Here is a 249,819-nt window from a genome sequence, read left to right as displayed (position 1 = left end):
CTCAAAGTATCTCATAAACCCATAAGTATTAGACCGTTCAAAGTCATTTTTTAAGGTTAAATAGAACTCGAGAATCTTTCATGATGCACCGTTTTCATCTAATCCTTTGTACGAAACATTTAAACGGACATAAAATGTCTCGGTTTTCTGAAGCTTTGTTTTCCATAAAATAGCTGAATCAGCCATAAGTTGTTATTTGCTCGACTTTATTCCTAGCCTCAACTGTTATAACCTGTGTAGGTGACCAGTGTGATGTTTTTTTTTTGTCACACGTTCTTTATTTGGTATCAAATCAATGAGACTAAAACCTCGATAGGTGAACTTCTTTGTGTGGTTTACTCTCTGTGACGTAATGTTGCCAAGTTATATCTCTTGGTTGAATAGTTCAAAATTTGTTCAAAAAAGCTGAGTACAAATGAGTTTATAGCGTAGAAAGCTCTGGTTCGAACCGAGGCCTCCCGCCGTCAGAGGTTTCGCCTTCTACGACATTTCACTACATTATGCCTCCGTGATATTCAAGAGGCGAAAAACTAGGCAAGACAAGTGTTGATTTAAAATCATGTCACCTTCGGATATGGGAAATCTATTATGAAGTCCTCCTCTTTAAGCATTCGATTAGAGAAGATGGCTCGGAGTGGTCACCACTTTCCCTAGTTCAGAGGAACTTGTAGTCATTGGGGAAATGAAAAATTGCTCTCACTCTAGGTTAAAAAATCTTTTGCCATGTATGAAACTCGTCAGATTAAGACTAAAGTAACGTAGCGGCTTTGCATTACTCATGCAAAAAGTTGTGCATTTTTTAACCCTAGGCTAGGATTTGCATGTGAAAAAATCATGGTCACAAAGATATCATGATTTCGACATGAAAAAAGTTATTATTACTATTATTATTATTATTAATAGTTCTCCTTGCTGTCGTCTATACAATTCTTATGATGTTAGTTTACGGTTTGGAGGTTTTGGTATCCGATCAACTAATAATCCCCTCATTATTATTTTTCTTTATTCTCAGCTTTTGACTGCTTGATAATGTATTGATATTGTAAGGAGAAATTCTGTTCTGGTCAATCACGGGAAGTAAAGAATTAAAAAGGGAAAGCCTAAGAAAATGGAAAAATAATAATATTTTGGATCGTTCCGCCCAGCCATTTTGTTGCTCCGTTATCTGTTCGTATTTCCCCTGGTCTGCAATGAAATACCGTCCCATCGTTTTCGCGCTTAGCTGTCTTAATATGGCAAAATGGCGTCATGGTGAACTAATAAAGAAAAAATAAAATTCCGCCCGGCATCACCAAACAGATCTAACCTAACGCTTTATTTTGGTGCTTTAATGGTTGTAGGGATCTTTCTAACAACCAATTAGAGGAAATATCAGAAGGAGCTTTTACAATGGTTGGAGATGCTTACTTCACACTGTAAGTAGGGCTGTTCGTTTGTATGTCAAGAAAAGAACATAATATATAAACTCACATACAGTGATCATGAATAGAATGAATTGAATTTTAGATTAGATTCTCCATAAATCATTTCAAACATGTACAGGACTTAAACCAATTAATTGTTGATTTCGATCATTTATACAAATGGAGAACTTCAAAGCAATGTACCACAACTGGCTTGTCATCATATCCGAGTAATTTAGCATTATCAGCTGAGTTGATGACGTAAATTGGCCACCGCAAAGAGTTTAAAAGCTGACGTTTCGAGCGTTAGCCCTTCGTCAATCGCTCTGACGAAGGGCCAACGCTCATTCATTTGTCAACTTATAGCCTCTTAAATAGCTCGAATATTCGGTTTATTGCTACTTTTGTAATTACCACGATCTTTCACTGATGTGATAACGAGGAAACCAATCAAAGTGGCGAAAATGAAAGATTCAGAGCTGTTAAGAATTTAGATCGACGAATACCGATCACTACTTACCAGAGTGCAAAGAGCAAACAAAAAAACGCTTAAAAAAAGGAGACAAGAAAGATGTTTCTAGAAATAACTCAGCGGAGGAATCTAACGCAATTCAAACGTACTTAGAGAAGGGTATGGATGATGCAAAAGATTGCCTGAAGGTCGCAGTTTACTTAAGCGTATATTCTCAATGATGTAAGACATATCAGATAATAAAGATTTAAAAGGTTTTCTGCGTTTTATAGAACAAGTAAAACGCAAAAATTCGTTTAAAGCTCGCGAAACAACGACTGATCCTTGATTGAATCTTCAAGGTGATTCCTTTATATTACATTCTACATCTTTATCGCGCATGATTTTCACGCGTGAGAAGCGCGAGAAATTTAACAAAATGGAGACAATTATTTGTCGGAGAGCTCGCTTATGATGTAAATGGTGATTTTCTGATAAACGAGTACGGTGCCCCACCTTTTTTAATTCCAATATTTAAATCAGAGGTATGTCTCAACCGAACTGGAAAAAATTTGGCAAAAAGCCTACGGTCATTTTAGAAGCAATTTCGATAAAATTAAATTGAATGGAGGAGCCATGGAGGAATGAAAGCTAAGAAGCGAAAAGTCAACCGTCAAAGCGATAAATTTTTACCACCAACCGTCCCAAGAGCAACTCAATTTTAAGCGTCCAATGTTTTAAACGTCTGTAAGAAATCTGTCTATTTCAGAAGCTCGCCACAATCAATTCTAAGTCTCAGGGAATTTTCGGACTGGTAGGCCTTAGATGGTGTAAGCTCCTTAAATTTGCAATTATGTTTACGTTGTGTGGTTGGCAAAATATAAGGATTTGTATGGAAATGAACGGTTGCACCCTCAAATTAAAAATCTGAACTAGCTTTTACTGAAAACAAACCCACCCCGCTTTAGGTGACTGTTCATTTAGCTAATTTTTTAGCTCTTCTGCTTTACCCTCTTTATGACATAGAGAAACAAAGGGCTAAAGAAAAATCTCAGTTCTAAGCGATTCAAGACAAGGCCAATATCTATCAGGGAAACCAAAAACTCAGTGGAAGTTTTCGCCAACAAATTATAGCAAATTTCCACAGGGGCGATGACTTTGTCGCCGAATATAGGCTCCCTTCATCTAAGCTCAAGTTAGCAGGTAGTACATATTACCCGAGCACTACCGCAATTTTCTTTGAAGACGGTTTGGAGATTTTCCTCTTTGTCCTATTTCTATTATCAAATTAACCAAGGGACAGTTTTTGTACCAACATCTCATGCTGTTTGCCGTTTTTAAGTCACTTTGTCGCGCTTAGGAAATTGAAATTAAACAGTCGAGTTTGGATTTCGTTTTACAACGATCAGCCTCATGCCGCTGGAATCATCCATTTCATTCGAAAACTGCCATGATGAACTCGTTAGTTATTTCCGTAAGCCTAATGGCGGAAAAGCAAAATTTTTTCCTCCCAGATTATATTTCGCGTTATGGTGATATACTGAACTCGCTAGGACCATTAAGAATCAGTTTTGCACGCTGGGCATATTTATCTACAGACGAACATAATAACCCACGTACCAGAGAATGAACACAGATCAATAGACCAATGTCTGAAAAGTTTCAGTTTATCTAAAAATTCATTATCTTATCTTTGGTAAGCTTTAGATGATTATGCCTTATTTTCCTTGGAGAAAACAAAAGGTATATCGATTGGTTTGTAATCGCAATATTGAAAGTGGCTGTGATAAAATTTCTAACGGAGGAGGAGGTGGCTTGTGAAATTGAAGATGACAGTCTCAATACATGATGATACAGTCTCAAATTACTTATTTGCACAGCTGTGTAGAACAGTGGTGGGTGAAGGGGAGGGGGGAGGGGAGGGGTGATAAGCGAAACTGGCTGGTCCACATACAGCAAGATGTAATATTTCTATCACAGAATTTTATCTTGACCAGTTGCATCGCGAATCTCACTTGATTTTTAGCAAAAAAAAGCTTTTGCCAAACCTTATCAATCAATTTTATTCAACGGATTTCCTCGCACAATCATCACCCAGGCGCCTATTTACAAAGGAGGGACGCTTATTGGAAGACGGGCGCTTATTGGAAGACGGGCGCTTAATCTAGGGGGACGCTTATTAAGAAACTATTAATTTGTACTAATTCCGCTGTAGTTCAAACGTTATAGTTATAGATAAAGTAGCAAAGAAACAGATTTTCTTGCTATCTAAGAAAGTGAGGGATAGACAGTTGGGGCGAGGGGGGGAGGGGACAGGAAGTTATTCGGGGGGGGGGGGAGGGCGGGGCGGTTAAAACGCGATAACACAAGACTTCTTCCCGGTAGGAGTCTTATCTAACAGCACAAATCTAACTATCTGATGTAATGATGTCTTATTGACAGGGACTTGTCCAATAATCAGTTAAAGAATTTACCTCCGGGAGTTTTCAACAGGACTAATTACCTCCGCGGACTGTAAGCACCAATTACCATAAATATTTATTGTAACGTCCATGCGATTAAGGGGAGGGACTGAAACAGTCTCACGCAGATTCCATTACTTGCAAATGAAATATATACAACCGGTAGAGAAAAAAAGTTCATGGCGAGCAAGAAAACACTTTTTAAAGACACAAAATCTTTTATTTCAAACACCAAACGAAATGCTTCGGCCTAAAAGAGCCTGAATGATTTAGGGCTGTAATTACGGAAAGATTCTTCATAAACTGAAAAAAGTTTTAGCGCGTAGATAGCATCATGATAAAGAACAGAGTAAAGAGGGAGGCTTCACCGAAAAAGTTCTATTTGCGTAAAGATAGAGGTTAAATTGAACAGGTGTCCAGGTAATTTGTGAGAGTCAGTTCGTTTGTCTGCTGCAATGGCATGGACGTGCAAATCTTGTCTTTCTTCCACCGAAAAACAGAAGTCAAATGAGACACTTTAATCAGACACAAGGGGGTTTAATTTTGCGTTTATTCACGCTATGGAACTCTCTTGGTTTCTGTTGTGCAACTTACAAACGAAATGTCCAACATTCAAAGGACTTGCAAAGACTTTTTTAGTAGATCTTAGAACTCAAAACATCACTTGGTGTTTTAAAACGAACCAGCTATTTTGGCGATTTTAGATCTAGAGAGTAAATTTGATTGATTTGAGCATAAATAAGGCCCTTTTGTTGCAGTGATTATATCAACCCTGATTAAGGCACCAAGGAGTAAATGAGTGAACAAAAGAAAAACAAATTACGATGAATGATTTTTGTTAATAAGTTCAAGAATTTTTTAAATTGATTTGACTGCCACACCTTGACAGCTTGACACATCTTGAAAGAAATACAAAAATTCCATTAAGAAGCCGGCCTTACAAATGAAAGCTTGTTACCAGTTATGAATGATAAAAGAATCATGGCTACAAAGACTGCTGCTGGCCAATGTCATCGATTAACTCTTTATTAATCATTCATTTTCCACAGCAATTAATATAACAAAATACTAAGAAAATAACAGTTTCATGATAACAGTGATTTGAGATTGATGCTAAATAGGAAGTGACCATAGATACCCTGGGTATACAGTATTTTATATTTTTTAGTTTAAATCAAACATTGAGCTTAGTAGCTATCCGTTTTATAATTAATAACATCAGTATCATCATATTATTCATTAAGAAAAAAACCCTATTGGATGATCAAGAGAAACACATAAAGGTTTGATTGCAATCTCCTGTTCAACACAAATACATACAGCATACGAAATGATAATGGCAAATTAAAACATAGCACTTTAACTTCTCAAACAAATGGACTCAAAACATTTCTGATTTTTAACAAAGAGAATGAAACAATTTATTTCATTCAAATGACACAAAAAAAAGACAACAACTCTTAGATTGGTGCAAAATTTGAATAAGTTCCTATTTCAATTTGCCTGAGGAGAAAATGTCTCTTACAACATTACTTTTTATTTAGAATGATATCAAGATACAAAATACAAGCCTCCACCATCATTTCCAATGACTTAAGACAGCCATTCTGTTTTGTATTTCAACAATTAATTGCATTTGCCACCTTCTTATTTCAAATTGAATTACAAAGAAGCTAAGCCTTTAAGCTAATATGTATGAAAGTTGAATATCACTTATGAGCAATATTTTTACTCCAGTCTTGGATTGCTTATCAATAAATCACAAACTGTAAACTGTACTCCATTTTGTAAAATTTCTTCATGACAGGAATAAAGAACATTCAATGATAGAAAAAAAAGTTAATGGAATACAGTCGTTTTCACAAAACAAAAAGCTTTCGGCCTTTTAGTAATATTATTATGTAATATCAAAAATGTTCTCTGAATCATGCATGATTGGATTTATTTTAGAGTTACAGGTAAAACAGTGGTTGGCATTTTGAGTTGACTTTCTCCTATAACTGTAAAGAAAATTCAGGCAAAAAACTGCCAAATGTAAGATTAAGTAGTGTTGTTTGGTTTACTGTCTGGATGAAAGGGAATTGATACAGAAGCTGTTCAAATTTTTCAATTTCCAACCGGAGAGCCCCCGTTTGTAAATGCGATGAAATACCACAAAACTTTCTTTGATTGAACACAGATTTAATACGGAATTCGCGAGTTCACTTATCTACCGTGGCTCTTGGGTCGAAGATTCTCGTCACGTGATTTAAATTGATCTACTGGGGTCGGGCAAGGCTAAATAGCGCCAGCTTCCCTTAGTGGGTGTGACAAACCCTAAAATTAACCGTCAAACGATTTAAAGGTCTTTCGTATCTCTGTTTCAAGCGCTTGTCAAGAACCGATTTTTATGATCACCACATAGTCCCCAACTACACTTGCTCTCCCTCTTCTCGCTCGGTTTGCCAGCCCAGTATGCCTCTCCAATCAGTTTCTTTAATGGAACTTTTACAAACAGACGGGAGCCCATTACTCGATCGGGGTGAGCAACTTCCAAACTGCATCTGTGAAACGGTTTTTCACAAGTAGACTTATATTTAAATGAGACTTTCTTGCGGATTGGTATCGGATAGACAATGAGACCAAAGGTTAACGGCTGCAAAGGAAAAACAACTTTCAGGAGGTTGATCTTCACGTAAATTTAAAATCTAAAAAGTTAAGCTTATGCCGCAGGCCTGGACGTGGAGAAGTTTATGATTGTGAGATGTCTCTTTTCTGCATTCCCTCTGGAGAGAAAGTGTACGCTATAGACGCTCTCAGTACGAAGTGTGGGAAAAAGGTTAGAGTCTGGTCGTTTTTCTGGATTGCTGAATACTAATGGTTAAATTTGACTGAAAATTAACGCTCGATTTTCTGTGAAAAAAAGTCGGCACTAAGGGACCGGTCATTATTTATCGCCTGGGGGGGGGGGGGGTCGGAGTATTTTTGTTGTCGCATCGGAGCATTTACCTGATCCCCCCGTAGAGTATCTAGTTTTTTAGAGATCCCCCCTTATCGGTAGTGGAAAGTTTCATGATTCCCCCCCCCCCTTTTCTCCCAGCCACCGCCAAATAACTTTTTGACTATGCAAGTGATATTTTAATAGTGGTACTTACGTCTCATGGACCTTGAACCACAACGGTAAATATTTGCTCGTCAGATACGAACTGAATTGTCGAGGAAGTGCCAATCTCAGGCTGTTCATCCAAATCCACGAAAACATAGTCATCGTCGCTCTCTGCCTCTCCACTTTCGGATTCTTCATCCTCGGATTCCACGTCATCTTCATCACTCGACAGTTCTTCTGTTATCACAGTCTCTTTATTCTGTCGATAATAGTGACATCGAATGGCCTTCACTTTGTCAAGTTTCCGACCCACAGTCGTCAAACCATGCTTGTTGAGATACAGGTCTAGTTCTCTTACCCGCAACTTTTCAACTTTGCCACCCTCGATGAGGTTATCCCATTGAAAGTCCTTGTACGTTCGTTCGGCCTCTTGCCTTCTTCGCTCCTGAGCTGCTCTTGTTCTGATGTCCTTTCGGATCTCAATATCCTTCAAATGATTAACATATGCAATGACGTGCTTCTCTTCCACATTATATTTTGAGCAGAAGCTCTTCATGGTATCCTGATCGTTTCTGATACTGTCAGAATGTTCCTCGTACAGATCTTTAATACATTTTCTTGGAAGGTAATCATCTGGTGTCCTGCCCGTCGATTCCGTCTGATAGATATCCATGAAATGTCCAGGATTGTTTGAATCTGGTACAGGTTGCGGAATTCTTTCCGTTTCTGGACCGACCCATCTATTGTTAGAACACCAGGAACAGAGATTGGAACTTTCTTCTTTTGACTCTTTACAGGCATCACGACAGAATTCCATAAAAAGTTCTCCACGAATATAGTGGTCTTCCATAAACGATTCGATCTTTCGGAAGTATGCTGCACCGGGCGCTTGCTCTTTGTTTCGTTCTGATGCACCCCGATAGTTGTCGAGGTAAACAGAATTGAAAAAGAATAATTCATCAGGGGACTCGCTTACTTAAGGGCAGTGGTGATGTCGCGAAGTGTGAGTCCTCCTTGACCACTGTCAATGAGGCCTTTAATTCAGCATCCGATTTGCTCTCATTTATCGACAACAGACGAAAGAACCTTTATACAGAAGAGCATACCTTAAGGTCGTTTGCAAGTGATGAGCTCAAATATTTCCAGGAAGCTCAAGAGCGAGTGAAGGCCATACACCAAGAGCTGCAGAAAGCCTCCAATGCGCTCACGACCACCCTCATGAGCTTGAAGAGAAAGTTCCCATCTCCCATGGGGAACAACGGCCAATCCCGAAGAAAAAAAGAAAACAAGAGAAAAGTGAAAAAAATCAAGGAGAAAAGGTTGCATCAGCGAGCAGCAATTCTCCTAGAAAAACTTACCTCAAAAGAGGTAGCTAAAGAGGTTTTCGATTCACTCGAAAAGAATACTTACAAATGCGTCTCAAGTATCAATGCAGGATTCACTGCGAGATTTGTCAAGCGTCTCCACCTGGATCCTCTGCTATGGCTTTTGGAAAGAGGCGTGTTTGAAACAGAGCTGGCACGCAATTTGAAAGTGGTAGTGGCCAGAATGAACGAAGAAAATAGCAGTAATGGTGCTGAAAAAGGGTCAAGTTCGGGCGAAGATTCAGATGAATCTGACGAGGAGACTGTGCAAGAGCCAGTGGAGAGGGCTGCCGAAGATTCTGACACGGAAGCGGAACAAGATACAGCCTCACCAAAATAAACACTTTTTTATTTGTTGTTTTCATTCGGCCGCGTATTAAAATAATGAAGGTTTATGATTTTAGATTACGATTCTCTATAAAACAAACTGAAACGTTATGAAACAATTTTGAGCAATTGTAAGTATTCCATTCTCAAAATCTTGATTACCTTTCTAATTTAGATCGTGCCTGAATAAAAACGTGTATGTTAGACTACGATAGTGATTCATTTTTACAAAATGGAGGGTCTGTAAAAGGGTTTGGGTTTTGTGTCTGGGCTAGAATAGAGTTTATATAATACAAAATACAACTGAACGTGGTCTTGAATATATGGTTGGGGGTTTAGAGTCCCAGCGGCAAATCCTACCAAAGTATTTACAAATGCAATCACCCGGGGTCCCGGCGCGACCTAAAATTCCTTTTTTTTTGGTCTGATCCCCCCCATTATGCTTGTCAATTACGGCTGATCCCCCCTAAAGGTCTTCAAAAAACCATGTGATCCCCCCCTAAATACTCCGACCCCCCCCCAGGCGATAAATAATGACCGGTCCCTAATTCCAGGTTTTATCAAGGCGAGAGAAATCGACAAACAAGGTATCGTATTTCTCGTTTGTCGTGTATAAAGCATATAAAAAAGATAACTTTTACGGAGTTAGGCAGTTTTTAGAGTCAAGTTTTATTGAACGTAGAACTGCCGGAATCGATCACTGATTGCTGCCATACACTGGATATGACTTCACTAGATAAGAGAATCACACCGTCCGTTTGTTATGTGTCCGCCATCTTGGGATCTAAGACCGTTACGCAATACTATTGGAAATGTTCTTTTCAAATCTGTCTGCGTGGTGCATCCAACAACTTCAGAACTCGATCATTTTGTATACAACAGTGGAAAAGGCCTCTTAGCTTAAATAACCTCAATTGACCACACGATCTTATAATTATAGAGAAAATAACTCAAAGCAGGGCAACAAATTACTTTGGCATACCTAACGGTGAGAGACATGGACAATCAACTAAGGTGATTTACAATACAGTGGAAAAGTAATTTGCGTCCGCCGATATATAGCTGACTTATCTCCCCAAAATATCTCTGCAATGATATGACAAAGAGCGCTCGGCACGTTATTGCGACTTAAGCGAAATATCACTCAAACCTGAAAAAGACCCCAATAGAAACACATGGACTGCGACACTGAGCTTCGACTATTTCTTGATTTTATTGACAATATTTAGATTGTAGCGAATTCCAAATGCTTTTTAGAGTAAATGGAAACTTAAATCGACGATCTTATGAATTTCATAACTCCCTCCGCTAAATGATGGCAATCCGATTGTTAAAAAAAAAAAAAAAGGAAATTCTGTTTTACTTAAATAATTTCTAGTCATTTGGGTCTAGTTTCCTTTCCCATCTTGATCGCTATCTCAGAAATAATTAAGTTCGTGTGCAGTACGAATACAAACTGACAGTGACATCCATTGAAATGTTAGACCGGGTTTTAAAGATTAGAGTATGCGCCAGTTAGTTCCATTTATGCAAGTCTTTCTCACAATTTTATCGATTGCCATTTATTTAGCAACACATTCGGACAGAAGCAATTTGAAGTTGTAGAATAGAGAATCCAAAACGGCAACTCCATTGTCCTTCATAATACAGTGATGCTTGGTTTTTAAATTGTGGTTGGTTGACAGCCGTCCTCAGCGAAATATTATTTGGAGTTTCTTGTTTGCTCAAATCAGCAATCCTGAAAAAAGAATCTTTCTGATTCTTGGAATTTGCCCGTCATGACTGTTTCGGCTTTGGAGACTAGCCAAGGGCTAAGAAAATTCAATGAATTGATTGCATAACGCTTCATTTTTATATCCCAGAGACATGTGTCACCTTATTATTGAGGGGATGATATACACTCACTGCAGGCGATTCTCTCATATGTTAGGCGCAGAAAACATTTTAAATAGCGTAAGAATGATGTGTTTCCCAATCATCTTCAATGCCATTGGGAAATTGGGAAATGCCGGGCATTAAACATTTTAAGAGTATTGCGTTTTGGGCGAAAATTGTAATACTGATAATGACTTTTAAGTGAGTATATTTGGAAACATTTGGAGACTGGTTTTTCAGTCTTCAGATCCAAGGAGTCCTCGAGATCTAGAACTGTTTGTGACAAGCAGTAAAAATAGTGTGATCTGAAAGACCTTAGTTGAACTGTCACTGTCACTGATAGGCTCAGATAAATTATGCCGTCATAATCATGAGTACAATATTTCAGTCAGAGAAGATGGAGCATAATTCCAGCATAAATACGAAAAATTCTTGAGCGTGAACACGTGAACTGCATTTCTAGTACTTTTGCAATAATGTTTTCAGGGTCGTTTTCATCACTTTACTGTAACTTTTCAGGCTAGGCTACATTATTGAAGGCCTGGCTACTACCTCACGCACTCAATAAGAGAGAAATACGTGTAGCCAAGGAATCTGGTCCATAACATGATCTCTTTTGTGTGAAGTTGCAGTAAGCCACCTTTTACATATTGTAATTTAATTTTACCCGTCGATGGCAGGGAGAGGGGGAGGCCTGGGGAGTAGGAGAGTTTAAAGGACAGGAGAAGGGGTTTTCAGGGGTCACGTTTAAGAGTATAATTTTCAAATTTTCGATTACAATATATCTGGCCCTAATCACCGATTAGTTTTCTGCCATTTGACCACTGACATAAACCCTATTACGACTTTCTATTGCGAGATTGCTGAGTATGCCAAGTGTTTCGTTGTGTATTATCAAGGAGCCTTGGTGCACGACTCCTATTTCTGTGGAACGAATCTGATTGCTAAGTTGCAGTTGTTTTGGAGACTCTTCTACTTGCTATTTTACCTCTGGCATAAGCCGATGATAGACATTGCTGCAATTTCTTAGCTGGCAATAAACCTTCCAGAAAAATAACGAACATTTAACTCATATGACCTGTTCAGGTGTCCATGGCATGATGTGGTATTTGTGATGATCTAAACACTAAGTTCCAGGCCAACAAGTGTAGTTCAAAGTACCTTCGCCCTACCACTGTTTCTTTAAGAGTCGCGAATACATTCTCTTTGTCATAGTTCTCTCATCCTGTTCACAAGAGGACAGCTTATTTTTATTATTTCCCGTTTCTAGGACACTTTTCGCACTAAGGAAACTGAAATTAAAGAGACAAGTTTGATTTTAGTTTTACAACGACTAGCCTCAGAGCTCTGGAATCATCTGTTTTTAACTCGTTGTCTTTAACCACTGTAATGTGCTGCTGACACGCCGACGTTCCACATTTTGCGAGAGCATTGACTGTGCGTTAATTACTGAACTATCTCGTTTTTGGCAAGGCTTTTTGCGATGACATAAGGCAGTTTAAAATTGAAAGAACTTCCTTTTATATTTGGTAGTCCATGATATGTAAGTTTGCATCCCACTGTACCTAAATGATGAAAATTTTACAATTTTTTTGTTGAACTATTGGCGAGTCGCTGTCGCCTTCCTACCAACCAAAAGTTGGTTTCTTTGTTCTTCGGTTTACGATGAGAAATTTTCTAAAGCAAAACGGCAGAAAAATAGAACTTTTTCCTCGCGGTAACAAAATTAAAAAATGTTGCGCTATAATGGTAGACTTGTTGGAGTAATATATGGCGATATAATAAACTCGCTAGCGGGACCAATTAGACTCAGTTTTTCACGATGGATGTAATTATTTATAGATAAACATACGAGCGAGTGCAGAGAGATCAGTAGAACAATGTCTGAAAAGTTTCAGTTTATCTAAAAATTAATTACTAACACTTTTGTAAGCTTTAGATAACGTTAATTGCCTTATTTTCATTGTCCGACATGAAAACTATATGTACATATGATTGTAATCACATTATCAAAGGTGGCGGCAATGAAATTTCTCACGGAAGAGGGGTTGGCTTGTGAAATTGAAGATGACCCCTGACATTTGACAAAATGGCCCCACAAAGGGTCAAAACAGCTTTAGGGCTATAGAGCTGAATCGGCCTTTTGGGGCTGAAGCAGATTTTTTGAACTTACAGTGTATAATTCCTATAATTGATTCGAACCGCATTTTCCTCAGCGAGTGGCCATTTTGTTTTGACATTATAAAATTCTGACATGATAGCGAGGTCTTACGTGGAAAGGCTCGCCTTCCGGTCAAGGCAGTTATGTTGAGCCAAATTCAAACGCAGAAACGTCAAAAGAATCGAAAGAAAAATATTCCAAACTTAACTTGCCTCTAAAAAAGCAGAAGCATTAAAGCAGTATTATGAAGTCGGAATTGTCCGAGAACTTGAAATCAATCTCGGAACGGGTCACAAGCTCAGAGAAAGTCTCACTGTGTTCGGTGACGTTTCTGAAGACGTACCAGAGGATACTGAAAAGTAAACATCTTAGGAAGCAAAAGATATGCTGTTCGTTAACATTTTTCCAGCGCGTTGAAAATATTTGGAGGATAACAAACACGAGAATTAATTTATAGTGAGTGTAGTAGGACACATAAAGAGTGGCTTTCCAGTCCGCAAATCCAAAGATTACTCGAGATCCAGGACTGTTCATGACAACCAGTAGAAACAGTGATATCTGAAACACCTTGAAATCGTTTTACAGTTAGTGATGTGCTGTTTTGAAACCCTTCAATGAAAACAGCAAATCACTAACTGTAAAACGATTTCAAGGTGTTTCAGATATCACTGTTTCTACTGCTTGTCATTGTTCCTGCCGTTTGACTGTCGATGTAAACTCCTTTGCGACTTCTTACTGCAAGGTTAAGGAATACGCCGAGTGTTTCGTTTCATGTGATCAAGGAGCTTTGGTGAATGGTTGTGACTTTTATTTCTTTGGAATAAATCTGATCGACAGGTTAAAATTGTTTTGGAAATGCCATGATAAGTTCGTTGGTTATTTCTGTGAGCCCAATGACGGAAAAACAGAACATTTTCTTCCCAGATGACAAAATTCTTTGCGACGCAGACTGCGAGGATATGTTGCGCTCCGGTGATATACTGAACTCGGTAGGACCAATAAGAATCAGTTTTGCACGTTGGGTATATTTAAGATTAACATAATAAGCCACGTACCAGTAAATAAACACAGATCAACAGATCAAAGTCTGAAAAGTCTCAGTTTGTCTAAGAATTCATTATTTATTCTTTGGTAAGCATTAGATGATTTTGCCTTATTTTATTTGTAGAAAACAAAAGCTACATCGATGGGTTTGTACTCGCAATATCGAAAGTGGCGGAAATAAAATTTCTAACGGAGAAGGTGGCAACTAAAATTGAAGATGACAGTATTGGGGGGGAGGGGGGGGGGAGAAGGGGAAGGGAGATAAGCAAAAGCCGGCTGGTCCACATCCTGCACAATAACATAAGAATCTGTGTAGTTCCACAAATTCAGAGACGTCTTAGACCATTTGCAAATGTAATATTTCAATCACAGAATTTTATCTTGACCAGTTGCAGCACGAGTCCCACTTGATTTTTAATTAAAAAAAAACCTTTCTTCAAACCTTAACAACCAATTTTATTCACTACATTTCCTCGATCAATCGCCCGGGCGCCTTATCAAAGTTTCAGCTGAAAGGAGCGGTGCTAATTGAAAGGAGGGCACTCTATCAAGGCATTTATATTACTCGGAAGCTACTAGTTTGTACTGATTACGCTTTAGTTCAAGCTTTATAGTTATTGATAAAGTGGCACAGAAACAGATGTTCTTCCTATCTAATAAAGTGAGGGATGGGGAGTTGGGGCCGGTAAGGGGAGGGGGGTGGGAAGGGGACTGGAGACAGGACTTTATTCGAGGAGGGCGCTTAAAACGCAACATATAATAAAACAAGACTTCCCGGTAAGAGTATTCTCTACCAGCACAAATCTATCTATCTGATGTAATGTTGTCTTGTTGACAGGGACTTGTCTAATAATCAGTTAAAGAATTTACCTCCGGGAGTCTTCACCAGGAATGAATACCTCAACAACCTGTAAGTACTAATTGACGTAAATCTTTATTAACTGCTGTAACATTCATGCGATTAAGGGGAGGTACTGAAACAGTCTCACGCAGAATTCCTTTAATTAGTTGCAAATGAAATATATACAACCGGTGGAAAAAACAAAGTTCACGGCGAGCACGAAAAAAAAAAACACAAACCGCCTAAGCCAAACGAGAACTGGAAGCTGGCCTCAAAATCAAACTCAACCGTGTATCGAGGGTGGGAAGGGAAGGCAGAGACTAGGCAACCAGGTAGGTACAAGTTAAACAAGACTTTTGGCCACCTTATCTTAGGATTGCAGTTTTTTTAGCCCCCAGGAGCATCCATTATCAGAGCTCAGTTACGAAATAAAAGTCTTGTCACAGTTTCTCACCCATGCTTATGCTTTAAAGTAAATTGACGACGTTGATGCAAAACACAGTGTGTGAAAAGATATGCATCGAAAACCTTGCGACGTATTCTCACTTCTTCAGTACGCGACCATATTACGAGTACTGCAGTTTGAATTTGTGTAATAGCTGCCTTCTATGCTACGAGCAGCTAATAGCTGCCTTCTATGCTACGAGCAGTTCATTTGGTTTCGGGCGCATTAATCATTAAATGATTCGGTAATTTGTTTAGTTTAATTCGTTGGAAAACTCCGGCGTAACCAGAATTTCTCTTTCACTAGACAAAGCTTTTTTTTTTTATTTCAAAAACATAACGAAATGCTTCTTAAAAGAGCCCAAATGATTCAGGGCTGTAATTGCGGCAAGATCCTTCATGAACCAAAAATTGTTTTAGCTCGTAGATAGCAGAGAGAACAGAGGAAAGAGAGACGCTTCACCGATAAAGTTTCATTAGCGTAAAGATAAAGGTTAAATTTAACAGGCTTCCAAGCAATCTTTGAAATGTGACTATCAGTAATCATGAGGAAAGTAATAATCACTTCCATCGGCGGCTAATCCACGTAGATTTACACCTGTTCAGTTTTAAGTACTAGTGACTCAGAAAGTAAGTGTAAGCAAATTTAAAATGTATATTTTGAAGTTGTGAGAGTCTGTTCGTTTGTTTGCCGCAATGGCGTGTGCAAATCTCGTCTTTCTTTCCCCAAAAAACTGAAGTCACATGAGGCACTTTATTCAGATACAAGTGGATTTAATGCTACATTTACTCATGCCATGGAATTCACTCGGTTTCTGTTGTGCAACTTACAGTGGAAATATCCAATATTCAACTGTTTAACGGACTTGGAAAGACTTAACGAAAGTATTGTATTAGATCTTAGAACTCAAAACATCGCTTGGCGTTTTAAAACGAACAAACTATTTTGGTGATTTCAGATCTGAGCATATATAAGGACCTTTTGTCGCAGCGATTAGATCACTGTCACTGTCAATCGATGATGAAGGCACTAGACACCAGTATCGAAAGGTTGGGTCAATGAATTGTAACTTCTCGGTTACGTTCGTCAAATATTTAAACCAGAGTAGCATAAAACCAAGTTTGATTGACTGTAATTGTGAACAAATACCTCACGTTTTCACTTTTTAAGTTGCTTTTTGTGAAGGATTATTAAATTACAAACGGTTTCTAGGCCGCCTGCCTTAATTAATCATTAATCATTTATCGGATAATTGTTGTGACCGAAACATTAGCTTGTAAAAGCTACTAGGCGCATTAGGCGCACTAGGCGACTCAACACGCAACGGATTGAATACCGCCCGCTGTGAGCGAACCGGATGGAAGAATACTGTCCACTCGCAATACCATTCAGATTGTAGGATTTGTAGAATACCGCCCGCTCACGCACTGAGAAAAAAAAACCTGATCTTACGCGTCAGCTTCATGCGCACTCCACTGTTATGGATCCGGATCCGCCCTTAGTCTTGCTACTAGAATCATTACCCTTTCCTGAAAGTTGTACCACTATTTTCAAATTCGCACTGAAATTCTTTTAAAACCACCTACACCGTATTAGCAATTATTCAGGTTAACTTAGCTACGCAATACATCGCTGATTCGACCATCATTCACGTCGTCATCAATAACCTCACTCTGATCCATATACAGAGAAAGATAAATTTTCAATATCTTTATAAAATATGACACTAATTGAATTCAACTAAACTTACCCACCATTCATTTACAATGCCTTAAAAAGCACTTTTTTCCAAAAATAATTTTCACTGGTTTTCTAGAGGTGTAAAACGGCCCACCTGTCACAATGTTGTAATCCCTTGGCACACAATAAAGAGGGGTCAAAAGCTTTTCCTGTAACTTTTTAAATGGTGTCTACCTCAACACCAGTCTTTTCAATCACTTCATTATATATATAAATCACCCATAAAAAGCTGAGGAAACTGTTATGAGCTACACATATGTACAGAGTCAAGAACACCTCCTGTGACAGGGTACATACACGTGCATTTTGAATGGATTAGAGCACACACCTCAGAGATGCTCATCAAAGCAAATTATTGTCGTGATACTGTACTTTCTTTTCTGTTGATGTATCGTCACAACTGAGCCCCCTAGTTAACCCATTCACAGACTACTTATAATGTGCACTGTTAAAATGCCTCCTCACCACACTTTTCATTTACTAATTTTGGTGGTATATCTGTATTTCTGCTGGAAATTCTCACCTGTCACAATTGTATGGAGAAGTCACATATCAATCACTCAGGGAGTAAATGAGTGAACAAAAGAAAAAAAAAGCATGATTAATGGTTTTTGTTGATAAGTTCAAGAATTTTTCCAGTTGATTTGACTGCCACACCCTGGCAGCTTGAGGAAAGCCCAATTTATAAAACACTTCTTAAGAACAGTACAAAAAAATTCCATCAAGAAACCAGCCTTACAAATGAAAGCTTGTTAACAGTACTGTTGTGAATGATAAAAGAAATCATGGCTACCACGACTGCTGCAGGCCAATGTCATTTATTAACTCTTTATTAATCATTCATTTTCCATACAACAAAAAATAATGCAATGATATAACAGTTTCAGCCACACATCAGTTAAACTCTTGTTGTATACACGATGATGTTCATGAGGATGCTTCAGTTCCTAGAAGTAAAGGGTCACAATGATTTTGAAAGGATTGTCAAATAACACCAGATATATAAAGAGACTGGAATTATGTTTCTTAATTCAAATCCTTATTGTGTTTGGAAAGGAAAAGGTATGCATACATGCACCAGTAGCTTTTGAGGTATGGAAGTTGATGATTTGAGACTAGTGCTAAATAGGAAGTGAACAGAGATATATGAGGGTATACTGCATTTTATTATTTTTAGTCAAAATCACTCATTGAACTTACATGTAGTAGCTACCTGTTGGACAATATCAGCATGTACTGTTAATAACATCAGTATCATATCATTCATTAAGAAAAAAACCCTATTGGATGATCAAGAGAAACATATATTGGTTTAACTGTAATTTCCTGTTGAACACAATTTTTACATACAGCATACAAAATGATAATGGCAAATTAAAACACAGAACTATTTTTCAAACTAATAGACTCAAAATGTTACTGATCTTTTAACAAAGAGAAGAAAATGCTTTACGATATTCAACTGAAATAAAAAACAACAACCCACAGATTGGTGCAAAATTTGAATAAGTTTTTATTTTCATTTGCCCAAGAAGAAAATGTCTTTTACACCATTATTTTTTATTAAGACCAATATCAAGATACAAACTACAAGCCTCCACCATCATTTCCATTGACTAAAGACAGCCACTGTGTTTTGTATTTCAACAATTAATTGCATTTGCCACCTTCTTATTTCAAGTGGAATTACAAAGAAGCCATTAAGGTGGTATGAATGAAAGTTGAATATCACTTGTGAGCAACATTAATTTTTTACCCCAGTCTTGGACAGCTTATCATTAAATCACAAGCTGTAAACTGTACTCCATTTTATAAAATGACTTCAGGACAGGAATAAAGAACATTCACTGTCAGAAAAAAAATGAATGGAATGCAGTCATTTTCACAAAACAAAAAGCTTTCTGTCTTTTAGTAATATTATTATGTAATATCAAAATTGTCCTCTGAATCATGTATGATTGGATTTACTTTAGAGTTACTATAGTAATTTCTCCTGTTGCTGGAAGGAAAATTCAGGCAAAAAAACTGCAAAAATAATGTGACAATAAGTGGTGTGGTTTGGCTGGCTTAGAGGCAAGACACATCCAAAGCACTCAGCTATACGCACAATTCAACAAAATTGAACACGAGTCTAATATTCAGTCATGAAATAAGCTAGTTCATTTACCTTGGCTAAAGTTACAAGTAGCTCTCAACAACACAAGTCAATGAAAACTTTCAAATTGAATGGTTTAAAAGATAGGTTGCTGTCATTTTGATGATGTTAACAACAATTAATTTTCTAGTTGGGAAAAAAACCCAACATTTTCTTACCAGGCAATAAGATTGGAAGAATGCATGCACAACATCTTAAATGAAATTCACAAATTTTCCCCTTGGTTGTTACTATGATTAGAAAAAAAGGTGTATTCTCTCTTCTTTACTAAGACAGCGATCTGTATTGCTCACACGGGAGAAAGTATATGAACTGCCAGCTGACCAAAAGACTGATATAGGTACATGTATTTCATGTAGCAGCTTTATCACTCAACTTCCTACACTGATCCAGACTGCTCACCTCTTTTGACACAATGTGTACAGTATATTGTTTACCCTTGAATAGTAACATTTTGTCCCAAGCCAGCTTTCTTGCTTTAGTCAACAAATGAATGGAATTGAACTATGGTAAATTCAACATTCGCTTCGCAGCTGTAAAAGTTTGGAATCACCTTGACGAAAGCATTAAACACCTCCCCCTTAAAACATTTGAAAACAAAGTCAAATTAAACATCTTACAGTCTTACTCGGTTAAGAATATATGAAAGTCATATATTTGAACTGCGGATAAAGACATGAATGAAAGTGATCCTCGCAGTGATATGCACTACTTAGGCAGTAGTGAAAATAAGGCCTGAAAAAAATTCAGGCCTGTACGGGATTTGAACCCATGACCTCTGCGATACCGGTGCAGCGCTCTACCAACTGAGCTAACAAGCCAACTGGGAGCTGGTCATGATGGTGGTTCTAAATAAACCCGTGAAGTGATTAATATACGGTTAAGAATATATGAAAGTCATATATTTGAACTGCGGATAAAGACATGAATGAAAGTGATCCTCGCAGTGATATGCACTACTTAGGCAGTAGTGAAAATAAGGCCTGAAAAAAATTCAGGCCTGTACGGGATTTGAACCCATGACCTACAACGTCTCCTCAGGAACTGCAGAAATTGTGTTTCTGATGAATTGACACCAAGGCGATATCTTTAAGCTTTTCCCAGGATATCCACTATACTTCTGTTCAAAGATGTGACATGAACTACTCAAGTTATCAAATTATCTAGCTGTCACGCTATTATTCAATTGACCAATGTCACGCAAGTTTCGTTAACCGGCACACCAGGACATATTTTGGGTAACCGGTACACCAGGATATAGCCAAGCTAAATGCCCCCGCGATATGTTTTAATCGCCCTTCTTTGCTGTTTACTTGCCATACAAAACCTGATCGCCGCCGTTTTCACCCGTATTGGACATTTCCTCGACCTGTAGAATCCTGGTTTGAAATCTGCATGCACCAGCGTAACTTCCCTGCAGCCCTTTTCCGTAGACATTTGAAAATGGAGAGAGAGTCATTCGACAACTTACTTACGCTCTTAAGAGGCTACGTTAAGTGAGAGAAGACTCTTACATAAAACCATTTAGTCTGGTATCAATTACGAAATAGGATGACCAGTTGAAGGGTATCCGTCAAGAAACAATAGATTTTCTCGCCCGACAAAAAATTGCAGGCCTCTAAAGCTAGTTGACGGTATCTTTGAAGTTTGGTGACACTTGCGAAAATTTTGGCGGGTCAAACAAATCTTTTGCATTGACAACGGTTTCGCGTTGACAGATTTTTTTGCAAAACGAACAAAATTTCGCGTAGTGCGGACTGGCCTGAGAATAATCCAGCCAATCACGCCCCAGGGAGGAGCCGGGGAAATGACGAGGAACTAATCAAATCTAATTGTCTCAGAGGGCCTGCATTCCTTTACGAGAGAATATTTCATTTTTAGGAGGAGAAATTTTCGATATTTAGATATGAGATCCTTGAGTCAAGGCTATTGTGCGCATGACCACAGTCAAGAAGAAGTTTAGCCACATCGACAGCGTGTCAAGGTTCTCCGACTGGGAAAGGGCAGTCAGACTGATAAATTATATGACAGGAACTTTCATTGAGAACAAGTTGAAAATAGTCACCACCACAGCAGCCGAAATACGAGAAGCTGAAAAGCTAATCTTTTTATAGAGAGTAACAACAGACAACATTCAAGAATTAAGTATAAGCCGTAAGCAATGGAACGCTAAAAAACAAAAGTAAAAGTTCCCTATTTAGGTTGGATCGGATGATCAAAATCAATGATCGATCGATGATCAAAGAACGGTGAGAGTCGGTGGGAGGCTTGAAATTCCGCCTTACCATTCAGCGTTAGACATTCGGTAATCTTAACGGAGCGTTTTCAATTAACATCTTATTAAAAACCAAGGAAAAGCAATGAGCATGAACGCGTTTCGCTCTCATCTCGTGTCGAAAATCTACGCTGTTGTAAAACTGCGAAAAATTGACTTATCTAATCACATACGGTAGTGGCGCCCTGAACACGATTTCGTGCGAGGTATTATGGACGGGGAGAGGAGAGAGCTGGGCGGACAACTACGCACTCAGTGAGAATCAGCCAATGGGTGTTTGAACTGGGCGCACGAATATCTTCATTTGCGTTAATTGTAGGACAGCAGTTTTTAGAATTCACGCGTCCACTTGTGAGGCATGCAGAGAATACAGCCAGGGGTTTTCATTTGAAGGAGGATGAATCACTTTGCCAATGGCTGCAAACCTGCTAACAACCAGCTGCGACCAGCAAAGATGTTGTCTGGCTCCGAGCTGATTTGCGACACTTTCGCGTAACGCTTCTGCGTTAGTCACTATTGCGTTACGATATCGTGATTGACTTTTAGACCGATCATGCGTATTTTTACTGTCTTCTCAAACTATTGCTACGTTTTGTTAAATGAATCAGATCGAAGGTTTTATTTTTGCTTGACAGTTTTTCTTGTTCAATTCGCCTGTAAAATCGCCCGTAATAGATGGGAGATGTATAAAGCTTTTCACGCAGCACGAGTATCAAGTAAGTTATAAAATTATCGCAAAATTAAAAAAAGTAAAACAAAAAAACAAAAAAAACAAAAAAACATGCGCGTTGCTTGCGATTCATTGGGAACCAGTGAAATCTTGAGTTAAAATTCCGGCAACATAAACTTAAAAAAAGGAAGGCAGAGGGATATTGTACAAACACGTTCAGACTAATGATCATATGACGCAGAACTACATTAAGACGCTTTACAAACAAACAAAGTCCAAGTGAGGAGTCAGCTCCTGAAACATTCATTGGCATGAAGGATGATAAACGTGATCATCAAGATTCAAAGTTTTGAGCATGTGTTTCAGAATTTGAATGAGCGTCGCCCATCCACTATCGTTGTAAAAGTCTATCGATGGAAGACTTAACAGAACTCCATAGTGTTTGCTCATCAATTTAATATAAAGTAAAATCATCTATGTAATTGAGTAAAAAAGGCCTGAAAAAAATTCAGGCCTGTACGGGATTTGAACCTTAATTTCACTACCGCTTGAGTAGTGTTCATTAATGCGAGTATCGCTTCCATATTCATTTGCTTATTCGCAGTTCACATACAGCTATTTCAATTTACGTTGTCGGATCAAAGCCTACAACCCCGAAAGCCTAAAATTAATTCTAATCTACCCATACCGCCTTTCGGTCTTGTCCCGTACCCTTAAAACTTGGATCCGACAACGTAAATTGAAATAGCTGTATATGATTTTCATATGTTTACAGTCATTTAGTCTCTACATTACTGCTCAAGACCACATAAATCGGCACTAAAAACGCCCAGTGCAACCGTTATTCTTGTATGGATGGCACTCAATAAAAAAAAAGTGCTTGTGGCTCAAATAAAAATTCAGTTAATATTAGGTATGAAAATAAATCTTTGTTGAGATTTCCGAAAGAATTTCACATCACAGGCATGTGCTAATATCAACGTTACTCTTCATTGTTTTGACTGAAAGATTCTCTCTGGTCACTTAGCGTTCCAATAAACAATTCGGTCTTATCACCAGCGAGATAAAAGGAATATAACAACAGGTGATTTAAAATGTGTCCTCCATTTCTTTTAATTCGCGATCGAGTTTTAACTATCGACAAGCAATTAATCTGATCAAAGTATTCGCCATCTTTAAAATTTGTACCACTGCTCAGAAAACCAGATGGTGTGAAACGTTACCAGATTAATCGAACAACGTTATTTTGCATTAGGATCTAAGGGTAGAGTAACTTGATCTAATTATCCACTAATGTGAGGTAAATACAAACGTTAATGTTATTATTTTGAAAAAGTATCGGGAGCTTTCAAGATGTAGGAAAACACACACGTCGCATACAGCAAAGTTAACACTTTGTTAAAATGACTTATTTATTCCAGGGACTTGTCCAACAACCAGTTACAAGATTTACCGGCAGGAGTGTTCGCTGGCATCAAGGTTTCCGAATGGGGGAGGTTGACGCTGTAAGTAAGACTCCTATATGCTACAAATAAACGTCAATAAAGAGCAAAACAAAATATCAGAAATCAATAAATTGAAATTAAATGTGGTTAACTATGAAGCCAAACATCAAATAGCTCGAGCCACTGCTTTCTGACAGTCTATAACTGCTTAATAAGATCACGTAAAGTCTCTTGTTTCACAAAGTTTGTATTATAGCTGACGGTAACGAAATAGTTTTTTCGCCGTGTTGTTACTGTTTAATCAGTAAAAATGATTGCCCCTAAGGGTTCCTCAAAGTAATTATTGAAATGTGTGTCCCGAGGGGTTTAGAGGATACATCTTTTTAAGATGATTTTAAATATTTCGTTAAGTTTATCAATTTAATTCAATAAATGAGGCTGAATAAACAATGAATCGATTGTAGTCACGAGCGACGATTATCCTTATGATTCATTTCCAATCGGTAAACAGCTTCAGATACTTGAATGATGGACCATGTAGGGTCAAAGGATGGCACATAAAGTTTATCATAACAATCTGATTATTACTTCTTCAAATTTTAGATTTCATTTTCATTCCGGCCAGGTAATCGAAAAATTGTGTCTCATGGTTTTGAAATCATTACCTCTACTTGCAATTGGGTGTGCAGATAGTATCGACCTCAAAAAATGCTAAATAAACAATGCCATTCGGCCTTAGGATAATGAAATATTAATTAAGCCACTACGTTAATTTCAGTGAGGCCAATGAAGATATATCCAATAATGTTAAAAATAGTTGCACATTATTTATATGGTATCAGGAGTTTTTTTAATTATATACTTTGTCACGCACCATGCAGATATTCCTTTTAATCTGGGTTATAACTCATATAAATTTCTACGAACTGACTCAACATTTTTCTTTAACACGAGGTTGTTTTGGAGAAAGAGCAATCGTGACTTATTTTCGATCGCTTCAAACACTTGCTTTTTATGCAAAATACGTGAATCAATCAGCACGTTGTGTCAAGATTTCTTTCAAACCGATAGAAAGTGTTTGCGAAATGCCGCGTACGAACGATTACAGTCGACAGAACATGTCTGTGGTGGAGCTTTTCATCGAAATTTTCAAAAAGAAAAACTGTCCGAATCAGCTGTTGTAATACATAGATTTTGAAACGAAGTACGAAACCATCTTTTTACAGTGTCAGCCACTGTTTCATCGATAGCTCAACTCTAGCTCGTTCATTAGCATGTTTGAAGGGTATCTTTTGAATATTTCCCCATCTTTTATTTTGGCTTGGTTCTCTTAACAGAAATAGAGAGCCAAAATGTTTTCTTCTTTGTGCATTGTTTACGGCGTCGAAGTTTCTCCTGCTCTGGCCCTTTAAACCCCTTTCCTGTTCTGTGAAACCACGGCTTGATTATAAGGACAAGAAACTTCTTCAGTTGCGTGGATTATTTGAGCTATGGTACCGTCGCACTAGATTAAATGATATGTGAGTTTTTCTACCCAAAACTGACGTTCCTTCCCGAATTGGAAAGACACTCTAGGGCGCTCCGTAGCATGTGTAACACAATTTATTCAGTCCAGCGGATTAGACATCATATCAAGAAAAAAGTCAATAATCGTCTTTGCCTTGTACCACCACTCGATTCGAAGATGGCAGAAAGCGATTGTATCTCGAAGTATTGCTCCTCCTTTGAGCAAGGCAACGCTTACTCTTGGAATATCTAATGATAAAAATAATAATAATGATAAAGATAATAAAAATGATAATAATAATAATGATAATAATGATAATAATGATAATAACAGTATAACTTTATTCACAATTAGAGATTATTTTCAAGATACAATTGATAAAATGAACATACGAAATTTCATAAAAATTCAAAATTATGTATAAGACAAAAGCATTTAGTTTGAAAATTGTCCCACTCCAAAACAAAGAAAAAAAAACTTTAGATTCCCGCAGTGGCGACGTTTATTTTGCAGTCTAAGGAGTGTTCTATCTTGCTGTCAAAAGGTGTTCGTGATCCTCTCACGCATGCGTGTGCCGATCTTAGATGTTCGAAAGAGATTTGTGTCCTGAGCCATGCAATAACGGTGTTATACGGCTCGGTGTCCTTCTGAGCTATCTTATCTGCCAGATGCTTCAGGAAACGCTGACACTCATTTCCCATTCCGCCATTGGTTCCAAACACTAAAGGTGTGAATGAACCCATCTCTAAATCTAGCACCCGCTGCTGGTACTTGCGTTTCTTCTCGTCCTCTTGCTCCTTGAATACTTCAGATGCTGTCTTCTTCTAGTAACACTCTAATCTCCTGCTTATTAAGGGCTAAGCCCTGATCTGCGAGAGGCATCGCATTTAACCAAGAACTTGCGCCCTTCTCTCTCGATTGATTATCTAATCGCAGCAGATCTGGGGAAAGAGTTGAGTTAATGCCTTCCATTTCCTCTTTGTCACGCGCCCTCTTAAGTGACTGATGATATCTCTTAAGCTCCCCCATAGAGCTTTCGCCTGGCGCCATAAATGTACTCTGCGATTTGATAGAATCTGCGCGCGCAGTAGTTATTGACTTCGAGGCAGCTAACTGTTGTGGCGCCTCAGCTCTCAAATCTGGCATGCCCAGACCCCCTTGAGCCGTTGTTAAGGTGACAAGTAGACGCACCTCGTTAGGGAGAGGCTCTGATTGACCGAACAAAGATGGAAGAAGTAGGTCGTCAATCGCCTCCTGGATTGGATCGACATAATCCTCAAACGAATCTATAGTGCGCATGAAGTAGGTGAACTTTAACTTGCACCCTTTTATGAAGACAATGTACGCTGTGTGAGGCTGACTCTTTTCAGAGCCGCTCGATTTCCTCTTTCCATATGCGAATTTTCTCCTCACAATATTGATCTTTGTATTCTTGCGACGCAATGACTGCTCCTTGATGGCGCTGACCTTCAGTTGTTTATTGACTTCATCTCCAAACACCCTCTTTGCTTCATCTGCAAGTGCCTCAGACTTAACACTAGCACTTTTACTCAGTTTAAAAGGGAGGCAAGGTCACCTAGCTGGTTTTCAACGGTCGTGTGTCAAGGTTGATGTGGATGCGGGCTGTTAGAAACCTCTGAACTGGAAATTTTTGAAGCAAACTGCGGCTTAGCGTCGGTTGCACGGAGAATATTGAGTTTGTAGGGGATTGAAATGAAACTACAGTATGTGTGCTTGGATTCTGCGTTGGATTTGTGGCTGCCCGGTCATTTTGCGCTGGAATTTTTCGCTTCTCAGATCGGGCGTTCGGAAATGGAGTGTTCAGCCTTGGGCTTTTCTTATGTACGTTGAAAACCTCGAAATGGACAACTCGCTAAAATGTGTTCTTTTCATCAAAGTAAGCGGTCAGATAACAAGCAATACGCTGTGGAAGTAAGGTGAGGTACATTTTTTGAGAATTTGACGTATTTTTTTATTCCTTAGAGCGGTCGTAAATATTCCCATACAAACTCTAATAATTCCGCCATGACTGTTATTGCGCAAGATTATCATATCACAGCTGGAGCTTGGGCCGCCTGTGGTGAACACAGCTATCTCTTCTCTTAGGATTTTACCCTCAGTCTTAAAGTTCTTAGAGCACAGGAGTCTCCTATAAAGCTCCGAGTCCATTCCCGATGGCCATGCTGAGCCCTTGGTTTTGCTTGCTGAGTTGTAAATCATTTCTTCGTCTATGAGATCATACACGTTTGATGGAATATAATCAACTGGACCGTGCAAAAAACTCTCCTCTGCAATATCAGCCGCCTCTGGGTGATAGGTCGAGCAGGCCAGACGAACTCTCGTTATCTAGGAGTTTCATTGCAGCTGACAATTTTCCTTGCAGAAGCAGTTTTGAAAAAACTTTGGATACGTCCTCGACCGTCCTAGCTTTCTTAGAGTTCACAAATTTCCCCTGTATAAACCTCACTTCTTTAAGCAACAAATCAAGGTCCCCTTGTTTCCAGAGAGCTAATCGACCCTCTATTGCTGCGCTGTGTTCCATTTTCTCCAATCTCGAGGCTTGATCCCGTAAATTCTGGCTTTTTAGCCCCAAGTATCCGTAACCCTTTTCTTCCCATAAATCTGCCATTACTTCGATATAACCCTTCTTCCTCCCGGTAGCGTTTCGTGGAGGGTCTACAGTGGATATCACACCCTTCGCTGTTCTCTTGCATTCCAGAAGATCACTATTCATACGCTCTGTCCATTTCAATTTGTCCTGTTTCCCCGACATATCTTGCAATGTTCCTCTTTACAACCAGCTCACTATCATCGATGTTGGTTATACGGTTTTTGGTTTCGTTTGCTTGTTTAAAGTGTATATGACACGAAAATTTCCCCCCCGGATTTTGGCAGTTCAATATGTATGATAAGCTGTGAGGCAGTCACAAAATGATAATTTGTTTTTTCTGACCGCTTTTCTTCATGCAACACTTGCTCGATTTCTAAATAAAAACTGTATCAGGAGACTGGGGACGAGAAACAAGGTTATGACGTCACGTTGTTTGATCGCTTGATCAGTAGACGCTATGTCTGTTTCCACGACATCCAGTGATTCCGAGGTCAGTTATGAATCGTGTGACTCCTCTTGGGGTCTCGATTGGGAGCAGAGTGACAGTTCAGATAGCGAAACCAGAGTAATCGATGGTGTTATCATCCCATAAGACGATGAGCCGCTTGCGGATTGTGGCGAAGAAGTAAGCCCGAACGCAAATGAAGAAGAAACAGATATTGATGGACTTACCCCATCGACTTTGAAGTCAAGATTTGAAGGAAATGTGAGTGTGGATTCCTGGTAAGTTGAAAGATTTACCGTGATTCCTTTTGAACATAAGCAGGACTGATATGCGCTCCTGCGTTGCTAAGTTTGTCCGATAATTTTTCCTTTACCTCTTCCAGGTGTGAATGCGAGCAGTGTGATACTGAAATGATAGTCGGTGCCCTCGAGTTTCGATGATGCAGAGAAGTCACTAATTCGTCCGCGAAATTGATGTTTGATGGTTCGATCAAACGAATCAATTGCATCACCAAACATGAAGACTTTAACGCCATTACGAACCGCGCCGTTCTTCTACAAGTCGCTTCTTAGACGCCAAGATGGAGGAACCTAATTCGTCGCCGCAGTGGAGGGTCAGAAAACGAGTAAGGTTTTTTCCTTTTAAATCGGTAGTTCTATGCCCTTCTTGTTTTAATCGCTTGACCTAATAGTTGGGATACTTGTGGTTTTATATTAATTTTTGAATTCTCCAGTCATAAGAAACGAGTCTCTTGTCATTCAGTTAGGAATGAAGGTCCGGTAATTACTTGAACTGTAGATGTCTTCATTTCTCACTTTTATGTTTACATATAGGTTCATCAGAGCCGTTGCATATAGATGGACAACAAGGTGGCTTTGTGGGTACATAGGCTGGGAAAACAGACGACCTCTCCCAGCTTGTGTTTATCACAGTATAAGGAAAAAATACAACACACAACAACACAGGGGATATGCTAATGTCCAGGATGGGGAGGTGCATTGAACTCTTGTAAATGTACTTCATTGGTCCATGAAAAAAAAATTTGTGATGAAAAAACGCTCCCGGTTTAGTTTCATTTGCATGGGCCATGTCATTTTGTATATACTTCAAAAAATAGTAATAAAGACCATGAGAAAGCAGACATGGATAACAAACTGTGAGTCACTTTATTTGCCACTTTTCTTCTTGTGACAATGAGATGGCCTCTTGCTTTTGCGGGTGCGTCTAGAAGTGGATTGACTACTGCTTGGTTGACTGTTGCCATCAGCTTGTTGTGAAGTTTGTTCTGATTCTATAGGATAACAATGGTGATTTAGTATGTGAGTGCATCGTTACCGTGTAGGTGTGTTACTTTGTATGCCCAATGACAAATGGTGTTTAATCCAGACTGAATACAAATATGCTTCATTCTCCCTTGTCTTGAGTTGGGAATAAAAAATTCACATTTAACAACAAAGCCCACCTACAGGCATTCCCAACTTCGAGTAGAGAGTTGCATATCCACAGGTGGATAAATAAGCAGCCCCCCACAGACAAGTGGCAAAAATGAAATAATTCACACTTACTAAAACTTCATTGTAATAAATTATATTCATTTCATGCTAAATTTGGATGGTTGAAATGATTGGATTGATAAAGCTGTTAACTAACCAGGTGGAAATAATGCTGTTTTCTTCATTGCCTTTTTTGCGTTATATGCCTTTATAGCTTCCTCCTTACTCAATCTTTCTGAAAACTGCTGATTGAGGGGCTCAGGTGTTCTTGATGCATACTTCTTAATTATTTCCTCCCTCTTTTCTTTTGGAAAATAGAAGAGTAGTTTCTTCAAACCATCAACATAACCTGAAAACAACAACAACAACAAAAAATATATATATATTATAATATACAAAAAGGTATGTTCAGGTTCAGGGTATTTTTAAATAAGAAATACTACTCTTTTAAAGGGTATCACAGTTTTACCAAAGAATATGGCAAGTAAAGCAAAGTATTAAAACATTATTCATGTTGTTTTCTTATAAATAAGAGTTAATCCAAAGTAGTCATATTTATTCTTACCAAAGGTAGGTGAGCATGCCACCTCTCACACAACTTCCTCTCCCATTTTAAATTTTGGGTAAGTGACCCAAATGTATTCTTTTCCATTAAATGCCCTTTGTGTTTCCCTCGGTAAGTTCTCCTTGAAATGCAAACTTGCAAGTATGTGCCTTTTAAAAAAAAAATTCAGGAATGAGCAAATTCATGCCCATTTTATAGCTTCATCCAAAAAAAATGACTGGAAATCATTTAGGGGAAAGAAACACCAAAACATAGATATATTCTGATTAAGCAAGAGACATGAACATAAAATTAGTTTAAGTGACTCCCTTAGAAATAAATGGGGTAATTTTCTAAGGGAACTGGTGCTGTATCAGTAGAGAAGTGTAACAAAATAATGTGGTTTTATCAACTGAGTTCATTTTGTAGATTGGTCACAGTAAAGTGGTTTTAAAGCTAAGAAAGCCTTAGAACACTTTATGGTGGCCAATCTACATCATTGACTTGGTGGATTTTGAAAATAAAAATCTATGAAAAAAGAAAATGTATTACTACACAATCAAAATTACCTGCTGAGAGTCCCCAGCCAAGTAAAACAAGTCATTTTAGGATGCCAATAGATCAAGGTTGCATGGAAGCCTTTAAGGCAACTTGTCTGGACATCTGGTGAAAGTTTCTTTATGTCATTCAGTAACATTTTCTTGGTCAACTGCAGTTTCAGTTTGTCAAATGCTTCAGTTCCTGTTAAAGGTAAATACACAAGAAATTACACAATGGTCTAGTTTGTAGCAGTGGATTAAGTTATTTGCCTAAGGGGTATTGTAAACAAAAAAAGAACTGGCAATGGCAAGTTGAAAAAGATATGCAGTATATTATTGATGTTCATACCAACTCTAATCCACCTCCTGGGTCCAAGCTGTCCATGACAGCACTGTTTGTAAAGTGGATCTGGGTGGTTATTGTGCTTGTTGCTGACATGACGCAATAATGAATTCCATGTGGCAAGGATGTGGGACTCAAACCCAGCCTTTGTTGAGGTAGTACACCAGTAGAGATGCTTTCTTATTCCCTTCATCCACTCTTTTATAATTTCACATCCTTTCTCTCTACTCAGAGCCAACAACTTTTTCCCTAGTGATCTTGCCACATGCCATATATCAAAATAGTGCTTGGTGTTGACACAGTTCTCCCTAATCCATTTTGCAATGCCTCTGTGCCTATCAGACACAGAAATACATGTACCAATTGGCAAACCAAGATGCTGCAAAAAAGAAAGACACATCTTTGCTCCTTCCAGTTCAGTCTGCTGACTACCTCCAGTTTCATTTGCCTGAGACAAACAAGAAAATAAAGGTTGTCAAACCACCAGGAAATACCATACAAAACATGGGTTCTTGTAATTTTTATTATTATTACTATTATTATTATCATTATTATTATTATTATTATTAATATCATTATCATTTTGTCTATTATTCATCAGACCATTCCATTTCAGTGAACCCATAATTTATATCATAATAGAATTTTCCCAGACAGTTGGTTGTGATTTCCAAGAGTACTCTTGGTTACATTGTGAACAAGTCTGAGTCACTTTGACCAGGGTTCCACAGCCTCAGCTCATGTAACTTTTTGGCCGCGCGGTCGAGGAGACAAATTTCAGGCCGCGTTCGCGCGAAGTTCGAACGGAAAAAAAAATGCTTAAAACCATTTTTTGTCAAATTTTAACTCTCAAACCGTTTATCTTATAAATCTAAGTACCTAAAAACAGTAAAAAATTTTCGTGTCATATACACTTTACCTTTCCAACCAAATTTGTACCGACGCGTTGCAATTGTCTAATACATGTTATAATCGATACGTATTGAGGGTGAAACGGTTAAAAGAGATAAAAATAATAAAATGGTATATAAAAATAGCGGGGCCGTGGGACGTCCGTTCACCACTCCATTTAAGATTAATAATAATGATAATGACAATAATAACAATGATGATGAATCCAGATGCGCAAATTCCATCACATTTTCAAATGTGCATCACAGTTTAAGAGTTAAAATATTACAATCAACTAAAGCTATGAAGAAAAGGGAATATGAATGAAAGGTTACCACAAAGACTACATTATAATTAAAAAAGAAATTTGAAGTACAGTAAATCGCTTTGATTAAAACTGCCCATTGAGCGATTTCGATTGTATTTGCACCCCCTATGTTCAGAGGAAGTGCATTCAAGAATTTAAAAAGAGCAGTAAAAATTATCCACCTATAGGCTAGCTTCAGAGTGAAAACATGAATGAATTAAGAGGAATTTGTTTTTAGAAATTCTGAGATCATAATTAGGTAAGAGGGAGCCCAAAACTTTTAATTTAACGAATCATAAAAGTAACTGGAACTATTTCAAACTTCATTCTGTTTCTTATCGGTAGCCAACGTAATTAAAAAATAAGCGATGTTATATGGCAAATGTTGTTCCGTTATTATCGTTCAACATGCACGAACGGGTGTCCCTTACGCAGTGTTTGATAGTTTTCATAGCAAGAAATGCGTCCATATCAAATAATCGCAACTTCCTAAATGAAACAAGACTAACTTAAAGGGTGGTCACGCTGTTTTCAGTTTGAATGGCATTTCTCTCTCACAGCGGGTAGTCAAGCTGTTTTCAGTTTGAATGGCAGTGTCAGATTATCCGAAAACAGGATGTCTGGCATACGTTGACCACTGATAAAGTTATCTGAGTTCCGCTTAATTATCACATCCATGGCCCAGTTCATGTGTTGATTCCGACACGCGTCGATTTAATGATATCAACTCCAATAAATCAAAGAAATGACAAGCCGCCGTGTGATTGTGATCATCAAAGCTCATGTCGAAATCACCAGTTAAGAAAAGAGGACCACGAGATAAAATAATGGGTTCCAAGAAGTCTGAAAATTCCTCAATAAAACTGATAATAGTCACAAGATTGGTTCTAAGATTACGGTCGACGATATATTATAGCCAGTGTAAGGCGTGAATTTCGAAGTTTTGATGGAGACCATTCGGAACATTCAAAAGACGTTCTTGAACGAAATTAGAGTTTTCGAAAAACCACCTTGCCGCATTCACAGGGAATCCTGTAAACTACACCATCTTGTTTAGCCGAGTCCACAGCGTCTTTTCGTCGTACTTACTGAGATCTTAGCGTAGTCTCCGACTTGAAAACAGCGCGTACGCCTTGTTGTTGTAGGCAATGGCGAAGCTGTTCGGATAGACCTTTAACATAAGTTAAACCGCAGTGGCTTTGAACTCGTTGGCGGGTTCGACACTGTTGTTTGGTTTTCCGATCTTGGTAAGTTTCTGCAAGAAAGAAAAAAGGATAACCATTAGAAACCAGTACAGATGACAGATGTTTTCCTTTTCCACGAAATGCAGATTTGTTCGCAATAGAGCGAGCATTCAGCGTGCACACAGTCAGATTAGTACGGCCGTTGTGTCTGATGAAGATCGGATACACAATTAATCTGAGCAAGATTGGAATGGTTGTGATGGTTCCGTCGTCTACGTTTCAAAGTACAACTATTCGTTGTTAAAGTCGTGATAAGTGGACCAGCAACTAGTGTCGCCACTAGCTGCGGAGCGAAGGCGAGTGAGGTTAAAAGCGGAGTATGGTGTGTAAGATCTCCGACAAGTAGAGTCACTATGCCTTAGCTTCTTATGGAAGATGAAATTTCAAGATGTTGGGTCGAACTCAACGCTGACTGATAGCTTGTATGATGCATATCTACTCTATCCGAGATCTCCGTGCCTTCATCAATGCTTAGGACACGACATACACAGGAAACGAAATCATCCGGATAAAAAAGGGAGTGATTTAAACAACAGCGCAGAGCAAATAGAAAACGGAGACAAATTGAGCCGGTGATGCAATCACGACTACACGCCACTGCGCAAACTAATCTGTCTCTATATGTTGCATAAACACATGCTCCTTTGCCACTGTGATTAGTAGCCGTTTCTCGATTCTCTGGTTCAGCCGTCTCGAAAGTTATAAAAAAAAAAGATTGATTTCGCGGCCTTCGGTGAACGTTCGCACATGCTTCTTTGCCACTGGGATTACTAGACTTTTCTCGATTCTCTGGTTCAGCTGTCTCCAGATTGAAAAAAAAACAATTAAATTTCGTAGTCTTAATCTGTGCTTCGGCGAGCATTTTCCTTTCCAGCCTCACACTGCTCTTTAGTCAAGCTCAAAAGTTTTAGAAATAACTTTCATATTCTCGATACAATAAGACCAAGAATAATCCAGCCGATCACGCCCCAGGGAGATGTCGAGGAAATGACGAGGGACTAATCAAATCTAATTGTCTCAGAGGGCCTGCTTCCTATAGGGGAGAAAATTCTAGTTTTAGGAGTAGACATTTTCGATAGTCAGACATGAGAACTTCAAGTTAAGGCTATTGTGCGCACGACTTCTGTCAAGAAGAAGTTTAGCCGCATTAACGGCGTGTCAAGGTTCCCCGGCTGGGAAAGAGCAGCCAGATTGATAAATTATGTGAGAGGAACTTTCATGAAGAACAAGGTAAAAATAGTCAGCACCACAGTAACTGAACTACGAGAAACTGAAAAGCTTACCTTAAAAGAATAACAACAGACAACATTAAAGAATTAAGTCTAAGCCGTAAGGAATGGAATACTAAAATCAAAAGTAAAAGTTCCCAATAAGGTTGGATTCGATGATCAAGGATCGATGATCGATCGATGATCAAAGAACGGTGAGAGTTGGTGAGAGGCTTGAAAATTCCGCCTTATCATTCAGCGGTAGACATCCGATAGTCTTAACGTGGCGTTTTCAAATAACTTTTCATTTAAAAAAAAAACAGGGAAAAGCAATGAGCATGAACGAGATTCGTTCACATCTCGTGTCGAAAATTTACGTTGTGATAATAAATATATTTTCGCACAATTGAGTTATCCAATCACACAGGGTAGAAGCGCCCTGAACACGATTTCGTGCGGGGCACTGTAAGTTGACGGGGAGAGAAGAGAGCAGGGGAACAACTTCGCACTCTATGAGAATCAGGCTATTTAAGAGTTAAAATATTACAAGCAACTAAAGCTATGAAGAGAAGGGAACATAAATAAAAAGTTACTACAAAGACTAAATTGCGATCAAAAGAACAGTTTGCACTACAATAAAACCGTATGATAGAAATGCCCGTTTAGTTAACAACTGCGGCTAGTTACGTATACTGTTGCGTTGCGACATTGTGATTGACTTTTGGACTGATCATGCGTGTTTTTACTGTCTTCTCAAAACTATTGTTACATTGTGTGAGATAAATGAGGTAGAAGGTTAAACTTTTGCCTTACTGTTTATTGTTTAATTTGCCCGTCCAGTGATAGATGGGAGATGCATAAATCTTTTCATGCAGCACCAGTATCAAACACATTATTGCAAATGTATAAAACATGCGCGTGGCCTAAATCCATTGAGAGCCAGTGAAATATTTTGAGTAAAACCATGGCTACTTAAACTGAAAAAAGGGAGGCAGAAGGGTATCGTACAGAAGCTTTCAGACTGAAAATCATATGAGATGGAACTACATTAAGACGCTTTACGAAGAAACAGAGTCCACGTGAGGAGTCAGCTCTTAAAGGATTTGGCATCTAGGATGATCAACGTGATCATCAAGATTCTCTCAAGAAAAGTCTCGATCGTCTGTCGATCGACTGTCGCCCATCCTCTATCGTTGTTAAATTGATCGGTGGAAACCTTTAATACTAAGGATTTAAAATTCAGCTGCTGTAACTGACGAAGCCTTTCACTCGATGCATCGGAAAGGATCTCAGAGAAGCTTTTAGTTGTTCACTCGAAAGGTAGACGATGGATTTCAGAGGCTTGCCGCTGTTTAATGCGATGACTGAAGATCGCTATTATGAGCTAGCCGCGATGGACCACTTTATTTTTATTTCCTTATCATCAGTTAACTCGGTTCCTTGAATTTTGCCACTGAACGTTTTTGGAAGGAAACGTGGATATCGAGAAAAACCATCTGTTCCTCATTATAAAAAGCAAATCTAAAACAAACAAACAAAAAAACTAAAAATTAATTTCCCATTTTCAATTTCCCTTTTCATTTTTCCATTCCCCATTCCCCATTCTCCATTTCTGCTTTTAGTAACATCCTTCTTTCAACCAGTGCGTGTTACATCTGAACTTTACTATCATTAAGGATAAGCCAACAAAGATTTTTTTTAGTCTATAACTACCCGAGTTTTATCTAGGTTTTGAAATGAAGCTCAGCAAACAAAACTATATCTTTCTGACCACATAGTCAGACCGCGATGGACTATCATGACTATCTACGCAGACCGATTGCATGATATGAGTTTGTCTCAAGACAAGTAAAAAAAACTGGAACATCTCCTATGAGAGAAAAGTCAAACTACATGATCATTTACTGCGTTACCAATACAACCAATATTTCTTAGGAGACACTTCAAATCGATGAACCAGAACTAAGCTATATTCAATTGAGATATATTGTTGTACAGCCCTAGATTTTAAAAGAAACGACCATTAAGCAATACTACACACCAAAATGTGTAATAAGTTGTTCATTATCCAACTGCTTTTTCTGCCGAGTTTCTCTGCTAATTTTTTATAAGGCGGGAAAAGCAAAGCGGAAAGAGAAGCGTAGCGCGTGCCGCCGTCCGGTTAAACAGGTTTTTTTACTGTACAAAATAACCAACTGTACAATATCGTAGGATAATTGTGATTCACTTGTGCTCCATTCGCGCCATATTTGTACTCTACTTTGTGCAGTTGAATATAATTTTGAAATAAACGGTTGTGTTCTACAGCTTAAAATGTTTGAATGAAAGACAACTCGGAGGTTAAAGAGAGCACGCGTAGTTGATTTAATATTCTTTTTAACACTTCCCTAAATTTAAAATATCATTTCAACTCCACTCAATTAGACGAAAATCGTCTTTCTCATGATTGAGAAATTGTCTCTTTTAGTAAGATTAGCAGGTGTTACCATCTCCACAAAATACTAAGTAAATAATATTATTCAGCAACAAGATAGGTTTACATAAGTGAACAGCTCAGTGCGGTCAAAGCCAAGTTAAATTTAATTTGGAGAGTCACTGAAGAAATATGAAATAGCCCCTATCACATCAAGATGAAGTCAAACACTTTTATTCATTAAGCAGGAAATAATCCTCTGTGTAATAGCTTACACTTTGTTGTTGTAATTGTTGATTATAGGGACTTGTCCAACAACCAATTAAAGAATCTATCTTCAGGAGTTTTTACTGGCATCAGCTTCTCCCGATATGCTTCTCTGAACCTGTAAGTAAGACTGTTAAACTTTGATTTTATAATTGTTTTAGGGACCAAAAGTAGATCAAGGTCTACACCTTACCCAGGTAAGTGTCGGGATGAAATAATAGAACGAAAGAGTGCATGGATGCTGAACTGACTCCTCCCAAACCCATGAGGTGTTGCTTACAGGAATGACAGCAATATAACCGGACATATGTGATGAAAACCATCAAGCGATGTAGATATAAGTCTGCAACATTAGAATCCATCAATTCTTTCTATCATAAAAAAAACTATTGTTGTCGTTGTTTTTTTTTTTATCGTGTATCCGGTTATGGCGAGGACCTCATGAACATTTACCAATCATTGGGCGCGATTGTCCGGTTAAAAGGAAGTTTCGAAAGAAATAATGTCATCTTCTGAGACAAACGTTTTGTAACCGTGGGCGTAAGTCATCAAACGGAATCAAGTACATAGTCGCGTGTTATTTGAATGAATAAAGTTCGGCTCTTTATAATTAATTGGTCAGCTCTGGGATATCTATCGTTTGATTTCCATATTTATAACAGTTCATCAGTCTCTTTTGGTTGAACGTCATAATTCAGGGTCTCTTGATTTATAGAAAGAGCAACTCAGACTACTTCGCTTAGATCTTGAAAGTTCACATTAATATAACTTGATCATGAAGAATGCGGCTCATCACGTGACCCCAACTTTTGTTCCCCAATGATTGCCACAACATACACACGCACTATAATTTGTGGAAAGTGCGGCGTCACTGACGGAAACAATACGACTTCCTGAACGCCTTTAGTTGGACACCATGACTGGATGCTCAAGATAAATAGCCATTTAGGTAGTAAGATTGTCGCTCTCGGTGATAGAATGGAGAACAAATTTAGTGGGGGGTCGTAATTAAGCCTTCATGATAAATAAAATAATAATAATGATCCAAAGATAGTCGATGTAACAGTGAAAACTTTCTAATTTTAAAAAAAAACTTAAACTCATAATTATTAGACCGTTCAAAGTAATTTTTTAAGGGTTCAATAGAACTTGAGGGTCTTTCATAAGGCACCGTTTTCATCTAGTGCTTTGTGTGAAACGTTCAAACGGACACATGTCTCATCTTTCTATTGCTTTGTTTTCCTTAAAATAACTGAGTTAGCTTTAATTTTTTATGTGCTCGACTTTACTCTTCGCCTCAGCTTTTATAACCTCTGTAGGTGACCAGTGTGATGGTTTTTTTTTTTGTCACGCGTTCTTTTTTAGTATCAACTCAATCGGACTAAAACCTTGATCAATGAACTTCTTTTGTGGTTTACCTTCTTTGACGTAATGTTACCTTGTGATATCTCTTGACGGAATAGTTCAAGATTTGTCCAAAAAAACTGAGTACAAATGTTTGATAGCGTAGAAAGCTCCGGTTAGAATTTAAGCGTTCTGCTGTCAGAGGTTTCGCTGTTCAAGATGTTGAACGACATTATGCCTACGTGGTATTCAAGAGATGAAAAGGAGACATCGCGGAGAATTGGAAATAATGTGTTAAGTGTTATTTTAAAGTCATATCACCTTTGATATGGGAAATCTATTATGAAAAAATTGCGCTCGCTCTATGTTAAAAAAACCATTTGACACCCTAGCCTACGCGTAGCCGTACCCTCTCTCCAAGGTGAAACGGAAGCGAGGGAACGTCTACGGAAACCTGACACTAATCGTGTTCCGTGACGCCACTCCAATTTATGCAAAATAATGTCATTTGATAATATTTGTTTGCGAAGTGGCACGTGCTAGCAAGAAGGCTATCGAGATAAACAACAAAACTGAAGTTAATTCATTTTCCATTTTTCGGGTAAATTTGCAATTCAGCGACCGATTTCAAATATATATTTTGCTTTCAGGATATAGGAAAAAAAATCTGAGCGATTTCTTTGTACAGAGTAAGAAGAGGACGATGTTCGATTAGCATCGTGCTTGCGATAGTCCACGCGGTTTCTGCTTGCATTTGTAAACAGTGCCACGGTCGGCGAAAAGAATTGGATTATTTTATGAGTCTCAAGGTTTTGACAGATTTCTTTACGAGATAATTACGCTTCAAGCGTGAAGAAAGAGCGACTCTTTTCTCAGTCGAAAGAATCGCTGCAAGAAACAACTAGCTTTAATTAAAGTGACTAAACGTCCTGCAGCCGGACGGTAAACCGTAGATTCTAGGCAGCTGTTTGTGTCGGGGTCTGATCTTGTTGTAAACGGCCTCTGGTAGATATTAGCTTTGCTTCAAGGTAAGCAGCTTTTCGGACAACTTGCGGGTCAGACGGTCTGTCGGATCTTTGTTGAGGAGCTGGTACGGTCCGTTCCCAATAAGCGTAGACATCTTAATTTGGTAGGTGTCGGTATCCATGACTACGCTAGCGCGCCCTTTGTCCACTGGGAGAACTATGATGGACTCGTCTTCTTTCAGGCTTTTAAATTAATCTCGCATCTCCTTCGTGATGTTAGGCTCTGGTGTTCCGCCTGTTGAAGGATACCGTTAACAACTCTTCTGACAGTATCTGCTTGTTCAGCGTCGAGTTGTTTTACGGCTGTTTCGACCTTGGCGATGACCTCTGTGGCAGGAATATTCGCAAGAGTTACAGCGAATAGTCAGTCCTTTCTTCAGTAGGGCTTTCTCGGCATCGCTAAGGGACCTAGAAGATAAATTAACCACCCAGTTGGCTTTGTCAACATACGGTGTGTCAACCGGTGACACAATCGCCTGTTTTTCTGGAGTGAGTTTTTCAAACTTCTGCTTATGTCTGTCTTTGGTAGTGTTGAAGACTCGTTGGATGTTGGTCTTAATCTGCTCTAGTAGCCTGTTGGCGCCGTCTGTCAAGAGAGCGGATGTTATGCTCTGTGCTGTGGATTCTGTATCCTCCTTTGCATCTCCCTTGGCCTTCTGTGTCAGTCTGATCCGTTCCCTTGGGAATCTGATGGATGCGAGTTCAGCGACTCTGCGTGTGCCTTTGATGCGAACTGGTACATTATAGCAACATTCTGAGGCCACTAACTCGATCTAACGGCAACATGACTCAAGATCACCACTCTATCGACTTGAACTTTTGCTTACTCAATGCACAGTCCTTGAATAACAAAGCTGGCGAGTTTACCGATCTTGTTTGTGAGTACAAACCAGATGTGGTTGCTCTAACAGAAACATGGTTGTATCCGATGGAGTCAGCCTCGCGAACACTCTGAACGCCTTCTGAACAAACTTCTAGACTATCCACGAACTAGTCGAACAGGGGGAGGGACTGAAGTACTGTTCAGGGACAACCTAACTGTGAAAAAAGGAGCTACCGCTGAACTGCGATCATTTGAGTACTCTGAGTAGGATATTAAGTCTGAAACTGACCAGATCCACCTTACTATCATCTACAGAACACCATACTCTGACGCACATCCCGTCACCACAAGTGTCTTCTTCGAACAGTCCTCAGCATTTCTCGAATCTGCAGTTTTTTTGCCCAAGCCATCTATTAATTACTGGAGACTTTAACATACAAATGGACGTGGAAGCTGACGCTGACGCGGTGAGAATGCGCGAATTACTCGAGAGTACAGGTCTAAAGCAGCATGTTACCGCTCCCACTCACATCAGCGGGTACACCCTTGATCTTATTATTACAAGATTGTCTGACCAGCTTGATATTTCAAGTGTGCAAACCTGCCCTTAAAAGATCGCATATAACTCTCAGGAAAATTAGGTCTATCAATAAGAAGCTCCTACGGGACGAGATTTCTAATACCGATCTCTGGAAAAACCTTCTTTCATACAACCTCGATAGTCTGGTTAATGCCTATAACAACACACTCAAATCAGTGCTTGACAACCATACACCAGCCATCACTAAGACCGTAACTAAAAGACCAACTGTTCCCTGGTTCAATGATGGAGTAAAGTCTGCAAAAAAGGAAAAGAGGCGCGCGGAGAGGAAATGGTGCTGAACAAGGCTACATAGTGATCTGTTAGATTTTAAGGCCAAGAAAAACCTGGTTACCTATGTTATTAAAAGACAAGGAGGATAAACTACAAGGAGCTAAAAATTTCTAGTTTAACGAATCATAAAAGTAGTTAGAAGTATTTTAAACTCCAGTCTTTTTCTTATCAGAAGCCAATGTAATTAAAAACCAATCCCGAGCATTCTTTACCGCTGCAGCTTAGGTATAAAAAAAACTGCTGATATATTCAGAAAGCTGTTGCACCAGCCCATTCGGGTTGTAATGAACGCACCAATGAGGACCTCTGTTGACTGTTAATTGTTGTGAGAAATGAAAAGCTACATATATTTGTGACGTGTGTTGGCATAGACAGCCTGGAATCACATCAGACGCAGAGATTTTACTGCTAGCGATGGGCACAGGTTTGATGTTCGAGTCAACAACACGAGCACTGACAGGTATCCAATTTTCCCCTTTTGTGGTGTCCCAATAATGAGGTATTCGGTCTTGTTGTTGTTCAGTTTAGGATATTCGTTCAAGTAATCGAAAAATTGTGTCTCATGGTTTTGAAATCATTACCTCTACTTGGATGTGCAGATAGTAACAACCTCAGAAAATGCAAATAAACAATGCTATTCTGCCTTAGGTTAATAGAGAATAATACATGGGCGCGCGTAGATATGGAATTTCTCTTCGAATATTTAACTCGATAGTTCACGAGTGAGCGCAACGAATGAGTAAGATGTCGAGTTGAACAAGAGAAGAGAAACTCCATATCTACAAGCAATCATGTATTATTTTGTTTATCACATAAACACAATAGCCCTTTACTGGGAAGAAAAGCTGACTTCATTAATGAATGAAAATAAATGAATCGACAATCCTTGAATAACAATCGTAGAGTACGTTGGCGCTGACTCTTAAGATGGAAAAATGCGTTGAATCATGACTACAAAAACGACACTAGTCGTAATTTTCGATTTACAAAATTCCGATTTATTGACTTTGTCCTTACAGACAGAAGTCTTTCAGGTAAACAGCCAAAATCGGCCAGTGGCAAATCTTCCAGTTGTCGATTTTCATTCTCAGCCGAGAGAAATGTTAACATCAAAGCCACTGAATACGCAACTTTGGGTTTTTCTTTTAGTAAATTGGTTTTCTTCCCCTTTCTTTCTTTTCTTTTCTTTCGGTCGCTTCGAAGACTTGCTTTTTTTGCAAAATACGTGAATAAATAAGCACGTTGTATCGAGGTTTCTTTCAAACCGATAGAACGCTTTTGCAAAATGCCGCGTACGAACGATTCCAGTCGATAGAACATGTCTGTGGTGGAGCTTTTTATCGAAATTTTCAAAAAGAGAAACTGTCCGAATCAGCTGTTGTAATATATAGATTTTGAAACGAAGCACGAAACCATCTTTTTACAGTGTCAGCCACTGTTCCATCGATAGCTCAACTCTAGTTCGTTCATCAGCATATTTGAAGGGTATGTTTGAGTATTTCCCCATCTTTTATTTTGGCTTGGTTCTCTTAACAGAAATAGATAGCGAAAATGTTTTCTTCTTTCTGCATTGCTTACGGTGTCGAAGTTTATCCTGCTCTGGCCCTTTAAACCCCTTTCCGGTAATGCGAAAGTGCGGCTTGATTGTAAACACAAGAAACTTCTTTAGTTGCGTTGATTATTTGAGCTGTGGTACCGTCGCACTGGATTAAATGATATGTAAGTTTTTTACCCAAAACTGACGTTCCTTCCCGAATTGGAAAGACACTCTAGCGCGCTGGGTAACAAGAGGAATTTAAACAAAGGCAACACAGTTTATTCAGTCCAGCGGATTTGACATCATATCAAGAAAAAAGTCAATAATCGTCTTTACCTTGTACCACTACTCGATTCCAAGATGGCAGGAAGCGATTGTGTGTCGGAGTATTGCTCCTCCTTTGGTGGATAGCACTCAGACATGAGCGTGGCAACACTTACTCCTAGAATATCTGATTAACAAAGCTACACCATGGCAATAATAATACTGGGGCGTTTTTAACGATGATAAGGAGAATAATAATGATAATGATAATGATAATGAATCTAGATGCGCAAATTCCATAACATTTTCAATTGCGCATCACAGTTTAAGAGTTAAAATATTACAATCAAATAAAGCTATCAAGAGAAGGGAATATGAAGGAAAGGTTACCACAAAGACATCATTATAACTGACAGAGAAATTTGAATTGCAATAAAACGCTCTGATTAAAAATGCCCATCTAAAAAAGTGCGATTTCGATTGTATTTGCACCCCCTTTATTCAGAGGAGGTGCATTCAAGAATTTAAACAGAACGGTAAAAATTTTGAACCTACAGGCTAGCTTCAGACTCTAATAACAAGGAATCTGTTATTAGAAATTCTGAGATCATAGTTGGGTAAGAAGGAGCCCAAAATTTTTTAATTTTACGAACCATAAAAGTAGTTAGAACCATTTCAAACTCCAATCTGTTTGTTATCGGTAGCCAACGTAATTAAAAAATAAGCGATGTTAGATGGCAAAATTTTTGTTCTCTAAAAATCAGTCTAGCCCAAGCATTCTTTATCCGCTGCACTTTAGGTATTAAAACAAACCGGTGATACATACAGAAGGCTGTTGCAGTAGAATATTCGGGTTGTAATGAACGCACTCATGAAGGCCTCAGTTGATTGTTGTGAGAGATATTTCCTAATGAGGTGAATATCGTAGACGTCAAGTGAAAAGCTGCGTATATTTGTGACGTGTGATGGCATAGACAGCCTGGAATCAAACCAGACACAGAGATTTTACCGCTAGTGATGGGGACAGATTTGATGTTCGAGTCACCAACACGAGCACCGACAGTTATCCAATTCTCCCCTATTGTGGTGTCCCAATAATGAGGAACTCGGTCTATCGTTCAACATCCATGAACGGATGTCCCTTACCTAGTGTTCGATACTTTTCATCGTAAGAAATGCGTCCATATCAATTTATCGCAGCTTCCTAAATGAAACATGGTTAATGGTGGTCGAGTTGCTTTCAGTTTGAAGAGCAGTGTCAGATTATCCGAAAATAAGCATACGTTGACTCCTGATAAAGTTATCCGAGTTCCGCGTAATTATCAGGTCCAGTACGTGGCCCAGTTCATTTGTTGATTCCGAAACACGTTGAGTTAATGATATCGACTCCAATAAATCAAAGAAATGACAAGCCGCCGTGTTATTGTGATCATCAACGCAGATATCGAAACTTAAGAAAAGAGGATCACGAGATAAAATGATAGGTTCCAATAAGTCTGAAAATTCCTCAACAAAACCGACAATAGTCACAGGATTGGTTCTTAAAGGACGGTCGACGATTTATTATGAAAAGTCTAAGTCGTGATGATTTGGTAGAGACGAAATAGTCGGAAAATTCAAAAGACGTTCTTAGACGAAATTAGAGTTCGCAAAAAACCGACCAAAAAGCAGCTTATTTTTTTAATCTCGTTTTAGTTCTTTTAAATGTCAAATTTCCTCGTTTTCTTGTTCAAATGTCTGAATGGTGCTACCGATCACAATGTTCATGATTTTGTTTCCTTCTTTTATTTCACGGGCGGTGCCTCACACGGGTCTTTGTGTCCCTTTCACATCAGGCCTAATAGGTCCACGACTGTTTTTGTCTGCTTTGCTCTCTCCTTCATTGTTCTTGCTGTGTCCTGTATTTTCGATTGTTATCGTACATTGTATTATTTTATTATTATTATAGGAGTCATACCCAATAAACCTGTTAAAAAAATAAAAGGAAGAAGTGTACCCATGATTTCACGAGCCCTTTCGGGGCAACTATAAATAGCTCGAAGGCAGGTGAAGTCATCGCATTGCAAATTACAGAATCGTTATCCGATAACAAGGTTTCAGTGACTACAAATAAGTCAGCATTACATTAATAGAAGGAATCAACAAATAATGCAGATTTGGTGGCAATAGAGCGAGCATTCAGCGTGCACACAGTCAGATGAGTAGCTGTTGTTGTTGTCTGATGAAGACTGGATACGCACTTAATCTGAGCAAGATTGGAATGGCTGCCATGGTTCCATCTTCAAAGTACAACTATTTGTTGTTTAAGTCGTGACTCGAACTATTGTCGCCACTAGCTGCTGAACGAAGGCGAGTGAGGTTGAAAGTGGAGCATGGTGTGTAAGATCTCCGAAGAGTAAAGTCACTATGCCTTCTTTTAGAAGATGAGATTCTAAGATGGTGGGTTGAACTCAACGCTCAAGGTCAACACATGTTTTTCGGGGTGTGGGATGAGGCTTAAAATCGAGGCAGGATGTGGGATACGAGATCTGTAAAGGCGTGATGCGGGATGAAAATAGGAAGGCAATACCGGGATACGATCCTTTTCGAAGGCGGAATAGAGGATAGGACTCGTATAGGCGGGATCATAAAAATATATATTTACTTTAGAAATGGGCTTAATTAATGCTCCCGTGTAAATTGAGGTTGACAGGACTGAATGATTCCGTAGTACGTCCAGTTTTCTCTGCACAAGTGTTTATACGAATCTCCATTGTTATATTTTTGTTCTCACGAGTATTTCTGAGTGAACGCCTCGTTCTGTATGGTAGTAACGGCGGTTATTTGAGGATTTCTCTTAGCAACGATTGTTGCTGTACTAGGTGCCACTTGTTCGTGAGGATTTCTTTAAGGTGTGGAAATGTTGGATAGTATTGTGTTATTATAAAGGGCAAGATTTTATTGTTTGTATCCCTGTTGGAGGAGGGCCCGTTTTCGACCAGTTTAAATCTTAAACTGTGCTTCGGTGAGCGTTCACACATACTTCTTTGTCACTGGGATTACTAAGTCGACTCTAAAGTTATCAAAAAAAAGAACCAACAAATTTGATTTCGCAGTATTAGCCTGTGCTTCGGTGAACATTTTCCTTTCCAGCCTCACGCTGCTCTTCAGTCAAACTCTGAACTTATGAACACATTCTCGATACATTAACGCCAAGAATATTCCAGCCGATCACGGCTCAGGGAGGTGCCGAGGAAATGACGACGAACTAATCAAATCTAATTGTCTCAGAGGGCCTGTATTCCTATGGGAGAGAAATTTCCATTTGTAGGCGGAGAAAGTCTTGATATTCAGATAGGAGAACCTCAAGTTGAGGCTATTGTGCGCACGACTGCAGTCAGGAAGAATTTTAGCCGCATCGACTGCGTGTCAAGGTTCTCCGACTGGGAAAGGGCAGTCAGATTGATAAATTATTTGAGCAGGACTTTCATGAAGAACAAGTTGAAAATAGTCATCACCCCAGGAGCTGAACTACGAGAAACGGAAAAACGTATATTAAAAGAATAGTAACAGATAACGTTCAAGAATTAAGTCTCAGCCGTAAGGAATGGAACGCTAAAATCAAATGTAAAAGTTCCCTATCAAGGTTGGATCTGACGATCAAGGATCGATGATCGATCGATGAACAAGGAACGGTAAGAGTTAGTGGGTGACTAGAGAATTCTGCCTTACCATTCAGTGATAGACATAGTCTTAACGCGGTGTTCTCAAATAGGCACGCTCATTAAAAGACCAAGGAAAAGCAATGAGTATGAACGAGATTCGTCCTCATCTCGCGTCGAAATTCTTTGTTGTTGCAATAAGTATATTTTCGCACAATTGACTTATCCAATCACATCCCGAGTAGCACACCCTGAACACGAATTCGTGCGAGGTATTTTGGACGGGTAGAGGAGACAACTGGGCGGACAACTTGGCACTCAGTAATAATTAGGCCATGGGTGTCTAAATGGGGAGCACGAATATCTTCATTTGCGTTGTACGACAGGAGTATTTAGAACCACGCGTAGGCATGTGAGGCATGTAGATAGTACAGGCGGGGCGTATCATTCAAAGAACGAGAAGCCTTTTGCCAATGGCTGCAAATCTGCTAAAGACCGGCTGTTATCAGCAAAGATGTTGTTCACATTAGCTTAGGGCTGATTCGTGACACTACTTAGTTACTGTTGCGTTGCGATATTATGATTGACCTTTGCACCGGTCATGCGTGTTTTCACTGTCTTCCCAAACTGTTGTTACGTTGTGATAAATAGATCAGGTAGAAGGTTAAACTTTTACCTTACCGTTTATCGTGTTTAATTCGCCCGAAAAATCACCCTTCGGTAATGAATGGGAGATGCATAAATCTTTTTATGCAGCACCAGTATCAAGTATAAAAAATGTATAAAACATGCGCAACGAAAAAAAACACTAAACAGTACTACACACCAAAATGCCTAATAAGTTATTTATTATCTAGTTTTTTTTCTTCTGCCAAGTGTCTCTACTCATTTTTTAAAAGGCGGGAAAAGTAAAGCGGTTAGAGAAGCGAAGCGCGTGCAGCCGACCGGTTAAACAAGCCATTTTTTTTTACAGTACAAAATAACCAACTGTACAATACCGCAGGCCGGATATTTGTGATTCACTTGTGCTCTTTTCGCGCCTTATTTGTACTCTACTTCGTTGCAGTTGGATATAATTTTGAAATAAAGGATTGTGCTCTACAGCTTAAAATGTTTAAATGAAGGACCATTCGTTAGTTAAAGGAAGGCACGCACAGTTGATTTAATATTCTTTTTAATACTTCCCTAATTTAAAATTTCCTTTCAACTCCACCAAATTAATTGAAAATCGTCCGTCTCGTGATTTTGAAATTGTTACTTTTGGTTCGATCAGTAGATGTTACGTCATTCAGAAGTAAACAATATTATTCAGCCCCAGGATAAGTTTACATCAATAAACAGCTTCAGTGCGGTTAAAGCCAAGTTAAATTTTAGTTAATGAAGATACATTCCATGATACAAAAATAACCCTAGCCAGTCAAATCATATCAAGATGTAGTAAAACATTTTTATTCATTATGCGGAACGTTATCCCATGGTTTGTAGCTTACATTTTTTTGTTATTGTTGATTTTAGGGACTTGTCTCACAACCAATTAAAGAATCTATCATCAGAAGCTTTTAGCGGAATTAAATCCTCCTATTCCTTTATGACGCTGTAAGTAAGACTATTGAACTTTGATTTTATAATTGTTCAAAGGGACCAAAAGAAGATGAAGGTCTACAACTTACACAGGTAAGTGTTGGGATGAAATGGGAGGAAGAAAGGGTGCATAGATGCTGAGCTGACTCCTCCCGAACCCATGAGGTGTTGCTTACAGGAATGATAGCAAAGGAACCGTACATGCCTGGTGAAAACCATCAAGCAATGTTGATCTAAGTCTGCGAAATTAGAAACCATCAATTCTTTCTGTTACAAAAAAAAACAAAAACAAAAAAATCTAGCGTCTCTTTCATCGTGCATACAGTAACGGTGAGCACATTGTGAAAATTTACCCGTCATTAAGCGTGATCAGCCGGGTAAATGAGATTTTCGAAAGAAATAATGTCATCTTCTGAGACAAATGTTTTATAAACGTGGGCGTAAGTTATCAAACGGAATCAAGCACGTACATAGTCACGTGTTATTTGAATAAATAAAGTTCGGCCCTTTAATTGGTCAGCTCCGTGCTACATCGTTTGATTTCCAAATTTTTAACAGTTCATTGGTCTCTTTTGGTTGATTTTGATTCGTCTGTCATGATACAGGACCTTTCCATTTAAAGTAACAGCAGCTTAGACTATTTCGCTCAGATCTTGAAAGTTCACACCAGCTTGGTATCGTACTCTTGATTCATGTGTTACCTTTGGCAAAATTGCAAATTTTTTCAGATATTTTTTTGACCATAATTTAACTTTCTCATGGCGATTGTGACTCATCATGTTACCTCAACTTTTGTTCCTCGATGATTTCCATAACATACACCAGGCACTCTAGTTTGTGGAAAGTACGGCGTCACTGACAAAAATAATATGACTTTGTGAGCGCCTTTAGTCGAGCATCATGACGGGATGCTCAAGATAAATAGCCATTTAGACAGTAAGATTGTCGCTCTCGGTGACGGAATGGAGACGAAACTGATCATGCAAGCGCTTAAAGCCTTAACATCTTTGGGGATCTATTGAGGAATAGGAATAGACAATCTTTTAGCGGGAGGTCGTAATTAGACCTATATTATGAAAAAAATTATAATAATAATCCAAAGATAACCGGTGTATCAGTAAAAACTTTCTAATTTACACAAACTTAAACTCATAAGTACCAGCCAGTTCAAAGTTATTCTTTAAGGTTAATTATAACATAGCTAGTAAATTTGTCTAATCAAATTCAGTTGCGTGAGCGTGCTTCGTATTCCTATTGTGCATGCTCATGACGTCAGCAAACAAATCCCTCGAGAAAAAAATTGCCATCGGGTTGAAAATATTATAAAACAATAGGCCTTTTGCAGCAATCGGTCACGTGAGAAATTTCCCCATGGCAACAAGGCTGTGGTGGGCGAGCGAGCCAGGGATTCCTTGACAACAACAAGACTTGACCGGTCAAGTGTGACATTGCAAGACTATAGAGACTGTTTTTACCTTTTGTTTCCATTTTAGAAATCTAGTTTTTTAAAAAATTAGTAGTTTAGTGTTTTTCTTTTATGCGATCATATTTTTTTCCGGCAATTCTTTTGTAAAACCGAATTTATCGTCCCTGAAGGGACGCGATCGAAGAACGTGAATATATATAAAGCTGACGTATGAACCAATTGTTAAACAGAACTCGAGAATCTTTCATCATGCACCGTTTTCTTCTAGTGCTTTGTGCGAAACATTCAAACGGACACAACATGTCTCAACTTTCTGCAGCTTTATATTCCTAGCCTCAGCTTTTATTACCTATGTAGGTGACCAGTGTGATGTATTTTTTCTCACACGTTCTTTTATCGGTATCAAATCAATGGGACTAAGACCTTGATCGGTGAACTTCTTTGTGTGGTTTATCCTCTTTAACGTAATGTTGCCTTGTTATCTCTCTTGGTTGAATAGTTCAAAATTGGTTTAAAAAAAAATTGGGTACAAATGTTTGATAGCGTTGAAAGCTTCGGTTCGAATTCAGGTGACACGTTATCAGAGGTTTCGTCGAGGATTTTTCACTACATTATGCCTCCGTGGCATTCAAGATGAGAAAAGGAGAGATCGCGGGGAACTGGAAACTATGGCAAGACAAGTGTTGTTTTAAAGTAATTTCACCTCTGATATGGTAAATCTATTATGAAGTCCTCCTGTTCAAGCATTCGATTGGAGAGGATTGGCTCAGAGTGGTCATTACTTTGCCTTGTTTAGAGGAACTTGTAGTCATGGGGGAGATGGAAAAACTCTGCTCACTCTGTTCAGAAACCTTTTGACACCCGCAATCTGCTACCCGTAATTCCTACAACCCGGTAACGAGACCGAAGATGGGAAGTAAAGGTCTTTAAAGAGGATTTGCAAAATTGTGCTTGGCTTCAATTCAGGTATGGAGATAAACTTGCTAACTGTCTAGAAAGGATTTTTTTCGATGTTGCCAATTGTCATGCGTCCTGTAGATAGGCCATTTGACAAGGTGACTCTCATTGGGGCGACCGGCCGTGAAGAAGTCCGGAGAACTATGCGTTTGCAATGCCAGATCGACTCATTGGAGGCACGTACATTTAGAAAAGCTTACACACGCCTTTGTATCAGCATTTTAGCAAGTAGCCGGCCTGGTCACAAACAAGAATGACGTGCGAACGAACTTTGTTCTCGTGCGTGGTCGTTATCGCTACCTTCACCTATCGTCTTTCACTTCGTAAGTGAGACCGTGACATTTGATAACCTTCTTTACCAAGAATCCTAGTGTGAAGTGAAAGCGCTCATGATATTGTTATTCGTGGCACAGTTTATGCGGACCACTGAAGCAAGTTGGAGTAGTTCATGCAGGAGAAGGATGTGAAGTGCTACAATAAGAAGAAAGGATTCAAATACCGTAATGATTAGACGTAGCGCCTGGGACGCCTATTAACTTTGGCTACTTAAAGGAAGGGTGCTTTTTTTTGAAACAGGGCGCTTATTAGGGACAGGGCATGTGCAAAAGAAAATTTTGACGTTTATCTAAAAAGGATAAAGAAAATGGAAAACGACTTGCTGTCTTGGCTAAAACAAAAGGCTGGGCAATCGCCGCAAAATATTTTGACGAGATTATTCGTTTGAAGGAAGTGTGCATTCACATCGACATAATAGTTGAGAGACTGAGAAGAAGGCCACTGTTTTTGTATTGAGGCTCTAAGAGAGCAATTAAACGAAGATCAACCACAGTTGATCTCAATATGCAATGTAACAGTTTCTAGCAGTGCTATCACTTAAGCAGAATAGGGGCGCTTATTGGTATAGGGTGCTCATTGCAATGAGGCTGCTTACTCAGTAGGGGCGCATAATAGAATAGGGAGGCTCATTAACAAAAACAAATTCGAGGGCCGAGGGCACTTATTAGAGACAGGGCACTTATTTGAAGGAGGGCGCTAAATCGTATCATTACGATAGATGTAATTCCCATTCATTGGCCACATAATGAAGTAAAAATACATTGTCCAAACTTAACCTACATCAGGGTTGTGCCCAAGCATAACCTGAGAGCAACTGTTGACTTTTATAGCTTCTCCGTCATGAAAGCTTTCACGAATTTGGTTTCCCATTTTACACAGTCACCCAGTGCTTTTTCTAAAAGCACAAGGTTTTAAGTAAAGTACTAACTCACATACCATCGGATTAGATAACAGTAGTAGTAGAAAAAAAAATTTCAGTAAAAACAATAGCGTCCCAATCTATCTATTTACAAAATTAAATTGGTTTAAAAACTATCAAAATATTGTTTTACAAGATTGCTGAGTGAGAATCTAATGACTCAAATACATAATAATATTATTCGCTTTTTAAATTTACCCATTGATCTGATTCCTCTGACACTCTCAGGGAACGAGTTCCACAAAAGGTACCGATGTAACTAACACAGACTGCGTTTTAAGTAATCAGTACGCGGCCTTGGCAAAGTCAGTTCACAAAAAGAGTTACACAAGTCATAGTTTGTGTTTCGCTCGTTAAAAAGGCCCACAAGTACATTGGAGCTAATTCGTTTAGGGATTTAAAACATCATTGTCGCTTTTTGTTTCTTTCTCCTTATTTCTAGTCTATCCCATTTAAGTATTTCGAGAAGCAGGTTTTAGCCATTATCGTAATCAGCCTTTAAAATTCCGTCAACATGGTTAGACCAGGAAAGCGGATTGTCGATAACTACACCTAAAAATTTAGCGTGATCAACTTGGTCTAGTAATTTGATGCTTATATCGTCATAGTGTTCGGCAAGAATTTTCTGGCGAGAGCCAATGACTATAAACTCAGTTTTCGCTACATTTAAGCTAAGGTTATTGGCTTTTAGCCAGCAAGAGAGATTCTTTAGCTCTGAATTTGTTTCTTGTTCAAGGTAAGTTAGGGTAGAACATACCAACGATGAACTTCAAAGTACTGGTCCACAGTAAGCGTATTTTATTGTCGTGTTCAAGCTACTCGAAAGTTCGGCGAGTTAAGGGCACAAACTTATTAAAATGGAATCAATCATTAAGGGAGAAACGTTTCCTTTATCTTTTAATGACGTTTTCGCCCTAATTTTAAGCGAGGTCGTCCCCTCCTTCACCAGTTCGCCCCCAACTCATTAGACTCGTTTGTAATGCTGTTGAAGTTTTTGGGCTAGTGAGAAGTTCGAAGGCAAGTCGAGATAACTAGTTCTTAAATTTTGCCGCGCAAAAAAGGACAAAATTGTGTGAAACTCGTTAGATTAAGACCGTTGTAACGCAGCGGGTTCGCATTACTCATGCATAAGTCGTGCATTTTTAACACGGCTGGATTTGCATGTGAAAAAATCATCTTGGTCGCAAAAATATCACGACTTGAATATGAAAAAAAATATGGTTCTGTGGTAGGGAAAGAAGTCGAGAGATTTGGGGGCGAACTGATAAAGGTGGGGGCGAACTTCTTTTACGTTAGGCGGCGAACTCGAAAAGGGTATTAAGAGGCGAACCTGCAATGGGGCAAGTTCACCATAATCCCTTTACTGCAATATACTTAGTTTGACGCACGTACAGAATGTCTCCAAGCCTTCAAACCAGCTATAAAAATCATTTCATTGGTCTTTGCTCTGTGATCGCAATTTATTTCAATCAAATGATTTCCTGCAGTAGTTATTTACGTTGTCATTTTTGTCAACATTTGGGACGTCGCTTGGGAGGTAACAACTAACACTCAATGGAATTTCGCCACCATGTCAAGCTGCAGGCTGAAAAATTCAAATTACACTTTGGAGCGCTCAAAAGTACGTCAGGGGGCTATCCCCAAATAACAGAGCTTTTCAAATTCAAGTATGTGCCGTAATTTTTCTGACATTGTACAAGTACTCGAATGCAACATAGCCTTTCAAACCCTTTTTGGAGCATTTCAACGAAGTTTTAGAAAAATCTCGCGTGAAAATATAAATGATAAAATCTCGCGTGAAACCAAGCTCATTACATCCGCAGGAGGTTGTAATTTTGAGACAGTATCCTGTTAATTAATCTCACTTTCTAAAGCGGAGTGTGCTGATTGAAAAACACCGATCAAATCCATAATTATCAATTACAGTCACTGAAATACTTTTCTTCATGAAAACTTAATAAGTGGATCGTAATTTATGATGATGGCCCCAAACAGTGGTGTGTAACTACATTCAGAATTTTTCATTAAAGGGTTTAGTTCTTGCTGTTTGACTGTCGATGTAAACTCCATTGCGACTTCTTACTGCAAGGCTAAGGAATACGACGAGTTTTTCGTTTCAGGTGATCAAGGAGCGTTAGTGAATGGTTGTGACTTTCATTTCTGAGGAATGAATCCGATTGACAGGTTAAAAGTGTATTGGAAATTCGTCTGCTTACTATTTCACCACTGGCAAAAACCGCTGATACCTAACATTGGTGCATTTCTTAGATGCCATAAAATTTCTCAGAAAAATGACCACAATTTGCCTTATATAACCTGCTCGAGTGCCCGTGGCCACATGATCTAGTATTTGTGACGATCTGAATACTCGGTTCCGGGCTAGCAGGTAGTTCAGACTATCAAATCAGTACTACCGCAGTTTTCTTTTAAGAGTGTGGAGATTTTTCTCTTTGTCCTATTTCTCTCGTCAAATTGACAACGGGACAGTTTTTTTTACCAACATCTCAAGCTGTTTGTCGTTTTTAAGTCACTTTGTCGCGCTAAGGAAATTGAAATTAAACATTGGCGTTTGGATTTAGTTTTACAACGATCAGCCTCATGCCTTCGGAATCATCCGTTTTTGTCGAAAATTGCCATAATGCCAGAGCTCGTTGGTTATGTCCGTAAGTCCAAAGGCAGAAAAACATAATTTTTTCCTCCTAGATGACAAAATTCTTTGCGACGCAGACTGCGCGGATATGTCGCGCTAAGCGACATACTGAATTCGCAAGGAGCAATCAGAATCAGTTTTGCACGTTAGGTATATTTGTCTATAGATAAACATAACCCACGAATCAGAGAATAAACACAGATCAATAGAACAAAGTCTGAAAAGTTTCAGTTGATCTAAAAATTCATTATTTAATCGTTGGTAAGCTTTAGATGATGTTGCCTCATAATCTCTGTAGAAAACAAAAGCTCTATCAATGGGTTTATAATCACAATATCCAAAGTGCCGGAAAAAGAGTTTCTAACGGAGGAGGAGGTGGCTTGGGAAATTGAGCAGCTATGTAGAACAGTCGTGGGTGAGGGGGGAGGGGAAGGGTGGATAAGTGAAAGCTGGCTGGCCCACATCCTGCACGATGACATCAAGGAATCCCTTCCGTCAAAGCCAAGTAACCAATCCTGGAATAATCGCCCCGGGTAATCGAGGCAAAAAAAAAAGGATGCTTTTTTTCCTAGAACGCCCTCAATGAGATCCGGCAAATTTTCGAAGGCATAACTTAGCGTTTGGCGTAAGCACGTGACTACGGCTTTTGACACCGGTTGCCTAGCAGGAATATTTTGTGTTGGTGTGAAAGATTACTTAAATGGGATGTCCATTGAAAACGCCACTTCTTGAAAGGAAAGGGATAAAAAATTTATTTTTATCAGATAACAAATAACAGTTATGTGCACTCTCTTTTTCAATCGCATGCAAAATTCAACGCACGTGACGAAACATCTAAATCACGTAACGCGTGCGTAGGAACGAGAACTCAAGCTAGCTCACGCAAAAGTTAAAAGTTAAAGTTCCAACTATCTCTGAAAGTTGTTTCACGATTTTAAGACTGGACCACCTTCGGCGTATCAGCATTTAATTAACTTAGCTACGCATTACATCTGAGAACGCAATTAATTAGTATAATTTTGGCTCCAAATGTGAAGCATCACTAATTCGACTATCATACAGGTGATCATTATCAAACTCACTCCAACCCATATACAAAGAAAGATAAATTTTTTCAATATCTTTATTCAGTTAGTCCATCTCAAAACAAGGTTTGTCACAAATATTACACCAATTGAATCCTACTAAATTTACCCACCATTCATTTTACAACGCCTCAACATTTTCGCTTTCTGAAAAAGCAATTTTTTTTCCAAACCTAATTTTCACTGGTTTACTGGAGAGGTACAAAACAGTCCACCTCTCACAATGTTGTGGTCCCTTGGCAGACAATTAAGAGAGGGGTCAAAAGCTTTTCCTGTAACTTTTAAAATGGTGTCCACCTCAACACCAATCTTTTCAATCAGTTCACTGATTCCATATACATCACCAAGGAAAAGCTGTGCAAACTGTTGGGAGCCACACACATGTACAGAGTCAAGAGAACCTCGCTTGACAGGGTACATACATGTGCATTTTGAATGGATTAGCCAATACACCTCAGAAATGCCAATGTCAAAGCAATTTATTGTGATACTGTACTTTCTTTCCTCTCTATGTCTCATCATAACTGAACCTCCTAGTTAACCCATTCACAAACTACTAATGATGTACTAAATTACTTCCTTACCACAATTTCCACTTATTTATTTTGGTGGTATATCAGTATTCCTGCTGGAAATTCCCGTATGTCGCATTTTCACTTCTTGTGAGCTTCTGTGAACGGTTTGAAATTGTATGGAGAAGTCGCGTATCAATCACTCAGGGAGTAATTGAGTTAAAAAAAAGGAAAAAAAAGCATTGTGCATTCCAACAATGTGCTCATGTTAATGATTTTTGTTGACTTCATTGAGAATTTTGTTACATAATTTAACTGCTACACGCTGGCATTTTTGGAAAGCCTAATTTATGAAATACTTATTGAGAACAGCACAAAGAATTCCATAATGAAGCCCTTGCGATTAAAATTTTGTTAAAAGTTGTGAAAGATAGAAGGAATCAATAGTTACCGGAAGACTGTTCCTGGTCAATGAAATTGATTAACTCTTTATTAATCATTCATTTTCCAGAGCAAATAACAGCATACAATTGAGCTGGCAGTCTCACAATAAAGATTTCAACTACACATAAATCAAATTCTTGTTGAATTCATGATGATGTTCATGAGGATGCCTCAGTTCCTAAAAGAAAAAAGCCAGATTGATTTATAAAGAATTATCAAATAACACCAGATACATAAGGGAAATAGAATTCTGTTTCTTTAAATCCTAACTGCATTTTTTAAAGAGAAAGGTATGTATATATGCACCAGTAGCTTTTGAGGTAACAAAAATAGATACAAGTTGTTGATTTGAGCTTGAAGCTAAATATGAAGTGAGCTGTACCTTAAGTATATTTTCAAATCAATCATTGAACTCTGTAGCCATCTATTGGACAAAATTACCGCGCACCCTTGTTAACATTAATATCATCATATTATTCCTTAAGAAAAAGCCCCTACTAAATGATCAAGAGAAACATATATTGGTTTGATTATAACTTCCTGCTGAACATAATAATACATACAACATATAAAATGATAATAGCAAATCAAAACATAGCATTAGTTCTCAAGCTAGTAGACTCGCCACCTTCTATTTTTAATTGAATTACAAAGAAGCCCTTAAGTAAGTATGCATGAAAGTTTAATATCACTTGTGATCAATATTATTACCCCATGCTTGGTGCGTATTGATAAGTCACAAACTGTCTTTCATTTTACTCCATGTTGTCAAATCCTTCATGACATGACAGGAATAAAGAACATTCACTGTCAGAAAAAAAAATGAATGGATTACACTCATTTTTACAAAACAAGAAGCTTTCTGCCTTTAATTGTTATATTATGTTTGTAATATAAAACATGCCCTCTGAATCATGTTTAATTAGATTTATTCAGATTTCCAGGTAAAAACAGTGGTTAACATAATTTTTACCTTGATTTTTGTTCCATAACTGCCAGGACAAAAAACTGCAAATATAACAAAAAGTAGCGTTCTTTGGGTTACTGTTTAGGTAAAAGGGAATTGATACACAAGCTGGCTTAGAGGCAAGATGCAACTTTACCACTCAGCTATACACAATTCAACAAAAGGCAACATAAGTCTTAGGCAGTCATTAAATCAGCTAGTTTATTTAAATTGGCTAAATTTCACTCCTAGCAAAGAATATCTAGTCTACAAGTCAAAGAAAACTTTGAAATTGAATACCTCTAAAGATACATGTAGGTGGCAGTCATTTTGATGGTCTTAACCCTTTAACCTCTAAGAGTGACTGGCATTTAATTTCTCATCACAATATCAGCCCCAAATCACATATTAAGGTAATGAGAATAAAGGAAATGATCACCATTTAGAGAAGCTCTGGATTATGAAACAAATTCTCCTCATCAGCACCTTAAGGAATGTATAGGGAACAGTATGGAGAAGATGCATACTGATGTAAGGGTGGAAATGGTTAACAAAACTTGATGTTGTTAGGGAAGAAACCAAACTTTTATTAGCAGGCAGTACGATCATCATAGGAAGAATGCATGCACAACATCTTAAATTCCCAATTTTTCTCCCTAGTTGTAAAGTGTATTCTCTCTGCTTTACAAAGACAGTAAACTGTTAACTTGTCACCTGAGAGAAAATGTATGAACTGCCAGCTGACCAAAATATATAGGTATTTCATGTAGCAGCTTAATTATCATGCTTTTAGCTCAGCTTCTTACACTGATCCAGAATGGCAACTTTTTCTCCCGCACCTGCTTTCTTGCTTTAGTCAACAGAAGGGACTGATAAAACACTCAGGTCATCATGGTATGATCCAAGACATTTTTTTTTCCTCTTCTCCCTTTACTTCAAGACAGTGATGTTAATGATAGTCATAAGGTATTGACATTGAATAAATTTCTGTGAATCAGAATGGAGATCACCAGCAATATTTGATGCACATCAACAGAAGAAAGGATATTGGGGAAACCTTCCACGCAGCCATCATTAACATGGTACATGTACCTAAAACAGTTATGCTTCAGAGGCCAAACAGGTTTATAGAAGAAACCCAAAGGAGGAGGAACCACATTGACTACTCATTAGGTGCACTCCTTCCTTGAATTCCTCCAGCAAAGCATTCTTAAAAGATAATTAAGGATTGAAAAGATGATATCAAATTACTATAGAGACGCTTGCAGAATATGCAAGTTTGGCTCACCTAGCCCCTGGTTGCAAGGTGAAGGATTAACAAATAAACATTGTCTATCTATGTATGGATATACACAAAGTATTTTCTTGGTCTAATTTGCCTTTTTCTTACTCTTGGTCTTCTGTTCATTAAAAGCTCCAGCTTCAGATGTAACACCCTCCCAAGGTAATTCTCTTTTGGTGACATTCTTGGTCAGTGTTTTGTTAATTTTCATAATGGTGGCAGTTCCACAGAATTCATCCTTGTGTGCTTGATGAAATGACAATCACTCATTTTTTATCATCACTGCCATTTGGCACATTAAATCTCCATGCCAAACTTGGGCAGGAGCCTTTGTAATGCCCTTAACACCAATGAATCTCAAACCATTTTTCACACTGCTCCTCAGTCAAACTCTCTTTGTTCATAAAGGGGTAAGTTTCTAAAGAAACTGTGGTGCTGCGTCAGTGGGAGAGTATAGCAGGTAATTTAGTGTTAACAACTGGGTTGAAAACGTAAATTAGCTACCGTAAAGGGTAAAAAAGCTGACGTTTCGAGCGTTAGCCCTTCGTCAGAGCGATTAGAGGAATTGTGGGTTGTGTGTGGATTTATATGTAGAAAGTGGAGCTACGCCATTGGTGGGAATATGGTGACGATGGTGGTGTCTCTTTGTTCATGGTGAACAAGCCACAGATTTTGCAAACAATTTTCAGGTACATGTAGGTTCGTCAGCATTCCCAGCTGAGATGACAAGTCCTATAGTGCATTGATTGGAACGATTTTATTTCAATCACTTTGCTCTTCGATACTTCAAATTCACCTGCACGATAAATCGAAGGAAAAGGCCCTTTCATTTTCTCATTTAAATCTCAAGGGGTTAATTAGCTTCCTCATTGTAATGTTGTGCGAAAATTTCAACGTGCTTACCTATGCAAATGTTGCACGGACATGCATGTCACTTTTCCTCAGAAACTTTTGAGACTTTCCATTGATATCAGACGACATAATTACGCTTTGTCCAAGTCATCCAATAAACTTCCATCCAAAGAAGTGACATGAACTACACAAGTGTAAACTTTTCATTAAAAGGACACCACCGTTGGCTTTTGGACTCCGTTCGTCTCCAACATCGTCTTAGCCCAACACCAACCGACGTGGCGTGTTTACGGTTAGTTCTCTAGTGGCGTTGCTCGCCCTTTTAGCTCTTTTGTTTGTTTGTTTGTTTGTTTTTTTACCAAGCCTTTTTGTTTTTCATGATATGCCTTTCTTACTCTCTTTGAACGACACACTAATCAAACTAACCAAGCCATTAGCATCCTGGCCTCAAGAGACAACAGTCTGGAATCTGGAATGAACTTGGGGATTTAGAGGACTTTGGTACAGTGGAACACAGAGCTGCACAGAGGGAAACGATGATCGTTAATGGCTGGTTACCACCACAACTGCGTGTTTTGATTCCGCAAAAGAATTTGCGTAAAGACTAATCACGTATTCCAAATCTAGACAGATATTTAAAGGTTTTCTAAAAAAATTACAAATATCAAAATTACTTCAGGTCTGTGGAAGGAACATCAAACAGTAGCAACTTTAAATTAGAAGCAAATCCTTATTTTCAAAGAAAGTTACCGGAATCCGCCCCCAACACACATTCGGAATAACTTGACACATCACTAATAGGCCGTCACGTCATGACCGTCAGTGCCTTTTTGGATTTAGACTATCCGAATCGTCTCGGATTTTCTTGTTTGGATTTTTTTTTGTTTGAATTTTTTTTGTTTGGACCTTTTTTTAATTGGATTGTTTGGCTTGTTTGATTTTCAGATTTTTCAAAAATCTGAAAAGAGATCGATCCGAACGGCAAACAGCCTGGACACGATCTTTTGAAGGCCAAGAATAAAGCAAAATGGAGGGTTTTTTTTTAGATTACCTTCAGCCTTTTACTCTATTCTGGGAGAACTTGTTAGAGAAAACAGAAACAAGGGAAAACATCATGAAAATGGATTACTTGCTCATTTTTACGACGCTTGAGAAGCTTAAGAAAACTCACAGAAATGTTGCAGTTTGGACGGATGCTTACGCCGTGCAAAAATACTAAATGCTGTTCACGGTCTTAACTGGGCGAATTTCATACTTCGTCGTTTTATTCTTAACATTCAAGTTCAACTTCCATAATCTTAAAGATTTTTAAAGGAGTACAGCAGTGTTCAAGAACCTGGGCTGACTTGAAAATGACAGTTCCTCATTTTTCACCTTTTGAACCGCCATGTTAATCGCTAGAGTCCACCACGTAATCGTGATCCAAAGTGATATACCGACCCGTGCTATCCAAGTTCAGAGGGAGATCGTTCGTTCCGATTGTAGTCTTAAACTTGTTTTCTCCTTGATGAAGCAGAAAACTGTATGTGGATCGGAAAATCAGGATTTAGATTGGCTATTAGAAACGCAACCTAAATCATTGTTAGTGAAGGACTGAACGGTGTTTCTTACATGCAGTTTGTACCAGAGATTACTAGGTTTCGAAGAGTGTGCTTTAGACTTCGTATTAGTGAGCGACTCTCTGTAAGTAAAGTGTAACAGCGCCTCAGCTGAGATTCGTGGGTTAAGGCGTTTAAAATAGCCCAATGTCGGCTGAAAGATACTTTATTACATCATACTGTATTTGATTTCTGGGTAATATCCACAGACCAGTTTGACAACGAAATGTCTTCCGAATACATCGTTACATCCAATGTGATATGTGGTGCAGCTATCAGAGGTTTAGTTCGTTGATGACATATTCAAGGAGAACCTTCACTAAGTTAGAGTGTAGGTTGCCATTGACTTTTATTTGTAATTCAAGCGGTAATAGTCGGACCAAATATAACATTCCCAAAGCGTATAACATTGTTCTGACTTTATACAGCTAAGTTAATGGGACTTGTGGGCGATCCAGGGTCAACTCTTTGGTGCAGGATTGAACGGATGGTAAAGCGCGCAGTACCACGTGTGCTGAATGACCTTTCAAGCTGGGGGAGGCTGGAAAACTTATGCCATAAAAAGTTGACTCGTGTATAGTTCAAACTTTAGTAAAGAAAATGGACTATTGGGCTATAATAACAGTACAAGGAATTCTGCAACCTTTTTGATGAAGGCCGCAGCGTGGACACTTGGAATGATCGTAGTGTAGCTTTCTCTGGTCGACGAACCGGATGATTATGGGCTGCTGTCGACTAACAACACATCTGTTAGTGGTGCGGAACGCTCGTTCGGACCATCCATCTGGCAGAAGGTTGTCGAGGTCCTCGGCTGTCACATCAAACCTTCTCCTACCACGACTCAGGCCACTTAACAGGTCGTTAAAGTCCTCTGGATCCATCGGAACTCTGATGGTGGTGCGTCGAATGTATCCCTTTTCTGGGGCGGTTCGAACGGAGAGCTTCTGTCCAATCTCACCGACGAGATAATCGATCATTTTTTTCTTTTCCTGAAAAACGACTAAGAGAAACGTTTAGTCTCGAACAAACTAGCCTTCAAGCAAAGTAAATTCGTTCCTGTTGTAATCTACTCACTTTTAAGTGAAGATCGCGCATAGTTCTTCATAACGCTGTTGCAATCTTCTTCCTGCACCCAAGTATAGTCCTTGCTTCCGAAACCCTTCCATCTCACCCGATACTCTTTACGTCCGTGAATGGAACGCACACAGAAGCTTCTTATTTAATTTTCTTTTTTCCTCTCGTCCTCTTGCCGAGAAAAATAGTCCGTGAATGTTTTTAACAACAAAGCATCCTTATCGTGTGATAAATTTATAATCAACTGGTTCGCTGATAAAAAAAAAATATACTGAGAGACCAGCATAGTGAAGGGCGTTTTCTCCCTTGGGTACCCCTGTGTGAAAAGCACCCTCATGAGCGACTTTCCCAACCCCTCTCCCCTAGTGCCGCTAATTTGACACGCCGACACTTTGCGATGATCTGAAATTCATCTTCGCCGAGTCTCGGCACAATTTCCTCAGCGCAACAAACGACAAAAGAATTTTGTTTGAACTTGTCGAATTTAACCCACAACAATGGAACATTTCTTGATGCGAGACTCATTCATATTTTTGTGAAGGAGAGACTTACTTTTGCAACGATTCATAATAAAGTGTGGCTACCTGTGCCCACCTACTCCCTTTCAACCATGTGATACATCATGTGTGGCGATAATGTGCTAAAGATTGATGTAAAGAAAACCTTGGAAAACGGTGGAGAATATGGGGTGATTGAAGAAAGTGCAATCACCATAAGTCATTCAGCAAGGCCTGGTGTTTGCTTGTCTTTTCAAATCGCGCCATTGTTCTTTTTATTCTTCCTCTGTTTTTTGTTTTGTTTTGTTTTGTTTTGTTTTAATTTTGAATAGACTTCTGTGATTAGATAACACATCTGCGATATGGCCCAATCTTAACTTATCTCATAGCCAGGGCGTCCTCTTTTTGCTGTACACTTGGTGTCTTTAGTGAACATGGTTGTAACGCATCTGCCCCCGTCAAATTTGATTAATTGACAATATTTTGTTCCTCAGTTTTTGAGTATTACTTTCTTACGTTTCACTTTTCGTGGGCAGCTTGGTTCCCGCTGTTGTAAGTAAAGTTCCATGATCTAAGCTCCTTTGAAAGTTGAACTATATGCTGAGTGTATGTCTACATCAGTCAACTTCTTCTTGTCACTAATTCCACTGTCTAAAAATACATGCAAAATCCAGTAACAAATGCCTGTAAATTTTGGAGTAGTTGCTGCACCCTTTGTTTCAGTCACAGGAAGTTAGCACATACCACCTTTTCTCCAAAAATAAAAGGCCTCGCATCAGGCACTGAAATGACAGGGCGCACGCTTCATCAGTTCTTCCATTTCGACATGCCGCCATGCTTAGTCATTCTTCTCCTCGAATTAAATAAACATTGCTTTTATCACAAACGAATGCAACAGCTGGTGTTTTTGTTGCTTTGGGGGCAATAATAAGTCAGTTAAAGAAATTTGTCTCAGAAACATGTGTTATGTTGGGTATGATTTAGTTATGTTAGCTCTTTGTACTGATTTAGGACCACGCTTCGTTAAACTTAAATAACAAGCTCGCTCATTGGTCTTGAAGATTCACCACTCTTCTATGAATATATTGGAAATAATTTTGCATTGATGGAAGCTACATGATTTTTATCAAGAGAGCAAATAAAGCTTCTACTCAGGCTTTGTTATTAATCAGCATCACAAGATCCAGTGGGTTGAAGGTTGTCACTTGTCGTAATTTCTCCGAGTTCCCATTTCTGAGTTATTCTTGAACAATCTAGGATAAAATTGAATAGCTAAAAATTTAATTGTTATACAGTATTTTCGACCTACGATATGATATGTGCTATGTTCTGCAATATTGAACTTCCGAGCAATCATCTGTGGTAATCTCATATTTATACAACCCACATGGAGTTTGAAACGTCACTGTTGTTTCACTGAGACGGCACGTCCACATGTGAAGGAATCGCCTTCCTCAATACTAACCAACGAGAGAGCAGGCAACAAAAAGTCAAGTTGTCGTACGCACCATCGAGCATGAGTAGTTTTATCATGTTCGAATTAAAAGTGGCCGAAAAAGAAAAAAAAGACTTCTTTCTTATTCTATGGAGAACTCAATCATTTAACTTTCTTGAGAATTAAAGGAAAATCTTGTAGAGAATAATTTTAAGTAACTGAAAAAGCAATTACTGTCCGACAACTTGGGAATTAAAACATTTTATATAAAATAGTGGAAAAGGCCGCTTAGTTTAATGAACTTCAATTGAAAACACAAGAAGGTGCACTATACAAAAAATTTGAACATGGTTTTTGCCGCAGTTAAATTAAAAGTCTCCTTGTTGGGGGAAAATTAAAATCCATTTTTAAATAATGGAGATAAAAGCCCAAAGGGCAAAAAAATACTTCAGAACAGTAAACAGTGAGAGATGCTCAACTCAGGCGATTTATAGTACAGCGTAAAGGTAACTTCCCTCCGAAAATAAATATTGTTACAGCGATATGACAAAGAGCGAACAGTACGTTATCGCGATTTATATATTGCCAAACAAAATATCATTCGAACCCGGTAAAGAATCTGAAGAAACACATTCACTGCTACACGGAGCTTCGAGTATTTCTTTATGTATTGACAATATTTAGATATCCATTGAAACGAATCCGGAGAGCTTTTCAGAGTTAATGGAAAGTTGAGTTGACGACCTGAATTTAATATGTTTTTCTAAAATATGATGGCAGTCCGATTTCTTAAAAGACGGAAATGGTGATTTCAGTTGTACTTAAATAATCTCTAGTAAATTAGATGTAAATAAATTCCTCACCCATCATGAGCACAACCTCAGAAATAAGTTTGGGTGCAGTACGAATGTAAACTGAAAGTGACATCCATTGTAAGATTGGACCAGGTTTTGAAGGTTAGACCCCTTGACCTTTGACAAAGATTTGTAGGCTATCTATATTCGTGTTAGTGTATCTCACATTTTTACTGATTTCCATTTATCTAGCTACACATTCGGACGGAAGCGATTTGAGTTTATAGATTGAAGAATCCAAACAGCCGGCAACTCCATCGTCCTTCATAATACACTTGTTTCTAAATTGCATGTGACTGATTGAGACCCGTCCTTATCTAAATATTATTTGCAGTCCCTAACCCTAACCATAACCTTTCGGTGTTGGAAACTAGCCAAGGGCTGAGGAAAGTTTTAAAAATTAGAAAGCATAGGATTTAATTCAATTTCCCAAAGCAAGAGTTTATAATCTGTTGCCCAAGACATGTGTCACTTGATTCAATGAGGGTTGATATAAACCCACTGTGGCTGACTCTACCATGTGCTGGGCGCCGAGAACATTCTAAAGAGAGAAAGGAAGGAATTTTTTTCAACCATTTACCATGAAATGAAGCCATTTAACATTTTCAGAGAATGCGTTTAAGCGAAAGTTATAAAACTGAGATTTACCTTAAAGTGAGCATTATTGGACACATGAAGATTTGCTTTCCAGTCCGCAGATCCAAAGATTTACTCGAGATCCAGGACTGCTTACGACGAGCAGTAAAATTAGTGAGATCTGAAAGACCTTCAAATTGTTTGACAGTTAATGATGCGCTGTTTTCACTGCAGGGTTTAGTTTTCGCCGTCTAGCTGTCGATGGAAATGCCATCGTGACTCCTTACTGCAAGGCTACGGAATACGCCGAGTATTTTGTTTCATGTGATGCTAACTATTTCATTACTGGCAAAAACCGCTGATGCCAAATATTGGCCCATTTCTGAGATTCCAGAACAATGACAACGATTTGCCTCATTTAACTTGCTCGAGTGTCCGTAGCCACATGATGTGGTATTTGTGACTATCCAAACACTCGGTTCCGGCCTAGCAGATAGTTCAAATTACCTAAGTACTACCGCAGTTTTCTCTTAAGAGTTTGGAGATGTTTCTCTTTGTCCTATTTCTCTCATCAAATTCACAACGGGACAGTTTTTGTACCAACTTCTCGTGTTGTTTGCCGTTTTTAAGTCACTTAGTCGCGCTAAGGAAATCGAAATTAAACATTACAGTTTGGATTAGGTTTTAAAACGATCAGCCTCTGGAATCATCTGTTTTTGTCGAAAACTGCCATAATGAACTCCTTGGTTATTTCTGTAAGCACAATAGCCGAAAAACAGAATTTTTTCCTCCCAGATGACAAAATTCTTTACGACGCAGACTGCGCGGATACGTCGCACTATGGTGATGTACTGAACTCGCTAGGACCAATCAGAATCAGTTTTGCAAGTTGGGTATATTTATCTATGTATACACATAACCCACGTACCAGAGAATAAACACAGATCAATAGACCATAGTCTGAAAAGTTTCAGTTTTTCTAAAAATTCATTTTTTAATGTTTGCTAAGCATTAGATGATGTTGCCATATTTTCTTTGTACAAAACAAAAGCTATATTGATGGGTTTGTAATCGCAATATCGAAAATGGCGGAAATAAATTTCTAACGGAGGAGGAGGTGGCTTATGAAATTGAAGATGACCCCTAATACAGTCTCAAATTTCTTATTTGCGCAGCTATGTAGAACAACCGTGGGTGAGGGGGGTGTGTTAATCCATAAATTCGGAGAAGTCTTAATGGGTTCCTGAAAACGTAATATTTGTATCAAAGAACTTTATCTTGACCAGTTGCATCGCGAGTTCCTATTGATTTTCAATAATAAATCCCTTCTGTCAAACCAAATTAGCCAATTTTATACAAAGCACTTCCTCGAATAATCGCCTGAGCGCCTATTTCAAATTTCGGCTAAAAGGAGGGGTGCTCGTTGGAAGGAAGGTGCTTTTAGAAACTATTAACCTGTACTGATTCCGCTGAAGTTGAAGGTTAAAGAGTTATAGATAAAGTGGCAATAGAAACAGGTTTTCTTGGTATCTGAGACAGTGAGGAAGGAGGGTAGAGGGGGACGGTAATTTATTCGAGGGGCGCTTAAAACGTAATAAAACGAGACCTTCTTTCGGTAGGAGTCATATGAAGTTATAAGCTTTATCTAACAGCGCAGTTCTAATATTATGTAATGATTTCTTGTTCACAGGGACTTATCCCATAATCAGTTAAAGGATTTACCCTCAGGAGTTTTCAGAGGGCTTCGGTGGCTCACAAGACTGTAAGTAACAACCAACATAAATCTTTATTTACAGCTGTAACATCCACAGGACCAAAAAAGTCTCATGCAGATATAAACTACTTGCTACTGAAAAATAAATAATCGGTGAAGAAAAAAAAGTTTGTGGCTGGCGATAAAACTACTTATAATTGTTCTCCCCGGCCTTTCCTCACAAACCTCACCACCCGCCAAACGAGGACTAAAAGCGCTGGTATCATAATCAAACTCAACTTTGTATCGGGGGTGGGTAGGGAAGGCAAAGATCAGGCAACCAGGTAAGTACGAATTAAGCAAGACTTTTTGTAATTTTTTAGCCCCTAGGAACGGTCGTTATCAGAGCTCAGTTACGATATGAAAATCTTTTCAAAATTTCTCACCCAAGGCTAAACTTTAAAGAAAATTAACGTTGTTGATGAAAACACAGTGCGTGAAAAGATATGCGTCGAAAGCCTTACGAAGTATTCTCAATTCTTCAGCACGCGGTCATATTACCAGCACTGCGGTTTTGTGTAATTGTTGCATTCCATGCTATGGGCACTTCATTTGATTTCGGGCGCATCAATCATCACGTGACTCGGTAATTCATCTAGTTTACTCGGTTGGAAAACTTGTCACAAGAATTTCAGTTTTACTGAATATAATCGTTGATTGATGTAATACATATAATACGGACCGACTTAGGCTGGTGAATAACATTTATATTTATTTTCAAACAGGCCTAACGAAATGCGTGCCACAAACTGAAAAATTTCTTAGCGAGTAGATAGTATAGAAAAATGAGGTTATGCAAACTAAAGAGAGATGCTTCACAGAAACATTTTTATTTGCGTTAAGAAAAAGGTAATCTAAAGGCTCCCAAGCAATTTTTGAAACATGACTATCATGACGATGTTTTCTTCAAAACAGTCAGTGATCTTACTGAAAGTATTATTCACTTAAATGGGCGATTAATCCACATGTGTAGTTTTTGAAATGGCAAAGAAAGTCAGTGTAAGGAAATTCAAATGTTTGTTTTGTAAGTGGAAATAGCGTTGTTTTCGAGGATTAAAATTGGCTTGGGGCTTTTTATTTTCGCACGGAAAGACCAGGCTTAACTTTGTGAAAATTGCAACATCGTCATTTACGTCATGACATAATCTAATTAGGCACCCCATCGTTAAATCCAGAATTCCGAAGTATCTTTTGCAGTTAGCACCGTGTTCGATCAGGAAATCAATACAGTAAGGTAGCCTTGCGTAGCTAACAACGGCGGCTGATGATAAAACCCGAATAATCACCGAATGCTGCGAATAGTCGCGAAAAGTCGCGAATAGTGACGAATAGTGACGGATAGTGACGAATGGTAGCGAATATTAATGAATATTGATATATACATTGGTTGTCAAGTTTTCGGTAAGCGACTAAATCAAGTTCCCCTATTTGTCGAGCGCCCCTATATGTCATGTCGCGTTACCAACTCCAGTCTTCTAGTGACCTGACTAGGCCGTTTCTTGTACAAAATAAGACACTCTATAAAGTGCATGCTCGTCCCTAACTCTACTACGAATGAGCTTTGTTATACATATAATGTGCGCTTTGCATGGCTTTCTTCTCTAACAGCTTGTGTGACAATAGCATGACATTTTATAGGTGTCCGAGGTCAAGGCGTTCAAGAACATATCAATCAAGTTTTATGTTTTTCATTCTTGACGTCATAGACCTTCATTGGGATTCCTGTGCAATTCATCGTTGTTCACGGCTGTCATCGAGGGGATTAAATTTCTCGAAGTAGGAATGAAGGTCACGAAATGTGAGTAAGAGTTTTCGGGAAAGGCAACGTTCCTTTACGGGTTAATTTGCGTGTTACTATTCGAATTGAAGACCGTCTACGGGCGGAATTAATTTGGGCCAAGATAATAAGTATGATATCGATAAATTTTCTGGTGAATTGAAATTAGTTCAAGTAAATGGCCGAGGCACATACTGACAGATGTAGTTCAATAGCAGTGTCAGAATCTCTGTAACAGATTACAATGTAAAGCGTCCTATATTTATCAAGTATTCTTTATCTGCCGCAGGAGAATTTGAAAACATTTTTTCAAATATGTTGATACCTGATCCAAGTATTACGATATACGCACAAGTATGAATTCGTCAGCTAGAAAGCGTCGTGCGCCGGTTGCCTTATAAGCTCATATAGGGCTTTCGTTTTCCCTTATTCTGGTTTTTCATTGGCCAACGACGGCAGATTGGTTTTCAATCCCAGCTTTCGTTTCAAATTCTCATCCATTTCCCATGGCTAAATTATTTATAATAACATATTCCGTAAGCTAGCGGCAGGTGTCTGTTTTTCTTTCAAATTTAAACACATTTTTTAAAAAAATTCTTCATTGTGGACTTGAAGGAGAAAAATTCAATCATCTGCACCTGGAGGTCAGCAGATCTGTGCCAAAGACGTTAAAGACGGACCGCAATCGGATACCAGTGTAGATGTAACACACTCGAGCGTTTCTCACTCAAGACTGAAATTATTTCAATCCGTGCGGAAATGAAAAAAACCTTGAACTAATTCTTAAATCCTCGAAAATAACACTATTTCCACCTATCATGAGCTTAACCTGAGCCGATTCTGAGTTATACCGCATGGGTAAATTGTTCATTAAAATTTGTAACGAAATGCAACATTTGTATTTTGAAATATTGGTGATTTTCAAAAGCTTTCCGTGAGCTCCAAATGATATGAAATAGTCCCGTTTAGACTTGAACAATTCCCCATCCCTCCGATACAAATTTATCAAATTGATATGAGCTTGCTTTCTTTTGCTCTTTTCATGCGCAAATTTCAAGTGCCCCTAGCAACTCGGGGCACTGATTTCCGCCATTTTACTGCTACCGACGCTCGTTTCCGTTTTCGCAAATTTACTCGAATAAAGAAGCAAGTCTGAGTAAAGAAAAAAAAAGAACTTTACCACGTTTCTAAGTTCACTATAGTATATCTCTGGGGAAATTATGAAGGTTTTCAATTTGACGACCATGTGCCACAAATTTCGATTTTCACTTCGTCCACTCAGACATTTGCTCATAATTTGCTACCAAAAAATTTATTCCGGAACCGTTTTTTGAACCCTTTAACTCCCAGGTCAAATTTGTCATTCTCCTTGCAATCTACTATTTAATTCTTATAATCTTAGTTAAGAGAATTTAGTATTAGATCAACTAATTATCCCCAAATTAATATGTTTCTTTATTTTCATCACTTATCTGGTTGATACTGTATTGATATTGTAAGGAGAAATTCTGTCTTGGTCACTCATGGGAGTTAAAGGGTTAAAGGAAACCAAAGTGATTTAAAAGAGAGAGGCATGGGGAGAGAGAGGGAGAGAGAGAGAGAGTTAGATTGATGTGGGTATTTGCTACGATTTGTGGGTATTTGCTACGTAGGTTGGTATTTGCTACGGTAGCAAATACGGAGGGTGGGTATTTGTCACGTAAAGGTAGGTATTTGCCACCGCAGCATACACGCATTTTGAGTATTTGTTACAGTTGCAATTATGTTACTACCCGGATATGCATTTTATCGCGTTTTTCTATGGGTGGGTATTTGTTACAATGGCAAATACGGAGAGTAGGTATTTGTTACGTAAAGGTAGGTATTTCCCACCGCATCATATACGCATCGTGAGTATTTGTTACGTTTGCAATACGTTACTACCCAGATATGTATTTTATCGCGTTTTTCTATGGAATTTGCGCAAAATGTACTCTCATGCAACAATAAATCTCAATTAAGTCTTCTTCAACACATCAACTAGACTAGTCTTCGGATGCCCGCCTGTTACCGATCGTCAGGGTGATAATGGTATCGATTTAGATTCTGTTTAGAAATCGGCTGAAACCGAAGGATTTCACAATTATCGTAAGAAACTTGAAGACACGAAGATAAGCGAGTTTCAAGAGGTTGTCTATTATCCTGGAACAGTTGAAGACCCAGCACGATACAGGATACTGGAAAATGATCATAAAACGGCTGGAGTGTATGGTGCAGCAGTCGTCTGGCTTTACAATGACTTGTACAAGCTAATAGAGATGTACTTAAGAACTGTACGAAGCCTAATTACTACCTTGGATCCAAAGGTCGAGCAGGTATTCGTGTCTAGTATTGGCATACCCTTAACGTTGTCGCAAGTGTCTACTTCTGTCTACAAAACTTGCCAGCAAGAAGGTATAGCGACAATAGGAAGGATGTGCACAACAATAGTCTGGAAATCCTTTGTTACTGAAATGCACGCACGTATGCCTGAGTCGTCTTAAAGCTCCGGCAAATAAGCGCGGAACAAAGAAAGGACATCCCACTTTCCAGTGAGAAGATGACAAGCACCGAGAAGGTAAGTAGCTTTCTTTCCTCGACAAGGTTCGAGGGTGATGTATTTGGTCCAGTCAACGCCTCCAAAAGCTTCGAAAGTGATGTATCTGGTCCAGTCAACGTCTCCGCCCTACAATCTGATTCCTCACGATTTTGGAGGAAGTTTACAGACGAGCAAGACAGTCATTTACTCAGCTTAACTAAAGACCAGGTGGAAAATGACTGTGAAGGGGGAAATCGTCTGGGAAAGAATGCGAAATGATTCAAGATCACAGGAACTTGGGCTTAACTGGTAAAGAGGACGAAGAAGAATTAAAGAAATGCAAACAACGATTAACTGACGAGGTGCGTCATGAAATGCGTCGCGCGAAGTAAGGCACGCGGAAAAGGAAGTGACGCCACAAGAGACATTGCCTCTGTCCCTTCTTAGACGCCAATTGAGAAAATGAAGGTGCACAAATAGAAGTGGAATTTAACGTAGAGGCCTGGAGTTAGTTGTAGGTTGGTAGATAGTTGAGTTAAATTAATGTTAGACATTAACGCCTCTTTCAAAGGAGTAAAACAAGTGCAAGAAAAACCGCACTAACCGCGCGCACAAGCAATGTACTTCTAGTAAAGCAAGCCCAAGGAACCTTAGATATAAGGGCGCTTTTAAATAGGAGACAAAAAATACATCTAGCCAATAGAACGTGGCACCGATACCTTTTTGAAGCGGAAGCACTGAACTGCGTGTGAACAACCGTGACGCAAACAAAAGCACAAGCGCAACAGAGTAAAAAACTTTCCATTCCTTGTGTTTTCATCCGGCATTTACATTTGTTGGTTGTTTTTGCGCTTGCATTTACTCTTCTGCTTGGTTTACAATTATGAACTTCGCTAAACGATGACAATGACAACCTATTCTCTTCGATTTCTAGAAGCATTTAGGTTGGAAGAAGTTCCTATTACAAAGCGCAAAGTTTTCCCCTAGGAAAAAAAATGGCCGAAAGCATTAAGGAAGGAATTTAACGAGGGAAACTTAGATTCGCACCTTCCGAAAAAGTTCTCGAAGTTTAGATCAAGTTTACTTCATACCTTATTCAAAACTCGCCTTGTGAAAGAACCAAAAATATTTCAGATTGCCGCGGGGTTGTCAGGCAATTGTCCAAAATAAAAGGACCTTTGCAGTCTGCTTCAATCGCGAGATTTTTTAAAATTTTTGGGTCGTGTACCTACAAGAAGGTACTTGCTACGCTGTGCGACGAACGTGACCAAAAAAAGATAGGTTAATCTCTGGGGTAAATTACTTTCTCGTTGTTTCCGTCAATACTAGAGAATAAATGTCGTAGAGGCTTAGTAAAATCGCCTTTTCCATTTATCAAAAATATTTAAAACCGGTAGGCAAAAACAAGTAGCAAATACTGACTCGAGAATCTAAAGAGGGAGAGAGAGAGAGAAAAGAGAGGGAAGAGAATTTATAAATTATTTATCGGCTAACTGTCGTGACCGAAATATTTACTAACAAATGTTGCTAGGCGCACTAAGCGACTCGACACGCAACGGATTTACCCCCTCTCGGTACCAATCAGATAGCAGGATTTGTAGAACACCGCCCGCTCAAGCACCGAGAAAAAAAATGACATTTGATCTAACGCGTTTGCTTTATGTGCACTCTACTGTTATGTCTATTGCTTTTTGTCATCCGGATCCGCCCTTAGTCTTGCTACTAAGATTATTACACCTATTTGAAAGTTGTTTCACTATTTGAAGACAAGAACTGAAATTATCTTAAACCACCTACAACGTATCAGCATTTATTTACGTTAACTTAGCGACGCAATACATCTGAGAATACAATCAATTAGTAAAATGTTGGCACCAAACGTGCAGCTTCGCTATAACTCGACCATCATACAGGTGATTTATTATCAAACTCACCGATCCACATACCAAGAAAGATAATTTTTTCGATATGTTTATTAAATGAATTCATCTCAAAACAAGAGGTTATCACATATTTAATACTTATTGAAATTCTACAAATTTTACGCACTTGTTAGCTATCCATTTACAGTCCGTTAAAATTTTCACGAAACGTCAGCTTTGAAACTCTTTATGGTGGATAATTTACGTTATCAACTCAGCCGATAATACTTAATTATTTAATTTCCAACGGACTCAAAGAGAGGCATTGTGACAGCCCACTTGTCACAATGTTGTAATCCTTTAGCAGACGATAAAGAGAGGTGTCAGCACCAATCTTTTCAATCTGTTCACTGATTCCAATACATCACCCAGAAAAAGCTGTGGAAGCTGTTAAGAGCCACACATATGTATGGAGGCAAGAAAACCTCTTGACTGGGTACATGAATGTACATTTTAAATGGAATAGCACCCACACACACCTTAGCAGTGATTATCAAAGTAAATTATTGTGATACTGTACTTTCTTTCCTGTCGATGTCTCATCACAACTGAATCCCCTAGTTAACACATTCACAAACTGCTAATGATGTACACTGTTAAATAACCTCCTCGCGACATTTTTCATTCAGTAATTTTGGTGGTATATCATTTTCAATTCTTGTGAGCTTCTGTGAACAGTTTGAAATTGTAAGGAGAAGTCACATATCAATCACTCAGGGAGTAAATGAGTTAACAAAAGGAAAGAAAGCATTGTGCATTTTAACACTGTGCTCATGTTCATGATTTTTGTTGATTACATTAAGAATTTTGTGACATGAATTGACAGCTACACCCTGGCACTTTGAGGAAAGCCTAATTTTTTTAAATACCTATTAAGGACAGCACAAACAATTTCATCATGAAGCCCTTACAAATGAAAGCATGTTAACAGTTACAAAAGATAGAAGGAATCAATGACTACCAAGGCTGTTCCTGGTCAATGAGATTGATAAACTCTTTATTAATCATTCATTTTCCATAGCAAATAACAACATACAATTGAGCTGGTGTCAAGATAAAGGTTTCAACCACACATAAATCAAACTCTTTTTGAATTCACAATGATGTTCATGAGGATGCCTCAGTTCCTAGAACAAAAAGGCCACAATGATTTATAAAGGATTATCAAATAACATCAGATGAATAAGGAGAATATAATTCTGTCTCTTAATTCAAATCCTTATTGTCTTTGAAAAGGTAAAGTTATGCATAAATGCACCAGCAGCTTTTGAAGTAACAAAAGTAGATGCAAGTTGTTGATTTGAGACTGAAGCTCAAAAGGAAGTGAACTGAGATACCCTGTGCATATTTTAGTTTACTGATATCACTCATTGAACTTTGTAACCATCTGTTGGACAAAATTACCATGCACCCTCATTAACATCAATATCATTATATTATTCATTAAGGAAAAAACCCCTATTAAATGATCAAGAGAAACATATATTGGTTTGATTGTAACTTCCTGATGAACACACATACATACAGCATACAAAAATAATAACAAGTTCAAACTTAGCACTCGTTCTCAAACTAATAGACTCAAATTTTTTCTGATCTTTTAACAAAGAGAAAAAAAAACCAATATAATTATGTATTTGAACCAAATTAAAAAAAAGTAATTCATAGTTTGATGCAAAATTTGAATAAGTTTCTATTTGGATTGCCTTAGGGTGAAAAACATCTTTATAACACCATCATTTTTCATTTAGACGGATATTACGATACAAAATATAAGCCTCCACTGTCATTTCCAATGACTAAAGACAGCCATTGTGTTTCTTATTCCAACAACTTATTGCATTGGACACCTTCTTATTTTGAACTGAGTTACAATGAAGCCATGAACTAAAGTTAGTATACATGTGTGAAAGTTGAATATCACTTGTGAGCAATATTTTTACCCCAGTCTTGGATTGCTTATTGATAAATCACAAACTGTTAGTCATTTTACTCCATTTCATCAAATCCTTCATGACAGGAATAAAGAACATTCACTGTCAAAAAAAAATGTTATTGGAATAAAATTGTTTTTATGAAACAAGAAGCTTTCTGCCTTTTGTTATATCATTTTGTTACATGTAGTAATATGAAACATGCCCCCTGAATCATGTATGATAAGATTTACAGGTAAAAACAGTGGTTTGCATGATTTTTACTTTGATTTTTTTTCCATAACATGCAGCCAAAAAACTGCAAATATAACAAAATAAATTTAGCTAAATTTAGCTTCCATCAAACAATACCAAGTCCACAACATTGAGTCAGAGAAAACTTTGAAATTGAATGCTTATAAAGATGCATGTAGGTGGCAGTCATTTTTATGATCTTAACAATACTTATCGTTGTTGGGGAAGAAACCAAACTTTTATTACCAGGCAACAAGATCATCAGAGGAAGAATGCCAGCGCAACATCATAAATTCACAAATTTTCCCCCTTGTTGTTACCAATTGATTGGAAAAAGTGTATTCTATCTGCTTTACAAAGACAGTGATCTGTACTTCTCACCTGAGAGAGAGCATATGAACTGCTAGCTAACCATAAGACTGATATAGGCATTTCATGTACAAGCTTTTAGCTCAGCTTCCTACACTGATCCAGAATGGTAACTCCCAAGCCTGCTTTCTTGTTTTAGTCAACAGAAGGAACTGATAAAACACTCAAAGCATCATGGTACAAAACATTTTGCTCCTCATCTTTTACTTAAAGAAGGTGACATCAATAATAGTCATAAGGTGTTGACATTGAATAAACATCTGTGAATCAGAATTGAGATCACCAGCCATATTTGATGCATTTTAACAGAAAAGAGGATATTTGAAAAACCTTATTCAATGCAGCCATCATCAACATGGTACAGGTACCTAAATCAGTTTGGCTTCAAAGGCTGAACAGGTTTATAGAAGAAACCTAAGGAGGAGGAACCACAGTGACTACTCATTGAGTGCACTCCTTCCCCTAATTCCTCCAGTACATATGCATATATTCAAATTATTTTCTTGGTCTACTTTGCCTTTTTCTTACTCTTGGTCCTCTATCTATTAAAAGCTCCTGGCCAGCTTTAGATTTTAATCACCCTCACAGAGAATCTTTTTAGTTGACATTCTTGGTTGGTGTTTTTGTAAATTTTCATTATGGTGGCAAGAGTCACAGGCATCCTAAATGCTCTAAACTACATTATGAGCCTTATGGTTCCAAACAGAATTCATGCTTGTGTGCCTGATGAAATGACAATCACTCATTTTTCCTTATCACAGCCATTTAGCACATTAAATCTCCATATTTGGGAAGGAACCTTTGTAATACCCCTCACACCTATGAATATTGTCACAAGTATTTTGTTTAATTTATTGACAACCAGAAATGTTTAGATAGACATTTTATTTTCATGTGACTTTTATCAATTTATTTGTAACATAAGGGATCATTTATGAGATTAAACTTTACACAGTAGTCAAGATACAAGTGTCTATTTTCCTGTACATTTACGATTCATAAAAAAATCTCAAACCTTTTTTCACACTGCTCCATGGTCTAACTCTCATTATTCAAAGTGAACAAGCCACAGATTTTGTAAATAATATTCCAGTAGGCTTGTTGGCATTCCAAGCTTAGATGATCAGTCCCATAAGGCATTGGTTGGTGTTAGTTTTGTAACATGATGTTCATTCAGTTCATATCCCAGGAACTTACTATACCGTACATATTATCAAGTAATTGTCACTTTCAAACAAGGCCTTACTTATTTAATCTGCCATGGTTGACCAGCCCAGTCAGCTGCTATTTCTGTTAGGAAATAGTCATTATCACTAGGTATAGTTTGCATGTTCTTTGAATAGATATATTTACGAGGGTTTACCCGCTTTGTTCAGTTCAAGTGTAGATTCTACTGCATCACCTTCTACTCATAGTTTCTCTCTACACTGGTACTCATCTATTCGATCGAGTCAAATTCAGTCCGTGTGCAAACCAATTAAGTAATCGATTCCTTGTTTTCAGGCTTTTTCTATTGTTATTCGTTTCGGTTAAGTCTCCCTTTATCAGCTATCGAATGGCCTGTATCGTTACTAAATCGGTTGGTTTTTGTATGCTCGGACTCGTGCTTGATTAGGTCCATATCTTCAATATAAGGTTATTTAATATAGGGGTATCGTCTGAGTTAAACACCGTGTAGCTTATTAATCGTTTTCCAGCCTTCCTTACGATCATTATGAGTGCCGATTATATTTGACACTTCCATGTTACGGTCGCTATTGCAATGTTAGCGATAGTTCCTTCATTTGTATTATTTTAACTTCGATACGTTAGTTATGTTTAGCTTCTATTTTCGTCTTGTATTTCAGTTCGAACCGGCATACGGTTGACATCATACGATTCACTACTAAGCTGACAGCACGTGATTCATTTTAACTGATTTTGTATGGAACATTGGTCGCTGTTTACATCGTAGTCAGAAATTCTTGTCGAGTTCGTTTAACACTACGCACTATTCTACGCATGTGATTACTTGGATTTTGTCTGCTACATTCTGTCCTTGTAATTTACACTACACACTCTTCTAAGCATGTGATTACTTGTATTTTGTCTGCTACATTCTATCCTTGTAATTTACAGTTGGCACGATTTTATTCCAATCACTGTGCTCTTCGATACTTCCAATTTACCTGCACAGTAAATTAAAGGAAATGACCTGTCATTTTTTCATTTAAATTTCAAGGGGTTAGCTTTCTTATTATAATGTTGTGTGAAAGTATCAACGTGCTTACCTTAGGCACATGTTGCACGGGCATGCATGTAACTTCTCAGAAACTTTCCATTGATACCAGGCAATGTATTTTCGCTTTGCCCAAGTCATCCAATATAATTCCATCCAAAGAAGTGGCATGAACTACACAAGTATAAACTTTTCGTGGAAAGCCAACACTGTTGGTTATGGAATCAGTTCGTCCCTAACATCATCTTAGACCAAAACCGACCAACGTGGTGTGTTTACGGTTAGTTCTCTGTGACGTTGCCCGCCCTTTTTGTTTATTTTTCCTCTGGTTATCAGTCTTGAGCCTTTCTTTTTTTCCATTATATGCCTTTCTTAAAATTTGACACAGTTGCGGCAGAAACTATCTAGCTTTGAACGACTCACTGTATTCTCACTGTCAACAAAAGCCTCGGAACATTAGCATCCTGGCCTCAAGAGACAACATTCAGGAATCTGGAATGAACTTTAGGATGTAGAGGCTTTCGTTACATTGGATTACAGAGCTACGCAGATAGACTACGAGCAGTCCCTCCCTTTTGGCTGAGTCCGTCACGTGAGTTAAAAAATTCGTTGAAAAAAAAAAGATTGATGCTAGTGCGTCGCGGGGAGCTCTTAGATAACGTCGATGCGCCGCGAGAGCTCCACGAGTGAGGCACTCGAAAAGTAAGGGCTACGGACTAAGCCCAAGAGTTTAACCTTGTGTGGCTGGCTGGTTTTCAGGCGTCTAATTTTAATCTCATTTAGGCGTAACCAATGAGATTTTTATCTTAATTACCAGCAGTTAATCTTCAGGTCATCTCGACACACTGGTGTAAAGGCATTTCAAATTTCGAGCGTACAATAAACTGGAAATCTATACAATGTTTCAATAAGGATGAGTGTTACGAACAAACTGACTTCCAGGAAGATAATTAGGAAGGGCAGGCCGGTCAAGGAACCATCGGGAGACCGCGAAGCTTTGGGGTGTGTGCTTTAGAAGTCGAATTACAGAACGACTCTTTCTCTACGTAGCGTGCAGCGTCTAAACTGAGATTAGTGGATTACAGCGTTAAAAATAGTCCAGTGTGGGCAGAAGGATATTTCATTACATCATATTTGATTACTGGGTAATTCCCACAGACCAGTCTGACAACGAAATATTTTGTGCACATATCATTACATCCAACGTGATATGTGGTGCAGCTATCAGAGGTTTGGTTTATTGACAATATGTTAAAGGAGAACCTTCGCTAAGTTGCAGTGTGTAGGTTGCCGTTGAATTTGATTTGTAATTCAAGCGGCAGTATTCGGACCAAATTTAACGGAACTTTAACATGCTTCTTACTCTATACAACTAACTTGCAGGGTAAAGGAATAGACGGGTGGTGAAGCGCATCATACCACGTGTGTTGACTGACCTTACAAGCTGAGAGAGGCCAGAGAGCTTGTATCTTAAAAAAATAACTTGTGTTTAGTTCAGTCGTCAGTAAAGAAAATTAATCCAATGTTGGGCTTTTTCAAAGAGCGGTACAATGATTTCTCTAATCTTTTGATAAAGGGATTGTTCTATATTTATGTTAAGCTGAGAGTAATTTCCACAAAGAGTCATAGATAGGGTGTAACTTTCTGTGCTTCCCTCCGCTTTTGCAAACGTTTGATATATTATTTGAGGCGGTGTATTTGTTGAAGATTGATTTAAAGAAAACCTTCGAAAACGGGGAGAAATGGAAGACAAAGGAATCACTTTAGGTTTTGAAACTGACCTGTCCCTTTTTTTGCTGTTGTTTCTTTGCATTTTCAATCGCAACTTGATTTTTCTTATTATTATTTTGCTGTCGCTCTCATTTTCTTTCGCAGTCCTACAGCTAGCGCGGTGAACTTTGACAAATAACGCTTCAGTTCATAGTCCATTGTAACCGTTCATAGTCTGCCGGCTCTTTTCTCGCACTGCACTTGTTGTCCTTATTAACATGATTGTAATTCATCCTCTCCGAGCAAATTTAATTATTTGACAACTTTCTTTTCCTCATTTCTGGAGCATTATTTTCTTGCGTTTTAAGATTCACGGGAAGCACGGTTTTTGCATTCGGTCTCCGATTCAATTTCTTTTCAAAATTAAGCTAACAGGTGTAGGTATTATGGCCGAGTATATCCTCAAATCAGTCAAATTCTCTCATCGCCATAATATCTCTTTCATTTGGTTGGCTGAAAATACTCACAAAAATCCAAATATCTTTTGTAGCAAGATTTTCCTGATTTCACAATGTCACACACAAAATACGTCAAAGATGCAGAGTTTCGGCTCTAACGTTTGTTCCTATCAATTTTTGTCGCACGGTTTGTTTCGTGCACGGGATGTTGGTGCATAGCACTTTCTTTTTTTGTCTATCTGTTTTTTTTGTCTGTCTGTCTCGTACAATGAGGCGCTTCTTTTGACTGGTCTAGTTCCCTTACACAACCGCCGCGAGTTCTTATGTGATAAGCTTTTTAATTCCATCCTGTCTAATCCCTCGCACAAGCTCTATAGCTTACTACCTCCCAAGAATGAGTGCGAAGTCAATTTAAGGAGTCAGCACTCTTTTACTACACGGCGCCTCCACACCATTCGTACTCGAAATAGTTTTATCCATCACTATGTCCATAAAGCAATGATGTAATATTGTTTTCCTCTTAATTATATATTTTTGTCTTTTTAATTAGTTCTTCTTAGCCATGTATTTTTTGTAGTATATATTTTATTGTAAATCAAACGTAATTCAGCCTGTGGCTGCAAGGTTCTTGATAATAAACTATCTATCTATCTATCTATAAAAGGCTTTTCAACAGGAGTTGAAATGACAGAGCGCGAGCTTGATGAATTCCCTTATTGTGACCTTCTACCACACCCAGCCGCAGTCTTTCCTTACCTTCGATAAAGGATCGTTTTTCCGGCTGTTTTGGGAGTAATGATATGGCAGTCAAAGAAATGAAAACATGTGTATCGTGTTGTTATTTAGCTCTGTTAGCTGTTTCTGTTTATGATAATCTATAATTTATCTTAGATAATAAGCTCGTCTATTGGTGTTGAAGATGCACCACTCCCCTATGATTAACTTCGAAGTAGTTTCACATTAAAGGGAGAGCTAAGTGATTCCTATCAAGAGAGTAGATGAAGCTTCTACTGGTTTTGTTATCTATCAGTATCACAAGATTCAAAGGGCTGGAGATGATAATCTACGTGGAAAGGAAAGGCTTTGTTTGAGATTCAGTGCAGATTGCATCCTCAGGGAATTGACAAGCCGCACAGACAAACTTTTAACTCAAACTTACTGTAACTTAACCACAAAGCCTAGTTAGCCCCAGAAAATTCATTTACTTATGATGATTTCTGTCTCTGATTCACGTTTACCCGAAATTTCATGATAAAGGGTTCATCTTGTTTTCTCTTTTATAGTGACTTGTCCTATAACCAACTGGAACAACTGCCTCCAGGAGCTTTTTATAGAAATTATGGTCTTCGAGAACTGTAAGTAGAACATTTCTTACAGGTGATATAGAGCTTTTGTTTAAGTTGTTTTCCTTTACCCATTATTGTGTTATGATGTTGTGAAAATAACTGTTAATTATATGGCCATGTCTCAAAAGGACTATATACAAACAAATTGAAGTACTTGTTGGTTAAAGTCGATATCGCTCATGGTCGAGATTTTCCAATCTACACCGACATTTAAATCGATGTTTTATAATATTTGTTCTTAAAAAGTAACATAAGAAAACAACGAAAAAACATTACCAACGGTTCTTTTAGTCCAGAGATTTTCTAGATATGCCAAATTAAGCAATCAGAATTGACACAATAATTTGAAAACCTAGGCAACCATTTAGCATGTCTCTGTAGGCGACCTAAATAAGCTTATTCCAAACTGAGAACCAAGTTAGTGCTTACAATAAAACGTTAAGAGCGCTTGTCTGTAAAAATTAAACATATCGCGGCAAGGGTGGAAAATTCGATTTCTTTCTTATTTTAATGTTAGATAGGCTAGGCTATAACTAAAATTACCGGATACTTTTTTTGGCGAAATACCTTTTTATTTCAGAAAAAATACAAATAACGAAATTCCGTTAAAATCGTCATTTTTAGCAGCAAATTATTGCACGAGTTTGAGGGCTTCGCGTGCAAAAACTAATCACTATCTCGTCTTTTAAACACTCAAAGTTCAGTCTGTATTGGTGACCTTGATTCCACAAAGATCTCGTACCGCTTCGCAATGACTTAACTGACTCGACGTTCTTGATTTTTGAGAAATCAAGTACAAGTTTGTTGACCCTCATGTTTGCGTCAGCTATTGACAGCACTGCACAGTTTCAAGATTTTTTAGATTTTTCCTTTGCTTATCCGAGTTTTACCTCACGCCATCCTCCAGTTATGAAGCACGGAGAAAGGCAATTTCAGATTTCGGCTAGTTAGAAAGATTTAGAGCCATGTTTACTGTTACTGATGAGACCGATATGCAAAAAAACACCCCTTTAGAATTGCTCCACTCCTACTTCCATAGTTTCAGTGGATATTTTCCGTGACTGTGGGCCTTTTTACCTAAAAATCGCGTGGTAATTGTTGAATTTGAATACCTTAATCCCCATTTCATTGAAACATAACAACTTGAAAGACGCAATCTCTCTAAAAGCGGTCCGGTGCATTTATAAACCTCAAGTTCTCATGAGTTCACTAGAAATGAAATACTTCTCATAAAAATCTAAAGGAATATTTTTCACAACGGGGAAAGGACCATAAAGAACCTTTATGTTTTCTTCCGTCTATCGTCCTGAGGTCGCATCTTTGTTTACCTAAATCAGTTATGCGTCGCGCAGCCACAGTTCGGTCGAGGCAGCAGCTCGATGGCAATTTTATGACTTTTCCGACAAGTGCCGCAAATTATTGGAACTGGAAAAATACTGTTTAAGACTTTCTTTAAAATCGCTTAAAGCTGTCTGACAGCTTTTTGCCCGCCATTCTCGGGTAACCTCCTTCCCAATATTTCCCTTTCTTTCCCTTTCCCACCCTTCCCCGTTCCTTCTTACCCCCAATAGGGGAGGGAGGTATCAAAACTTGGAATGAAACAAATGTGAACCTGAGGCCGTAGCTTTTCAGCCTTTCTTCAAATGCAATTTTTTTCGCCGATGAATTTGCCGACAATAAGTATGAACAATGGAGTAAGTGTGATGTATTGAGTAAGTAATCGTCACAGGTGCAAGGTGTACGTCTTAGCATAGTTCGAGAAATTATTCTTGATAGAATGAGTTCATACCCGTGTAACATTCCGCGAAATAGATGTCGAAGCTGAGATTGGTAAAAAAGTGAGTGATCAAAACTTTTAAGGCTCATCGACTGTGTGTAACGAGCTGGGTCCCAAACTAGCTCTTTGCAACTCGTGAAGGAAATTCAACTTTGTGAATCAATTACAAGCTCTGATTGCCATGGGTCTGCGCGTAAATCATGATAGCGCGGCGGCTACCTGAAACACTTTAAAAAAATGTGAGATATATCAGAATTTAAAGGAAGTTTCTTTGCAAATTTATGGCGGTAACTTCTGTTTTATGTCAGAAGAATTTTAAAAAAGGTCGGGCTTATCAAAACAATCAGCTGTTATATAACAAATTAAGTTACAGCCACACTTTCTAACAGTTTACTGGTATAGTGAACTACGTGGGATGTTGAGGGAACTCGATAAAGATTTTAAACCACGAGGCGACTCCGAGTGGTTTTTAAACTTTTCGCGTGTAAAGTTTGTCAGGGAGAGTGGCAATCTTATTCTCATTTTGTGACCAAGTCGCTGATTCTCATGAAAACCATAAAAAAGCGCGAGAAACCAATCATAGCTTCGAAAACTGAACTGATGAACTGCCGGCGAGAGAAGCAAAGAGTGTATTTAATTTCTCAACGTCGTCAACGAATAAACGCAATGGCACCAAAAACTTGAACAGAAATTGTAAAGAAAACTGACGAGAAATAGCTATTTGCAAGATGAAGGTACAAACTATAAAGTACCAATGAAGAATTTTAATTTGGAAGCAGAAAACGCGAGCGGGCCTTTGAACGCTGACGCGATTTTTCTCGGAAAAAATTTGTTTGGCAATATTTTAAAAAACTAAGCTGGTTCAACCAGTTGATTGTTTAAAACTGAGAGAAATTATTTTTGCAATTTATAATCTCTTGTTTTAGACTAATACCCATTCACACCACCAAAATATATTTAGTTAAACTAGATTTTACTAGATCAAAATCACAAACAGAGAAATGAAATTAAAACTAAATTTTCCATAGGATTCAAGTAATCACTAAATTGTACTACAATGTGCTACATTTGAAGTCGACAAACATCGGTTTAAGCTGCTTCTACAAAGAAAACAAGTTTCGATCGTGTTTAACAAAACAGCTCCAAAACATGTTGGTGGTTCATTTTGCAAGCCATTTTGTAATAAGATTCACGCGACCGAACCAAGAGCGAAATAGCTCACAAGGTAACTGCATAGCAAAAATGCATGAAAGGTCAAATCCGATAAAATCTGTAAAACCTCAAACATGATAAATCAGCTGCTAAATATGAATAACATACAGCCAAATGGCAGTCAAACAGTGACCCGTAAATCAAGTGAAGAACTGAGATAGCTTACGCGGCGCAACTAAAAATTTCCATAACCATCGTTGGGACTATTGCTGTCGTCGATTTTAAAACCTAAAAGCCCTTTTCTTTCTAGTTTTATAGTCTTCTGTACTTTTGCTCTTCGAATGGAGAAGATGGGCAAAATGAAGGAAAAACCAGTTAGATCGTTTTAGAAAGAAGCGTAGTTTTTCTCTTCAGAATTTCGTTTTTTCTCTTTTATTTCCTTTGTGATTTTCATATATTTCATATTAACTCCGTCAGCCAGGAGATTGCAAGGAACCAACCAGTCTGTGCTCGACTCAGTTACACGTAGATACCAAAAATCTCTCATCATATTGGCTCAATTATTCATGTTTATGAAACAGTCAACGAGGTGTCTGCACTTGTTTTCACTCTATTTTAAGTCTATATCAACAGAACCAGAAGAAATCAAATGAAGCCATTAATAAAAGTTTTACTAGTATTTTTTCCTTGTTGACGATGCAGATTCCTGAATAGCAACAACTTAAAGAATTTGTCCTCCGATCAACTACCTAGACGGTCAGCTTGGTCCAGATTTGAAAACCTGTGAGTTAAGTAAAGGGGGTAAAAAAAACCGAGATGCTGCGTCGGTGGGAGAGTATAGTAGGGTAATTTGGTGTTATCAAACGAGTTGATAAATGGAATTCTATTCGCTCTGACGAAGGGCTAACGCTTGAAACGTCAGCGTTGAACCTCCTTACGGTGGCCAATTTTCGTTTTTAACACAGTTGATAATACCAAATTACTGTGTAAGTTAAGCAGTTTTGGATTTTCATTCTACTTTAGACGAGTAAAATGCTTACACTGAAGGTCCTCTGAGCATTTTGCAACACAACCTTTTCCAATATACGGGTGCTGAAAATTAAAACCACTGAGTTTTAAATTGTAGAGAAAATCTTCACTTAGTATTATAAGAACCATCCTTTATTTGGTAGTATTAAATATTTTTATTTGACGAGGCATGTTCAAGGTCAAGCAAATAAAAATTGAAATTTCGTTTTAAAAAAAGAATGAAACCTGAGTCTAAGAAAACGAATAAGTCCTTGCCAACATTCCCCTTTGAATTTTTTTTCAGTTTGTTTACTCCTCGAGCCATGTTTTTCTTCCCAATGTTGGATAAGTCATCCGGCAACAATGTTGCACCCAAAATTGCCAATTTTAAATCAATTTAATTCGTTCTTATTTTCAGAAATCTGATTCTTGTCGATGTAATTGTGATTGATGTAAAATTCAAATTTCAAATGTTCTCATAATATTATAAACTCAAATTTCGAGCATTATTAGAGCAAAATAATGAGATTCCAGAGGTTTCTCCTCGCTTCTTCATGTTAGTTAAACTTATATACATTGACTCATTTTTTCGCTGTTATTCTCAAAAATCACTCAGAGGAGCTAGTTAACGGTCAAAAGTTCGATGGCCAAAAAATTAATCGTATCCCTCAAAAATTTGTACTTACGACTGTCAGGAAAGCAAATTCATATGAGATGTGGACAGATGCACCTCTTGTAGTTCGGACTTGTAGCTTCAAAACTGATTTCAAAAAGTCTTAGAGGTCATCCACGCTGTTAGAAGGCACATTGCATTTTAGGAAAAGAAACAATAATTATGATTCTGAAATACATGTTTTGACAGTTTTTTCAGACATCTCAGTTCAATCATTTCAGAGTATAAAAGTGAAAAAGTGCAAAAACGATTCAAAAATAAAAAAAACTTAAGATGACAGACGAACTGTTGAAGCATGTCTTAAGATTCTAACATATCCGCTGCTCTCCTGATGTTAGTATCTTTTTACACAGAACCCTGGACTTCAACAAACTGGAGACTCTTCCTCCTGATATATTCCACCGTTTCAAGTTATACGATCTGTAAGTAATTGATCTTGAAGCTTTAGACAATTGACTGCCGCTGAGTTGGATTAATTTCCCATTTTCCCAAACAATTTTTTAGCGTTTTGTTTGAAAATGAAATTAAACTCCAACTAGCAAACTTAATTTGAAGACTTAAAAATGCTATTATAAATCTTCTATAAGAAATTTTTAAGGACGGAGGCTTGACACCCAGACACCCACTCCAACTCCCCCTCCCTTCCCCCCGAAAACACTGACTTTCTCACCCGTTGGACGACTAATCGATAGTTTATAGCCCTCAAAGAGGCTGCTTTTTTCAGAAGTTTAAAGATCACCCAAGGCTTCATTTCCATGTCCCATCAATATTTGCCAGAATTGGACGGGATTTCACTGAAACCACAGAATAGATATCTCAAAAAATAGGAATCATCAATTTCATGATTGCCGTCTATTAATTAATGTATGTTTAGAACTGTCTTTGTTGAAAGTATACTGTAAGTAGATTTCTAAAGCTTACCCTCAGAGACAGAACTGATTACCTGGCTTGACAGACTGAAGCTAAGAAAAGAATTGTGCATCTTACAGGTGGCTGGGAAACAACAACATCAAAAAGTTACCTGAAAACTTGTTTGCGGGGCAGGATAAGCTAAAATATCTGTGAGTGGTACTAAATTGTTTAACTATGCGGCGAAAATTTTTTCATTTATACATAAATGAAATTCGAATAAAACCTGAACTTAAGAAATGACCAACATTTCAGCATGGTGCTCGTTTCAGTTAGTCCACTTACACCACCCGAATATTCTAGTGGCACATTCACCTGTAACCAGCGGGCTTCGGTGTCAATTGCAATCTCTGATCAGGAGTCGATCACAAACTGAATGAACTATCAAAGGACCATTCATTAACTGCTCAAATTTAGCAAGAAGTATTAGTGGACCACTCTGTATACCAACCAAAGAGTGAGGTTGGGCACATCTGTTTGTTTATTATTAACAACAACAATAAAGAATGAACAGCTTTTAAGTATCTTCTGCCAACTCAAGTAATTTAGCACAAAATGCATCCAAATGGTTAGTTCATGGCTGTATCTACATGTACATGTACGTAGGATTACAAGACTATGCAATTATGGACCAAAACTGGATTTCGACTTTTGATGTTACCATGGTAACAAAAGCATTTCAAGAAAAGAAAAGTTCAATGAGTCAAAACTCCAATTATTCTTAAAAAATGGAATTTCACTCCCTAGCTGCACAATAAGTTGAGTGAGAAATATTATTAACACCCTCACAAGGGTCTTTTTTGGTGACATTCTTAGTCAGCATTTTGTAGATTTCCATAATGGTATCAAGTGTCACAGGCATCCTAAATGCTCTAAGCTGAACTTAAAAGAGCCTTTGAGTTTCAATCTGAATTCATCCTTGTGTACATGTACCTAATGAAATAACAACCACTCATTCCAGCACAACAGCCACTTGGCACATTAAATCTCCATACTTGAGTAGGAGCTTTTAGCTTCGTAATACCCCAAATATATTGATGAATCTGGAAGCATTTTACACACCGCTCTTCACTCAAACTCTCTTTATTCATGGTAAACAAGCCACTGGTTTTGCAAATAGCTTTCAAGTGAAGTTCGTTGCCATTCCCAGACTAGATAAGTCCAATTAGGCATCGATTGACACCATTTGATTCTAATTACTGTGCTCTTCGATACTTCAAATTCACTGCGCGGTAAATTTAAGAGAATTACCTATCATTTTCTCGATTAAATCTCAGCGGGTTAGCTACCTAATAAAAATATTGTGCGAAAATTTCAAAGAGTTTACCTGAGGCATAATTATGTTAATCAAAAATGACGTCTCCTCAGAAACTACAGAAATTGTGTTCTTGATGAAATGACACCAAGGCGACATATTTCAGCTTTTCCCCGGACATCCAGCATAATTCTATCCAAAGAGGTTGTATGAACTACACAGGTTTTCAGTTCTCGCTAAAAAGCCGACACTGTCGGCGATGGAATCACTTCGTCCCCATCATCACATCATCTTAGTCCTACAGCGACCAACGTAGTGTGTTCTCTGGTGGCGTTGCTCGCCCTTTTAGCTTCCTTTTTGTTCATAATTTCAAGACTTTTTCGCTTCCATGAAACACCTTTCTGTAAATCTGACTATCTCCCTTGTAACTTCAGCAAAGCCCACTTCGCTTTAAAAGAAAATTAGGGACTTGTCAGAAATTAGCAGGGGGGGAGGGGGGGTGGAAACAGAGGGGGGGTCACAACTTTTTGAGCCTCAGAAAAGGGAGGGGTCATGAAAAATGGGCAGTTAAAAGGGGGAGGGTCATGCAAATATATGCCCGTGATCATGTAGAGGTTCACCCACAGAAGAAAAAGGAAGTTTGCAAATGCGACGAAATATCACAAAACTTTCTTTGATTGAACAGATTTAATTCGGGATTCACAAGTTCACTTGTCTACCGTGGCGTAGAGTAGAAGATTCTCGTCACGTGATGAGGTCGGGCAGGGCTAAATAGCGCCAGCCTCCCTGAATGGGTGTGACGAACCCTAAAATTAACCGTCAAACGGTTCAAAGGTCTTTCATATCTCTGTTTCAAGCGCTTACCACGAACCGAGTTTTGTGATTACTACATAGTCCCCAACTACATTTACTCACCCTCTTCTTGCTCAGTATGCCAGCCCAATATGCCTCTCCAATCAGTTACTGTAATGAATCTTTTATAAACAGACGGGAGCCCATTACTCGATCGGAGTGAGCAACTTCTAAACCGCATCCGTGAAACGGTGTTCTCACAAGTAGATTTATATTTATACAAGACTTTCCTGCGGATTGGTATTGGATAGACAATGAGACCAAAGGTTAGCGGCTGCAAAGTAAAAACAACTGGAGGTCGAGCTTCAAGTAAATTTAAAATCTAAAAAGTTAAGCCTATGTAGCAGGTCTGGATGTTGAGAAAGTTATGATCGTGAGATGTCTCTTTTCTGCATGCCCTCTGGAGAGGAAGTGTGCACTATATACGCTCGCAGTACGAAGTGTGGGAAAAAGGTTAGAGTCTGATCGTTGTTCTGGATTGCTGAGTCCTGATGGTTAGATTTGACTGAAAAATAAAGCCCCATTTTCTGTAAAAAAAAAGTTGGCTCTTATTCCAGGTTTCATAAAGGCGAGAGAAATCTATAAACACGGTATCGTATTTCCCTTTTGTCGTGTATAAAGCATATCAAAAATACAACTTTTACGGAATTAAGCAGTTTGTAGACTGAGTCAAGTTTTATTGAACGTACAACTGCCGGAATCGATCACTGATTGTTGCCATTCACTGGATATGAATTGACTAGAAATGATAATCATACTGTCCGTTTGTAACGTGTCCGCTATCTTCTGATCTGAGACCGTTACGCAATACTGTTAAAAATTTACATTTAAAATCTGTCTAGAACGATGTCACCCTTGAAAATGGTTCAAGCTCTACAGAACGGTGTATCCGACAACTTCAGAACTCGATCATTTTGTATTAACCAGTGGAAAAGGCTTCTTAACTAAAATAACTTCAACTGACCACACGAAAAGGCGCGCTTCATGGTTAATGTGAACATCGTTTGTGCTGCAGTGAAATAAAAATGTCTTAGAGAGGGGGTCAAATTAAGATCGATCTTATAATCATAAAGAAAATAACCCAAAGCAGGGCAACAAATTACTTTAGCACACTTAACGGTGAGAGACACACAACTGAGGTGATTTACAGTACAGCGGAAAAGTAATTTTCGTCCGATACATAGCTGATTTATCTCCGCAAAATATCTCTACAGCGACATGACAAAGAGCGCTCGGCACGTTATCTCGACTTTAGCGAAATATCACTTAAGCCCGATAAAGACCCTTATAGAAACACATGCACTGCGACACGGAGCTTCGACTATTTCTTGATTTTATTAACAATATTTAGATTGGAACGAATTCCAAATGAGTAAATGGAAATACAAATTGACGACCTTATGAATTTCATAACTCCCTCCATAAAAGGATGGCAATCCGATTATTAAACGAAAAAAAAACAAAGGTCAATTCTGTTTTATTTGAATAATTTCTAGTCATTTAGGTCTAGTTTCCTTTTCCATCTTGATTGCTATCTCAGAAATAATTAAGTTCGTGTGCAGTACGAATATAAACTGACAGTGACATCCATTTAAATGTCAGACCGGGTTTTAAAGGTCAGAGTATGCACCATTTAATTACATTTAAGCAAGTCTTTCTCACAATTTTATGGATTGCCATTTATCTAGCAACACATTCGGACAGAAGCAATTTGAAATTGTAGAATAGAGAATCCAAAACGGCAACTCCATTGTCCTTCATAATACAACGATGCTTGGTTTTTTAAATTGAAGCTGGTTGATAGCCGTGCTCAGCGAAATATTAGTTGGAATTTCTTGTTTGCTCAAATCAGCAATCCTGTAAAAAGAACCTTCCTGACTCTTGGAATTTGTCCGTCATGACTGTTTCGGCTTTGGAGACTAGCCGAGGGCTAGGAAAATTCAGTAAATTGATTGCATAACGTTTCATTTTAATATCCCAGAGACATGTGTCGGGTTATTCGCAATGGGGATGATACACACCCACTCCGGGCGATTCTCTCATATGCTAAGCGCGGAAAAAATTCTAAAGAGCGAGAGGATGGTGTGTTTCCCAACCATTTTCAATGAACAAGCCATTTAACATTGCAAGAGTATTGTGTTTTGGGCGAAAATTGTAATACTGATAATGACTTGTAAGTGAGTATATTTGGAAACATTTGGAGACAGGCTTTTCAGTCTTCAGATCCAAGAAGTTCTCAAGATCTAGAACTGTTTGTGACAAGCAGTAAAAATAATGAGAAAGTCCTTAATTGATACTGTTGGACTGTCACAGATAGGCTCAGATAAATGATGCCGTCATAATCACGGGTATACTGCTTTAGTCAGAGAGGATGGAGCATAACTCCGGCATAATTACGAAAATTCTTGAGCGTAAATACGTGAAACTGCGTTTCTAGTACTTTTACAATAACGATTTCAGGGTCGTTTTCAGCATAAACGTCTCAAATGCCGTTTCTACCACTCCTCTGTAACTTTTTAGGCTAGACAGTTTTATTTGCGTCAAGAGATAAAGGTTAAATTTAAAGGGCTTCCAAGCAATCTTTGAAACATGACTATCATGACGATTTTTTCTTCAAAAACAATCAGTGATCATAAGGAAAGTCATGGTCACTTCCATAATCGGCGATTAGTCCACGTGGATTTACCTCTGTTCAGTTTTGAGTGACAAAGAAAGTCTAAGCAAATTCAAATGTATCTTCTGAAGTTGTGAGGTTCGTTTGTTTACCGCAATGGCGTGTGCAAATCTTGTCTTTCTTCCACCGAAAAACTGAAGTAGCATGAGACACTTAAGGGGATTTAACGCTACGTTTACTCATGTCATCGAACTTCCTCGGTTTCTGTTGTGAAATTTACAATAGAAATGTCCAAAATTCAACAGACTTGCAAAGACTCAACAAAAGAATATTTATAGCAGATCGTGGACCTGAAATCATTGCTTGGCGTTTTAAAACGAACCAAGTGTTTTGCAGATTTCAGAAAATAAGTTTAATTGACTATAATTGTGAGGAGGTACCTCACGTTTATACTTTTTCTTAGTTGTTCCTTGAGAGGGATCATTAAATTACAAACGATTGTTAGGCCTTGTGACCACCCATTTAATAACTCATAATTTGCCACCACAAAATTCATTTCGAAACCAATTTTTTAAAAGAATCCAAAGTGATTTTAGATAGAGTGAGAGAGAGGGAAAGAGAAGAAAAGAAGAGAGAATTGGTAAATCGGCTAAATTTCGTGTTCGAAACATTTGCTTATAAAAGCTGCAAGGCCCACTAGGCGACTCAATACGCAACGGATTGGATACCGCGCGCTGTGAGCGGGCCGGACAGGTGAATACCGTCCACTTTCGATACCAATCAGATCACAGTATTTGTAGAACACCGCCCGCTCACGCACTGAGAAATCTAATATTTGATCTTACGCGTCCGCTTAATGTGCACTCTACTGTTATGTCTATCGCTGACAACCCACCTGTCACAATGTTTTAATCCCGTAGCAGACAATAAAGAGAGGGGTCAAAAGCTTTTCCTGTAACTTTTTAAATGGTGTCTACCGCAACACCAAATAGATTATTAGAATAAAAGTCGCGTTTTACAACGAGCAAATTGTTTTGGAGATCTCAGATAGTAAATTTGATCGATTCTAATTGTGAACAAGTACCTCACGATTTTACTTTCTTAGTTGCTTTTCGAGAAGGTTTATGGGATCACGAACGGTTTTCAGGCCGCGTGTCAACCCTTTTAATAACACACAATTTTTATAGGAAAGCAGAGAGAGAGAAAGGGAGGGAGGGAGGGAGAGACTGAGGGAGTTCAATCGATGTGGGTATTTGCTACGATGAGTGAGTATTTGCTACCGTTGCAAATACGCACTGGTAAGTATTTGCTACGTAGGTTAGTATTTGTACAGTAGCAAATACGTAGGTTAGTATTTGCTTCGGTAGCAAATTCGGAAGGTGGATATTTCCTCCTCTGGGTGGGTATTTGCTACGGTAGCAAATACGGAGAGAGGGTATTTGTTCGCAAAGATAGGTATTTCCAAAGCACTGAGAAAGGCTCCAGAGTTTTAACAAAGAGTAACATTGGAGGTTCCGTGCGACATAATATCACCTAATGTTGAGAGCCTTAGGACTCTCTTTGCTGCTTTGAGCTCGAGGACGACTTAGTGTTATGAAAGGCTGATTAATTTTTGGATGATAAGCCAGGTCATGCCGTCAGTCTCTCTCAGGTAGTGTGCATACTGTACTGCCAATTTAGATAGGAGTAATTCGTCGAGACGTTTTGAAGTTGGGCTTTTTATGTTTGTGTGAATAACCCGGACAAAAATTTAAGGAGATCACGCCGCTTGAATTCGAGGAAGAGTGGACTGTAATACAAAAGAGTGATTTGTGTCTACTTTCCAGGCGAGCGCGAGTAGCACACGTGAGGAACTTGCCCTTTGCCTTCTCCCCTGGCACATCGCAAAAGGAAAAAAAATGAATAGATGAATAAAAGTTGTTAGGTGAAAAGCTGCCAGGATAATCGTTTATACTTTTGAAAAACCTAGACTTGATGCGGCCAAAAGTAAAGAACAAAATCTTGATTATATGCCTTTGGGGAACTATCTTCTACTTACTATTCCACCACTAGCATGAGCCGATGGTAAACATTGTCGTGCAATTTCTTAGCTGGCTATAAACCTTCCAGAAAAATAACGAACATTTCACTCATATGACCTATTCAGGTGTCCATAACATGATGTGGTATATGTGATAGTCTAAACACTTAGTTCCAGGCAAGCACGTATAGTTCAAATTACCTCCGCGCGCCTTACCACAATTTTTTTCCAAAAGTTGCGAAAACATTTTCTTTGTCATATATTTCTCTCGTCATATTCACCGAAGAGGACAGCTTTCTTCACAATCATCTCATGTTATTTCCCGTTTCTGAGACACATTTTTTCATGCTTAACGCACCGGGCGTCAATTTCTGAAACTATCTCGTTTTTGGCAATGATTTTTTTAGATGAAGTGAAAGAAGCTGGAAATCATCAGAGTTTCTCCATATATTTGGTATTCTATGATATGTACATTTGTGTCCCATCGTATTTTATTGATGAAAATTTCACAAATTATTTTGTTGAACTGATGCCGGGTCGCTCTCGCCTTCATACCAACCAAAAGTTGGTTTCTTTGTTCTTCAGTGTGGTCGAAAACCCTTTTTCCGCTTACTTTTTTGAGACTTTTCATCACTGATATCGCCGTTTTTATTCTCATTACCATGCAAAAAGTCGAAGTTAAGTTTACGATAAGATATTTTCAAAAGCGAAATACCAAAAACAAAAGTTTTTCCGACGCAGATTGCTTGTACATATTTCACCATAATGGTGAACTTGTTTGAGTAATTTATGGTGTTATAATAAACTCACTAAGATCAATCAGAATCAGTATTTCACGTTCGGTATAATTTTATATAGATGAGCATACAAGGGAGTGCACATGTCAATGTCTGAAAAGTTTCAGTTTATCCAAATATTCACTATTCAGTCTTTGGTAAGCTTGAGATATGGTTAACGGCCTTATTTTTATCGTTCGCGCAGCTACACAAATTCTGAGGATTCTTGGATTGTTTTTGAATGTAATATTTGTATCAGAGAGTTTTATCGTAACCATTTGCATTGCGAGTCCCACTTGATTTTTAATAAAAAAGCTTTCGTCAAACTTTGTCAACCAACTTTATCCAACACATTTTCTCCAACAATTGCCCGGGCGCCTATTTAAAATTTCAGCTGATAGGAGTGGTGCTTATTACAAGGAGGGCGCTTGATCAAGGGGAACGATTATTAAGAAACTACTAACGCTTATTAAGAAACAGGTTTGCCTCCTATCTAAGAAAATAAGGATTAAGGAGTTAGGGCCGCAGGAAGGGAAGGGGGCGGGGTTTATTCAAGGGGGGCGCTCAAAACGCAATAAAACAAGACTTTCTTCCGGTAAGAGTCTCACATAGTTCTAAGCATCATCTAACAGTGCAAATCTAACCATCTGATGTACTGCTGTCTCCTTGACAGGGACTTGTCCAATAACCAGTTAAAGAACTTACCCCCGGGAGTTTTCGACAGGACTAGATACCTCGAGAGACTGTAAGCACCAACCAACATAAATCTTTATTTACTGCTGTAGCATTCATGCGATTAAGGGGAGGGACTAAAACAATCTCCCGCGGAATTCCATGACTTGCAAATGAAAAATATATAACCGGTGGAGAAAAAAAAGAGTTCATGACGAGCAAGAAAACACCTTCCAATTGTACAACCCCTTCTTTCTTCACAAACCCCATGACCCGCCAAACGAGGTCTAGAAGCTGAAACTCAACCTAGTGTTGGGAAGGCAACGACTTGGCAACCAGGTGAGTAAAAGTGAACTAGGACTTTTTTCCACATTATCTCATGATTTCGGTAGTTTTCTAGCCTCTTGGAGGAGTCGTTATCTGAGCTCAGTTACGATTTGAGAATCTTGTCAAAACTGCTCACCCGATATTACGCTTCAAAAAAACTAATGGTGTTGATGAAAAACACAGTGCGTGAAAAAAGATGGCACGAAAACCTTTCAAAGTATTCTCACTTCTTCAGCGTGCGATTATATTACGAGTATGAAATTTGGTTATTTAAATGTTTTCAATTTAATTTGTACAATGGTTGCCTTCTATAAGCTATGGGTAATAAATTTGGTTTGGGGCGCATTTATCATTACATCATTACGTGACTCGGTAATTCGTCAACTTTACTTGGAAAACTCGTCTCAATATATATTTTTTAAATAAAGTCGTTAATTGATTTAATATATATAATACGGACCAACCTAAGCTGGTGAATAGAAGAAGCATAGTGAGTATTTGATACGGTTGCAATTACGTTACTACCCAGATGTATATTTTATCGCGTTTTTCTATGGAATTCGCGCAAAATGTACTCTCATGCAACAATAATTCTCAATTAAGCCTTTTTCAACACAGCAATTAGACTAGTTTTCGGAGGCCCAGCCTGTTATCGATCCACAGGGTGGTAATAGTCTCGATTTTAGATTCTGTTTAGAAATCGGAACCGAATAATTTCATATACATCGTAAGAAACTTGAAGATATGAATATAAGCGAGTTTCCTGGAACAGTTGAAGACCCAGCACGATATAGGATACTGGTAAATGATCATGAAACGGCTGGAGTGTATGGCACAGCAGTTGTCTGGCTCTATGATGATCGATGACTTGCACAAGCTAATAGAGGTGTAAATGTACCTAAGAACTGTGCGAAGCCAAATTACTACCTTGGATCCAAAGGTCGAGCAGGTATTCGTGTCTAGTAATGGCAAACCCTTGACGTCGTCCTCTACTTCTGTTCACAAAACTTGCCAGCAAGAATTTATAGCGACAAAAGGAAGGATATGCACAACAATAGTCAGGAAATCCCTCGCTACTGAAATGCGCGCACGCATGTTTGATGAGCAGGAACATTTAGCTGCCCTGGCACAATACAAGACACGAACGCAAGCGGACTACTACCGCGTCCATGACAAAGAATCTGAGACCGATTTGGGTCGCAGGGCAGTAAAGAAGCTAGTTTCTCTGTTGCGCAGAAATCGCTTTCGTACTGCAATGCATCAGTGCAATTAAAAGCGATAGGAAGACTTTTGTAAACTAATACACTGAATGCTCGTAGATGTAATATACATTTTTTAGTGTTTCCTTATTTACTATGATTGTAAGACACAGTCCAACCTCACTTCTATGACCGCTTTTGGGAAAATTTAAAAGGTGTAATTCCTTTGAATTCTATTGAAACTTCACACGTTTTCCTATTCGCTTTGACCTCCACGTACACGTTGCAGCTACAATATTAATTTGCCCTCTGGAAATTGAAAATGAATTGCGCCTTTTTATTAGGGCTTCATACCTTAAGTAACGAACCAATCATATCACGACGGGAAATGCAGTAGCAGGCCGGGAGTCGAGTATATCATTAATTGGGAGAAAATGTGGCAACTTTGGTTACCATAGAGACAAAGCATGACACACTTGAAAACTGCTAATAGCAGTTAAGCGTTGAACTTGATTTAGAAAATGTGCTTAATACGACTTGAGTGATCAGCTGAAATGGGTGTTTGCTGTGGAGGTGGGTATTTGCTACCAAGCGACCTCTTTTCTTGAAATACGAAAGTCCTATGTATGACAGAAATGTCAGCAGAATGGTTAACACATTGCTGATGCTGTGAGGCAAAAAAAAAAAAAACAGAAACCTAGGAAACAGCAGAATTTTTTTCCTTTGCATTTGCCGTGAAATAGACAAAAATGCACCATTGCGAAAGAAGAAAATAACAATTGTTGGGGCGCTTTGTTAAAACTCCGCATCAGTTAAAGGTATTTAGGCAAAATCACGTTTCTTGAGTGAAAACTAAAATGAGTATTTGCTACGAAAGTTGGGTATTTGCTACGAAAGTTGGGTATTTGCTACAAATGACATTTTTGAAAATAACTGCGTTAAAACATAATATGTAGCCAAACAAGTTAGAAGAAGTCCCTATTACAAAGCGCAAGTTTTCCCAAGGAAAAGAATGTCCGAAACTATTATTGAAGAAATTTAGGGGCAAATTCAGATTCCACCTTCCAAAAAGGATCTCGAAGTTCAGACCAAGTTTTACTTCATGCCTTAAAACAGGATTTCAGATTGCCGCGGGGTTGTCAGGCAATTGTCCAAAGTAAAAGGACCTTTGCAGTCTGCTTCAATCGCAAAATTTTCAATTTTTGGGCCGTGTACCTTCAAGTAGATACTTGCTACGCTGTGCGACTAACGTAGCCAAAAAGATAGAGTAATCTCTGGGGTAAATTGCTTTTTCATTGTTTCCGTCAATATTAAAGAATAAATGTTGTAGAGGCTTAGTGGAATCGCGTTTTTCATTTATTTAAAACTGGGAGAAAGAGAAGGAGAGAGAGGGAGAAAAGAGAGAGAGAAGAGAATTTATAAATTATTCAACAGCTAAATGTCGTGACCAAAATATTTGCTAATAAAACTCACAAATCCATATACCAAGAAAGGTAATTTCTGGATATGTCTATTAAATCAATTCATCTCAAAACAAGAGGTTATTACATATGTTTAATACTTACTGAAATTCTAAAAACTTAACGCACTTGTCAGCTATTCATTTACAATGCCTTTAAATTTTCACGAAACGTCAGCTTTGAGACTCTTTCTGGTGGCTAATTTATGTTATCAACTCAGTTGATTGTACTAAATTACCCTAATTTCCAACGGTTTCAATGAGAGGCATTGTGACAGCCCAGCTGTCATAATGTTGTAATCCTTTAACAGACGATGAAGAGAAGGGTCAAAAGTTTTTCTTTTAAAATGGTGTCTACCTCAACACCAATCTTTTCAATCTGTTCACGGATTCCATATACATCACCCACGAACAGCTGTGGAGGCTGCTGGGAGCCACACATATGTACAGAGTCAAGAGAGCCTTTCTTGACAGGTTACATACATGTACACTTTGAATGGATTAACACACACCCCAGCAGTGATCATCAAAGCAAATTATTGTGATACTGTATTTTCTTTCCTGTCTATGTCTCATCACAACTGAACCCCCTTGTTAACCCATTCACAAACTAATAGTGATGTACACTTTTAAATAACCTCCTCACCACATTTTTAATTCATTGATTTTGGTGGTATATCAGTATTCCTGCTGGGAATTCTCATCTGTTGCATTTTCATTTCCTGTGAGCTTCTGTGAACAGCTTGAAATTGTATGGAGAAGTCACATATCAATCACTCAGGGAGTAAATGAGTTAACAAAAGGAAAGAAAGCATTGTGCATTCTAACAATGTGCTCATGTTCATGATTTTTGTTGATAAGATTAAGAATTTTGTTCCATGATTTGACCGCTAAACCCTGGCACTTTGAGGAAAGCCTAATTTATGAAATACCTGTTGAGAACAGCACAAACAGTTCCATCATGAAGCCCTTGCAAATGAGAGGAAATCAACAGTTACAAATGATAAAAGGAATCAATGGCTACCAAGACTGTTGCTGGTCAATGAAATTGATGAACTCTTTAATAATCATTCATTTTCCATAGCAAATAACGGCATACAATTGAGTTGGTTTCACAATAAAGGTTTCAACTACACATAAATCAAACTCTTGTTGAATTCACAATAATGTTCATGAGGATGCCTCAGTTCCCAGAACAAGAAGGCTACAATGATTTATAAAGGATTATTAAATAACACCAGATGCATAAGGGGAATAGAATTCTGTTTCTTCAAATCCTTATTGTGTTTGGAGAGGTAAAGGTATGCATACATGCACCAGTAGCTTTTGAGGTAACAAAGTAGATGCAAGTTGTTGATTTGAGACTGAAGCTCAAAAGGAAGTGAACTGAGATACCCTGGGCATATTTCAGCTTACTGATATCACTCATTGAACTTTTTAACCATCTGTTGGACAAAATTACCAATTGCAACCTCATTAAAGTCAATATCATTATGTAATTCGTTAATAAAAGACCTATTAAATGATCAAGAGAAACATATACTGGTTTGATTGTAACTTCCTGCTGAACATATACATACAGCATACAAAAGTAAACTTGGCACTAATTCTCAAACTAATTGACTCAAATTTTTTCTGATTTTTTAACTTAAACAAAGAGAAAAATATACATATAATTATGTATTTGAACTAAATTAAAAAAAAAAGTAACTCATAGTTTGGTGCAAAATTTGAATAAGTTTCTATTTGGATTTGCTTAGGGTGAAAACATCTTTAATACCATTATTTTTTATTTAGACTGATATTAAGATACAAAATGTAAGCCTCCACCATAATTTCCAATGAGTAAAGACAGCCATTGTGTTTGTTATTCTAACAGCTTATTGCATTGGACACCTTGTTATTTTGAATTGAATTACAAAGAAGCCACTAACTAAAGATAGTATGCTTGAAAATTGAATATCAGCTGTGAGCAATATTTTTACCCCAGTCTTGGATTGCTTATCAATAAATCACAACCTGTCAGTCACTTTACTCCATTTCATCAAATCCTTCATGACAGGAAGTAAGCACATTCACTGCCAGAAAAAAAAATGGAATACAATTATTTTTACAAAAAAGAAGCTTTCTGCCTTTTTGTTACATTATGTTAGCAATATAAAACATGCCCTCTAACTCATGTATGATTAGATTTATTTTAGATTTTAAAGGGAAAAAACAATGGTTTGCATGATTTACCTTGATTTTTTTTCCATAATTGCCAGGACAATGCTGCCAAAAAACTGTAAATATAACAATTAGTAGTGTTGTTTGGTTTACTGTTTGGATAAAAGGGAATTGACACACAAGCTGACTTAGAGGCAAGATGCAAATTAACCACTCAGCTATTAACACAATTCAACAAAATGCAACATAAGTCATAGTCAGTCATTAAATCAGTTAGTTTATTTACATTGGCTAAATTTAGCTCCCAGCATACAATACCAAGTCCACAAGTCAAGGAAAACTTTGAAATGGAATGCTTTTAGAGATGCATGTAGGTGGCAGTCATTTTGATGGTTTACAAACAATACTAAATTTTGTTGCGGAAGAAACCGAACTTTTATTACCAGGCAGTAAGATCATCATTGGAAGAATGCATGTGCAACATCCTAAATTCACAAAGTTTGGAAAAGGTGATCTCTGCATGCACTTTACAAAGACAGTAACCTCAGTACTTCTCACCTGAGAGAAAGCATATAAACCACCAGCTGACCAAAAGACTGATCTAAAGGTATTTCATGTAGCTGCTTAATTATCATGCTTTTAGCTCAGCTTCTTACACTGATCCAGAATGGCAAATTTTTCTCCTACACCTGCTTTCTTGCTTTAGTCAACAGATGGGACTGATAAAACACTCAAGTCATCATGGTATGATCCAAAACATTTTCTCTTCTCCTTTTAAATAATAAAGAAAGTAATATTAATGATAGTCATAAGGTATTGACATTGAATAAATTTCTGTGAATCAGAATGGAGATCACCAGCAATATTTGATGCACATCAACAGAAGAGAGGGTATTTGGGAAACCTTCAACACAGCCATCATTAACATGGTACACATACCTAAAACAGTTATGCTTCAGAGGCCAAACAGGTTTATAGAAGAAACCCAAAGGAGGAGGAGCCACAGTGACTACTCATTGAGTGCACTCCTTCCTCAAAGTCCTCCAGCACAGCATTCTTAAAAGATACTAAAGGATTGAAAAGATGATATCAAATTACTGTAGAGACACTTGCAGAATATGTAAGTTTGGCTCACCTTGCCCATAGTTACAAGGCAAAGGATTAACAAATAAATATTGTCTTTCAATGTATGCATATTACACAAAGTATTTTCTTGGTCTACTTTGCCTTTTTCTTTCTCTTGGTCTTCTTTTCATTAAAAGCTCCAGCTTCAGATGTAACACCCTGACAGGAAATCTCTTTTGGTGACATTCTTGGTCAGTGTTTTTGTAAATTTACATAATGGTGGCAAGTGTTACTGGCATCCTAAATGCTCTAAACTGCATTACGAGCCTTTAGGTTCCCAACAAAATTCATCCATGAGTGCTTGATGAAATGACAATCACTCATTTTTCATCATCACCACTATTTGGCACATTAAATCTCCAAGCCAAACTTGAGCACGAGCCTTGTAATACCCTTTATACCAACGAATCTGGAACCATTTTTCACAATGCTCCTCAGTCAAACTCTCTTTGTTCATGGTGAACAAGCCACAGATTTTGCAAATAACTCTCTGGTAAGTTCGTTAGCATTCCCGGCTGAGATGACAAGTCTTATAAGGCAATGATTGGATTGAGTTTGTTTGAACAACCACTTTGCTCTTCGAATTCACCTGCACGATAAATTAGTAATTTCAAGTGGCCCACGGTTAGCTTCCTCATTGTCATGTTGTGCGAAAATTTCAACGAGCTTACCTGAAGCACCTGTTGCACGGGCATGCATATGTAATTTCTCCTCAGAAACTTTCCATTGATACCAGGCGATATATTTTCGCTTTGCTCAAGTCATCCAAAATACTACCATCCACAGAAGTGGCATAAACAAGTGTAAACTTTTCGTCAAGGCTAACACTGTTGGCTATGGACTCTGTTCGTCCCTAACATCGTCCTGGCCCAAAACCGACCAACGTGGTGTGCTTACGGCTTGTTCTCTGGTGGCGTTGCTCCCCCTTTTGGCTCTTTACGTTTGTTTGTTTTTGTTAACAACCTCAAGCCTTTTAGTTTTCATGATATGCCTTTCTAACGCTTTGAATGACACAATGTAATCAAACTGACAATAGAAGCCTCGAGGCATTAGCATCCTGGCCTTATGAGACAACATTTAGAAATCTGGAATGAACTTGGGGATTAAGAGGACTTTGGCACAGTGGAACACAGGGCTGCACAAAGGGAAATGATTATTGTTAATGGCTGGTTACCACCACAACTACGTTTTTTGATTCCGCAAGGGAATTCGCGTAAAGACTAACCACGTATTCCAAATCTAGGCAGACATTGGAAGGTTTTCTAAAACAAAATTACAAATATCAAAATTACTTCAGGTCTTTGGAAGAAATGTCAGACAGTAGCAACTCTAAATCGGCAGTGTAAATGCGTGACTTTCGAACTTGCGTGACATTTGCGTTACAGTTGGCCTTTGTGCCATTTGATTCCTTTAAATAGTTTTTCTCGCCCGCTTTCATTAATCGCCTGTTCATGTTCGGAGTGCATACAAAGTTAATTTATAAAGTGTGATTTCAAGCCACCGGCGTATAGGGACTGATATGTAAGTTGTTTTCGCTTTTTTGTTGTTTATCTCGTTTCGAGCAAGCTCTTTCGTCCTTATTTGTATGTATATTTTGTGTTTAGCCAGCATTTGGTTCATTTATTAGTTCCTTTATTATGTTAGATTCATTTACGCTGTTAAGTCGCCACGTGTTTAATTGAATACAATCTATTATATAAGTCCCTTTTTTAATTCGTTTACAGTTTACGAGATTGATTAAAGTTATGTCCCTGTAATATATTCCCTGGATTTGGTTGGCATTTTTCTCCGGTCACGATTTTCTTGGTATTTCATCGAGCCTTGATGTTCGTTTGCCGCAACAGGCAGAGAATCCTTATTTTCAAAGGGGGTCACCGGAATCCGCCCCAACACACATTCGGAATAACCTGGCACGTCACCTAGGCTGTCATAAGGTCGGCAATCAACAATGTGCAGCATATTTGGATTTAGACTATAAGGATTGTTTGGATTTTTTCGCCAGTCGGAACAAAAATCTGAAAAGAGATCGATCCATGCGGCAAACAGGCTGGATCTTTTAAATACCAAGAGTAAAACATGATGGCGGTTTCTGTAGATTACCCTCAGCCTTTTACTCCTTGCTGGAAGAACTTGTTAACGAAAATAGAGAAACAAGGAAAAACATCATGAAAATGAATGACTTGCTCATTTTTATAATGATTGAGAAGCTTTGGAAAACTCACAGAAATGTTGCAAATTCGGGCGGATGCTTACGCCGTATGAAAAAATTAAATGCTGTTTACCGTCTTAACTGGGAGAATTTTCAACTTCTTTGTTTTATTCTTAACATTCAAGTTCAACTTCCATAATCTTAAAGATTTCTGGAGGAGTGCAGCAGTGTTCAAGAACCTGGGCTGACTTGAAAATGAAAATGGCTCACTTTTCATTTTTTGAACCGCCATGTTAATCGCTATGGTTTCCACCACTTAATCGGGATCAAAAGTGATCTACCGACCCGCGCGATCCAAGTTCGGAGGGAGATCGTCCTGATTGTAGTCTTAAACTTGTTTTGTCCTTGAAGCACAAAATTTTATGTGGATCGGAAAATCAGGATTTAGATTGGGTAATAGAAACACAACCTAAATCATTGTAAGAGAAGGACTGAACGGTGTTTCTTACATGAGTTTTGTACCAGAGATTACGAGGTTTTGAAGAGTGTGCTTTAGTATTCGAATTAGAGAGCGACTTTATGTAAGTAATGTGCAACGGTGCCTCAGCTGAGATTCGTGGGTTAAGGCGTAAAAAATTGCCCAGTGTCGGCTGAAAGATACTTTATTACATCATACTGTATTTGATTACTAGGTAATTCCTACAAACCACTTTGACAACGAAATGTCTTCAGAATATATCATTACATCCAATGTGACATGTGGTGCAGCCATCAAAAGTTTATTTCTTTGAAAAAATGTTCAAGGAGAACCTTCGCTAAGCTAGAGTGTAGGTTGCCGTTGACTTTGGTTTGTAATTCAAGCGGCAATATTCGGACCAAATATAATATTCCCAAAATGTATAACATTGTTCTAACTTTATACAACTAAGCTACTTCGACTTGTAGACAATCCAGAGTTGCAGGAGTGAACGGATGATAAAGCGCGCAGTACCAAGTGTGTTGAATGACATTTCAAGCTGGGAGAGGCTGGAAAGCTTATGCCATAAAAAATAGACTTGTATATAGTTCAAGCTAAAATAAAATAATGGACTGTTGGATTATAATAATAGTACGAGGATTTCGGCAACGTTTTTGATGAAGGGACTCATTTATATTTTTGTGAAGGAAAGAAGTTAATTTTGCGACGAGTCATAGTGAAGTGTGGCTACCTGTGCTCACCTACTCTCTTTCAAACATATGATACATCATGCGTGGCGATAATATGTTGAAAATTGATGCAAAGAAAACCTTGAAAAACGGTGGGGAAAATGGGATGATTGAAGAAAGTGCAATCACCATAAGTCATTCAACTAGGCTTGTTTTTTTCCTCTTTTTTTTTCTTGTTTGCTTGTCGTAACAAATTGCAACTTTTTTCTTGCATTATTACTCTGTTTTTTTTTAATTATTATTTTGAATAAACTTCTGTCATTAGATAACACATCAGCGATATGGCTCAATTGTAACTTATCTCGTAGTCATGGCGTCTTTTACTTGCAGCACACTTGATTTCTTCATTAGAAATGATTGTAACGCATCTACTCCTGTCAAATTTAATTATTTGACATTATTTTGTTCCTTAGTTATTGAGCATCACTTTCTTGCGTTTTACTTTTCGTGGCCAGCTTGGTTCCCGCAGTTGTAAATAAATTTTATGATCTAAGTTCTTTTCAAAGTTGAACTTAGGCATTAAGGCTAAGTGTATGTTCACATCAGTGAAATTCTTCTAGCTGTCATTAATCCCATCCTCTTTAGTGGGGCTGGAAACAGCTGCAAAATTCCAGTAACAAATACCTTTAAATTCTGGAGTAGGATTTTCCTGATTTCAGTAAGTCACGCACAAAATTGGTCAAAGATGTAGAGTTTCAGCTCTAACCAATGTTCCTTTCAATTCCTGTTGTACCCTTTGTTTCAGTCACAAGAAGCGAGTGGATACCACCTGAAATGAATGGGCGCGAGCTTGATCAGTTCTTTCATTTCGACATGCCACCATACTTACCTATTCTTCTCCTTTCGATAAACATTGCTGTTATTGTGAACAAATGCAATAACGGGTCGTTTTTTGCTGCTTTGGGGGCAATAACAATTAAGCCAGTCAAAGAAATTAGCCTGCAGAAAACATGTGTTACGTTGGGTAGTATTTAGTCATGTTAGCTCTTGGTATCAATTTAGGACCACGCCTTGGTAAACAAGCTCGCTCATTGGTCTTGAAGATTGACTTCTCCTCTATGAATATTTTCGAAATAATTTTGCATTGATAGGAAGGCTACATGGTTTCTATCAAGAGAACTTTGTTGCTCAGGCTTTGTTGTTTATCAGCATTACAGGATCTAGTGGGTTGGGTGTTGTTGGATGTTGAAATTCGACTTCAAAGTTTCTTCTGCCCAAGAATATTTATTTGCCAAAGTTGATTTCAGGCTTCGAGACACATATCACTGATTTCTCGTCACTGGGTTTACCTCATTTTCTCTTTTTTAGTGACTTGTCCTATAATGAACTGGAACAGCTGCCCCCAAAAGCTTTCTATGAAATTCGTCTGCTTGAAGAACTGTAAGTAGCTGTGGAGCACTTTTGCTACAACTGATATAGGGCTACTGTTTCTTTTACTCTCCTTGACTGAATCTTGTGAAATGATGTTTGTGAAAATAACTGTTTATCATATGGCCAAGTATCAGAAGGACTGTATATAGCCAAACGGAAGGGTATGATTGGCTAAAATCAAGAGATTATAATCATAATCTCTTGCTAAAATCGATATTGATCGAGGTTTAGATTTTTAATCTTCACCGACATCTAGATCAATTTCTTTTTTAACATTTGTTCTTAAAACGTCGCAAGTAAGATACAACAACAACAAAAACAACAAACTAAAAGTATAATATGTAGCCACTTGAGTATATTGATAAGACAAAAATGATAGAAAAAGACCCAAAACCTCCATTTTACCTTTCATTGAGAGATCAGACACACTTAATGATTTTGTGGGGTTGATCCGTTCTACTTGAATTAATTTTGTCGTCTTACAGCCGATGGATGCCTGAATGGCGATCGTTTCTCAGTTGAATCGCCAAGATTTCAAAACACTTGGCACTCTTATCTAAGCCACACCAAATTTTACAATTGGTTCATACGTCAGCGTGCGTTCATCGAGATATGAAGCACGCGGGAAGTTTGGAGAGCACGAAAGATGCGTGAGAGTTTCTCGAGGCGTAGCCGAGAGCAACTCTAGCTTCTTGAGTGCTCTCCAAACTTCCCAAGTACTTCATAACTCGATGAACGCACAGCTAACGTAGGAAGCAATTGTTTTATAGCATTTTCAACCCGATGGAAAATTTTTTTTCCCGAGGGACTTTTTTGCTGACGTCTTGATCGTGCACAATAGGAATATTAAGCACGTTCACGCAATTTAATTTGATTAGACAAATTTACTAGCCATGTTATAAATTTACTAGCTATGTTATAACATTTCTGGATACCTATCACGGGCGAAATTTTTTTTTTAACGCAAACTATTCTAGTTAACATAAAATTTTGCTCGCAGTAACCTGTCCTTCTACCTGACTAGCAATCTGTACACAAAATTCCCGGTTGCATACGGGATATAAAGTGGCAAATAATTAAGAAGACAAAAGAGAAATTTAAAAACAGAAGTGAACATGGTAGAAATGATGAAAGAAGTAAAGTGAATTTAGACGCGCAGATGGTATTGTCTGCATCAGATATTCAATAAAAAATAATAAAAATCAAAACTCCTATGTTGAGGAATTCTTCTGTTGACATGATCGACAATTTTAACGTCCAGAAAGAAAGGATTGCCAAAAGGTTTATAGGGAACTTCTTTCTCCTTTCTTCGTTTCTTACTTTGCTGGCTAAAACCTCCTCTGTTAATTTTGCGTAGATTTCATATTGACTCTTTCTGCCAGGAGAAAAGTCCAACAGTTTGCTTTCTAATCGTCTACTCCTCAATACCTGCCTCATCTCATCACTAGCACCTATAACTCTTATTCAGTAAAGTGGTCAGTAACATGTCTGATCTCGTTACAAGTCTTGTTATCTTCAGCTTTGCAATAACAGCACAAAGTAAATCAGATTAACCCATTTGTTTTTTAACTTTTATGGTTTCCTTCTTACCATTGCAGTTTCCTGAACAACAACAACATAAAGAACTTGTCCTCTGATCAACTACCTAAAAAACATTGGTGGGAATATAAATTTAAAAACCTGTAAGTGTTTGTGGCTTAGGAATCTTTCTCCGCTTGAGTTAGTTACCATATCTGAGGTCTAAGAAAATTCTAGCAACAGACCCTCTCTAATGACGGGGACTAAAAATAAAACCATTAATTCTCAATCTTGATAGGAAATTTAGAAAAATAAACTGAAATAAGGATACTTTTTTTAAATTGTATTACAGTTGTGTTTTAGGCCCCATTTATATGGTCTCGAGTACACGAGACAACTCTACCCCCTCTCACGCCCCCCGGAGACAACTTATACGAAATTTAAAATCTGTTAACCTGTTGACATCTGACTGCCAGGCCAGGTTACATACTCGACTAAATGGCGGACGACAGGGAGTATACAAAGAAATGCACGCGCGGATTGGAAAAAAACCAGCCAGAACTGAACAGTTTTTTTTTTCAAAAGACCATATCAATGGGACCTTTGGCCGAGTGAAAACGTTTTAAGTTTTTTTTTTGAAATAACTTTCACTGTCTTTTCACGGTTGGTTTCGTAATTTGTTTCAGAGATTTATCACTCTGTTGAAGAACCAAACTAAATTAGAGTAACTGTGGATGGTTTGTCATGCAACCCGAAAAACCCTTGAGATTTCGACTCGTTAAAATTGGTTAGGTACATCCATCGACAAAACGAGGCGTCTCCTATTTAAGAATAAATAAGCAAATGGTTTATTAAGGTCTATTGGGGCCCAGTTCTCAGTTGTGGGTATTTTGGTATTGTGGAGAGGATAATGGGCGGCACGAAACACATAGGGAGTGACCTTAAGACCTGTCAAAAAACAATATACTTGGTTCTAAAAGTTTCCCATGAAAAATATGCTAGTTTCTGTATTAGGAACTTTTGTTCTGATGGATTTCCGTAATATACTTAGGGCAGGGAAGTAACTTTTGGCGAGGCTGGCAGGGTGATTGATAAGCTTAAAGCATCGAAAGATTTTGATGGGAAGGAAAAAACAGTTAGCCCCTTCATTTGATTTTGATGTCAACTGTGTACGAAGAAACCGCTTGCGAAACTTGAACTACAAAATGGTTTAGTTAATTTGTAATACGTTTGAATCTTCTTTTTCACCACGGCAGTGAACAGTGTAGGAAAATATATGAATACAAGCGCACTCAAGAAATGAGCGCACTCGTGTTCAAATATTTCTAACTTCCAGTGTTAACAATCGTATGCAACAACAGCCTCTCTCAAATTTGTTTTCATCTGTGGCTGAAGAGATTCAAACGCCCCTAATTGAACAATTGAGGACCGTTGAGAAAATAACTATATCTTTTATGCAGAACTTTAGACTTCAACAAACTGGAAACTCTTCCTTCTAATATATTCAAACGCCACAAGTTATATGATCTGTAAGTATTTTGCTCTGAAGCTGAATAAAGTTGACTGTCGCTGACTTCGTTAGATTATTCTTCCTAGATTGTCCTTTTATTCATAGTCTCACCTCCTTTAACTCAAACCCTTTAGGAACTTTCTTTTGTGAACATGTGAATGTATAATAACTACCCAACGAACTTGTCAAACAGCAAGCACTTGTGTGAATCATTGAACAAATTCGTCAATCGCCAGATTAACTAAATCCTGCGTGACTTGTCATTAGAAACACAAGAGTAGATGTACTTGGCCCGCTGGACTCAACAACAAAAAGAGCTGTCCATGCACATTGGTATGGTATTTTTTTTCCCAACAGTAGTGGCAAGTTTACAGTACAAGCCTCAGGCAAAAAGTTACGCATCTCGCAATTTCTGGCCAGCAGAGAGAAGGAAAGTCTTTTCAAATGCTAATGAATATTCAACTTAATGCGTTTTGCAGGTGGCTCGGGAACAACAACTTGAAAAACTTATCTGAGGATATATTTACTGGGCAAGATCAGCTAAAATATTTGTGAGTACTAATGATTTGGCATCTTTTTAACAAAATATTTGTCAAGTTATTTGCTCTACTTTGTCTCTGACGGAATAGCCTGTAAGCGGCGTAAAGATGATTTCATTTATTCACATACAGACATGACCAGCACTAAGAAAGTGAAAAACATACACAGTTCGATAATTTGAAAGGCACTATACCACTGTAACCGACCGCGAAATATAAACAAATGGAGAACAACGCTCTTTCGGGAGAATACTTGACACTTTCATTCTTTAACGCGTACCATATGATAATAGTGTGTAAAGACAAGAAATTGCAACAATATTCATAGACTAAAGGTGAAGGATGTAAGAAAAAGCTTGCGCTCTAATTCAGACTTTGTGTTAAAAGTACACCAGAAAATGACGCCAAAAATGGGGATAGTGTTGATGATGGTGGCGATTTTAAATACGATTAGATAATTAGAAAAATCTCTTCGCTCGGCCGGTCTACACACCTTCGTAAGCTTTCCGAACTATATCTTGGTCAGAAGTACGACTACCTTGTCGTATCAACTCGGAAACGTCCTCACATTGTGCTGAAGGGTACCAAATACAACTGACTCAGTGAAAGGAACGTGAAAAGACCAGGAAATAAAATCTATGATGGAAAGACTTACGTGAAAGCCAGAGTTTTGCGGTCGATGAAAAAGACGCCGTTCAGAGTTGTAATAGAGTTCACACCTTGACGTGAAATTTTCGATCCCGTTTAGGAGAGTGTGCAATACTGAGTTTTGAATAGTTCTTAAATGGAAAGGCGGTAGAAGGGTGAAGCAAAAAGAAAAAAAAACTGTTTTAAATTAAAACCGATGACATCAGACTCGATCTCATTCTCTGCTTGGTGGTTTAGCTAAATAAGTAGTTAATGACGGCTGGTAGTTTCCGAGCGAGAGCGAGTCAAATAAAGAGTTGTTTTCAGACTATTGTCAAAGGCTTAGCGCATTCAAACCAAATGGCTAAAAAAAAAAACTTAACTAGTGATGAGTGACAAACTGATCCTCACAGGATTTAAGCAATTGTAGAGAGTAATGCCCTGGGAAAGGAAAATATGAACTGCGGTAAGTGACAAACTGAACCTCTTGCCTAGCCTTCAATGAAGACAACATTGTCCTCTTTTATCACAGAATTTTACTTCTTTGGCTCTACTTTCTGGAAATATTTTCTTCCGTGATCAATTCATAGTTAATTTCTAATTTGTTACATTGATAGTTGTATAGTTGGTACAAAAGGTTGCATTTCTCATGTAACACGTCTGTAAGTTTGTAACACAAGGTTAAAATTACAAATGAGCTTTGATTGGCTTAAAAACAAGAGAAATCAACAAAAACAAATAAAAGAAAAGCTTCTTTTGCAGAAGTCAGAAATACGATGTGAGAAAATAACGGCCGATGCGTTTGCACACAATGAGTTGGGTTTGCACGTACCTCGTCACAGTTAAGAGAGTTTCTTCCTTGCTGAATTTGTGGAAACGTGGTTTGAAGCCGCGAAAAGTAATGACAACGGAATCGTGGGAAAAAAAGCCAGCGAATGAAACAAATCACTTGAAAGTTTTTAAAACCAAAAATGATTAAAAATACGAGTTAATTAGCCTAAGAGGGATGATAGCTACACTCGACAGGTAATTAGATGTACAAGTCAGAATACAAGTGGTCCATAACAAAAGCAGACTTCCGCATGAAGCGCCAATTTTTACTGAAGAGGAATAGGAGGTGCTACGGAAGGCAGAAACTTTTGGTTCTAAAACTCTACACGCTCTTATTTCTTCTATGTGGTAGCTTTAAATGCTATCTTTTGGTTCCCGTGGCCGACAAGAGCATCATGGAATGAAATAAGATGATTCAACTATGAAAAAATGACGAAGGCGTGGAGTTCGTGCCGTTTACAGAAGGTCCAAAAAAGACGAGACAGGGCAGGCTTTAGAGTAAGAACATAGATTTCCAACCTGGTAGAAAAAGGTTTCCGGTAGCTCTCTTCAAGCGGTTTGTCCAGCGAGGACCTTTAAATATGCAATGGTTGGGTACTTTCTACCTCAGTGTCTAACGGAACCGAAATTTGAATGACAATGTCTGCTTTAAAAGCCAACCGTTAAGCGTAAATACAGCAATAATGCAACGTAATGAAAACAATTGTGGTGAGTAGTAGCCTTAAAGAAAGGATGGAAAAGGTCACGAATCACTATGCAGGAGCCGGCCCATCATGAGCAGCATCGAGGGAAAACCAATTTCTATTCTCACAATCGGGTTTGAAGTCTCTGCGAATGCAGTCACATTTATAACGAGGTATTAAGAAGAACAGACCATAATGAAGACACTTAAAAACTGACAAGTTTCTCTCATGCTTGGCCGCTCAAAGCGCGCACCTAGGATTTGAAAGCGACGGTCGAGTTCTAATCGACGCTAAACTTTAATAGTCGAGTTCGAATCTGATAGACCAGTACAAGCCGGGCACTTTTGCTGATCACTGCACGATTAATTTTCTTCAGAACGTTTTTGGGTGGTTTAAAATCAATCTGCACACGCTTCCAAGCTTACAGCTGAATAACTTTTGAATGAAAGTCTTGATAAAGTTTGAATTTAACAAACACTGTAATCTGTTTCGGCCAATCATTTGGATGCATCTCAAATAAAATAGCAGTGTGCAGTGTCAAAATTTCCCTTATTTTGATCTTCTTTCTTCCTTTTTTTCTTTTATATTATATTACTTGTTCATTTTTCAAACTAAAAATTTCACTAATCCAAGAGGCTTTTGCTCGTCTGAAAAATGTGTTCGTGCTTATTTAAACGCTTATTTAAACAAGCTTCAATGATAAATCATGTGATTACCCATACAAACCGTAATTCAATACATTTTGCTCAATTTAAAACTATATTGTTGTTCTCCCAATGCAGGCGGTTGGGCGGCAATCAGTTGAAAGAGCTATCACGTGAAATATTTCTTAATTTGTCTGCCTTGGAAGAATTGTAAGTAACAATTTTTTCCAAAAGTTTTAGAGATATCACTATTCTGTACATTGCGTTTGTATGAGATCCACTGTTATCAACTAGTTTAAAACACAGCACTGAATTATTAAGAATAAATCTATTTATTACACCCATTTGAAATCACTTATGGTCCCTGTAATCTGATTGGCTCTAATTGGTGCGATTTATTCACAAATTGCACCATTTTTTGCTTTGAATCGCATCTTTTCCCCAGCCAGTGAGGAGGCTACACTAAAAACAAAACAACCAATCAGACTTCAAGGCTTGTTTAAAGTAACCGATCATATTGCAGGAAGATGAAAGACATGGAGTATCATATGGCAAATTTTGCAACTTTTGTTTCCAAAACTCTTATTTTTTCCTCCCAAAAAATGGATGAATTTAATTTCAAACCAGCTCAGTATTGTATTAATAAAATATTTGAACTGACCAAGTCCTATATTTGGGCGATTTCAAAACGGATGTAATAAAGTGGTAATTGAACCTCGTGTTGTGCAATTTTGGTCTGAAATCATACTTGTGATTTCAAATCGAACTCGCGCTGCGCGCTCGTTCAATTTTGGAATCACGCGTATGATTTCAGCCCAAATTGCACTCCACTCAGTTCAATTACCATTATTAATCTTCGCAAATTTGAAGTAAAAGATTTTTATCACTGAACATCTAATGATAATGATTCGTCAGTTTTCAGCGATTAAAGTTGATTCTGTCAATTATCAGGGAGTGGACCTGTCCCGATTGTGCCCGTATTATGTTGGAAAGGTTCTCACCGAACCGCTAGAAAAATTCTGAAAAAATGGCTAAAAGTCCAAAAAGGTTGCCACCTGAATTTTGAAAGTTGCCACCTAAATTTCTTGATACTTTTCTATAAATATAAATTAAAAGCTTTATTTTTGATTCCTCTCAATAAATGTTAACATAGGTCAAGAAAAATAGCTTGAAACTTAGCTTTAAAGAGTTGCTTGCAAATATGGGCCAAATTTATATATACTCTTGAGTTTAAAGGAACGAAACACATGGTTCATTAGACGCTTTGCCGAACGATATGAAGGAGATTGAATGAAACTAGCTCTACTGATTGCATTCTCAGAATCTAAACCATAAAACTCTTAAAGTTTTCAATGAAATCGTTGGCTTTTTCGTGCTTTATATGTGCTCTAAACCTACCTTGTTCAGAAAAATTGCTCAGAAAAGGCACGAATTGCTCAAGATTGTTAGAACCACAAAAACTTGCTCCTAACCTCAAAAGGTGCTCAAAAGTTGCCGAGCGCAATCGGGACAGGCCTATCAGGGAATACACAGCCAGTTGAATGACGAGCTTGCTGATGTAGGGGAGGGAGGGGGTTGGGGAGGGGGCAGAGAGAGTTAATCTTCTCAAATTTTTAACAAAAATTCGTGATTCTCTAATTTTAAACGTTGTCTTAAACATCAAATATCAAACACGTTTTCTGTTATCTTTAAATGAACGCACAATCAGACAAAGAATCTATTTGTATGATAATGAAGAAACAGAAAGTTTTTAACGGTGATGTTATTTAGGGGGTGCCTCGACCAAAAATCATCAGTTAGGACCAATAAAAATGCATATATAATCCAGCTTATCAACAAATTTTTTTAAATTGATTCATCGAATATGGGTGCCTTGTCACATGGTGAATCAAACAGCTTGCATTCACATTTAAGTTTGTCGATAAACTAGCCTGCATACAACTGTTTTTTGGTATAATGATTGAAAATTTTTAGTAAGGTGTTGTTGAATAAATTTTGTTGGATAAGAAATACAGTAATCTTCGAAGGAAAGGTCAAAGTCGACACGTATCAAAATCATTTTCCTTATACGGTTCAAATAATGTCGATGCCCATAATAGTGGGCATAACATCTATTTATGACACTCGAAAACTTATTTAGTTAAAGACATTCGACCCATTAGTTAAAAGTGTTTGTTAACTTCACTTTTGACAAGTTCTATTCACTTCGCTCCCCGATTATTTCATCGCTAGGGACTTGTCCTACAATCAGTTGCAGTTTTTGCCCCGAGAGATACTTAACAATAATATCAAGCTGACAGAACTGTAAGTAAAACTGATTGTAAAAAAAAAAGAAAAGCAAAGTTACAGGTCCAATATAGATAATTAATGATGGTGGTCTTTAACTACTTGAAGAGTTTGCTTATTTCTGCTTCGACGTGATCCGTTATCGGCGGATGAATTGATTCACTAAGTGGGTTTTAGTTAGAGTTAGAACTCAGAATGCGTTCGGTGGGGCGGGCCTACTATTAATTATTGTCTCAAAAGAAAGATCTCTCAGTTTACTGCATGTAGCTATTTTTCACTGAGTGCATCTGCTGCATACATATTGGTGATTCCTGGCCATTATTTATGGGGTAAGGGGTATTCAAAATGTCTCTATTCGCAAAATTTATATCTAAAAACACGTTGCGGTATAAAACTGGTTGGCTCGTTTGGCTCTTGTTTAGCTCATACCAGAAGACTTAAGTAGCGGGCTATCAGCCAATTATTAAAATAGGATTTAAGTTCTTGAACTGTTATTTAGCTTACTGTTATCTCAATAAATACTCTAAGGGATTTATCAAACAACGAAATTCAGCGTCTGCCCAAGGATGTTTTTGGCAACCTAACTCAGATGAAAAAGCTGTAAGTGGCATTCAGTACAAACTCCATAGCAAAGGGAATTCTGATGTATAGTTTTTCATAGCGCTTGAAGTAAACATATGCATTATGACCATTCTAAAAATAGAGTTTTGTGGATTTAAATTTTTTTATTATTTCAAGATGCGTACTGCCTTTATATAATGTTAACTTTGGTGGAGTTGGTCATCGAGAACAATTGAAAAAAAAGAGGTCAATATTAAATTCAATTGTCTCACACCGCCTTTTGCTTCACGTGACTTGTGACTATAATTTTTTCGCTTAGTAACCAGGGAACTCTGTTAAGATTGATTTGAGATGTAAGTGACTTATTATAGTTTGGTGCATCAGTACTGAAAAGTGATGTCATGCTATGAAAACGCCCATTTTAACAATGAACGCGCAAATGGTATCTTTTGCCTAAATTCTCAGGATCAAGAGTAATCAGTTTATGTACTCAGCAAAAATGGGTAGAACTTTGTAAGTCTTCAAAATAGCTTTCCCATGAAGAAACAATTGGGTTTTATTTCATGCCTATTCGGAGAGAAGAAGAACCTTTCCAAGAATCTCAAGTTCTATTTCAACCGACTTTTTTTTCATTTTATATATCACTCACAGCTTACTCTCCAGTAACAAACTTCAGCACTTGCCAAGGTTCAAAAATCTCTCCGAGTTGAAAATATTGTAAGTGATTCACGTTTGTGATATAATTGGCTCATAATTGTTAAATAATTGCGTAAAAAGTTAAATTATACATTCACTTTGGAAAGAGATACCATCAACTAAGAACTACTCAAGGGTCAAATATTTAAGGTGATAAAACAAAATACAATACAACACATCTCGAACATTACTTTAATAGCACCCTCCCCTTCGGGCTTTACAAGGACCATACGCTAGAAACGATCGCTGATGATTAATGATTAACCCAAATCAAACTTCAATGATCAATTTTTATTTTTCTTAAAAAATGTATGAAATTGTTTAGCGGTTATCAAAACGTTGTCGTCAATATTGAGTTTATTTGGGTTTTAAATGAAAACACAGGATCTATAAATTTCAGTTTTTACCTAACTTTTTTCTAGCAGCTTTTCCAGATGTTCCAGAAAAGGGTTGTTCAAGCTAAAAGTATAGAATTCCGGGTGATGCGATTAGAAATACGAGCTTTTACTCGATTGCAAAAGTAAATGGGCGCACGTCCGATCATTCATTTAATTTTTACAACAGCGTTACCAAGGTTTAACCATTGTTTATCCGGTGGCCAGCGTAGTCCTTTCGGTGAAGGCGTAACACGATGGAACTTAATTGTTCTTGTCACAATACACGTGGCAACGTCTTGATCCAAATACATTTATGAGATGTTTTTTCAGGAAGTGTTGGAGCACACTGATAAGCAGTAGAACAGTTTGCCGAATACCAAGGCGCTAATACGCTTTCGAAGGAGGTTTCCATAATAAGCATGTTTAATTCTACTGGCTTTAATTAAAGATGAAACAGTTTCTATAATATAAGACAGGGTTTGGGACTAAACTAGTCTCGAGGTCCTCAAAAGATTATGCTGAGTCAAGGTTACTTAAGAATCAATAAGTTTGGCAGTCACTTCTGTGCTGCCAAATATCATTAAGGTCAATAATACCTCCCCCATCAAAGACTCTGTAATTATACCGAGCGTCTGTTGCATTTTATTGTGTAGATACCTGTATAACAACAGCCTCGTACACCTGTCACCTGATCAGTTCCAAGGCCTGTCCAAACTGGAAGAACTGTAAGTAAATATTCGATGGAAATCATATCTGACTGCACATGTAACTATTCTTGACCAAATATGTACTTAACCAACTCAGTAGGGCGAATAGACCTTTCTTTCCTCCTCCCACCACTTTTGCCCAAAGTTTCGCTAAATTTTGAAGCTAGTGTACTTTGATTGGATGAACCTCAGAAACCCAAGCAGAATTCTGAAAAAGATTCTTTGTCATCCATCCAAGATAGTAACTGCCAACTCGGATTTCTTCAGAAAAAGACAGGAAAAGAAGATAATTAGAGATGTAACAATTCTCTCCCTCACCCCCGAAAAAAATTAACAGATCAGTGAAACAATACTTTTTATAGAAGTCCAAATATAAGCATGCGCTAAGTTTTAACATTTTCAGCGAGGTAACCGCAAACTGCATATCAGTGTAACTTTTACGCATCCCTGGCTGTGAGTTGTTTTTTTCACCTTTTTATTATGTTTTCAATATCGGATAGCTTTGAAGATATCGTAGGCAGAGGGCATTTAAGAATCAATGAAGATAAGAAGGAAGTTTATGTAAATACGTGCTTACCTCTAAATTTTTCTACATTTCTGATAATAATGATGTGCCCTCTATGTTGTTCTAGGGCTGTTTACGAAAACAATATTGACTACCTGCCACATGAAGTTTTTAAAGGCATGAAAAACATGATGTCTATGTAAGTATCTGTCTCTAAACTATCCTCTTATTAACGGTAACGAGGTATTGTAAAATTAGTAAGGGTCTGGTGAAGATGCAATCATAGCAATGTTAGGAATCTCCGTTATCTAAGACAAACTCCGCTCGGGAAGATCAAGAGACCCACAAAGCTGCACACCAAAAACATGGACAATCTTCTACCCCCGAGGACAGATCATACCTTATGATCAAAACCATGTGTGATGGACGACGAAATATTTACGATAGTGAAAGTGAAAACAGGCTGACTAAGAGATCATATTTACTAGAGGTAGAGAGAACTACCAAAAGGCAAATCAGACAAAACCTTGGGAAACACCAGGTCTCTTTAACCACCAAAAACAAAATCCTGCTAAGGTATCCCTTTCCAGATTCAAACACTGAGTTTATAAAGACTTCGACCGCGAAAACCTCTTGAGGATAGGTATGACAATATTCATGGGGTTATTTAAATCGGCATCGACCACGCGGATAGAAATAGATCTGGAACCTAATTAGAGAATGTTTTTTTCATTCTTGATAACTTAACTGTAACTTTGAAGAAGCTCTCAGTAATGTGAAAATTCGTAAAAATACTTATGTGACATTATTGTATGACCCACTGTCTAATGCACGGTGAGGTTCTTTTCTCGTTGCAGAACATTTTGAACAAATGGAAGATATTGCCTTCCATTCTTGGCTAATTTTCTGTCCAGTGTTGTTTTAATTTACGCTTTAATGTTTGTCAGTTGACGCTCTACGCTTTTCATTGTTTCATCGTTCTGTAGGAGCTTTTATTTCAACAATATCCGTACCGTTAGCAACGAACAATTCAAAGATGTCGCACCAAGTATTCGATTCCTGTGAGTATGAGTAAACTGGTAATATTCCAGGTGTGTTCATACTACTTCGAGTTCAAGGGAAACAGATATTGTTGGTGCGACCTTCACGTGCCGTAAACTCACGGATAAGCGCCCCTCCCCCATTTTAAAGGATGGACAAGTGATCATACCACTGGCCGAATTGCTTAGGCAGGGAAATTGGAGTAAACGATTTTCACATACATACTACCACTGATATACTAGAAGTTAGGATCGGCTTTGTTCACTAATACACAGTTTATACTTTTATTTACGCCCAAATGTTATACTCCTTGGGACGATCATATCTGGTCACAAGAAAAAGTTTGGGAAAAACTTAAGGAAGGGTCCCTTCGCATAAAGTACCCTCTCTGTAATGAGCGACCCATCCTAAATTCGAAATGAGTGCATCAGATACTCATTGCAGTATTAAAAGCATATCAGTATAACAAATAAAGTCACTTTGGCATAGCCTGTGTAAGTATATCTTACACACTCAATGACAAATTGCTCGTCTTCTGTTTTAGTTTTCTATCGAATAGTTGTTGAGAATTGGGCAGGAAAAGGAACAAGAGAGAGCCGAAAAACTGATTAATACATAACGGTAATAGGACTGAGTGGAGTCCAATTCGGTCTGTAATCATACAAGTGATCAGCAAAATCGGACGACCGCGAGGCGAGAGTCCGATTTGTTAATCACGAGTATGATTAAGGACAGAATTGGACGAAAATAAGTCCTGTTACCAATTCATTATAACCATTTGAATTTCCGAAAAAAAAAGCACTTAAAACAAATATCTCCAGTGGAGACAATGTCTTTAGTTAAAAATTCCTCCATTTTGGAAATCCCCCATTTTTCCCTTGGATGAGTGGTTGTTGCTGTGATTATTTTGATCATTTCTGTGATGGGTGGATTAGCTGAGTGGACTTAGTACGATTGGCTGCTTCAACTGTCCGATTACAGGTTTCTGATTGCAGCCAACTGTCCGATTAAACTGTCCTATTACAACTTTACAGAATGATTAGTGAAAAATGAAGCTGCGGATGCACCAATAACATTTCAGGAATTTGTAATGGTTGTGATTAATAGGCTAAAGATGTCTATGTTATCAAGAATTAGCGAGCAAAGTTTGCCTGAATTGCTTTCCTTTAATTTGCAGGTACCTCCATTACAACGAAATGCGAGAACTACCAGAGGGTTTCTTTACAAACATGAAGAATCTAATAACTGCGTAAGTCAAGTGGAATTTTCTCCACGCGAGGAGTTTAAAATTGAAAAATTCCATTTGTCGGTGCTCAGTTATACTGCGCTTACTGTATTATTATTACACTTTCATTTTCTTACAAATTTAGATCCTGTGAGGGATCAAATTTGTCTTTTTTTTTTCCCTTTTGTTGTTTATCTGAACTCTTTTTATGAACCGTAGGACTGTAGACACCAACCTGATGTGTTGCCATTTGACGAAGCAGGATGCAGATTGCGACTTTGCTTATGTCGACAGCTTCGCCAGTTGTGAAACTTTGTTCAGAAATCGAGCTCCCAGGGAGTGCCTCTGGGTGATTGGAAATATGTCGTTGGTTGGTGCTGTGTTTGTCATTGTGTGGCGGTTGGTGTTTAGGGAGACGAAGAAGAAAAACAAGATACAGTCCATCATGTTGATACATTTGGCTGGGTCCGATGGACTTATGGGTGTCTACCTCCTAACTATAGGTGTGGTGGATGCCATTTGGGCAGGGGAGTATTATTTGCATGACTATTACTGGCGTTCAAGTTTGACATGTCAGATAACAGGTGCCATTACCGTGTTGTCAAGTGAGGTGTCTGTAATGACGATTTGTTTGCTCTCCGCCGACCGGATGAAGAATGTTCTGTTCCCCTATCGGGGAGAGTCCCTTACACTTAAGGTTACGCATCTTTTGTGCTTCCTTATCTGGATTGTTGGTGGCATAATTGGATTTATTCCCACGGTGGGCTTCGGCTACTTCGGTAGTCGCCAGAAAGGTCATCACTTTTATGGCAGATCAGTTGTATGTCTGCCATTGCAACTTTCCACTGATAAGCCGTCGGGCTGGGAGTACTCTGTTGCCATGTTTGTGGGTTTAAACTTTACCCTTGTGCTCTTTGTCGTTGTGGCATATACGATGATAATCTATAAGTCCTGCGCATCAAACAGGCGCATGGCTCAGCAAGGGACTGAAAGAGAGAGGAGAATGAAAGCCAATTCAAGGGCAGCCGATCTGAGGAGGGAGGCCTCGCTCGCCAAAAGAGTGTTCTTCATTGTTCTTACCGACTGTGTCTGCTGGATGCCTATTGTGGTGATTGGAATGAGGTCTCTCGTGGAAAAATCCTTCCGTACACCTGGTGACCTGGCAGTTTAGATCGCATTCTTTGTTCTGCCGGTTAACTCTGCCATCAATCCCATTCTTTACACCTTGTCTACCCCACAGGTACATGTACTCTCAACTTGAGCGGTTGGAAAAGTATATATTCAGCCAATAAGTTAAATTTTGCATTTATATCATGTCTCTCAGATCACAGATCACATCTAAATTCGACAAGAATAAATAAGTGAAACACGAACCGCCAAGAAGTGTCTCACTTTGTATAATTTTACCGTATTTTATATCAGCTGGTAAACTTGATTTCCGCCATTTCTGAGATCCCTTGGCCTCAGAACTCTCTTCTGTATGTAAAAAGTGCACGTTTTCATTGTATCGCACTCGGTTTGAGAGTGGCTGGAAAGCTGTGCAAACGTAGTTTGCATTCCTGGGGAAATCAAAGACTCGAAGGGTTTAAAAACTGGTGAGGAAGCACTATTTACTGATTATAACCTCGTGTTTTGTTTCGATGTATTAAGGTCCGAGGAGTCATCAGAGCCAAACTCCAACCATTATTGTGGGATTATCTGGTGGCAAAACTCGGCCGAAATCAAGATGTTGAAGGTAATTTTTGACACTTTAAATAATCTTTCATCATTCTGGGGAGTATTTTTCTCGTTCTTTGATTTTTTGGTTTCATGCCATAAAGTTAGGTTTTAAACAAGTTTAAGAGCAGATATACCGTGGGTTAATCAATCAGATCGGCTCGTAAGCCAAGAGATACTTTTTGTTTACCCATATGAATAAGAAACAAATAGATCTATGAATTAAGTGGCGCGTGAGCTTGAGTATTTCATTTAAACACATAGGTTGACTCAACCTCAAATGATAAAAAAAGACGTTGCCTCATGAATGAATAATTTGTTATTGCTGATGTTTTGTCCGCTTGCTTGTATTTTTCCGTCAGTTCAAGATCAGGGAATAGAGATGAGAGTCATCGAAGAAGGTACGCACCATTCACTTCTCCACAGACTAAAACAAATTTCAGAACGCAATACCTAGCATTCAAAAACCAAGAGCAAAACAGAAAAGCCAAAGAAAAGCATTGTTGTAACTTTGAAGCAATTCGGTTCGACCTTTTTGCCACTATAAGAAACGCGTAAAAAGTAATTTAGCCTCCAGTTTGAAGTTTACAAACAACCACATTTTGAGTCAATTTAATGACTGTAATTTTTGTTTACGTGATATGCTTAACCCTACTTTGACTGATTCTCAATTATTATTTAGTGGAGGGAAGACTTATAGATTTTTTCACCACTAACAATATTTCGCTTTTTGTCATAAAACACTCACATAAAAAATCGAAGTGGGCTAAGAACATCGGAGACTTAATCGGCTGAGTCCAGTGCACCACATTTTTGATGTTACCACATTTTGTCGTCATATGTTATCTATGAATGAACAGACGCACGGAAATATAGGTTACTTGTTTGATCGACCGTGAAAAGTTTTCATATAATGGTTTTAATAAGGTATCAAAGCCACAAAGAGATATTCGGAAAGAGTAAAAGCGGAGCGTAAATGATTGAGGACGGAGAAGTTACACGATGCAGTCACCAAATGCAAAAAGCACGGTATAGTTCGTTTAACAAATTTGGCGATTTGGCCAACTACAACCACCTGAGGAAACACTTTTTAACCTTATTCCCTTTTTGTGTTTATTTTATTGAACACAGTACAAAACCAAGAGGAAGTGGGGAGCACTGACGATAGTGAGGATGAATCGCAAGAAGAACAAGGAGATGGTGAGCACCATGCAGGATCAGGCGAAGACAATGAACAACCTTTTGAATCCCAGAGGGTTGATCAAGAACAAGGAAAAGAAGAAGCGACTGAACAGCAGCAAGTTGAACGTGAACAAGACGAAGAACGAAAACAAGGCCCAGAAGAAGCGACTGAACAGCAGCAAGTTGAACGTGAACAAGACGAAGAACGAAAACAAGGCCCAGAAGAAGCGACTAAACAGCAGGAAGTTAAACGTGAACAAGACGAAGAACCAGAGCGAGGCCAAGAAGAACCCACTGAACAGCAGCAGGTTGAATCTAAAAGAAACGAAGGACCAAAAGATGACCATGAAGAACCAACTACAGAGCAGGAAGTTGAACAAGATCATCAAGCAGATTCAAAGGGAAACAAAGAAGTAAGTGAGACGCAACGAGAAATACAGGAGCTAAATGAAGCCGATGAAAAACCTGAGCGAAAGCTGAAAGGAGACGACCAGGAATCCAAACAACAGGGCACTCAACAACAAGTAGAGTGGTATTTTTCTTCTTGTGGGGTCTGACTTATTTGGGGTCAGTTTCTGACGAATGTGTTTCTTGACTACTTCTGCATATGTTTCAGTGCCCCGATCAAGTGGTTGATGTTCTGCCTCTTGCACCGGTTGTTTGTTCTTACGGGCAGTTTCCAGCTTCTTTTCTTTTTTCTCCTTTAGCTATTTTTCTTTCGTGTCAATAATTGATTCTATTTCTTGTTCTACTTGTTGCTTGTCCCTGTCCGTCCAGTCCTCAATCTTATCGAGTGACTCGAAAGTGTCGGCTATCACGACAATATTTTGTGCCAGCTGCCTCTCGTAGTGTTCCACGAGACATTCCGCGAGCTGCCGTGAGCAATTGCTTAGTATTTCTTTCCATTTGTTTTGGAAGGTTTCATCTTGTCGGCCTGTCGTCGATCGCAAATCAATGGTTAATCCTTTCGGAATAATACCTTCCTCTATGCAAGTTTTCAGGAATTCAACGTGTAGTTTTATCCTCATGTTTTTTTCTTTTAGGGAGTACACTTTCCATCCAAGATCTGTTGGTTTTTCCGTTATTTGAGGGTTCCTCGCTGGATTCGCTGTTTCGATGAAACTAACGGATGGTGTAACATCGTCCTCGCTGCTTTGCTCGCGCTCGTCCGTGCGCGTATTAACTCCTTCGTCTTGATTCTGGTTTCTCCTTGTATTTCTCTGTTTCCTTGTCGAAGCCATTCTATAAGGTTATATAATTTGCACAATGGAGAATGTGCTTCCGTTTTCAACGCTTTATTAAAGACCCAACGCGTTTCGGCATTTTCCTTCCTCAGGGGCCTTAACATGCAATTGTTACAGAGTCGTAATTGGTTAATTGTGTGACGTAGTACATTGTATATTGCTTAATTAAATGCTGGGTAAAATCTCTCGTAAACAATTAGTGTTCCTAATTGTTTAACAGTTTTAAAACCTTTATAACGTATGTTATAAACAATTTATATACCTAAAACTTTATAAAGGTTTTCGCGTAAAAGCTTTATCCAGTTCTTTTGTTTAGTCCATATGGCTGAAAGGAGTTTAATGTTCTTAAATATATTCAAATATATATATATTGTAAGCGCTAATATATGTCGCAGAGTTTGTCTCGTATTTTCTTTTGGGAAGAAGCAACGAGGAACCCGTATTAATAAACTGATATAGTTTTTGGGTTTGGTGGACTCGTGGGCAAAAAGAAAAAATTAAAAAATGTTTAAGTATATAACTATTACTTTCGTCGACGCTTCGTTGGCGCAGTAGGCAGCGCGTAAGTCTCGTAATTCGTTGCAGAATGAAGGTCATGAGTTCAATATTCTCACAAGGCACTTCTTTTCATTTTTTTTTTATTTTTTATTTTAAACAGAACTGCTTGCCACAAACCATGATAAGATACACGGCAAATTTTCTATTTTACTTGCGGTAAAATAATTGAGAAGTCCTGCAAACGAACTCTGGCCTCAAGATCGATCCCATGAACGATTTTCAGGTCACGCGGCTGACTACCAAACCTCATGAAGGTTTCATAGAATTTATATTACAAGGATCACACTTGAGGTAATTAAGCAGGAAAAATTGAAAGGTATCACTTCAAAAGCTTGCGTGTAATTATCTCTTACTCCCCGGACTTCACTGTCTGGTTTCCACTCCCCCACAAAATCGAACAGAAGTAGGTTTCCATTCCCCCGCAAATTTGAATAAAAGAAGTAGCGGAAAGTGTGGGAACGAGATGACGGCCGGTTTGTTTTGTCTCTCACCTGTATTGAGCGATCACTTAAAGTTTAACTACTCAAAGTCGATGTTAGCACTATTTTTGAGCGAGTGTTGGTGGTCAATTTACGGCATGAAGTGCCTTTATTTATCGTTTTTTTAATATCCAGGTTTTGGGACTTTCGCCTCGCTATTCCTCATGGCTGACCTCATAATGCAGGTTTGACTGTACTTATTAGCGCGACTCAAAACCAAAGTAATAATCAGCCGAAGTTACCGCGGCATAAGGAAAAAGAGAGTTCGTTTTATCTTAGACCGTAGGTTAACAGTGTGGCGTGAGTCTTATGATCTGCATCACTGGTTTTCTTTTAGCTAGAGTTGTTCATTGATATGTCTCGAACAATTCATAAGCCCAACTTATTACACAGTGAAAAAAAAATGATGCAAGTCTTCTTTCTTACAAACTACCATGTATCCTAATTGGAAAGCTAATCGGTGCATCAAATTTGTGAGAAACAAAAACTCCGCATGAAAATGAGTGTATTGTTTAGTGAGCTGAATAACTTTGGTTGGTTTATAAATGAATGAAAATAGCTGCTTAAATTAAGCAGCCACTTGAGACTCAAAAACTGTCTATGTCCCGTCCTGTCAAGCTTTCGCTGGACAGGCCACGTACTAATCAGAAATCTACATCCTGTACTTTGAGCGTTGAAAGAGATCTTTTCCCTGATAAATATGATGCAACTGTTTTTCAGCCAACTGAAAACTACGATTCGAGGTGGTACTTGAAGCACTGTTGCACTGGCTAGACAGCGCTGACCTTGATGGAAAATATCGACCTCCTTCGGATTGCAGGTCTTCATTGGCCCCCATAGCTACGACAGACATTTTTGGCACCATCGGCTCGTCGGGTTTCTTGGTAGTCCTCTCCGGGCCGGCACCGAAATGAAAAGAAGAGTCGGGGGACATTTGCTCCGCATAAATGGCTATTATTTTAGTGAGAAAAGACACTGATGGGGAATTAAAGACACTGAAATGCAAATACCAGCTGTACTCGTCGTCCACAGCAGCATTCTCCGAAGTTTTTGGCGAAGGGCACGAACGATCATGATTGCATGTTATGGAAATTTCTTTCGATTTCCGTCCAACAGCAGAATTTGGCGGATGCAATTTTGTGTTGATATTTAGACTTCGCCGAATTGTGTCCGCTCGAACGGACGTAGCATTTGACACTGCATGTATCACCTGGCGCGTTTGTCCTTTAGAATTTGCGATTGCTTGTCTTTCAATAAAAGATTTTTTAGTGTCAAATGAGCAACTGAGTTCACTGATGCCGTCTGGGTTAGCGTTATCCGCCCCCCTGTCTAATTCTGGTGTGGCCAATTCTAATTCTTCCTCCTTGCGTGATATCGGGTGTTTCATAATTCTCTCATGCCACGCATATTTACGCCGGCGGGCATACCGAGACTTTTCCTTGTGTTTGGTGTCTACAGTCACTAAACTTGCACTTGAAACTTTTCTAGGTGAGCTCGTCTTTCTTTTTAAGACCCTTTCGTGGTTTGAAGATGATTTCTCGCCGTTTGAAGTAGGAGTCTTCTTTGTAAGAATGTGTTTCTTTTGAATAATCCGGGGATTAGATTGTTTCCTCTCAGCAGAGTTGCTAATCGCAGCTTATTTACTTTCCTCGACACCTCGACCTTGCCGCTCCAAGATTTCTCTTCTTTTACGCTCATAAAATCCAAAAAAGGATTCACCTGAATATTTGTTGACGCATTCCCGTCAGTCAACAGGATAGTCGCACACTCTTCATTCCCCAGTCGTTCTGTCTTTGAGATTTCGAACATCTATGTCAACTTGAAACTTATTCAGTTCGCTAACTATAAACTCCACTTAAGTGGCGTTACCTGTGCGAACGGAGTGCATGACTGGAGTGCTTCCGTCGTCATCACGTAGGTTCAAATCAACGTCCTGTTTAGCGACATTAACCAGTAGTCTAACAATATCTACTCTGTCGTCGATGCAAGCCCTAGACAGCACATGTCGGCCCTTTTTATCAACGATGTTTACATACGAACCGTCCTGCAACAAGAGTTTGAGTAAGTTGTTACGTGTGCGACATTTCTCGTCAGGTAACTGCGCAGCATGCATAAGAAGAGTCAAACCCTGTTCGTCCACAAAATTCAGGTCAACTCCGCTCTCGATAAGAGTGTCTAAGAGAAACTTTTTTCGAGCTTTGATCTCTTGTCGGTCCAATATAGCGCTCTTCTTCGATACAGTTGCTACACTGAATAGCGTCAAACGAAGCAGAAAGCTGTATTGCCCAATGCAACTAGTCGCGGTTAGTTAACCTTTGACGACTAAAGATCTAACAGACAGACAATAACTTTTTAGCATTCAGGGGCTGAAAACCTCTAACCAAATGATAGAAAACTCAAAAGAAGTAATTATAAGCATGTCAGACGAAAGAGCCAAACAGACGAAACTGGAATCCAAACGCAATTCAAGATGGCTGCTTTATTTTCCTTTTAAGCTTTAAACACAGACTGCATTTCACAAAATTTAACTGAGTTGTGCTGTGCCATAACTTATGACTTATCTACCTTGAGAAAAACTTAAATAGTTTCTTTTGAATATCACTCTTAAAGAAGGAATAGAGAACTGGATTGACAGCAGTGTTGGCAATCAGCACCAGATAAACCATATATCTGAGCGTCCCGGCGAAGGGACATAAATTGGTGAGAAAGCAGAGACAGTGGTAATTCCCTCCGAGGTACGTGATATTGAAGGCGGTCATCACCAATATGATCAAGACGGTGGAACTCCTGTGTTGCACTCTGAATACTGCAGGTGGCTGGATGTTCTGTCCACTCATGTTCATAGCATGGTTGTTGCGGACTTGAGCAATCAGTTCCCTGGTCTGGCGGTTGACTTTCCAGGCAATGCGAAGGAGATGAGAAGTTGCAGCGACAAAGATAACGAGGGGCAGAATCTGGAAAATGAGCACACGGGATATTTCCATGAACATGGTAAATGTCCGATTGTGATTGTAAGTGAAGATGGAAGGCAAAAGAATAGAAATGGGCCATTCCAAACCGTAATAATCATCACCCAAACAGTTTCTTTCATCATGTAAGACATGTACCGCAAAGGCTTTGTGATGGCAAGGAAGCGGTCGACGGTCATGGCGAAGAGATTGGTGTTGGAGCAATACAAGAAGGCGAAGCTGACTCTGAAAAAGATACCAGCATGGGTGAGGTCGACTGTGTAGAAGAATTTGACGCCCAGGTTTTGTCCTGATGAAGTAAATCACAAGACGGCTTCCAGTCACAGTGACTAAAATTAGGACCCATCCACTCACCTAAAGCCATATATCAGGCATGTCAACCGACCAAAAAAGAGCAAACAAAAATGATAGATATTTTGAAATATGAGGGAATCTCAAGATGTGGCCATTTGTTTGATCATTTCGTTGCGGAGAATCAAATGAAAATAAATATTTCCAAATTTTTGTCATGGTTCTTACTTCAGGTGTACATACTGAATACCAAAATGAGTGGAGCGGACTAAATTTGCGTATGAACTGCTAACTACCCGCTGATCGCAAAAGCTCAAAGCTGTAGTGTATAATTTGCCCTAAAACACAATTTTTTTAGAAATAAGGGGAATATTCTTCTAGAATAAAGTAATTCCAAGTGTGTTTCATTTGGGGTTTTGCACAATGTTACAGTTAGCATTATCAACGAGGTATTTTCAGCCGCATCAAAATTAGTCCTTGGTTACTTAAATCAGTCCAGAGTAAATTTGGGAATCATGCATAAAGGTTTGAGTGTATGGAAGGCGTTTGAATCTAGCAGTTCAGAGATTACAAACTGTGGTGTAAAGATGAAGCACCGAAGATTAATTTTTGGATTTACATCATTGAGGTTTTTTTTTCAAACAACAGGGCATTTTGCCTGCAAAAAGCATTGGTTCTGATTATGCTTAAGCTTACGTGATATCAAAATTTGACAGAAATCGAGTATAGAGGCCTTTCTGCGATGCTTTTAATCACCGTGCGCAAGCCTGGTTCTGCATGCATGATTGTGTGTCAGTTTTGAGCAGAGGTTCATGTCGGTAACAGATTAGGCTAATTCATTTCAGTTTAACACGAACTTTTTACGCAATCCTGGAACGCCTTCAGTTGTTTACATATCAAAAAGGAAGCCTTTCTCGTCACTTTGATCTTGAAAAAACCTACCTGCTGATGCTTTTGATTGAAAAGTTGGCTGATTTCTGCTGTTAATTGCAAAGTTTCGCCTTGCGACTAACTCACGGCTTACGGCGGCTAATTTCGCACTTTTTGGGGGCATTATCAAGCGAGCTTTACGGAAGTCGGCTTACTGTGATTTCTCCTCTCACTATCATGGAAATTTCGTTAGTTAAGTTGCGTCTTAATGAAAACCAATGGAAAATCGTAAAAACGCAAACGACTACCGAAGGTGATTAAAGTTTTCTTTGAAACGCAATTGCGCGCGGTGTTCCATTTAACTAAGTTATTGAACTGAGTACTTGCAGTTTTTAATAAACTGTTAATTGATTTTTGCTTTATATGGAAAATGACAAAATGAAGTAAATGAGTGCGAGTGAGTGCGGTAAATTAAAATCTGTCGCGTCATTTTTTGAAAGCAATCGGAACACGGAGCAAATTGGCCGTCACGTAAAGTGATTTAACGAAAATTTTTCGTCTTTACGATTGAAGGTTCAAGATGGAACCATACCTTTAGAATCTATCCATCACCTTTCCTCTTTGAACTTAATTGTCTTAATCATTCTTACACAGAGGGACGTGTTCCTAAGACGCTGCAGATCTGTAATTGACACCATTATGATATACTTAGACGCTATCTTCAGTCGAATTTAAAAAAATGCGGTTTTTCAGTTTTGGACGGTCCACTTGAAAAGAAAAATTGATCAGAATAACAACCAATATCGGTTTCAACCTTAAATGCATGAGTAGCACATGAAAATCTATTGCATCAGTGACTGAAAGTCGCCGCAACAAGTTCATTTTAGAATTGACCGTCATTTTAATGCAATCTGCCACCTCTGTGGCGTCTTTTCGATCATCGTAAACAGTTTTCTTAATTTTCAAGGTTTACTTTCACTCATCATAAAAACCTTTCACTTATTTCTTTTTGTTTATCACTGAAAAAAGACCGGTTATCTTGTTCTCTTCGTCAAGAAAGAAACGCATCGAACCCAACAAAATTACGAACTTTGTTCATTGACAGTTCAGTGAGGAAACCATATAGTCAACAATGATATCAATTCACCACGTAATAATGAAACAATTTTTTTGTGTTTCTTTATTATGGTGCTCGTTTCGAAATACTTCACTTCCACGTTAACTATGGATTATCAAAACCGGCTGTATATTATAAGTGAATTCTGTCTAGGCCTTCCAAGGTGAGCTCGCCGTCCGCTTTCCAGATAATTCACTTTGAAGAAATGATGACGTTTACTTTTCAATTAGCTGGGACTCAAAGCACCAACGGGTAAGCTGTCTCTACGGTTACGTTGTCTCACGGTCTTTGTTTCGACAGCAGCTGTGTCTTATTTCTTTTAGAAGCCGACATTTTTTCTCTCCTGATAACAACTGCAACTTAAATTTGCCAACTTCGCCGTTGCATGAAAAGGCTTGATTAATAAGCAGCTTTGCTTTTAATTTTGTCTTCCAGATGAACGCCGCATTAAGTGTAACGACGACCTCTTTACTACAACGGAAAGTCATTTTGATATCAACCACTTTAAGAGCTTTTTCGTAAACCTCCATGTTGAGCGGACGATCTGTATCCAGATAAGTGTTTGCGGTAGGCCTAATTTAACAGAAAAAGTACTGGTTTCAAATTACTTCGGCAAAGTTTGGACGGAACTTACGTACATTGCCTCCCAGTGAGCACAGCGCATACTCTTTTAAGCGGTATCAGTTGCTATCAGCCCCGTTATTCAGTTGAGAATTAAACCTGGGCACAGTTCCCGAGCATAATATCAGCTTATTTACGAAGTCAGTGTAGGCGCAAACTTTTAAGTCTTAGCTCGATAACCGGGCTGGGGTATTCATAGGAGATAATTTCAACCACGGTTACAATCTTGCTGATCAGACCCAAGAGACTCCAGTAACAAACTTCAGCGCTTGCCAAGGTTCAAAAACCTCTCTGATTTTAAAATATTGTAAGTGATTCATGTTTGTGATATAACTGGCTCAGTACGTGTCTTGTATAATGAGCATTAATTAAAGGTAGCGTTGGCCAAAATCAAAGGATCAGCTTGGATACGGACTATTTCTCTGGCATCTTCTTATGACTTAAAAGTTTGTTTAAGGATGTTAATTGAGTAAAAAGTTAAAAATAAACATCCACTTTGGAAAGAGATGCCATCAACTAAGAATTACCAGGGTTCAAATGTTTAAGGTGATAGAACAAAATATGATAGAACACATCCCCTACAATACTTTAACAGCACCTTCCCCTTGGGGCTTGACAAGGACCATACGCTAGAAATGATCGCTGATGATTGATGATTAACCCAAATCAAACTTTAACAATCGATTGTCATTTTTCTTTAAAAAAAATGTATGAAAATTCTTCAGCAGCTTTCAAAACGATTTTGTCAATATTGAGTTTATTTGGGATTTTAAATGAAAACAGAGGAGCTCTAAATTCCAGTTTTTAAATAACATTTTTCTGGCAGCTTTTCTAGATGTTCCAGAAAAGGGTTGTTCAAACTAAAAGCATAAAATTCCGGGTGGTGCGATTAGAAATACGAACATTAACTCGTAAATGGGCGCACGTCCGATCATTCATTTACATGTCACAATAGCGTTACTAAGGTTTAACCATTGTTTACCTGGCGACCAGGATAGTCCTTTCGGTGAAGGCGTAACACGATGGAACTTAATTGTTCTTGTCACAATGCACGTGGCAACGTTTTGGTCCAAATACATTTATGGGATGTTTTTTCAGGAAGTGTTTGAGCACACTGATGAGCAGTAGAACAGTTTGCTGAATACCAAGGCGCTAATACGCTTTCGAAGGAGGTTTCTATAATAATCATGTTTAACTCGACTGACTTAAATTAGGGATGAAACAGTTTCTATAATATGAGACAGGGTTCGGGAAATCATACCTGACTGCACAAGCAACTATTCTTGACCAAATATGTATTTAACCAACTTTAATTGATATTCATTTGCTCGTTGAATTGTTCAGCTTTTTTTTCTACTCTCGGTTGGAGGACATACAACTGCAAAACAAGGAAGGAGTAACTCTCGAAAATACAAGTATTCATTATCATTTTAGTTTTACAGAGGGTCAGTACAGCGAATAAACCTTTCTTTCCTCCTCCCACCACTTTTGCCCAAAGTTCGCTAAATTTTTAAGCTAGTGTACTTTGATTGGATAAACCTCAGAAATTTTAGCAGAATTCTGAAAAAAAGGCTTTGTCATCCATCCAAGATAGTAACTGCACCTCGGAATTCTCCAGAAAAAGACAGAAAAAGAAGAGAATTAGAGATGTAGAAATTCTTTCCCTCACCCCAGAAAAAAATCGACAGATCAGTGAAACAATGCTTTTATAGAAGTCCAAATACTAGCATGCACTAAATTTTGACATTTTCAGCAAGGTAACCGCAAACTGCATATCAGTCTAACTTTCCGGCTGTGAGGTTTTGTTTTGTTTTTTTGTTTTTGTTTTTGACTTTATTACTATGTTTTCAATATCGGATAGCTCTTGAAGATGTCGTAAGGAGAGGGCACTTAAGAATCAATGAAGATAGGAAGAAAGTTTATGTAAATACGTGCTTACCACTAAATTTTTCTATATTTCTGATAATAATGATGTGCCCTCTATGTTGTTCTAGGGTTGTTTACGAAAACAACATTAACTATCTGCCACGTGAAGTTTTTAAAGGCATGAAAAACATAATGACTATGTAAGTAACTGTTTCTAAACTATCCTCTGATTAACGGTAACGAGGTACTGTATAATTAGTAAGGGTCTCGTGAAGATGCAATTATAGCAATGTATAGCCATTATCTGCGACGAGTTCGGCTCAGGTAAATCAAAAGGCCTACTAAGTTCCAAACCAAAAACACGGACAATCTTCTACACCCGAGGACAGATCATACCTTATGATCAAAACCATGCGTGATGGACGACGAAATATTACGATTGTGAAAGTGAAAACAGGCTGACTAAGAGATCATATTAACTAGAAGAAGAGTGAACCACCAAAAGGCAAATCAGACAAAACCTTGAGAGACACCAGGTCTCTTTACCCACCAAAAACAAGATCCTGCTAAGGTATCCCCTTCCAGATTCAAACACTAAGTTTACAAAGACTTCTAGCGTGAAAACCTCTCGAGGGTAAGTATGACAATACTCATGGGTTACTTAAATCGGCATCAGCCACGCGGATAGAAATAGATCTATCAATTGCGACTTAAATAGAGAATGTTTTATTCATTCTTGATAACTTAACTGTCACTTTGAAGAACTTCTCAGTAAAATGAAAATTCGTAAAAATACTTATGTGACGTTATTGTATGGCGCACTGCCTACTGTACGGTGAGGTTCTTTTCTCGTTGCAGAACATTTTGAACAAATGGAAGATATTGCCTTCCATCCTTGACTAATTTTCTGTCCAGTGTTGTTTTAATTTACGCTTTCATGCTCGTCAGTTGACGCTCTACACTTTTCACTGTTTCATCGTTCTGTAGGAGCTTTTATTTCAACAATATCCGCACCGTTACCAACGAACAATTCAAAGATGTCGCCCCAAGTATTCGATTCCTGTGAGTATAAGTAAACTGATAATATTCCAGGTGTGTTCAAACTACTTTGAGTTCAAGGGAGACAGATATTGTTGGTGCGACCTTCACGTGCTGTAAACTCAAGGATAAGCACCCCTCCCCCATTTTAATAAATGTACAAGTGATCATACCACTGGCCGAATTGTTTAAGAAGGGAAAATGGAGTAAACGATTTCACATACATACCACCACTGTTACACTAAGAGTACCAACTGTGCCGCTATTATCGATCGGCTTTGTACATTAATGCACAGTTTATTCTTTTATTTTCGCCCACATGTTATACTTCTTGGGACGATCATATCTGGTCACAAGAAAAAGTTTGGGAAAAACTCAAGGGAGGGCCCCTCCCCATAAAATACCCTCTCTGTAGTGAGCGACCCATCTTTTCAACCTAAATTTTAAATGGGTGCACCAGGTGCTCATTGAAAGATTAACAGCCTATGAATATAACAAATAAAGACACTTCGGCATAGCCTGTGCAAGTATGTTTTACATACTCAATGACGAGTTATCCGTCTTCGGTGTTAGTTATCTTTCAAATAGTTGTTGAGAATTGGGCAGGAAAAGGAACAAGGGAGAGCCGAAAAACTGATTAATACATAACGGTAATAGGACTGAGTGGAGTCCAATTCGGTCTGTGATCATACGAGTGATCAACAAAATCAGACGACTGCGAGGTGGGAGTCCGATTTGTTAATCACGACTATGATTACACACAGAATTAGATAACAAGAAGTCCTGTTACCAAGTAATCATAGCCATTTGAATTTCCGAAAAAACAAATTCACCTAAAACAAATATCTCCAGTAGAGACAACGTCTTAAGTCAAAATTTCCTCCATTTTGAAAATTCCCCAGTTTTTCTTTGAATAAGTGATTGTTGCTGTGATTATTTCAATCATTTCTGTGATTGGTGGATTAGCTGAGTAGACTTAGTACGATTGGCTGCTTCAACTGTCCGATTACCGGTGTCCGATTACAGCCAACTGTCCGATTACACTGTCTTATCACAACTGTATGGGATGATTAGTGAAAAATGAAGCCACGAATGCTCCAATAATATTCGAGGAATTAGTAATGTTTGTGATTAATAGGCTAAAGATATCGATGTTATCAAGAATTAGCGAGTAAGGTTTGCCTGAATTATTTTCCTTAAATTTGCAGGTACTTCCATTACAACGAAATGCGAGAACTACCGGAGGGTTTCTTTTTAAACATGAAGTATCTAATAACTGCGTAAGTCAAGTGAAATGTCCTCCACGCGAGGAGTTTAAAACTGAAAAATTTCATTTGCCAGTGCCTAGTTATACTGCACTGACTATATTACTATTACACTTTCATTTTCTTGTAAATTTAGATCCTGTGACGGATCAAATTTGTATTTTTTCCCCTTTTATTGTTCATTTCAACTCTTTTTATGAACCGTAGGACTGTAGACACCAACCTGATGTGTTGCCATTTGACGAAGCAGGATGCAGATTGCGACTTTGCTTATGTCGACAGCTTCGCCAGTTGTGAAACTTTGTTCAGAAATCGAGCTCCAAGGGAGTGCCTTTGGGTGGTTGGAATTATGTCGTTGGTTGGTGCTGTGTTTGTCATTGTGTGGCGGTTGGTGTTTAAGGAGAAGAAGAAGAAAAACAAGATACAGTCCATCATGTTGATACATTTGGCTGGGGCTCATGGACTCATGGGTGTCTACCTCATAACTATAGGTGTGGTGGATGCCATTTGGGCAGGGGAGTATTATTTGCATGACTATTACTGGCGTTCAAGTTTGACATGTCAGATAACAGGTGCCATTGCCGTGTTGTCAAGTGAGGTGTCTGTTATGACGATTTGTTTGCTCTCCGCCGACCGGATGAAGAATATTCTATTCCCCTATCGTGGAAAGTCCCTTACACTTAAGGTTACGCACCTTTTGTGCTTCCTTATTTGGATTGTTGGTGTCATAATTGCATTTATTCCCACGGTGGGCTTCGACTACTTCGGTAGTCGCCAGAAAGGTCATCACTTTTATGGCAGATCAGTTGTATGTCTGCCATTGCAGCTTTCCACTGATAAGCCGTCGGGCTGGGAGTACTCTGTTGCCATGTTTGTGGGTTTAAACTTTACCCTTGTGCTCTTTGCCGTTGTGGCATATGCGATGATAATCTATAAGTCCTGCGCATCAAACAGGCGCATGGCTCAGCAAGGGACTGAAAGAGAGAGGAGAATGAAAGCCAAGGCAAGGGCAGCCGATCTAAGGAGGGAGGCCTCGCTCGCCAAAAGAGTGTTCTTCATTGTTCTTACCGACTGTGTCTGCTGGCTGCCTATTGTGGCGATTGGAATGAGGTCTCTCTTGGAAAAATCCTTCCGTACACCTGGTGACCTGGCAGTTTGGATCGCAGTCTTTGTTCTGCCGGTTAACTCTGCCATCAATCCCATTCTTTACACCTTGTCTACCCCACAGGTACATGTACTCTCAACTTGAGCGGTTGGAAAAGTATATATTCAGCCAATAAGTTAAATTTTGCATTTATATCATGTCTCTCAGATCACAGATCACATCTAAATTCGACAAGAATAAATAAGTGAAACACGAACCGCCAAGAAGTGTCTCACTGTGTATAATTTTACCGTATTTCATATCAGCTGGTAAACTTGATTTCCGCCATTTCTGAGATCCCTTTGCCTCAGAACTCTCTTCTGTATGTAAAACGTGCACGTTTTCATTGTATCGCACTCGGTTTGAGAGTGGCTGGAAAGCTGCGCAAACGTAGTTTGCATTCCTGGGGAAATCAAAGACTCGAAGGGTTGAAAAACTGGTGAGGAAGCACTGTTTACTGATTATAACCTCGTGTTTTGTTTCGATGTATTAAGGTCCGAGGAGTCATCAGAGCCAAACTCCAACCATTGTGGGATTATCTGGTGGCAAAACTCGGCCGAAATCAAGATGTTGAAGGTAATTTTTGACATTTTAAATAATCTTTGATCATTCTGGGGAGTATTTTTCTCGTTCTTTAATTTTTTGGTTTCATGCTATAAAGTTACGTTTTAAACAGGTTTAAGAGCAGATATACCGTGGGTTAATCAATCAGATCGGCTCGTAAGCCAAGAGATACTTTTTGGTTACCCATATGAATAAGAAACAAACAGATCTATGTATTTAGTGGCGCGTGAGCTTGGGTATTTCATTTAAACACATAGGTTGACTCAACCTCAAATGATAAAAAAAGACGTTGCCTCATGAATGAATAATTTGTTATTGCTGATGTTTTGTCCGCTTGCTTATATTTTTCCGTCAGTTCAAGATCAGGGAATAGAGATGAGAGTCATCGAAGAAGGTACGCACCATTCACTTCTCCACAGACTAAAACAAATTTCAGAACGCAATACCTAGCATTCAAAAACCAAGAGCAAAACAGAAAAGCCAAAGAAAAGCATTGTTGTAACTTTGAAGCAATTCGGTTCGACCTTTTTGCCATTATAAGAAACGCGTAAAAAGTAATTTAGCCTCCAGTTTGAAGTTTACAGACAACCACATTTTGAGTCAATTTAATTACTGTAATTTTTCTTTATATAATATGTTTAATCCTACTTTGACTGATTCTCAATTATTATTTAGTGGAGGGAAGACTTATAGATTTTTTCATCACTAACAATATTTCGCTTTTTGTCATAAAACACTCACATAAAAAATCGAAATGGGCTAAGAACATCGGAGACTTAATCGGCTGAGTCCAGTGCACCACATTTTTGATGTTACCACATTTTGTCGTCATATGTTATCTATGAATGAACAGACGCACGGCAACATAGGCTACTTGTTTGGTCGACCGTGAAAAGTTTTCAAATAATGGTTTTAATAAGGTATCAAAGCCACAAAGAGATATTCGGAAAGAGTAAAAGCGGAGCGTAAATGATTGAGGACGGAGAAGTTACACGATGCGGTTACCAAATGCAAAAAGCACGGTATAGTTCGTTTTACAAATTTGGCGATTTGGCCGACTACAACCACCTGAGGAAACACTTTTTAACCTTATTCCCTTTTTGTGTTTATTTTATTGAACACAGTACAAAACCAAGAGGAAGTGGGGAGCACTGACGATAGTGAGGATGAATCGCAAGAAGAACAAGGAGATGGTGAGCACCATGCAAGATCAGGCGAAGACAATGAACAGCCTTTTGAATCCCAGCAGGTTGAACATGAACAAGACGAAGAACCAAAACAAGGAAAAGAAGAAGCCACTGAACAGCAGCAAGTTGAACGTGAACAAGACGAAGAACCAAAACAAGGCCAAGAAGAAGCGACTGAACAGCAGGAAGTTGAACGTGAACAAGACAAAGAACGAAAACAAGGCCCAGAAGAAGCGACTAAACAGCAGGAAGTTAAACGTGAACAAGACGAAGAACCAGAGCGAGGCCAAGAAGAACCCATTGAACAGCAGCAGGTTGAATCTAAAAGAAACGAAGCACCAAAAGATGACCATGAAGAACCAACTACAGAGCAGGAAGTTGAACAAGATCATCAAGCAGATTCAAAGGGAAACAAAGAAGTCAGCGAGACGCAACGAGAAAAACAGGAGCTAAATGAAGCCAATGAAAAACCTGAGCGAAAGCTGAAAGGAGACGACCAGGAATCCAAACAACAGGGCAGTCAACAACAAGAAGAAAAAGAACCGAACGTCGACCATGCAGGGCCTGATGAGCTAAAGGATGCAAGTAAAGAGAAGAACAAGTCGAAAAGAAATGAAAACGAAAGTGAACAGCAACAAGAGGAAAATGAACAAGATGAGCAGGAGAAAGAAGAACACCCTAAAGAAACCGAAAAGCAGCAAGTTGATTGTCATCAAGAAGAACGAGAACAAGACCATAAGGATCCTAAACTCGAGAAAATTGGACAAGAAAAGCCAAAAGGAGACGATGAAGATTCTAAGAAAGAGCAACTGGATTATGAACAACCAAAAGAAGACCATGAAGAACCTATGAAAGACCAACTGCAGCAAGAAAAACGAAAAGGAGAGAATCAGGAACCTAAACAAGAGCAACTGGAAACTGAAAAGCCAAAAGGAGAGTATGAAAAACCCAACCAAAAGCAACTGGAAGACGAGAAGTCAAAAGGAGCCTGTGGGGACTCCCCACAGCAGGCTGATGAGTCCGCGGAAGATAAATCTTCACGACAGCAGCAGCTGATTGCAGACGAAGGTATGTTTTGCCACCCTCCATTTTCGCCAAAATTCAAAGTTTTGGAGCATTAATTTCTCGTTTATCAGTCTGGGTAGAAGAAATATATCTTCACTACTCCAAAACTCTTGGTTATTTGTTTTAGGCGACAATGTTAACTAAAGTATCATGATAATGAGTTGCTTTGTTATTCAACAGGAGATTACGAAGAAGATGATGCGGTACTGGATACACGTCTGTAATTGCTAGCATTGACTCATCAAGTGTTTTTTAGTTCTAGATATCGTTTTAGTAATAGAAAGATTACATACCGTTATTTCATTAAAATGACGTATTTATTTAACCAAGAGCATTAGAGGATAACTCATATAAGGTATTACAGTGACTAGTGCGTGCCCGCAATGTTTGTTTTCATTTTCTGATAGTCTGAGTTGTCGTAGACAAGCACAAACAGCTACAAGAGAAAGGAAGTTAGTATGGTATGCTAAATAGATAATCGTGAAAGCATATTTACGGCCGTGTTGCGCTTCCAGTGTCGTCAGAGGTTTCCGCAACTGATTTTATTTCAATATGATTAGGTTTATTAGTACTTATAAACATGATTTAACTATCTACTTAGCATTCAGTTGCATCTATTACTCATTATTTATTGACTTTAGTCCTAGCATGTTATTTAGTAGGTGGCTTAATTGTTTTTACAATGCTACGCCACTAATCGTATTTACTCCACTGCACACATATATCAAGTGCACAGGTCAGATAATGTATTTTCATCTGGCTCTTTATTTATTCACCTTTGTTGTTAACCTACGATTTAAGTTAAAATTTGGTAGAAGCTTGCACAAAAATATAAGAAAAAAGTATCACAGGAGTGAAACTCAAGTGAGAATGTTATAAAGGTGTAAGGTGTTTCATAATTTGTTGTCAAGCCATTTAGTGTCTAATTAAAAAAAATTAAAAAATTTTAGCTCTCACTTTTTTTGTCTTCTAATAATTGAACCATCCTGGAGTTCAATAGTGTAAAGAGTATCTTATAACTGGAAAATCACCTTTGATCCTGGAAATCAATTCAGTTGCTGCAGGATTGTTCAAAATAAGTTGAATCAAATTGTCAGTTGACGGATCAACCAATAATACGGGACGTGAGCTCCAGGGAAAGGTTGAAATTCAAGCACAGAAATGGTAGGAGAAGTCGAACGCAAAGATTTCATCAACAAGCTTTCTTGTATCTCCATAAATTTTGAATGAAGATCATGCACTGTTGTCTCCTAGAGTCAGTGACAATCCCTGGCTTAATGTTACTACTGCCACCAGGATATATATATATATATATATATATATATATTGTAAGCGCTAATATATGTCGCAGAGTTTGTCTCGTATTTTCTTTTGGGAAGAAGCAACGATGAACCCGTATTAATAAACTGATATAGTGTTTGGGTTTGGTGGACTCGTGGGCAAAAAAAAAAAAAAAAAAAAAAAAAAAAAAAAAAAAAAAAAAAAAAAAAAAAAAAAAAAAAAAAAAAAAAAAAAAAAAAAAAAAAAATATTTAACTATATATTTATTTTCTTTCGTCAATGCCTCGTTGGCGCAGTAGGCAGCGTTTAAGTCTCGTAATCCGTAGCAGGTTGCAGGTTGCAAGTTCTAGGTCGTAAGTTCGATCCCCACACAGGGCACTTCTTTTCATTTTTTTTTCTTATTTCTTAAACAGAACTGCTTGCCACAAACCATGATAAGATACACGACAAAATTTTTTAATTTGCTTGCGGTAAAATAATTGAGAAGTCCTGCAAACGAATTCTGGCCTCAGAACGATCCCATGAACGATTTTCAGGTCACGCGGCTGACTACCAAACCTCATGAAGGCTTCATAGAATTTATATTACAAGGATCATACTTGAGGTAATTAAGCAGGAAAAATTGAAAGGTATCACTTCAAAAGTTTGTGTGTAATTATCTCTTACTCCCTGGACTTCACTGTCTGGTTTCCACTCCCCCACAAAATCGAACAGAAGTAGGTTTCCATTCCCCCGCAAATTTGAACAAAAGAAGTAGCGGAAAGTGTGGGAACGAGATGACGGCCGGTTTGTTTTGTCTCTCACCTGTATTGAGCGATCACTTAAAGCGATCACTTAAAGTTTAACTACTCAAAGTCGATGTTAACACTATTTTTGAGCGAGTGTTGGTGGTCAATTTACGGTATGAAGTGCCTTTTTTGTCGTTTTTTTAATATCCAGGTTTTGGGACTTTCGCCTCGCTATTCCCCATGGCTGACCTCATAATGCAGGTTTGACTGTACTTATTAGCGCGACTCAAAACCAAAGCAATAATCAGCCGAAGTTACCGCGGCATAAGGAAAAAGAGAGTTCGTTTTATCTTAGACCGTAACAGTGTGGCGTGAGTCTTATGATCTGCATCACTGGTTTTCTTTTAGCTAGAGTTGTTCATTGATATGTCTCGAACAATTCATAAGCCCAACTTATTACACAGTGAAAAAAAAATGATGCAAGTCTTCTTTCTTACAAACTACCATGTATCCTAATTGGAAAGCTAATCGGTGCATCAAATTTGTGAGAAACAAAAACTCCGTATGAAAATGAGTGTATTGTTTAGTGAGCTGAATAACTTTGGTTGGTTTATAAATGAATGAAAATAGCTGCTTAAATTAAGCAGCCACTTGAGACTCAAAAACTGTCTTTGTCCCGTCCTGTCAAGCTTTCGCTGGACAGGCCACGTACTAATCAGAAATCTACATCCTGTACTTTGAGCGTTGAAAGACATCTTTTCCCTGATAAATATGATGCAACTGTTTTTCAGCCGACTGAAATCTACGATTCGAGGTGGTACTTGAAGCACTGTTGCACTGGCTAGACAGCGCTGACCTTGATGGAAAATAACGACCTCCTTCGGATTGCAGGTCTTCATTGGCCCCCATAGCTACGACAGAGATCTTTGGCACCATCGGCTCGTCGGGTTTCTTGGTAGTCCTCTCCGGGCCGGCACCGAAATGAAAAGAAGAGTCGGGGGACATTTGCTCCGCATAAATGGCTATTATTTTAGTGAGAAAGGACACTGATGGGGAATTAAAAACACTGAAATGCAAATACCAGCTGTACTCGTCGTCCACAGCAGCATTCTCCGAAGTTTTTGGCGAAGGGTACGAACGATCATGATTGCATGTTATTGAAATTTCTTTCGATTTCCGTCCAACAGCAGAATTTGGCGGATGCAACTTTGTGTTGATATTTAGACTTCGCCGAATTGTGTCCGCTCGAACGGACGTAGCATTTGACACTGTATGTATCACCTGGCACGTTTGTTCTTTAGAATTTGCGATTGCTTGTCTTTCAATAAAAGATTTTTTAGTGTCAAACGGCGGCGCGAAAGGCGAGTGACGTTCAGGAACTGATTGGAAATATCAAACACACGTAAAAATTCTCGTCATTTTATGGCTCTTCTCAGGGCTGGAAAACCTTGCAAAACACCGCACTTTCAATAATAAAGAAGAATTGCGGTGATTTCGCCAACGAGTGATTTCGCCAACGTCACGTTCGGCAACGTCTTTGGTCGCTTCGCCAACGCGATGAGTCGCTCGGCCAACGTCCTACTGGTCACTTCGCCAACGCCAAATATCTAGTAATAACTTAGTAATAGCTTAGTGAAAAGGGTGCTTACTGATGCTTCGGATGTAATGCTGATACTTGGGTCAGAACAATTTTAAGTTAATGCTAGTTTCGCTTGGCTGACTTCCAAACAATTTGCATATTTTTGACAGATCCAGAAAAAGCCGGCGTGTGAGCACTAACATCGCGGTAATTTAAAACTGTTGAATAACAAACTCCGATGGCTTCCAAATGTGTTCCAAAAATGTATAACTCAAAATTTTACTTTAAAAATGCGTTACGATGTGAATTAACGAGTTAACATTTTTCAGAAACAATCAGAGTTTGTTTTCCAGCCTTCAAAACGAGTCAGAAATAAAATATAACAAGTATAATATCAACAACATTTTAATTACAATACGTACTTTTATAAATATTTACAAGTGCAAAATATTTTAGTGGAAAACCTATTTACAAAACCTTCTGATTCACAAAATATTTTCAATGCAAAACTTCTGATTCAAAAAAATGCTTTAGTCAAAACCTATTTACAAAACCTTCTGATTCTCAGCTTACTTCGCGCTAGTTCAGTTCGTTCATGATCAGTTAGAGCGCGCTGGTCCATTCAAACGTCCTGAATAGTTGAGCAGCGGTTTTCTCGTTGTTCTCATACTTCTCTCAACTTGCGAATAGTTTTGCCTGAATGTTTCTTGTTGTACGTTGTTGAATTCGTTTCAGTTTGTTGTCAGAGACCAGCCTTATTGTTATTGCCTCCCGATCAAGTAACTCAATCAAAAGGTATAAGGGCAAACCGCATTGTCCTCCAGCTCTGCGATTGAGGGCGTTATGCCAGCCTTCCAGGTCGTTATTTGTGCGGACGGGCTCCAGTTTCTTGGGGTGAATACTTCACTCTCAATCCACTGTCGTCGGATGTACTGGAAAAGTCTCCCCAGCTGGTCGGTTTGGGCCTGCTCCTCGAGTAGGTCGAACATCGGTTGGATTTCCGGATACGGGAGGAACGGGAGGGCCATTAGCTTCCTGATGTACTTGTAAACGGAATCGTCGTCCATGTACGCCCTTTGGAGGCCAAGCTCTTGTACCTTAAAGTAAAGGTCCTCCATCAACTTATAATCCTGGCCCAGGTCTCTACTATTTAGAGTATCAGAGTATATATAAGTAAATATAACTTACCGGTGTTACACATTCGATGGCTCCAGCGAAAACATCCATCGCACTGAACCGCTTGGTGCTGAGGCCGTACCAGTTCGTGACAAACAATACAGTTTAAAATCTGCGCAGTAGCCATCATGATATTAATAGTATTCCGAGATAAAGGTTTCCGAGATAATTCGTTATGAGTCGTAGAGTGTCGTAATCGTATGATTGAAATGAACATTCTTCGCATGCTAGTGTGTTTTATACACTTCGAAGGATCGAAATATCATACCAGTTAGTTTCAAGCCATTGGATTGGTTTATTTAGAACAATAGTGTAAAATTAACAAGTTTTAACACAATGAGTTTACGCGTCTATTCATATGGTAATATACAAGCGTGTGTTTCTTGTAATACTTATATACTCTTGATCGAAGTTATAATATGCGCTGGAGTTATAGAATTAGTAGTAGTAGTAGTCTACAATGTATTTATATAAATCTCTGTTCTAGAAGTCTCAAAGGTAATTATATAAATCTCTTTTATCGACAAATAAACCTTATAGAAGAACTTAAGGAAAAGGTTGCACACACGCGACTTTATTGCTCTAAGTTAAATTCAGCAACATACAGCGCCGGTGACGCGTGGCGTGCCGTGCATTTATGTGGGCCCACTGTGTTTTAAGTTGCGCGTACAAGAGAAGGAAACTAAGTCCGAACAAAATAACGGAAGGAAACTAAGTTCGAACGGAGAAATCAAGTCAGCTCAGTCAAGTAAACAACACACAGAAGCAAGAAGGAGTAATGGTAAATTTTTATCTAGAGTAAACTAATACATTGGCGAAGTGACCAGTAGGACGTTGGCCAAGCGACTCATCGCGTTGGCCAAGCGACCAAAGACGTTGGCGAACGTGACGTTGGCGAAATCACTCGTTGGCGAAATCACCAGATACCATAAAGAATGTTGCAGTAAGATGAATTAAATGTAGGTTTTATGACTGCAAGACTTAGTGCAAAACTTCATTATTTGAGTTTAGCTGGTGTTTACAGGTTGGAAAAAAAATATATGTATAGATAAATATTGCCGCCATAACTAGACTTGAGAGCACTCCTACTCGCTATTAAATTGTATGTTTGTCGAAGAGTGCTGAAACATTGACATTAGCTGACGTTGAATCGATGGAGTCGGAGTTCTTAAATTTGCGTTGTATTTTGAGCTAAAAAACCTCCCAGAAAGGGAGTTAAAAAAGATTTCATTGAGGAACTCGAAAAAAGTGTTGAAGACAAAAGTAGTCTTAATACAGGCATGTCAACACAATTTGCACCACATACGTGGCAAATAATTGGCTTGAAAAGAGCGATGTTGTTGAGGACGAAAATTAATTGACGGAGTTTACTCGAAACAATAACTGTCAGATTCTGAAGCATTTTCACTGAGAAACACGCGCAGCGTGGAGAGAAGAACTTGAACCATCTACACTGAACAACAATCAACGGGGCGAGTTTGCTGGGAATAAAAAAAATTTGGAAATCATTCCGACAGAATTTTTAAACACGACCAGATCGCAGTCCGCAGAATTCCTTGAGTTCCAGTGCTGGTGGTATTTTTCTTCAACTCTGATTCCTCCAGCTGAAAGTTTTAAAAACTAATGAGACGAACTGATTTGAAACTTGAAAATAATTTGCATTTTTTAGCTTTCTGTGTGTTCGTTTCCACGTGATGAGGTTTGTAAAACAGTTCTTATCGGCATAAAAGGTGATAGTCTTGTTTTTCAACCACAAGTTATCACTTTGTTTGTTGTGTATTGTAACACTCAATCTGAAAATATCTTCCTCATGTGCTTGCGACCCTTGTCATCTTTTCGCGCCGTTTGTTGACTCGTACTATTCTTCTCACGGCCACTCCATAAATGCCTGACGTATTTCATCGCCGTAACTTCAGAAGAGGGGCATTTTGCTGCGCATATCCGGTAAATTTTAGTTTGATACGAGAACCGCTGGTATGCGCCTGCGTCGGTTTCCCTTTCGAGAATCACGAAAGAAAAGAAGCAGTAAAATACGTCGGAAAAAACAATGGTTCGAGTATTTGAGACAACCTTTCTTCTCATTTTTTCTTCTGTAACGTAGATAGAAGCGGCAAATCCTTGAAATTATTGTGTGATGTGTGGAAGGAAGTTATTTTCAGAATGCAAAAGATTGTTCGAGTCTTGTCTCGTGATTGTCTGGGCGATCGATGAAGATGATGTTATTTTGCAAGTGGCCTGTCGAAGAGTACAAAAAAATTGGATAGTATACTTTTATCGTGTCATTGCTATCTCAAGTTATCGGTGATCATTTGAAGTACTCGCCTTTCTGTAAGCGTTTTTTAGAGCTTCAACTGTACTGCTAGTGCAGTGTACCTCCAATTTTGGTAAAAATGTAAAGTTTACAGAGGTTTATGTTTTGTTTCAAAAGTTTTTTTTTGACATGAATCCCAACCGGCAGGGCCGATTACCAAAATAAAAAAGGTCAATTTCGAGTAAAGAAAAGTAAGACAATGCTAATGCTAGAGATATGGTAGCTCCATCTGGTTAGAAATGGAGGAATATTTATGGATTTTATCAGAGTAAGATAAAGTCTTTTCAATCATTAGTCTCGGAAATATCATCAGATATGATCGATGATGTGGGGAAATTGTGAAAGAAAACAAGTACTACTTTGGGCTTCCAGTTGTAAGATGAATAGTTAAATCAATTATTACCCAGTGAAAATCACTACCATTTATCATTTCAACTGCACAAAAAAATCATATACACTCTTTGCAACCTTATTCTCCAACCTATTAAATTACAAGAGTTGTGTGACAATTTGATGGTCTGAAAAGACTCTTACACATGCTAAACAACAAAGAACCAGTAAGGCTGATATTTAACAGTGAGGGTAAAAAAAAAAAAGCCTTTTCTTTTCAGGAATAAGACTTAGTGAGGTCAGATTAAACTAATGTGAAGAGGTTTGTTGATCTCTTTATGAAAATTGATGCTTTACATCTATCAGATTTTAGAGAAATGAGACCTAAGTCAAAAGGGGACTTTGATATTGCATATTCTGCAGTAATGGGCATCAGCTTGGATGCCTATTTGCAGAAATTAATAGTTTTCAAGCCAGGGGTTTGGCTGTGCTAATTTTAAGGCAGAAAATCATAAATCAGTCGCTTAAGAAATTTTTAGCTCTGCCTGGAAGCTCAAACACTGTTATGGAACAGGACAATATTTCACCTGATCACTCCTCATATTGTTTTCCCATGAAATTTGGACAAAACTTTCAAAAAACTTTATTGGTAATTTTATAGTTGCAAAAAAAGGTATAAACACAAGTTGCATATAGCATAAGCTAGTTGAGGCAAGTTGTGTGGAGAGAACAAAAGATTGATAATTTATACCAGTAGTAAGCTTCTGGTACTAATGACATTCTCTTGAATGCCAGCTTGCCACAGCAAATGTCACACCTATCCTTTCTGTCAATAGTACTGACCATATGTAGTGGGGTCACTTCACATCTCCCTAAACAGCAGAGAACACAATAGTTAATTCCAATCATCAGTCTCAATTAAGAAATAAAAATTGAAGGATCAAGACTTATCTGGCAAAGAGAAATACAAGTCAAACTGGTTTGAAGACATTTTAACCCGAAATTCGTTTTCAAATATGACAGAAATACTGTAGTTCACATTCTAAAGAAAGAGAGTTCCAGCCACTTGAGTAATTATTCATTTATTGTATCGCTCACCTCATGTTTTAAGAACCAGAGAAAGTTAGATAATTTTAATCTGCGAGTTTTATAGTACACTTCGACTCAAAATTCATTTCGTATGGCAGAAGTATTCTACTGAAATAAACAAGACAGAATGAAGCTGACGCCATCCGTTTCGAATAACACATGAACATGAAGAAAACGGCACCAGTTTAAACTCATGAGACAAAGCCCACGGATTTTTTTGAGGTAAATGAACTGGTTAGACCGAAGGCTAAATAAATAAACAATGAACTGACAGTGGTGAGAGATTTGGGGGCCATGTGATAAAACAAGTTCTACCGAAGTTTATCCTCTAGTTAGCCCTTCAAGCCCAAAAGGGCAATCAGAAAAATTCTCACCAAAACACAGCAAAAAAATTAGATAAAACCGCAGATGATCGAGGCAAGACTATAAACGTTGTTAAGACGCATGCCTACGTACCAAGTACAACAGACTTGGAGAGCAAAATGGCCAAAGACAGTTGTGAGCCATGACTTTGAAAATCCACCTCAACCTCCCAAAAATGAATTCGCCGAAGGTTATAGAAAGAGCAACTCAATCCTGAAGCTGGAATATTTTTTTAAGCCTTGTGTCCGATGGGACAACAAAGAGAAAGAAGATAAGATGTTATTTGAAGTGATTTGAAGCTTGGGGGCCACCTCGAACTTAACGTAATTTTATTTCAAAGTTGAAGTAAAATAAGATCAAATTGTAAACTACCTTCTATTATCGTAACGAATATCTCACGATCGCCTCCACACATCACTTCGTGATTTATAGAAGTAAGACATCAACATCTTAAGACTAACCTTCAAGGTTTGTAGTCTCATGTGCACATCTTGATCGTCAGCAAATCAAATCTCAAACTTCAAGTTTTCGACTTTTTTTCGCGTTTTGTTCGCACTTTGATCATTAAAATATCCTCATCCGAAGAGCCAGTAAACTCCACAAGTATCCACAGAGTTAGAAATGGTAGTAAACTTGTCATACTCTTCCATCCCTCTCCAAAAAATATCACAGAAAGGTGTCGATCGCTCAGTTGAAAACCCGCAAAAGCGCGCTGAAAATATCAAAATGGCGCCGAACGCGCCGAACAAATTTTCTTGGCGCATGCGCAACAAAATGCCCCTCTGCTCGTAACTTCAAAATAACATCACTGGAGATTTTACTGAATTTAGAAAGAGTGAATCACTAGACGTACCTTCATGGTACGCTTCGGCACCAAGTCAGGCTCGTTTGTTATCGCCAGGGGTATATTGGCTCGCCTGCGTACCAAAATGGTACGATTAGGTGAGAACTGGGTAAAATATCTATTAGATCCCGGAAGAAAGACCACGTGGATGATTGTCGCGAGCGATGGCGCTGGCAAGAAGAGCGAGAGTTTTCAACAGGCTGTATTTTAGTACAAAGCAAAAAGGCGAAAAGGTTTAAGAATTTCAGTGCCTTCAGAGGATGAAGTCCAACATCATATCACAATCTGCCGCTTCAATTAAACAATGGTCGAAAGTAAGAGTGAGGATTCTGACACAACTGCAAAGAGCGCCGAGGTGAGTCTGTATGTTTTATCATTTGATTTCATCCTGCGATACGATCCTTTAAAAGTTTCAGTACTCTTACTTTAAAAATCTTGCTCGTGCTAAACAGAGAGAAAGCTCTTCGTGGGTAAACAAACCATGCCTTCCTCGAGAGGTCGATTATCGTCGTAGACAAACTCTTAAGAAATACACCATTTGCATGTTAGCTGTTAGTTCTATATGGCCATCGTGAAAAAAACCAAGAGTGATTGTGAACAAGGAGCGTTTCCTACTATTTAAGTACGCAGTCAGGTTTGGTGAATTTAATTTTAAAAGTGTTGCATTAATATGGCCAAATTTAATTACAGGAATAGGAAAGTGGGAAGGGAGCAGGCCTGTATGTGTCCTCAGCAAAAAGTTCAGATTCAACAACAATCATCATCAAGAAGCCGGAGGCCATAAGGATTTACTGTTAACATTAGGAATCAAGCATTGCATCGGCTTCACAGTTATGTGCCTCCATGAGGATGGCTCATATTGTGTTGGAAGACTGTGAAGAAAACAATTTCATTGAGACTATCAAGTAAGTATCCCCTTTGTTTGTAAGTCTTTCCACTCTTAAAGACTTCATTGTGAGTGGTCAAATAAAGTTCAATTAAATGCATGATAATAAACACAAAAAAATTAGACACTTCTGATAGGCTGAGAACAAGTGCATTTTTCACACAGCACAAGTGCAAAGTTGTAACACAAGTGTAGATTATAAATAGTATGCTGTTGAAATTGTGAATAAGTGCTACACATGTACAAATTGCACTTGCCTTATGCACTCTTGCAATTATGTTGTCTTTGAAAAATTTACTTGTGCTTATTATCACCAAATTGATTTTGAAAAGTTATTACTTGAGCAGGATTCCTTTAAAATGTTGTATGGATTACATGCAACTGCATGAGTTAGCATTATGAAGATTTCACATTGTGGATCGTGGACAATAAGTGACAATATAAACTTAAGGGTAATTTTCACTGGCTTTTTGAAGCTTTTAACTATAAATTCTCTCTGAACATTTTGTTTCAATAACTTTTCCATAGTTTCTCGGTTATAAGGCAAACTTGATATGGTTCTAAGATGCACCTCAAACTTAATAACTTAGTCAAGCCAAGATCCCAGACTGAAAATTACGTGAAAATACTTGGTTATAAGATGCACCAAAAGGATGAGAGTTAACAAAAGGATTTAATGGAACTGAGAACAATTATTCCTACACAACTGGCATGCAAACTCTTTTGTTAAAATGTAAATAAAAGTGAAAAAGTCACACATTTAATGATCTACATAAAAACCACGGCTAAAATTTCACACCTGATTATGAATATTTAATGATCCTGATTTCATTCTATTAACCCTTTAACTCCCAGATCCAATTTGTAATTCTCCTTACCATCAACCATACAATTCTTACAATGTTCATTCAGAGAATTTTGTTTTGGATCAGGTAATTATCCCCAAATTGATCTTTTCCTTTAATCTCATCACTTATCTAGTTGCTATTGTATAAATATTTTAAGGAGAAATTCTGTCTTGGTCACCCATGGGAGTTAAAGGGTTAAACATCAACCAACTGATTTAAAACTCAGTTGCAAAACTAGCTGATGCGTTCTCATCCTAAACAGTCAGAGTTTAACTTCGACTTCTTGTTCGATTGTAAATATGCTAAGCACTCACCATCACTGATATGACCTCAACTTCAAGTTGAAAATTGTTGCCAAAGCTGAGGCAGTCAACAACAATCGTGAAATTGCCCATGAATATGGCATTTCAGAATCCATGGTGTGAAAATGATGCAACCAGCAACATGTCCTGTTTTCTGGTGGGCTGCTGATGACAGCAAAGTGTGAATCCTTGCAACACTACAAACCAAAAGACCTGAGTTGGATATCGTGTTACCGAGCACGTGCTCTTGAGCACGTATGCAAATTTCCACTTGTTTGCTTTTCTATAGAAGTTTATTTAAGTGTTCTAAAAGCAGTATTCATTTTTAATTCTTTTTAATAATTTCTCTCAACAGTTAGTGTCCTTTTCTTGTCTTTTTAACTACAGTATAAGTTCTGCTAAAATTTTGATATCAAGATTTTGTTGTGCAAAAATACTTGGCTATAAGATGCATCTCAATTTCAGCATTAACTTTCCAACCGAGGAAAGAATTTTCTTGTAAAAACCATGTGCCTTAGAGCCAAGAAACTATCGTAAATTCTCTTTGAACATTTTGTTCCATTTCTTTCTACCAATATTTGTCACTATGTATTTTGCGGTGTTCGTTTCCCAAAACCTGTGGAAGATTCTTTCTCTCCTAGACAGTCATGGCCTCAGTGGCTGTTTCAATGAATATGCTTGGTCATCATAACCTATTTTGTTTCAACAGATCACCGAAGGATGATGATACAACAAGCACACGCCCATTGTATTTATTGCTTCTGGACCCCCTGTCAGGTAAAGCTGTTCCTTTCTCCCTGGTTACTTATATCACTATGGTAACTGGCCAAAGTAGCCCTCTCTTATTCCTTATTAAGGGTTAAAACCAGTTATAACACATGTTGGAAACATTGTGCCCTTACCAAAAACAATATGCACGGAAAATGTTTACCAGATAGGGGTAAATATTACCTGAATGGACTAATCAGAGCACTTTGTTTTGCGCCGGGTAAAGTTTACACTACTGGAGTAAACTTTACCTCTAGCAATTGGCAAAACAGAGCACTTGTGGGCTGTAATGGCGCAGGATAATTACATTCTTTCAATTGTAGCTTCCTAGAATCAACTTTCGCAATTTAAAGGTGAAATAAGGTGCAAAACCGATCAGCTCTTGAATAGAATGGCACACTCTTGGATTCGTTAAGATTCATAAAGTTTACATGACTGGAGTAAACTTTACCTCTAGCAATTCACAAAACAGAGCACTTGTGGGCTGTAATGGTGCAGGATAATTACATTCTTTCAATTGTAGCTTCCTAGAATCAAATTTCGCAATTTGAAGGTGAAATAAGGTGCAAAACCGATCAGCTCTTGAATAGAATGGCACGCTCTTGGATTTGTTAAGATTCAAAGAGTGACACGGCTTTGTCCACAAAGTCATGTTTGTTTCAGCATTGTATCAAACATTGTTGACATGAAGGTGTTTTATTGAAAGGTTCTAGGTGATAAGTTTGCACACTAGCAAACCAGGCATGTAATCTAATTCTGCAGCAATCCTAGCATATGTTAGCAACCTCGTTGGTGGCATAACTTGCAAGTTTGTGATCGTTCATTGAGCTACCATGACAATGTGCACCATTACTTACCTTTCCAAAATTCATTTTTCTTTACAAAGAGACAGAGCTGACCTCCTTGATCAGTAGTAAAAGAAGGGGCTCTGCAGAAATGTAGGTATTGTTAAAACTAATTTTGAGAAAAAGAGAGTGGTCAAAAATCTATTGTTTGTTGTACCTGTAATGATGAACCTATATCATTGAAGCTTTACAGGCCAGTGATTTTCCATCTCTTCTCATTTTTTCCTAACATCTTGCATGGGTTTATACAGTAATAAATTTAATGGTAGAAAAGTGTGGTGTATTGCATGCCTACCAAAAATAACAACCATACAGAGTCAAGGGCATGTACATGTACATGTACATGTACTGTACATGTAGGCACAACTTATATAATTTTTCCCCTTCTAAATATTGGTTCAAAGATTGATTTGCAGTGTGTTTTTGAATATGTTTCTTATGATACAGCTTGCAAATATATACTGTTGCAGAAGGCAATAACAAAAAGTACAGTTTTAGTATGTAATAGCTTTTTTATATAGGGTAACTCAGCTGCAGTAATGAATAAAGGGGGTAAGTTTGTAAAGAAACTGTTGTGCTGTGTCGGTGGGAGAGTATAGTAGGTAATTTAGGGTTAACAGCTGAGTTGAAAACGTAAATTAGCCAGCGTAAAGGATAAAAAAGCTGACGTTTCCAGCGTTAGCCCTTCATCGGAACAATTCCAATCACTCTGATGTACTAATGTAGTAATTAACAACTCAAAGATTGACTGGTTTGAACTGTTCTCAACAATGATTTGATCTTTTTATTAAATCTTTTTTGCTCTTGATTGTAGTGTGCAATTTTTTTTAGTATTGATTGACAGTTGTTGCAGTGCTGTTATGACTATAAATTTACAAGTTTTTCCTGGATTCTGTCAGATACTTGATGCAAGAGCAGTACATTGATGAGCTTGTGTTCAAATGCTTGACGCTGAAGTGTGATCTGGGAAGTGCAGTAAATTGCCTGATAACGCAACCAGGACAATAAACAGGTACATGTATCTATCATGTAGAGTTTGATTAAGTCATGCTTGCTTTAAAATGCCTTACATTATTTTTAGAGTATATTCAGAGTGACAGTGAATTTTGAGTGGTGTGTTATGCCTTAATCCCTCAAAAAAGACAAAACAAAACAAAAGAGAGGGAAAAAAACCAGGAAAGTTGTCAATTTAACAGTGGATTTCTTTTTTAAATTACCCAGCCAATTGGTATGCGCTTTGGGTCAAAAATCCATTCATTTTTTACTATTACTACTGGTACTAAGCAATGGAATTAACTGCAAGCAAATCAATGGTGAATAGTCTTGCACACCTTGCAAAACAAAAATGTAATTGCCAAATAATAATGTGATTCATGTAGCTTTACAAGGGAGACATTGTCTTAAAAATTTCTTCAACATGTTTTTGCAGTTATATACTCCTAAATCAAAGAGGCCTGGCATTGTTAGAAAAAGGAAATTTGATGCAGATTTTCTATCATCAAGGAACAATGATTGTGAAGGTATGATATTTGATTAACCCTTTTACTCCCATTAGTGACCAAGAAAGAATTTCTCCTTACAATATCAATACAATATCAAGCGGACAAGTAATGAAAATGAAGAAAAATATCAGTTAGGTGATTATAAGTTGACTCAATACCAAATTCTCCAAACTAACATCACAAGAACTGTATGGCAGACAGTGAGGAGAAATTGCTAATTAGATCTTGGGAGTTAAAGGGTTAAGTGCTATCTGATGGAACAAGCTGCAAAAGGAGCGAATACATTTATAACTTGCAAGCCTTTGAAAACTGCATACCATGACTTTGTGTTCTCTCAAAATTATAGTTTTCCCTGCTTATAATCTAGTTGCCTAGTTGTAGGTCAGAGTAAGTGGGCTAGTTGTAGCAACTTGTCTGCTTTATGTGTTTAGCACTTGTTTTGTAAGGATTTGATAATATTTGATACTTTATATTTGAAAAGTTTTGGATTTTTGATGTCAACACCTAGAGCTTCAATGTGAACCAAAAGTTGGCTGCTGACATAATGTACAGTACTTACTTACAGGATATGGGATGGAGCAACTCATCCTGCAACCTAAATGAAGCACTCCTCCATCCCTGTTGGGACTGTTCTGGTTGCCCTTGTAATATTATGTAGTGTTAGTAGTACAATCATGCACTTGAGGAGAACTTTTGAGATTACTCGAGCTTTTGGTTTTACACGTATGTGATGGTCTTATGCAGTACAGAATCCCTCTAATTCCAAGTTTTAACCAGGTGCTGCAACAGCAAGCCCTAAAGATTGGCAAATTCCAGCCTCAAATTGGGGTCTACACACACCTTCAATTTTGTCATATTTACATGGCTATGACAGCTAACAATGTGCATATAATCACATTAATTCACTCTTGATCCCTTTATCACCTATGCATCAGCAAGACTAATCATGAGGAGAAGAGTGGTGTGCCTATCCCGGCAAAGCAAATGTCATGGGGTGATGTGAACCACACACAGCTGCTGCCACTCCATCCATATCACTATTATCATCATGTATCAAATGGAAAAAGTAATGTTCATGTAAAGAAAGACAGAGGTGGCACAGAGAGCACCATTATGTCTCGTGGGTTTATGCAGAGTGATAAGTGGCAACCTTCAGTGGTTGCAAAAGAAGAGGGCAAGAAGCAGGCCATGGAGGAAATGCCACAAGATATTTCCTCCACAAAACAAAAAGAGGCAAATAAAAGCTGGATGGCTCAAGTGCTAATTACAATGACAAAAACAATCAAGCTGGAACAAAGACAAAAGCTGATAAAAGTGATAAGAGATTAGCTAAGAAAAGAACGTGAATGCAGAAGTTGCTCCCCAAGGTATGCTTTTTGTCAATTACTGATACCATAACTAAACAGTTTTCCTAAGATGCAAGACTGTACATACTACCAGAGCCTGGAGCTGACTTTTTATCCTGTTGACCAACTCATTGGTGACCCCCATCTCTAACTCAGATAATTTTCATTCACTGGTATACAGTTGTATGCAAAATTTGCAAGTGACAGTCCATGCATTAAGTAAATTACTCAATGTTTGAGCAAAATTGAAACTAGCTTCCTTACTAAATTCAACATTATAATAAAACAAATTATGCCTTCCTCGAGAGGTCAATTATTGTAGTGGACAAACTTGTCAGAAATACACAATTTGTTCATTAGCTGTTCAATGTGGCTAACGAAAAAATAACACAAATTATCTGTGAACAAGGAGCTTTTCCTTGTCACTTACTATTTTTAAATAGTAAGTGACAATAGTAAGTATTATTATAATAGTAAGTTAATAAATAGGTAGTCAGGTTTGGTGAATTTTACAAGTGTAACAGCTGTATTAATATGGCCAACTTACTGTAATTACAGGAAAAGGAAAGTGGAAAGAGAGCATGCCTGTATGTGTCCTCAGCAAAAAGTTCAGATTCAACAACAATCATCATCAAGAAGCTGGAGACTATCAGGATTTACTGTTAAGAAGGAATCAAGCATTGCATTAGCTTCACAGTTATGCGCTTCTGTGAGGAAGGCTCTTATTGTGTTGGAAGACTGTGAAGAAAACAATTTCATTGAGACTATCAAGTAAGTATCCCTTTTGTTTGTAAGTCTTTCCATTCTTAAAGATTTCAATGTGAGTGGTCATTAGTACAGTTTGACAATTAAATGCATGATAATATACATGAAAAAAATATGCACTTTTTATTAGCTGAGAACAAGTGCATTTTTCATGTAGCACAAGTGCAAAGTTGTAACACAAGTGCAGATTATAAATAGTGTGCTGTTAAAATTGTGAATAAGTGCTACACATGTACAAATTGCACTTGCCTTATGCACTCTCGCAATTATGTTGTCTTTGACAAATTTACATGTGCTTATTAACACCAAATTGTTTTGAAAAGTTATTACCTGAACAGGATTCCTTTAAAATGTTGTATGGATTACATGCAGCTGCATGAATTAGCATTGCAAAGATTTCATTTTGTGGATTGTGGACAATAAGTGACAATGAATATGAATTTCAGGGTAATTTTCACAGGCTTTTTGAAGCTTTTAGCTATAAGTTCTCTCTGAATATTTTGCTCCATCTCTCTCCACCACAATTTGTCACTATGTATTTCGCTTGCTTCCCAAAAACTGCTGAAGATTCTTTCTTCCTTAGACAGTCATGGCTTCAATGGCTGTTTCATTGAATATACTTGGTCATCATAGCCTTTTTTGTTTCAACAGATCATCAAAGGCATGCAGTGAGCACACATCCATTGTACTTATTTCCTCTGGACCCCTGTCAGGTAAACCTGTTCCTCTCTCCCAGTAGTTACTTATATCACCATGGTAACTGGCAAAAGTAGCTTCCTCTTATTCTTTATGAAGGGTTAAGACCATTTATATAAGTTCTTTGAGACAGAGCCAACCTCCTTGACTAGTGGTATAAGAAGAGGCTCTGTAGAAGTGTAGGTAGTTGTTAAAACTAATTTTGAGAAAAAGAGGGTGGTCAAAAATTTATTGTTTATTGTACCTGTAATGATGAGCCTATGTCATTGTAGCTTTACAGGCCTGTGATTTTCCATCTCCCCATTTTTTCCTCACATTTTGCATGAGTTAATAGTCAGTAGTAAATGATAGAAAAGTGTGTTGTATTGCATGCCTAATGAAAATAACAACCGCACAAAGTCAAGTGCATGTAAACACAACTTAATATATATTTTGCCCCTTTTAAGTATTTGTTCAAAGATTTACAGTGTGTTTTTGAATATGTTTCTTATGATATAGCTTGCAAATATATACTGTTGCAGAAGGCAATAACAAAAAGTAGTAGCTTTTTAAGAAAAGGTAAATCAGCTATAAGTTTCCTACATGTAGTAATTAATAACAGAAAGATTGACTGGTTTGAACTGTTCTCAACAATGATTTGATCTTTTGTTAATTCTTTTTTACTCTTGATTGTAATGTGAAATTTTATTTTAGTATTGATTAACAGTTGTTGCAGTACTGTTTACGTATGACTATAAATTACAAGTTTTTCCTGGATTCTGTCAGATACTTGATGCAAGAACAGTACATTGATGAGCTTGTGTTAAAAAAAAATGCTTGACACTGGAGTGTGATCACCTGATAACGCAACCAGGACAATTTGCAGGTACATGTATCTATCATGGAGAGTTTGGTTGAGTCCTGCTTGCTTTTTTCATTGTAAAATGCCTTACATTATTTTTCAGAGTATATTCAGAGTGACAGTGAATTTTGAGTGGTGTATTAAGCCTTAATCCCTCTTTGAAAAGAACACATTTCCAAAAAAAAGTTTTGGTTTTCAGTTTCTCCCTGGACATACAACTTTTTTGTAGCAAACACAAAACAAAATTAAAAGTAATATAATTGAGCAATGAAGCTGTGTGCATATTGAAAATGTTGTTGGGAGCCATACATAATTTGGTCCCTTTAGGAAAATTGTAAGGTCAATTGAGGATTTCTTAAAATGTTCTTTCAGTTACACTTATTTAGATTTGACTTCAATTCAGCGCATTTCCTACATGTATTCATGTTATTTTGACATGCAATATAGCTCTTTTCAGTCTGGTAAATACTTACACACCTTGTAAAACAAAAAATATAGTTGCCAAATAATAATGTGATTCATGTAGCTTTACAAGGGAGACATTGTCTTAAAATTTTCTTCATAATATTGTTGCAGTTACTCCCAAATCAAAGAGGTCTGGCATTGTAAGAAAAAGGAAATTTGATACAGCTTTTCTATCATCAAGGAACAGTGATTGTGAAGGTACTATATGATATTTTATTAACTCTATTACTTCTGTTGGTGACCAAGACAGGATTTCTCCTTACAATATCAATACAATATCAAGCAGACAAGCGATGAAAATAAGGAAAAATATCAGTTAGGAGATTAAAAGTTGATTCAATACCAAATTCTCCAAACTAACATCACAAGACCTGTATGACAGACCGTAAGGAGAATAATTTTGATTCACATCAACGCTATTAATGTTATTGCTTCAAAACAGGATTTTTCATCAATGGATAAAGTCACCATTTCCTTGGAGGACATGGAGAAGAAGGTCATGGAAGTTCTTACAAATGAAAGAAAAGCGTTTGGAATTAGGGACAAGCAGTCATGAAAGCTTTTATAAGCAGAATTTTCCAGAGTAAATGTCCACTGTTATTCGCTTGCTCTAAAAAAGAGTCTTAATATGTAAAGTAATCAATGATTGTCAATTTTACTACTAACAGTGCATGTAACAATACCAAACAGAAAATCTCATGTTGGAACTAGTGGTAACATAGAGAATTATAATGAAATGTTTTGTAGACAAAATAGTGAGGAAATCAACATTGCAACATTCTGGTATTTACAGTTTGAGTAATTTTTTAATTTCTAATTACTTACCCAAGAGCTTTTTGGCAATAATGAAATTGATGTATTTCATTTCTTCTTCTGCATAATCATTAACTTTTAGACCCTACAGCTTAATGAGTAAAGATGCACATCTATTCCTTTCAAAGCTCAATCCCAAATAGATGCAGCTGACTTCTACGTTAGAGGTCACATGAGAAATATACACTTGTGATAAAAAAACCTTTATTGAATTTTTTAATCAGTATTGACATGCAAAAAGTGCTTGTGTTGTAGAAGTAATTAGAGTTTTGGCGCAATTTTCGCGGCACGAAACTAAAGTCGGTGACAATGAAAACAACAATGTAACTATTTGGAGGCTCAAAAGGCTACGGTTTGTAAAATTCAGCTAGTTGCTCATAAAATCCCCTTATGACAAACTCTAGAGCAGTGATTCATAAACCAAAGTTGTCAGACCACATGTACATTTTTTTCCTGCCGCAGTGATAAGATCAGTCTCGCAGTGCGAAAGATATATAAAAACATTAGAAGAATGAAACTGGTCAATTTTCGTCAGTGGCCGCTCAGCAGTTACGGTCTTTTATTTCAAACACGAAGGTTGCGGCTGGCTAGAATGCTTACCGCTCCGTTGATATTGCGTCGTAAGATCAAAATAAAGCCGACCTCCACGAATGATTACGATGATTTACCCCTATCGATTATAATTCTGGCTACTGCAGTGACCTCAGTGAACGGCGAGTATCAAATTCCAGCCGTATGAGCTGTTCAGAGATGACGTTTCACCGATAGAGATCATGTTTTAATCGAATACCTTAAATTTATTGGTCTAAATTTATGAAGGAACGAAAACACCGAAATCTATATTGCTTGCATTAGAACATAAACTTTTAGTCAGCGGTAAAACCCATCAACCGATATTTATATTTCATGTTAAATCGAACAGTCCACGAAGTCAAAAAAGAGCGTCCCCAATGGCTATTCGGGATCCGGGATTGGTCTTATTTAAAGGCCGGGATCCGAGAATTTAGTGTAAGAAGGGAGCGAGATGTGGGAATGATGTTATGCCGGCGGAACACGGGAATCAGCGATTTTAAGGGGCGAGATACGGGACTGAAATAATCACTTGAACGAACCAAGAACGGGAATGTCCGTTGACGAGAATTTATGATGAAATTGATCGGACTGGTCGGCGACACTTCATTAATTGCGCAGGAATCAAAATTCTATCAAAAGCGAAGTTGTCAGCTTACCAAAAATCCTTAACGACCCAAAGGGTAAGGTGACATCTAGAACTGTTGCGTCAATTGAAGTGCTTAAGGGGGTAACAAAAAGAGAAACTCCAGAAAGTCTCGGAATTATATCGATGTGAGGCTCTTAACCCCTTGAGTTGCATGACACTAGACGTGGAGGATATTCACTCAGTTATGCATCACAAATATAAACTTTTCACGGTGTTAGATTACATAAGAAAGTTTGGAAATGCAGCCAAAGAAGGTTTAAAGAGGCCAACCCATCGGGCGGCGTACTATTTTAAATCAAAATTCTTGGTATCCTTTACCAGAACGTGCCATTATTCTGTCGGCCATACAAGTAATTTAACCGTTACCTCCTGTACTGGATGGCACCACAGAGCATATAGAAGATGAGGGACTGGACATAAACATTTGCTGCAGCAGCAACAAGAGCTTTGACTCCCCCGTGGTGCCTCTATCAGACAGATATTCAGGCGGGCGAACCGGTTAGCCTCGAGCGTTCTGACTTCGAGGAGTCGCAAGAAAACAGCGGGAAACAAGACAAAGAGGAAAATGGGGCTCCGGCTTTGGTAGAAGTATTCAGTCGCTTCAATAACAGAATTGTGTTCAGGTAATTTTTCTTTATTTCCCTTGCTATGGCACAATAGGATTGCCGTCACCTTTAGTGTTTTATGCAGTTGTTGAGATTGTTATGCGACACTGACTTCTTTACTTATACGTTTGTGTGTGATTGAAGTTAAATCCGAAGGAAGTCGTTACCGTGAATAGCGTACTTAGTTCGTGCAAAACTTTGAAAACTTTTTTTTTTTTTTTTTTTTTTTAATTGCAACACGAAGAACACTACTTTACAAAACAAGACGAACACTACTTACAATACCACCTACAAGACGTTACTTATTCTACTTACTATATAATACTTCCTTAGACTGCAATTCTTACCCTACTTTTTACAGTTTTTTTTTTTCGCTTACACACCTATGTATCTATTAAATTATAATTCAAAATGGGTTTCCATTTAGCCTCTAGCATCTTCCTATCATTAAACTTAGCCGCAATGTGACATTCAGTTTCATATTTTCTTTTAACTAGTTCCTTATACGAAGGGAAAAAAGGAAGACTGTTATTCCTACGGCAATTCCATAAATGTAGCTTACCTAAAACGATTAAGTAATTAAATAAAGAACAATTTGTATCTGTGACACCAATTAAAATAGTCTTTAACTCAAGTTTCCTTTGTTCTTTGGCTGTAGCGATCCAATAAGATTCAAATTCTTCCCAAAATGCATGTGAGTAAACACAGTAAAAGAATAAGTGATCAATTGTTTCCGCACTAGTATTGCAAAAAGTGCAAAGATCGCTTTGTATTAAACCTATCTTAGCTAGGCGGGAATTTGTGAATAAAATGTCATTTAGTATTTTAAATTGAAAGCATTGCACATATGTCTCGCAGATACAGGACCTTATTAATGAGAAGGCCTTTTTTGTTTCCACATCATCAATAGAAAATTTAGATTTCAACTTTGTGAAGCCTCTGGACTTTGTCGCCTTACTGGATATAAGCAAACCGTAGAAATCCCTAGACTTGCTAAGTGCTGGATCAAAGATTTTATCACCGATTTTAAATTGCAGTGATCTGACATGATCTTTCTTAATTTCGTGGCATCGAATTCTTAGATGACTTGGTACTGCGCAACGAACACCAGTCCAGGTCAGAAAGTTGGAATCTTTTAAACCATTACGTTTTGCAAGGTTAAAGGACTCTGTGTTACTCAAATCAAATTTTAAGTCGCTTAAAAGAATAATATTTGCGCTATTATAATTATAATAGAATAAAGGTTTGCCGTTTACTCTAATGTTATGATTGTTCCAGATGATTGTTTCACGTAGACTTACAAGATCAAATTTAGAACGAAAATCTGACCACCAGTGTAACATCTCCTTATAAAATATTGGGGAAATGTTATAGTCATTAATATTATAATCACAATGAAGAAAAAATTCTCCACCAAAAGGTTTTAGTAAATGTAATCGATACGCTTTCCAGGGATAAAAATTATCGCTCAGAAATCTTCCAATCCATGAAAGTCGGAGTGACATAATTGACGTTGTAAAATCAGTTACGTTTAGGCCACCAAATTCAACATCATTTATTACTGCTGTCCTGGCGATTTTATCAGGACCCTTCCAAAGAAAATTATATATAATTGATTGAAGGGCCTTTATGAACTCCAAAGGAGAAGGAAGAATTGACGAGATGTATAAAACTTTAGGAAGTAGTAAACTCTTAATAATTGTAACTTTACCAAACAGAGAGAGGCCTCTCCAACTCCACAAGCGTATCTGAGATTTAATTCCTTTGAGCTTATCGTAGAAATTCTTTTGCACTGATTCTTCGTTATTGTAACTAAAGTGAACCCCTAAAGCTTTTACAGTTTTACGCCATTTCAATGCTAGAGGTGTTTCGATGTTATTACGGGAAGAGCCAATCCACATTGCTTCGGTTTTTGTATAATTCACCTTTAGGCCAGAACATTTTTGGAATTGATCAAGTAACTTAAAAAGGTATTGAGCAGATCTGATATCCGACACAAAAGCTGTTAAATCATCTGCATACTGTACCATTTTGAATTCTTTTTCATCTATTTTGATTCCATCTATTTCTGAACATGAGCGAATAGCGACTGCTAGTAAATCCATAGCAATGATAAACAAGTAAGGAGAAAGGGGGTCTCCCTGCCTTACACCTCGATTTATTTCAAAGCTAGCTGAGAGCGTTCCATTGTTGATAATACAACTTGTTATATGTTACTGTAAAAGGTTTCTATCCATCTTGTAAGACTGGATCCAAATCCAAAGACTTCTAAGCATTTGAACATAAAATTCCACTCCAGACTATCAAAAGCTTTCTCAAAATCTATAAAAAGTAGCAATCCAGGGATTTCATAAGTTTTCGTGTAATCCATTATATCTAGAACTGATCTTGCGGCTTCCCCTATGTAGCGACCTGAAACGTACCCAGTTTGATTGCTATGAATGATTTCGGGTAAAACTTTGACAATACGGGTCGCTATAACTTTGGACGCAATTTTGGCGTCGACGTTAGTCAAGGATATTGGCCTCCAATTTTCTAAGTAAGTCCTATCCTTGTCCTGTTTCTCAATAAGAGTAATCACTGTCTGTCTCTGAGAGGGGGACATTTCCTTCTTCATAAAAGCTTCATTAAATGAATTAATCAAAGTATCACTAAGTAATGGCCAGAAGGTGTTATAAAATTCAATGGGTAACCCGTCGTTGCCTGGCGTTTTTGCAGTTGGAAAAGTTTTGAGAACGTTCTGGCATTCTTCCGCAGTTATTCTACCCTCACATATTATTCTTGAATCATGTGAAATACTGGGTAAATTTGGATTATCGAAAAAAATCGATGATTCTGCATTATCTAGATTAACATTTCTGCTACGATATAAGTTCTTATAAAATTTGCGTTGTGAATCCATAATCATAAAGGGGTCAGTAGAAATTACACCGCTAATGTGCAGCTTTCTTACATGCTTTTTAACATGGTTGCGTTTCTCGAGATTTAAAAAATATTTGTTATTCTTTTCACCGTGTTCGTGCCATCGAGCTCTTGCGCGTAGTATAATCCCTTCTACTTTGTCCTCGTACAGTGCTTCAAGATCCTGCTTAGATTTTTCTAGTGCCAGACGCGTACTGTTACAAGGATTTGTGTGAAACATTAGGACTGCCTCCTGATAACGTTTATTTAATTCCTCTTCTTGTTTCCGTCGAATGGAAGCTATTTGTTTGGAGAATATGATGGAGTTTGACCTTATATTAAACTTGATCCAATCCCACAAAAGTCTGGGATCATGTATATCTTTAACTGCATCCAGCCAGGTCGGCAAATTGTTTGTTATCATATGTTTATAATTTTCATTTGCCAATAGAGAAGTGTTTAGTTTCCAGAAGCCAGCTCCTCTTCCACTTGATTCGATTTCTTCAAGTTCTAAAAAAATAGCGGAATGGTCTGTTTTGATCGAGGGTATGATATCGACCTTAGTTACCAAATCATGTAATTTATCAGATATTAGCCAGTAATCTAGTCGGCAAAATATAAAAGGTGAACAACGCCCCCAGGTAAAGCTTTGCAATGTTGGGTTTTTTAGGCGCCAAATGTCGTGCAGACTGAATTCATTTTGCAATTCATCTATAGAGTTGATTACATATTTTCGAGGAATCGGTAAATCACCTTTTTTGTCAAGTGTGATGTCGAGAGGACAATTAAAATCTCCACCTATAATAATGTTTTCTTCATTACCAAATTCGTCATTTCTTAATAATTTTGATAAATTACGATAAAACTTGACAGCATCGGCGTCTTTGTTTGGGCCATATATGTTTGCAATTATGTATATCTCATTGTTAATAGCAGCTTTTAGAGCAATAAACCTGCCATCCGAACTTATTTCACTTTGTTGAATAATAATGTTCAAACTATTCTTTATGAGAATTGCAACACCTCTAGCATTTGTACTGCCGTGTGAAAATAAAATAGAAGCGCCCCACTCTTTTCGCCACTGATCCTGTCGTTCTGTTGTGGAATGAGTTTCTTGTAAAAATATTAAATCGGTTTTTTGCTTTCTACACCAGGAAAAAATTGCCCTACGTTTATGAAAGTTGCTTAGGCCTCTAACATTCAAGGAAAGAAATTTGATGCTTTCAGGCTTAGCTTTCGAATTATGCATTCTTAATGCAAGAATAATTAAGTGTTATCACATTTATAATAGGTGCTATTTGCTCGGAAAATGAATAGAATAGCAAAACAAATGTAAAAGTAGTAAGAGAATAATTTAAGTTTTGAACAAGAAGTACAACACAGACACAAAACAACAACACACAAAATATGCAAACAAACGAAAGCGCACTTACCATCTTGGTTGCTGCACACTTTCGCCGAGATCTCCATGGCAAATGGTTGTATTATACTATGGTATTAAAAGTGACAAGCAGTTTTGCCTGCGCCGAAATTGTAAACAAAACTATAAATCATACAGTTCATTTAGCTATAAATACAATTACGCAGTATATAATGACAACAAAACAGCAACATAAGGATTACTCATGTCTGATTTTAAAGGACTTGAGACCTTCAGAATCGATTTCTTTATACAGTATCTGCGCGGGAACTGACCATGGGATGAACGCGAACTGGACTCCTTCTCTTTCTTTAAGTTGCTTTAAATGATCTTTCCGTAGTTTGGCTCTTTCACTTCGAACTGATTTTGACACGTCGTCGGATATGAATATCTGACTGTTGCAGAAAGGGTTATCTTTCAGGGTGTTCGCTGCAGCCTTTAAAATTCGTCCTTTATCAGGATATCTAAGTAAGTAGACATGGATAGGCCTTGACTGCGGAGCGGTAGCGCTCGCAGCCGCTTGGTTGATCTTCGTACGGTGCGCTCGCATGACTTCAATATTATCGAGGCCCATGTGCTTACTGAAAAGTTCTTCCTCTATGAATTCTTCTACGGAGCTGCAATCTTTTTCGGCGCTTTCCTTTAAACCCCATATGACCACGTTGTTCCTCTTGGACCTGTTCTCCAAGTCTTCAATTTTCTTGTTCAGGGCGTCTATCTCTTTGCGGTTCGCCTTCTCTGCAAGAGCGCTTTTAACCTCGGTCACATCGTGGTCTAAAAGTTTATAACTATCTTTCAATTCGTCGACATCCTGAGCGGTTTTCTTTTGACTTTTTTCCAAACTTTCTAGCTTCATCAGGATGGCGTTCAACTTCGACTCTTGTTCATCTTTAGCGGCGAGCAATTCGTCCATCTTCGCAAGTACTGCGTCTAGCTTCGCTTCAGTGTCGGGCATTTCGGTTCGTTGCTTTGCTTTCGACCTTGTTCGTCTAGCAGACATTCGCTTGTCACCAATTAATAAACTCAAAAGATTACAACGCGGTCATAGTAACCTATTAAGGATCAAAATTTTGAAAGTTTCATAGAGAGAGCTCGGAGCCGCGTCCGTTCAGCTTGGTGTCATCACGTGACTCCCCCAAAAACTTTGAAAACTTCTGAAATGAACAATATCATCATTTTGGTGAAAAGAGGTAAACTTACGCCTTACGGTGACCAAAGACTTCAACGGATCAATGCTGGTTGAGAAAATCACCACCAACCGAAGAGGCCCTCTTACGTTTAGGAAATGGACTAGGAAAAAATTTTTATGATCAAGATTGGCCGGTATAAGCCGTCGGAATTACGGGATTGAGAGAAAATATTAGTCGGGATCGCTTGATTGAAGAACATTGTTGGATACCCTCAAGAAAGCATTGATTACGATCATTAAACAAACATCCTCAAGCAAAAACACGATTCTTTCTCATAAACCTTATATGAGCCCATTGGGTGAACTCGCTGTTTGAAACGTAAACTTGATTTTTACCCACAGAAAACTGCTCGGTAGAAAAAAGAATCGGGGTTTTTCGTCAAGCGAAAAATATTAAAATATTGCAAAGTAAATTACAAACGGAAAATTTAAACCTGATGAGGTCAACTACCTTTTTATTAATTACAATGAGTTAAAACCACCGATACTTTCAAATCGGCACTCTAATCCCCACGGTATCAACGAGCACTTTTCATTCAACTAGTTTGTTCTTGTTTTCACCCTATTCCCAACCATAGTGCAGCTCCATTTTCTGCATATAAACGCACGCACAACCCACAATTCCTCCATTCGCTCTGACGAAGCGCTAACGCTCGAAACTTCACATTTCAAACTCTTAACGGTGGCCAATCTACGTTATCAACTCAATTGATAATATTCAATTGTTTTTTTCTCAGTTCGCGAGCGGGTGGTATAATACAAATCCTGCAATCTGCTTGGTTCCAAGAGCGGGCAGTATTCTCCCCATCCGGCCCGCTCACAGCGGGCGGTATCCGATCCTTTTAAAAAATTGTTTCGAAGTTTTCTTGGAAGCCTTTTAAATCACCTTTTAATATCATTACGCAAATAAATATGTTTTGATGAAACCTCTCTCTTTCATTTGCATTGCCCTTGTTTTCTCTACCATCTACTTGCTCATAAATTGTTCAGTTTATGGAGAATCTTGCCGTACTTACAGCCTTTTATCATTCAGGTTCTTTTCGTAACCATTTGTTAGGTTTTGGAAAAAAAAATAAAAATGTTATTTACCAGCCAAGGTCGGTCCGTATTGGGAAAAACTGTGCCCTCTGTCTTGTGTACCGCCCGAGGCCTAGAGCCTCGGGCGGTATCCAAGACCTCGGGCACAGTTTTTCCCAATACGGACATCCCGTCCGGTGAATAACATATATTTAGCATATTAATCGATGCGCGCGCTTCCATGAGTACTTAACAAATGCACTGGCTAAGGGCATGTTAATAAGAGCCAAACAATGCAGGAAGTTGGAATAAAATAATGTTTTTAAAAATAATTTACGAACAAGAAGTGATTTTGAAAAGCATTTCACTATAAAAAATTGCGATAAAACATTTCTTAAAATCATTTCAAGATTAAAAAAAATTGCTAAAAAGCGACGACGTTTCGACGTTAGCTGAACGTCATTATCAAGTCAAAATAAGTAGTGATTTTTGGTCTATAAATACTAAAAAAAAAAACAACAATAGCTGATTAAAAAATTGTAACGTGAGAAAATATCAAACAAAGAGTTTCGCACGTATGGAGTCCGTCTGATTATTTAAATTGGGCGTGAGTTTCTTGATGAAGAGTATTTCAAATACTGAGCAATCAAATTTGCTCTGGCACTTTCTTAAAACCGTGAATTGGCTTTCTCTCAAAAGGTTGTTGTTACCATGAGCTTCTAAGAAAGTTCTAAGTCATAATTTAATGACTATTTATGCTATTTGAATTAAATAAGTTATTGATTTCAAAAGACACTTGAAATAGTTTGATTAACAATACTACCTAAGTTTAACGAAGAAATGAAAGTGAAACCTTTAAGTGAAGCGCTACGGCTATGGCATCGGTAATACTTAGGGGCTGCTTTTCTTGTCTGTGATTTCTGCAGTAAAAAGGTGGGAACTCATTTTCTTTGTCAACCTCCATGGTTGCCACTACTCTTTGACATTTTACTGGCCGACAATGTTATAGTTTCATCGCACAACTCACTTTGGCCCCTCGTGCAAAAATAGAAAAACGAAGCGAAAACAAAAGCAGGGCAAAAAGGCGATTCGAAGAATCTGGCAACGGCGTGAGCGCGTGCGTTGATGACTGAATCATGCTCAACGGATGCATGCTTGCGTATGCCACTTTCTCTCCTTCAGTTTTGCGTGCTGCGTTAAAAAATGTTTCTTGATGGAAGCCAGGCACATCAGTCAAATGAAAGATTGTGCACCGTAACGCGTTTGGAAACCGAGGCAAATGCCGCTGGGAGAGAAGCGAGTCAGTCTTTTCGAACCCAGTACTGGTCAGTGGATTTTCTGTAAAGTTCACGTTTGTTGCGTCATAATACACTAGGCCAAGGATAATTCAACGGTGTTTCCTCGGTGCTAGGTGAATTCGGGACGCAAAAACAATAAAAAAAAACTCTTTCACATGTTATAATGGATTTCAAGGGCTGTCACGGTGGAGGTAAAATTTGAGGTAGCGTAATCGTTTGCGCTCTGCTTTGACTTGTATCGCTTTGTAGTCATGTTAAGACTGCAGCGACTGCCCAAGGCAGACCGAGATCTGACTTGGAAAGTCTGACTTGAGTTTTTCGCAAGCATTTCAAAAATTGTTCTGCTACATAAATATCTTTGTTTTCAAAGCCACCACTTAGAAGCCCCAAAGCATATCGCGCTGTCTTTTCCGGCAAGTCTTGTGTAGATTTTCATTATTTCTCCGTCGAGAAACATTTCTCAAATTTACTTTATAGTTCGAAGTAACAGCTTGCACCTGATATAGGAGAGACTTCGTTATAGAATAATGTCTGGGCCGGGTTGTTCAAAGCTGGGTTAAGATAACCCAGGGTAAGTATAAAATTTGATTTAAGATCTGAAAGCTTGAAAAAAAAAATTCAGCTTAAATCTTTTTTTCTTCAATTTGTTGATTGAATGCTCTAAAAATAAATGAAGAAAATTACCCTCAAACAGCTTTTGAACAAAGAAATATAGAAACCTAGATTAAAATTTAACCCTGGGTTAGCGCTAATCGGCCTTCGAACAACTGGGCCCTGGAGAATTTGGGTCTGAAGGCCAGAACGGCAAAGCTGAGGAAAACTGCTCAAAGGTAATTGTATATGAATAATGGAATCAGTCGGAAGCAGCAGCTGCAGCACACACATCACATTTGCATGGAATGTCGAAAAACCAAAACCAAATAATCACATGGCCAAGCGAGACAAAGGGAGCTACGACAAGGAGCTGATCACAGCCCAAAGTACAAATAGGGAGATTCTCTGAAGGGCAGGTATTATGAGAATTAAAACAACTTACACAAAAAAAAACCCATCGCAAAAACATGAACATGCTCATACATTCAAATTTCTAAATGTGTCTTCTCTGGACCTTTTCCTGTTCTCGATAGACATTAAAGCCGTTAGTCGCTATTTAGTTCTTTTCATTTATGTCTAGTCTCCAGATTCAGGTGAATCTTCTAAAGAATTGAAGAGAAAGGCTCAATCGGGTAAGAAAATGTAAAATATCAGTTTTATACATGTACTTTGAACCTGATAAGAATCGCTGATAGCAAGTGGGACTTAAAAAGTCCTCCTCCACTGTCAAATTGAAGACAAAGCACTGAGTCATACGGCTTTAAGAGGGTCGCGATGGGGCGATGGCTTTTACGGCCAATGGTTAAAATTTTGGCCAATTTACGACTAACGGCTAACCAAAAATGACACAAGATGACACGCTGTAGGAACAGACAATTCTATAGGGCTAGAATTTTTACGACTGACGATTAGAATTTATCAATCACTACGGCTAGCAGCTAAGTTTTTGGCCGTATTACGGCTAACGGTTGATCTAATTGGTAAATTCAGACGGTATCCGCGGGTTTCGCCCATAACGAGTTTCGCCCAAGAAGCGTTTCGCCCATAACGAGAATGGTTTCGCCCAGGCATAAATAGGTGAGATTTTTTTTGCAAGAGTGAAAATCTATTGATAAGCGAACAGGTGAGATATTTTTGCAAGAGTAAGTTTTTCAAATTCTATTGATAAGGTTTGATTGAGATTTTTTGTGCAAGACGGTAATTTCCTTTAAGTTAAAGCTTTCGTACCGCACGCTTCGTCGGAGTAGTAAAGCTATTCCACGCGCGTGCACTCATGAACTTGACTAGTTTCTATCTCTTTTCCAATTATATGTTGCCGTTACCTATGTCAGAAATACAATCTTTGACTCTCGATTCCTTTGTTTTAGTATTCACGAAACCGTATTCACATGTATTCATAAGCTGGCGTGCGGAACTTATCTTCCGTGTACAAAAGATTTGCAACGATGATATGTTCCACGCGCAAGTGTTTTCAAAAGCGTTTAATTTAATTCTCGAGAAGAAAAGTGATGCAAAAAAATCATAGCAATGCTTTTACGACAAACGGACGTCTCTGCAGTATTTCGTGCGCGAATTACCTTAACAATCCCCGCTCCACAGTGAAAGCTATAATTGACTTGTTCGTTTCAACAGTAACTTGTTCGTTTCAAAATTTCATGATCTCAGGTCAAGTCACTTTTCTTCATTCTGTGCATACAAACGTTTATAAGGTTGACGTTTTCCGAGTGAGAGTGTAGAAGTTTTACTTATGGGCGAAACCTTTATTGTTCTGGGCGAAACCATTCTCGTTCTGGGCGAAACGATATGTGCGAAACTCGTTATGGGCGAAACCCGCTATGGTTACCGGTCACCTCGCCACCAAGCAGACTCGCCACCAGCGAACTCGCCACCAAGGAACGATCTCGCCACCAACGTACTCGCCACCAAGCGAAGTCTTCTCGCCACCAACCACCAATAAAGAGATAAACTAGAATAAAGTAGTCGAGGAGAGTAGGATGTTCGAACGAGCACAATTCAAATCAGCCGATACGTTTGTGCGCTTGTCTGTATTTAAATTATGACCTTCAGCGACGTGTTAGATGTGTTCCGTTCCTAACTCATTGACATCGAAACGTATCGTGTTTGTCTTTTGCACGTAAGCGAGGAGAAATTGCAAAACTCGATGCGAGGAATAAAAACTTACTTGAGAGAAAATGAAACTTCATGGGAAGAAATAAGTGATGAAATGAAACTCGATAGCAGTTGTATTAAAACTAAACTTATCGGTTTCGAACGTGCTTTCGACAACATACGTTTATAAAGTTTGAGTACAGACAAGCGAACAAACTTATCGGTTTCGAACGTGCTTTCGACAACATACGTTTATAAAGTTTGAGTACAGACAAGCGAACAAACTTATCAGTTTCGAACGTGCTTTCGACAACGTACGTTTATAAAGTTTGAGTACAGACTTATCAGCCGAACATCCTACTGTCCTCGACTAATCTCTTTATTGGTGGTTGGTGGCGAGAAGACTTCGCTTGGTGGCGAGTACGTTGGTGGCGAGATCGTTCCTTGGTGGCGAGTTCGCTGGTGGCGAGTCTGCTTGGTGGCGAGGTGACTGGATACCCCCGCTATAACCATTCAGACAATTCCAGCAGCCATGGTAACGGTCTTAGACTTAAAAAGATTAGATGAAATCCGAAAGGGAAATGGATAGGCGTAGCAGGTGAAAATTTGAAGAGGGAAATTCGTTCAATTCATATGAACTTAAAAAGTATCGGCTCACACTTTTCTATAAGTATTTAGAATGCTTGAAAATGATCCTTTTTGGATTTGTGGTGTGAACTTGCTAATATTGTTTTTGATTAATATAGCTGACAAAGAATGAAAACATATAGAACATGAACTGATTTTCTTTGACATAACTCGATCGTCCACCCTAAATCTAATGTTCCGTTTTTATTTTAGAGATTTTGGTGATACCTTATTCATGTTCCAACATATTTTTTCGTTCATATAACTGACGACTGACCCTTAAAACGATTTGCTTTTCTATCATCGTATCATGCTAGCAGAGAACTTCACAACAGATGAAACTGGTTCAATGATAGTAAAACCCAAAGAGAATGATAAAGTTTGTCACTTCTTGAGGTCTGTCCAGGCATTGTGGGTAAAATGCCATAATTTTGTATTGTGCTGCAATGTGAGGTATGAATGGATTAACCGATAGTCATGAAACTGCTAAAAGATTAGCCCTTAGGCATAAGAATGACGAATTTTAACCGTTAGTCGTAAAAAAAAGTTAACAGTAAATTATTTTTTCGCTAATTGCATTGAAAGAAAATTAAACGTCAACCGGAAAAGCCATCAACCCCCCCCCCTCCCCAATTTCCGGAGATCCTCCAATGTGGCTTGTACAGCCAATCTTTGAACAGCAAAACGCGATACTGACCTGGTGCTTCAAGATTCTCCCTAAGATCACTGACAACGAGAATGATTTCCAAATTAGAATTCAGAGGCGTTAACATTTACTCAACTAAGAACCTTGGCGTTTTCTTGTCGCGGCTTATGTATTTGGCGCGCTTAAATTTTTCTAATTCCAAAAAAATGAAAGTAGAACAAGAAATTTTCAACATAAAAAAAGAAACATATTAAATATAAAATATCATCTACCTTCCCGTTTTGGTGGGAAAAACAGGCTTGTCCGTAGAATAGCTTACGCTGAATCTTGGAATATGCCTGATGGAATATGTCTTTGGTTCCACTCCTCGTGTCATCCTTCACAGATCTTAGAGACGTCAAAGGACAAATCAAGTGCGGCCCAAAACACTGCAAAAGTGAAGGGAACATCTCAAGCATTAAGTCAGTTCCCTCATCTAATGGTTCAAAGCGGCCAGAGTTCTTATGCAGCAACCATACTAGTCCAGGAGCACACCAGTGAATATGATTTGGAGTGTGTAGAAGTTCAACCGACAAGCGAGGAAAAGGTAAGTGGTTATTTATGATACTGATGTTAAGGGTGCTTTGTAAAACCAAAACCTCTGTGATTTCATAGGTAAAATGAGTGATCATGAAATAGGTTTCATCAAATTTTTTCCCTGTGAGTATAAGTTAGTCTCCTTTGCACGGCCTGTCTGCTTCCTTTCGCCAGCAGGTACATGCATACGAGTTTGCTCCAGATGTAGGAAAAGAAAAGCCGAAACATTTCATTATTTGACTGGTACTGATTAACACAAAACGGTTATTGACTATTCTGATTTCAGGCTTGAAAATGTCATGAGCTAACTTTAATCACTGAACCTAAAGGGGACAAGGAAGAAGGTAAATCATACAAATGGTTAGACTGGTTAATATTTCTTATAGGAGAAGCGTCTTTAGAAACCAGACAATTGAAAACAGCTGTAACAGGTTCGCTAGAAACTTAGATTTCTGGCCATCGAAAACAAAAAAATAATATTTCCTTTAGCCGAGAGAGTCATTTTGTTAGCTTCCTAATTGATCAAAAAGCCTTCCGAGAGATGGAAGAAGGGTATTGAGATTTTCCTAGGACAACAGAAGGTGGCGATAAAAACTACATAACTTTAAGGGTATACTTCTTTAAATGTATGTACCGAATTCTTATTTTCCTTTAAAGAGTAGATATCATTCAGTCTTTTCTTTAAACTAGCGCATTGACACTTATTTAGACTTGGATTTAAGTTACTTGAAATCGCTCTCAAATTTTTTAAGGCCTGTTATTGACTTGAATAGCAGTGGTCACCAAATTAGAACCAATAGCAAGTTGTTTTATGTACAAAGCGTTAGTCGCGTGCAATAATACCAGGCTGTATTGGTTCTTCGTTATTATTTGGTTAATTTTTGTTCCGATGTCGAGCTTACGCCATGGGTATGTGCAACTGAACAGCTGCTGAAGCCATTTACTTTGTGCATAAGTAGCAAAGGCCATGTCCACCAACTCGCAACAAAAGCCACAAAATTTAATTTTAAGTCCCTGTGTAAAAAAAACTGTAATTATGTTTGTGCTAAACTCGGAAAGTAGAATTCAGCTGGATAAAAACTTAACTCTCATAGGTCTCTTCTGAATCACAACGGGGCAAAGTACCCGAACCAATTCCTTACCGGTCTTTTTACTGCGTGCGTCGTTGTCTTGGATGGCAACGGTTAAACTCATTGGAAGTTATCTCCTAGAAGAGATCCTTTTTGGATTTCCCGGAAAAACGCAAAACATAGTGATTAACGAGATCTGGAGTTGGATTTCTTAATTGAGATCCACTTTGAGGATTGATTTCTCAGCGATGAAAGTCGTTTTTGGATTTCATGTTTTACCGCAAAATCCGAATTCCCGATTTCAAAATCAAAATCCAGATTCGTAACAGTTACACAGATTTCTCTGAACACGGCGTCTTCTTCCTGATTGGCCTAGACTAGCTCTCGACCCAGTTTCGTAGCAGCCACGTTCAAAATGGCGGACGAACTGCGTGAATGTAGAACTGAAAGCACCGATGTCGCACTGAATAGTCGGTTTATTTCGACAGTTAAGTTACATTTGATGACGGATGATGATGACCTATGCTAAAAACTCGTCTCATCTTCACATTGTATATCGGATGTATTAAGTAACATCGTTCTATCATGATGATGAAATTCTAATGTTTACCAGGAACCACTTGACAGGTGAGAGATCTTCAAAGAACTTTCAACCGATTCAATGTCTATGGAATGTATCGTATCATAGGAACGATACTTATTCAACTTCTAACAAATGTTGCACTGATTACTAAGGAATGGGGTGATGGCAAAACAATGACCTTCAGTCCATGGACTTAACCCCGTTGGACAACTCAAATGAACTACTATAACACGCACCAATCCTTCGATGTTTTTTGTTATGTTTTCGTACGTCACAACAAACTCCCCGAAATGTAGGCGAGTATTTTAAACATTCAAAATCTTCTCTTCGAAATATAGTGTGATCCAATTGATGTTGCATTCAATATCGGACATGAAGTAAGGAGAGAAATCGATAATATTAAATTCCCTTTAGTATATAGATTGACGCAAATATTAAATATATTTCCATGTACGTGAGTTGGCATGGCTGTGTTTGGAAGGAGGTTATATTTATAGGACTTGCACACCCATTTTAAGCCGCATTGTAAACATATTTATGGTCTAGAAGAGCAACACCTTTTTTTCTTTTCATTTTTTTCTGATTTTCTTATTCTAAATGAATTTAAGGTTCTATCATGGTGATTTGTTGCAAGAAAGGTTGCTTATCACAAGCTCTTAAGCATAGAGCTATAAAATAATAGAGGGTTAATCCCTTTTACAAAATTCAAATTTTTGATTGAGTTCTTCAAAGTTGACCTCAATAGCATTTAAATGTAAGTTGGCCAATTCGTCTCATCAGATCTTTAATTAAGCTAAGGTATGGACATTGAGAAACCTAAGTTTCAGTTGTGTTCTGCAGGAATCAAGTGGTCTCCTCTAGAATTTTAAAGTTAAATGCAGAAATTGTAATTTCTGTGGCTTTTAGAATATCTCACCAAAGTATCTTTTGCAACAAGTTTCATCATAATCAGTTACAGTGTCCCTTAGCATGTTAATCTGTCCTCTGGAACACTTTCTCGTAGACAAAGAGACTTAAGAATGTTTTTTATTTATAAACTGTGTGGTGTAGAAAATGAATTTGAAAAGAAAGTAAATGAACTTTAATTTGTAAAACTTCTTTTAAAATGAAGAATTTGTGATAAATTAGAACAAGTTACAGAATGTCTTTGTTATTGAGTGCCTTTAAAACTATAACTGAAGCACTTTTCTTGAAGATTATAGTCACCTTTGCTTTTCTTTGCAAAAGAACTTTAATGAATTGGCATGGTTTATTTTGTGTGAACAAATTAAATCTGGAAAAAAGAAGAGCATTCAGTATCTTTCTTTAAAAAAGACTAATTTAGTTAAGGTAATTCCTCTGAAAAAAAATTTATTGCACAATTTTCCTTAAACTTTCCTTAAATGTTCCTTGTAAATGTCTGTTTTGAAAAGTACATTAATTTTTAAAAAGATAAGTCACTGTGTTTGTTTAGAAGTTTAATGGGCCAAACATACCCCATTAAGTTATGCCTGCACTAATCATGTGCGTCATTTCATCGGTTCACGGGACATTTTGCTGCAGGTGGAAGCAAGGGTTTTTAAAGTAACCCTTTAAAGAAACTTGATACAGTAGGTAGAAAGTTTGGAGCATATGGAACAATCTGATGTATAATTTGTGGGAAAATCAGGCAAATTTAAATGACATAGACTCGAAATGTTCCTTGAGTCGTTTCTTTCAAGATCTTAATTTGCATCCTCAAATAAAGGGCTATGTGCATGCTTTTAGCTTATCTTTTTTCCCCTTTGAAGAATTTTTTAAATCCCTAATTTAAAGGAGAAAAATTGTACACCAAAATTATACAATAAACATTATAATTAGGTCACTGTACTCATTCAAGATCTAAAGACCAGTGTACCTTTTTACCTGGTCCATAGATTGAAAAGCAATACCATGTTCTTGGAATGTGCACATCCTCATTCCCCCGATTACATGATTTTAATGCACAATACAGGATGCGTGGTGATAAACTGAGGAATCACCTCAATATTTGCATGCATTTTAACTCTGAATCAAGACATTAACAAATGGCTGAACTGCATGGAGTTTTTTATGGTCTCATTAAGGCAAGAAAGTGGGGGTTAGTTAATTTCCAAGTAGGTATGTTATTCACAATGTGCAAATTGTAGTTTGGTACAATGTGGTTGAACTCACAGCAGCTGAGAACAAATCCTTCAAGTGAGAGAGTGAAGAGCTTGAAGTTGCGCTAAGGACTAGACAACACTGCCTCCTTCATGTAAAACTGACATACATGTATGTAAAGGCTCCTTTGACAGAAACTCACTTTTTTCATGTCTTGCTCTCCTTTTAATTTTCAGTCCTTCAACAAGTTTTTGTTCAAAGTGTTGAAGGAACGTTGGTCAATATAACTGATGCAGAGCAGGAAAACCTTTTTGAAAATTTTCAACAGGTGAGGAAAGTGTAAAGATGATAAAATCTGCATTCATCATTCAACCAGAATCAAATCAGGATTTTTATGTTAAATCAACATTTAAGTCCTGTTATTTTTTTCCTCCCTTAACTGTTTTCATGTTATGAACATTTTTCTTAAGTTTGGTTGTTTTTTCCCTTGGTCCAATTGGCTATAAAAACCAGGTATATAATTATATATTATATAATTATATACCTGATTTTTATAGTTTTTACAGGGTAAGCAGTGGCCAAATTATTCTAGTCATTTGGGTGAATTTGTTTTCATGGCATAATATATTTATAATAATTAAATGCTGATTTTTTTAAAGGCAGATTGAAGTGATAATGATGCCGAGATGACTTAAGCAGCAAAAGTTTGGGTGCAATGGACAACATGCCAGGTTTGTTGGAACTTTTTTTAAGGAAGCTACTTCATGAAGGCAAAAATGAAAAAATTCTTGGGTAATCTGTTCTAAATATTTTGGTAATGTGATCTGTCTGTGATTAAGTAAAGCAAAATCACTGTTGAGAATGACAAGAGGAAACCATTCTTTTTTTTTAATAAATGTAAAACTAGGAGAAGAACACAGCAATGAGAAAAGACAGAGTAAAATATGATCCATGTAACATGACTTTTCTGACACATTGATGGTCTCATTTTGAATGATAGGTGTTTTAATCCTAGTGCTCAATTAGACTCACTCAGTTCAAGCCCAGTTGCTAAATAGTTTCAATGATCTTTATTGTTCTCCTTGGAAGTTAATTTTACTACACCTTGTATCTTGAAATATGTTGAATATTATTGTACATGTGACATTCACATGAATTTTGCCAGCATTATTGGAGACATTGTGGTGGAGAGGTTAGGGCGCTGGACTTGTTCTCTTGCGGTCCTGGGTTCAACTCTTTACTCTGTTGTTCACTGGATTTGTTTTTGGTTGCCCCTAGTTTAACTCCTAGCTTGCGCTTTGTAAATTAGCCAACTGGCTAATGCCTGTGTCCAAAATATCACAAGTTGTGGATAAGGATTCTCACTTCAGATAACCAAGGGCATCACTGGTAAACATTGCTAGCTCTGTGGTGACTGGTTTTTTTTTGTTTAATATTTCACAAATTACTGACGTTCTACAGACAAGTTACAGAGCATAGTAAATAAGTACCATTGGAATCACTCACTATTCTGGAAAGTTGATTGATTAACACTGTGAGCTTGAAGAACCACAACAGACAGAATTGCCCTTATGATACTTTCACAGAAGATGAAAAACAGTTGGATTCCCTTTAGGACATGTATAAATCAGCTCAGGACATGTTGCAGAAACAGGAAGAGCAAGAAATGGCCATTAAGAAATGTAGGAACAAAGTGGATGACTGATGAAATGACAATGTTTCAAAGAATTATTACAAAGGATGCTACACCTAAACAAGTGAGTAATACTTAAGCATGAACTTTTGAGTCAACTGTTAAAATCAATAGCTTTTCTTACTGTTTAAACAGGTACCACTGATCAGCACCATAATGATTTGATTTGATGCCCTCATGCCATTAACCCTTTCACTCCCACAAGTGACCAAGACAGAATTTCTCCTTACAGTGTCAATACAATATCAAGCAGGCAGGTGATGAGAATAGAGAAGAATATCAATCATGGGATTATTAGTTGATCCAATACCAAATTCTCTGAACTAACATCATAAGAATAGTATGGTAGATAGTAAGGAGAATTATTAATTAGATCTTGGGAGTGAAAGGGTTAAATTAGAAATTATTATTTATAATTAGTTAAAACGTGGCGATCCTTTGTAGCCACCCTACATGCCATATGGCATAATGGGCATGAGTGAGTAAATTTTAATTAATGAATGGCAAAGACAAGGTTCAAGGAGATCAAAGTCTGAAGAATGACTTCTTGGAAATGGCAAGTGAAAAAACTGACCCAGAAAGGCTTACATGTCCTTAAGATACTAACAAATTTATTACAGTAAATTACTCGACTAACACACTAAAATATATTCCGCACGCACAACAAACTAGCGTACAAAAATCCCAAAGGGCAAAAACAAAAGGCAGTCTAATAAGTGGGTGTTTAGTTCTTTACATCCTTTTTGTCATGTTCTAGTTTTGTTTGTGTTGTTAGTTTTTAATTTAAGTTTGTTCTAAATGTATTGAAATTAGTGCAATTTATTAAATGCAATGCATATTTTGCCTAGTGCTGTTATAGCTTGTGCTTTTTCTGTTCTGGCCAATTTAAAACCTGTCAGATATACAACAGTTTTTCAGTTAACTGATATGCGAGCAGTACTGTGTTAAATGTGTCTGTAATTGGCCCTCCATTTATAAGCCTTCCTAAAACCCCTTACAAAGTTGTATAAGCACAGGCATTAAAGGCTTTGGTTTACCATATAGTATTTTTTCTGAGTAGTACAGGTGTATGTGTCTACAGCTGTACATGTCATGTTGTGTAACATATAGGTCACTAAAATGTGAATATATAACAGTAACTGTGAATCTCTCAAAGTTACTTGCATGGTTTTCAGTTGCACAAAACTAGAAAACCTGATGTCAATGCCCAGAAATAATTATTGTGGGCAAAATGTTTTGAGAAAGTGCATTCACAGGCTTAATATTATGCTAGCTTCACTTTTCAAAACATGATTGCCTGAGGTTTGAAACCACCTTCTTCTCCCTCCCCTCCCTTATCAATTTTGTTGTGTTTAATTTTTCACTGTAATATACATTGCATTAATGCCAATGTTATCCAAGTTAATTTGTGTTTGTATTTTTTCTATATCATTGTAAATCATGTTATGTTAAGTTATTTTTTTCTGTTAACAGTGTGAAATTATAAAAACTTGGAAAAAAACTTGAAAAACTTGGAAACAGCATTGAAGAATGAATAAGGAGTCAAAAACGGTATACCATGCATACATATGCTTAGACAGATGCTTAGTTGAGATTTAGTTCTGTTGTCTTAAATTATTTGTCCACGATTTTAGATTGCCTAAGCTTTAACATTGTTCATATTTTCTGGTTTTACACCAAATTCTCAGTGCTAAAATGATATGAAATGTATCGCACATAGTGTGAAAATTTAAATTTAGATCTCAGAATTTTGAAAAGATAGAAAAATTTTTTTGCAAAATTTTCTAATTTCTGTTTTATTGTCATTGCTTTTAGTTATGCTGGGGATTCAGACTTTGCATTATCTGTCAAGGGTGTCAGTGTTGGCATTGAAGATCTCCAGGTATATTGTATTTATTACAAACTGAAACTATGAGTTGTTTGAAACTGGAATTTGCATTTATTATCCTGCTGTTTTCTTATGTTTTTTTTCATCCCATTCCGCTTTGTGGAAGTCTGTGTGTGATTTTGTGCTCTCTTGTTCCAGCTGTTCCTCTTGTGGGTGGGGTGTCAATCTTCTTTCTTAACGGACCAATAAGTTGAAAGTTAATTGAAATACAAATTTTTGACAAGAAAAGTTGTTTTTAGGTTGTCAATACTTTACTACAAACTGAATCAGGTTGGATATTTAACAAATACATTCCATTTTGCAGTAGGTCCGTTCAGTTACAGACCACAGATGTCAAACTGTGGTAAGAAAAAAAAAAGTGGCTCTAAAGTTGCAGCCAAGTGTGTCTGAGTGTGTTGAGGCTGTTACAAGGAAATCCAATTGTTTTATATTATAAGGAAGTAAAATGTTGTTCATGGTGATTTAATCTATGCCTCTGCATGTCCTCAGATAGATTGAAAGTAAGATCCAATCAAATTGGGTGTATGATTCAGCTTATTGTGAATTTTGTTTGTTTTATTCTTTACAGGACATAGACTTTGACTTGATTAATGTGGCAAATATTCTTGATATTCCCAGTCTGAGGTATGTTTCACCCTTCAGAAAGCTTGCATGGGCAACAGTAGATATACTTATAAGATGAATCATTAGTTGTAGTAAAGAAGACATGATTTATAAATTAAACTAATATGGATTAGAGGTGATGTGAGGTTCTCTAACTTCCCTATCCCTTTTTTTCAGTGACATGATCCTTAGAGTAATATATGATGTTGTGGTGGGATTTGTGGTTCTCCCAAACACGATCACAGTTCCTTTGACTGACATTGATCCGTATGAACTGAAATACCCCTTGCCTGATGTGAGTGACTTCAGTATTTATCATTAAAATTTTCTTTCTGCAAATTGTCTTTTATTGTGCCTCAAGACATTGTTTAAAACAATTATTTTAATTTGAATAACTCAGTAGTACTGAGTACACCAAGTGTACACATAAGTGAAGTTTTTAAAGGTTTTTGACAATTGATTTTGCTTTCTCTTGTCACTCCAGGGTGTCCTTTGCATTGAAGTCCTGGAAGCTAAATAGACTTAATCAAGAAAGACATTGTTATCATATCTAAAGGTTCTACTGAGATTCAAATGTTATTCTTAGAGGTATGTGTCAAAGCTATGGAGATTACTGTATGAGCTAAAGACATGAAAGAGCCCTTACTGACCAGCGGTAATATGTATCCAAGTGTCTTTTGGTGCTTGTGTCACTGAAATTTTTCTACCCCAGTTTCATGGAAGGTGAATCATACTTAAAGTCTGAACTCCTCTGAAAATTATACAGCTGTGTAAACTTTTTTGATTGTTTAATCTCAATTAAATAGAATAAGAAATCAGTGAGGCATAAATTTATTAATTATTATGTCATTTTTTGGATTTCTCATTTTCTTTGCCCCCATGAGGAGATGAATTCATTGGGACAAGATCATTGCTTCAGAACACCAATGAGTATCTTACTGTATGTGCACCATAGCTCATGATGATATTTCTTTCTGTTGCCACTGGGAGCCAAGACATTCTGCATAAAGACAAAGGACAACACAGTGAATCGGATATGGAATGAATATATGGAATATTTCAATTCTGATTGTTTTGTTTCTGATTGTTTATGTGAAGGCCTTTGCAGAAAACTCACATGGTCAGAAAATATAAATTGGTGTCTTTGATGAAGACTAAGTATCTGATGATGAATCTCTTGGAACATACAGTAAGTAATCATCCAAGTATGAATTAGTAGAAAGCAACTCATATCTCCAGTTTTTACATGTATGTGACTGTTTTGATGTTGACAAATGATGTTTTATCTCCTTAGTGTTAAGGCTGACATTGGTACAATTGTCCAAAAATGCAATGTTGAATTGGTAAGTTGCAAATCTTCTGCTTATTAAAGAGTTGTATGTCATATTCAATAACCGGTGTTAGGAACCTTTTTTAACACCGTGTGATTTGATATAGCATCTAGAGCAATTTTTAATTTATTGTTGAATTAAAGCAACCCAGGATTGCACTGGGTTTACTTCTTATGGTCTGTGATTGGTCTTTAAAACATGAGCTACCCTCTGAGCCAAACACATACAAAGAGATAAAACTTATAGTGATTTGATCAGTGACACTTTCCTCTACTTTGGGTACTTCACCTGTTTTTTTTCTTTCAACTGAGTTTACATTCACAGGTTCATTTTAATAATTCTCCCTGTCCTGATTGGCCACTGTGATGAATTATTGGTTTAAACACTCAGATTAAAACTCCTAGAAGTGATTACCATGTAACTTCTCTCTATAGTATCCATACATTATACAGCAAACAGGTAATGAGAACACTCAAACTCATCAGGTACAATTTACAGTATTACCTTGATTGAAACCTAATTCTCATAATCAATTTACAAGGAAATGTGTAGTAGCCAGAGGGGAGAATTGATGATCAGATCTTGAGAGTTAAAGGGTTAAATTCACTCAGTTTATTCTAACCTGGAATTATGTAATTTTTGAATACAGTGGCTTCCACTAGAGAATGTGAAGAGTGGCCAGATCAACTTGAGATGCACATGGTTCACACTGACTGCCAAACCAGAGGATCTCTCACCGGTAAGTTCACAGTCAGCCTAACAAAAGGGTTGTTTTCATTTATGAGGATAAGTTGAATAGAAAAACCAAATCAGTGCAGTGCAGTCAAAGAATAGTAAATGGAAAGCAGAAGTTGTGGACCTGTACTTTTGAGAATGGGTGTGTGAGTTGGTTCCTTCTGTGTGTTTTCAAGGCTCAGAAACAACTTTTCACCATTTTCTGTCTGTAATGTTCAGCACGTCTAACAACTTTGGCACACTTTGGAAGTACAGTAGTCAGTAAGAGAACTTTTTTTTTTACTGACTGGCCAGGCTCAAAAAAACAGGACCAGTTTAGCAAGAACTGCACCTTGGTCCTTTACATATGTAAGCAGGACCGACCATTTGTTTAGGCAGACCAAGAGGCAAAGATCTTGACTGTGTATTATTTGCTTGTTTATTAGTTTTGTTTTTTGTGTACAGCCTGACCAAGCCATTATTGGTGAGGAAATGTTAGCGACAGCAGCTCTTTTTGTTAAACTGGACTCAGCCAAGAATCTTCCCTAGAGTAAGTGTGTGATGTAGTCTCTTCTTTATTTGATAGAAAAGAAAATAAGAATGCAAAATCTCTGCTTCTCAAAATACACTGCAAGACCACACAAAGTGTGAAAGGTCACTGTTGTTAAGTTTTAATGTAAATTATAATTTTTTTAGGTAACAAATGCTGCCTGTGGCACCACAAGTGCATTCTGCAAACTTACTGTAGGAAATATTACTTACCAGAGTAAGGTAGGTCACACTTTTGATTGATCATCCATAAGGTATTGTTTCCTGTGTATCATCACTGAATTGTCACAGATACAAGGTCCCACAGGTTGGCACACTATGTTGTTGATCTACAGGATAAGGGAGTTTAGTTTCCAAAAAAACAACTATGCTTTGGTTTTGTTAACTCAGTTGATAAAACTAATGGTGGATGTTACCCATACCATTTACATGTCAGTGTTGGTGGTTGTCTTATTGAAGGAAACTCTTATTACTGTTGTTTCTTACTGTTACAAGTACATTTCTCTTGTGTTGGTGTAATGGAAACCACATGTCATTGAGTACACAGTTGTTTTATGTAATTTGATCATTACCAGATCAAGCTTTCAGTAGTGATGCTGGGCACCACTATTTATAACCCCTGTCCAAATCTTTTCTTTTTAGCATTTGAAGACAAATGAGATTTCCCTAGTTTTTGTTTTGAATTTTGGCCTCATAACTCAATTAGTGCTACTGCACTCAACTAGTATGTAGGAGGTGTTGCTGGCTTCTTTTCTGCAATTGCTTAAATTACAGTCCACCTGCAACGACCATTGCCTGATCTTCATCTGCAGCTCAAATTAAATTAATTTTAAAAAAATTATGATTAGAATTGTTAATGGGAAAGGAGAACGCCTTAAAACTTGCCTCTCAATGAGTGTCTCTGTACCTCAGTTGCTAGGAGTAGCCAACTAGTATCTTGAATGCTCTGCGGGTTCAAATCATTTCAAAGCCTGAATTTTTTCAGGTTTTTTTTTCTGCAGTTTCTTATTAACAATAAATTACAGTGTACCTGTGAGGATCATTTCTTTGCTTGAATTTCATCTGAAATTTATTCCTTTCAAAATTATGACTTCTGAAATAACTGAACAACTAGTTAATGTCTCCATTTGCTAATAGGGATATAAACTGAGATCATTTCTCTCATGTAATTGCTGCTTTCTTTGTAGCAACTGACACAATGTCAGTTGGTGAGAAATAGATTACTGACATGTATTTGGAACCAGCTGTAGAGGTTTGAAGTAGGTTTAACAACTCAGAGAAAAAGATTATATCTTTGATTATTCCTTTTAAAATTGTGGAAATTCCTGAAATGGTCATGAGCATCAAACCTTGAATAACTCTCACTAAAATGGGGAAGAAAGAGTATAGTCAGCTGTAGAAATAAATAATCAGACCTTGATCTCATATCTTACATGTACGTCATTTTTATCCCATAAAAGCGGACTCAGTACTCGTAAAAACGTAGAAGATGGATTCAAGCTGTTGTGTCCGAGGCGGCTCGTGTAAAGTTAACATGCCATCTTTCTTCACGTGTCCATTGAAGAGAGTCGCCTGGAAAACTGATTCAAAATGGCCCTTTGAACGTTCCAGTTTCGTTGTATAACACGGAGGACTGCAGAGTGCTGACCTCGGCTTTCAGTAAAAGAAGAAGCCTAGCAGGCAGCGCGCTCTTGAGGCTCTGACTGCTCCACGTGATCGGCTGGGCCTGCAAAAACCACAACTGCAACGGCAACGGGAACATTACTAAACATAAGGTTTAATGAATAGAACAATGGCTTTGTAGGTGCGTTATAAATAATTTTTCTAAATTTCTCTGCGTCCTCTGCAAAACTACAACGTGAAATCACCAAACTCTGCGTCTTTTGGAGAACGTGACCGACGACGGCTAATTTTTTAATTTTCTATTTCTAATTTAACGGTGTTTTTTATTTAGTTTCAGATAGATTTAACAGTGAAAAACAAACTAAACGACTTTAGAGTAACGCGAGACTCGTAGGTAAAATAGAGGTTCACTTTTTAACCGACGTTGTCCACGGCATCGCCGTCGTCGTTTCTTAAACTCGCTATTGTTCATGTGTGGCATGCGATTTGAACAATAAATTAGCGAACTATGGCACAGGAGGCTAGTTTGTGGTGGTTTTTGTTATGGAATAGACACGTGTAAGTAGGTTGAGTGAGTCTGTGAGTTTTAGTCTTTCTAAGTGTGTCTTTCGGAATCAATCAATCAGTGTTCGTCAACAAAGTCAAAGTGTTTTTAAATAACATGTTATCTTCCAATATCCTCTGACTTATTTCGCCTCCAGTTGTTCTAATATTTCGTTATAGGTGTGCGGTGTGCGCTGCCTCCCAACCGTTATCCAGTTTCTTACACCGTTTCTTAACAGGATCTCAACTAAGAAATCCATCTCAGCCATTTGGATTCAAATCACACCTTCAAATCATCCCTTGTTCTGAATGTAGTATTTACGTCATGCTATAGAAATGCAGCCGATCGAGAATAGCTATGTATACCTTGGCGGCCGTTGCAAATACCGCGGTCGGTTGAACAGTGGTTTCTAGTAATGTTACCAGGAAGTCCTCACCGGTTCCAATTTCCCGCCGAAAACAAGATGCCTAGTGCGACGGTTCCCTAACTTCCTTTTCAATTTCTTTTTGTTTTTTATTTGTTTGTTTGTTTTTGGGGGGGTACAGCTACACGCAGATTAGGGTTTGTTATATCGAAAACCTCGATTTGACGAATTTGCGGAAAAACAACCATAATGTTCGTTAAATCGAGGGATGGTTAAATTTTTTTTCGGTGGTGTGACGTCGGGCATTTCGGAATCGGAACGATTACTGAAATTAACATTTGTGCGTTAATATCTACATGAAGCTACCGTACGCTGTACAGGTCTGTACATAGCTACAGCACCTTGTTTTAAAAGCACGGAGGACAAATTTCAGTGGAAGTCACTGGCAAACAGAGAAACAAGGGTATTAAAGAGGTAATTCCTGCCTCTTACAAGTTTAACTACAAGAAGCCTTATTGTAACTAATAAGAGACAGAGAGGATAAAGCGGATCTGTAGATGTGTCAATAGTGTCAGTGTCAGCATTCGTGGGATTTATGATAATCACAAATCTCGTTGTTTTGTCATTGCGTTACTGACTATCTTAGAATTTTCTATTATACTGACGCAAATGTACGTAACGACCATTTAGTAATAATATATACCATCCGACATACTTAGTGGCTTCAAGAAATTCTCGTATCTGTATACGAACGAAATTACGAACTGCGTCGTTACCTTACCGCCGTCGGCATTTATAATGAGCTGTTAACTGTGACGTCCTATTGTTATAGAATTAAAGGATTTTGATTCTTGTTGGTTTGTTTTGCATTTGTCTTTTGTCACGTGTTGACATTTGTTCATTATATCGGGGTTTATTATACGTTTGGGCTTCTGGATTGTTTTCGTTCTACAAGGATTTCCTTATATCGAGGTTCTTTCCTATACATTTTACTGTAACTTTGGTCGGGCTGAAGACTATTGTTCGTTATATCGAGGACTTCGTTGTATCGAAGTTCGTTAAATCGAGGTTCCACTGCGCGTTAAGTTGCATCAGGCCTCAGAGACCAGTGGAATTCTGGTTGCATGGTTTTTTTGGCTCATGCTAAATTTAACTGAGTGTAATTTTCAGGGGAGAGGGATATGTCTGATGGTATGAGCACATCCTCTCACTTTTACTTTACTTCCTTTTTTTTGAAGTGAAGTTGCAATTAATTTTTTCACAAAACAACCAAACTCCCACACAATAAATTATCTTGAAGACACTTTGTTTACATATATTGAAGTAGCTGAATTTTATCTTCCTTACACATGAAAATTAGAAACCAGCTTCAGTTTTTGTTTCTTTAGTCTTGGAAATTTAATAGAATAAACCATTGAACTTTTTTGGCAATAAGTAAATCAACAGAAAAGTAAAATAACATCGACTTCGTTGACATCTTTCAATGGTTTCTCCCAAAGATAAGATTATAATGGAAAAGTACCTTTGTTATTCAAATTCTAACTAAACATATGGAAGTAAAAGATGATTTTTAAATTTTGTTTACTACAGTTTTGAATATTTAATTCCAAGGATAACGGCCGCCTGATAGTATTAACGAACTTGGAGGATTAGTTAGCAACAAACTGAACTGTTAAATCGTGAAAAATGAAAAATAGTTATACATCTGAGTTTTAAGGAGGATTATGCTGAATGGAGATGTGCAATATCTATCACAGCCACAGTAATTATTTACCGTGGCTACAAACTGATGACTGGGTTGAATTTTATTTTGTGTTTTTTGAAATGTTTACATGTTCAACTTTCTTAAAATTATTTTCTATGGCACCATGTAGGTATCTGACTATTTTAATTCTGGTCTTATAGACTTAATTATTTAGCCCAAATAAGTAAATTTAAAAAAGCGTTAGGGATGTATAAATTACCTAAAGTGAATTTAAAATGAGACAACCTCTACTTTTATTACTTGCGCGCGCAGCTTTAAACATCTGTGTGGGCTTTTTTTATAACAACTGATTTGAGAATAGAATGATTTTTGCGTTGGCAAATTTGGCGACGTTATATAAGCATGCATCCCTCAATAGTAGGCCGGGAGACAATCGCATGATATTTTTAGCAGCAAACAGAAGTCCACTTTTATGAAATACGGTGGACTAATCAGGTTCTTTTTCTTTTGTCTAAATAACCAAGGAATTTTCGTTTTGTAATTGTATATTTATATGGTTTTGACTTAGGTTGATTTCAGCATTTTTAGAAATAAACCGGTCACTTGACCTGAAATTGGTTGTTAACAGGGAAAGATCCTTTAAGAGAACCTCTTGACTATACCTTTAGACCCCTACTCTCGTCAACTGTTATTTCCAAGTATTCTTTCGCCCCCCGCCCTCCCCCTCCCCCGCCCTCCATCAAATAAAATGATTGCTATTCAGCCAAACAATTCACGGTTTTTTAGAGTCCAATTTTCCCTCGGAAAGTTCTGATTAAAATTCTCAAGTCTCGGCTGCTTATGGCAGAGCTTCTCTCACTTCCTTTGTGTCTTTGTAGTATGTCCGCGCGTCCTCTCATGACTGAGACGGTCCTGTTTTGCAGATAACACTGTGGCATTTTGGGAAAGATTCACAATTTATCTGACAGAACAACTCGGAGAGCCTTGACACCAGTCAAACTAGGAGCAAAATAACGAGCTGAGACAAACAGTTCCCTCTAAAGTTTCTCGTTCACTTTCCTTGCATTCCGCTGAACACAAACAGAGGCGCATGCGTACACTTAAATGAATTTTTATTGATGAGTCAATTGTCAACAAGCCTGATTTCGATATGAAATGTCCTGTTAAGCTGATCAAAAATGAGAAAATTGGGCAAACAATAATAACTGAATTCTGTGTCAAGTTCTTCGTTAGGAGAGGAAGTGCAACAAAATATGTGAATATTTCAGTGACATCTTCCACGGCCTCCCAAAGTCTTCACGCAAATAAAAAAAGAAAATTGACGATTCTCAATCAGCTTTTTATTTATTTAGCAGGTACTTTTAACTTAGTGATTTTAAATTTTATTAAAATTTCGCGGGTACTTAATTTTGCGATTCTGAGGAGATAATATTTGACGGGGTTTTATTTTCGCGATTTCGAAAGGCAAATATTTAAAAGGGACATTGAATTTCACGACTCAAGCGCTCTCAATTTCATTTAAATTTTCAATCTGTCAATTTTTGACGGCCGCACGAGATATATCCTAAGGAATTTGTACGAATTAAGAGAGCGATGAAGATGAAGATGAGAGCTGGATTCTCTGCACCATATGCTAAATCCTTGCAAATGAACGTCATTTCACAATGGAAGATAAAAAATAGAAGCTACCAGTACATAAGACCAGTTAATGATTTGTGTATTTGTTAACAGATATCCTCTAGATTTTGTTGTAATTAAATGTTGATCACTTTTTTCTGTGATTTGAATTTTCTATAGGGAAATAATTAAATTTCGAGCGTTTAGATTCCGCGCGGGTTTTTATGCGCAGATCTTAAATTATGACAAATGGTGCTTGGGTGCTTGTTTTCTTCAATATGGATTTAGATGAAGTAGCCTAATAACAATTTTCAGCAAATTTACTGGGAAAAAAGGACTAATAAACAGGGGTTAAAATACAGACGAGCACGTGAACACACAGAAGCACAAAAGAATAATATATAACATTGTTAACAGGTTTTTTCACTGTGTTATCTTTGAATTCGCTCTCGTCAAGGTTAAAACGTTTTTTGTCGTCATTAAGGTCACTTGGTTCATTCCCTTTTTTTTCTCGTTAACTTTATTTATTTATTTAATCATTATTTATACGCGGTAAAAAACATTCATCAGGTACAAAAAATTCCAATACTAATATCCTAAGAACCTAAAAATCCTAATCCTAACATTATATTAACTTACAACAATGTGCCACTTAAACACCTGATTTCCATGAATGCCGTATTTAAAATTATGATAGGGAAGGGCTTTAAATTAGTTTAATGAACCAGACTCTCTAATGTCACAGGGTAAGCTATTCCAAAGGGTTGCACCGCTATGACTAAAACTATTTTTCATGTTGTTAGTTCTTGGAAAGAGGACAACAAGTTTGTTTACCCAGCCTGTTTCTAATAAAATATTAATGTTTCTTTAATATAACTTACAATTATATTACAGGTAAGTCTTGCATGTGAACGTTGCTTAACTTAAGACAACCGAGTCTTGCAATGGATTTTTGGTTTACAAAGTTGAAGGTATAAATGTTTTGATTCACAGATCAGGATGAGGTATTGGCGAGGGTTAAAACTTCCTTTCCAAAATAAGAATGAGACATTTGAAATGCTAATTATTAAAAAAAGAGGAAATGACTAGAGGGCTAGAGTCTGACTTCATTTTGTGAAAGATTTTCTCCTCTAAAAAAATAACTTACGTTATTATTTTGCCACAACTAGTGCGAACACTGTTTTTGTTTTTATCTTTTTTTCCAGTTCAGATTTGTTAAGCACGCTGAGAAACTCTTCTTCAGAGGCTACGTGAGATAAATATATGTCGAGCCTCCACTTTAGCAACTTACGTATAACCTCACCAGCTTGAAACATCTGTTAGGGTTTTATTGATGTATACGTGAATAAAATATTTGTTGTGTTGGTAAGTGCGACTGCAGCATAAAACAATCTAGCGGAGGAATGAAACAAACACTATTCAGGTAATCTCGTAGCTTTTTTGTGTTATAACTGGTGATCAAATTAATTTAAGTAGAGTCTTATGCTACACTGCCGGAGATAAAAATTTAAGGAAAAAATCAAGAGGATAAGAGAACATAACGCTTTGTGTCGTTATATGAGTAACTGACTTCTTAATAAAGTTGTGACGACGACGAATTTTGTTTTATTTGCCGACGCAACGTTTTCATAAATAACACTGTATGGAATATTACTAGAATTGGGGTAGGTGTGACACAATGATAAAATAGCAGTCAATGGAAATATGCCGGATTTTGCTATAAGTCTCTTAATTACAAGAAACGTTTGGAAACAGCGTTAAACATTTGAATTGAACAATTTTAATAGCGGGAATATTAACTAACCTGCACGTTCCATTTTAAGTCAAATAAAATAGTAAAATAGTGCAAACATTCACCGTATGATATAGCCACAGTGGCCGGGAGAACGCTTAGTCGTTAAGGCATAAATATTCTGGTCCAATCACGCGACAAAGGAAATAAGGTCGAAGCCGATGATGATACTGAATCGCAACGTATACAACGTATAGATATGCTGAGGTGCCGACTCGAGGCTTACAGATAAGATAGATTTGAATTTATTTTAACACCCATTTGCTTTTCTTTCTAGGAAAGATGTCTAACATGTGGACTTTCATTTTTGTTTTGGGTAAGTCGGCTGAGCTCGTTTAAGACGTGTAGTTTTCATGAGCGAGCATGAGACACACTATAGTAGTTTTGGTTGTGAGAAAAGTTACGATAAATTTTTAACGCAAAGATTATTCTGATTTGCCGAGGGTAAGCTTGGATCAATTCTACCGGCAGAACGATAAAAAATAAGCAGTGTTGTAGGCAAGTATTCTGTCGAAAGTTCACGTAAAAATATGGGCAGAACTAAGGGAAATCAGTAACTTTATTTATACGCAGAACAGTTGTAGGAAGGTTCAGTGAAACTCATTGGCTCTAAATACAAATCTTATGTTGTATATCTTGATAATTTCTCGTTTTTTTAAGGTCTTGATGCCTTTTAGCAGCTCATCTATTTTGATTATTACGACTCAGTAAAGAAATGAAATTGTACTGAGTTTGAGGAATATATATGCTCCATAAATTAGTTATAACTAGCGTCACACGTTAGGCCAAGGTTACCATCCATATTTGTGAAAATACGTACAATCCGAAGGAACGATTTTGTTTTGGCCACCGAGGATAATTAAGAGCGTAATTTAAGAGCCTTGGTAAAATTTAGAGCAAACTATGCAATTTTACCGATGAGCATTGCAGTCTGGCAGTTTAAACTATTACGCGAACGCAAACTATCCAAGCCTAACCAAGGGCCATTGATTATAGTTCTTTACAAGAACACGTTATTTGCGCGTGTGTGTGCAATCCATGCTTACCACATAGACGATCAGGGACATTTGACTCTTGTGGCACAGCATGTCTGATCAGTTGTTAAGAGTGATTGTCAGTAAAAATCAAAGAAATCGTGGCCACGGTCAAAAAATCGATTTCGCTCATACTTTGTCAGTTTGAAGGCCTAGGTAAGTAACTGAAGGATGTGAGGTTAGTTTTTTCAAATATTCCATATAACGGCAGAAAACCACGAAAAACGGTCACCGTACCGGAAGCTCGGATTTCACCTAACGGAAACTCGAAATTTTACACTTTTCAGCTTCTCGCTACACAGACGTTTACATAGCTGTGAATCTTTCTTAAGTATAATTGAATACATTGATTCTTCCTTAGTCAAACCATGGGAATTATTTTTATCTCTGCTCATTTGTGAGCGAACTGAGACCCGATTAAGAAGACACACTTTTCTCATTTACGCGAAGGTGTAAAATAATTCAAACTCAGCGACGAAAAAAGCTGACCGGTAGTTCTTCAAGTCCTCTGATATTATAACCAAAGACAGTTCAGTCATTGATTTTTAGGTCTACGGTTTTAAATCTTTAGGATCTAGTAGCACTTTTGCATGAACGCCGATCAAAATTCGATAAAATTCCAATTGAGCGCCTTTGAAATCTACAACTCTACATAACAAAGCACTATTGAATAAATTAACTCCTCGGCCAAAGTTTGTACATAAAACATAAGGGTTTTGCTTTTTTAGCGGTTTGAAGCGTTTTAAAAATATATATTAATGTTAAATATTGTCTACACAGGTAAAACAAACTATGAAACACCAAAATTACCACGAGCTGAAATTCAATCTCACAGGTTCGCTCCCTAATCTGCGTCACGCACGAGCGACTTAGCGACAATTAGTACAGTAACAAACAGATATTTACATCCGTTGATTTTAAATAAGTCGTATTTTTAAAATATCTTACTCAAAGATGTGCCAGGTTTCCCAGTTAACTTGCTGAAAAAAAAAAGAAAACCCTAATAGTAATTCTAGCTCAATTAGAATTGATTTTATTTAGTATGAGAAGTTTTGTGCCGTCGAAAACCAATTGGAAGTAACTGTTTCCACGAAAAGCAAATATTGCATCGTTCTCTAAATAAACAAATCTACTTAACCATATTACCAGAGTATGTTGTTGGCGAAGTTAATAGACATACATAACAACGACGTCTTGCTCGTTCTTGAATATTGTCGGTGGGATTTGCGGCGCAGACGAACGCACTTGCTAAGTAACTTCCAATGGCTAATTTCTACCCTTACTCAGCTTTCGTCACACTGCTCACGCTGTGTAACAAGGATATAAAACATCGCACAAAGTCCTAAAAAACTTTCCGGACTTAAACCAGAATTGATTTTAGCGAGATTGCGTGTTTTTAAAAGCCAACGAGTTTATTGGAGATGACTACCCGTACCGTCTCATCGTGTCACTTAGGCATAACCTGACACGATGTCGATAGTTTCGACTCCTGATGGCCTAGAGCACTCGGATTTCTTTTTTTCCGAGTACGCCTGTGTCACTTACTGAATAATACATCATTCTCATTTATTCACCAGGCTTAAAAATATTCTATCACATTTATTCCATTGCGCGTATGCCACACATGACATTCCAATCCTAGCAGTATGCAGGATGTTTGTCCCATGAAGCACTCGAATTTTTTTTCCGATTATGCCTGTGTCACTTACTGAGTAATACATCATGTTCAAAAGTATTAATTTTTGCACCATACAGGAAAATGTTTCGGGTCACTCAGCAAGAGCTGTGAAAAGTAGCCGCACTGGAATAGGAATATATTTTTTCCAATCCATGAAGATATTTGACCTTTCAAAATAGCTCGTCCCTGTGGGCTCAGGCAAATAACAACTAAAAAATGTACTACCAAGCAGGAACTGTCTCCAATGAGTTTTGTATCCTCTTCATTCTGTTGTCCAATGCGACTATTAAAAACACTATGAGTTTTACGACTTGCATGTTTTACTGATTGCGCTTGTCAAACAACACTACAGTCTGTCATTGATAGAGAAAATAAAGTTTAATTTTGACAATATTCGATGAAAAATACTAAGAATTTTCCAAAGAGGGCACCGAAGAATAAATAATGTGCACTGTCATTTTTACGACATTTAAAAAGGAGGGAAGGGGGTGGGGGAAAGGATTTAACAACCATACTACTCTCTCTCCCCAACCACCCACAAAGTGCACAGTTTGCACAGTATACTAGTGGAAACGTCACATCAATATTTATATGTCTATGTTTAATAGCACAATTACGGTCGTTGCATCACTCCAATATGGCCATTTCCCCACAAAACTATATTTAAGTAGATCTTTGATCAATCTTGTACGTCAAGCTTTGTTACTTTGAATTTTTCTTGGCTTCTTGCGGAGACAATTTCAAACATTTTAGCCCTAAAACTTTGAATGGATATACAACTGTAATTAGCTTACATTACGGACTGGTTGGCTGGTTTAATTCGGTGGCAGCCTTGAGGTGGTCGCCATACCATTAGTGTGTCTACCTCTTCACTGAACACACTTTTGAAAAAAGATAACGATCAAATGAAACGATTTTTTCGAAAGAAAATATATGATGTTATCTTGTATACAAGTATGCGCAAGGCATAATTAGTCAACAGAAAACAGTTTATTAATCTGCTTATGAGGTACAGCCGCACTCGCCTACAAGCTTTGAAAGACGACTAATAAACGGATTCTTTCGTCTTTGTGTTATATCAGAGACGTCCACACCAAGTTCATCGCAAATACTGCGCAGCATGTCCACACTCAGTGACATCAGCTTTTTCTTGCCCATGCGCATGAGTTCACAGATGTTGTAACCTGAAGACGATACAATGGGGTGCTGAAGGGAAACCTCTCTCATCACTTGCGCATAGATTTCAGATTGGATTACCTGTTCTTGTGATGCTCTGTCATCTTCTCTAGTGGTCTCTTCGTCCGACTCTTCCCGGTTCACTGTACTGGGAGGAAGCCTTTTCTTTGCTGCCAGTCGTGAGAAGAATCCAGTGATTTGCTGTCCTGTTAGAACTTCTTCTGATAGAAATCGACGAGCTCCTAACTCGTCCCTTGAAGATCTCATCATTTTTGAGACTTCATTCGGATCTGCTTTCCTTCCACTCTGCTCGCCAATTTCAAATTGTTGTTTCAAAAATTCATTCTGTTTTTGCGTAAAACGTGTCTTCTTTGCGATTGTCTTAAGTGCCCATCCCATTGTAAGGGGCGAAAAGCATTGGCTGTTTTGTTCTTCACATTGTAACTGCACAGTGGAAATCCTGCTACCTTCATCCATTAGCTTTGAAGCATATCCTCGTTTTGCTTTGTCATACAGCGTTTCCTGTTCAGGTAGTCGCTTGTGTTTCCCCGTGTCTAGATGTGCTTGTAATGATACAAAGCGGCTGTATGCTTTAATGCACCCTTCCTCGGGGCATGGGAAAAGCGGCAAGGCTTGCTCGTTTTCACCATCATCATCTTCTTGTTCTCGGCTATTGGCATCACTGGCTGCGTTTGGATCACTTGCAGATTTTTTATTTACATGTCTGTGTCTCACCTTCTTGAAAGATGGCTTAGTACTCAATTTCTGCGATGGGGGATCAACCACTTCAAGAGTTTCCGGGACCTGCAAAACTCCTTCAAACTGAGACCACGGTAGCAACTTTCCAGGACCCACATTAAATGCCCTCCACGCTCGTATTCCGTTCTCCTCATACTTGAAGTTGTTGAGTAAGCTTACACCATCCCATTTGACGTGCCGAGTGCTTGACGGGTTGAATGTAACGTAACTAGCCTTAGCGCAAGATCCTGGACCAGACTCTATGGCTGTTTTGAGCTGAATTGCTGTTGTCACATCATTGCCCTCGTTTACATATCTTCCAATGTCTCCTTTAATAGTCGCTGCTTGGCGCCCACGCCAGCAATGTCGCCTGCAAATTTTGCTGAAACGATAGTGTATCCGCTGTGGTAACAGCCGGCATTATCTTGTTTATAAAACGCCCTTTCTAATTCCGGCATTTCCTTCTTCAGCGAAACAAGACAATCCTGCATTATCGATACCACTACAGCACTGTCTTGTAAACAGTTTTGAAAGACATGTACGAATGTTTGAGACTCAAACTGCCCGCCTTCTTCCGACTTCCTAATAGCAACTGTTATGTGCCATGGTAAACCGCGCTTAGCAAACCAGTCTGATTGCGGCTCTCGAAATTTTCGTGGCATAAATTTCATTGCCCAATCCTGCACTAGTAACACGTCGCATTTGCTCTTCATGTTAGCTAGAACAGAACATTTGGCCTGATCTTGGTGAACGGAGCGCAACTGGTGGGCTTTCCAGCTCAAGATATTATTTCTGGCCTGCTTAACAGCGTGTAGCATGTCCGATTTCTGCTCCTCGTTACAAACTGCACTTGAACACTCACTCTCCAAGATGCTTAGAACTTCTTGCAGCTGGCAACACTGTGCACATGTTTCGTTGTGTGAATGACTGCAGTGGCCTTGGAAGTCAGAGTCTGTTGAGTCACTTAAGGCGTAAGTCCTACAATGATCAGCAATGCTCGAAGACTCAACCACATGGACCTGAAACAAGCCGAAGACAACAAAAACGTAAACAATTTCAATCACCGCATTTCCTCCAATAAGCGAGCTCCTCTTAAGTAAATCGCTCTTGGAACAAGCGCCCAACCTCTATATTAGGAGCCCCTTCCTGACTCGATCCAGCGCCCGGGCACTTAGCGGAGGAAATACAGTAATTATATCGTCCTGATCTTAACTACTATTTCTATAAAACAGTTACATTGAAAAGGCCGACGGTCCCCCTTTGTTTTCAAAATGTATAAATATAACTTACAGGTTATCGACAATAATTCCTTCCTTAGTTACGCACGAGAGGACCTGGAACTAGTTCAAGTATCAATATTATGCATTTTCAAAGATTTGAACTTTAGGAAAATAATTTGCTTGTGTTGTTGCATCAACTTTCTGTCAGTTTTGCGCCTTTCTTTTGAAGTACTTCATAACAAACCGTGTAATGAAATAAATCAAATACCTTGTAGTCGCTTTTCAGGTATTGCTTTGATGAGCGTAACTGTTGCTTCATTTCCCTGGCCCACACTTCTGTTTTTCCACAATCAACCAGTTTATCGACCACTTTGTCCAGGTCATCAAATGCCTCTGCTCCTTGAGATGAAAAGTTATCAAGTCCTTGAAAAGACTTCCTAACAGACGCAGAACACTCATCTAGTTACCTACCTAGGCCTTCAAACTGACAAAGTATGAGCGCAATCGATTTTTTGACCGTGGCCACTTTTTTTGAATTTTCCTTGATTTTTACTGACATTTACTCTTAATTACTGACGTAGGAGTTTGACACGCTCACTGATTTATTAAGAATAAATACTTCTCGTATAACAGGTTTACCACAAAAATACAGGGAAAAGTTTCCTATGAAGTTAATCTCAGAGTCTATCATGAGTTTGCATTATCGTTTACGCACACGATAAGTGAAGCAAGTAGACAGTCATTAATGAGCTAACTGTTCAAAGTATGTATGCTTATTCCTCTGTGAAATTATGTTCTTTGTTACAGTTGCAATAATCGCGGGGGCATATTCCCGATATATCCCATACTTTGATACAACCCACCGTCTTCAAGTAGAAAAAGGGAAATATGTGGAAATAGAATTGAAGCTATGGATGGACCCTTACTCACCTGGAGCACCTTGTGCTGATGAGGAATATCTTGAGATCCGTGATGGCTATAATCAGTCGGGAAATCTTTTGGGTGTATTTTGTGGAAGATACGTTCCTCTCTTTAAACTACGTTCCAGTGGACAGAACATGTGGTTAAGATTTTCATCTAACCATAGATACTGGCTAACGTATAACAGTTCCTATGAAGGAAAAGCACTAAATGCAAGAGGTAAGTATTCTTAGGTTTAAGTGTTTTGATTTTCTTAATGGTATAATTTATTCTAGATGATATGTCTTATTATGTTTGTGCTTAGTTCCCACCAACCTGATAAACGTCGCAGAGACTCAGTTTGTCCTTCTCAATCATTTGTCATCGTTGTGGTGCCCGGCGGAAGGTGGACCAGCTCCTCGCATTGTTTGGAGAAAGAATGGCGCTGTTGTGCAAAACAGCACTAGTGTGCGACTTCATATCAACGTCACTGAAGAAGAAGGAAATACAAGTTACAGCTGCGAAGTGGACGACCAGGAGCCAAAAAACATCAGTCTTGTTGTCGAGAGTAAGTCTCAAGTTACATCTTTACTTCAAGGGGATCTCAGTTGTTGTGTATGCTTTTGGTAAACCTTACTCTTTGTCTTATGTCGATTTTGGGAACTTTTTGTTTTAGAATAAAACCTTCTACAATTTTATTCAAAGGTAACCTGAAACGTCACATTTATGAAGTAAAACATAAAACAACTAAGTGTCTTTTTTTAATTATTAAAAGATTAGTTTTCATGCTTTTGCTTTTAAAAAAATTATTAATTGACTCGATTGACCGCTGCCCAAGAAAAAGTACCATCAAAAACTGTGCTGTTCAAACTATTGAATAATCGCAAAATCGTTCAGAATGGATAAATAAACAACTAGCAAAAGTCGCAAGTGACGTTAGTGCGGTTTTCCCCTGAGCTCAAATTGCTAACCTAAAGGCATTTTCTATTACTGCGACCGCGCAAGAGGCAATGCACGCAATAAAATCAGTTTATAGAAAATTGAGAGCCTTTTTTCGGTCAGGATAGCCATCTTTAAGTCGTTCGCCGTATACGTCACATAAGAAAATAGAGGATTAGTAGGTCGGTCTATTTGAATCTATTTGAAATTGAGAATTTAAGGGCCGGGTCGCACTGGAGCGAATTCAAATATCTGTCAATTTTTCGCGAGCCAAACATTGGCAAACATTTTTGCAATTTTCAATTTTTGGAGGCGGACGTATCAAACTAGTATCCTTTGATCAAAACTTCATTGATTGACACGTTCGTCAATCACGAACCCATCTCCCTCTACTAAAGGATAAAGAAAAAGTTATCGCTAAATTACTGGGAAAAGTATGGATCGTCATCGAATGATTATCTTCGCAGCTTTCTTTCTCTGCAAAACAACGTTGCGTTTTTTATCTTGTTGGTATATTATCAGCAGGCTTCTATGCGGCTAGTATCAACTCTTAGACGTAGAGGGCGAAGACTTCTATTAAATAGAGCTCGCTTTCGAAACCGTCCGTAGTCGAGGTCTCCGCGTTCATTGGAGTCATGGTTCGAGCTTGGGACCATGTATCGTATTCCGCTTTCTTTTTTCCTGTCGATCTTTTTGGTCGCAGCTTGCGCCACTTGTGCTGGCTTCGATGATTCCATTGGAAGGAGAAGTACTCGTTAAAGCCGATTGTTCTCCAAATTGCCGCCAGTGACCGGGCCCAGGGTACGAGTCAGACATTCGAATAAAAACGTCACTCAAATTCCTCGTTTCCATCAAACGAAAACTGAGGGTCAGATGTCCTGCCATCGCGTGCGCCAAACTACTTTAGCGGACCACAGCGTATTTTTCCCGCTTAAATTTTATCTGAACATGTCTTGTGTACGATGATAGCTAAATGGTTTAAAAACAAGATTGTTCGCTATGCCTGCGAGGCAGGATATCGACTCCTTTGAAGATTGGCGAAATTTTGGCGATCCGCAAAAAGGTTTTAAAATTGGGGGTAGCACTCATTTAACACAACTCGTTGACATATTTTTCGCTTAAACAAACAAAAAAAGCTCTAATGCGACTCTGGCGGTATAAGGTTCGGTCTATTTGAATCTACGTCGTGAACATGGAAAAATTTAACAAAGTTTGCACCGGATTGACTTTACTATTCTCCTTATCTTTGAACAGATCAAACGGAAAATACCAGAGAGCAACAAATCCCAATAATTAAGTATTTTAGATCATTTTCATACGTGGCGAATAAAAATCATGCTCGTGATTATAATGAGCTGTTTTGCACCAACGGCTGAATAGAAATAAAAAATGTGATGTGAAATATGTCTTCATTTCGATGAGAGAGCATTTTAGTTTTGGATGGTTTTGAACAATGCTTAGCTAAACGGATGGTATACTTTGTAACGTGTCATCATCAATTTGATTCGAACACACAGATATGATTCAAATATCAATTTTTAATGGAAGCCTGTTTTTGTTTGTCAGAGTGCCCTCAACAGTGCCAATGCAAAGTCCTTAAAGGTAACATGAAGAACTTATTATCGGCCGACTGTGGAACAAAACAGCTTAAGTCAATTCCAGAGAAAATTCCCCGAGCTACAGGAAAACTGTAAGTTCTTAATACATCATATAAGTTTAGGTAACGACATGATTTCGAGTGCAATATGATGTTAATAAATACTAAAAAATTTTCAAAGACAAAAAAATTGCACGAGTCCGTCTTTGACAGATTTACATGCGCTTATTTACACCAAATTGCACTCGAAATCATGTCATTACTTGTTAGTCTTGTTAATGACTTACATATGAAAAACTCACCACAGAAGTACGTCAAGAAGGACGAAATTTTGGCAGCGCCAATAAGAATTTATATGAAAAATGCAATCGTTTTCAGCCAATCAGACATGCGTAATTTTTTCATGTAAACGATTCAGCCTCAAATTTGGCCTTTGTTCGAATTTGAAGGTGACACAATGATTGCCTAAAGTACGAGATGTTATACTAAAGACAAAATCATTTTATGGCCGTTTGTAATTTTATAAGAAATTTCATAAGAAATAACAAGAATTACATTCCATAACTGTTGAACCAGATGCTTCGGGTGATTTTCCCTTTCTATCTGCATTCAGAGTGTTGAAATGAAGGAAGAGCCAACTGATTTAACTTAGAATGTAAAAAAAACCAGTGAAAGCATATTCAATGTATTTGAAAATGTTGTACAGGTTAATTTTCAGTCAGATTTACGCAGGAGTTTGAGATATTGACTTTGTTTTACTTTCGATCAAGAGTTTCTCTACCGGTTTTTTCTCTTTGGACACTCATTCGGTAAAAACAGATGACGGTTTTTCTGCTAGCTGCTGATTATCCTTTCACAATTTGAGTTAAAACTGACTCTCTTTTTTGTTGCAGCACGCTCTCAAACAACAAATTGAAGCACTTGCCGAAAGAAGTTTTCAGCAGAAATTCTAATCTGATAAAACTGTAAGTCATATTGACTTTGTCAACCTATTTTGTATTTTGATATATTGAAGATTAACGGATGGAAAATAATGTTTCATTCAGTGAGGTTCTTCGGGTGTGTTTCGCAAATCAAATTGCATGAATTTCGCAAATTAGCTAAATTCATGCATTTTGATTTGGCAAAATTCACTTTAAAAATTATTATGTCCGCTATTCCACGTAAAGGTCTACACATTGAGCTTGATCATGAAAATATTAAGTTAGACCTTAGAGCCCACCTGCAAATGTTAAGTTGGTGAAAGGACAACAAAAACAACAACACCAGCAACTACAACCTGACAAAGAAAACCCGTTGAATCTAGTAACGAAATCAGTGTCAATCTATCATTTCTCTTGGACATAATCAAAGTATTTCCATAGATTACCTCCATGTGATGTGTAATTTCTGAGTGATGAGTAAACTTTGATAAGGTATCTATGTCGGACCATCAATATCAGAGTATTTATTCTTTTGCTCGATTCGAACGTAGAACATAAACACTGACGGGCGAAATGACCCTCACATGGGAAATAGATCATCCATGATAAACTTGGAAAAATTTCGTCCATCTTTACTATATTTTTAAAGCTCTCTTCCGGCTCTGTAAAACTTTTAGGTAGAAAAAACTTAATGTCTTAAGTAAAGCAGCTTGGAAAGTTACACGGCGAGATAAGTAAAAGAAAACGATATTGAGATCAGCTGAAAATTTGGACTTCAGTAAATTTCTTAAGTTCATTATTTCATATCGTACTCAAAGAACACTTACCATTGCAGTGTAAAAATACTCGAACTAAACAGAGAATCGTCGATATATCTTAGATCAGCTTTATACAAAGTGCTCTGCATGAGAAGCATATCAGTTTATTGCTAAGAGCCAAGTAGTAGATCGGACCCAGTTTAAGCCTTCGGAGCTAACCTCTATATTCATGGGAAAGAAGTCACTTAAAGCTGTTGCACAAAGTGAGACAGAATTACTTCTGAGCGCAGCATTGAAATTACTATAAGAATATAAATACTTGCTTCTAATCCTTGCTGTGGAGGAAAAATTGATGTTACATGTATTCACTATCCTCTAAGATAGCCAAAAAACATTTCGGGTGTTTCCGTGAGCATCATTACCATTGCATATTTATTTATTTTTTATTTGCTGGTTTGGTAAACAGCAAAAGCGTTGGTCAAATTAAGCTCTGGTATTTTCGAAAATTATCTTTAGTGTATAATTAATCATTTCAAGTGTACACGCTCCCTTTGATCGAGGCCAAGTGAAAGAAAATCGTTTTCGGTCAGCTCATTACGAAAACCCATGGCCGTTACGGAGGTTTTAAGAAAATTTCCTATTTTTTATAAACCCAAGATTTAATGAGGTCGGGCATTTTATTTCCGTGCCGCAGAAATTCACCATTTTAACTATGCGGTATTTTAAAAACAACCTTAATTTTAACAGTATGAGCTTGTCACTCAAAAGCGAGTTTATTGATCACACCTTTTCTTCATGCTAAATTGCAATTAGCACATAAAGAGGTAGGTTTGTTTAAGTCTTTGAAAACAAAAAAAGCTTGTAAGGTAGTTTCAGCGCTATCATAGCTTTTCGATAATTTATGGTGGGTCCAAATTTATTCCACTGATATTTTTAAAAGTTTCTTAGAGCTAGGTCATGATATGCTGACTGGTATTGAATAATCAAATCTTGCGTTTACCGAACTCGTTTTTGGGTGATATACACGGAAAGCTAAAACTGGATGGCACTGTAGTAGACTGAAGTGTTGCTATGGTAATCGTTTGAGCCAAAAAAAACTGGGCAAAACTTGTTAAGAAATTGTTCGCCACGGATATTCCTCGTGGATGTGGAATTGGTTAAAACGTTCAAACCGAATTGTTGGAGGAGGTTTTCTGATCTATTAGTTCATAAAAGTTATCTTGTTTAAATGGTCACTGCTTGATCAAAAAGGTGAATGGCATAAGGATAATCCTGATGAATGTACATTTCATCAGATCTTTTCAGCCATTAGATCGACAAATGGTTTGAAGTTAAAGGAAAAACTCATAGCTGATTCATTTGTACGTGAAGCTCAAATTAACAAGCACCATACGGACAGTGCGATTCTCTTATATATTTGAAAACTAGGTAATTCAGGTTACCAGTGTAGAAAATAAAATACTTAGGTAATTTGGTATAATCAACTGATTTGATAACGTAAATTGGTTACCGTATATAGTTTCAAAGCTAACGTTTCAAGCGTTAGCCCTTCGTCAGAGCAAATCGCTAATTTACGTTATCAAATAAGTTACACTCTTCCACCGACGCGGCACCAAAGTTTCTTTAGAAACTTACTCCCTCCATAAATAGGTAATTGATTTGTTAATTTGTTCCTAGGGACTTGTCCAAAAACAAGTTGCAGAACTTGCCAGCAGGGGCCTTTAGTAACAACACAAGACTGGAATATCTGTAAGAATGATGTTTCTTTAGCTTACGAACATTCATTGGTGATTTTATAATCACGTGCCGATGTATAGAGACATGATATGGGCTTTCACATCAGAATGAGTTGGAATCTGAACATCCCGTCAAAAAATATAAAACAGTACAATATTTCTTAGATTGGCAACTTCTCTTGTACAACTTAGTCCACTTACATTTCATATTTATTTGGAGTCCGGTAAGAGTCTTATCTACATCCCTTGGGGACTTAAGTGTACCATGGTAACTGGATAACAAAATGTCGTTTAGCATGGTTAGATCCAGTTATGAAATTAATTCAAACAATACAATTCCATAATGCTCACTATGTGTTACCAACTCGTTCAACATGATGACATAACTGGTAAATAATCTTCGCTGTTTAACCCTCTTTAGCCCATTGAGCCGATAATAAGGTTTCATATTCCTGAGGTGGTGTGATTTTATCAAGGAATGTTTTGGCTTTAAAACATGCGTTATCTATTAGGATCATGGTGTGCCTGTGACATAGCAGTTTCGATTCCGGGTACAAGTTTTTGTTTTGGTTTTGGAAAATTCTTATAGTTTTATCTCTAGACAGCTTATTCAAGCATTGAACTCTATCATAGAACTTTCCCCGAAAAAGATATTAACTTTACGAATATCCTTTAGTTTCAAAGCTTAAACTTAAACATGAGTTCTGGAGATGGTCCAGGTGGTAGTCTTAGGGTGGGATTTATTTGAAATGTTAACGTCTCTAGGACAACCCCGGCCGAATTGAATTGGAGGAAAATAGTCTTTCATTAAAGTACTCTTGTCCCTTGATCTCTAATTTCGTTTCCATGAAGGTACACGCATGAACAAGTAATCAAGATAATTGATTCAAATCCTCACCCCTCTTAAATGTTGTCTATGCTCCTCCTCATAAAAAAAAACTCAAAAAAGTCACCAAAGTCAAATTTCCGCTCTCTCAAGCAGGACAGCTACCGAATCATGTTTCTTTGGATTAGCTTGAGGAAGATTTCAGTTTTTCGTTTTTTTCTAGATTAGACTCTATTTTTCATATCTTGATGTTGCTTATCAAATGGATGACATATGGGAGGGAGTTAAGAAAGTTCAATCTTCGCGCCGGCGTCCATCGGGCAAAATAAGTTTTCGATCCACTATGCGCTTGAAAAACATTCTCTTTCGTACAGCTGACGCTCGAACTTAGCTTCAAAATAACCTCTTACTGCGGCTCCATCATAGTCCAAAGTTCAAACATTTTTTTAATGAGCCAAATGTTTTTCCACCCATTCCTCGTCTTTTTATAATCGCGCTCTTTTATCGCCACTCGATAAACTCTGTCTGCGACTTCATCGACATTTTTTACCCATTGCATATCTTTACGATCACACCTTATTTGTACAATTATCTCTCGTACTGCCCATGAAATTCCTTCTGAGACTTCTTTGAGCCCAAAACGGCTTCCTAAATAATCAAACTCACAAGCATTCTCGCTTTAGTTGCATGTTTTTGTTTACAACTTCATAAACGGTATTTAATATATAAAAACTTCCGTACCCTTTTCGATTGACCCAAAATGATGTTTTGTTGGAAATCCCAGTATAGCAACACTAGTCACTCGCGTAGTTTTCTTTTCCTATCTTTATTCTAGTCGTCACACGCTTCGTATGGCGTCGATCTTAGCCTATATCTTTTACAAACCCACAATCCTAAAGACCACCCTTGGTTTTGCGTTGCGAGGTTACACGGCTGACGTCACTTTTCCGACACCCTCCCCCCATTTGTCTCGGAGAGCAAATGTCTGCCGAGAAATGAACCTTATCGCTTAAATTTTACGAACGAATCTATCATCTAGAATTCTCAATCGATTCCCTAATCACACTAATCATTGATCAATCAGTAGCCATAGTGGCAGATGTTCAGTTCATAAGTAGAATGTTCAAGCATCCGATCCGCTGTTGTCATCCAATCTGTTTCGGTTTGGTTCAAAGTTCAATCCCCTTCCTCATCGTGAGCAAGATCCTCCATACGTAATCTTGCTGCGACGGCTGCATCACGGGAAGGCCTGAACGCTGGCGCTTCAATGCGCAACTCGGTCGTTGGAGGTCTGTCGCCGTCTCCCGGTCGATCACATGACAGTTCTAACGGATACAGCTGCTGTACTGCTCGCTCTAGATGTGAGGTCCCTGTGCGCAACTTTGCTCCCCGGACAACACCGTCACGCCCTTTGATTAGTTCCGTGACGATCCCGACCTTCCATTTCCCGCGATTCTTGTCGTCCGACTTGATCAGCACGACCTCGCCCACAATAGGATTTTCGGCCTTTCCAGGATTCTTTAGACGATGGCGTTCGCGCAGCCCCTTTAAGTACTCCCCCGTCCATCGCTTCCAGACGGCCTCCTTGCATCGTCTGAGATACTTTGCTCGCTTGCGTAATTCACCGTCTTCTATGCGGTGCGGTTCCAACTCGAGTAGTGCATTTGGTTGTCCAAACAACAGGGAGTGGGGGGTCAAGATCGGTAGCTGCACATCGTCCTCCACGTAACTCAAAGGTCGGTTGTTGACTGCAACCTCTACGTCTAGTATAACCTCCTCTAACTCGGTCCACGTTAGGAACCCGTTTCCAATGGTCTTCTGTAGACTTCTCTTCACCAATCCAACCATTCTCTCGAACTGCCCTCCCCACCAGGGTGCTCTGCTCAGGTTGAATTGCCACTTGATTTCTTGACGGGAGAGGAATTCGTTGAGGCGTTCGTCAGTCATCACTTGTTTCAGCCACTTAGCTGCTGCCACGAAGGTACTCCCGTTGTCTGAGTAAATCTTTTCTGGCCGCCCACGTCGGGCGATAAACCGTTTCAGGCATCGAAGGAATTCTCCCGTTTCTAGGCTGGGTAGTAGCTCAAGGTAAATACCTCTGGTCAGGCTACAGGCGTAAAGCGTTATGTAAGCTTTGCCTTCATGATTCCTCCCCTTTCTATACTTCAGTGGTCCGGCGAAATCCACTCCGACTACTTGGAACGCATTTTCTCCTTCGGTACGATCCCTTGGTAGCTGTCCTGGTGGCGGAACCGCGAACGCTGTGGCGCGGAACCGCTTGCAGCCGTTACAAGCTTTAACGACTCTTTTTGCAAGGCGACGCAACCTGGGAACCCAGTACCTTTCACGAATCTTTGCCATTGTGAGGCTCACTCCCCCGTGGAGTGTCCTGATATGTGCGTCTGCCACCATCTTCTCCGCGAACGGATGAGACTCAGGCAAGTAAATGGGATAGTCTCCCTGAATCCGCCCTCGGCATTCCAGTAACCCGTCTGCGTTTTCTTGTAGGTTCAGCTGAACACGATGATCTTCGAACCGCTCGTCTCTCTTGAAATTCACCTGTGTTCGCTTTAGCCACAGGTGTCGCTGCATCTCGATCTCCTCTGTCGTGAGTGGTCCCTTAGATCTTCTCGTCTTTTCGCTCCGTAGGTTATGTATGAATCGAGTCACCCACGCACAAACCCTTAGGGTTTTCCATAAGTTGAACTTGATCAGCAAGGCGTCTAGGATGTCTGTCTTAGCTTGTGCTACAGCGAATACTTCCCGTATCACTTTTGCTTCCGCCTGACTGTCTGGTGTGGCCGTTGTCTTAATATCGGCTGGCCATCGCTCTCGGTCTAGTAGCCACTCAGGCCTTCTCCACCATAGCTCTTCATTTTCCACGCTTCCGCTCCGACTGCCAAGGTCAGCTGGGTTGTCCTTTGTACCCACATGACGCCAGTTTACTTCTGGGTGTTGCTGGATTTTCTGCACTCGATTGCTTACGAACTGCTTGTAACTCCCTGCTCCCTTGATCCAATGTAACGCAACGCTGCTGTCCAACCAGCAAACCATATTTCCAACTGGGAAACCCTCTAATGCTTCCTTAACGTTCACAATGAGATTGGTCGCCATGTGACCGGAGACCAACTCGAGGCGGGGGATGGTGAGGCCTTGCTTCGCCAGTCTAGCTTTGGCTGCTATCAGCCCAACACTATTCCCGGATGGTTGAGATATGACACCGTACACTGCCGCAGAAACGCCTTGTCCGCTTGCGTCGCCGAAACAATGTAGCTCAATGTTGCTGATCTCTTCAAAGTGTTGAGGTATGGCTCTGGGTACGGAAATGCTCACTGGTAGCTGTGCTTCCCATCTTGACCACTTGGTTCCCAGTTGACCAGGAAGTTGAGCATCCCATCCGACTTTCAAATCACATGCGTCTCGGTACAGTAGTTTTCCACTCAATGTCATAGGCGCTGCGAGCCCTAACGGGTCATACACTCTTGCTATCTTCGCTAGTATCCCTCTTTTTGTCACTTGGGTGCGGTCAGTTGGGAAATTTATTTCAATGGTATCTTGTCGCTTGTTCCATGGAAGCCCGAGAATAGATCCCCCTCCTTCTTGAGGTGCACCCAACTGTTCTTTCGCGAATGTAGTATCTTCGCTAAGAGACTCACCAGGGGACTCCACTGCCGGAACATTTAAATGCCACTTGTGCAGCTTGAATGAGGCTTGGTTAAAGACATGGGTGACGCCTGCTTTGACTTCAAGGGCAGCTTTTACGGTGGGTCCCCCGCTGATAAGGTCATCGACGTATAGACTCTTCTCTATTTCCCTCACCAGGTCCGGATTCTCGGTACGACAGGCTTCCAGGTGTTGTTTGATAACTCCCCCAAGAAGAAAGGGCGATGGGGCCAAACCAAACAGAGCTCTCGTGAATCTCAGTATTTCCACTCGCCTGGATTGCAAGTCCGTGATCCAGTGGAATCTCATGGCATCCCTGTCTTCTTCCCGTATTCGTACTTGTAAGAACGCTTGCTTGATATCACCTGTTAACGCGACTGGGTGGAAACGTGCACAAAGTTCAAGTCCGATCTTTGGTATGGTTTCTGTCTTTATTTTCGCGTACTCGCTCGCACCCAGGATAATGTGGACTGGTAGCTCAGGCTTCTCGTCTCTGTCGTCCATGTATACCCCATCCAAGTAGGGATATTTCTCCAGTATCCCAGCATATCCTGGGTTGTCAAGTGATAGCAATGTACTACGGTCCACTCTGGTGACTTCCGTTTCCAATCGAAATTTTCCATCAAGGCTGCCAATCGTCACGCTATGAACTCCGATGACCTTGTTTGTTGACCCAAGCATCATCTCTATGCGCTTGAATTCTTCTCGTAGCGGTTTGTTTCCCAGGTGTTCAAGGATAGCTGACGACGCGTATGAGCTGCCTGCCCCAGTGTCTAGGAGTGCGCGGCATTTGATTCCATTTACTTCTACGACAACAACGGGATACACGACTCTCTCTGTTCCTTTGTTTTGTGCCGTCATAAATCTTCCCCTCGTTGTGTGACCGTTTGGTGGGTGATCACATATTGACGTGTGATGTCGGCGTTGACAGTTATGACACCCGCGGCTTCTACAGCTGTCTGCTCTGTGTTTGTCACTTGTACAATTAAAACACAACTGTTTTTGGCTCAGAATTCGTTTGCGGTCTCCGACCGCGACAACTTTGGTGCAATTAGCGGATGTGTGGTTCGTGTCATCGCAATAGACGCATCCGCGCATCTGTCCTCCATTTGCTTGTTGTTGGACCTGATAAGACCTTCCGCGTGGCGGCGGAACGCGGCCATTCCAGTCGTTGCGATCATTCTTCCTCTTGGACACACTCGCACCATCGCCTTCTTCTCCTTCTGAATTTATGTCTCTCCAACCTTTAATTGCCTGAATCAGTTTAGCGAAATCCCAGTCTCGCCAATCTTCGTGTCCCCGGACTAAGTCTCCCTTTATTCCTTTCAGTTTGTCTAACACCGCCCTCACATTTCCGGAGACTTCACGTAACTTCCCGAGCGTCTCTAAGCTTTGTACTTTGAACAGAAGCCTTTTGTAAAACTCATTAATTTCTTTTGGACTGGCGCTTGTGATGGTAGGCAAACCCATGATGTTGTTTACATATGCATTTACAATTTTTGACGTTTTCCCGTACTCCGATTTTAGGATGGCCTTCGCCCTTTCGTACCCCTCAAGATTGAACGGGAGTCCATCTATGTCCGCTCGTACCTTTGTAACAAGGAGTTCCTTTAGATAAGCGAACTTTGTCACTGCTGACAGATCCGTCGCGTCTATTTCCGCGGAAAATTTGTTCCAAAAAGAGAGCCATTGTTCGAAGGACCCATCAAACTTCGTTATTGATAGCTTTGGCAACTTTGCGTGCATTCCGGAATCGCCTGATAACCCTTTCCCTTTTTTGCTACCTAATTCTTCTGATTTTTTTTCGTAATCAAGCTTCATTTCCCATTGTGCTTTTTCAAACGCGAGTTGCTCCTCTCTCTCCTTCGCGATTGTCGCTTTCTCGCTTTCTTTTTCGGCCATTTGCGATTTTTTCTTCACCTCCCCCAAACACTTCCCAAGGTATTCGATCTCCGCGTCTACACCCTCAATAAATTTGTCTATTTCATTGCTCCATGCACATACCTCGTCCATTTGCTCACCCTTTGCAATCTTCTTCTCTTCGATCTTTAATTTGATCTCGTCCGCTTCTTTTGCTAAACACACCAACCCGTCACGGTGTCTCCCAATAGTTGTCGCGTTTGCCTTGTCCACAATGCCCTTTCCCTTTTCTTGCTTGTACGCCAAAAGCTTGAGTTTTGCGTCCAAATTCTTCTGAAGTGCCTCCAGTTCCATGTCTCGATCTCCGTCCCGTCGGAGGTGCCAGTTAGAGTTGGAAATCCCAGTATAGCAACACTAGTCACTCGCGTAGTTTTCTTTTCCTATCTTTATTCTAGTCGTCACACGCTTCGTATGGCGTCGATCTTAGCCTATATCTTTTACAAACCCACAATCCTAAAGACCACCCTTGGTTTTGCGTTGCGAGGTTACACGGCTGACGTCACTTTTCCGACAGTTTCAATCTATTTCGCCTCCTTTTTAAAAATCAACAAGTTAAAGTAGACGATAAAGAAAGTGATACTAACATCATAAACTTTGAAAACAGCGTGACGCTTTTCTTCGCTCCCCATACTACGTTGCTTATGTCTTCCAATCTCTTGGGTCGCGTAAATACCCAAGGATCCTAAACTTAGGCAAAATTTGTTGCACAGAGACGATAAAGCCTGAAGTGGTCACCTACAGGTGTATTTTCGATCATGCGATTGAATGGTCCTCGAGGAAAACGAACAATAAGCGGTAGTACTTTAAGCGGTCAGGACGGAAACTCCGAGGAAGCCGTTTGTTGGTTGGTCAGTTTAAGTTTCGAATATACGACCAGCGAGTTTAAAAGGAATCTAACAGAGGGTGATCAAATAATGTCTCCTTCATTTCTTTAAATTTGAGCGTTTTAATTTTAGGCAATGAATCTGATTAAATTATTTGCCTTCTTTAAAATGTGCACCCCCACTTAGAAAACAAAAATGGTGTGAAAGTGGTAGGCAGATTGCTTTGAACGCATTCAGTTTTGCAATAGGATCTCCAGGGTAGAGAAATGTCAAACTAGTTATTATCCGTTAATCTGAATTGTAAGTAAATGAAAACGTTTCTAGAATTTTGAAAAGTATCATGTGCTTTCAAGATGTAGGAGAAGATATATCAGAGGCAGCATAATTCCCGCTCCGTTGAGATGAATTATTGGTTTCGGGGATTTGTCCAAAAACCAGTTACAGGATTTACCGCCAGGAGTGTTTGCTGACATTGAAGTTTCTCGCTTTAGGCAGTTGACGCCGTAATCAAGAAATAGCAAAACAAAAAATGAGGACAACTGCATAATAAATAATAAATAAATAAATAGGAAACAATGAAGAAAAATAATTACTTCGGGTTGCAGCCCCTCTTACGCGGCCTAGTCAACTTATTTTAAGTAGTGGCCTTCACAAACTTGAGATTCCCTCTATGATAAGGGTGTTACTAAACAGAGTAACGGGGCAAGGAGTAACGGAGTAACAAGAAAACGAGTAACAGAATTATGCTCTTGTATGTTAAGTGATTTCAGAGCAATCTGAGACAGAAAACACCTCAGGAGTTGCTTTAGTTTTTCCAATCGCTTCTCACCTTAAGCCTTACCTTTACTGTAATACAGAAAACGTTGAGAATGGCCACTTCGCCGCAATGCATTCTGGTTGAGACTAGTCGTTTAAAGAACGCCTGTATACAAACACTATATACAACACTGCTGATGAAACGCTTAAAGGAAACGGTTGTAACGAAAGCAAAGACCCTCGAAAACTAAGACACAAATTTCAAAATTCAACATTTCAAGACATCCTCCATAAAAGAGACAGTGAAAGACCGCATGTGGCTGCTGGTGTAGCACAATTTTTAAAACATTTTCCTATTGCATTGCAATTCCATTTTTTTCTTTTAGACTTTTGTTCAAAACCAAAAGGCATTCCGCGTTTTAAAATATTCCGTCACTCCGCGTCTTAAAATGTTTCGCCATTCCGGTGATCTACCGTTCCATCATTCTGTTGAATAACTCGGGGTACGTATTTCGCAGCTTCCTCGCTTCGCAAATTTAACGGCTCTTTGGACATAATTCGTTGATTCAAACAGAAAAATACTCTCCTTTTTTGAAGAAAAAAATTGCGCAAAGCTTCCATGATGTTCAGATCACAGCTACTAAGATATTTTTGCAAGGAAAAGTTTTGATTTCAATTATACTTCGATGGATGGCACTGAGAAACTATTTTGAGATGTTTTATCGTCTTTTGTAGTGTCACAGGAAGAACCAAAAGATTATTATAACTTCGGTCTCACATAATTTGTTGATTTAAACGGTAAACGCTCTCTCTTCGAAGGAAAATTTTTCCTCTGTATTATTGTGCCGATCACATCTATTTCTACAGGGAAAACTTTGTTTTGAATCGCGCGCAATCCGGAAATGATTGTGATATGTTTATCGTCTTTTGCTGTCTTCCGTAGTGTCAAGGTTAGAACTGTAAAGTCTGTAAATATGATATGCTAGTGGCTATAAGCTAGAAATCACAAAAGAAGAGAATTCAACTGTGTATCAAATACGAATGTCGGAATGAAAACACCGAAAAAACACTAATCAGAATTCTATCGTTTCACTCACTCACTCACTCGCTAATCTCGACAACTTATCTGGCTTCGCCTCCTGTAGAAGGCATTAGCCACAAAAAAACGGCTCAGAAGCGCATTCGCTGCAAGACCACCAGGGGGTAACAGCTGCTAAATCGCTCAGGAACGGTTTAATGCAAGCGCTTTAACAGCGGTGATGAAGGCCTAAAGACCACCGCTGGAAAACAGTTTGAGAAACAGTCAAAGGCAACCGCTTAAAGACATCGCTGGTGAGCTTTTGAATACCACCGCTATGACACCTCTGATGAATGCTTGACGTTAGTTGTCACAAACCGCTCATAATGCTATGAAAACAGTCTATACAATGAGTATGGAAGCGATCCTCGCAGTAATGAACATCTCAATCTTAAGCAGTAGTGAAAATGAGGCATGAAACGCTGTATCCCTGTACGGGATTTGAACCCATGACCTCTACGATACCGGTGCAGCGCTCTACCAACTGAGCTAACAAGCCAATTAGGAGCCGATCATTATGTTGCTTCCAAATAAACCCGTGAATTGATGAATAAATGGCTGTAAATATATGAAAGTTATATAAGTGAACTGCAGATAAAGAAATGAGTACTGATTTCCTCGCAGTAATGAACACCACTTAAGCAGTAGCTAGGGAAAATAAGGCCTGAAAAAAATTCAGGCTTGTACGGAATTTGTACCTTATTTTCGCTAATGCTTAAGCAGCGTTCATTGACGCGAGGATTGCTTCTATATTCATTTATATATTCGCAGTTCACATACATGATTTTCATCTATTTACAGTCATTTAGTCTCTACAATACCGCTCAGGACCATATAACGACAACCGGCGCTAAAAACGCTCGGTACAAATGTTATTCGTGGATGGATGTCACTCAGTAGAAAATTAGTGCTCGTGGCTCAAATGAAAATTCAGTTAATATTTAGTGTGTTAATAAATCTATGCTGAGAGTTCTGAAAGAATTTCACATTACATTTACCTGCTAATATCAACGTTACTTCTCATCGTTTCGAATGAAAGATTCCCTCTCTGGTCACTTGGCGTTTCAATAAACTATTCGGACTTAGCACCAACGGGTTAAAAGAATATAACAACAAGGGATTTAAAATGAGTCCTCCATTTCTTTCAATTTGCGAGTTTAAGTTATCGACAAGCAATTAATCTGACCAAAATGTTCGCCATCTTTTAGAATTTGTACCACTGCTCAGAAAACCATCCCTCCTCCAAATGTTGGCAGATTAATCGAACAATGTTATTTTGCATGAAGATCTAAGGGTAGAGTAACTTGATCTAATTATCCACTCATGTGAGGTAAATACAAACGTTCATGTTATTATTTTGAAAAAGTATCGGGTGCTTTCAAGATGTCGGAAAACACACATGTTGCAGACACCAGAGTTCACATTTCGTTGAAATGACTTATTTATTCCAGGAACTTGTCCAACAACCAGTTACAGGATTTACCGTCTGGAGTGTTCGCTGGCATTAAGGTTTCCTACCGGGGGATGTTGACACTGTAAGTAAGACTCCTCTACTGTAAATCAACGTTAATGAAAAGTGAAGCAAAAAAGTCAGAAATCAATAAATTGAAATTGAATTTGGTTAACCATGGAGCCAAACACCCAATAACTGCTTAATAAGATCACATAAAACCTCAAGTTTCACAAAGATTGTACTACAGCTAACAGCAACGAAATAGTTTTTCCGCCATACTACTACCGTTTTATAAAAAAAATCACGGAGCCCAAGGGTTCCTGAATACAAATAAAAAATGCTATTCGGCCTTAGGATAATGAAATAATAATAAAACCAGGTTATATTTCAGTGAGGCTAATGAAGATATATCCGATAATGTTAAAAATAGTTGCATATTTTTTAAATGGTATCAAGAGTTTTTTAATTATATACCTTGTCATGCACCTTGCAGACATTCCTTTTAATCTGGATTATCATTCATATAGATTACTATGGACTGACTCAACATTATTCTTTAACACGAGGTTGTTTTGGAGAAAGAGCCATCGTGACTTATTTTCGACCGCTTCGAACACTTTTTTTTTTCTCACGAAATACGTGAATCAATCAGCACGTTGTATCAAGGTTTCTTTAAAACTGATAGAAAGTTATTGCGAAATGCCGCGTACGTATGATTCAAATTGACAAAATATTTCTGTGGAGCTTTTTATCGAAATTTTAAAAAAGAAAAACTGTCCGAATCAGCTGTTGTAATACATAGATTTTGAAACAAAGCAAGAAACCATCTTTTTACAGTGTCAGCCACTGTTACATCGACAGCTCAACTCTAGGTCGTTCATCAGCATGTTTGAAGGGTATCTTTTGAGTATTTCCCCATCTTTTATTTTGGTTTGGTTCTCTTAACAGAAATAGATAACGAAAATGTTTTCTTCTTTGTGCATTGTTTACGGTGTTGTTTCTCTTGCTCTGGCTCTGCGCTACAAAGCCCCCCTTTTTACATGAGAGGGTATGGCCTACAGTAAATTTATTCCCCCCCCCCCCCACACACACACACACAGACTTGGTAGATCGACTAGAGGCAAAATATACCGTAAGCGTAGCGAGTCTCTGAACTCCTGCTTATTAAGGGCTAAGCCCTGATCTGCGAGAGGCATCGCATTTAATCAAGAGCTTGCGCCCTTGTCTCTCGATTGATTAACTAGTCGCAGCAGATCTGGGAAAGAGTTGAGTTAATGCTTTCCATTTTCTCTTTGTCACGCGCCCTCTTAAGTGACTGGTGATGTCTCTTAAGCTCTTCCATAGAGCTTTCGCCTGGCACCATAAATGTACTCTGCGATGTGATAGAATCTACGTGCGCAGTAGTTGACTTCGAGGCAGCAAACTGTTGTGGCGCCTCAGCTCTCAAATCTGGCATGCTCAGACCCCCTTGAGATGTTGTTAAGGTGACAAGTAGACGCACCTCGTTAGGGAGAGGCTCTGATTGGAAGAAGTAGGTCGTCAATCGCCTCCTGGATTGGATCGACATAATCCTCAAACGAATCTATAGTGCGCATAAAGTAGGTGAACTTTAACTTGTACCCTTTTGTGAAGGCAATGTACGCTGTGTGGCTGACTCTTTTCAATTTCGTAGAGCCGTTCGATTTCCTCTTTCCATGTGCGAATTTTCTCCTCAAAATTGATCTTTGTATTCTTGCGACGGAATGACTGCTCCTAGATGGCGCTGACCTTCAGTTGTTATATTGACTTCATCTCCAAACACCCTCTTTGCTTCATCTGCAAGTGCCTCAGACTTAACAATCAGCTAGCACTTTGACCCGTTCACGAGATATCCAAACATTTCTCTCTCTTTACTCAATTGCTTGTATCAGTCGTACAACTGCGCGATTCTCCCTCCTCCAGCAGAGTCATCTGCAAGCCACACCTGTTTAACAATCGGGCAGTGCGCTCTCAGATTCTGAATCATTATAGATGTATTGACTGAGTACCATGGCATCGCTAGGGGATCCCCTTGCGTAGTGCCTTCTTGTGAAAGTATTTTACCTCCACCGCAGATAAACAGTCTAGATGGGCTTCTATAGGTGTTTATTACATAGAGCGCCATTTCTTTGCATGTGATCTGGATACTGTGCGAATCCGCTGACCTATTCATTTGCTTAAAGGCGTTACTTGCATCGATCAACAGAATCCCATCTGTTCCTTCTTCTTCAAACACTTGGCTCATTGCATGTATCGCAGCCTCCGCCCCTGCATCATGACCAGCACAAACATGTAGGGGACTTGCCGCTTCTCTTATTTCCTCCTTTAAGAAACCACTGACCGTTTTCCCCACTATTCGCCTTAGGACCTCTCCAACGCCCATTTGTCTGATTCCAGGGTTCTTGTCGAGCGGGATGAGCCTGCAAGATGTAAAGGCTTCCAGGAAAAATGGATTGTACGATTTCTTAAGCAGATTTCTCGTAAACACAGCTATCTCTTCTCTTAGGATTCTACCCTCAGTCTTACAGTTCTTAGAGCACAGGATTCTCCTATAAAGCTCCGAGTCCATTCCCGATGGCCCTGCCGAGCCTTTGGTTTTGCTTGCTGAGTTGTAAATCATTTCTTGGTCTATGAGATCATACACGTTTGGTGGAATATAATCAACTGGACCGTGCAACAAACTCTCCTCTGCAATATCAGCCGCCTCTGGATGCTTGTCATGTAATCCTCGCAGGACGTCTGGTGATAGGTTGAGCAGGCCAGACGAGCTCTCGTTATCTAGGAGTTTCATTGCGGCTAACAATTTTCTTTGCAGAACCAGTTTTGAAAGAACTTTGGATACGTCCTCGACCGTCCTAGCTTTCTTAGAGTTCACAAATTTTCCCTGTATAAACCTCACTTCTTTAAGCAACAAATCAAGCTCCCTTTGTTTCCAGAGAGCTAATCGACTCTCTATTGCTGCGCTGTGTTCCTCGCTTTTAGAAGTAGCGGACGGTTTCTGCAGGATCAAAGTTGGGAGCACCATGAATGCTTTCAAGGCAACTGAGTTCAAATCAGAATCTGCATTGAACTGCTTAATCCAGAAAGTTAATTCTTCAATGAAACTCTTCCCTGCACGGCTAGATGGTAAATTGGATATATTTCTCCTGTAGTAGACGATTTCGTCGTAAACACCATTGACAATATTACAGAAGCTCGCGTGGCTAATATTACCCCATGTTTTGTTCTTTATTTCGGAAGGAAACAAAACATAATCGGGCAGATTTTGTTTGATTTTGTTTTGATCTGTGACTATTGTACTAGCCAGTCCCGTGGGAGAAGGTACTCGGCCACTCTCGGTTGTTACTGGCTGATGAAAATCCGAGATAACGGAATTAGCGTTTTCAAACTGCTGCTGCGGGCTATTGTTTTGAATGTTTCGCAAGTCAGCTTGATTATTATTTTCCTCGGCCGCCTTCTCTTCTATATCATCCGACTCAATTTCTAACCTGTTCCCACTCTCGAATAAAGTGCTATTATTTCGTGTATAGTTCTGCTCTTGCTCCATTTTTCCAATCTCGAGGCTTGATCCCGTAAATTCTGGCTTTTCAGCCCCAAGTATCCGTAACCCTTTTCTTCCCATAAATCCACCATTACTCCGATATAACCCTTCTTCCTCCCGGAAGCGTTTCGTGGAGGGTCCACAGACGATATCAGATCCTTCGCTGTTCTCTTGCATTCCAGAAGATCCCTATTCATAAGCTCTGTCCATTTCAATTTTCCCTGTTTCCTCGACATATCTTGCAATGTTCCTCTTTACAACCAGCTCACTACCATCGATGTTGGTTATGCAGTTTTTGGTTTCGTTTGCTTGTTTAAAGTGTATATGACAAGAAAATTTTTTCCCCGGATTTTGGCAGTTCAATATGTATGATAAGCTGTGAGAGAGTTATAAAATGATAATTTTTTTCTCTGACCGCTTTTTTTCATGCAAAACTTGCTCGATTTCTAACTAAAAACTGTCTCAGGAGACTGGGGACGAGAAACAAGGTTATGACGTCACGTTGTTTGATCGCTTGATCAGTAAACAATTAATTCACAACAAAACCACGCGTACTTCTCAAATCCGTCGCTTTCCGCCGTGTCTGTTTCCGCGACATCCAGTGACTCCGAGGTCAGTAATGAATCGTGTGACTCCTCTACGGGTCTCGATTGGGAGCAGAGTGACAGTTCAGATAGCGAAACCAGAGTTATCGATGGTGTTATCATCCCATATGAAGATGAGCCGCTTGCGGATTGTGGCGAAGAAGTAAGCCCGAACGCAAATGAAGAAGAAACAGATACTGATGGACTTACCCCGTCGACTTAGGAGTCTAGATTTGAAGGAAATGTGAGTGTGGATTCAAGGTAAGTTGAAAGATTTACCTTGATTCCTTTTGAACATAAGCAGGGCTGATATGCGCTCCTGCGTTGCTAAGTTTGTCCGATAATTTTTCCTTTACCTCTTCCAGGTGTGAATGCGAGCAGGGTGATACTGAGATGTTGGTCGCTGCCCTCGAGTTTCGATGTTTCTAATTCGTCCGCGAAATTGAAGTTTGATGGTTTGATCGAACGAATCAATTGCATCACCAAACATGAAGACTCCAACGCCATTACGAACCGCGCCGTTCTTCTGCAAGTCGCTCCTCTCCTAAGACGCCAAGATGGAGGAACCTATCGTCGCCGCAGTAGAGGGTCAGAAAACGAGTAAGGTTTTTTTCCTTTTAAATATGTAGTTCTATGTCATTCTTGTTTTAATCGCTTGACCTAATAATTGAGATAGTTGTGGTTTCATATTAATATTTTAATTCTCCAGTCATAAGAAACGAGTCTCCTGTCATTCAGTTAGGAATGAAGGTCCGGTAATTACTTGAACTGTAGATGTCTTCATTTCTCACTTTTATGTTTACATATAGGTTCATCAGAGCCGTTGCATATAGATGGACAACGAGGTGGCTTTGTGGGTACATAGGCTGGGAAAACAGACGACCTCTCTCAGCTTGTGTTTATCACAGTGTAAGGAAAAAAAACAACACACAACAACACAGGGGATATGCTAATGTCCAGGATGGAAAGGAGCATTGAACTCTTGTAAATGTACTTCATTGGTCCATGAAAAAAAATTGTGATAAAAAAATGCTCCCGGTTTAGTGTCATTTGCATGGGCCATGTCATTTTGTATATACTTCAACAAATAGTAATAAAGACCATGAGAAAGCAGATATGGATAACAAACTGTGAGTCACTTTATTTGCCACTTTTCTTCTTGTGACAATGAGATGGCTTCTTGCTTTTTCGGGTGCGTCTAGAAGTGGATTGACTACTGTTTGGTTCACTGTTGCCATCAGCTTGCTGTGAAGTTTGTTCTGATTCTATAGGATAACAATGGTGATATAGTATGTAAGTGCATCGTTACAGTGTAGGTGTGTTACTTTGTATGCCCATAGACAAATGGTGTTTAATCCAGACTGAATACAAATGTGCTTCATTCTCACTTGTCTTGAGTTGGGAATAAAAAATTCACATTTAACAACAAAGCCCATCTACAGGCATTCCCAACTTTGAGTAGACAGTTGCATATCCACAGGTGGATAAATAAGCAGCCCCCCACAGACAGGTGGCGAAAATGAGATAATTCACACTTACTAACACTTCATTGTAATATTATATTCATTTCATGTTAAATTTGGATAGTTGAAATGAATGAATTGATAAGGCTATTAACTAACCAAGTGGGAATAATGCTGTTTTCTTCATTGCCTTTTTTTGTGTTATATGCCTTTATAGCTTCCTCCTTGCTCAATCTTTCCGAAAACTGCTGATTGAGGGGCTCAGGTGTTCTTGATGCATACTTCTTAATTATTTCCTCCCTCTTTTCTTTTGGAAAATAGAAGAGTAGTTTCTTCAAACCATCAACATAACCTGAAAACAACAACAACAACAAAATATATATATATATATATATATATATATATATATATATATATATATATATATATATATATATATATATATATATATATTATAATATACAAAAAGGTATGTAAACAGTTCAGGTTCAGGGTATTTTTAAACAAGAAATACTATTTTAAAGGGTATTGGGGTTTTACCAGAGAATGTGGCAAGCAAAGCAAAGTATTAAAACATAGGTAGGTGGGCATGCCACCTCTCACACAACTTCCTCTCCCATTTTTAATTTTGGGTAAGTGACCCAAACGTACTCTTTTCCATCAACTATCTTTTGTGTTTCCCTCTGTAAGTTCTCATTCTCATTGAAATGGAAACTTGCAAGTATGTGCCTTAAAAAAAAATTTCAGGAATGAGCAAATTCATGTCCATTTTATAACTTCATACAAAAAAATGACTGGAAATCATTTAGAGGAAAGAAACACCAAAACATAGATATATTCTGATTAAGCAAGAGACATGAACATAAAATTATTACAAGTGACTCCCTCAGAAATAAATGGGGTAATTTTCTAAGGAAACTGGTGCTGTATCAGTAGAGAAGTATAACAAAATAATTTGGTTTTATCAACTGAGTTAATTTTGTAGATTGGTCACAGTAAAGTGGTTTTAAAGCTAAGAAAGCCTTAGAACACCTTATGGTGGCCAATCTACATCATCGACTTGGTGGATTTAGAAAAATAAAAATCTATGAAAAAAGAAAACGTATTACTACACAATCAAAATTACCTGCTGAGAGTCTCCAGCCAAGTAAAACAATTCGTTTTAGGATGCCAACAGTTCAAGGTTGCATGGAAGCCTTCAAGGCAACATGTCTGGGCATCTGGTGAAAGTTTCTTCATGTCATTCAGTAACATTTTCTTGGTCAACAGCAATTTCAGTTTGTCAAATGCTTCAGTTCTTGTTAAAGGTAAATATGCAAGAAATTACATGATGGTCTAGTTTGTTGATAACAGTGGATTAAGTTAATTGTCTAAGGGGTATTGTAAACAAAAACAGAACTGGCAATGGCAAGTTGAAAAAGATATGCAGTATATTATTGATTTTCATACAAACTCTAATCCTCTTCCTGGGTTCAAGCTGTCCATGACAGCACTGTTTGTAAAGTGGATCTGGGTGGTTGTTGTGCTTGTTGCTGGCATGACAAAAATGAATTCCATTTGGCAAGGACGAGGGACTCAAACCCAGCCTTTGTTGAGGTTGCACACCAGTAGAGATGCTTTCTTATTCCCTTCATCCACTCTTTTATAATTTCACATCCTTTCTCTCTACTCAGAGCCAGCAACTTTTTCCCTAGTGATCTTGTCACATGCCATATATCAAACTACAATAATGTAGTGCTTGGTGTTGACACAGTTCTCTCTAATCCATTTTGCAATGCCTCTGTGCCTATCAGACACAAAAATACCAATTGGTAAACCAAGATGCTGCAAAAAAGAAAAACACCTCTTCGCTCCTTCCAGTTCAGTCTGTTGACTGCCTCCGGTTTCATTTGCCTGAGACAAACAAGAAAATAAAGGTTATCAAACCACCAGGAAATACCATACAAATCATTGGTTCTTGTAATTTTTATTATTATTACTATTATTATTATTAATATCATTATCATTTTGTCTATTATTGATCAGACCATTCCATTTCATTAAACCCATAATTTATATCATAATTATTTAGGTATATACAACACAGAAACCCAGAAACCAAAGAAATTAATTTCTTTCTGTCAATAAACCAAGAAAAGGTTTGAAAAATTACATTGTTGAGACACGTGTTTGTCTCTTCGCTTGAGGAGGTGAATAGTATCTGCAAGCCACTTCCAACTAGCCAATCAGCACACATGAAAAGCACTATTCACCTGAGTGGTATACACTAATAACCAGTATTCATACAAAACTTACCTGAACTTGTTCAAAGTGGACAACCTTCAAGGTTGTGGTACAAAACATTGTGTACACTCCATATTTGGCAGAGTGCCGCATGGAATCAAACCTGCCATCCCCTCTCCAAGCCACATTTTTTATCTTCTTTATACTCTCTGTCAGATTAGCCTGATATCTTTCCCAGTATAGAAGGACAGCAGGGAACAGGAAATACCTTTGATGTCAAAAAAGGTGTGCCCAGAATATCCACAGAGTCCCATATGGTGGAACACCAGCAAGACCTTGCTTATAGATGAACCAACCACCAAGACTCCAAAACTCAATAGGATATTACCAACAGGGTATTTTCCCAGAACAGTTGGTTGTGATTTCCAAGAGTACTCTTGGTGACATTGTGAACAAGTCTGAGTCACTTTGACCAGGGTTCCACACTGCCTCATTCTAGCTTTTGGATAATTTCCTTTGCAGTTGAAACAGAACATTGTAAACAGTTGCAACAGCATGCTGTAGAACATGGTGAACTTGGGTTCATCATACCCAGGAGTGTCAGAATCAACTCTGCAAATTTAAAGTGTGTCTTGGTCATTTGAATCATATGATACCCTATTATTTACTTTGATGCTTTATATCTACTATATTTCCTGGTTGCTTTGAAGATATTGAAAGTGACTGTGTGCAATTTGAGCAATTCTCCATTATTTTTCAAGTCTGGCTTGCAAGAGGATATGCCCATATGTTCCAGAGTAATCATAAAAACAGTCTTTAAAATGGAGCAGAAAACTATATTTTAGAAGTAAATGAATGCATTTCATTATTTAAGAAAAAGATTATGAATATAATAAAGCAAAGAAGGTTGTTACAAATAGTACCCACCTGATATCCTTCTCTAAATCTTCATCTGCTGGATCTTCTTCAGTCTCATCCTCTCCAGTGGAATCTGTGGAGCCCCTCTGCAAATTCCAATCTCCATCCGTTGTTTCTGTTTCTGTTTCTGTATCACTCCAAGCGCTTGACCAAACAAACAAATCCTCAGACCCACATTCCACCTCTATGACATTTTCCTCCTCAGTTTCTGTTTCAGTCACCTTCTGTTTAGTGCAAACCATCAAAGGGGATTCAAAAGTTGTTGTCTTCATGAATGAAAAATCCTTAAACACGTATGTTTGAGTAATTCACAGCATAATAATGTATTAATGTGTGTTGAATGTGGACAATGATTTTCTACATGATGCGAAGGTACAAGAGAATAAACAAAATAATAGGATGGTTTATTTCAGTACTCACACTTTTTAGCTCCCTTATCTCCTTTTTCTGTTCTTTTACTGCGGTCTTCAAGCGCCTAACTTGTTCTGCAAGGTTCTCACTTTTTATTTTTGCATGCAGTCTACACAAGAGCTGCCTTGCAGTGGAGTTAAAATTCAGAATGGAGTAACAGCGGAGAGAGGTGTTTCACTGATCAGCGTTGTACAGCTAATATTTGCGGATATTGAGGCAACTGGTGAAGTCAAATGGGTGGTACATGCCAGAAGAGGAGCAGCAATTGTAACGTTGGATGCAGGGGAAACTGTATTGATGGAGCTCTCATGAATGTCACTTGAATCGGAGCACGGATTTTTCTCAACTCTATCATCAACAACGTCGTGAAAATCTAACGAGTTAGAACTTGATGCTCTCGCCTCTTCGACTTTCCTCTTTTTCGCTTCCATCTCGTACTCTGTCGATACATCACGTCTCAACTATAGCCAAAATATAATAAATTCTGATCGATTACGTTTGACCTTGTCGAAAGATGACTGGAAATCACTGCTTACCTGACGCTTCTTGCGATCCGTTAATTCTTCCGAAACTTCTGACACAACTGCATGTATTGTGGGAATAGAGCCCTTGATGAGAACTTTATTCCGCTTCGCGTTCGCCATACCCTCCAGAGTAAATGCCAAGCTGTTTTCGTAACAACCTCTCTCGAAATGGACGGAACACAATGAGGCATGCTTTGAAATCGGCTCTTTGAAAATCTACTCGGTGGCGCTGCACAAATTTCAACCATTTCTCTCTCACAGCGCGATCCACGGTAAATTGGTGCATCGAGATGCCTCGCGTGTAGTTGGTGTTCGTACAGCTTTGATTGTTGGGCGCTCCGGCGACACAATAGCGTCCACCTTCCCTCACTAGCTTCTTTTCCGCCATGTCGTCAAGTGAGAGTATAACAACCTGACGTCACAGCCTCAGCTCATGTGACTTTTTGGCCGCGCGGTCGAGGAGACAAATTTCAGGCCGCGTTCGCGCGAAGTTCGAACGGAAAAAAAAATGCTTAAAACCATTTTTTGTCAAATTTTCACTCTGAAACCGTTTATCTTATAAATCTAAGTACCTAAAAACAGTAAAAAAATTTTCGTGTCATATACACTTTAACTTTCCAACCAAATTTGTACCGACGTGTTGCAATTGTCTAATAGATGTTATAATGGATACGTATTGAGGGTGAAACGGTTAAAAGAGATAAAAATAATAAAATGGTACTTAAAAATAACGGAGCAAGGCGTGGCACGTCCGTTCACCACTCCATTTAAGATTAATAATAATGATAATGACAATAATAATAATGATGATGAATCCAGATGCGCAAATTCCATCACATTTTCAAATGTGCATCACAGTTTAAGAGTTAATATTACAATCAACTAAAGCTATGAAGAAAAGGGAATATGAATGAAAGGTTACCACAAAGACTACATTATAATTAAAAGAGAAATTTGAACTACAGTTAATCGCTTTGATTAAAAATGTCCATTGAGCGATTTCGATTGTATTTGCACCCCCTATGTTCAGAGGAAGTGCATTCAAGAATTTAAAAAGAGCAGTAAAAATTATCCACCTATAGGTTAGCTTCAGAGTGAAAACAGGTATGAATTAAGAGGAATTTGTTTTTAGAAATTCTGAGATCATAATTAGGTAAGAGGGAGCCGAAAACTTTTAATTTAACGAATCATAAAAGTAGTTGGAAATATTTCAAACTCCATTCTGTTTCTTATCGGTAGCCAACGTAATTAAAAAAATAAGCGATGTTATATGGCAAATGTTGTTCCGTTATTATCGTTCAACATCCTCGAACGGGTGTCCCTTACGCAGTGTTTGATACTTTTCATAGCAAGAAATGCGTCCATATCAAATGATCGCAACTTCCTAAATGAAACAAGGCTAACTTTAAGGGTGGTCACGCTGTTTTCAGTTTGAATGGCATTTCTCTCTCACAGCGGGTGGTCAAGCTGTTTTCAGTTTGAATGGCAGTGTCAGATTATCCGAAAACAGGATGTCTGGCATACGTTGACCACTGATAAAGTTATCTGAGTTCCGCTTAATTATCACATCCATGGCCCAGTTCATGTGTTGATTCCGACACGCGTCGATTTAATGATATCAACTCCAATAAATCAAAGAAATGACAAGCCTCCGTGTGATTGTGATCATCAAAGCTCATGTCGAAATCACCAGTTAAGAAAAGAGGATCACGATAAAACTGATAATAGTCACAAGATTGGTTCTAAGATTACGGTCGACGATATATTATAGCCAGTGTAAGGCGTGAATTTCGAAGTTTTGATGGAGACCATTCGGAACATTCAAAAGACGTTCTTGAACGAAATTAGAGTTTGCGAAAAACCACCTTGCCGCATTCACAGGGAATCCTGTAAACTACACCATCTTCTTTAGCCGAGTCGACAGCGTCTTTTCGTCGTACTTACTGAGATCTTAGCGTAGTCTCCGACTTGAAAACAGCGCGTACGCCTTGTTGTTGTATGCAGCGGCGAAGCTGTTCGGATAGACCTTTAACATAAGGTAAAACCGCAGTGGCTTTGAACTCGTTGGTGGGTTCGGCACTGTTGTTTGGTTTTCCGATCTTGGTAAGTTTCTGCAAGAAAGAAAAAAGGATAACCATTAGAAACCAGTACAGATGACAGATGTTTTCCTTTTCCACGAAATGCAGATTTGTTCGCAATAGAGCGAGCATTCAGCGTGCACACAGTCAGATTAGTACGGCCGTTGTGTCTGATGAAGATCGGATACACAGTTAATCTGAGCAAGATTGGAATGGTTGTGATGGTTCCGTCGTCTACGTTTCAAAGTACAACTATTTGTTGTTAAAGTCGTGATAAGTGGACCAGCAACTAGTGTCGCCACTAGCTGCGGAGTGAAGGCGAGTGAGGTTAAAAGCGGAGTATGGTGTGTAAGATCTCCGACAAGTAAAGTCACTATGCCTTCTTATGGAAGATGAAATTTCAAGATATTGGGTCGAACTCAACGCTGACTGATAGCTTGTATGATGCATATCTACTCTATCCGAGATCTCCGTGCCTTCATCAATGTTTAGGACACGACATACACAGGAAACGAAATCATCCGGATAAAAAAGGGAGTGATTTAAACAACAGCGCAGAGCAAATAGAAAACGGAGACAAATTGAGCCGGTGATGCAATCACGACTACACGCCACTGCGCAAACTAATCTGTCTCTATATGTTGCATACACACATGCTCCTTTGCCACTGTGATTGGTAGCCGTTTCTCGATTCTCTGGTTCAGCCGTCTCCAAAGTTATAAAAAGATTGATTTCGCAGCCTTCGGTGAACGTTCACACATGCTTCTTTGCCACTGGGATTACTAGACTTTTCTCGATTCTCTGGTTCAGCTGTCTCCAGATTGAAAAAAAAAAACAATTAAATTTCGTAGTCTTAATCTGTGCTTCGGCGAGCATTTTCCTTTCCAGCCTCACACTGCTCTTTAATCAAGCTCAAAAGTTTTATAAATAACTTTCATATTCTCGATACATTAAGACCAAGAGTAATCCAGCCGATCACGCCCCAGGGAGATGTCGAGGAAATGGCGAGGGACTAATCAAATCTAATTGTCTCAGAGGGCCTGCTTCCTATAGGGGAGAAAATTCTAGTTTTAGGAGTAGACATTTTCGATAATCAGGCATGAGAACTTCAAGTTAAGGCTATTGTGCGCACGACTTCTGAAGAAGTTTAGCCGCATTAACGGCGTGTCAAGGTTCCCCGGCTGGGAAAGAGCAGTCAGATTGATAAATTATGTGAGAGGAACTTTCATGAAGAACAAGGTAAAAATAGTCACCACCACAGTAGCTGAACTACGAGAAACTGAAAAGCTTACCTTAAAAGAATAACAACAGACAACATTAAAGAAGTTAAGTCTAAGCCGTAAGGAATGGAATAATAAAATTGGATTGGATTCGATGATCAAGGATCGATGATCGATAGATGATCAAAGAACGGTGAGAGTTGGTGAGAGGCTTGAAAATTCCGCCTTATCATTCAGCGGTAGACATCCGATAGTCTTAACGTGGCGTTTTCAAATAACTTTTCATTTAAAAAAAAAACAGGGAAAAGCAATGAGCATGAACGAGATTCGTTCACATCTCGTGTCGAAAATTTCCGTTGTGATAATAAATATATTTTCGCACAATTGAGTTATCCAATCACATAGGGTAGAAGCGCCCTGAACACGATTTCGCGCGGGGCACTGTACGTTGACGGGGAGAGAAGAGAGCAGGGGAACAACTTCGCACTCTATGAGAATCAGGCTATTTAAGAGTTAAAATATTACAAGCAACTAAAGCTATGAAGAGAAGGGAACATAAATAAAAAGTTACTACAAAGACTAAATTGCGATCAAAAGAAAAGTTTGCACTACAATAAAACCGTATGATAGAAATGCACGTTTAGTTAACAACTGCGGCTAGTTACGTATACTGTTGCGTTGCGACATTGTGATTGACTTTTGGACTGATCATGCGTGTTTTTACTGCCTTCTCAAAACTATTGTTACATTGTGTGAGATAAATGAGGTAGAATGTTAAACTTTTACATTACTGTTTATTGTGTTTAATTTGCCCGTTCAGTGATAGATGGGAGATGCATAAATCTTTTCATGCAGCACCAGTATCAAACACATTATTGCAAATATATAAAACATGCGCGTGGCCTAAATCCATTGAGAGCCAGTGAAATCTTTTGAGTAAAACCATGGCTACTTAAACTGAAAAAAGGAGGCAGAAGGGTATCGTACAGAAGCTTTCAGACTGAAAATCATATGAGATGGAACTACATTAAGACGCTTTACGAAGAAACAGAGTCCACGTGAGGAGTCAGCTCGTAAAGGATTTAGCATCTAGGATGATCAACGTGATCATCAAGATTCTCTCAAGAAAAGTCTCGATCGTCTGTCGATCGACTGTCGCCCATCCTCTATCGTTGTTAAATTGATCGGTGGAAACCTCTAAGGATTTAAAATTCAGCTGCTGTAACTGACGAAGCCTTTCACTCGATGCATCGGAAAGGATCTCAGATAAGCTTTTAGTTGTTCACTCGAAAGGTAGACGATGGATTTCAGAGGCTTGCCGCTGTTTAATGCGATGACTGAAGATCACCATGATGAGGTAGCCGCGATGGACCACTTTATTTTTGTTTCCTTATCATCAGTTAACTCGGTTCCTTGAATTTTGCCACTGAACGTTTTTGGAAGAAAACGTGGATATCGAGAAAAACCATCTGTTCCTCATTGTAAAAAGCAAATCTAAACCAAACAAGCAAAAAAATTAAAAATGAATTTCCCATTTTCAATTTCCCTTTTCATTTTTCCATTCTCCATTCTCCATTTCTGCTTTTAGTAACATCCTTCTTTCAACCAGCGCTTGTTACATCTGAACTTTACTATCATTAAGGATAAGCCAACAAAGATTTTTTTTTAGTCTATAACTACCCGAGTTTTATCTAGGTTTTGAAATGAAGCTCAGCAAACAAAACTATATCTTTCTGACCACATAGTCAGACCGCGATGGACTATCAAGACTCTCTACGCAGACCGATTGTATGATATGAGTTTGTCTCAAGACAAGTCAAAAAAACTGGAACATCTCCTATGAGAGAAAAGTCAAACTACATGATCATTTATTACGTTACCGTTACAACCAATATTTCTTAGGAGACATTTCAAATCGATGAACCAGAACTAAGCTATATTCTATTGAGATATATTGTTGTACAGCCCTAGATTTTAAAAGAAACGACCATTAAGCGATACTACACACCAAAATGTCTAATAAGTTGTTCATTATCCAACTGCTTTTTCTGCCGAGTTTCTCTGCTAATTTTTTATAAGGCGGGAAAAGCAAAGCGGAAAGAGAAGCGTAGCGCGTACCGCCGTCCAGTTAAACAGGTTTTTTTTACTGTACAAAATAACCAACTGTACAATATCGTAGGATAATTGTGATTCACTTGTGCTCCATTCGCGCCATATTTGTACTCTACTTTGTGCAGTTGAATATAATTTTGAAATAAAGGGTTGTGTTCTACAGCTTAAAATGTTTGAATGAAAGACAACTCGGACGTTAAAGAGAGCACGCGTAGTTGATTTAATATTCTTTTTAACACTTCCCTAAATTTAAAATATCATTTCAACTCCACTCAATTAGAGGAAAATCGTCTTTCTCATGATTGAGAAATTGTTTCTTTTAGTAAGATTAGCAGGTGTTACCACCTCCACAAAATACCAAGTAAACAATATTATTCAGCAACAGCAACAGCTCAGTGCGGTTAAAGCCAAGTTAAATTTAATTTGGAGAGTCATTGAAGAAATATGAAATAGCCCCTATCACATCAAGATGAAGTCAAACACTTTTATTCATTAAGCAGGAAATAATCCTTTGTGTAATAGCTTACACTTTGTTGTTGTAATTGTTGATTACAGGGACTTGTCCAACAACCAATTAAAGAATCTATCTTCAAGAGTTTTTACCGGCATCAGCGTCTCCCAATATGCTTCTCTGCACCTGTAAGTAAGACTGTTAAACTTTGATTTTATAATTGTTTTAAGGGACCAAAAGTAGATCAAGGTCTACACCTTACCCAGGTAAGTGTCGGGATGAAATAAGAGAAAGAAAGAGTGCATGGATGCTGAACTGACTCCTCCCCAACCCATGAGGTGTTGCTTACAGGAATGACAGCAATATAGCCGGACATATGAGATAAAAACCATCAAGCGACGTAGATATAAGTCTGCAACATTAGAATCCATCAATTCTTTCTATCATAAAAAAAAGCTATTGTTTTTTGTTTTTTTTTTTATCGTGTATCCGGTTATGGCGAGGACCTCATGAACATTTACCAGTCATTGGGCGCGATTGTCCGGTTAAAAGGAAGTTTCGAAAGAAATAATGTCGTCTTCTGAGACAAACGTTTTGTAACCGTGGGCGTAAGTCATCAAACGGAATAAAGTACATAGTCACGTGTTCTTTGAACGAATAAAGTTCGGCTCTTTATAATTAATTGGTCAGCTCTGTGATATCTATCGTTTGATTTCCAGATTTATAACAGTTCATCAGTCTCTTTTGGTTGATTTTGATCCGTCTGTCATAATTCAGAGTCTTTTGATTTGTAAAGACAGCAACTCAGACTACTTCGCTTAGATCTTGAAAGTTCACATCAGCTTGGTATCATACTATTGATTCTACTGTTACCTTTGGCAAAATTGAAAATTTTTTCAGATATTTTTTTGACCTTAATTTAACTTGATCATGAAGAATGCGACTCATCACGTGACTCCAACTTTTGTTCCCCAATTATTGCCACAACATACACACGCACTATAATTTGTGGAAAGTGCGGCATCGCTGACGGAAACAATATGACTTCCTGAACGCCTTTAGTTGGACACCATGACTGGATGCTCAAGATAAATAGCCATTTAGGTAGTAAGATTGTCGCTCTCGGTGATGGAATGGAGAACAAATTTAGTGGGAGGTCGTAATTAAACCTAAAAAGAAATAATAATGATCCAAAGGTAGTCGATGCATCAGTGAAAACTTTTTAATTTAAAAAAACTTAAACTCATAAGTATTAGACCGTTCAAAGTAATTTTTTAAAGGGTTCAATAGAACTCGAGAGTCTTTCATTAGGCACCGTTTTCATCTAGTGCTTTGTGCGTAACGTTCAAACGGATACATGTCTCAGCTTTCTATTGCTTTGTTTTCCACAAAATAACTGAATTAGCTTTAATTTGTTATGTGCTCGACTTTACTCTTAGCCACAGCTTTTATAACCTCTGTGGATGACCAGTGTGATGTTTTTTTTTGTCACGCGTTCTTTTTTAGTATCAATTCAATCGGACTAAAACCTTGATCAATGAACTTCTTTGTGTGGTTTACCTTCTTTGACGTGATGTTATCTGGTGATATCTCTTAGCGGAATAGTTCAAGATTTGTCCAAAAAACCTGAGTACAAAAGTTTGATAGCGTAGAAAGTTCCGGTTAGAATTTAAGCGTCCCGCCGTCAGAGGTTTCGCTGTTCACGATGTTGAACGACAATATGCCTACGTGGTATTCAAGAGGTAAAAAGGAGACATCGCGGAGAACTGGAAATAAAGTGCTAAGTGTTATTTTAAAGTCATATCACCCTTGATATGGGAAATCTATCATGAAAAAATTGCGCTCGCTCTATGTTAAAAAACCATTTGACACCCTAGCCTACGTACAGTACCCTCCCTCCAAGGCGGAACGGAAGCGAGGGAACGTCTACGGAAACCTGACACGGACTAATCGTGTTCCGTGTCGCCACTCTAATTTATGCAAAATAATGTCATTTGATAATATTTGTTTGTGAAGTGGCACGTGTTAGCAAGAAGGTTATCGCGATAAACAACAAAACTGAAGTGAATTCATTTTCCATTTTTCGGGTAAATTTGCAATTCAGCGACCGATTTCAAATATATGCTTTGCTTTTAGGATATAGGAAAAGATTATGAGGGATTTTTTTGTGTGTAGTAAGAAGAGGACGATGTTCGATTAGCACCGCGCTTACGACAGTCTGCGCGGTTTCTGCTTGCATTTGTAAACAATGTCACGGTCGACGAAAAAAGTTGGATCATTTGATGCAGATTTCTTTACGAGATAATTATGCTTAAAGCGTGAAGAAAGAGCGACTCTTTTCTCAGTCGAAAGAATCGCTGCAAGAAACAACTAGCTTTAATTTATGTGACTAAACGTCCGGCAGCCGAACGGTAAGCCGTATATTCTAGGCGGCTGTTTGTGTCGGGGTCTTATCTTGTTGTAAACGGCCTCTGGTAGATATCCGCTTCCCTTCAAGGTAAGCAGCTTTTCGGACAACTTGCAGGTCTGACGGATCTTTTTCGAGGAGCTGGTATGGTCCGTTCTCAATATGCGTAGACATCCTAGTTCGGTAGGTGTCGGTATACGCTAACGCGCCCTTTGTCCGCTGGGAGAACCATGATGGACTCGTCTTCTCTCAGGCTTTTAAGTGCATCTCGCATCTCCTTCGTGATGTTAGGCTCTTGTTGTTCCGCCTGTTGAAGGATACCGTTAACAGCTCCTCTGACAGTATCTGCTTGTTCTGCGTCGAGTTGTCTTACGGCTGCTTCGACCATGGCGATGATCTCTATGGCAGGAGTATTCGCAGGAGTTACGGCGAAGTTCAGTCCTTTCTTCAGTAGGGCTCTCTCGGCATCGCTAAGGGACCTAGAAGATAAATTAACCACCCAGTTAGCTTTGTTAACATACAGTGTGTCAACCGGTGACACAGTCGCCTGTTTTTCTCAAATGAGTTTTTCAAACTTCTGCTTATGTCTGTCTTTGGTGGTGTTGAAGACCCGTTTGGTGTTGGTCTTAATCTGCTCTAGTAGCCTGTTGGCGTCGTTTGTCGAGAGAGCGGATGTTATGCTCTGTGCTGTGGATTCTGTATCCTCCTTTGCATCTCCCTTGGCCTACTGTGTCAGTCTGATCCTTTCCCTTAGGAATCTCATGGATGCGAGTTCAGCGACTCTGCGTGCGCCTTTGGTGGGAACTGGCACATAATAACAACATTCTAAGGCCACTAACTCGATCTAACGGCAATATGACTCAAGATCATCCCTCTATCGACTTGAACTTTTGCTTACTCAATGCACAATCCTTGAATAACAAAGCCGGCGAGTTTACCGATCTTGTTTCTGAATACAAACCAGATGTGGTTGCTCTAACAGAAACATGGTTTTATCCGATGGAGTCAGCCTCGTGAACACTCTGCACGCCTGTTGGCTACAAACTTCTAGACTATCCACGAACTAGTCGAACAGGGGAAGGGACTGGAGTACTGTTCAGGGAAAACCTAACTGTGAAAAAAGGAGCTACCGCTGAACTGCGATCATTTGAGTACTCTGAGTGGGATATTAAGTCTGAAACCGACCGGATCCACCTTATTATCGTCTACAGAACACCTGACACACATCCCGGCCGTCACCACAATTGTCTTCTTCCAAGAGTTCTCAGCATTTCTCGAACCTGCAGTTCTTTGCTCAAGCCATCTGTTAATTACTGGGGACTTTAACATACACATGGACGAGGAAGCTGACACTGATGCAGTTAGACCGCGCGAAATACTCGAGAGTACTGGTCTAAAGTAGCATGTTACCGCTCCCACTCACATCAGCGGGCACACCCTTGATCTTATTATTACAAGATTGTCTGACCAGCTTGATATTTGCAGCCCATGGACCGTTTATCTATTTTCTGACCACATGCCAGTCTATTCCAAACTCCAAGTGTGCAAACCTGCCCTTAAAAGATCGGATATAAATTTCAGGAAAATTAGGTCTATCAATAAGAAGCTCCTACGGAACGAGATTTCTGATACCGATCTCTGTAAAAACCTGCTTTCATACAACCTCGATAGTCTGGTCAATGCCTATAACAACACATTCAAATCAGTCCTTGACCACTATGCACCAGCTATCACTAAGACCGTAGTTAAAAGACCAACTGTTCCTTGGTTCAATGATGGAGTAAAGTCTACAAAAAAGGAAAAGAGGCGCGCGGAGAGGAAATGCAAACAAGGCAAGGCAAGGAACAAGGCTCCATAGTGATCTGTTAGATTTTAAGGCCAAGAAAAACCTGGCTACCTATGTTATTAAAAGAGCACGATCTGACTACTACACCAACTTTATACAGGCAAACTGCAGCGACTCGCGCAAGCTCTTCTGGTCTGCAAAAACGCTCTTTGACCAGGAGGTGGACCTGAATTTTACGGGTTACCACGACGACACAAAATTAGCTAACGATATCGGCAAGTTTTTCGTACAGAAAATTGAGCGCATTCGAACCAAGCTCGACACAGCTGCTACTACAGACTCGAGTCCATCGTTTGAGCCACCACATTCAAACTCAGCTCAGCTAGCCTCCTTCAAAATCCTGAGTCAGAAGGACGTTAAGAGTTTAATTGGGAAATCGAGCAAGAAGACCTGTCACCTTGACCCTATGCCTACTCCCCTGGTAGTTGAGTGTCTTGACGCCCCCCTACCAGTGATCTTTAGGATGATTAACCTTTCTCTACAATGCGGAACCCTCCCTGATGACTGGAAGCTTGCTGATGTTAAACCGAGATTGAAGAAGACTGGCGCCCAGGCATTGTTTTCCAATCTGCGACCCATAAGCAATCTATCATTTGCTTCAAAACTTACCGAGCGAGCTGTGTTTGCCCAAACACATGATTACCTCATTACAAACAAGCTCTACCCTAAAGCACAATCTGCGTACTGTGAATTCCACAGTACAGAAACTGCTCTGCTACGAGTGAAAAATGACATCTTACTTAACATGAACCAACAACTTGTCACTTTGCTTATACTTCTCTACCTCAGTGCGGCTTTTGATACTGTGGACCACACAATTCTACTCAATCGCCATTACGGGGCATGTGTACTACTGGTTTGAGTCCTATCTTCACAACAGATCCCAGTCCGTCTCCATCAATTGTGGAACATCGAATAAATTCCAAACAAAATGCAGTGTACCTCAGGGTTCCTGTCTTGGCCCTCTACTGTTCGTCCTATACTCAAGCAAACTGTTTAAGATCATCGAACGTCACCTACCAGATGTGCACACCTACGCCGACGAAACGCAATTGTATATATCCTTCAATGCCGATTCTAGAGCTGAGCAGTCGGCCGCTTTATCGGCTATGCAAAACTGCATTGCGGACATTAGAAAATGGATGCTTCAAGACAGACTAAGGCTAAACGACTATAAAACGGAATTTATTATCATCGGAAAAAGACAACAACTTGCCAAAGTCAACATAGACTCCATGCAGGTAGGTGAAAGTAGCATCACCCCAGCCAGCAGAGTCAAGAACCTTGGCTGCTGGTTCGATGGACAACTTAAGATGGATACTCATATAAATAGCATCTGTAAAACTGCACTTTTTCACTTATACAACATCAGAAGGATAAGAAAATCTCTTAACTTTGAATGTACAAAGATTCTAGTAAATGCTTTTGTAACTAGCCGTTTGGACTTCTGTAACAGCCTGCTATATGGGTTGCCTAACAACCAACTAAATAAACTACAGAGAATCCAAAATGCGGCCGCTCTTAGGCCAACCCTAGCCAGTCAGAATTGACGAAAGAATCGGCAAAAGGGGCCAACCAATAAAAAGTCATTATATATTTTCTTGCAAAAGAGTGACGTCACGGAACACCCGCACTCTACTACTCGTAATTCCTACAACCCGGCAATGAGACCAGTGATGGGAAGTAAGAGTCTCGAATAGAGATTTAAAAATTGTGCTTGGCTTTAATTCAGGAAAGGAGATAAACTTGTTAACAGTCTATAAAGAACTTTTTTCGATGTTGCCAACTGTCATGCGTCCTGTGGATAAGCCATTTGTCTGGGTGACTCTCACTGTGGCGTAGTGTCAATAATAATAAGTAGCGGCACCGGTAAACATCGGTTAAAAATTGCGTCAAGATCAGAATTCTATTGTATCACTCTCTCACTCTCTAATCTCGACAACTTATGAGGCTTCGCCTCCTATAGGAGGCAGTAGGGGATCAGAAGCACATTCGTTGCGAGACCACCAGGAGGCAATAGCTGATAAACCGCTCAGGAACGGTTTAATGCAAGCGCTTCAACAGCGGTGATGAAGGCCTGAAGACAACCGCTTGGAAACAGTTTGATAAACAGTCTAAGGTAACCGCTTGAAGACATCACGAGAGCTTTTGAATACAACCGCTACAACACCTCTGGTGAATGCTCGACGTTAGTTGCCACAAAACCGCTCATAATGCCGTGAAAACGGTCTATACAATGAGTATGGAAGCGATCCTCGAAGTAATGAACAACTCTTAAGCAGTTTAGTGAAAGTAAGGCCTGAAAAAAAAAATTCAGGCCTGCACGGGATTTTAACCCGTGACCTCTGCGATATCGGTGCAGCGCTCTACCAACTGAGCTAACAAGTCAACTTGGAGCTGGTTATTATGTTGGTTCCAAATAAAACCCGTGAAGTGATAAATAAATGACAGTAAGTATATGAAAATTATATATGTGAACTGCGGATAAAAAAATGAATTTGGAAGCGATCCTCGCAGTTGTCACGGGAAAATTTTCTGATTTTCCCGTGTGTGTTATTCGGAACATATTTATTCGTAAACTTTCACATTTAACCATTTCAAGTCCTTTCATTTTAATAAATCAAAAAAATGTATAAAAACCACAGTAGCTTTTGAATAGATTTTTGTTGTGACTCGCTTTCATCATATACACCTGCTTGTCGGCACTTTTGTTATTTATTACATGGTTTTTTTAGGTAAATATAGGTGTTAATGGTCTTCCTGGAAAAATTGGTTTTCACTGTAGTTGGCAGCTGAGTTTATACTCGTAACTTTAAATTCTTTTCATACGATAGTTTCCACACCAACTTTGCATAGATAAGCAGAAACTTTTAATTGCTTTTTCGTTTTTATTTCCTAAGCTGTTCTGCTGTAATCAAGATAGGTATTATTTTCTATACTATAGCTGTGAATTCGCACCTAAGTTTCCTACTGTAATGGTCTAGAGTTTATTGCATCCGTCTTCTTAATTTCGAAATTCTTTCCGTCGTAGAAACAGATGGAATATTTGAGCAGTTTTCGTTTAACTTCAAAGAGACCTTTTTCCGCTCTTTTTGTGTCCATATTCAAATATTGCGATTTGTGTAACAGTAGCACCTCACACCAGTTAGTTCTTAAGCAAGTACCTTGTACAGCTTTGATGATTACAAACTTGAGTACGATAGAGGTCATGTCGCTTGTTGGCCTGACCTTAGAATAAAACTACTGTGGACCCAAAATGCTGTCTCTTTCTTGACGTCCGTTCAAGCTGACTCGAAGCAGATCTCCGTGTGCCAGGAAATCGTGGCGAGTGGTCTCTACCGAGCTATTTTCCCCCGTTTGTACGTTTTTTCCGAAAATTCCAGTGTAGCGAGCGAAAACCTATCGTCACACAGTAATAAACGCTACTTTGGCAGAGGTGAAAATAGGGCCTGAATAAAATTCAGGCCTGTACGGGATTTGAACCTTGTTTTTACTACTGCTAAATTTTTTCGGGCCTTATTTTCAACTGCTGGTTAAATAGTGTACATTACTACGAGGATCGCTTCCATATTCATTTCGTTATCCGCTGTGTACATATGTGATTTTGAAAGTGGAAATGTGATCATCGCAGTAAATTTTCCAATTTAAGCAATTGGAAAGAAGAAGCCTTAAAAAAATCAGGGCTTCAACGGGATTCGAACCCGTGACCTCCGCGATACCGGTGCGATGCTCTACCAACTGAGCTATGAAGCCACACATTGGGAGCGAGGTCAATTTATTGAGTTCATATCTTCCCGTGCAGTGAAATGATGTGGAGTTTATATGAAATAATTCATATTTGTACTGCGGTTGTAGATGAATTTCCAATTTCTTAAATTGCTCCAATTGCTTAAATTGGAAAATTTACTGCGATGATCACATTTCCACTTTCATCTACAACCGCAGTACAAATATGAATTTTTTCATATAAACTCCACATCATTTCACTGCACGGGAAGATATGAACTCAATAAATTGACCTCGCTCCCAATGTGTGGCTTCATAGCTCAGTTGGTAGAGCATCGCACCGGTATCGCGGAGGTCACGGGTTCGAATCCCGTTGAAGCCCTGATTTTTTTCAGGCTTCTTCTTTCCAATTGCTTAAATTGGAAAATTTACTGCGATGATCACATTTCCACTTTCATCTACAACCGCAGTACAAATATGAATTATTTCATATAAACTCCACATATGTGATTTTCATATACTTACAGTCATTTAGTCTCTACAATACTACTGAGGACCACATACAGACAACCAGCGCTGAAAACGCCCAGTATAACCGCTAGTCTTGAATGGATGTCACTCAATAGAAAATTAGTGCTCGTGACTCAAATGAAAATTCAGCTAATATTTCTGAAGTTAATAGTTCTGAAAGAATTTGGTCAACTATGGAGCCAAACACCCAATAGCTCGAGCCACAGCTTTCTAACCGTCTATAACTGCTCAATAAGATCACATAAAGCCTCATGTTTCACAAAGTTTGTATAACAGCTAACGGTAACGAAATAGTTTTTCCGCCGTATCGTTATTCTTTACTCAGTAGAAAAAATTTAGCCCAAGGGTTCCTTAAAGTAACTGTTGAAATGTGTGTCCAGAGGAGTTGAAAGGATACATCTTCTAAGATGATTTAAAATATTTCGTTGAGTTTATCAATAAGCAAGTTCAATTCAATTTAATAAAGGAAGCTGAATAAACAATGAATCGATCATGATCCCGAGCGACGTTGATCCTTATGAGACATTTCAAATCGGTAAACAGCTTCAGATGTTTGAATGTTGGACCATGCAGGGGTCAGAGGATAGCACATAAAGTTTATTTTAACAATCTGTTCATTGCTTCTTCAAATTTTGGATTAGATTTCCATTCCAGCCAAGTAATTTAAATATTATGTGTCTCATGGTTTGAAATTATTACCTCTACTCGGATGTGCAGAAAGTATCAACCTGAGAAAATGCTCAATAAACAATGCTACTCGAAGAATGGAATATTGGTAAGGTCAGGTTAATTTTTTTAGCGAGATATATCCGATAACGTTAAAAGTAGTTGCACATTATTTAAATGGTACACAGAGTTTTTTTAATTATATACTTTGTCATACGCTATGCAGATATTCTTTTTAATCTGGATTATAATTCATATACATAACTACGGACTGACCCAACATTATTCTTTAACACGAGGTTGTTTTAAAGGAAGAGCCATCGTGACTTATTTTCGGTCGCTTCGAACACTTGCTTTTTTTGCAAAATACGTGGATCAGCACGTTGTATCAAGGTTTCTTTCAAACTAATAGAAAGTTTTTGCAAAATGCCGCGTACTAACGATTCCAATCGACAGAACATGTCCTTAGTGGAACTTTTTATCGAAATTTTAAAATCGAAAAACTGTCCGAATCAGCTGTTGTGATATATTAATTTTAAAACGAAGCGCGAAACCATCTTTTTACAGTGTCAGCCACTGTTACATCGACAGCTCAACTCCAGTTCGTTCATCAGCGTGTTTGAATATTTCCCCATTTCCCAAATTTTCAAATGCGCATCACAGTTTAAGAGTTAAAATATTACAATCAACTAAAGCTATGAAGAGAAGGGAATATGAATGAAAGGTTATCACAAAGACAACATCATAATTAAGAGAAATAAACTACAATAAAACGCCCTGATTAAAAATATCTATAAAAATGCGATTTCTATTGTATTTGCACTCCCTTTATTCAGAGGAACTGCATTCAAGAATTTTATCAAAACAAGTTCACTTAGGCTAGCTTCAGACTGAAAACAGCTATGACTAAGAACGGGTCTGTCATTGGAAATTCTGAGATCATAATTTGGTAACAAGGAGCTAAAAAATTTCTAGTTTAACGAATCATAAATTAAAGTAATTAGAAGTATTTTAAACTCCATTCTTTTTCTTATCGGAAGCCAATGTAATTAAAAACCAATCCCGAGCATTCTTTATCCGCTGCAGCTTAGGTATAAAAAAAACTGCTGATATATTCAGAAAGCTGTTGCAATAGCTCATTCGGGTTGTAATGAACGCACCAATGAGGACCTCTGTTGACTGTTAATTGTTGTGAGAAATGAAAAGCTACATATATTTGTGACATGTGTTGGCATAGACAGCCTGGAATCACATCAGACGCAGAGATTTTACTGCTAGCGATGAGCACAGGTTTGATGTTCGAGTCAACAACAAGAGCACTGACAGGTATCCAATTTCCCCTTTTGTGGTGTCCTAATAATGAGGTATTCGGTCTCGTTGTTGTTCAGTTTAGGATAATCGTTCAACATCCATGAATGGATGTGCCTTACGCAGTGTTCGATACTTTTTATCGTAAGAAATGCGTTCATATCAAGTGATCGCAGCTTTCTAAACGCGTTTCATGAAACACGGTTAACTTTACGGGTGGTCGAGTTGTTTTCAGTTTGAATAGCACTGTCAGATTAACCGAAAACAGGATGTCAGGCATACGTTAGCCGCTAGTGATAAAGTTTCCTAAGTTCCGCGTAATTATCAGATCCAGTACATGGCCCAGTTCGTGTGTTGATTCCGACACACGTCACGTTATTAATATCGACTCCAATAAATCAAAAAAATGACAGGCTGCTGTGTCATTGTGATCATCAACGCGGATATCGAAATCATCAGTTAAGAAAAGAGGATCGTGAGAAAAAATAATAGGTTCCAAGAATTCTGAAAACTCCTCAATAAAACTGATAATAGTCAGAGGATTGGTTCTTTGAGTACGGTCCACGATATATTTTGAAAAATCTGAGGCGTTTACGAAAAAAGCAGCCTAATTATTTTAAATCTCGTTCTCTTTTTTAAATGTCAAATGATCTCGTCTTCCAGTTCAAATGTCTGAGTGGTGTTGCCGATCTTAATGTTCATGATTTTGTTTCCTTTTTCATCTCACGGGCGGTGCCTCGCACAGGTCCTTGTGTCCCGTTCGCACTAGGCCTATTGTGTCCCCGACTTTTTTTGTCTGCTTTTCTCTCTCGATGAATTTTTTTGCTGTAACTTGGATTTTCGATTTTTATGGGATATTATATTGTTGTACGAGTATTATTTGAGTCACACCCAATAAAACTGTTACAAAAGTAAACAGAAGAAGCGTACCCCCACTTTCACGAGCACTCTTGGGACAACTAAATATAGTTTAAAGCCAGGACAAGCTATCGCATTGCAAATTACAGGGTCGTTATCCGATAACAAGGTTTCAGTTTTTACAAATAAGTCAGCATTACATTGATAGACGTAATCAGCAAATAATGCAGATGTGTTCGCAATTCAGCGAGCATTCAACGTGCACACAGTCAGATGAGTATTGCCGTTGTTGTCTAATGAAGATCGAATACTTACTCTATCTGCGCAAGATTGGAATGGTGGTGATGATTTCGTCGTCTACGTTTCAAAGTACAACTATTTGTTGTTAAAGTCGTGATAAGCGGACCAGCAACAAGTGTCGCCACTAGTTGCTGAGCGAAGGCGAGTGAGGTTAAAGTGAAGTATGGTGTGTAAGATCTCCGACGAGTAAAGTCACTATACCTTCTCGTAGAAGATTAAATTCCAAGATAGTGGGTCGAACTCAACGCTGACTGATAGCTTGCATGATGCATATCTCTTCTATCCGAGATCTTCGTGCCCTCATCAATGTTTAGGACATGATATACACAGGAAATGAAATTATCGGGATAAAATAGGAAGTAATTAAAACAACAGCGCAGAGCGAGTAGAAAACGGAGGCAGCTCGAGCCGGTGATACAACGACGGATACACGCGACTGCGCAAACTGATCTGTCTCTATATGTTGCATACACACATGCTCCTTTGCCGTTTCTCGATTCTCTGGTTCAGCCGTCTCCAAAAGTATTTAAAAAAAATTGATTTTGCAGCCTTCGGTAAGCATTCACACATGCTTCTTTGCCACTGGGATTACTAGACTTTTCTCGATTCTCTGGTTTAGCTGTCTCCGAAGTCATTAAAAAAAAAAACAAAAAAACCAAAAAAAAAACCAAAATACACCCGGGGCGTTTCATTTGAAGAATGAGAAGCCTTTTGCCAATGGCTGCAAATCTGCTAAAAACCAGTTGCGATCAGTAAAGATGTTGTTTGGCTTAGGGCTGATTTGCGACACTCTCGCGTGACACTTTGGCGTTAATCGCTATTGCGTTACGACGTCGTGCTTGACCTTTGGACCGACAATGCGTGTTTTTATTGTCTTCTCAAACTATTGCAACGTTTTAATAAATAAACTTTGTCGAAGGTTTTATTTTTGCTTAACCGTTTTTCTTGTATAATTTTCCCGTAAAATCGCCCGTAATGTATGGGAGATGCATAAAGCTTTTCACGCAGCACGAGTATCAAGTACGGTATAAAAAATAAATGAAAATTATCGTTGTAAAAGTCTCTCGGTTCAAAACTTAGCAGAACTTCACAGTGTTTGCTTATTAGTTTGATGAAAAGTAAACTCCGCCATGTAATTATGCATTCACTGATTTGAATCTAGGAAGGTAATAGGCACTTTCAAGATATAGAAACATATGTGTATCTAAAAAAACACCAATTTCCACTACATCTCTAAGAATACGATTTGTGGTGTTGACTTGTTGATTACTAGGGACCTGTCCAAAAACAAGTTACAGGATCTTCCACCAAGAGTATTTGCTGGAATTCACGCATCTGAAGACGCAAAAATAAGGCTGTGAGTAAGAGTCTTCTTCTGTAAATCAAACTACTTAAAAGCAAAAGGAAAAATGAAAAACCAATGATCATAACAGAAGTTATGCGAGGAGCAACATCCACTAGGAGTCATCTCTCTATACGTGACCCTTACTGCCTATAGGATCCATTACGTTATTTGTTTCACAAAGGTTATTTTGGGGATATAATATAGGTGGGGTGGGTGGGAGGGCACTCTAGAATTTTGAGACAGAAAAGTAAAAATTGTTGACCTAGGCTACCGTAAGACTGAAAACATAAATTACTAAGAAAGAGTCTATTACGAGAAATTCTTGGATCATATTTTGGTAGAAGGAGGCTAAGAAATTTTATTTAAAGAATCGTAAAGGCGATTGGAACTATTTTAAACTTCATTCTATTTCTTATCAGTAGCCAACGTAATTAAAAATAAGCGACTTTATGTGGCAGAATCTTTTTTCTCTGAAAATCAGTCTAGCCCGAGCATTCTTTATCCGCTGCAGTTAAGGTATAAAACAAACTGGTGATACATACAGAAGGCTGTGTTCGATACCCTTCATTGCAAGAAATGCCTCCATATCAAATGGTCGCAGCTTCCTAAATGAAACATGGCTTACTTTAAGGGCGGTCGAAATGTTTTCAGTTTTAATAGCAGTTTCAGATTATCCTAAAACAGGATGTCAGGCATACGTTGACGACTGATAAGGTTATCTGAGATCCGCGTATTTATCAGATCCTGTATACGGCTCAGTCACACATTGAGTTAATGATATCAACCCCAATAAATCAAGGAAATAGCAAGCCGCCGTGTCTTTGCGATCATCAACTAGTCACAGGATTGGTTCTTAGAGTACGGTCGACGATATGGTATGACAAGTCTGAGGCTTGAAGATTCAGTGTAGACGAGATAGTCGGAAAATTCAAAAGCTGTTCTTGAACAAAATTAGAGTTTGCGAAAAACCGACCAAAAAGCAGCTTATTTTTTTGGAAATCTTGTTTTCTTTCTCTAAATGTCAAATTTCCTCGTTTTCTTGTTCAAATGTCTAAATGATGTTACCGATCTCTATATTCATGATTTTGTTTCCTTTTTTCTATCTCACGGGCGGTGCCTCACCTCGATTTTTATCTTATACCATATCAGTATTATATGAGTCATACCCAATGAAGCTGTGTAAAAACAAATAACAGAAGAGGCGTACTCTCACTTTCGCGAGCCCTTTTGGGGCAACTAAATAGCTCGAAGCCAGGTGAAGCTATCGTATTGGAAATTATAGGGTCGTTATCCGATAACAAGGTTTCAGTTTTTACAAATAAGTCAGCTTTGCATTAATAGACGTAATCAGCAAATAATGCAGATTTGCTCGCAATAGAGCGAGTATTCAACGTGCACACAGTCAGATGAGTATAGTCGTTGTTGTCCGATGTAGATCGGATACATACTTAATGTGCGCAAGATTGGAATGGTTTTGATTGTTCCGTCTACATTTAAAAGTACAGCTATTTGTTGTTAAAGTCGTGATAAGTGGACCAGGACTCGGACTAATGTCGCAACTGGTTGCTGAGCGAAGACGAGTGAAGTTGAAAGTGGAGCATGGTGTGTAAGATCTTCGACGACTGAGTAAAGTCACTATGCCTTCTTGTAGAGGATGAAATTCCAAGATGGTGGGTCCAACTCAACGCTAACCGATGGCTTACATGATGCATATTTACTCCATCCTAGGCCTCTGTACCTTGATAAGTTTTTATAGAACAACATACACAGGAATGAAATTATCCGGATAAAAAAATGCGTGATTTAAACAACAGTGCGAGCGAATAGAAAACGGAGGCTGCTTGAGCCGGTCATACAAACGACGACTATACTCCACTGCGCAAACTGATCTGTCTCTATATGTTGCATACACACATGCTCATTTGCCACTGTGATAAGCAGCCGTTTCTCGATTCTCTGGTTCAGCTGTCTCCAGCCAAATCTGATTTCGCAGTCTTAATTTGTGTTTCGGTGATTATTTTCCTTTCCAGCCGCTCGCTGCTCTTCAGTCAAACTCACAATATTTGGAAATAACTTTCACATTCTCGATACAATGAGACTAAGAATAATCCAGCCGATCACGCCCCAGGGAGGTGCCAGGGAAATGACGAGGATCTAATCAAATCTAATTGTCTCAGACGGCCTACATTCTTTTACGAGAGAGTATTTCATTTTTAGGAGGAGAAATATTCGATATTCAGATATGAGATCCTTGAGTCAGGGTATTGTGCGTACGACTACAGCCAAGAAGAAGTTTAGCCACATCGACAGCGTGTCAAGGTTCTCCGACTGAGAAAGGGCAGTCAGACTGATAAATTATATGAGAGGAACTTTCATTGAGAACAAGTTGAAAATAGTCACCACCACAGCAGCCGAAATACGAGAAACTGAAAAGCTAATCTTTTTATAAAGAATAACAACAGACAACATTCAAGAATTAAGTATAAGCCGAAAGGAATGGAACGCTGAAAAACAAAAGTAAAAGTTCCCTATTTAGGTTGGATCCGATGATCCAAATCAATGGTCGATCTATTATCAAGGAACGGTGAGAGTTGGTACTGAGGAGGCTTGAAAATTCCGCCTTACCATTTAGCGTTAGACATTCGGTAGTCTTAACGCAGCGTTTTCCATTAATATCTTATAAAAACCCAGGAAAAGCAATGAGCACGAACGAGTTTCGCTCTCATCTCGTGTAGAAAATCTACATTGTTGTAAAAAGTAAGTTTTGACACAAATGACTTATCTAATCACATACGGTAGTGGTGCCCTGAACACCATTTCGTGCGAGGTACTATGGACGGGGAGAGGAGAGAGCTGGGCGGACAACTTCGCACTCAGTGAGAATCAGGCAATAGGTGTTTGAACGTGGCGCGCGAATATCTTCATTTGCGTTAATTGTAGGACAGCAGTTTTTAGAATTCACGCGTCCACTTACGAGGCATGCAGACGATACAGCCAGGGAGTTTCATTCGAAGAAAGATGAAGCACTTTGCCAATGGCTGTAAACCTGCTAAAAACCAGCTGCAACCAGCAAAGATGTTGTCTGGCTCGGAGCTGATTTGCGACACTTTCGCGTGACACTTCTTGAGAGTAAAATTATAGCAACATAAACTCAAAATAAGGGAGGCAGAGGGATATTGTAAAGACACGTTCAGACTAATGATCATATGAAGTGGAACTACATTAAGACGCTTTACAAATAAACAGAGTCTAAGTGAGGAGTCAGCTCCTAAAACATTCATTGGCATCAAGGATGATCAACGTGATCATCAAGATTCAAAGTTTTGAGCATGTATTTCAGTATTTGACCGAGCTTTGCCCATCTAGTATCGTTGTAAAAGTCTATCGATGGAAAACTTAGCAGAACTCCATAGTGTTTGCTCATCAATTTAATACAAAATAAACTCATCTATGTAATTGAATAAAAAGGGCCCGAAAAAAATTCAGGTCTGTACGGAATTTGAAACCTTAATTTCACTACCACTTGAGTAATGTTCATTTATGCGAGGATCGCTTCCATATTCATTTGTTTATTCGCAGTTCACATATATGATTTTCATATATTTACAGTCATTTAGTGTCTACAATACTGCTCAAGACCACATAAATACAATCGGCACTAAAAACGCCCAGTGCAACCGTTATTCTTGTATGGATGGCACTAAATAAAAAATTAGTGCTCGTGGCTCAAATAAAAATTCAGTTAATATTAGGTATGATGATAAATCTTTGTTGAGGTTTCCGAAGAAATTTCACATGAAAGGTATGTGCTAATATCAACGTTACTCTTCATCGTTTTGACTGAAAGATTCTCTCTGGTCACTTAGCGTTCCAATAAACAATTCGGACTTATCACCAGCGAGATAAAAGGAATATAACAACGGGTGATTTAAAATGTGTCCTCCATTTCTTTTAATTCGCGATCGAGTTTTAACTATCGACAAGCAATTAATCTGATCAAAGTATTCGCCATCTTTAAAATTTGTACCACTGCTCAGAAAACCAGATGGTGTGAAACGTTACCAGATTAATCGAACAACGTTATTTTGCATTAGGATCTAAGGGTAGAGTAACTTGATCTAATTATCCACTAATGTGAGGTAAATACAAACGTTAATGTTATTATTTTGAAAAAGTATCGGGAGCTTTCAAGATGTAGGAAAACACACACGTCGCATACAGCAAAGTTAACACTTTGTTAAACTGACTTATTTATTCCAGGGACTTGTCCAACAACCAGTTACAAGATTTACCGGCAGGAGTGTTCGCTGGCATCAAGGTTTCCGAATGGGGGAGGTTGACGCTGTAAGTAAGACTCCTATATACTACAAATAAACGTCAATAAAGAGCAAAACAAAATATCAGAAATCAATAAATTGAAATTAAATGTGGTTAACTATGAAGCCAAACATCCAATAGCTCGAGCCACCGCTTTCTGACCGTCTTTAACTGCTAAATAAGATCACATAAAGTCTCTTGTTTCACAAAGTTTGTATTATAGCTGACGGTAACGAAATAGTTTTTTCGCCGTGTTGTTACTGTTTAATCAGTAGAAATGATTGTCCCTAAGGGTTCCTCAAAGTAAGTATTGAAATGTGTGTCCCGAAGGGTTTAGAGGATACATCTTTTTTAAGATGATTTTAAATATTTCGTTAAGTTTATCAATTTAATTCAATAAATGAGGCTGAATAAACAATGAATCGATTGCAGTCACGAGCGACGATTATCCTTATGATACATTTCCAATCGGTAAACAGCTTCAGATATTTGAATGATGTACCATGCAGGGTCAAAGGATGGCACATAAAGTTTATCATAACAATCTGATTATTACTTCTTCAAATTTTAGATTTCATTTTCATTCCAGCCAAGTAATCGAAAAATTGTGTCTCATGGTTTTGAATTAATTACCTCTACTTAGATGTGCAGATAGTATCGACCTCAGAAAATGCTAAATAAACAATGCTATTCGGCCTTAGGTTAATGAAATATTAATTAAGCCACTACGTTAATTTCAGTGAGGCCAATGAAGATATATCTGATAATGTTAAAAATAGTTGCACATTATTTATATCGTATAAGGAGTTTTTTTAATTATATACTTTGTCACGCACCATGCAGATATTCCTTTTAATCTGGGTTATAACTCATATAAATTTCTACGAGCTGACTCAACATTTTTCGTTAACACGAGGTTGTTTTGGAGAAAGAGCCATCGTGACTTATTTCCGATCGCTTCAAACACTTGCTTTTTATGCAAAATACGTGAATCTATCAGCACGTTGTATCAAGATTTCTTTCAAACCGATAGAGTGTTTGCGAAATGCCGCGCACGAACGATTACAGTCGACAGGACATGTCTGTGGTGGAGCTTTTCATCGAAATTTTCAAAAAGAAAAACTGTCCGAATCAGCTGTTGTAATACATAGATTTTGAAACGAAAAACGAAACCATCTTTTTACAGTGTCAGCCACTGTTTCATCGATAGCTCAACTCTAGCTCGTTCATCAGCATGTTTGAAGGGTATCTTTTGAATATTTCCCCATCTTTTATTTTGGCTTGGTTCTCTAAACAGAAATAGAGAGCGAAAATGTTTTCTTCTTTGTGCATTGTTTACGGCGTCGAAGTTTCTCCTGCTCTGGCCCTTTAAACCCCTTTCCTGTACTGCGAAACGACGGCTTGATTGTAAGAAACTTCTTCAGTTGCGTGGATTATTTGAGCTATGGTACCGTCGCACTAGATTAAATGATATGTGAGTTTTTCCACCCAAAACTGACGTTTCTTCCCGAATTGGAAAGACACTCAAGCGCGCTCGGTAGCATGTGTAACACAATTTATTCAGTCCAGCGGATTTGACATGATATCAAGAAAAAAGT

General features: G+C 38.4%; 10 protein-coding genes, 7 long non-coding RNA genes, 1 other non-coding gene and 8 pseudogenes across 35 annotated transcripts; 9 read left to right on the top strand and 17 right to left on the bottom strand.

Moving 5' to 3' along the window:
- Positions 1-18,012: 18,012 nt before the first annotated feature.
- On the bottom strand, positions 18,013-19,975 carry LOC149050587 (uncharacterized). Its single transcript, XR_016183673.1, has 2 exons — positions 18,399-19,975; positions 18,013-18,145 (listed from the first exon to the last, which is right to left on the bottom strand). It is a non-coding gene; the product is annotated as an uncharacterized LOC149050587 (long non-coding RNA).
- An 8,350-nt stretch (positions 19,976-28,325) lies between these two features.
- On the top strand, positions 28,326-29,447 carry LOC149050586 (uncharacterized). The gene is made up of 2 exons (XR_016184237.1): positions 28,326-28,931; positions 29,140-29,447. It is a non-coding gene; the product is annotated as an uncharacterized LOC149050586 (long non-coding RNA).
- Position 29,448: 1 nt separating this feature from the next.
- On the bottom strand, positions 29,449-224,673 carry LOC149050568 (uncharacterized; annotated as a pseudogene). The gene is made up of 8 exons (XR_016182692.1): positions 224,542-224,673; positions 224,131-224,345; positions 223,276-223,815; positions 31,232-31,673; positions 30,913-31,084; positions 30,365-30,513; positions 29,957-30,148; positions 29,449-29,597 (listed from the first exon to the last, which is right to left on the bottom strand). The product of XR_016182692.1 is annotated as an uncharacterized LOC149050568 (transcript).
- LOC149050585 (uncharacterized) lies at positions 39,807-41,084 on the bottom strand (annotated as a pseudogene).
- LOC149050584 (uncharacterized) lies at positions 56,038-59,619 on the bottom strand. Of its 3 annotated transcripts, XR_016184219.1 has the most exons (4): positions 58,634-58,850; positions 57,947-57,981; positions 57,685-57,780; positions 56,994-57,151 (listed from the first exon to the last, which is right to left on the bottom strand). It is a non-coding gene; the product is annotated as an uncharacterized LOC149050584 (long non-coding RNA). The 3 variants fall into 3 exon arrangements; XR_016184221.1 differs by lacking the exon at positions 57,685-57,780 and having other exon boundaries at positions 56,038-57,151; positions 58,634-58,906; XR_016184220.1 differs by lacking the exons at positions 56,994-57,151; positions 57,685-57,780 and adding an exon at positions 57,368-57,397 and having other exon boundaries at positions 58,634-59,619.
- LOC149050583 (uncharacterized) lies at positions 62,128-63,183 on the bottom strand. The gene is made up of 2 exons (XM_089197568.1): positions 62,874-63,183; positions 62,128-62,640 (listed from the first exon to the last, which is right to left on the bottom strand). Exons 1-2 carry the CDS (start codon positions 63,060-63,062, stop codon positions 62,257-62,259), a joined length of 573 nt encoding a protein of 190 aa, XP_089053694.1. The 5' UTR covers positions 63,063-63,183; the 3' UTR covers positions 62,128-62,256.
- On the top strand, positions 63,348-134,843 carry LOC149050577 (uncharacterized). The gene is made up of 14 exons (XM_089197541.1): positions 63,348-63,459; positions 66,322-66,397; positions 67,778-67,849; positions 82,303-82,374; positions 85,997-86,077; positions 87,329-87,397; positions 87,965-88,036; positions 113,566-113,637; positions 115,660-115,731; positions 116,242-116,313; positions 116,926-116,991; positions 118,001-118,072; positions 133,867-133,938; positions 134,726-134,843. Exons 1-14 carry the CDS (start codon positions 63,348-63,350, stop codon positions 134,802-134,804), a joined length of 1,059 nt encoding a protein of 352 aa, XP_089053667.1. The 3' UTR covers positions 134,805-134,843.
- Positions 75,066-79,304, bottom strand: LOC149050582 (uncharacterized). Its single transcript, XR_016184234.1, has 2 exons — positions 78,904-79,304; positions 75,066-75,223 (listed from the first exon to the last, which is right to left on the bottom strand). It is a non-coding gene; the product is annotated as an uncharacterized LOC149050582 (long non-coding RNA).
- Positions 100,091-101,991, bottom strand: LOC149050581 (uncharacterized). Of its 2 annotated transcripts, XR_016184222.1 has the most exons (3): positions 101,783-101,991; positions 101,297-101,340; positions 100,091-101,136 (listed from the first exon to the last, which is right to left on the bottom strand). It is a non-coding gene; the product is annotated as an uncharacterized LOC149050581 (long non-coding RNA). The 2 variants fall into 2 exon arrangements; XR_016184223.1 differs by lacking the exon at positions 101,297-101,340 and having other exon boundaries at positions 100,999-101,136; positions 101,783-101,925.
- LOC149050580 (G protein-coupled receptor GRL101-like) lies at positions 120,797-124,280 on the top strand (annotated as a pseudogene). The gene is made up of 5 exons (XR_016183996.1): positions 120,797-120,849; positions 121,045-122,065; positions 122,476-122,560; positions 122,904-122,942; positions 123,673-124,280. The product of XR_016183996.1 is annotated as a G protein-coupled receptor GRL101-like (transcript).
- On the bottom strand, positions 126,261-128,423 carry LOC149050579 (uncharacterized; annotated as a pseudogene). The gene is made up of 2 exons (XR_016183992.1): positions 128,386-128,423; positions 126,261-128,253 (listed from the first exon to the last, which is right to left on the bottom strand). The product of XR_016183992.1 is annotated as an uncharacterized LOC149050579 (transcript).
- On the bottom strand, positions 128,458-129,348 carry LOC149050578 (uncharacterized; annotated as a pseudogene).
- On the top strand, positions 136,229-141,009 carry LOC149050576 (uncharacterized). Its single transcript, XM_089198134.1, has 5 exons — positions 136,229-137,269; positions 137,680-137,761; positions 138,105-138,143; positions 138,874-140,004; positions 140,182-141,009. The coding sequence occupies exons 1-5, from the start codon at positions 136,238-136,240 to the stop codon at positions 140,223-140,225; spliced, it is 2,328 nt and encodes a 775-aa protein (XP_089054260.1). The 5' UTR covers positions 136,229-136,237; the 3' UTR covers positions 140,226-141,009.
- Positions 147,475-149,638, bottom strand: LOC149050575 (uncharacterized). Of its 2 annotated transcripts, XR_016184215.1 has the most exons (3): positions 149,319-149,467; positions 148,951-149,023; positions 148,025-148,277 (listed from the first exon to the last, which is right to left on the bottom strand). It is a non-coding gene; the product is annotated as an uncharacterized LOC149050575 (long non-coding RNA). The 2 variants fall into 2 exon arrangements; XR_016184216.1 differs by lacking the exon at positions 148,951-149,023 and having other exon boundaries at positions 147,475-148,277; positions 149,319-149,638.
- On the top strand, positions 149,641-159,918 carry LOC113667776 (uncharacterized). 6 transcript variants are annotated; one of them, XM_089198158.1, is made up of 7 exons: positions 149,641-150,056; positions 150,392-150,606; positions 152,447-152,514; positions 153,392-153,443; positions 154,250-154,362; positions 159,077-159,163; positions 159,408-159,918. In XM_089198158.1, exons 2-5 carry the CDS (start codon positions 150,545-150,547, stop codon positions 154,356-154,358), a joined length of 291 nt encoding a protein of 96 aa, XP_089054284.1. In that variant the 5' UTR covers positions 149,641-150,056; positions 150,392-150,544; the 3' UTR covers positions 154,359-154,362; positions 159,077-159,163; positions 159,408-159,918. The 6 variants fall into 6 exon arrangements, with proteins under 6 accessions (XP_089054284.1, XP_089054283.1, XP_089054282.1 ...); XM_089198157.1 differs by lacking the exon at positions 150,392-150,606 and having other exon boundaries at positions 149,647-150,056; XM_089198162.1 differs by lacking the exons at positions 149,641-150,056; positions 150,392-150,606; positions 152,447-152,514; positions 153,392-153,443; positions 154,250-154,362 and adding exons at positions 154,780-154,870; positions 155,792-156,219; positions 156,757-156,969; positions 157,615-158,524.
- LOC113677698 (uncharacterized) lies at positions 165,974-167,048 on the bottom strand. The gene has a single exon (XM_089198139.1). The coding sequence runs from the start codon at positions 166,921-166,923 to the stop codon at positions 166,123-166,125; it is 801 nt and encodes a 266-aa protein (XP_089054265.1). The 5' UTR covers positions 166,924-167,048; the 3' UTR covers positions 165,974-166,122.
- LOC113674435 (uncharacterized) lies at positions 175,452-179,489 on the top strand. Of its 4 annotated transcripts, none has more exons than XR_016184231.1 (4): positions 175,452-175,676; positions 177,969-178,060; positions 178,392-178,463; positions 179,319-179,489. It is a non-coding gene; the product is annotated as an uncharacterized LOC113674435 (long non-coding RNA). The 4 variants fall into 4 exon arrangements; XR_016184232.1 differs by lacking the exon at positions 175,452-175,676 and adding an exon at positions 177,099-177,221; XR_016184233.1 differs by lacking the exon at positions 175,452-175,676 and adding an exon at positions 177,153-177,225.
- Positions 183,191-186,106, top strand: LOC149050574 (uncharacterized). The gene is made up of 6 exons (XM_089197540.1): positions 183,191-183,259; positions 183,682-183,732; positions 183,897-183,986; positions 184,658-184,732; positions 185,698-185,769; positions 185,971-186,106. The coding sequence occupies exons 1-5, from the start codon at positions 183,191-183,193 to the stop codon at positions 185,758-185,760; spliced, it is 348 nt and encodes a 115-aa protein (XP_089053666.1). The 3' UTR covers positions 185,761-185,769; positions 185,971-186,106.
- On the bottom strand, positions 195,834-198,438 carry LOC113680032 (uncharacterized). Its single transcript, XR_016184224.1, has 2 exons — positions 198,270-198,438; positions 195,834-197,800 (listed from the first exon to the last, which is right to left on the bottom strand). It is a non-coding gene; the product is annotated as an uncharacterized LOC113680032 (transcript).
- LOC149050571 (uncharacterized) lies at positions 198,793-216,371 on the top strand. The gene is made up of 6 exons (XM_089197532.1): positions 198,793-199,141; positions 199,227-199,469; positions 201,407-201,530; positions 202,331-202,402; positions 204,796-204,867; positions 215,373-216,371. Exons 1-6 carry the CDS (start codon positions 198,793-198,795, stop codon positions 215,458-215,460), a joined length of 948 nt encoding a protein of 315 aa, XP_089053658.1. The 3' UTR covers positions 215,461-216,371.
- Positions 206,514-209,732, bottom strand: LOC149050573 (uncharacterized). The gene has a single exon (XM_089198132.1). The coding sequence runs from the start codon at positions 209,650-209,652 to the stop codon at positions 206,857-206,859; it is 2,796 nt and encodes a 931-aa protein (XP_089054258.1). The 5' UTR covers positions 209,653-209,732; the 3' UTR covers positions 206,514-206,856.
- LOC149050572 (uncharacterized) lies at positions 209,740-211,562 on the bottom strand (the record flags this gene model as incomplete). Its single annotated transcript, XM_089197533.1, has 1 exon — positions 209,740-211,562. A coding segment is annotated over exon 1 (1,818 nt), but the record flags the coding sequence as incomplete, so codon positions are not given.
- Positions 215,812-219,110, bottom strand: LOC149050570 (uncharacterized). The gene has a single exon (XM_089197531.1). The coding sequence runs from the start codon at positions 219,108-219,110 to the stop codon at positions 217,281-217,283; it is 1,830 nt and encodes a 609-aa protein (XP_089053657.1). The 3' UTR covers positions 215,812-217,280.
- On the top strand, positions 219,465-220,645 carry LOC149050569 (uncharacterized; annotated as a pseudogene). The gene is made up of 3 exons (XR_016183984.1): positions 219,465-219,778; positions 219,883-220,117; positions 220,327-220,645. The product of XR_016183984.1 is annotated as an uncharacterized LOC149050569 (transcript).
- LOC149050567 (uncharacterized) lies at positions 224,564-225,444 on the bottom strand (annotated as a pseudogene). Its single transcript, XR_016184205.1, has 2 exons — positions 225,069-225,444; positions 224,564-224,993 (listed from the first exon to the last, which is right to left on the bottom strand). The product of XR_016184205.1 is annotated as an uncharacterized LOC149050567 (transcript).
- A 7,849-nt stretch (positions 225,445-233,293) lies between these two features.
- Positions 233,294-234,659, bottom strand: LOC149050566 (uncharacterized; annotated as a pseudogene).
- Positions 234,660-249,819: the final 15,160 nt, after the last annotated feature.

Source organism: Pocillopora damicornis, chromosome 2 (genome assembly GCF_964200805.1).
Source record: "Pocillopora damicornis chromosome 2, jaPocDami1.2, whole genome shotgun sequence".
NCBI lineage: Eukaryota > Metazoa > Cnidaria > Anthozoa > Scleractinia > Pocilloporidae > Pocillopora > Pocillopora damicornis.
The sequence above is the reverse complement of the archived record's forward strand: the minus strand, read 5'-3'. Positions and strand labels throughout refer to the sequence as shown.

Excerpts from the sequence above, each read along its gene's own strand:
- LOC149050583 (XM_089197568.1), bottom strand. The coding sequence starts at position 63,062 with ATGAGGGTGCTTTTCACACAGGGGTACCCAAGGGAGAAAACGCCCTTC. Across the intron at positions 62,641-62,873 it reads ACGAGAGGAAAAAAGAAAAT|GAAAAGAAAAAAATGATCGA; the intron begins TAAATAAGAAGC and ends GTCGTTTTTCAG.
- LOC149050577 (XM_089197541.1), top strand. The coding sequence starts at position 63,348 with ATGTGTGGCGATAATGTGCTAAAGATTGATGTAAAGAAAACCTTGGAA. Across the intron at positions 88,037-113,565 it reads CAGGATAAGCTAAAATATCT|GCGGTTGGGCGGCAATCAGT; the intron begins GTGAGTGGTACT and ends CTCCCAATGCAG. Across the intron at positions 118,073-133,866 it reads CTGTCCAAACTGGAAGAACT|GGTTGTTTACGAAAACAACA; the intron begins GTAAGTAAATAT and ends ATGTTGTTCTAG.
- LOC149050576 (XM_089198134.1), top strand. The coding sequence starts at position 136,238 with ATGAACCGTAGGACTGTAGACACCAACCTGATGTGTTGCCATTTGACG. Across the intron at positions 138,144-138,873 it reads GATGAGAGTCATCGAAGAAG|TACAAAACCAAGAGGAAGTG; the intron begins GTACGCACCATT and ends TATTGAACACAG. Across the intron at positions 140,005-140,181 it reads GCAGCTGATTGCAGACGAAG|GAGATTACGAAGAAGATGAT; the intron begins GTATGTTTTGCC and ends GTTATTCAACAG.
- LOC113667776 (XM_089198156.1), top strand. The coding sequence starts at position 149,962 with ATGAAGTCCAACATCATATCACAATCTGCCGCTTCAATTAAACAATGG. Across the intron at positions 150,057-156,756 it reads CAACTGCAAAGAGCGCCGAG|GAAAAGGAAAGTGGAAAGAG; the intron begins GTGAGTCTGTAT and ends CTGTAATTACAG. Across the intron at positions 156,970-157,614 it reads AATTTCATTGAGACTATCAA|ATCATCAAAGGCATGCAGTG; the intron begins GTAAGTATCCCT and ends TTGTTTCAACAG.
- LOC113677698 (XM_089198139.1), bottom strand. The coding sequence starts at position 166,923 with ATGTCTGCTAGACGAACAAGGTCGAAAGCAAAGCAACGAACCGAAATG.
- LOC149050574 (XM_089197540.1), top strand. The coding sequence starts at position 183,191 with ATGATGTTTTATCTCCTTAGTGTTAAGGCTGACATTGGTACAATTGTC. Across the intron at positions 183,260-183,681 it reads AAAAATGCAATGTTGAATTG|TATCCATACATTATACAGCA; the intron begins GTAAGTTGCAAA and ends TTCTCTCTATAG. Across the intron at positions 184,733-185,697 it reads ATATTACTTACCAGAGTAAG|CAACTGACACAATGTCAGTT; the intron begins GTAGGTCACACT and ends CTTTCTTTGTAG.
- LOC149050571 (XM_089197532.1), top strand. The coding sequence starts at position 198,793 with ATGTTCTTTGTTACAGTTGCAATAATCGCGGGGGCATATTCCCGATAT. Across the intron at positions 199,470-201,406 it reads CATCAGTCTTGTTGTCGAGA|AGTGCCCTCAACAGTGCCAA; the intron begins GTAAGTCTCAAG and ends TTTGTTTGTCAG. Across the intron at positions 202,403-204,795 it reads AATTCTAATCTGATAAAACT|GGACTTGTCCAAAAACAAGT; the intron begins GTAAGTCATATT and ends ATTTGTTCCTAG.
- LOC149050573 (XM_089198132.1), bottom strand. The coding sequence starts at position 209,652 with ATGAGATTCCACTGGATCACGGACTTGCAATCCAGGCGAGTGGAAATA.
- LOC149050570 (XM_089197531.1), bottom strand. The coding sequence starts at position 219,110 with ATGCAAGAGAACAGCGAAGGATCTGATATCGTCTGTGGACCCTCCACG.